Source organism: Pelobates fuscus, chromosome 1, assembly GCF_036172605.1.
Source record: "Pelobates fuscus isolate aPelFus1 chromosome 1, aPelFus1.pri, whole genome shotgun sequence".
NCBI lineage: Eukaryota > Metazoa > Chordata > Amphibia > Anura > Pelobatidae > Pelobates > Pelobates fuscus.
Window position 1 is genome coordinate 98,190,894 of NC_086317.1, and position 228,999 is coordinate 98,419,892.

At 41.7% G+C, this 228,999-nt stretch overlaps 2 protein-coding genes across 3 annotated transcripts in view; both read right to left on the reverse strand.

The window, feature by feature from the left end:
* Nucleotides 1–20,131: 20,131 nt before the first annotated feature.
* Nucleotides 20,132–145,430, reverse strand: SRPX (sushi repeat containing protein X-linked). Of its 2 annotated transcripts, XM_063444257.1 has the most exons (10): nucleotides 145,227–145,430; nucleotides 87,186–87,251; nucleotides 53,563–53,760; nucleotides 51,156–51,332; nucleotides 41,136–41,262; nucleotides 36,964–37,085; nucleotides 34,181–34,360; nucleotides 23,647–23,780; nucleotides 21,915–22,036; nucleotides 20,132–20,950 (listed from the first exon to the last, which is right to left on the reverse strand). In XM_063444257.1, the coding sequence occupies exons 1-10, from the start codon at nucleotides 145,291–145,293 to the stop codon at nucleotides 20,770–20,772; spliced, it is 1,374 nt and encodes a 457-aa protein (XP_063300327.1). In that variant the 5' UTR covers nucleotides 145,294–145,430; the 3' UTR covers nucleotides 20,132–20,769. The 2 variants fall into 2 exon arrangements, with proteins under 2 accessions (XP_063300327.1, XP_063300328.1); XM_063444258.1 differs by lacking the exon at nucleotides 87,186–87,251 and having other exon boundaries at nucleotides 145,227–145,429.
* Nucleotides 145,431–197,838: 52,408 nt separating this feature from the next.
* The window catches only part of RPGR (retinitis pigmentosa GTPase regulator), a 76,783-nt gene continuing 45,622 nt past the window's right edge, over nucleotides 197,839–228,999 (reverse strand). The window contains exons 8-14 of the mRNA XM_063445063.1: nucleotides 227,294–227,449; nucleotides 225,719–225,843; nucleotides 224,179–224,346; nucleotides 220,737–220,923; nucleotides 217,010–217,119; nucleotides 207,157–207,222; nucleotides 197,839–199,986 (exon numbers count right to left, since the gene is read on the reverse strand). Of these exons, the coding sequence (XP_063301133.1) occupies nucleotides 197,839–199,986; nucleotides 207,157–207,222; nucleotides 217,010–217,119; nucleotides 220,737–220,923; nucleotides 224,179–224,346; nucleotides 225,719–225,843; nucleotides 227,294–227,449 (2,960 nt within the window). The remainder of the gene's footprint in view (nucleotides 199,987–207,156; nucleotides 207,223–217,009; nucleotides 217,120–220,736; nucleotides 220,924–224,178; nucleotides 224,347–225,718; nucleotides 225,844–227,293; nucleotides 227,450–228,999) is intronic.

Here is a 228,999-nt window from a genome sequence, read left to right on the forward strand (position 1 = left end):
GCAGAAATCTTCCTCAATGTGCCTTTCTCTGCACGAGCCTGTCTGTGCTCTGAATCATTCACAAATTCACTTAAGTTTTCATGAAATATCTAATGTTTTCATACCTCGTCCAAGGCATTGAACTATTTCACTCTTTTCGGAAGCAGAGAGATCCTTTTTCTTCCCCATATTGCATGAAAATGCTGCTCTGCTTAATAATGTGGAACACCCTCCTTTAGTAGTTTTTCCTTAAATTGGGCACACCTGGAAATCTAATTATTACAGGTGTCCGAGATTGTTTTCAGTGATCAAAAGAGCCCTGAGAAACAATACCATTCATGAGTTAAACTGACAAACAAAATATTTAATCTTTGTGACACTGAAATAGAATTTGTATAATAATTTGGAACAATGTGTAGTAGGAAGTTTGTGTCGCACCCAATAACAACTTCTCCAAATGTGTGGGAGGTTGCTAGTGCAAAGGTCTTGTCAAGGAACGCTTGATCATTGGGCTGGCCATATATATGTTTAAATATGTATGGTTCATTATTTACATAGCATTATATTAAAAGATATCTGCCATTTTTATGGCTGAATTTTTTTATAAGTGTGAAAGAGACACCGCCCCCTATCAATATAGAGACCTCTCTATTTTTGCATTAAAACAGGAGTGGAAGTCGTGTGGGAAGTGACCAAAACAAAATGTCGGCCGGCTCCCGCATTTAAAATGAGTTTCTTGGTAAAAGGCTACGTGTGCTTTATGTTTCTTAGCTTCATTTAAGGCTAGTCTCCACTTGTTTGGTGAGTTTAATCCTTTAGCATAAATGGATATAATTGTGTGTACCATTTAATTTTAATACGCAAAATTCTGTTGTACCCTTGTGGTCCCTCCAAGACCACCATGATTTAACTTCTTTTGTTATCTTCTTTCTCTTTTTTTTTTCCTTTTTCTTTTTTGTTTGTTTTTTTGTTGGGTTTTATTTTTTAGTTTGTCTTTTTTTTGTCGTTTTCAGATTTTTTTGTATTTTTGTACTTTTAACCTATCATATGCTGTGGTTAGCAGGATAAAGTGTAGGTGTAAGGGCCATTGGGTTGTAGGATCCCTGTGGATCCAGATGATTTCAAGGAAAGTTCTTAAGTGTTTCCATGGCCCTAGAACCTGTTGAACTGTGTCGTTGACATCTGAACATGCCCGTTTCATTAAGATAGCTTCTTCAATGAGGGTAGCAGATATTAGTGTGATTCGTGACTTTATGTACAGCATCGTATGTTGTTCGGTTGGTAGTCTGTGGGTAGGGGAAACATGGCTCAAGGCCAACTAGGAAAAGGGTAAAACATATGTACACAAAAAACATCTGGGGCAACGCTATAGCATTTTGACCATAAGAACATGGCTCTTAGGAGCCTGTGGGGGGTGGTAGATCCCTGGGTGTGTGACCCAGTGTGTGCGGGTGAACCATGTAGGTATCAATACTTCCCTGTAGCTGGACATCGGCCCCATGTCGCGACCAGCGCCAGAGGGCCGAGGCTTCCACAGTCATCAACAGCGAGAACAGAAGGAACAGACATGTGCATTTAAACAGTACATGAGAAACATAGATTGATTACACATTCAATAGTGTGGCCCCCAGGTGTTAGGTTCAATATCTATTTGCCTCAATTAGCAGTGTGATAACGTTTGCAAACTGTTTTTGACTATACCCCTACAGAATGCATACATAAAAATATGCATGCAAGTATACATTGGGGGTATATCTACTAAATTGTGTTGTTTCTTCCTTTTTTTTTAAAGTGGGAAGTGGTTCTTTAATGTAGTTGTTCTGGTGTGTCAGTCCCTGTAGGCATTTTGCAGTAAACACTGTTTTAAGAGAAAAGGCTGTGTTTATATTCCTGCCTAGGGACACCTCCAGTGGCCACTTCTCAGATGGCTACTAGAGGTGCTTCCAGTGTCAGTGCTGCACAGTGGGCAGCACTGACTTTCAGTGCCTCTGCTCTCTGCATGGAGTCACAGAACTTTCCTCATAGAGATGAATTGATTCTGATGCTAATTGGCCGCCTCCTTGGCTGAGATCATCAGAATTGGCAATATCAGCCAATCCAATACTTTCCTATGGGAAAGCATCGTAAATGGCAATGATTATCACTTCTGGGGATGTCAGCCAAGGAGAAAGGTGAGGGGCTGAGCCAGCACAAGCAAACTGGAATAAAGGTAACATTTTACTCTATTTAGGGCGAGGGGGATAGATAATGTTTGCAACACTATAGGGTCAGGAATACATGTTTGTGTTCCTGACCCTATTGTGTGCCTTTAATGAAGCAGTTTAAGAGTGTAGATCATGCCTCTAGTCTTACTGCTCAATTATCTGACATTTAGGAGTTAAATCACTTTTGTTAATGTGTATGCAGCCCAGCCACAACTCCCCTTGCATGGAATAATGGTGTTGTTTTCATTCAGATGTTAACTTGCTTAGACGTTTTAATCTTATGCCTTGTAAATTGAACTTTAATCACATACAGGATACTCTTGCAGTGTGTAAAAAGCAATTAACAGAGCAGGAAATAATACATTCTAAATTAAACAAAATGTGCAAAAAAAAAGTTTAACCCCTTAAGGACCAAACTTCTGGAATAAAAGGGAATCATGACATGCCACACATGTCATGTGTCCTAAAGGGGTTAAACATTAGATCTCATTTTACAGGAAGTGTTTAGGAAGGCTGTGCAAGTCACATGAAGGGAAGTGTGACTAGGACCCAAGGTTTCCCAGCAGAACATTGCCCAATACATAACACTGCCTCCACAATCCTGTCTTCTTCCCATAGTGCAACTTGTTGCCATCTTTTCCCAAGGTAAATGATGCACACACGCATCCACCTGATCTAAAAGAAAGCATGATTTATCATACCGGGCAACCTTCTTCTACTGCTCCAAGGTCTGATGCTCACATCCCCATTGACGGCACTTTCAGCGGTGGACAGCGATCATCATTCTGACCAGTTGGTGGCTACTCAGCCCCATATGCAGCAAACTGTGATACACAGTGTGTTCTGTCACCTTTCTATTATGGCCAACATTACATTTTTCAGCAGTTTGAGCTACAGTAGGCCTTCTGTGTGATTGGATTCCCCACATGCATCAATGAGCCTTGGGCATCCATGTCCCTGACGCTAGTTCACGGATTGTCCTTCTTTGTATTACTTTTGATAGGTACTGACCACTGCAAACCGGTAAAACCCCACAAGACTTGCCTTTTTGGAGATGCTCTGACAAAGCTGTTTAGCCATCACTATTTGGCCCTTGTCAAACTCACTCAGATCTTTTCACGTGCCCATTTCCCGGCTTTCAACATATGAAATCCAAGAACTGACTGTTCACATGCTGGCTAATATATCCCACCCCTTAATACGAGTTATTCACTTCACCTGTCAGTGGTTTTAAGGTTGTGGCAGATCAATTTATATGGGTACACTTTAAGATAAACCCTTAATTTTTGGTAGATCACACAAATACCACAAATTCTAGGTTTTGTTTGGTTTAGAAGTTGCACAATTGTCTCTGCCTTAAGGGATTAATTTAACCATTATCTACTTTCTAAAATCAGCACGCACTAGAATTCCACCTTACAGGATTATTCACTAGAGTGAGGCTTAAAAGTGAATTAAAAGTAAATTTCAAATTTAGAGTAGCCAGCCTGAAAACATAGTTGGTTTAGAACAATTTCCCTATTTTGACCTTAAATTTAAAATTCACTTTTGAATTTTCACTTTAGTGAATAACCTGATAGACTTTTTTTTTTTTTTTTAAATAAATGTTTCTGTTACCAACCATAGGTTATTTAGTAATTAACTGAGAAAATCTTTTTATATAATGTTTCATTAAACTGAATACAGCATACACATCTATCCACTGCAATCACTGCTTCAATATTTTTGGATAAACTTTTCAAAATGATTTATTTGGGGAAAAATATCGAAATAATTAGATTTTTTTTTGCATACGTGATATATTTTTGTAAGACAACATATACAAATTAGTATATTGTAATACCTGTTTTATTGGACTACACAATTTTATAAATGTATCGGTTATTTTTCAACTACTTGTTTGTATAGAGTTGCGGAAGTTGTTGATGCTTTAAAAATAATAATAATATTAATATGATATTTACAAAACCACAAATGATTGCATACAAAATTGGGGTTGGGGGAACAAAATCAAGAAACGTATTATTTGAAAGAACAGCAGTGCTGACAGAAGACTTATTTTCAATTTCAGATAATGCACAGTGTGTACCTTTTAGGCCCTAATCAATAAAGGGGACACATTTGACTGCAAAGGATGTACGGATTACTTTAAGGAGCTTTCCATCACTGTCACAGATGAATGGTTGGCTGTTAGCAGGTCTCTTTACTGTAGAATGTAAAATAGCAAGTTACAATCATTGTGTACCTTCTAATAAAACACGAACAAAGGGGATTAGAGAAAGTGATTGATTAAACTGCTGTAATGTCGAGCTATTCTATTGAACAGTGCCAAAATGAAAAATGAAAACTCTTTGTAATAGCAGTATAGGGAGCAATAACGATGTATTCTATCACAACAGGTGCTACGGAAAGATTAAAATATCAGTGTAAAATTTTACCTGCAAAATAAAATAATGTAGATTCTCAAAATGTTATCAGAATCACACTATACGGACATGATGCCTAAATACAATAATTGCAGCTGCCTAGCTCAAGGCATGCATCTGTATTTATTATCCTACTTTCTATCAGACTCAGACTGGCCATCAGGCAAACCGGGGAAATGCCTGGTGGACCGAGATGGCCATAGGCCGAGGCAGACAGGGGAGATTAGGGATTTCCCCTGCCGGCCTATACTGGACTGGTGCCTTCAGGGGCCAGTGGGGGATCTAACATGTCCCCCAACGGCCCACAGGCACTTTTCTGTGATTAAGTAAGGGGAGAGGAGGAGCCAAGAGGCTGAATGATGCTCCCACGAACTGGGCAATTTGGAGCATTGCTGCTGGTTGCCATGGCAACGCTCAGAGGTGCTCCCAAGAGGACTGAACCACCAGGGCTTGCAATGTCTCCCTCTCTAAAAAAAAACAGCAAAAATATGGAAGGGGTATTAAAAAATGCATATTTTGTTCCAATTCCCCACACACAATATATAGGCGCTATATCATCCTGAGGCGCTATATCATCTGAGGAAGACGTATCTGTGACGTCGAAACGCGTTGTGCTCGTGGCTGGCATCAAAATACCTTGAATGTAAGATTTTATATGCTTTTGTAATAAATGATACTTTGATATATTCTTATTTGGTGTTTGCATATCTTATCCATTATACTTTGGGAGGATCAAGCTCCATTTGTTTGAAAACCGGTGAAAGACTCCTTTTAAAGCGATATTACCTGAGCCAGTGTGATAACAGGCTCCAACCCATGTGAGTGAGACCATAAAGACTGCTGCATTGAATTGATTTACTTATGCAGTATTATGCTATGGTTTTTTCTTATCTTTTATGTATAGGAGTGATATCTACTGACCCACTGATATACATTCCAATTGGGTATTTATTGTTTACATTTATATGCACATTGGGTGAATACACCATATATTTTTTGCATATGTGTTAATAGCGCTGCACACTTTCTGGTACTTGTTGTGTGCTATATCATCCCACTACACGCCTCACACACACACACCGCACCATGTGTCTCATTCCCTCTCTTACCCACCAAGCCCCTCCATTTGTCTCAGTAATTCTCCCTGCAGCCCCTCCATGTGTCTCATTCCCTCTCTCACCCCAGTCCCCCCCACCCTTCTGTACCTTCTGACTCTGTGTAGCGTGGCCAAGCGGTGCCAAGTCTGACAGAAAGTGCTCTGTCACTGAGCACTTTCAGTGAGGTCGTGATACGCTTGGCTGCGTTGCACACAGAGTTACACACTCCACTCCTGCAGGTCACCTGGCACTCGCAGGTCCTGGGCCAGTGCGGCCGTGCACCAGTCCTGAAGTTGTGGTGGCCCACGGTCACAGAGGTTGCAGCTGCAGCTAGGCCCTCTGGCGTATCGAGCCCCGCCACAGCAGAGACCCCTGCGACTGCTACTGTCGTAGTTACACCACTGCCTTAGTCATACATATTACACCACAAACACTAAAAAAACTGAAACTAACCTATTTACACAAAAATAAAAACAGCACTACAATCAGTTCACTCTACATACAGGCAATCAGACAAGAAGCCTCCAAGCACATGTGCAATGCTGTTTCCTGGACCTTTTGTCTTCTGGTATCCCATTTATGAAGGCACTAGAGACACGTCAAAAGCAAATGCACAGCAAGTGTGTCACTAAATCCACTTGCGCTTCACAGAACAAATGCATGGCCTTTTTCTCATGTAAGAATTCTGAAGCAGGCCTCTGTGCATCAACTGCTCTGGAAGAGCACTGAACCAACATGCTCACTTTGAAGGGAACATGCTAGTCAATGGTGATGATACAACAGGGCCGCTATGATTAAAAATGCCCTGCCAAATTTCTTTCCCCTCTGGCTTCTTGTAGTTGCTGTTAAAGAGCCCACATTGGAATAACTATATAGAACATCTGACAATGATGCACCACACTGAATCCTGAATACAAAGAAAATTATACTAATGGCACAATTCTATACTTTATATTTCACCATCCTCTTATCTATGCAAAATACATTTTGTGAGACTGTTTGGAATAAGACTGGAATAAGGACACAATACAATGAGGAAAAAAGGAAATAAATATACAAACAGTTAGAGAAAAGTATGAACAACACAAATGCTTAACAAATCAACAGGAGAAGAATCAGAATACAAGGCAAGCCATGGGAAACATGGCGGCATGCAAACCTTAAGACTTAAGCCTTCATGCAGATCTCTGGACTTAGGCTTCTGAACCCATGCCATCAGGAGACAGATATCTCTGGAATCAGGAAGCAGGACTTTAGGAGACAAACTGACAGGATATAAGGTAGGTCTCTGGACTTAGGGACCAAGATTTCAGGAGACAGGATACACAGATATGTGGGGGGAGGGAGGGGGTTGCGGGGGGTAGTGTCAACCAGACTTCAAACTGGTTAATAAAGAATAATCATTAATGGTAAAGGCTGGACTATATGGGAATATTATTAAGAAGGTAGAACCTGCAAGGAGCCTAGTCTGATCTCATCAGTCTGTGTGCAGCAGCCTGCAACATCACCACAGCAAGTTTGCGGCACTGTGAGATACCGCACCAGACTGAAGAGCTCAGAAAACCAGAGAGTTTCCATAGAACCTTAACACTATTACTTAAACAACACAATGTATAAATGATTTAAACCTAAGCTGATTTAAGGTGCTGCCTAAGGTAAATGGGTCAGAAGGGGTCCCAAGTGCAATAATTATACTTGGCCAAGTCATGTTCCTTTTACATTCCCTATTTTAAGATTGAAGGGGGTAGGCCAAAACTGGTACACTGCCTAGAACAGTGATGGCGACATTTTTGAGCCAGAGTGCCCAAACCACAACACAAACCAACTTTTTTCCTCAAAGTGCCAACACGGCAATTAAACCTGAATACTATGGTTTAAGTTTAGAAAAAACAACTCATATAGTTGTCCAAACTAATTAACATATTTTGGTTTAAAAGAAGAACACAATATTGAATACACTGCTGACTCCCTCCCCCCAACCTAATACACTGCTGATTCCCTCCCCCATCTAATACACTGCTGATCCTCTCCCCCATCTAATACACTGCTGCCCCCCTCCCCAATCTAAAACACTGCTGATCCCCTCCCCCATCTAATACACTGCTGTCCCCATCTCCACCATCTAATACACTGCTGACTCCCTCCCCCCACTATAATACACTGCTGACCCCCTCCCCCCTATCTAATACACGGCTGACCCCCTCCCCAACTAATGCACCTCCCATATCTAAAACACAATAGGTCCCCCAAGCCCCTTTACCCCTACCTGTACTTCAAGATTCAGACAGGACAGTCTAGTCTGGACTCTGCTCTGTCTTGCAGTACAGTGATGGATGGTGTTCTGCACACTGTGTGCAGGAGGGAAGGGATGCCACCGCTACGCTGCACACTGTAGTGTCACCGCCACCGCGCAGCTGCCCAGTATGACATCATATGCCCTATGCTTCTCATATCCGGCGGCTGCCGTATGAAAAATCTATGTGCTTTTCTGGTCATCGGCCCCAGGAGCATTGGCCAAGGTACTTTTACATAATCAAACAATAAAAGAATATCTTTCCCACATTATTGAAAATGTATGGCCAATGGATAGATAGATAGATAAGAGTGAGGGAAAAAAGTATTTGATCCCCTGCTGTTTTTGCACGTTTGCCAACTGACAAAGAAATTATCAGTCTATAATGTTAATAGTAGGTGTATTTTTACAGTGAGAGACAGAATAACAAAAAAAAAAATCCAGAAAAAATGCATGTCAAAAAAGTTATAAAATGATTTGCATGTCAATGAGTGAAATAAGTATTTGACCCCTTCAACTTAGTACTTGGTGGCAAAACCCTTGTTGGCAATCACAGAGGTCAGACGTTTCTTGTAGTTGGCCACCAGGTTTGCACAAATCGCATTTTGTCCCACCCCTCTTTTCAGATCCTCTCCAAGTCATTAAGGTTTCGAGGCTGACTTTTGGCAAATCGAACCTTCAGCTCCCTTCACAGATTTTCAATTGGATTAAGGTCTGGAGACTGGGTAGGACTCAAGGACCTTAATGTGAATCTTCTTGAGCCACTCCTTTGTTGCCATGGCTGTGTTTTTTGGGTCATTATCATGCTGAAATACCCATCCATTTATTCTCAATGCCCTGGCTTATGGAAAGGAAGTTCTCACCCAAGATTTGACAGTACATGACCCCGTCCATCGTCCCTTTCATGATGTGCAGTTGTCCTTTCCCCTTAGCAGAAAAACATCCCCAAAGAATAATGTTTCCACCTCCATGTTTGATGGTGGGGATGGTGTTCTTGTGGTCATAGCCAGCATTCCTCCTCCTCCAAGCATGGCAAGTTGAGTTGATGCCAAAGAGCTTGCTTTTTGGTCTCATCTGACCACAACACTTTTACCCAGCTCTCCTCTGAATCATTCAGATGTTCATTGGCATACTTTAGACAGGCCTGTACATGTGCTTTCTTGAGCAGGGGGGCCTAGCAGGCGCTGCAGGATTTAAGTCCTTCACGGCGTAGTGTGTTACCAATTGTTTTCTTGGTGACTATGGTCCCAGCTGCCTTGAGATCATTAACAAGATCATCCCATGTAGTTATGGGCTGAATCCTCACCGTTCTCATGATCATTGCAACTCCACGAGGTGAGATCTTGCATGGAGCACCAGCCCGAGGGAGACAGTTATTTTGTGTTTCTTCCAATTGGAAATAATCGCACCAACTGTTGTCACCTTCTCACCAAACTGCTTGGCAATGGTCTTGTAGCCCATTTCAGCCTTGTGTAGGTGTACAATCTTGTCCCTGACATCCTTGGACAGCTCTTTGGTGTTGGCCATGGTCAAGAGTTTAGAATCTGATTGATTGATTGATTGATTGCTTCTGTGGACAGGTGTCTTTTATACAGGTAAAGAGCTGAGATTAGGAGCTCTCCCTTTAAGAGAGTGCTCCTAATCTGAACTCGTTACCTGTATAAAAGACACCTGGGAGCCAGAAATCTTGCTGATTGATAGGGAATCAAATACATATTTCACTCATTGACATGCAAATCAATTAATAACTTTTTTGATGTGGGAGACAAATTAAATTCTGCAAAACAAGCTAGTCTATTCAATAAATCAATTGTATGAGCGTTGTGAGTATACAGAATACACAATTAACAATATACACACCACAGGTGTGTATATATATTTATGAGGCGTTTTTGAATAGTAATGTCACTTTTATTATAACCTTTATTTAGCACATATATAATTTGCGTTGTGATTATATTCATCCAAGCACTAACACTTAACTGTAATTATCCTCTTACTCATTTAGTGTACCCACACATATTATATACCGTTTTTCTCGCCATTAAATGGTCTTTCTAAAGATACCATTATTTTCATCATATCATACAATTTACTATACAAAATTTATAAAATATGATGACATTTTTTTTAAAAAACACACACTTTTTCTAACTTTGACCCCCAAAATCTGTAATGCATCTACAACCGCCAAAAAAACACCCATGATAAATAGTTTCTAAATATTGTCCTGAGTTTAGAAATACCCAATGTTAACAAGTTCTTAGCTTTTTTTGGAAAGTTATAGGGCAATGAGTACAAGTAGCATTTTGCTATTTCCAAACGATTTTTTTTTTCAAAATTAACGTAAGTTACATTGTAACACTGATATCTGTCAGGGATCCCTGAATAACCATTCACATGTATATATTATTTAAAAGAAGACAACCTAAGGTATTAAACTTGGGGTATTTTGACTATTTTCATGCTCTTTTCATGCAACCATTTTACCACCAATCTATGCCAAATTTAAAGAAGAAATAATAATAATTGGTGATTTTTTCAACACACCTAGCAATTTAAGAATACATGTACTGAGAACTTTAAGAGTTACTGCCAAAGAACACCCCTATATGTGTTCATCAACATCTCCAGAGTACAGTGATACCACCCATGTATAGGTGTGTCGGGTTCTCTGGGGGCTGAAAGACCTTATTTGAAGGGTGCATGAAACAGATCACCTGGCACCCCGACTGGGTACTTCCGTTGAAGGATGCTCCTAGCGCTTCCTGAGGACTCCAAGCACTGCAGCAGACACCACAACCACCAAACCGGAGAAACATATAAATTCTCTCAAGCATATGAATGCTGTATGCAGCCGAATAGGACAAACCATGCGAATAGGTGTGCACTCCTAGCAGTCAAACTGGAACAGCATACAATAAATCCTCCCCCAATAATGAGACGACACTTCACTTTGAGGGTTAAGCAGGAACTCCACTGTAATGGCCACACACTGGCTTTTATGCAAGTCCCCATGCAAGGGGACATCCCACAGGGTGGGACACAGTACAACCAATCATTTACAGGAGAACCGTAAAACACACCCAGCACAAACATACATCCCTCCCCTCTGCCTGTGATATAATTACAGAACACAATGGGTTAATGTAATTTATCACAGGCAGGAAAAATACACTTTTTATACATACACTGTAACTTTAAAAATATGCATCATATTTACATAAAACATACATATTCAGAATCAGCATACTTTAAATATACACATAACCAAAATTCAGCCAATTCCATCCAGGGGTTAAAAAATTAAGGGAAAGTCCTATTTGACCAAATGAAGCATGGCTTTTCTGCCCAAAACCAGTTCCACAGAGTCTTCTATCCTGGAGATAATTGGGAAGTAATCCAATTATCTCCAAGGACAGAGGTAAAACTCCATTAGCCACATGGCAGACAAAGGACAATAAAAGACATAAAAATACATACTGTTACATCTATCACATAGAACATACACATTCTACCTATCCCCAGATAGCTTAGATCTGAACGCACATTACCGGATGGTGCTCAGATCACATACATACAGTTTAATCGCCATGGAGCCAAAGTCTTTCATACAGTCTTTCAGTATACGGCTGGGCTCCATGGCATAGCTATCTGGGGTAGCATGACTTTAACAGTCCGCAGAAAGGCACAAATAAACATTTCTGCAGGTAAAATAAAAGTTTAAAATGCAGGACCATAGTCTAAAGGGAGCAGGTGAGCAACCAGGCCTCTCCAGTGGACAGTGGCGAGGTTGGTTCCGCCACAGTGCGCATTCCAGTTTTCCAACTTGATATTTTCACAGCTGGTCATCATGCACCCATGTCCTATTTGGAACACTTTTGAAGCCAGCATATGTAATTTCCCCCATTAAACCATATATTTTTGAAAAGTAGACACCCTATGGTATTTCAAATGGTGGTATTTTAACACTTTACATACAAAAATTCTACCACCAGTCTTTGTCAAACTTTTGGGTAGTCTATTTTTTGTTATTTTTCTCTCACATTGTACTTTAGGCATGGATTCTCAGTTCCTGTTATGTGTTACTGACAAAGAACACCCCAATATGTGTTCAGTTACATCTCATGAGTACAACAGTGCCCCCAAGGGTTTTTGCAAACTTACAGGGGCAAAATGTAGGGTTTTCCCCTTTTCCATGTTTGCACATTGAAATTTGCCAGATTGGTTTGCTGGGCCTATGTTGCCTTTGAGACCGTATAGCAGCCCAGGAATGAAAATTAACCCAGTCATGGCATACCATTTGTAAAAGTAGACAACCCACTGTATTCAAAATGGGGTATGTCCAGTCTTTTTTCATAGCCATTTAGTCACAAGCACTGGCCAAAATTATTTTTTTCAATTTTTCAAACATAAACTGCCAATTCACCGATGATATTATCAGTATAAAACATTTTACTGCTCTAAAACACTCATATTTTTGTCGAATAATGTCTCACGAGTACAACAGTACCCTTCAAGTACATGTTTTATTGTGATTTGGAAAGTTACATAAGATTTGCCAATTTCTGTTTCTGTAAATTGCTATTTGCCAGATTGGCTATGTTGCCTTTGAGACGGCATGGCAGCCCAGAAATGAAAATTGACCTTACCATGACCTACCATTTAAAAACGTAAACAACCCAGGCTATTAAAAATGGGGTATGTCCAGTCTTTTGTAGTAGTCACTTAGCCACAAACACTTGTTAGTGTTCATATTTGTTTTTTGCATTTTCTTACACAAAAGCTGCAATTTTACTAGTGTTTTCATCGTCGTGATAAGTTTTACTGTTTTTTGTTTTTTTAAAATTCTTTATTTTTGAAGCGCATTGTCAGATACATTTTGAAGTTAATACATTTAACGGGTTACATGAGTTGATGCAGCGTCATAATGGTAAAGAGGATTTGTTGCGTTTTTTTGGGTTTTTTTTTTTATGTTTATGCATAAGAAATAAGAAAGCTTATCAGAGAAGTCAAATATATCAAAAACGGTGTATGGGATAAAGTGCATAAATAGTGCAGGACAGCCACTCCAAATAAGGGATCACTCCCAATTCCCAAAAAGTTATACAAGTATACAAGCAGTATAGTACAAAGACATATACCAGTGGGGGCGCCACAATCACAAGTCATGCGTATATTTACCATATATATTGCATGGTGATCATATGAAAAGAGGGATAAAAACATACATAGTGAAGTATTTAATGACATAAAACATCCAAAACTACAATAAAAATACACACTCACAAAGAAGAAGGCACAAAGAGACTTATGTCTAGTTGTGCAAAAAGAGAAGTCAACATGGTATCTGAACAAGAGTTAGTCAAAACAAGGTAGCTTAGCCATAAGCTAATATACTTAACTGGAGATGAGTACAGTTAGTGTAGTGATCTACATAACTAGTCAGACATGGAGATGCGAGTCAGTATTATTTTAAGTTGACATGCTAATAAATCGTGTCCGACCGATATTACACTGGGTACCACACACTTTATAGAGAAGATTAAGAGAACAGGATTGAACTCCCTGCACCCTAAGCTTAGTAAATTAATTAAATCAGGTGTTGTGTGATGACTCTTACTGCGTATGTGACTGACTAGCCCAACCGACTAGGACCAACTTAGATTGTGTGCAGTTACTTGTTAGAGTGCAATATTGTGGCGTAGAATAACCACCAAGGGACAGCGCAGCACTGGGGTAGCCAGGTTTAGGGATACATGCAGACGCAGGAGAGGTAAGTGCTGTCAGAATAAAAAAATAACTGTAAGAAACACAAAAAGAAATTAAGACTGAAATATAGAATATACAGTAGTCTGCTGTGAGTGAGCACTGTGTCCCTGGTGGGGACCGGGATAACCCCCACCAGGCCACGGGGGGGAGAACAGGGCCCTGGATAGGCGTTAGAGAGGTCCTGCCGGACTAAGCACGGGAGATTGGGCCGTTTCTCCCAGCAGAGCAGGCCGCAAACTCACTGGCCCATCAGTCGGTGCCGCCGGCAGGACGGGAGCCAACATTTGCACAGAAGGTTGCTGCTTAGATTCCCCTTGCACACTGGCTGCTGCTTGAGGTTATTTCAAGTAAGATTGGGTAAGTTTGGGCTGATTTTTGGAGATTTGTCGAGGAGCCGAAGTGCTCCACGTCCGTCCAGCTTGGCGGCCAGGCCCCGCCCCCAGTTTTACTGCTTTAAGCAAACATATTTGTGTTCAACGAAGTCTCCCAAGTATAAAAATACCCCCCATGTACAGGTTTTATGGTGTTTTGGAAAGTTACAGGGTCAATATAGGGCTTGCCCAATTCAGTTTGCCAGATTGGTTTGCTGGGTCTATGTTGCCTTTTGAGACTATATGGTAGCCCAGGAATGCAAATTTGTGATATATGATCTAAGTACTTTTATTTACTTTTTTAAGCTATTATTTAAAAAACTTTTCTGCAGGCATTAAGGGGACTGCCTGAGAGCTCAAGCAGGCCCCCTGCAGGCACTGCACAAGCCAGTTATTCCGTCCATGTGATCGCGTGGACCCCGTGATCACATGGCACGGGAGGGCCAGATCAGGCAGACCCCAGGATCGCGATCGCCAGCGGGGGATTGCCAGCGATCAGGTAAGTGGCGATTTACTATCAGACGAACCAGGTACATCCGAGGTTGTTAACGACCATTTTTTGTCGGACGTACCTGGTGTGTCTGAGGTCGGGAAGGGGTTAATTGTTTAGTTTTGACACTGTTTTTCATTAAAGAAAAAAAAGTTACCTGCTCTCTTTCCCAACTCCATATGTGTATTTAAACAAATGGAGGTTATTTAGTTACTCCAATGGCCATTAGAGGGAATGTCCACCTGCCACGTCAAGTCCAACCTCTTAAGTGGGTCCTACACTTACCTTGAGCTTCTGGCAAAGATATCTCTAATGAGACAGAGAGGAGCCCTCTAATGGCCATTGGAGTAACTAAATAACCTCAATTTGTTTAAATATACATAGGGATTTGGGAAAGAGCTTAATACAATATGGCCATATGGTGGAACTGAATCCCCATATTTGGTTTTTTTAGATAGGCAATTTTAAGTAGCCTGATAAGATTATTATTGTATTTTTATGTGTGTGCCGTAACTTAATCTGTCTCAGATAGATAGACAGACAGACAGACAGACAGACAGATAGATATACGATGTATGATACTCATACAGCAATACAGCTTAGATCCAAAGCCATAATGTAAAATAATCACAATTCAAATAAGAATGTGACCGCAGCAGCAGGGAAGTTAGTCTTTCTTTTTATAGAGGTTAATTGATGTTGATTAACTTCTTTTTGGGTAAAATAGTATTTTGTGCTCTGGAACACTTAGAGCATACAGTTTCCATGGAAACCTATTCCCTCCTAGTTAGAAATCTTTCTAGCTGACCGTTCATTCAGAGGGTAGTAGCACTTAGATCCATTAAGGGAAGTCAGGGATAGAGTAGGAAGGGGTAATTAAAGTGCATGTACGAGGCTGGATGCAATGAATAAGGTATTAAATTGCATCTGTTATAAAATAAATGACATGGTACCACTCTTTCTATACATTACAGCAGCTAAATTGCTTGCAAATATTTAGATTTAATTGTATTAATTTATTTTCTTGTGTTTGACCTTACAGTAAATATGGTTCCCACTATATGTGATTTACTGCATGCAAATAGACCATTAATGACAACAATTGTCCAGATAGATGCAGTATATTGAGGAGAGATTAGATAGCAGTGCATGCATATCCTTGAGCTAAGAAGGAGTCAAATGTGAACATTTTTGTTCATCAGAGTATGCCATTCTGCAATTTGAATATTTGTATTTTTTTTTAGTAAATAACATTTTATACATCTTCTTGTCACTTGGGAGCTCACCTCCCTTTTATTGCTGCCTATTGTTATTACACAAGGTTGGATGGTTTTGGACAAATACAGTTAGCAGATTATAGAAGGATTGGGCTTAGGCTATTAGTGGTGTCCACAATACAAGAGCTAGAGTGGTTTTGGTGTTTCGATTGCCCTTTTAAATGTAACATTATAGTAGTCACCTACCAAGCCCTCCACAACTTCATTCTGACTTAAATACTTGCTGTAATCAGCATATACGTCCCATTATCTCCCTCTGCTTGGCCAATGGGGATCTGACACACATTTGTACTCTATAGCACTTGTATAGCAGATATCCTTATGGAAAACCTTTCCTTACAGAATGAGACTTTCCATTCAGCAATCTTTAAAACCCATTTGTTTAGGGAGACATACCAGCTAACCATCAGGTTTATTGTTTTCAAAGTGGAGTGGTCACAAAAAGACACGTTTAGAACAAAATGAAAAAAAAAAAACAATTAAATATTCATCTAATTATAAACATAAGTGACATCCTTGACCTAAGAGGGATGATGGTGAAGGTGGGAATTGAAGCGAAAGACGGTTTGAAGTGGATGGTAGGATTGATGATACGAGTAGTTAATGGTTACCGAAGACAAGATAATATTACAGTCCCATTGTGCAGTCTTTCAGAATCAAATGAACGGTGTCTGGAGTCAATATAGAATGTGACGGCAGATAAGAAGCATTCGGCCCATCTAGTCTGCCCAATTTTCTAAATACTGTCATTAACCTCTACCACTTCAGCTGGAAGGCTATTCCATGCATCCACTTCCCTCTCAGTAAAGTAATACTTCCTGATATTATTTTTAAACCTTTGCCCCTCTAATTTAAAACTATATCCTCTTGTTGTGGTAGTTATTCTTCTTTTAAATATAGTCTCCTCCTTTACTGTGTTGATTCCCTTTATGTATTTAAATATTTCTATCATATTATTATTATTATTATTATGATATTTATAGAGCACCGTCAAATTCCGCAGCGCTTTACATATCTCATATCCCCTCTGTCTCGTCTTTCCTCCAAGCTATGCATGTTAAGATCCTTTAACCTTTCCTTGTAAGTTTTATCCTGCAATCCATGAACCATCCATATGCCGGTTTTTGACAGAGTATGCAATTTGACACTCCAGGCCCACATATTGCAATAGACTTAACCTGTCTGACTTTTTTTTAAATGTATTTATTTATTTTGTTGCTGCTCTGAGGTACACGGTGCCACATCCATAGCATGCGGCTAGAGAGGTACAGATATCCAGTGGCGGCTCTAGACTTTGTGAGGCCTTAGGCGAAACTCAAACATGAGGCCGCCACTAACACCTAAAGTTAAAAATAGGGGTTGCATTGTGTGTATAAGGTGCTGTTGTTGTATTTAAGGATGAGCTTGCAGCGCTGGATACAGAGAGCTAGTCTCTGTATTCATCGTTCAGAGGCTTGCAGTGTAGCGGCTCCCTGTGCCGCCGCATTATGATCTCTCTGACTGTAGTTATGGCATAATATGCAAACTAACTTAATTTGCAATAAACAAATTTAATTAGCAATTATGCCAATCGTTTATACATGACTGAGGGGTATGGTTACATAGCCTTGCAGTCGTGTATACATAAGTGCCGGTGTATGTATATATGAGTGTATCTGGCATTGTCTACCTATGTGTGGCAGGGTTTGGGGTGAGTGTTGCACAGTTGGAGTACAGGATTGTAAGGGTTTATGTAATAGGGTGAGTGTGGCAGGGTGAAGGGGGTGAGTGTGACAGTGCAAGAGAAGGTGAGTCTGACAGGGTTGATGGGGGGGTTAATGCAATAGGGTAGGTGTGGCAAAGCAAGGAGTATTGTATGGTTGCAGTGGGTGAGAGTGACAGGATTAGGAGGGGTTATGTAAGTTTGGCTGGGTGTAGGGGGCGGCAGTGTGTGGGGTCTGAAAGTGTTTGGGAATGGTGATAGTGTATGTGAAGGGGGTGTCAGTGTGTGTGGTAATGACAGGGTACGGGTGGGGAATGACAAGGTGTGCGGTGGAAGGCTGTGACAGTGCGTGTGTGTGGGAAGGCTGTGATTGGGTGGGTGTGGGGTGACAGGGTAGAGGAGCTGTGAGAGGGTAGGAGACTTTGACAGGACAAGGGGTAGTGGGGGGGCTGGAGCAGGGGGTGGTAGGGGGACTGTGACAGGGTAGTGGGGTGGTAGGAGGACAGTAGGAGGGCAGAGGGTGGCTGGGACAGAGGGTGGTAGGAGGGCAGGGTGGAGGCATAAATACCTTAGGATCACTGGTGGTCCAGTGGGCGGCCACGCTGTTTCCCTGGTGGTCCGGTGGGCTCCCTTTACGGTCTGCAGCTCCGCCGGGTGCAGAGCTGCAGACCACGTGGTAAGTTTAGTCTCGCGATCTCAGCCAGTCAGAGCGTTGCCGTGGTAACCCGCGGCAATGCTCTGATTGGCTGAGATCGCGAGACCCACTCAGTCTGCAGCTCTGCGCTCGGCGGAGCTGCAGACAGGCTGGCTCTCCCGGGCAGGCATAGGAGGGGCCTCGCACCCGGCGGCATTAAGGGCAAGCCACCGGGCACCCTCCTGTGTCAGGTCCTCGGACTCTGACCGAGGACCCAACCTGTAACACTGCCCTAAGGCGATTTAGGCGGCCGCGAGGCCCCCATCAACGCGAGGCCTTAGGCTGCCGCCTAAATCGCCTAATTAGAGAGCCGCCTCTGCAGATATCTTCCCCAGCCTAAGAAACAGTATTAAAACCTGTATCTCAAATATAAGGAGCTGTATCTAATACATGCTCATTGCACACAATCCTTCTGTGCCACATAACAGATAGGATACATTTCATGTGCCCATAACTCATAGGCCTTCACCCTATGTACCCATTGCTTTCTCAGTGTATTTCTCTGTGTCCCAGCCGGATTGTAAATATCACATTCCTAAAGTTTCCATTATATAAATGCACAGAATGAAGTTGGAACCAGCTTATCAGTAAGCCCCCAGCAATTATCACCTGTGAACCCATGAAGCCTCTAACCCCACACTGTTGTGTTTTATAGTGTTAATTTATTTGTTGTGGCATTGTGACAATCAGTTTTAAGAACATTCCATATTTGCTCTAGAGAACTCCAGTTGACTCCCACAATATCATGATGTGTCTAGGGCAGGGATAGGCAACCTTCGGCTCTCCAGATGTTGTGGACTACATCCCCCATAATGCTCCTACACACATAATGCTGGCAAAGCATCATGGGAGGTGTAGTCCAAAACATCTGCAGAGCCAAAGGTTGCCTATCCCTGGTCTAGGGGGAAATAATATACTATTAGGATATGAGTGGTAACAAAATATCAGCAATAAATAAATATCAATAGGTTTGAGAACAAAATATGGACACAGACAGTCAGGAATATACCAACAATACTTACTGTGAAATGTAACATAAAGTCTATGAGATAAGTAATATAATATGGCAAGAAGGAATTAAACACAATGCAGTGTATCATTACCTGCTGAGTAAATGTCCCCCAGGTAGTCAGGGTTCAGAATGATTAGAAGAAGGGGATACTGGGATCCCTTGAATAGAGAATAAATGCAATCTTTATTGTAGAAACTTCACATAGTAATACACATTGATCAAATTCTGAAGCTTTTTGAGGTGCAAACAAATAGAAAGTAGTTCATGAAATTATTGTAATAACTGTCCAAGATTGCAGTAACTGGAATGAACTCTTTGTTAAAAGGTGCAGACTTCATTAGAGGCCTTAAGCAAAAATGCTGACAAAGTGTGACATGACAAAGGCCATTCCGGCCCAAACGTCAATTTTTGTGCTTGTGGTCCTTAATAAAGTTTGCACTTATTGAAAAGCCTTGAGTGCCCGAAACTTCGATTTGTAACTGTAAGAGTGACTTTGGGTGTTTGCCAACCTCTGGTTCAGGGCCACCAACTTTAGGGAGAAGTCTGCTGGTGGTATAGTGTGATAACCCAGAGTGCAGTCTCGTTTATTAAGCCCTGAAATATAAAAGGTTCAGAATTCCAGCAATCAGTGTGACTGTCATCTCAACAGTAATTTGAATTTATTATTGCTCAAAGTAGATTTTTAATATATTGTTAGTTGTTGATCCCCTGAAAATATCTAATTTGCCTTTTGGTGGAATACAAAATTGACACAAAACTTGACACATTTACATCTATTCTGCACTTTACCAGTGAGTTACCACAGAGCACAAGCTTCTTGTGAAATAACGTTTTTATAATTCAATCACTCAATAGAACTATAATAACACGTATACAGATTATGAGCATACGTTTAACTTCATAATATCACAAAGTCTGCATATATATCGATGTTATTAAAAAATAGACTTAAAGCTAACTTTAAAGGGATCATTTCTATTTTACAAATCCTATTTCTGGTCATTTGAAACATAAAATAAATAGCAATTTGTGAAAGAACTTCTTTTAATGGGCAGTTATATATATATATTTTTTGTTATTTCTTAACCATATAAAATAATGCATTGTTCTGTTCTGCGATTCAGTACACAATAGGATATCAGCCTGCATAAAAAATACTTTATTTTTATCTTTATAACAGAAAATACCCAATTTTTCAAGAATAGAAAAGGCCTGCCCAGAACACTCACCACTCGAGATTATTTTTATTTTATATGTACATGAAGCTTCAAAGAGAGCTACAAGATTGCAAATTCTGTGTATTTGTATACCAGCTGTATTTGAGGCTTCATGCATATTCCATACAAAACAAACATAAAAATAAAGTATAAAACATTATAAAGAAATCTGTACATCACGTATGTGTAATAGAAAAGCACCATCAGTTTTTATAAAATCGGAGCAATTTGCAGATCAGTTACAGGTGTGACCTGCTTCGGCTTGAAATTTCATTTCGTCCTTTCTAAGAGGGAAAGTGTCAATGAGTGCGAAGAGATCTTGATTGGTGACAGGGAAAGCATATCGCTCCTTGTCCACTCCATGTTTGTCCACAATCACCACCTGGAACTTGTTTTGAGGGATCCTTAGCAGCAGCCTATGGAAAAATTATAGAAATTTAAAAACAAAACACAAACATTTTTTTCTAAAAAAAAAAAACTACCAACACCTACATTCATGTTTGACACAAAAATGATATGGTAGCACTTGAAGGAACGCTCTAGGCTCTGTAACCATTTCATCTCACTGAATTGGTTAGAGTGCCTTGGGTTAACAGGAACTGTCCCTCCATTTTGTGTTAAATCATTTTCAAACAGTTTAACATTAAATCAGAATCCCATACCGCCCATGGGCTGTCCTCCATTGAAAGTATGGCTAAGGCAGAAACTACACTCTTTCTTAGTCATACCAATTCATACCATAGTCATACCAATGGGTGGCTGGAATAGGCTGACTGCAGGTGGCTAACACTTTCAATGCTTCCATATTAGCCAGAGCAGCAGAAAGAGGAAAGGCTGCTGGTAACTCTAATTTAGTGTTAAACTATTAAAAATCGTTAATTGAAGAATGATGCCGGGAGACTGCAGACACGATAGACACTTAAATGAGATGAAACTGTTACAGTGCCTACCGTGTCCCATCAATATTATTAAAATGAGATGATTAAATCTTAATACGCCAAGACAGCACCAAACAACATGTTAGAGTGCCATATAGTAAATTATAAGAACACGGATACAGCACATCAATGCCCTTGTCATAGGATGAACATGCATACTTAATTATCTAGGTGTGATGATCTCTAGGATATTCAGTGCTATAAAGGCTAAAATGTCATTTTTGATTTGTTGAATCAAGGAGAAATCTGATTGCCACTTTTAGAGTCAAGATAGAATTGTCTTCCTGTTTTGTGGCACATTTGCATTTCTTACCTTCTTTGGGATTAACAGTAGTGATAAACGCGTGAAAAGATTTTTCAACTATGTAACTGTGAACTATGTATCTATGATACTATTTTTGTAAAGGTAAAGATTAAAAATGATATCTTGTTCATACTGTACCTAATTTGCAGTCCTAAGACAGGAGGCAGAAGCCTGCGCCCAATCCTCCCAATGTATTTTGGATATACACCAAATAATTCAACCACAGTAACATGCCGCAGGTCTAGACCACATTGAGCTTGCTGTAACGCAGAAAGAATAGAATATTAAACAGCATATACTACTCTCTGTAAAAGCCAAATTAAACAGGAAGCAATGGATGCCGTAATTAAATATATATATAAATTATTGGTTACAATTGTGTATGTGCATTGCAATATTATACTTTATATCAAACTATTTACTAGATGATTTTATATTGAATTTCAGTGACTTGTTTCTCTTTTAGCCTTTCACAATATACAGCATTTTAAACCGTACACCACCATAACTCAGGTAAATATAAATACTAGGAGTGAATTGGTCTCTACTAAAAGGAGCACTATAGTCCCCCAGACCCATTTGTCCTAAGGAAGAGAAACTACAATGTATAGATTGCAGGGTTAAGTCCACGACTAGTGGCTGTCAGTATAAAAAAAATTGTATTGGTAATGCTTTAGTTTTCCTCTAAATAGCAGCTACGGTACATGACAAACTCTTTGTTTTTGTGGGAGGGGAAGTGATAAAAACATGCTAAATTTAATTAAAATGTGTACCACTTAGAAATGAAACTTAGTAGCAATATGAAAACATGGAACTCTATGCAGAGGGGTGACAGGTTTAATTTAACTGTCGTTGGTTGGCATTTGTTACTTCTCTCATCTTCTAACAAGTGGGTTTGGAAGGAAATTATGAGTCAGGGGGTCTCCATATGTAGCTATCTCCCACGTGTGTGGTAGAATAAAGGACCAAGGGATGATCAAACCTGTGAAATGGCCATGGGCTTCAATATTGCAATTTCACTGGTACTCACAGGGTGCAATATAAGGTCAATGAATTAGTCCTTCAGTTTTACGTTTTATATTGTAAAACATTTATTTATTTATTTTCATTTATTTATAAAATATATTTTACCAGGATGGATACATTGAGATTCCTCTAGTTTTCAAGTATGTCCTGGGCCCACAAAACATTGCATTGTTACAATAGGATACAATATTACAAATAATGTAATATTAAATTACAATTTAATATGGGTTAGTTATTTGTTACAATTCATTATTTTAATATGAAATCATTTATTGTTAAGTAATGTAAAAACACCAAACAACCATTTTCTTATTTTAGTTGCTTTATTGTCACAATCCACTGACACAAAATCTACGTAATAGTGACTTCTTTAAATTTGGATGTAATTAAAAAAAAAAAAAAAAAAAATATGGTCAGCATTTCACAAAACATGAATTTGATGGCAAAATCAGTTATTTAAACCAAATCAGATGAGTCTGTTTTGCTTGAAGATTTTCCAACTTGCTATAACAAGTTTAACGAATTGGCTATTCATAGGACACTAACTTGCGAGATGCCTTTATCCCTTTCACTAGATGTGACAGTTTCTTGTTCCCTCGTCCCAGTAAATGCTATTGGGGTGTTTACGGGAAGGAACAGTGATTTCAAGATGCATGGAAAGTCAATGAATATTATTCCTTAACATCATCACTGTGTTTGAATAACAGCACTAAACACGTTAGATAAAATCCGATATCCCAATACATACATATAGGCATATACATAACACTTTGAATTCTACTAAAAAAAAAAGGCAGACAATGTCTTATTTTAGCAATACTACAAAGACAGGCAGATACAATACCTGTAACATTCCAACTTGCAATCGGTAGTATAAATCAGCGGCAGTGGGTGTTGAGACAATTAATAATCTTCTTTTTTCATAAAATTGATCCAGAAACTCAGCTGCATTCCTTATCGCAACATTAATATTCATAACTATAAGAACGAGGTGATGCAAACATGATTAAATAGATGATAGAGTAGTATATGTACTTTTTATTCTTATAATTCCAATTTTTGTTCATTTATTCAGACAAATCATAGATGTCATTTTACATAAATTTGGAGTGAAGGAGACTGTACTCCCAAAGGGATAAAACTCCTCAAAGCAAATCATCTTTTTGCAGTATATTTATAACTGTGTTTTCTTTTTATTTACATATGCACCTTTTGGGCTTTGAACCCATGTCTCCCATAGTGTTTTTCTATGCTGGAGTGCTTGCCTGCCCTCAGCAGGCAGACACTCTCACTGTTTTTATTTTCGTCACTCCCTCCTGGGAGATGACGATTTTTTTACCAGCCCCTTCTCTTGAGCGTCATCCTCGAGCGGTATGCATGCGTCCCACTGATACGGGATGCATGCGTTCCTTTCAATTGTCACGTGACGCGGAAGTGTTCTAGCTGCGCGTCACGTGACTTTTTTCAATTTCATTTTTTTATATGCTTAAAAGCTTTGGTTTTCAGCGTAAATGGCCATACACATTTAGTTTTTTTATACTGCTTCACCCCACTAAACTTAAAAGTGATTTTTATTTTATGCATTATGTTAATGTGATTGTAATGACGTCATTATGGCGGGAAATTAAAATTCCATTAATACTTTTGTACCCTATATAAACTTATGTATGTCAGGCTATGTTCTTTTTATTGTTATTATCTACTTGAAGAAGCCTCTTTAAGCGAAACGCGTTTAGATATTGCTTTTTAATAATTTGTAATAAAGGAATTCTTTTGGCACCAAATATTTTGTTTGCCATATTCCTTTTTATTCTATATTTTATTTATTTATTTTTCCTGGCTACACCAATATTCAGCTTAAGAAAGAAGCACAAAGAATCCATAGGTGGGGATTATACCACCCATACGCTTACATTGAGCAGTATAGCCTGCTCTATATACCGTGAGTATATTTTTATCTTTCTATACTGTTTTATCCGTAAAACAGAGAGCACTATATTTTATCTCCTTTTACATTTTCGGCTGGACCGTACCAACGCTGGACTTCTGACTCACACTACATACCTGCTGACCATCGCCACTTTATACATCCTTGAGTGGGGATTTGTCAGGATCGGGACAGGGATCCAACACGCAGAGTACGAACAGGAGAGGAGTACGTATACCGGACCTTAGAATGGCCGGACTAACGTAAGGAGAAAGCAAAGAATGGTCAGAGACAAGCCGAGGTCGAGGGAACGAGAGAACAGGTAAGCGAGAGACAAGCCGAGGTCAAAGGACACGAGAGGTAAACAGGAACGATAGTACAAGCCGAGTCAAAACCAAATAGAACAATAGACATAAGAGCACCGAGGAACCAGACAAGCTAGAACCACGACAGGGCAATGAACCATTACACGCATCCCTCTTTTATACCCTGGTTCTTTAATTGATGACTCCGCCCTTGCCGAGCCCTGATTGGTTGTTCCAAACTAGATTGACAGGTCGGGATGTGATTGCCGTCATGACGTCGGCTCCTGAGCGTCGTGTCATAAAAGGAAGCGGGGCTCTCGCGGCCGGTGTGGGAATGACTATGAGAGCTGTGAGGATTGGATGAATCAGCCCCGCTGAGAGAACGGCCGTCGGGAAGTCTAACCTCCTCCGAGGTAGAGACTTCAGGTACCCTGACAGTACCCCCCCCCCCTCAGAAACGCCCACCGGGCGGAAGGAACCGGGGCGAGACGGAAAGCGAGCATGAAAAGCCCTGAGAAGGCGAGGAGCATGCACATCCTCCTGGACCACCCAAGACCTCTCCTCAGGACCATATCCTTTCCAGTCAACAAGATATTGCACCTTCCCCCGAGAAATCCGAGAATCGAGGATGGAATTGATCTCATACTCCTCCTGACCCTCAACCTGGACAGAACGAGGGGAAGGCACAGTGGAGGAAAATCTGTTACATACCAAAGGCTTCAATAAAGAAACATGAAAGGAGTTCGGGATGCGTAAAGCAGGCGGAAGAGCCAGACGATATGCAACAGGATTTATCCGAGACAGAACCCTGTAAGGACCTATGTAACGAGGAGCAAATTTCATGGAAGGAACTTTCAAGCGGATGTTTCTGGTACTCAACCATACCCTATCACCCGGAGAGAATACAGGAGCCACCCTTCTGCGTTTGTCAGCGTGTCGTTTGGACACCATGGAATTATGAATAAGGATTTGTCAAGTCTGATCCCACAACTTCCTCAGATTGGCAACATGAATATCAACCGACGGTATCCCCTGGGAGGGGGAGGCCGACGGAAGAATGGAAGGATGAAAGCCATAATTCATGAAAAAGGGGCTAGAACGAGTAGAATCGCAAACACTGTTGTTGTGCGCAAACTCCGCCCAAGGAATCAGACCGACCCAATCGTCCTGGTGTTCAGAAACAAAACAACGCAAGAACTGTTCAACCTTTTGGTTGGTGCGTTCGGCAGCCCCATTGGACTGGGGATGATAGGCAGAGGAAAAATTTAATTTGATACCAAGCTGGGAACAGAAGGATCTCCAAAACCGGGAAACAAATTGGGAACCTCTATCAGAAACGATTTCAGAAGGAATCCCATGTAAACGAAAAATCTCCCTCGCGAAAATTTCAGCCAATTCGGGAGAAGAGGGCAATTTGAGCAGGGGTACAAAATGAGCCATTTTGGTAAACCTGTCAATTACTGTGAGGATAACCGTATGTTTTTTAGAAACCGGTAAATCAACGATGAAGTCCATAGCCAGACAAGACCATGGTTTCACAGGAATTTCTAGGGGGTGCAACAGCCCACATGGAAGCGTATGAGGTTGTTTAGTCCTCATACAGACATCACATGCCCCGACGAATTCCTTAAGATCCTTACGTAATGAAGGCCACCAGAAATCTTTAGAAATCAGAGAACATGACTTGCGTATGCCAGGATGTCCGGCAAATTTACTGTTATGAAAACACTGCATAAGTTCCAGTTGGAGTTTAGGAGGAACAAAGTAACGGTCCCCCGGAATAGGTCCGGGTGCCAGATGTTGCAACTTCTTGATCTCATCCAGCAACGGAGAGTGAATCTTGATACTAGTTCTGGCAATAATATTACGCTTGGGAACTATAGAAGAAAAAACCATATCAGGCATAGTAGAAGGTTCATGTTGGCGGGACAATGCATCGGCCTTAGAATTCTTAGAACCAGGTCTATAAGTGAGAACATAGTTGAAATGAGTAAGGAACAAAGACCAACGAGCCTGCCTGGCAGATAATCGCTTGGCTTCCCCTATATATGACAAATTCTTGTGATCCGTCAAAATAGTAACCGGGTGTAAAGTCCCTTCCAACAAATGTCTCCACTCCTTTAAAGCCAAAATTACCGCTAACAGTTCCCTGTCACCAATATCATACCTGCTCTCAGGCCCAGACAATTTCCTGGAAAAAAAACCCACAAGGATGTAGTGGTTTATTCAAACTTAACCTTTGGGACAGAATAGCGCCTACACCTGTCTCTGAGGCGTCTACCTCGAGTAAGAAAGGCAAAGATGTGTCTGGATGAACTAATATCGGTGCTGAGGCAAACTGTTCCTTGAGAGTACTGAAAGCAACAAGCGCCTCCGGGGACCATGTCTTAGTATCAGCACCCTGTTTAGTCATGTTGGTAATAGGAGCAATAATAGACGAGTACCCCTTAATGAAGCGCCTGTAGTAATTCGAGAATCCGATAAACCTCTGAATGGCCTTGAGTCCCTTGGGAAATGGCCAATCCAAGATAGATTGGAGTTTAACAGGGTCCATCTTAAACCCCTCACCAGAAATAACGTAACCAAGAAAGTTTACCTGAGATTGGTCGAAGCTACACTTCTCCAACTTGCAATACAACCCATGCTGTAGGAGTTTGTGCAATACCCTTCTGACTTGTTTGTGATGAATCTCAGGCTCTTTAGAGTGTATTAGTATATCATCCAAATAAACTATAACACATTCATGTTGAAATTCCCTAAGAACCTCATTAATCAAGTCCTGGAATACAGCAGGGGCATTGCAAAGCCCGAAGGGCATTACCGTGTACTCATAGTGGCCATACCGGGTATTGAAAGCCGTTTTCCATTCATCGCCCTGCTGAATTCTCACCAAGTTATAAGCTCCCCTCAGATCTAACTTGGTAAAAATCTTAGAGCCTTTAAGGCGATCAAATAGCTCAGTAATTAGGGGAATCGGATAAGCATTTCTGATAGTTATCTTATTCAAGCCCCGATAATCAATGCAAGGCCGTAGTGTGCCGTCTTTTTTATCTACAAAAAAGAAACCGGCTCCGGCTGGAGAAGAGGATCTCCTAATAAATCCTTTGTCAAGATTCTCCTGAATGTACTCCTCTAAGACTAAGTTCTCCTTAGTGGATAGAGGATATACATTGCCCCTCGGAGGCATAGTACCAGGTAGGAGATTAATCTTACAATCAAAGGACCTGTGTGGAGGTAAAGTATCAGCCTTCCTCTTATCAAAGACTGCCTTTAAATCCTGGTACTGGGAAAGTATCTGTAAATCTGTGGGCTTGTTAGAGTTACTAGGTGTGTCCACTACGCACAATGGTGAGACTTTCTGTACACAACCTTTCTGGCAACCCTGACCCCAAGAGACTATTTCACCTTGCTCCCAATCAATAGTAGGGTTATGCTTTTTAAGCCAGGGATACCCCAAAACTATAGGAACTGAAGGGGATGAGATAAGCATGAGAGAAATCTCCTCCTCGTGTAAGATACCAATGGTTAACTTAACTGGTATAGTTTCACGAGAAATCACAGGATCTGATAAAGGTCTACCATCTATGGCCTCAACGGCCAATGGAGTCTCCTTTAGCTGAGATGGGATAGAGTGGTTTTTGACAAAGGTTTGATCAATAAAGCTTCCAGCTGCTCCGGAATCTATTAATGCCATAGCTTTAAGTACTCCCTTTTCCCAAGTTACAGAAACCTGTAGTAGTAACCTATGATCCCTGTAATCATATGTAGAGGACAAAATAGAAACACCCAAGGCCTGTCCTCTGGAGAAACTTAGGTGTGAGCGTTTCCCGGACAGTTAGGGCAATTTAGGCGTAAGTGACCGCCTACTCCACAATACATACACCGACCCTCCCTTCTCCTATATTGTCTTTCATTCTCTGAAAGGCGAGTGTTACCAATTTGCATAGGTTCCGGGAGAGCTAGTATAGTAGATTCAGAATTCTGAAATGCGGGAGTTAGTCTTAAGGAAGGTCTATAACCATTATCACGAGTGTTCTGCCTCTGTCTCATGCGTTCATCTATACGAGAAATAAATAAAATTAATTCCTCTAAATTTTCAGGAAGATCCCTTGTGGCAACCTCGTCTAAGATCGCATCTGATAATCCGTTCAGAAATACGTCCATATAGGCTTGTTCATTCCACTTGACCTCTGCCGCCAAGGATCTGAACTCTAGTGCATAATCTACAAGGGTTAAACTATGCTGTCTAAGACGTAATAGTAATCTAGCTGCACTGGCCTTTCTCCCTGGGGGATCAAAAGTCCTCCTAAAGGTAGTAATAAACGCATTATAGTTATAGACTACTGGATTATCATTTTCCCACAGAGGGTTAGCCCATCTAAGAGCTTTGTCAATGAGTAGCGAGATTATGAATCCAACCTTCGCCCTGTCAGTAGGGTAGGCGCGGGGTTGTAATTCTAAATGAATCCCTATCTGGTTTAGGAAACCTCGACAGGTATCCGGAGCACCGCCATACCGTAAAGGGGAAGTAATACGGGAAGAAGTTCCCACTGTGGCTACCTCTAGGCCTGTGTTAGCAAGAGAGATAGAGGGAGTACGCATCTCCTCTGCTTGATTACTCGGATGGGACAGTAATGCTTGCAGCGCTAGGGCCATTTGGTCCATTCTATGGTCCATGGCTTCAAACCTCGAGTCAGGCGGACCAAGCTGAGCGTTCGTACCTGCAGGATCCATGGCCCTGTCGTAATGTCAGGATCGGGACAGGGATCCAACACGCAGAGTACGAACAGGAGAGGAGTACGTATACCGGACCTTAGAATGGCCGGACTAACGTAAGGAGAAAGCAAAGAATGGTCAGAGACAAGCCGAGGTCGAGGGAACGAGAGAACAGGTAAGCGAGAGACAAGCCGAGGTCAAAGGACACGAGAGGTAAACAGGAACGATAGTACAAGCCGAGTCAAAACCAAATAGAACAATAGACATAAGAGCACCGAGGAACCAGACAAGCTAGAACCACGACAGGGCAATGAACCATTACACACATCCCTCTTTTATACCCTCTTTAATTTATGACTCCGCCCTTGCCGAGCCCTGATTGGTTGTTCCGAACTAGATTGACAGGTCGGGATGTGATTGCCGTCATGACGTCGGCTCCTGAGCGTCGTGTCATAAAAGGAAGCGGGGCTCTCGCGGCCGGTGTGGGAATGACTATGAGAGCTGTGAGGATTGGATGAATCAGCCCCGCTGAGAGAACGGCCGTCGGGAAGTCTAACCTCCTCCGAGGTAGAGACTTCAGGTACCCTGACAGGATTATTCCACTTCACGCATTCAATATCAGAGCTGGATTTTAGCTCTGTAAAGTGTGAGTAATACTTATTACTACCATTTTATTATTTTACCCTGTCTACATACTGTACCATTGGGGTCTTGTTTCTGTTTTCTTTCTACATATTTCCACTGAACTACAAGTGTATATCCGTGAAGACTACCTCCATTCTCAAGTACCCTCCATATTTTCGTGGATCATATCATTCTGGACTTATGATAAGGTTTTGGACTTATATGTATATTTTTATGTGATTTAGGCGCACCCTTCCTTTCTGTTTTGTGTTTTTGTATTCTTCAACACATCTGACCTGCCTTCCAAGCAGCAGCATCTTGGACAGCAGGTCATTAGGAGACAATGCAAAACTATTGTAAGAATGTTACAAGTTAAATATTTTGGGGTGAATAAAATGACATTAAAGCAACCTGATACATTACTCTCACCTATGTTCCCTAAATCTGTCCTTGATCTGTCTATAAGGTATGTTTGCGTGCTATATATTGGAGGCCATAGGAGCTATGGATACACAGAAAGTAATTTCTGATAGCACTGATACTGACCTTGAACGGAGGGGGCAGAGTTGCAGGAAGGCAAAGAGAGAACAAAACTAAAGCGGCACAAGTTAGGTCTTTCAGCCTTTTAGTAGATAGCTCCCTAATACCGTGTGAATTAGAGAGCTATCTACTAGAGATGCAGCCGTTGCACGAATAGGATCTGAATTTCATTCATTAGAATGAAATTCCGATCCGAACAAAGTCCCTAACACGAATAAACAAACTGTTCTCATTCTGTTAGGACGCAATTCAGTAGTTTCGCCGGCGTTCTGTCTAAGTGACAGGACGTTCGGGAATACTGACAGGACGCATCACGGGAACAGGGAGGAAAGCTTAGAATTGTGGGAAAATTTCTCTGACCACCGGAAATGAATCACACTTTGTTCCTCCGCTGGTCAGAGATGGTCAGCCGTAGGAAAACTCCGTAAGACAACTAGTCCCTACTTTGTCTTATGTTTTAAAGAAAACTAGAGCAGACAGGAAGAAATGAAGAACAGATCCTGACAGAGGGAGTGAAGAGGAATCGATTAAAGAAAGGTAAGTTCAGCATGACAGTGCTGCTTAAGCAGCCTTGAGAAGAGAATTTTGTGAGCAGAGATGAATAAATATAGAATAAAGCTGTTTTATAGATGTAAACATATACTTTTTTGCATTAATGGCATTGTTACACTACTTATCACTCTGAAAGTCAGTTATATTATGCAAATAGCCCTTAACAGTGAAATGGCATCTGGTTAATCCCATTATATTAGTTAATTACTATCAATCTTGGTGGCTGCATGGGGATTTTGTATGATTGCTCTTGCAGACATCTGCAATTCCATATAGTCATTCAGAGGAGATCAGAGTTGTTCTAGATATCCACATGAAATAAAATATATTCACTACAATAGAACAACGTAAAAGATAAGACAGATTTTCACTTCAAGGGTGTTTTGAGTGTTAAAGGACACTAGGCTTATCACATAAATGTTCTACTTACTCACATCCATACAGGTGCACTACGCTGGAATAGCTAGGCTTAATTTACACCAGGCGTGAAAACAACAAACCACAGGGATCACCTTGGACCCCAAACATACTTAATAGACTTCACAATTACATTTTATCATGCATTTAAAGGAACTCTGTAGGCACCCAGACCACTTCAGCTAATTGAAGTGGTCTGGGTGCTGTGTCCCTTTTGCACCTAGTGCTGCAATGTTAAACATTGCAGTTCCAGAGAAACTGCAATGTTTACATTGCAACTCTAAGTCTGCCCTCAGTGGCTGTCTACCAGACAGCAACTAGAGGGCTTCCGAAATCGAAACGGACCTTTGATCCGTTATCTGACGTTGGACGTCCCTCACACTCTGTAGGGAGACATCCAGCGTCAGATTTTTTCCATAGGAAAGCATTGAAAGCATGCTTTCTTATGGGGAAATCCTTATGCGAGCATGGCCATTGCCATTGCTCATTAGGTCACCCCTGCCTGCTGCCGGCAGCGGGGGACGAGTGTGGGCGGAGCCTGACCCAGTGCCGAGGGACATTGGTGCTGGATTTAGGTAAGTGACTGAATGGGGTTTTAGCCCCTTCAGCCCCGCAGGAGGGAGGACCGCTCCTTAGAGATCTATAGTGCCAGGAAAACTGCTTTGTTTTCCTGGCACTATAGGATCCCTTTACGTAGGATATCCAATTTTTCAAGTGTATATGTTTATTTGTGTTGGTGAGATTATTAGCCAAGTAAAATAACAAAGACTTATTAATCACATTCCAAGCACATTAAAAAGGTTTTAACATATTGATTAAATATGTTAAAACACGTAATTTAAGCATTTTGGTTGAATATACCTTTTCAATCCTCTAGGTCAAGGGTGGGCAATCTTCGGCCCTCCAGATGTTTTGGACTACATCTCAGTTGATGCTTTGCTAGCATTAGGCCCTAAGAGCATTACAGGAGATGTAGTCCAAAACATCTGGAGGGCCGAAGATTGTCCACCCCTGCTTTAGGTAGAATATTGACTACATCGACATCTGGAAAAACCCAAATGTGCAAAATTCATTTAGGCCCAGACAGAATGTTTTCTGGTCAACAAGAATCTCTAATTGAACACTGGTTTCTCAATAAATATGCAAAAAAATGATATAATTAAATGTTTTGTGCATTGATGCTGAAAGCCACAGCTGGGAGAGAATTATGTCCTCAAGGATTGCTTTAACATGTGTTCTGGCCACACACATAGTTAGTAATAGCATATTCGTTTGTTATATCTTTTATAATGTATTATTGGTTTACCAGAATTTCTGTGGAATGTGCACACCCCAATAAAAGCAATAATTAATGTTTTTTGACATAACTGTGCACAACTTGGAACTCGTCATCAATCAGGGTTATGCAGAGTGTAGAAAACCATCTGTTTACCTAGTATAACCATTTATTAGACAGAAGGTCCGTCAAGATAGATTGTAAAAATTATCTGAGTAGAGTTTTCATCACATTCTTTTCCTGTGTTTCTATATTTGCTTTTCATGAATTGTTTGTTTTGTTTACTGTGAGCTGGCTCTTTAGAAAAAAATAGAAACAGTGTAACTTTATTAAAGGAATTCCCACTCCCAGAACTAGCTCATTGAAATTATTCAGCCCAGATTAATGTGGGGAGGAGCGTCTGTGTTATCTTCAAGGGATCCTATGGTGCCAAGAAAACAAACCCGTTTTCCTGGCACTATAGGCTCTTGGAGTGCCCCCCTCCCACGGGGCCCCTCACTCGGCGCTGAAGAGGTTAAAACCCCTTCAACCACTGGCACTTAGCTTAATCCAGCTCCCGAGTGGAGCCAAATGCGCATGCACGGCCAGAGGCGCGCGCATTCAAACCCGCCCATAGGAAAGCATTACTCAATTTGACGCTGGACTCCATGAGGATGTCCAGCGTCAAATACCTGCGATTTACTCAGTGTAGATCACGGAAGTGGCCTCTAGCGGCTGTCAGGGAGACACCTACTAGAGGATGGATTAACCCTACAGTGTAAACATAGCAGTTTCTAAGGAAACAAAGTGACAGTGCCTCTTTAACTTCAATATTGTTTGCTCTGTTACTGTGAATTGGCAAAATTGAAATAACAATGGTAGTATTTAAAGTACTTTCTCCAAAACTTTAGCATACTCACTATATGTGCAGTCAAAGCAATTTTTTAAAGTGTATCTATCTAGTGAATACGTGTTACAGTGGGTATATTTGTTTAAAGTAAGAATAAATGCTTCAGAGCTTAAAATACAGAATAATACTCACAGGAGCATGTTGGCTCTGTTCCTGACCACTCTGAATTAAATTGGCAGACACGGGCTGGGCTTCCTTGCAACTCATAACCACCAACGCAAAAATAGTCACACGTTGCCCCGTAATTATCTCCGGCCCCTGAACATTTGATGTATCCATTTTCTGGAGCGTTCAGCTTAACACAGCGCCTTACTTGGTACACAGACAAAAACAATTATAGATTGCATTTTATATTGCAGCATTCACTGGAAACCACAAACATTTATCAAAATTAAACCGTTTTGTTTGTTGCTACCCTTGGTGGCCACTTTTGTCATTGTTTCAATTAATACTAAGTAGTTATGTTTGCTTTACTTGGTTAACTGATATGTCACTAAGGTATTGGAAGTTTCAAACTTTCGACCTTAGTGGCATTTCTTCACTAAGCAATGAGTTGAATTAAAGTAAAAACAGAATTGCTATATTTACTTTGAAAGTAAAGCTGAGATAAATAATTTGAGAATTAATTTTGCAGTACAGCTGTCAAAGCATCACAACTCAATTATATGTGAATAAAGAATGTCAGCATAAAATAGTATAAGATAGTTATAAAAATATACATATCATTGTGTGTTCAGTGTGTTTGTGTGTAAATGCAAGGGGTATAGTATGTACACTAGGGGTAGGATAGGGGCTTAAATCATTAATTTACTAGTTTAATTATAAAAAAACAACAGACACTTACTTATTACCTTACAGCGAAAGAGGATTCATGCAGATCACTGGTGGTCCAGTGGACTTGTTATGTGGTCTGTACCCCTACATGGTACCTCCATGACCACCTCTTCTTTTAGAAATGGTCATGTAGGAAGAAATCTGTATGTGCAGAGTTTTGCTTGAAATGCTACACGTACAGAGTAATATGCACCTTTGTGCGGTAGGTTAGACCTCAGGCACATGTGACTTTTAATGTTAGATCTGTTAAAAAATTAAGTTTGTTGTCAGCAAGCACTGTGCGATTATTAGTTTCTACCCTTGCAGGAAGCACTATGAGAGTGCCTGCAAGGGGAAACTTTAATAATCCTTCCCTCCGTCCGTCTCTCGGTAGGCTCACCTCCCTTAATTTTCAACAATCTGCCTTTTTTATATTTAAGGCCCACCCTTTTTTATATTTAAAGCCCACCCCTTGTCCACCCTCTCACTCCCTCTCCTTTGCTCATAGTGCGCACATGCCCTCTGAGCCCTGGAGAACTGTCCAATCAAATCCTCTATGAGAAGCATTTCATTGGACCTTGGAGTGATGACAGACAGGGCATTGGAACGTGCTAGGTAAGTTTTAGATTATTTAAAGGATTTTTTTCATTAAAAAAAAGGGGGGGGGGGGTATACTTAGTGGTGAAAAAAAAAGGGAAAACAAAATGCGTTATGAAAATCACCAAAGTGAATATATCATAAAAATATATACAACCTGTATAAAAATATCAAGGAACCAGTAAATCAAATAATATCTAAACAAAATAAAATAGTACGATATAATATATAATATTATTTTCCCTCTTTCCCAGATATTATTTGATTTACTGGTTCATTGATATCTTTATCCAGGTTATATATATTTGTATGATATGTTCACTTTGGTGATTTTCATAATGTATTTTGTTTTCACTTCTTTTTTTTTTGTTTGCTTTTTATTGTTGTGGAGTGTTTTGAGGGAACCCTTTTCCTTAAAGGGCTTGATACGTTCTTAGAGCTCATAGTCATTAACTTGTTTTTTCACGTATAGTTAATAGTGCCCACTAGGGCATTAAAAAGCAAAAAAGAAAATTGTTTAAAAATGGGCTATAGTAACCCCTTAACTGTTTGCTTTATTCTACAGCACTGTGGGATATGTTGGTGTAAAGAATTAATTATATGTAAAAAAAATTACATTATGTATTATGAAGTTTTTAATCTTGGTGATGTGGAAAGAAATGTATAATACATTCTAAAATAAAAGCACCTACAGTCATCTTTTGGGAACAGTATTAAAAATGTTGTGATCTAAGTGTCTCTAAAGGACTCGAGGTTAGTCTGTATTTCTAGCTGCTCCTAGGCCTGTCAGTTTCCATCTGCATCAGCACCAGACGGAACAAACAGTGACCAGCTCTTAGTAAAGTGAGTCAGTCCTAGTGAGATAGTGTTACTCTTCAGATCCCTGATGACAAAGATGATATCAGTAAAGTGGAAATCATGGAAGGGTTGGCTGTACTGAGCATAAGTCAAATATTTACTTTGTGTTAAACAGGAAAAAAAAGCATTTGACAGGTGCAAGGCCGGGTTTAGTCACTAAATAGTGAATTGTGGTGAGTGAAAACTGAATTGCAAAACCCGGGGCCTAAAAAGTGGAAAATGGGATAGTGATACATGAGAGAGAGGATGTGAGAACCACAAAAAAAAAAAGAGAAATTCAGAATCACACACACTTGCAACACACAAATATATACCTGAATCCAAATTCTACCCACAATCTGATTACATTCACACACATTGACACAACATACAAATAAAGGACCGTGTGTCGAGTAGATGCTGCTAAAATATTAAAGGTGATTTGGTCTAAATTTTTACATTTGGGAGGTACAGCGTAAACAGATGTATTTGTTTTGGATGTCAAGTAAACTGAGTACGCTTTTGCAGGATACTATGTGCTTGATCATTAAACAACAAGGTGTCAATTATCAGGAAATCGTTTGTGAAACTGACATTGAAATATAAATTATCACAAGACATAAGAGCACCTTATATTTAAAACCTACCTTGAGTGTTTGTTTACATACCTCGTACTTTCACAGTAAATCTACATGAAGCTTTGTTCTCGGCCCTGTCAAATACTGTATACTGAATTTTGTGCTCCCCTTCTGGAAAGTCAGACCCTGGTGGCAGGCCTTTCAGGACCACACTGCAAAAGAGATACATGTTGGGGAAAAAAAACAATATGTTATGTAATGCAATAGGTTCAGAGTGATTAGTTAAACTGCAAAGTATATTTTTAAAAATGAATTTAGAAACCTTTAAATGAGGTTAGTATTGTGTTACGGTCCAAGATTTGTGGCTCAGTGCATTGATTGCTGCTCTTTACCCTATAACAGGGGACTTACCGTAGTTGGCCTTCTCCTTTGACTTTCTATATTCAGATTAAGGACATTGATTGAGTAGTATTGCTCTGGATGGACTTATCCCACGTTGCCAGATGGCATTGCACTGTGCTATATAACTGGTTTAGCTGTCATCAAAATTGACAACCTTCTATGTCACCAACAGTTTAAGCTGTCTTTGTGAAATGCAGATTCCTAACATTGTGGACTGTACCTTTGTTTAGTGACATATCTTGAGGTAAACAGTAACATTATTGTTATACTATACAAAAATAAAATTTAATGTAGACTTCAACACGGTGGTGAATGGGAGGGGGGAGGGAGGAGGGCAACAGGTTAATAGCTGTAGTGGTTATTGTGCCTGGATTCTTTCTTTAAATAATCTACCAGTGCCCCTCCCAAGATCAGTCTCTGGATCCGCCCCTGCTTCAACACTTCTCTATTGTGGAACTGAGTGTCTCTATCTTGGATGCTTGTCTTTAATTATTATAAGCTCTCCCCTAATCTATCATAGAACATGGTATGGGGAAGTTTATCAAAGTGTTCTGTTCTAATAAGTGGTGCTCAAATGTAAAAGGGGGAGGAGTCTAGTGGAATGTGCCTACTCGTTCCACTAGTTTCAGTAGTGAGTGCCCCCCTTTTAGTACATTAGACCAATTTTTAGACCAGAAAACTATTATAAGTCTCCCTCAATGTTGGTGTGTCTCCAGCACAATGTGAGACGTGACTTTGCCTGCTCTGAACTTGGTTGTGATGCCGTATGCAAAATTTTTACTAAACATTTTAAAGTTAATGGTGTAAAATGGTGTTAGAAAAGTGACAGTTTTCCTTTCATTATTCTGTAACTCATGAATTGTTTCACTGTGTGTAAAACAAGAATCAACATACATTAGACATGTGCAATTCGTTTCGGTCCGAATTAAAATTCGTCCGAATTTCGGATAATTTGGACATGCGGTGTGCTTCCGAATGTCCAAATAGTTAAATTGCCGAAGTGCCGAAGTGCCGAATTGCCGAATTGCCGAAGTCCCGACGTGCCGAAATTACCGAATTTCCGAAGTGTAGTAGTGCCGAATTGCTGAAGTGCCGAAGTTCCGAAGTTGCCGAAGTTCCGAGGTGTCAAAGTGCCGAAGTTCCGAAGCACAGTATTGCCTAAGTACTAATATACTTACCCAGAAAGAAGAAGAATGTTACACTATATACAATTTCAAATAAAAAGTATACAAACAGACAGGATTCAGCTGTAAGCATTTGCAACACTTACAACAATCAAGTAACATACATTCATATAAAATGTAAGTTACTTGGCCAGTCAATGTAATGGCAGGAATGAATAAGTAGATAACTCCCTAATTCCCACGGTATTAGGGAGCTATCTGCTAAAAGACTGAAAGACCTAAATTGGTCTTTCAGCCAAATTTACTGATACTAAGTAAAGATTACTTAGTATTAGTAAATTATGCCCCTACTCGCTGTACAGCGAGTAGGGGCATGTCTATTAAACAGTGAGCAGCCTGTGGCTGCTCACTGTAAAAAAAAAAAAAGGTCCCCCCTCCTGAGCCCCCACCCGTGACCCGTGACCTATTGCCCCCCCCTCCACCCCCACCCCTGAGCGGCGGGTGGGGGCCCTAAAGAAAAAAAAGGGGGGAGGACCTATTGTCCTCCCCACCGGCCCCCACCCCTGAGCGGTGGGTGGGGGCCCTAAACAAGAATAAGGGGGGGACACCTAATGTCCTCCCCCCTGGCCCCCACCCCTGAGCGGTGGGTGGGGGCCATAAATACAAATTGGGGGGGGACCTAATGTCCTCCCCCCTGGCCCCCACCCCTAAACACGGTGGGTGGGGGCCATAAATACAAATTGGGGGGGACCTAATGTCCTCCCCCCTGGCCCCCACCCCTAAACGGTGGGTGGGGGCCCTAAACAAGAATAAGGGGGGACCTAATGTCTTCCCCCCTGGCCCCCACCCCTGAGTGGTGGGTGGGGGCCCTAAATACAAATTGGGGGGGTAACCTAATGTCTTCCCCCCCCTGGCCCCCACCCCTTAGCGGTGGGTGGGGGCACTAAACAAGAATATGGGGGGGGGACCTAATGTCCTCCCCCTGGCCCTCACCCCTGAGCGGTGGGTGGGTGCCCTAAACTAGAATAAGGGGGGGAACCTAATGTCCTCCCCCTTGGCCCCCACCCCTGAGCGTTGGGTGGGGGCCCTAAACACAAATTGGGGGGGACCTAATGTCCTCCCCCTGGCCCCCACCCCTGAGCGGTGGGTGGGGGCCCTAAATACAAATTGGGGGGACCTAATGTCCTCCCCCTCTGGCCCCCACCCCTGAGCGGCGGGTGGGGGCCCTAAATACATATTTAACCTCAATCCCCTCAGGTGGCAAGGGGTCCCCAAACCCCTAGTCACCCTCTCCCCCAAAAAATAAACTCCTACCTACCCCCTCACCCTAGGGGGGACCTTTAACTAAATATCTGTAAAAATAAACTTACCATTTGATGTTTTCTTTCTTCTAAAATCTTCTTTTTTCAGCCCCAAAAAAGGGCAAATAAAAATCCATAATAACCGATGCAATAAAAAAAAAAAAACGAGCGCAAAAAAAAATAATCCATCTTCACCCATGGAGGGCTCCATGCAGACTGAGCTCTGCAGGGCGGGGGAAGGCTTATAAAGCCTTGCCCCGCCCTGCAATTAGGCTCAGGGCACTCTGATTGGTGGGTTTAAGTCATTCAATCAGAGTGTTCTGACAGGTAAATGAAGAGACTGAAAGGTAAGTTTTGAAATCCACCAATCAGAGTGCTCTTTGTCATTTTACACAGCGTGGGAAAGTTCTTTGGAATTTTCCCACGCTGTGTAATTTGACTCATAACACTCTGATTGGTGGATTAAGTAACATAGGTTTGGGGACCCCTAGTCACCTGGGGGAGAGGGGGGTTAAATTTTCATTTAGGGCCCCCACCCACCGTTCAGGGGTGGGGGCCAGGGGGGAGGACATTAGGTCCCTCCCCTTACTCTTGTTTAGGACCCCCACCCACCGCTCAGGGTTGGGGGCCAGGGGGAGGACAATAGGTCCCCCCCATTTGTATTTAGGGCCCCTTCGCCGCTCAGGGGTGGGGCCGGTGGGGCGGACAATAGGTCCTCCCCCCTTTTTTTTACTTTAGGGCCCCCACCTGCCACTCAGTGAGCAGCCACAGGCGGTATAGCGAGTAGGGGCACAATTTACTAATACTAAGTAATCTTTACTTAGTCTTAGTAAATTTGTCTGAAAGACCAATTTAGGTCTTTCAGCCTTTTGGTAGATAACTCCCTAATACCGTGGGAATTAGGGAGTTATCTACCAAGCGGCTGCAACAAAAGTCCTGAAATGCCGGAGTTCCGAAAATGCCGAAGTTCCGAAAATGCAGAAGTTCCGAAGTGTCTAAGATCCGAAGTCCCGAAGTTGCCGAAGTTCCGAAGTGGTGAAGTTCCAAAGTGCCGAAGTGTTCAAGTGCCGAAGTGTCGAAGTCCAGAATTGACGAAGTCCAGAATTTCAGAATGCCGAACCAAGCCGAATATTTTCCCCATGCACATGCCTAACATAGATATCATTTTGCTGTTATTATTTGTTATGTATATTGCTGTGGGAAATTAATTTGCACTTTCCAAGACATACAAAAACACAGATTCTTATTTATTTTGCAATTAGCTTGGTAGTGAAGGGGTTATGAGAAGAACAACACAAACAAATGTGTTAGAAATAGCCTACTATAATAAAAGTAAGAGGTATATAAATTTAACAATCACTCTTCAAAAGTAAAAGACAGATCTGATTTGGTGTGATAACGAGGCTGTATGAATTGCACTTTATGTTTCACTTACTCTGTTAAAATGCCATCAGCTGTATCCCGCCCTTCAGGGGTGTCCCAAAATATTCTTGCAGTCAGCTTATTTGGTTCTGCCACCTTTTCTTTAACACTGGGACACTGAATTCTAGGAGGTTCCAGATCTGTTAAAAAAATGTATAGAAATAGGAATTATTATTTATATACATGTACACACACTTATACACAACATGCTGTTATCAGTAGTATTTGTTCAATGATGCAGAGGCTAACTAGATATTTTTTGTATTTTTTTTGTATGAACATTGTTGTCATTGCAGTCATTATTTTGATAATATTCTGCTTGTCTTTAGATCACTTTGTCTCTTTAATGTACTAACCGGATTATCTACTAAAGTAAGAAAAATAAGTAATTCAGAGTGAATTTAACATAAATTTCAATGGCCAATATAGCCAAAGTGGAAAAATCCCATCATATATGCTTCCAGATTGCCTACTTTGGCCATAAATTTGAAATTCCTTTTTCTAATTTCTGACAATTCTTTCTTTAGAGAATAACCCTGCAAAGAAAGATGTTTAAACTTTATCTGAATACGTTGTTGTAAACAATATAAAATATGGTTTACGCCAACAATAACTCATTTTAAGTAGAATACGGGTAGAATACTGAAAGCTAAAGCACAGCTATATGAACTATCAAACTTTTTAGTGGAGAGGAAGTCATTATTTTTTACATTCAATAAAAGTTAGAGATTTATAAAGAATAGACACTTAGACAAACCATAGTACAGCGATCCCATATGGCCATCTTAAGAAATAGGTAGTCGTGGTATAGTACATGTGCCTTGTACATAAGGCCTCATCCGTGCTAACGATGCATTGTGCCACAAACATAGCCACTATTCTCGGGTCCATAGCTGATACGTGCAGGGCATAAAGAAATGGATAATAATGGTGTGAGAGGGAATGAGACAGAAAGGGGGGAAAAAGTAAGGGAGAACGAGTGAGAGGTTTCAGAGAAGCAAGAAGAGGGTGAAGAAATAGGGAAGATTAAAAGGGATCGGAGCTGGTGTCTCCCACTTCTCTCCCACTACGCAAGTCATTATTTTTTGTTGTGTTATCAGTGACACAAATAAAATATTGACTCCATATAACGTGTAAAACCATTTAATCTGATACTAACTAGACTAGAAGCATACTGGAAGTTCTGGTTTTCAAAGCTAAAACAGTAAATCACGGTTACTTTTATTTGTCTACTATAAGAGGGCAAATAGTTCCATCTAGTGGCGACAAGAGAATCTGCAAGTCTGAAGACAAATCTCATTCTTTCCTTGTTTTGGGTTTATAAAAAGTTTGCATTTATTGGTTTATTTGGAGGAGCACATTTTTTTCTCTGTGTTGGTTTTATTTACATTATGATGTCTGCTCACCAGTAAATATGTCCAAACCAGTAGTATGGTGGGTGAGGGCATAAAGGGGGAGGGAGAGGGGGAGGAAATCTCCCCATAGTTAGAAGGGGGTTATACTGACTTCCAATGCTTTTATTTTATGTTTTACCTCTCTTGGTGGCAGCTTGTTAGCACGTGCTGGTAAACTGCCACTAAATGTTACCCGTGCACTGTGGGTTCATTTTAACTATTTGCCAGCTGGCTACTGGTATCTGCCAATGGGCAAATAATACAGATTTTGATAACTCACTTGGCATAGGACATGGCGGGGCTAAGAATTCTGTAGCAAGAACTACCGTATCAGAGGAGGTGGTTAGTTGTCAAACTTCGTAGAGTTGCCTACTTAATCTGAAAGGGCACCAGGGTACTCCTGGCACCATAAAAACTACAGCAGTCTGTAGTGGGCATAGTGCTTGTCTTTAAATATGTAAGTATTTGTATTTTTATTTTGCAGCACTTAAAAAGATAAATTGCTGCTAGTCTGCAAGGTGGTACTTATATAATGAATCTACTTCCTTTTTAATATGCTTGTAAATGCCTTTAATTTGTCATTGCCTCTTGAGAGTAGACTAAATTTGTTTAAGGTGATTCATTCAAATCAAATTCCGTAGGAGATGTACTATTGTGTTACAATGCTCCCACTATGTATTAATACTATGCATCTCCTCCTCTTCATTCTGTATCCCATTTAAACCCTGCCTCAATAAAAGAAAGATTGACAAAAAAAAAAATCCTGTTAAACGATACCAGACCTAATCAATTCCGAATCTTTTTTACCTGTAGATTCCACAATTAAAGAATTCAGAATCGATTTGTTTGATGATTACTTATTACCAGGATTTTCATTCGGACTAATTCCTTTGAACTAATGCTTCCGCAAGTTTACTTGAGTGCACTATTTAGCACCTGGTAGAACCACTGTTGCATTAAAAAAAAACATTGTTAAATTCAGACAGAGGCACATTAATAGAGTTCTAGATTGTTCTCACTCTGTGCACAATTGGGTCAATGTTCCATTTAAATTATGTATGGACTATAAAATTAAATATTGTCTGACTCAAAACATAAGTTTAAGTATAACCGTACAAAAAAGGTCAAAATGACCTCCTAATTTTTTATATACAAGTAGACTATCGGTCAAAGAGAAGACTCTGACCAGTAGCTGGGGAAGGGTTACAGGGGTAGTATAGGGCTTAACCCTAGGTACATGTAGTAATCAAAAATAAAAGGTAGTGAGGAAAGCTCCTCGTGAATACGGGGTGCTTCACCTCACAACCACTACCCCCCGTTTGAATATCAAACAGTTAAAACTCAAAATAACAAAAACTTTAATAGAACACGAATTGTCAAAAACCTACACCCTATAATCTCACCCCAAATCGTGAGGATTAAAAAAAGAAAAAAATGAAAAAAAAGACTGTAATTATAAGCTGGCAAAACAGTACAGCAAAGATCCTTATGGGGAGAACAAACGGCAACAGTGGTCACATATATGCAACAAAGTTGCAACTGTAGAAAAAAACCCAGTTGCTGAGAACAACCTCCCAAGGGGATTTAGCCTATCTGTAGTACATTTAAGCCAGGAGACAGCAAAGGGGAATTAACCCATACTAAGCAATCCTAGGGGAAACAAAATTCAAGGTTTCCCTGTTACGACTTCAGAAGTTCCTATGGTACATGTAATTTAACGTAATTCAACGTTTACAATAATTAAAGACCTGATGTGTCTAGTGTTAACCAAAAGGAAATAAATCGAAAGGATAGAGAGATCAGATGTAGAGGAAATAAAGTGTGGAAAAGAGCTGAATCTAAGCAGAGCTAAAAACGGGAGGCTCTGTCCCTATACCAGCTCCTATATCCTAGCTCAAATGGCAGTGATCCCTATAGTAAAAACCGGGATCAATCACATCTAGATCTCTAAGTGCAGGGTATCCAACCGGCTGTCCGAACAGTCAGTAAAAACAGTAGTCCAGTTACCGGGTCATTTGGAGCTTGATAACATGTGTCAAAGTAAGCTGCCCAGAACAGTCAGTGAAAGCAATAACCCAGTTACCGGATCATTTAAATCTTAGTGACATGTGTCAAAGTAATCTGCCCAACGCGCGTTTCGGCGGTCTAACCGCCTTTCTCAAGGGCAAGTGATGCAGCCCTTAATTTTTTATATACCATGGTTGTATGGTCAATAGTATGCCTATTACTAATATGAATCTGTAATCTGATGCATAATGTCACAACCATAATCATATTGTGCTGATTGTTTAAAACAGTATTATACACTCAGTAAAACTTTCAGTTCTCTAAATTACATTGATTTATATTTTTACCTACCATAAAACCAAACCCCCTCCTGATATAGGGCTCTGGATCCACCCTGCATCAATTTAGGTTTTGTCTAATAGATGGTATATTTCCTGTTATATTGAAGCCACTTGTTCCATAACGTATTTTCATTTACTTACTGTGTACATAATTGTGAATGTACTCTGAATAAAAACTTGGAAGTTGAGGATTATAACAAAGTCCTCAAGCACATCCATTAAAAACTCTTATATTATATAACAATACAGAAGGAGCACACATCACCTCAGTAAGGTGGAATTTTAAGCCTCTCTATGTCAGTTGTGCAAAATCTCCAAATAGTTTATCATTGTTTATTTTTTTAACACTGTGGGAAATAAAGATTCTGGCATGTTTTATAATATTTTTGGGAGTGGAAGATCTGGCCACATTTCAACATTTATGAAGATAAGATCAAGACAGTAAAACTACTTCAAATTCTAGTAGAGGCCTTGAGGGTCTTTGAACTTGTAAAACCAACTTCTTTTTTTTTTTTTTGCTAAAAACTTGGCCAAAGGGGCAATTTCTGCATTATATGCACAAGTGATTTATGTTTTAATATAAGCTTCCAGCATATAATAATTGGAAAGTAAAATCTCCATACGTTTGTTGTCTATTAGTATAAATGTATCTCTACCAACCATGCAGTTTACAGCTTGGCTCTATGTTAAAGCTTTTAAAAAGGATTAATTCCCAAATGTTAAATAGAAACGGTAATGTAGAGAAATCGTATGTTACATACTTCAGTTTATTCATAAAACCCATGTACGAGAAATGCTCAATATCTCTTGCACAAATGCACACATATTACAGGATTGCAATTTTATTTTTCCAATTAGTTATCACATTTTGGAGGACTCATCTTAGATGTGGTATTTTTACAAGGAGGGCTCTTTGGGTGCAGGGCTGGACTGGGGACACGAAGCAGCCCTGGAAAAAAAATCTATGCCAGCCCCATAAGTCATTGTGCTATGTAGTGTGATATATATATATATATATATATATATATATATATATATATATATATATATTATTGATACATTTCTTCTTCTAATTCAAAATATTAGTCCTTTCAGGGTAATTAAATTATACACACACAGACAAGGTTACTGGCACACACACAAATTTAGTGCAGACAAACTCTGATACACAGAGTTACTACAGCTTACTACAGCTTACTACAGACAAGCTCACTGTCACACACACACGCTCACTACAGACAAGCTCACTGATGCGCACACACTCTCCCTACAGACAAGCCCATTGACACACACATGCTCCCTACAGAAGAGCTCACTAACACACAGATTCACTACAGACAAGCTCATTGACACACACATGCTCACTACAGAAAGCTCACTGACACACATATGGTCACTACAGACAAGCTCACAATCACACACATGCTTACTACAGACAGGCTCCGACACACCCATGCTCCTTACAGACAAGCTCACTAACATGCACACACACATATGATCCCTACAGACAAGCTCAATGATACACATACAAGCACACTCACTAGCAGACACACACACAAACTCACTAGCAGGCGCACACACACAGACACTCCCTCACTAGCAGATGCTCACCCGCACACACACACACACAAGCTTGCTCGCTCTCTCACTAGCAGATGCACACACACAAAGACATCCACACACACAGAGGCAGACAGTCACTGACTCCGAGGCAGACATCCACACACACAGAGACAGGCAGACAGCCACAGACACAGGCAGACAGTCACAAACACACACACATGCAGACAGTCAAACACACAGGCAGACAGTCACACACACACACAGGCAGACAGCCACACACACAGGCAGTCACACACACACATACAGTCACACACACAGGCAGACAGTCACACACGGACAGTCACACACACACAGGCAGGCAGACAGTCACACACACACACAGTCACACACACAGTCACACACACAGGCAGACAGTCACACACACAGTAACACACACAGGCAGACAGTCTCACACACACACATACACAGTCACACACACACACACACAGACAGTCACACACACAGACAGTCACACACATGCAGACAGTCACACACTCACACACATACACAGTCACACACACAGTCATACACACAGTCACACACACAGGCAGACAGTCACACACAGGCAGTTGCACACACACACAGACAGTCACACACACAGTCACACACAGGCAGACAGTCACACACAGACATACTGATCTGCTTCTTACCTCCACATCCATTGGAGCTCCTGGAGGCTGGTTGTTGGGGAAGCAGGGACTCCTTCCTGCTTCCCATGCAGCAGTTACCAGGGTCCCCGCCGCATGCTAAGCTCCGCCCTGCCGCACGCTAGGCTCCGCCCCGCCGCACACTAAGCTCCGCCCCCGCTGCACGCTAGCTCCGACCCCGCCACAATTTTTTTTTTACATTTTTTTTAATGATCCCAACCGGCCATGTGTGAGCTGTGCCGGCCGCCTGGCTCCCCCTGCTCCCATGGGGTCCTGTGCAGCTGCACAGCTCACACATGGCCGGCCGGGATTACAGGAGCCTGCTCAGTTCTGAATGGGGCTGTCAGCCCAGCCCCAGGTGCCGCGGCCCACCGGGAAATGTCCCGGTATCCCGGTGGGCCAGTCTGGCCCTGTTTGGGTGTAAATATTTAAGCAGCTATGACCCTACACAAGGCACTGAACTTGTTTTTGTGTAAAGTAAGCAAGAAAAAAGATTTCAAAGATCTGGTCAATGTCCCAGAAACAGTAAAGTAGACCACGCTGAGATAGCAGACCACATCTGACTAGTGTCAATATTTATTGTCATCTAGTTAGAAATCAGTGTGTTCTTCATGAGTTATCACACAATGTCCATATCAACCAAAGATGTATACTGACAGAGAGAAACAATAAACTAGCTTTAACTACTATTCAGAAGGGCAAATAAATGGCACTGAAATTACTGTTAAATACAACTACCAGCCATGATCAGAAGTAGTTCCAGTGGACTCTTTCTTATTACAGAAAGCATCTCAAAAGCTATGTGGATTGGATGCATTTATAATACTTTCATTTAAACATTAAAGGAACACTATAGGGTCAGAAACACAAACATGTATTCCTGACCCTATAGTATTAAAACCACCATCTAACTTCCCACTGGCCCCTTCTTGCCTCCCTAAATATAATAAAATCTTACTTGTATTCAAGTCTGCAGCTGCGGCCTCTGTCCCTGTTTGCCTTTAAACCTGTCTGATGCTGTCTGCTGACATCATCAGAAGTGGTGGTCTGAGCCAATCACAATGCTTCCCCATAGGATTGGCTGAGATTGTCAAGGAGGCAGATCAGAGGCAGAGCCAGCACTAGACAAATACAGTCCTGGCCAATCAGCATCTCCTCATAGAGATGAATTGAATCAATTCATCTCTATGAGGAAAGTTCAGCATCTGCATGCAGAAGGTGGAGACACTGAATGGCAGTACTGCTCACTGTGCAGCACTGCCCCAGGAAGCACCTCTAGTACAGTGTTTCCCAACCCAGTCCTCAAGGCACACCTACCAGTCCAGGATTTAAGGATTACCCAGTTTTGTCTAAGGTGTTTTTAGAAAAAAAAGAAAAAACACCTTAGACAAAACTGGGTAATCCTTAAATCCTGGACTGGTAGGTGTGCCTTGAGGACTGGGTTGGGAAACACTGCTCTAGTAGACATCTGAGGAGTGGCCAGTGGAGTTATCCCTAGGCTGTAATGTAAACACTGCATTTTCTCTGAAAGCCTGAAGGGAATGATTCTACTCACCAGAACAAATGCAATACGCTGTAGTTGTGACTATAGTGTCCCTTTAATTAAACTTAGAAACAACCTCAAACATGCTATATTGCAGTCATATTAAAACACTCTTTCTTTGCACATATTTACACAGTTTTACTCAAGAATATTCTTGTAGATTGTGTTCCCCAAATCTCCATTTACTTGTACTGTGTCTAAAAGCAACATTTGCCATTACACTTGGAAAATACCTGTGGAAAAAGTTTTTTTTGTGATGGTAAAATAAAACAGAGAGGGTTATAAATTATATTATATTTCCAGTAAAATACTGTGAACGGTTTATATAAAAAAAAAATATATATGAATTTATAGCTAATGTAACAGTTGTTTCCAGTGACATAGTCTTAATAATGACTACAAAATATGTGTGGTCTGAATACCTAATGCTTTATAATATTAACACCAAAATGTTCCATAAAGTACTTAATGCCTTAATTCCTACCCCTCCATCCCTGGGTGACTTAATGGCAGAGGAATTTACTATATAATCAGAAGCAAATAAATTTAATTTTCACACAAATTCACTTTGCCAATTTTGTATTTACATTGAAGAAACAAAATTATGTTAAAATAAAAGTGGAATCCATAAAATAAACGCTGTAACGTATCACTGCGGGTGCTGGGGAAGAAGGGAAGAGCTATTTTCCTTTCTTGATTGAGCACTGCTGCTGTACCACCATTAATACAATGGTTTAGCATTGCCACCCCTCTTCGGTCTGCTCCCTCGAGTCAAAGCCATGGCCCAAGTGGCCCTTTTGGGAAATACGGCTACGAGTAGATCCCATACATTTTATGTTCCATGCACGCAATTTAACTATGTAACAGGAGGAAATATACACATAATGTAAGATGCTGAAAAAGAAATACATCTCAAGAATCCTGAATCTAACGGAAGTGTGCCAACTTTGGGGTCCTGTCCCTCCATCCCGGGTTGGCTCCCTGGTGTCATGCATTTAGGGACACCAGGGAACTGTCCCCATCAAGTGCAACGTGAGCACATAATTAAAGAATGGCCTCAGGGCCTAGGACCATGCACAGAGAACTTAAGCAGTACTGTGAGGCCAGTCAGGCTGTCCGTCATCCTGCTGTATATTTAGGCAAGGATGACACACCCCTTATTTGGATGGTACTGCCTGGTTTCCATGTAAAACTACTCAATATGGGCATCACCAGTGACACAAATGATACAACCCCGAAAGGCCGCCTACCCTCTGTCCTAATATCATCTCTACCATGAAAATGTGTAATTTCATCTTTAGAAATGCTCGGGTCTTAGCATTGACTTTTGTTGTTTATATCTATTCTGGAACCTGTGGGTGAATGGACGGGGGTATCTGGCTTATTCCATATTGTTCTACATTGATTTATTTAGGACTCATATTTTCCACTCGCCTCCCAGAATTTGACAGTGTTTTCAAATGCATATTTCTACAAATTTTTTAAAATTTACTATAAAGAAAACTGTCACTTTTAAATGACTTTTAAATATGCTAATAAATGTGCTCAAAATTATGACATAATTTAAAGGTATACTCCAAACCCCTAAAGCACCTATCTAAGTCACCTCATCACTTTAGGGAATAGCCCAAATACTGTCGCATGCGTGTTTTATTTTAATCAGCTGTTATCATATTAGGGTTACTTGTGTATTAAAGGAAGACTATAGGGTAAAGAATACAAACGTGTATTCCTGACGCTATAGAGTTAAAAATACTATTTAGGTGGTCTGCCCGGTCTTGCCCCCCCCCCCATAAATAGGGTCAAAATGTTTCTTTATTCCTGCATCACGCAGGTCTGCCAAAGCTAACCCCCTTCTTGATCTGCCTCCTTGGCTGAGATCATCAGAATTGACAAGCTTAACCCATGTGAAAGCATTGGCTGAGAACGTCAATTCTGAAGATCTCAGCCAAGGAGGCGGGGGCGATAGGGGGAGCCAAATGCCATATGCTGGCCAATCAGCATCTTTTCATAGAGATGCATGGAGTCAATGCATCTCTACGGAAAAGTTCAGCATCTCCATGCAGAACGTGGAGACATTGACCCCGGAAGCACCTCTATTGGTCGTCAGAGTTAATGCCACTGGTGGTGGCCCTACGCAGTAAAGTAAACACTGCATTTTTTCTCAAATTGCATTGTTTACAGCAAAAAGCCTGCAGAGACTGACTTTGTTCACTAGTTTAACCACATTAAGCTGTAGTTGTTCTGGTGACTATAGTGCCCCTTTAATAAATGAAAACATTTTACACTCACTATGCATATTTACTTTGTTTCTTTCATGTCTTCTTATAGAACAAAACATTAAAGTATGAGAAAGAGAGAGAACTTTGAAAGGATTCTACTCTAGTTAGAGAAAAAACATTATCATACAGTTCTTGATTTATCATGCTTCTAAATGCACTCTTTGCTTAAATAAATTGATGATTATAGGGTCATTTGAATTGTTTACAAAAAACATACCCGCACAGGTAGCCGGTTTTCCGCTCCATGCCTTGTTATCCATGCACGTTATAACTCGGTCTCCTTTCAGTTGATACCCCGGGGAACAGTAGAATTCACAGCGGGAATTAAAATATGCCCCATCCAAGCACTTGAATCCTCCGTGCATTTGCATAGTCAGAGAAGGACATCGTTTTTCTGTTAAACAAACAATACACTTGTTATTATGTACTGAGTTCAAATTAAACATTTATTTCCCTTTATGTGGTTTACTCGGAAATAAAATTCATGGTAGGAGCTCCTAAACAAAAACTATAATTATCTTCTTTCAAGAGCAATGCAAACATACCTGAGGCTTAAAGGGAAATTGTCACTTCCTAGATTTGTTTATATTATGTTTACTAATCCCTATAGCTGCCAAATAAGTGTTTGTGAGGTGTGCGTGAGACAAATAAAGTTCAATGTAGAAATCCACACTTTTTTATTCTGCAACAAGGCTCCCCCTTGTTGCTAAATCTCAAATATAAATTTAAAAGAGGAAAAACGGAGCATCACCAGAACAAAAATGATTTCATACCTCCCAACGTCTGCCCTCTGAAAATAAGGACGCATGGGCAGAGTCCTGAAGGGGCAAAGTCAGTGGCGCAAGCCATGCCATTAGCAATGCCCACAATTGTAGGGCTGCTGGAATTGGAAAAGAGGCGGGCTCACACAAAAGGGGTGGAGCAGACCATAAAGGGACGGACCTGCCACCTGACAGGCAGCCTGGCCAGCCTCATGCTGTCAGGACCATGCAGGGTGCGCTGCTGAAGCACTCCATGCATGGTCCTAATGCCCGCTACACAGCTCGAGCAAGTCTAATGATGCATTTGCAATGTGCTTTCCAGGGACTGCTAACTGGTGTCCGTAGATTTAGGACACCAGGGGACTAAAGTGGGACACCACCCCAAAATCATGACTAACCCGGAGAAAGCAGGACAGTTGTGAGGCATGTTTATTGTCAATCATTTATTTAGTGGCATAATTTCCAGAGAAGTTACAGTTTCCTTTTAAAGAGATGCACCAAAACTTCTTTAGCTTAACAAAGTTGTTGTGGTGTACATATTTTGCCCCTGCAGTGCCACTGCTCAATCCTCTGCCGTTAAGGAGTTAAATCAATTTGTCTATGCAACCGTAGGCACACTACTGGAACCATAACCACTACAGCACTCTATAGTGGTTATAGTGCTTGAAGTGTTACTTTAAAAGCCAATTTTCACACTCTCTGAAATCTAACTTGCAAAAGTGATCTAGTGGCAGTTTGCTAGTCATGTAATAGTAAATTTTACTGTAGTGAAAATGAATGAGAAATCTAAACATCCCATCAATCCAGTGTACCATTGCTTGCCTATTTATGACACACGTTTAGTTTATACGTAGCTGTACACATTTACCTATTTAACCCCTTAAGGACAAAACTTCTGGAATAAAAGGGAATCATGACATGTCACACATGGCATGTGTCCTTAAGGGGTTAATTACGTCCCTGCACAAATAAATGCCGGTGACTGGCTAATTAGTCTTTTAACATACTAATCAATATATTACTAAAAATATTTTTTTCACGTATTAGTCTTGTTTGTATTCTGCAGCGGTGCCCAAAAGGTAAATCCCCAGATGGTTTAAAACTACATCTTCCATGATGCTTTGCGTGCTAGATGCATTCTAAAGGCATTCAAAGCATCATGGAAGTAGTAGCATAAAAACATGTGGAGATCTACCTTTTGGGCACCCCTGGTCTTGGGGGTCCTTGCCTCACTATCTGGCTATTTGATAAATTCCATGTACAAGATGTTTTAACAGTTCCCATTAATGCCCCTCCCTCATTTCATTCAAACTCTTGTTAAAAATGTACTTGGATTTTCAGATATACATTAACAGCAGACCATAGTTGCATTACTTTGTGGATAACTTATATAATAAAATGTAGGATCCGTGCAAGCCTATGTAAGCTATAACATGAGATACTTTTTTATATTTATATTCTATGAGACAAAAAAACATTATTTAAAATATTCAGCATGGCTAACTATACACAGTTACATGTCTGGATGTTATGGTATCCTTATTATGTCTAACAATAAGTAAACCCTGATTTAATGACAGCCCAAGTTCTAACGTTCAAATATTGTCACATGAAGCATCTGATATGCTAGTTCTATATATATTGCTATGTGTATATTTCACTTAGTATATCAGAGATGTAAAAGTTTTACATGTATATGTATCACTTCTCACTTGGGTTCAAGCTTTTTTTTAAATGTATTTATTTGTTTATTATAATTACTAAATATATCAATTTCTTTACTTAATAATGCATTCATTGGTTAGAATTGATGGATTAAATGTTCCAATTATTATAAACCAGAACTGAAAGAATAATACTCACGTTTGCATGCAAACTTTCCAGACCAACGTTTGTCTGTCTGACATATTACATGTGCTGCTCCATGGAGCTCATAGCCTTTTTGGCAAGAAATGTGGCATCTTGTCCCTTTCACATTTTTGTAATAGGATCCATATGGACTTGTGCAAGTTGCATGGCCATGCTTAACCTTGATTGGGGAGCACCAAGGACTGGGGGAATCTAGCAAAGAGAATTAAAAGCACAGTATAAAAGTAAAACCAACATTTACAAACTGACATCTTATTTTGCTTTCAATAAAGAGGCTCACAACTGCAATATATTTATATACAAAAATCTATTAAAGAAAGTCAATCCCAAGTAAATGCCATCAAACAATGAACTCAAATTTTCAGTGATTTTAAAACCATAGCTTTGTTATATTATAACTAATATATTTTGATCTATAAATCGATAGATTTGTGTGATCTATACAAGATCAGTTCTGTTTGTGTGACTTGTACAAGATCTGTTGTGTTTGTGTGATCTGTACAATATCAGTTCAGTTTGTCTGATCTGTACAAAATCAGTTCTGTTTGTGTGATCTGTACAAAAACAGGTGTTTGTATGATCTCTACAAGATCAGTTCTGTTTGTATGATCTCTACAAGATCAGTTCTGTTTGTGTTATCTGTACAAGATCAGTTCTGTTTGTCCAATCTGTACAAAAACAGGTGTTTGTATGATCTCTACAAGATCAGTTCTGTTTGTATGATCTCTACAAGATCAGTTCTGTTTGTGTGATCTGTACAAGATCAGTTCTGTTTGTGTGATCTGTACAAAAACAGGTGTTTGCAGGGGCGGACTGACCGGTCGGGCACTTCGGACATGGTCCGAGGGCCCGGCCGGGAGGGGGGCCCGCCCTCAGGGGGCCCGGCCGCCCCTTTAAATGCTGCAGCCGCCTGAGCGCTCTCTTAAGAGCGCTCAGGCGGCTGCAGCTTCTCCCCTCCCCTCCCCGTAGCGTGGCCGAGAGGCTCTGCGTCCGCGGTGCCGGCCGGAGTGATAGGAAGGTGCACACACACTGAGTGTGCACCTTCCTGTCAGTCCGGCCGGGTACAGGAAACAGAAACTCCTGTTCCGCGCGGAACAGGAGTTTCTGTTTCCTGTACCCGGCCGGACTGACAGGAAGGTGCACACTCAGTGTGTGTGCACCTTCCTATCACTCCGGCCGGCACCGCGGACGCAGAGCAGCTCGGCCACGCTACGGGGAGGGGGTAAAAAGAGAGAGGGAGGAAGGGGGGGAGTTAAAAGAGAGAGGGGGGGGGGTTAAGAGAGAGAGGGGGGGGTTAAGAGAGAGAGGGAGGGAGGGGTTAAAAGATAGAGGGGGTGGTTAAAAGAGAGAGGGAGGGGGGGTTAAAAGAGATGGGTTAAAAGAGAGAGGGAGGGGGTTAAAAGAGAGAGGAGGGGGGTTTAAAAGAGGGAGGGGGGTTAAAAGAGAGAGGGAGGGGGGGTTAAAAGAGAGAGGGAGGGGGGGTTAAAAGAGGGAGGGGGGTTGTTAAAAGAGAGAGAGAGGGGGGTTAAAAGAGAGAGGGAGGGGGCTAAAAAGAGAGAGGGGAGTAGGGGGGTAAAAAGAGAGAGGGGGTAAAAAGAGGGAGGGGGGTAAGAAGAGAGAGGGAGGGGGGTAAGAGGAGGGAGGGGGTAAGAAGAGGGGGGGTAAGAAGAGGGAGGGGGTAAGAAGAGAGAGAGGGGGTAAGAAGGGAGGGGGGAGTAAGAAGGGGGTAAGAAGAGGGGGAGGGGAGAGTAAGAAGAGGGGGGAGGGGGGTAAGAAGAGGGGAGAGTAAGAAGAGAGGGGGGGAGTAAAGGGGGTAAGAAGAGGGGAGGGGGGAGTAAAAAGAGGAAGGGGGAGTAAGAAGAGGGGGAGGGGGTAAGAAGAGAGAGGGAGGGGGGTAAGAGGAGAGAGGGAGGGGGGTAAGAGGAGGGAGGGGGTAAGAAGAGGGGGGGTAAGAAGAGGGAGGGGGTAAGAAGAGAGAGAGGGGGTAAGAAGGGAGAGAGGGGGTAAGAAGGGAGGGGGGAGTAAGAAGGGGGTAAGAAGAGGGGGAGGGGAGAGTAAGAAGAGGGGGGAGGGGGGTAAGAAGAGGGGAGAGTAAGAAGAGAGGGGGAGAGTAAAGGGGGTAAGAAGAGGGGAGGGGGGAGTAAAAAGAGGAAGGGGGAGTAAGAAGAGGGGGAGGGGGTAAGAAGAGCGGGGAGGGGGTAAGAAGAGGGGGGAGTAAGAAGAGGTGGGAGTAAGAAGAGGGGGAGGGGTAGTAAGAAGAGGGGGAGAGTAAGGAGAGGGGGAGTAAGAAGGGGGGTAAGAAGAGAGTGGGAGTAAGAAGGGGGTAAGAAGAGGGGGAGGGGGGTAAGAAGAGGGGGAGGGGGGTAAGAAGAGGGGGAGGGGGGAGTAAGAGGAGGGCAATTGCCCCCTCCCCTGTCCGCAGGCACCGTGCGGGCAGCCGGCAGGGGAGGGAGGAAGAGAGGACCCAGGAGCTCAGCCTGCAGCTCCTCTGGGTCCTTCTTGCGCGAGCACAGATCGTTGCCGCGGTTACCACGGCAACGTTACGGCTCTTGCGAGAGTAAACTCTAGCCCTGGAGCTACGTGCTAGAGTTCACTCTCAACACTGTGACCACCAGGTATTCCTGGTGGTCGCAGTGGTGAGAGTGAACTTTAGCCCCATAAACACACTGCCCCCACACACCATACACATTCACACACTGCCCCCCATACACACACACTGCCCCCACACACACCATACACATTTACACACATTGCCTCACACACACACACATACACTGCCCACCCATACACACACAGCCCCCCATACTAACATTGCCACACACATACACAGCCCCCTCGTACACACATTGCCCCACACACCCTACACATTCACACACTACACCCCCTCACACACACTGAACCTTTCACACACACTGCACCCCTTACACATTGCACCACTGCTCTATACCCTACTACAGCCTCATATCCCAGCAGACCCCAGGTAAGTTGTCAAACTGTTCTTAAACGGTTTGACTACTTACTCTGGGAGGGGGGCCCGGCCCTCCTGGCACCATAACGACTACACAGAGTAGTAGTGGTTATTGTGCATGGATTATTTCTTTAAATAATCTACGAGTGCCCCAGTAGCCAGCAAGCCAGCCAACCCACAGGCCAGCCAGCCCACAGGCTGGCCAGTAGACAGCCAGCCAGCCTACAGGCCACCATTTAGGCTTAAAGCCAGCAAACCCACAGCCTGCCAACCGCAGCCAGCAAGCCACAGCCTGCCAGCCAGCAAGCCACAGCCAGCAAGCCACAGCCTGCCAGCCGCAGCCAGCAAGCCCACAGCCTGCCAGCCGCAGCCAGCAAGCCCACAGCCTGCCGGCAGTAGCCAGCAAGCCCACAGCCTGCCAGCAAGCCCACAGCCTGCCAGCCGCAGCCAGTAAGCCCACAGCCTTCCAGCAAGCCCACAGCCTGCCAGCCGCAGCCAGCAAGCCCACAGCCTGCTGGCAATAGCCAGCAAGCCCACAGCCTGCCAGCCGCAGCCAGTAAGCCCACAGCCTTCCAGCAAGCCCACAGACTGCCAGTCAGCAACAGTAATTAAGGTAAGAGGAGCCAACTTGGCCTAGGTATCAGCTATGTTGTGTTGCTATATTGTGAATAGGAACCAGAGTGTTGGAGAGACCCCCCTCCAGGCCCCATTAGACTCCATTGTAGTCTCTAATGGGACCTGGAGGAAATTCTTTCTAACACACTCTCTAAAGGACACTGAGATAGCCTCTGCTAGAATGCTCCCCCCCCTCCATGGCCCATTAGCCCTCAATTGTAGTCTCTACTGGGGCCTGGAGGCGACTGTTTCCAGCAGGGACACTGAGATGGCCTCTGTTAGAAAGACCCCCTTCCAAGCCTATTAGACTCCATTGTAGTCTCTAATAGGGCCTGGAGGGGATTCTTTCTAACACACTCTCTCTAACTCTCTAAAGGACACTGAGATAGGCTCTGCTAGAAAGACCCCCCTCCATGGCCCATTGTAGTCTCTACTGGGGCCTTGAAGGGATTATTGCACTTTTGTTCCTTGTGTCTAAAAATTGTGTAGGGTGTGGCTGGAGGCGGTGCATGGAGGCGGGACATGGGTGGCGCTTGCTGCGGAGTATGGGTGGGGCCTGTAAGGGGCCCTTGATTTATTTTGCCCGGGGGCCCTGAGGGTTCTCAGTCCGCCCCTGGGTGTTTGTATGATCTCTACAAGATCAGTTCTGTTTGTCTGATCTGTACAAGATCAGTTCTGTTTGTCTGATCTGTACAAGATCAGTTCTGTTTGTCTGATCTATACAAGATCTGTTATGTTTATGTGATCTGTACAATATCAGTTCTGTTTGTCTGATCTGTACAAAATCAGTTCTGTTTGTGTGATCTGTACAAGATCAGTTATGTTTGTCCAATCTGTACAAGATCTGTTATGTTTATGTGATCTGTACAATATCAGTTCTGTTTGTCTGATCTGTACAAAATCAGTTCTGTTTGTGTGATCTCTACAAGATCAGTTCTGTTTGTGTGATCTGTACAAGATTAGCTCTGTTTGAATGATCTCTACAAGATCAGTTCTGTTTGTGTGATCTATACAAGATCAGTTCTGTTTGTCTGATCTGTACAAAATCAGTTCTGTTTGTGTCATCTGTACAAGATTAGTTCTGTTTGTCTGATCTGTACAAAATCAGTTCTGTTTGTGTGATCTGTACAAGATCAGTTCTGTTTGTCTGATCTGTACAAGATCTGTTATGTTTATGTGATCTGTACAATATCAGTTCTGTTTGTCTGATCTGTACAAGATCAGTTCTGTTTGTGTGATCTGTACAATATCTGTTCTGTTTATGTGATCTGTACATGATCTGTTCTGTTTGTAGGTTTTGCAGAGTATGATATATAGAGGAATTAAATTCCTTTAAGCAGGGATTATACTGCTGTACGCTCTTCACACCCGAGCTGGATATAGCTCTTTTAAATGTGAGTTGAACTTACTTATCCATTTATTTTATCTTCACTTGTCAGTACATATTGCATCATTGTCTTTTTCCATTCTTGTTTTACATACGAGCAAGGAGGCTGAACAACATAAGCAATTGAGGGCACTACACCCAAAATCCAGCACTCCGTAAAGACATTTACCTCTGTGTGAGACGTTGCTTTTGGCTTTTATTTTATTTTTTGGTTCTCATCTTTTGGTGATTTTATTAAAACTTTAGTCCCACTGAGTTAGTGAGTGAGACTATACTAATTATATTGTCTTAGGACTATTGTATACACTATTAGTATTACTTTTATTATTAATACCTACCTCTTGGCGCAGCCCTTCTTCTGTTTTTTTTTTTTGGTCACAATGCTACTCCAACCTACTTATCCTCACTAATACACAATTATGTCCCGTCTAGGCCCCTATGCTCTGTCGGAGACCTACATCTAACCTCTGTTCATACTCTTACCTCTGATGCTCGCCTTAAAAACTTCTCTAGGGCTGCACCATTCCTATGGAATGCCCTTCGTCTCTATGTTAAACTCTAACTCAGTCTCCACTCCTTCAAAAAATCTTTGAAAACTTACATCTTCAGGAGCTTATCAATTAAACTGTCAACAGCTTTCCCTCCCCGCAACCCAATTCCTCTCCTGCAACTGTCATCAAATCAAAACACTAAGCCCTCAGTGAATACTATCCTAGCAGCATACATTTCTACCCTTCCCCTTTGTGTCACTATACCCCACTTCCTCTAGCATGTAAGGTCATTGAGCATGGCCCTCAATCCCTCTGTTCCTGTGTGTTTTCAAACTTGTCTGGTTACAAATACGTGTCTGTTAATCCACCCATTGTACAGCGCTACGGAACTTGTTGGCGCTTTATAAATAGCAATAATAATGTGTGTTTGTAGTGTTGGACAAGGGCTGTGGTGGGGTGGATGTTTTAGCTTTTTGTTTTATGATAACATTTATCCTCACCTCTCTGCTTCTTACCTGTGGTCAGAGAGGGGGTACACTAGAATCCCTGGAGGTCCAGTGGCCCAGCATGCTTGTACAGGGAAATGGTGGACCCAGAAGTCTCATCTTTCCCCTCCAACAGTTAGTCCTCTCCTTCTGTCGCGGGTGTGGCATTCATTGCGTGCCAAGTGGAGTGTTGTCATGGCAACCTGCAGCAACGCCCTGACAGCCGCGGCGCTATATATATATATATATATATATATATATATATACACAGCTGTACTCGTTATATATACACAGCTGTACTCGTTATATATATATATATATATATATATATGCACATTGGGGGATGGAGGTATAGGGCTCTGGCACGAGGTGGATTACAAGACCAGAGCAGTTTGGGTGCCCCAGGACCACCAGGCCCATGATAACCATCACTGCTGTCATGATGGCTGCCCTGCCCTACACTGTGGAAGAGATTCGGTTTTAGCACTTCACCTGCATTAAAATTCAACTCCCAAGCTGTACTCGAAGAAACAAACCTCATTGGCTGACATTTTGTATGCCTGTAAGGTATGAACATATGTTGTTTTGTTTTGTTTTTACATAACCTGCTGTCCAGCTGTCTTAGTTATGAAGGTGAGTAAACATGATCAGGGTTATTTAGTAAAGTGAGAATTAAAAAATGTATTACATTTCAAAATATCACTAGTAAAATTCTTCAAGTCAAGTCTAGTCAATTACGTTCACTGAAAAGAAGAAACACCCCCTTGCGGGGATAGATTCAGTGTGTCGAGATCTTATCTCAGTAGGGGATAACCCTAATATTATATAGAAACACGAACAAAAGGAAGTGTAAACCCAGGACCAAAGGTCCAGGAAACACTAGGTGAGATATGGATCTCAGTTGTCTGTTAAAAATATCATTTAATCGGTATACAAAATCATGAACACAAAAAAAGATAATGAAAAAATAATGATAACAATAACAAATAAATCACCCACTCTGGAAGGGAGATCTAAGGAGCTCAGGGAGCTATAGGAGGAATATACATAGGAGTATATAGCTGTAATAGCCAAACCACTCTGCCAACCGAGAATATAATGTAATACCTCTAAATAGAGGACTGGTAGTGGTGATGGTGCCTACAATTTATTGAAAGAGACACTTTAATCCTAGTGAAGACATAGAGCCTACCAATAACACACACTGACTGGTAGTTTCAGATCAATCCTCAATGCACACTCCCAGTTAAAGGAATAGAGACAATCAGGCCTCAATGGTGACTGTAAGGATACTGCTTAGAACAGTGTTACAAAGTAGCTCATATGACGTACTAGGTGCAGTTCAGCATACTTCTGATACTTTTGAATCACACTAAACTAGTATCCACAGAGCAAACATCAGTATAAATTTACCAACATTAAAGTGGGAACAAACGTGCCTCTCATAGAGGCTATACTGAGGGATACTTTTATAGAACGGTGTTACTAGGTAACCAATGACAACAGGTAGGTGTAATTGCTCAAACTCCCAGTATTAGGTGGACAGGAAAAGTAATTAAGTAAGAGCTAAGGAGACATTCCGGTATTGACTGTTCATACAGATTAATCCTCAGAGTCAATATGTCAATTAGAAAATAAAGAGGCATATGTGCCACAAAATGGCTATGCTGGAGGCTCCTGTTATGATCAATTACGCTTAGTGACTCATACTGATTACTTAATTTCAAATGCAGACACACTCTTGCTACAAAAAGAAAGTAAGTAGCTACTGTTAGAGAGAACCGACATCCATCTGGAGCTCGTACAATAACCCCATCCAGCCCAGTGCTGGCTAAACTGCATACCCAGATAACGACCAGAGTGTCAGTGGTCTCACACTGTCTACCTGTCAGACAGTCATTGGTGAAAATACAGCCAGGATTGTCGATAGCACGTCCCCTATAAATCACTCCATACAGGCTCCAACTCTTACTTCCCTAACTAAACACCCCAAACATCGTGAAGAAAGAAAATTAATAAAGTGCCGTGGTTATAAAAACATTATCTGCCTGCCTAACGCGTTTCGGCGCTACAGAAAGCGCCTTTCTCAAAGGCTGTAAACGGGCAACTGCTCGTACTTGGATTTAAATATGTAACGCGGTTTCCATTTGGCCAATCAGTAATGAACATAGGAGGCGCTTAGTTTGTGTGTGCCCCTAGTTCATTGGTGCGTGTGTGAGCCGTCAATCGTAAAGGCTCACACCAATCAGAGCGGGTCGAGGGCGGTGCTAGATGCCGATTCTGAGACGCATGCGTATAGTGTTCTCAGGGCACCAGCTGAAATGCCCAAAGGACTCCGAAGGTGATTAACACGCATTATTAATGCCACCACAAATGATGTTACTGTAGTACAGTGTTTAACCCCATATCCAGAGTAGTCATCTAATACTGCTAGGACTAACTCAAAAATAGTCGGTCCCACATATTTAAAGGATTATATAGTAGTAAGGCATTGGTACCCTTCAAAATGTGAACAGCTCCTGGTGAAAGAACTAATTATGGAGTATTCTGCATTTAGAGAGGTATAGTATCTCTAACATCATTCCAGTGGCTGCTGAGTGGCTAAAGTCTGGTTTTGACCGCTTATTTATTAGTTCATGAGATGACATATTGGCATTATGATAGATACAGATTCTCTGTATATTAACAGACAAGAAGTGTAAGTCCATTGGAGGAATGAAATTATAAAAATATTATAAAAAATTATAAAGTTATGAAATGAAGGGGGTGAAGGTGAAGCCTTCATTAAGGCCATTAGGGGACAAGGTATTTAGTGTCTCAATCCAGAAACATTCCCTCCTCTTGAGGATTAAATCAAGGTCCCCCCCTCTTTTGCCCACATTGACCTTTTCAACCCCTGCAAATTTGAAACATCTAGAGGTATCGCTATGATGTGTTCTAACATGTCTGGCTACGGGAGTGTCTCTATCTGATGAAACCGAGTGGACATGTTCCATCATGCGCCTCTTGAAAGGGCGTATAGTTTTCCCTACATATTTTTTACCACATTTACATGTTAGGAGATACACTAGACCCATGGAGTTACAATTGAAGAATTGTTTGATTGGGGTTTTATGTAGGCCGGAGGAATCAGTAATGAATTTGGAGTCTCTATCTATGTAGCAACAGGCTACACAGCGTCCACACTGATAGGTACCATAAACATTCAGCCAGCTCTTCTTTTTCTCATTATGTTTCGAAAAATGGCTGGGTACCAGCATATCCTTCAGATTTTTGCCCCTTTTTGCAGTTATTGAAACCCGTGACGGAATCACCTCTTTAAGATGACGGTCTTGGGTGAGTAGTGGCCAGAATCTAGCTAAGATTTTGTTGGATGCCTCCCAGCCTGCATCAAAGTTCGCTATACAGCGAATTATTTTAGGGGGGGAAGGTTTTGGAGTATTATCAAGCAGAACCTCGCGGTCACTTAGGAGTGCCCTTTGATATGCCTGTTTCAGACACCTATTTGGGTAGCCTTTGGCTTTAAATCTAGCTCTTAGTAGTGCAGCCTTTGCTACAAAATCTTCCATAGAGGAACAGTTTCTTTTCAGTCGCAGATACTGTCCCACTGGGATCCCCCTCTTCTGTGGGTTGGGATGATAACTGTTCCAGTTAAGCATATTATTAGTTGACGTCGGTTTACGGTATAGAGAAGTTTGTATCCTGAAATCGTCCCTGATGGTAAATGTACAGTCAAGGAAATTCAGAGAGGATATACCGATTTCCATCGTCAAACGTAAGTTGAGATCGTTTTTATTTAACTCTCCCACAAATTCAATAAAAAACTCCTTTGTACCTGTCCATATGACCAAAATGTCGTCTATATAGCGTTTCCAAACGTGGACAAAGTCCATATACTGTTTCATATGCTCCGAGTGGACGATATATTTTTCCCACCACCCCAGGTGCAGGTTCGCATAGGAGGGGGCACAAGATGTCCCCATCGCAGTCCCCTGCACCTGGTGGTAAAATTTGTTATTAAAAAGGAAAAAATTGTGGGTCAAAATGAACTTAAGGAGGTCAAGAACAAATGTGGTATGACGTGAATGACTGGGACCCCTTGTTTCAAGAAACGAACTTACGTGTTGCAAACCACCCAAGTGGGGTATCGAAGAATACAATGACTCCACATCGAGGCTACATAAAATAGCTCCCTGTGGTACTGCAATTGTCGTGATGCATCTAAGAGTGTCTTTGGTGTCTCTGAGGTAAGACGGTAAATTCTCTACATATGGGCGAAGAATTTGGTCAACATATGTACTGCCTTTGCATGTCATGTTGTTGGTCCCTGACACGATTGGTCTAGCTGACAGTGGCTCATAGCCCTTATGCACTTTAGGAAGACAGTAAAATGTAGATATTACAGGGTTTTTAACAAAAATACTTGCATATTCATCTTTAGTGAGTACACCATAGTCAAATGCTTGGTCAAGGAGAGTTTTGAATTCAGAAAGGAATTTAATAGTGGGATTAGACGGTAGGACCTTATATGTTTTTGCATCACTAAGGATCCCTTCGGCCAGCTGAATGTAATGGGGTCTATTCAAAATGACAATGTTTCCCCCCTTGTCCGCAGGTTTAATAATGACATGTTCGTTGTCCCGTAGCTCGGTCAATGCTTTCCATTCATTTCTAGTAAGATTATTTCTAGGTTTGACCTTCAGAGTATCTATCTTAAGATCTCTAATCATATGGGTAGTGGATTCAACGAACATATCGATGTTTTTAAACTCCCGGATGTTAGGGGTGAACTTACTTTTTGGATGCAGATCTGTGTAGGGTGGGGGGGAAGCATTGTCATTTGTCTCTAGTAGTGACACCAGGTCTAGGAGACATTGATATTCTTTATCATTAAAGCCTAGTTCTTTGGCTTTTTTCTCCTCCTTTACTTTAAAGAATTTATGAAGGGCAAGTTTTCTCCCAAACAAGTTTATATCTTTGATCCATTCAAATTTACAGAATGGTGGAGTTGGGACGAAAGATAAGCCCTTCATAATTACTTGTTTCTGTAAGGTTGTGAGTGGAGTGTCTGAGATGTTGATTATTCTAGTGTCCCCTTCTAGTGACGTCTGCGGTATCTCCCCCTGTTGCGGGTCTGCCTGTACTGCATCTGTTGTTCCCCCTCTCGGGGGAATTGTCCTAAAAAAGATACTCCTTTTTTAAGAATACCTTTGCCCCTCTGTGTACTTTGTCTAGTTTGGGGCACTGATGTCGCCTCACTGTCCGTATCTGAGGTCTCGTATTCAGATGTCGTGCAATAGTCAGAGTCGACCCTTGAGATCTTTTTAAAATGTCTATAGATTTTGCCTGATTTGTAGTCATCGTTATCTCTAATAAACTTTTTATGTTTACGAGATTTAATGATGTTCTGATATTTATTTAGATTTTCTTGTAATCTCTGTTCTTGACTCTGAAATGAGGGGTCGCTAGAACACTTTTGAATCTCTTCTACCGCAGTATTGACTTTGTCATCAATCAATTTTAACCTTTCTGTTTCAAATTTGACCAAGATCTCCATATATTTTTTTTAAAACACATTAGATGCATCCTCCCATTCTTTCAATAGGCCTGGATCATCCATTTGGGTATTGGGTGTGGTTTGTATCCTCAGACCTCTTGGAATCATAGATTTACCCAAATAAATGGGTAAATTTGGGTAAATCTATGATTCCAAGAGGTCTGAGGATACAAACCACACCCAATACCCAAATGGATGATCCAGGCCTATTGAAAGAATGGGAGGATGCATCTAATGTGTTTTAAAAAAAATATATGGAGATCTTGGTCAAATTTGAAACAGAAAGGTTAAAATTGATTGATGACAAAGTCAATACTGCGGTAGAAGAGATTCAAAAGTGTTCTAGCGACCCCTCATTTCAGAGTCAAGAACAGAGATTACAAGAAAATCTAAATAAATATCAGAACATCATTAAATCTCGTAAACATAAAAAGTTTATTAGAGATAACGATGACTACAAATCAGGCAAAATCTATAGACATTTTAAAAAGATCTCAAGGGTCGACTCTGACTATTGCACGACATCTGAATACGAGACCTCAGATACGGACAGTGAGGCGACATCAGTGCCCCAAACTAGACAAAGTACACAGAGGGGCAAAGGTATTCTTAAAAAAGGAGTATCTTTTTTAGGACAATTCCCCCGAGAGGGGGAACAACAGATGCAGTACAGGCAGACCCGCAACAGGGGGAGATACCGCAGACGTCACTAGAAGGGGACACTAGAATAATCAACATCTCAGACACTCCACTCACAACCTTACAGAAACAAGTAATTATGAAGGGCTTATCTTTCGTCCCAACTCCACCATTCTGTAAATTTGAATGGATCAAAGATATAAACTTGTTTGGGAGAAAACTTGCCCTTCATAAATTCTTTAAAGTAAAGGAGGAGAAAAAAGCCAAAGAACTAGGCTTTAATGATAAAGAATATCAATGTCTCCTAGACCTGGTGTCACTACTAGAGACAAATGACAATGCTTCCCCCCCACCCTACACAGATCTGCATCCAAAAAGTAAGTTCACCCCTAACATCCGGGAGTTTAAAAACATCGATATGTTCGTTGAATCCACTACCCATATGATTAGAGATCTTAAGATAGATACTCTGAAGGTCAAACCTAGAAATAATCTTACTAGAAATGAATGGAAAGCATTGACCGAGCTACGGGACAACGAACATGTCATTATTAAACCTGCGGACAAGGGGGGAAACATTGTCATTTTGAATAGACCCCATTACATTCAGCTGGCCGAAGGGATCCTTAGTGATGCAAAAACATATAAGGTCCTACCGTCTAATCCCACTATTAAATTCCTTTCTGAATTCAAAACTCTCCTTGACCAAGCATTTGACTATGGTGTACTCACTAAAGATGAATATGCAAGTATTTTTGTTAAAAACCCTGTAATATCTACATTTTACTGTCTTCCTAAAGTGCATAAGGGCTATGAGCCACTGTCAGCTAGACCAATCGTGTCAGGGACCAACAACATGACATGCAAAGGCAGTACATATGTTGACCAAATTCTTCGCCCATATGTAGAGAATTTACCGTCTTACCTCAGAGACACCAAAGACACTCTTAGATGCATCACGACAATTGCAGTACCACAGGGAGCTATTTTATGTAGCCTCGATGTGGAGTCATTGTATTCTTCGATACCCCACTTGGGTGGTTTGCAACACGTAAGTTCGTTTCTTGAAACAAGGGGTCCCAGTCATTCACGTCATACCACATTTGTTCTTGACCTCCTTAAGTTCATTTTGACCCACAATTTTTTCCTTTTTAATAACAAATTTTACCACCAGGTGCAGGGGACTGCGATGGGGACATCTTGTGCCCCCTCCTATGCGAACCTGCACCTGGGGTGGTGGGAAAAATATATCGTCCACTCGGAGCATATGAAACAGTATTTGGACTTTGTCCACGTTTGGAAACGCTATATAGACGACATTTTGGTCATATGGACAGGTACAAAGGAGTTTTTTATTGAATTTGTGGGAGAGTTAAATAAAAACGATCTCAACTTACGTTTGACGATGGAAATCGGTATATCCTCTCTGAATTTCCTTGACTGTACATTTACCATCAGGGACGATTTCAGGATACAAACTTCTCTATACCGTAAACCGACGTCAACTAATAATATGCTTAACTGGAACAGTTATCATCCCAACCCACAGAAGAGGGGGATCCCAGTGGGACAGTATCTGCGACTGAAAAGAAACTGTTCCTCTATGGAAGATTTTGTAGCAAAGGCTGCACTACTAAGAGCTAGATTTAAAGCCAAAGGCTACCCAAATAGGTGTCTGAAACAGGCATATCAAAGGGCACTCCTAAGTGACCGCGAGGTTCTGCTTGATAATACTCCAAAACCTTCCCCCCCTAAAATAATTCGCTGTATAGCGAACTTTGATGCAGGCTGGGAGGCATCCAAAAAAATCTTAGCTAGATTCTGGCCACTACTCACCCAAGACCGTCATCTTAAAGAGGTGATTCCGTCACGGGTTTCAATAACTGCAAAAAGGGGCAAAAATCTGAAGGATATGCTGGTACCCAGCCATTTTTCGAAACATAATGAGAAAAAGAAGAGCTGGCTGAATGTTTATGGTACCTATCAGTGTGGACGCTGTGTAGCCTGTTGCTACATAGATAGAGACTCCAAATTCATTACTGATTCCTCCGGCCTACATAAAACCCCAATCAAACAATTCTTCAATTGTAACTCCATGGGTCTAGTGTATCTCCTAACATGTAAATGTGGTAAAAAATATGTAGGGAAAACTATACGCCCTTTCAAGAGGCGCATGATGGAACATGTCCACTCGGTTTCATCAGATAGAGACACTCCCGTAGCCAGACATGTTAGAACACATCATAGCGATACCTCTAGATGTTTCAAATTTGCAGGGGTTGAAAAGGTCAATGTGGGCAAAAGAGGGGGGGACCTTGATTTAATCCTCAAGAGGAGGGAATGTTTCTGGATTGAGACACTAAATACCTTGTCCCCTAATGGCCTTAATGAAGGCTTCACCTTCACCCCCTTCATTTCATAACTTTATAATTTTTTATAATATTTTTATAATTTCATTCCTCCAATGGACTTACACTTCTTGTCTGTTAATATACAGAGAATCTGTATCTATCATAATGCCAATATGTCATCTCATGAACTAATAAATAAGCGGTCAAAACCAGACTTTAGCCACTCAGCAGCCACTGGAATGATGTTAGAGATACTATACCTCTCTAAATGCAGAATACTCCATAATTAGTTCTTTCACCAGGAGCTGTTCACATTTTGAAGGGTACCAATGCCTTACTACTATATAATCCTTTAAATATGTGGGACCGACTATTTTTGAGTTAGTCCTAGCAGTATTAGATGACTACTCTGGATATGGGGTTAAACACTGTACTACAGTAACATCATTTGTGGTGGCATTAATAATGCGTGTTAATCACCTTCGGAGTCCTTTGGGCATTTCAGCTGGTGCCCTGAGAACACTATACGCATGCGTCTCAGAATCGGCATCTAGCACCGCCCTCGACCCGCTCTGATTGGTGTGAGCCTTTACGATTGACGGCTCACACACGCACCAATGAACTAGGGGCACACACAAACTAAGCGCCTCCTATGTTCATTACTGATTGGCCAAATGGAAACCGCGTTACATATTTAAATCCAAGTACGAGCAGTTGCCCGTTTACAGCCTTTGAGAAAGGCGCTTTCTGTAGCGCCGAAACGCGTTAGGCAGGCAGATAATGTTTTTATAACCACGGCACTTTATTAATTTTCTTTCTTCACGATGTTTGGGGTGTTTAGTTAGGGAAGTAAGAGTTGGAGCCTGTATGGAGTGATTTATAGGGGACGTGCTATCGACAATCCTGGCTGTATTTTCACCGATGACTGTCTGACAGGTAGACAGTGTGAGACCACTGACACTCTGGTCGTTATCTGGGTATGCAGTTTAGCCAGCACTGGGCTGGATGGGGTTATTGTACGAGCTCCAGATGGATGTCGGTTCTCTCTAACAGTAGCTACTTACTTTCTTTTTGTAGCAAGAGTGTGTCTGCATTTGAAATTAAGTAATCAGTATGAGTCACTAAGCGTAATTGATCATAACAGGAGCCTCCAGCATAGCCATTTTGTGGCACATATGCCTCTTTATTTTCTAATTGACATATTGACTCTGAGGATTAATCTGTATGAACAGTCAATACCGGAATGTCTCCTTAGCTCTTACTTAATTACTTTTCCTGTCCACCTAATACTGGGAGTTTGAGCAATTACACCTACCTGTTGTCATTGGTTACCTAGTAACACCGTTCTATAAAAGTATCCCTCAGTATAGCCTCTATGAGAGGCACGTTTGTTCCCACTTTAATGTTGGTAAATTTATACTGATGTTTGCTCTGTGGATACTAGTTTAGTGTGATTCAAAAGTATCGGAAGTATGCTGAACTGCACCTAGTACGTCATATGAGCTACTTTGTAACACTGTTCTAAGCAGTATCCTTACAGTCACCATTGAGGCCTGATTGTCTCTATTCCTTTAACTGGGAGTGTGCATTGAGGATTGATCTGAAACTACCAGTCAGTGTGTGTTATTGGTAGGCTCTATGTCTTCACTAGGATTAAAGTGTCTCTTTCAATAAATTGTAGGCACCATCACCACTACCAGCCCTCTATTTAGAGGTATTACATTATATTCTCGGTTGGCAGAGTGGTTTGGCTATTACAGCTATATACTCCTATGTATATTCCTCCTATAGCTCCCTGAGCTCCTTAGATCTCCCTTCCAGAGTGGGTGATTTATTTGTTATTGTTATCATTATTTTTTCATTATCATTTTTTGTGTTCATGATTTTGTATACTGATTAAATGATATTTTTAACAGACAACTGAGATCCATATCTCACCTAGTGTTTCCTGGACCTTTGGTCCTGGGCTTACACTTCCTTTTGTTCGAATTACGTTCACTGACAGCAGTGGGGTCGTGATAGTTTCAAATGTAAATCAAGTTACAGTTGAAAACATAGTGACTTTATTTTTAAAGGGTTACCAAAAGTACCATGACAACTTCAGTGATTTGAATGTAGCAGCATACGATATGCGTATGATATGTGCAGCATATCAGTAAAAAATGCTGCACATAACAAGATAGTTTACTGACCGGAGGTAGTGTCCTTAGCTAGCCTGGAATGAAGGTTCCAGGCTGGTTAATGTCAATTCTGTGCATATTCCTTGTACAGAGGATCATTCGCTGGCTGAGGGTGCTCAACTGATGCTCTCAGCCAACGAATGACCGTGGGGATTAGAATCCGGCTTTTGCAGCACTGCAGAAGTCAAATTTCCCTCAACTAGCATCTATGGAAGCTCGACACCCAGCGGGATGCAGGTAAGAGGGCAAACAGTTTGCCCCATTACCATAGAATGGATCCTGTGTACTTCTGGCATCCTAACTACTAAATCAGGTCAACAATATTGTGCAAAGCACCCTGGAATCAGTTACATATAAGGTCAAAAGAACTGTCTGATTTTAATTTCAAACTAAAGGGAAAATTCACTTGTTCTCAAAATAGTATCTATTCTTTATTGTAAAATTTAGCAGTCAGTAAAAAAGGTGCTGTAAATTGCTATTTGTCAGATTTTTAAAGGTAACTTTTCCATCTACCCTCTTTGTCTAATGGATGAATTCAGAGCATCAACAGGACTGGCACTGTGTAAACACACTTAAAATAAATGTATGCTATAATTTCTTGTTATGCATGTGTCTATGTACCAGGCTATCTGAGATACAGACTGCATTTGAACAACAAAAACAAACCAGTGCCTTTTGATCATTAAAGAACATCAAAGCAATGTTTGTTATTTCTGTGAATGGTTGCCAAATTACTTGTAGTTTCAACATACAAAAAAAAATGATAAGTGGAATGAACTTTTGGCTCAAAGCCCTCTGGAGAAGAATTTGTTAAATCTTAAAATTATACAGTTAATTTGGAAGGCATTCAGAGGAAATAAATTCAAATGAAACTATCAAAGAGGAGAAAAGATTTATGTTACCACTTTATTATACTTTTAAAAAGTAATTTAAAATAAACATTGAATAGATAGGCATTACAACAAAAAAGTTATTTGGTCTTGATAGATACAGTTTGATGTTATGTTACATTTAAAGTAATTAAAGTTTCATGGGCGTGTGAATTTGAACGTGTACTATAAAAAGTGTATATGAGACGGTTTCATCCTGCATGGAGTTCAATAATCCTTTCCTTTTCAATGTTTATTTTATTCTATGTTTGAAAAAAAAAAATCTTTAATTAAAAAATGCTCAGTAAAATTCCACTATTATACTATTCTATGAGTTTATTCACAAAACTCCAAATGGTAATAATGAATTTTTATCTCAAACACACTCACACTACTTGCACTTACAGAGGCCTGGCTGTCCCCCTTTGATAGCGCTACTCCTGCATCTTTAGGTTTTGGTGGGCTACAATTCTCTCCCCCGGACACCCCCAGACTAAACTGTAAAGGAGGTGGTGTAGGCATCCTTCTTTCCCCTCAATGTACTTTTCAACCAATCATAACTCCACCTGCCCTATCCTTTTTTTCTTTTGAAGTTCACACTGTCCGCCTATTTAAACCCACTCCTTTAAGAATTGCTATCATGTACCGCCCGCCCGGTTATCCTAGACTATTCATTGAGCACTTTTCTTCCTGGCATCCCCACTTCCTCTTATCTAGCACTCCTTCCCTTATACTTGGGGATTTCAATATCCCAATTAACAACCCCAATTGCACTGATGCCTCTTGTCTGCTCTCTGTAACCTCCTCCTTTGGCCTTATGCAATGGTCCAATTTAGCAACCCATACAGCAGGAAACACTCTTGATCTCGCCTTCACCAATCTCTGCACCGCCTCTAATCTTTCCAATATTCCTTTTACTCTATCTGACCACCATCTGCTGACTTTTGACATCGGCATACCTAAGACCCAATTGACACCACTGTCTGAACATCAATCTCACAGAAACCTCCAATGTCTTGACCTAGAGCATTTCTCCACTAATCTCCAAACTCTCCTTTTACCTATCTCAAACCTCACCTGTCCTAGCACTGCAACCTCCTTTTACAATTCCACCGTCTCCTCTCAACTAGACATCATGGCACCTCCTACATTTAACCCCTTAAGGACACAACTTCTGAAATAAAAGGGAATCATGACAGAATATTTCCGTCATCTGTCCTTAAGGGGTTAAACGCAGCAGGCATCCCCAACAACAACCTTGGCACACCAAGCTGACTCGATACCTCCAGAAATGCTCCAGAACTGCTGAATGCTGTTGGAGAAAGTCTCACTGTGCGTTTGACTTTCTCCACTATAAATTCATGCTGAGCTCATACAGCTTTGCTCTTTCCTCTGCAAAAGTAAATTACTTCAATACCCTCATAACCACACTCTCCCGCAAACCCAAACGACTATTTCACACATTTAACTTTCTTCTTCGCCCTATTGTTCCTCCTCCACCTACTAACTTGACCGCCTCACTGGCAAGATCTCTACAATCAGGGAAGAGATCTCTCATCTTTCTTCTTCCCCTTACAATACTTACCCTAACCTCACTCCCTCTGCTGTTTTATGTTCATTCGCACCCGCTACAGTGGACAAGGTTTCTGCTCCGCTCCAGCCCTCCCGCCCCACCACCTGCTCCCTAGATCCAATTCCCTTGCATCTCATCCGTACTCTGTCTTCTTCTCTTTCTCCACCTCTCACTAAAATTCTCAATCTCTCTCACTCCTCTGGCATATTTCCATCGCCCATCAAACATTCAACTGTAACCCCAATTCTAAGAAGCCCAACCTTGACCCTAACTCCCCATCCAACTACCGTCCTATCTCGCTACTGCCTTTTGCATCCAAGATCCTTGAAAGAGTTGTGTATGCAAGATTGACAGACTTCCTCAAGTCTAACTCTCTGCTAGACCCGCTTCAGTCTGGTTTCCGCGCTAAGCACTCTGTGGAAACGGCATTGACAAAAGTATCCAATGATCTACTCGCTGCAAAATCTCATGGTCACTACTCTATCCTAATTCTACTTGACCTGTCTGTGGCTTTTGACACTGTTGATCATCAACAGCTTCTTCTCATCCTACGCAATATCGGTCTACAAGATATTGCTCTCTCCTGATGCTCCTCCTACCTATCCCAGTGCTCTTTCAGTGTTTATTTCTCTGGCTCTGCTTCTTCTCCCCAACTCCTCTCTGTTGGTGTCCCCCAAGGTTCAGTCCTTGGTCCCCTACTGTTCTCTATCTATACTGCCTCCCTTGGTAAACTCATTAGCTCCTTTGGCTTCCAATATCATCTCTATGTGGATGACACGCAAATCTACCTGTTCTCTCCTGATCTTTCCCCGTCCCTCTTGACTAGTGTTTCTGACTGCCTCTCTGCTATTTCTGACTGGATAACTGCCCACTTCCTTAAACTCAACTTGACCAAAACTGAAATTCTCGTCTTTTCTCCCTCAAGTGTTGCTACACCTGTGTCTGTCTCCCTCCAAGTCAACGGTGCTACCATCAGCTCCACCACGCAGGCTCGCTGCCTAAGTGTTCTCTTTGACTCCGACCTCTCCTTCACGCCTCATGTTCAGTCTATCGCCAAATCCTGTCGCTTCCATCTCAAAAACATTGTGCGCATGCGACCCTACTTAACGCTAGATGCGACTAAGGTGCCTGTCCATTCTCGCCTTGACTACTGTAATCCGCTTCTCAGTGTTCTTACGTGCTCCCAACTTGCACCGTTACAGTCTATAATGAATGCGGCGGTGAGGCTCATCTTCCTGTCCGCCCGCACCTCCCACGCCTCACCCTTCTGTCAGTCCCTGTACAATATAGGGCTCAATTTAAAATTCTGGTTCTTGCTTTCAAATCTCTACATAATGCTGTTCCACCTATCTATCCTCACTAATACACAAGTATGTTCCGTCTAGGCCCTTACACTCTGCCGAAGACTTACGTCTATCTTCTGTCCGTACGCCCACCTCTGATGCTCACCTTCAAGACTTCGCCAGGGCTGCACCGTTCCTGTGGAACTCACTACCCTCCTCCGTTAGATGCTCACCCTGTCTCCACTCCTTCAAAAAATCATTAAAAACCCACTTTTTTATAAAAGCGTATAAATTAAACTGTTAATAATTCCCAACTGATTCCTCTCTTGCAACTATCCTTACCTTTTGTGTCACTTTACCCAACTCCCTCTAGCATGTAAGCTCATTGAGCAGGGCCCTCAACTCCTTTGTTCCAGTGTGTCCAACTTGTCTGGTTACAACTACATGTCTGTTCGTCCACCCACTGTAAAGCGCTGTGGAATTTGTTGGCGCTATATAAATAATAACATAATAATAATAATTGTCAACCAAATTTTATTAGGCCTCACCAATAAGTGAATACTAGAGAAAATTTATTGATACTTACCGTAATTTTCTTTTCCTGGCTATTATTCATGGCAGCATTTAACATATGGGTTTAGCTCCTCCCTCTAACCCTCAGGACAGGAAACACAAACAATCAAACAATTAAGCCTACCTTCCCCCAGTATATAAGGTACCCCAGTATCCTCCACACCTCAGTCCAGTAACAAGACAAATAAACCAAGATAGGGTGGGAGACCAAATGCTGCCATGAATAATAGCCAGGAAAAGAAAATTACGGTAAGTATCAATAAATTTTCTCTATTCCTGGCTAATCATGGCAGCATTTAACATATGGGATTCCCAAAGCAATAACCACTCAGGGAGGGTAAGTCATGCTACAAAAATTGTTTAATATCCACTTAAGGCTTAAAAGAGTTCAAGACCGACAGGCCAAACTCTGAATCCAAATGAGAAGAGACATCCACTCTGTAGTGACGTACAAAGGTCCTCAACGATGACCAATTGGCAGCTTTACAGATGCTCTCTGCAGGAACTCCTGACTCTGCAGCCCATGAAGTAGCAATGGACCTTGTGGAATGTGCCTTGATGTCCTTGGGAACTGGAACCTGTTTCGCTCTGTAAGCTCTAGAAATAGCCTGAACCGTCCAGGAACGAAGGGTAGCTACAGAGGCTGCTTCACCTTTACGAGAACCCCAAGGTATCACAAACAATTGGGGAGACTTCCTCCAATTAGCTGAGCGACCAATATATGTGGAAAGACATCTCCTCAGGTCTAGCGTATGGCATCTTTCTTCTTCAGGAGAAGATGGCTCCTGAAAATACCCCGGCAGGACAATCTCCTGATTCAGGTGGAAGGATGTAACAACCTTAGGAAGGAACTCCGGTCTAGGCCGTAGCACAACTCTATCATCAAAGAAGGTAGTGAACGGTTCCTCAGATGACAGTGCTCTAATATCTGACATTCTCCTAGCAGATACCAAGGCCAGCAACAACAGGGTCTTCAGAGAAAGAACCTGCATAGGGACTTCATCAATAGGTTCGAAGGGACGTTCCGTCAAGGCCTGCAGAACCAGAGGCAGATTCCAAGGAGCCGAGAATCCCTTGATAGGAGGTCTAATCCTAATGACTGCTTTGAAGAATCGAATCACCATAGGATTTAATGCCCAACGAACACCAGAAAGAGCTGAAAGAGCCGAGCAGTGCACTTTAAGCGTGTTAAGTTGAAGGCCTCTCTCCAGGCCTGCTTGTAGGAAACCCAAAACCTGAGATACGGAAGGGAAACTTAAATCTTGAACCGTGGAATTACCCCATCGTGCAAAGGCTTCCCATACTTTATGGTACGTAGAAGAAGTAGAAGGATTCCTGGAACGTAACAGGGTTGAGATAACCTGGTCTGAAAGGCCATGTTCAACTAGAGACTTCCTCTCAATAGCCATGCATGGAGCCTGAATTTGTGAGGCTCCGGATGAAACACTGGTCCCTGAAACAGCAGGTCTTCTGAGACTGGAAGTTCCCAAGGCAGGTCCATCGATAACCTCTGTAACAGGGGAAACCAAGGGCGACGAGGCCAGAAGGGAAGGACCGCTATCACCTTGCAATGTTCCTTGGAGATCTTTCTCAGAACAGCGTGTATGAGGGGAATCGGAGGAAAGACATAAGCCAGATTGAACCCCCAATCGATGGATAGAGCATCTTGAGCAACCGCCTTCGGATGGTATCTCCTCGACACAAAGCATGGTACCTGCGCATTCCGAATGGTCGCCATGAGGTCCACTTGGGGAAGACCCCACTTCTGGACCAACTGGGTGAAGATCCTCCTGGAAAGTTGCCATTCTGAAGCTTCTATCAGGTGTCTGCTGAGGAAATCCGCTAATACATTCTCCTTCCCTGGAAGATAGGTGGCACACAGGCCCTCCACATGATTCTGAGCCCAGGTCATAATGGGAACGATTTCTCTCATCAGGGCTACACTCCTTGTTCCGCCTTGATGGTTTATGTAGGCAGCAGCTGCTTTGTTGTCCACTCTCAACTTGACCCAGCAATGCCTGATGACATGTTGAAAATGAAGAAGGGCCAGGAAAGTAGCTCTTAGTTCTCTGATGTTGGAAGGTAAGCATTGAGTTTTCGGAGGCCATTTTGCTTGAAAAAATCGATTGCCTAAATGTGCCCCCCAACCTGTCAGACTGGCATCCGTCGTAATGACCACCCAATCTATTTCCCGCAGGGGGAACCCTCGGGAGATATTTTCCCACGACATCCACCATAGGAGCTTCTGTTTCAGAACCAAAGGAATGCGAATCAGCATCTCCCAATCCCTTGAGCTGGTCCTGAAATTTTCCAGAAAAAATTGCTGAAGAGGGCGAAGGTTCCACTGAGCCCACCTGACAAGCTCTATTGTGGAGGAAAGAGTCCCCAGGAGCCTCATAAACTCTCTTGCCGAGGCTGAAGTCTTCAGTCTGAAGTCCCTTATCCGATCTTGCAGCACGATCTTTCTGTCGTGTGCGAGGGATACAATCGCCGTGTCTGTATTGAAATTTGCTCCCAGGAATATCAGTTCTCTTGAAGGATGCAAGTGACTCTTCTCGTAATTGATGAGCCAGCCGAAATGAGAGAGAGTGTCGAGGACTAGTCGTCTGTGTTGAAATATTAATCCTCGGTCCGGGGCCACAACCAGGATGTCGTCCAGGTAGTGGAACACCGCTACACCTTCTTTTCTGAGCAAGGCAATGATGGTGACCAGAACCTTCGAGAAGGTCCTTGGGGCCGTACTTATACCAAACGGAAGGGCCTGAAATTGAAAGTGTTCTTTCCGGACACAAAATCTGAGAAACCTTTGATGGGCGATCGTGATCGGGACATGAAAATAGGCATCCCTGAGATCTATAGATATCATCCAATCTTGGTGTTGAACAACAGGAATGATGGAGCGAATGGATTCCATGCGAAATCTTCTGACTCTTAGATAAAGGTTGAGCTGGTGGAGGTCTAGAATAGGTCTCCATTTTCCTTCCGGCTTCTTGACCAAAAACAGGGGAGAATAATAACCCTGGAATCTTTCTCTTATGGGTACAGGCACGATGGCTTTTTCCATAAGCAGATTGTAGACATAAAGATTCAGAATCTCTCTTTTTTGGATGTTGGCAGGAAGCCTTGTGCAAATAAACCTTGGTGGAGGCGGATATTCTTCGAATTCCAGATGATAACCTCCGCTGATAATGGATCTCACCCAAGCATCTGGAATGATTTCCCAGGCCCTCTGAAAGAATGAAAGACGTGCTCCCACTCGAGGAGCCTGGAGTAAGCCACCTTCAGAACTGCTTGTTGGGGCGAAAGGAAGAAGTCTGCGTCTTGCCCCTAGAGGATTTTACATTCTGGCCGCTCTTCCAATTGGAATGCCTCGAGAATTCTCTGCCTGGTCTGTAGGTCTTACTTTCCCTAAAGTAGCCTTGATCCCTGAAAGGTCTGCGGTCCAAATGAGGTCTCTTAGGACGTCTATCTTGTGGCAGCATAACCTGTTTAACCTCGGCCGCTTTTTTAATAGCTTCATCCAGTGGTTTTCCAAAAAGCACTTCCCCCATAAAGGGAAGTGAGCATAAATTATTCTTAGAGGAAAGGTCTGCCCCCCAGGACCTCAGCCAAAGCGCCCTTCTAGCGGTGACTGAATGAGCCATAACCTTAGAAAGAATTCTAATGAGGTCAGTGGAGGATTCCAAAAGCCAGTCACTGGCGAGTTTGATATCTCTTAAGGATTCAGCCAACTGACGTCTACTAACACCTTTATCGATGTCATCCTCCAAGTCAAGCAACCAGGAACGCATGGCTCTAGACAAAGCAGAAATGGATACAGCCGGATGGCAACCTAAACCTGCTGTCATAAAAGCTTTAGATAAATCAGCGTCAATCCTCTTATCCATGGGCTCCTTAAGGGAAGCATTGCTATCAATCGGGAGCGTAGATCTTTTAGCAACCTTAATGATAGGAGCATCAACTTTAGGAACCGTAGTCCACATTCTGGAATCCTCCTCTTTGATCGGATATAACTTCGAAAGCCTTCCTTGACTAGTAATCCTCTTGCTGGGAATTTTCCACTCGTTCTTCATCAGTTCTTTAATAGAGCTGTGAACTGGGAAGGAAGGTCTTTTCTTATGCAAATCACCAAAGTGTCTGTCAGAAGCTGAACATTCTTTGGCCTCTTCCGGCAAATCCAATGTTCTTCTAACAGCCATAATCAAATGCTCCATAGTTTTGGAGTCCAAGGAGCAAGGTTGTTCCATATACTCCTCTTCACTGGAAGAGATTTGCTCTAAATCCAGGTAAGCTGAAGGCTGTCTGTATTCATGTTCAGACTGATCTGAATCAATGCCGAAGGTCTCACCTCTTGATCTCTTATACTTGTGAGATTCAGCAATTCCCTCCACCACCGCTTGTTTAATCCAGTAAGCCATATCTTTGGCTGAGGAGGTAGAGGCTTGCGGTGACTTCTGGCGATCAGATTCTCCTGCGACCATGGCTAAGCATCTTCTGCAGAGCCTGCAGTTATCCATAGGCCTTGCTTCACATCCAGGGCAGGCTGCCGGTTTTTCCCTTCTCCTCGATGGGGATCTGGGACAGGACCGGTCACGAGGGCTGTAAGACACAGAAGTCATGAGACTGTACCCTCTATGCACTCTTTTTAGTAACGTGAAGAAAAAATAAAAATAAAAATGTTGCTCACCTATGACCTATTGCAGATCTCGTTGATTTTGCAGAAGGGGATGATGGATCCATACTGACTGTAGGGCTAAGAACATAAAAAAAAATAATGTATTCTCAGCCCAACATTATGAAGCTTTGTAAAAAAAAAGTAATTCACTTACCTGCAGAGCTTTAATAACAGCCTACTAGAGCACTGTATCTTTGAAGGGAACGAAAACGAGCGTTTTTTAGTCTAAATACCGCCAGAGGCGGCTCTCTAATTAGGCGGTTTAGGCGGCCGCCTAAGGCCTCGCGCTGTGTGGGGCCTCGCGGCCGCCTAAACCGCCATAGGGCAGACTGACATGTCGGGTCCTTGAGGACCCGACACAGGAGGGGGCCCGGCGGCTTCCCCTGTATGCCGCCGGGTGCGAGGCCCCTCCTGTCAGTCTGACCGGGAGAGCCAGCCTTCAGTCTGCAGCTCCGCCGGGTGTGAGCTGCAGACTGAAGTGTCTCGCGATCTCTAGCCAATCAGAGCGTTGCCGCGGGTTACCACGGCAACGCTCTGACTGAAGATCGCGAGACTTTCACCATGTGGTCTGCAGCTCTGCATCCGGCAGAGCTGCAGATCGCAGAGCCCACTGGACCACCAGGGAGTCTGATTGCCATCACTGGACCACCAGGGAGTCTGCCACCACTGGACCACCAGGGAAAAAGGTACCTGCCACCCACCCTGTCACCCCCCTCACCCAGTCACCCCATCTGCCGCCCTGCCACCCCACCTGTCACCCCCCTCACCCAGTCACCCCATCTGCCACCCCACCTGTCACCCCCTCACCCAGTCACCCCATCTGCCACCCCACCTGTCACCCCCTCACCCAGTCACCCCATCTGCCACCCCACCTGTCACCCCCCTCACCCAGTCACCCCATCTGCCACCCTGCCACCCCATCTGCCACCCCCTCACCCAGTCACCCCACCTGCCACCCCATCTGTCACCCCCCCTCACCCAGTCACCCCATCTGTCACCCCCTCACCCTGCCACCCCATCTGCCACCCCCTCACCCAGTCACCCCATCTGTCACCATGCCACCCTATCTGTCACCCCCTCACCCTGTCACCCCATCTGCCACCCCCTCACCCTGCCACCTCACCTGTCACCCCCTCACCCTGCCACCTCACCTGTCACTCCCTCTCCCTGTCACCCCATCTGCCACCCCCTCACCCTGTCACCCCATCTGTCACCCTGTCACCCCATCTGCCACCCCCTCACCCAGTCACCCCATCTGTCACCCTGTCACCTCACCAGTCACCCTGCCACCCCATCTGCCACCCCCTCACCCTGTCACCCCACCCTGCCACCCCCTCACCCAGTCACACCATCTGTCACCATGCCACCCCATCTGCCACCCCACCAGTCACCCCCTCACCCTGTCACCCCATTTGCCACCCTGCCACCACCCTCACCCAGTCACCCCATCTGTCACCCTGCCACCCCACCTGTCACCCCCCTCACCCAGTCACCCCATCTGCCACCCCACCTGTCACCCCCCCTCACCCAGTCACCCCATCTGCCACCCCCTCACCCAGTCACCCCATCTGTCACCCTGTCACCTCACCAGTCACCCTGCCATCCCATCTGCCACCCCCTCACCCAGTCACACCATCTGTCACCATGCCACCCCACCTGTCACCCCCTCACCCTGTCACCCCATTTGCCACCCTGCCACCACCCTCACCCAGTCACCCCATCTGTCACCCTGCCACCCCACCTGTCACCCCCCTCACCCAGTCACCCCATCTGCCACCCAGTCACCCCATCTGTAACCCAGCCACCCCACCTGTCACCCCACCTATCACCCCTTCACCCTGTCACCCCATCTGCCACCCCCTCACCCTGTCGCCCCATCTGCCACATCTCTCACCCAGTCACCCCATCTGTCACCCAGACACCCCACCTGTCACCCCCCCTCACTCAGCCACCCCACTTGTCACTCTCCCCACCCAGCCAACCCACCTGTCACCCTCCTAAACCAGTCACACCACCTCACACTGTCACCTCCCTCCCCCTGCCACCCATCTGTCACCCCCTCACTTTGTCACCCCCCTCACCCTGCCACCCCACCTGTCACCCCCTCACCCTGCCACCCCCCTGTCACCCCCTCTCACCATGCCAACCCCCTGTCACCTCCTCTCACCATGTCACCCCCTCTTACTCTGTCACTCACCCTGTAACCCCCCCACTGTCACCCCCCTTACGCTGTCACCTCACCCTGTCACCCCCCCTCACCCTACCACCCCACCTGTCACCCCCCCTCACCTTGTCACACCACTCACCCTGCAACCACCCCACCTGTCACCCCATCTGCCACTCCCTCACCCAGTCACCCCATCTGTAACCCTGTCACCCCCCTCACTCAGCCACCCCACCTATCACCCACTCACCCTGTCACCCCATCTGCCACCCCCCTCACCCTTTTCCCTATCTGCCACCCCCCTCACCCAGTCACCCCATCTGTCACCCAGACACCCCACCTGTCACCCCCCTCACTCAACCACCCCACCTGTCACCCCCTCACCCAACCACCCCACCTGTCACCCTCCTAAACCAGTCACACCACCTCCCTCCCCCTGTCACCCCTCACTTTGTCACCCCCCTCACCCTGCCCCCTCACTTTGTCACCCCCTCTCACCATGCCAACCCCCTGTCACCTCCTCTCACCATGTCACCCCCTCTTACTCTGTCACCCACCCTGTGACCCTCCCACTGTCACCCCCTTATGCGGTCACCTCACCCTGTCACCCCCCCTCACCCTGCAACCACCCCACCTGTCACCCCCTCACCCTGCAACCACCCCACCTGTCACCCCATCTGCCACCCCCTCACCCTGTCACCCCATCTGCCACCCCCTCACCCAGTCACCCCGTCTGTAACTCTGTCACACCCCTCACTCAGCCACCCCACCTATCACCCCCTCACCCTGTCACCCCATCTGCCACCCTGCCACCCCCTCACCCTGTTGCCCCATCTGCCACCCCCTCACCCAGTCACCCCATCTGTCACTCAGCCACCCCACATGTCACCCCTCCTCACTTAGCCACCCCACCTGCCACTCTCCCCACCCAGCCACCCTACCTGTCACCCTCCGAACCCAGTCACACCACCTCACACTGTCACCTCCCTCCCCCTGCCACCCACCTGTCACTCCTCTCTCACCCTGCCACCCCACCTGTCACCCCCTCACTTTGTCACCCCCCTCACCCTGCCACCCCACCTGTCACCCCCTCTCACCATGTTACCCCCTCTTACTCTGTCACCCACCCTGTGACCCCCCCACTGTCACCCCCCTTACGCTGTCACCTCATCCTGTCACCCTACCTCACCCTACCACCCCACCTGTCACCCCCTCACCCTGTCACCTCCCTCACCCTATCACCCCACCTGTCACCCCTCTCACTCTGCCACCCCACCTATCACCCAGCAAACCCACCTGTCACCCCCTCTCACCCTGCCACCCCACCTGTCACCTTCCTCACCCATTCTCACCATGCCACCCCACCTGTCACCTCCCTCTCATCCCCTCTCACCTTGTAACCCCCTCACCCTGTTACCTCCCTGTCACCCCTTCTCACCCAACCTGTCACCCCCTCACCCTGTCACACCACCTCTTACTCTGTCACCCACCCTGTGACCCCCCACACTATATCACCCCCTTTACTCTGTCACCTCACCCTGCCACTCCCCAAACAATATGTCACCCCCTCTCAGCCTGTCACCCCACCTCACATTGTCAGCCCCTGTCATCCCCTCTCACCCTGTCACTCCACCTCACATTGTCAGCCCCTAACACTATGTCATCCCCTCTCACCATGTCACTCCACCTCAAATTGTCAGCCCCTAACACTGTCACCCCACCTCACATTATGTCACCCCACCTCACATTATGTCACCCCACCACACACTGTCACCCCACCTCACATTCTGTCAGCCCATCACACTCTGTCACCCCCCTTTCACTCTGTCCCCTCCCTCTCACACTAATGTCACCCCCCTCTTACTCTGTCACCCCCTACACAATGTCACCCTCCCTCTCACACTAGGTCTCCCACCTCTCACAGTAGGTCTCCCTCTCACACACTAGGTCTCTCACCTCTCACATTATGCCACCCCTTCACACTGTCACCCCCCCTACACAATGTCACCCTCCCTCTCACACTAGGTCTCCCCCCCTCACACACTAGGTCACCCTCCTGTCACCCCCTCTTACTCTGTCACCCACCCTGTGACCCCCCCACACTGTCACCCACCCGTACTCTGTCACCTCACCCTGTCGCTCCCCACACACTGTCACCCCACCTCACACGTTCACCCCCTCACACTAAGTCACCCACCCTCTTATTCTGTCACCCACCCTCTTATTCTGTCACCCACCCTCTTATTCTGTCACCCACCCTCTTATTCTGTCACCCACCCTCTTATTCTGTCACCCACCCTCTTACTCTGACACCCCCCTCTTACTCTGTTACCCACCTTCACTATGTCACCCTCCCTCTCACTCTGTCAACCCCTTTACTAATGTAACCCTCTCACACTGTCACCACCCTCATACTATGTCATTTCCCCCACACACTCTGTCACCACTCTCTAGGCACACTGACACCCCTCCATACACACGGTCTCTCCCTCCGCACACACGGGCACCACTCTCTGCACTCGGGCACCTCCCTTCATTCTTACTGTCAACCCTCAACACTCTGGCACCCACCTCCATACACTTTGGCACCCTCCTGCTCATTTACACTCACCCTGCCACAGTTACCCCTTTACTCACCCTGTCACCCCCTGAAGGCAATAATTATACACACTGTCATAAAATAGCTCCGCCATAAACTCAGTGCCAAAGGCCACAGGCAGTACACAAACATACACATGCTCAGAGAAACATACATACATACATATACAAGGATACTCACTGTCAGACACACATTCTCAGGCACACAAAGGTAGACAATGCAACAATGTATACATCAACTGCTATTTTTTCAATAATGGTGTTAGTGGGGGCCTCATGTATGAGTCTCGCCTAAGGCCTCGCCAAGTCTAGAGCCGCCACTGAATACCGCCATTTCAAATTTCCCGCTCTGCCCCTGTAAAGGATCGCACATGCTCACTTGGTCTCGAGATCGCGAAACCGCCATTTTGGATATGGGCAAAATTCACTCTGAGTCCGGTCGAACGCATTGCGCATGCGCGAGCGTCTTACCTTCATGCTGATCGTCTGATCGAGGTCTGCATCACACACAGGACGCCAGAGGATTCCCACAGCCTGTGGAACTAACCACCCAGGCTCCCAGGGGTTCCCAACTCCGTGGAGAATGGGCTACATGTGCCTGGGCTTCCTGAGGAGGGAGGCTGACCTCCACAGGGACAAGACCATATCAAACATGGTCAGGTGAGCAAAAAAAAAAAAAATTATCCAGATAAAACTGGAAAAAAAAATAAAAAACTGTCCTAGGGCTAGGAGGACAGGAAAAGACTGAGGTGTGGAGGATACTGGGGTACCTTATATACTGGGGGAAGGTAGGCTTAATTGTTTGATTGTTTGTGTTTCCTGTCCTGAGGGTTAGAGGGAGGAGCTAAACCCATATGTTAAATGCTGCCATGATTAGCCAGGAAAAATTGTATTTTCAAAAAATGTTACACCTCTTTATTTCTTTTCGCTCGTTTTATCCATTTTTTGTTAAGAAAAAAAGAGATCTATATTAGGGATGCACCGAAATTTCAGCTGCCGAAATGTTCGGCCGAAATTGGGCCTATCCCATTTCGGCTGAAAATGGATAAATATCTGCTGAAAATTACACCCATGTCATGCTCCTGGGGTGGGTGATCAGGAGCGCGCGGTGTGTTAGTGATCGGGAGCAATATATGGGCAGTGTGTGTATAGTGATATTATATCATTATGGGCATTGTGTATATAGAGTTATATTATAACATTATGGGCAGTGTGTGTATAGTAATATTAGATCATTATATGGACAGAGAGTGTATAGTGATATATCATTATGGTCAGTGTGTATATAGTGACATTATAACATTATGGGCAGTGTGTGTATAGTGATATATTATATGGGCAGTGTGTGTATAGTGAGATTATATCATTATTGGCAGTGTGTGTATAGTGATGTTATATCATTATTGGCAGTGTGTGTATAGTGAGATTATATCTTTATTGGCAGTGTGTGTATAGTGATATTATATCATTATGGTCAGTGTGTGTATAGTGATATATTATATGGGCAGTGTGTGTATAGTAATATTATATCATTATGGGTAGTGTGTGTATATTGATATTATATCATTATGTTGGCAGTGTGTGTATAGTGATATATCATTATGGGTAGTGTGTGTATAGTGATATTATATAATTATATGGGCAGTGTGTGTATAGTGATACTATGTCATTATGGGCAGTGTGTGTATAGTGATATTATATCATTATGGGTAGTGTGTGTGTAGTGATATATAATTATATGGGCAGTGTGTGTATAGTGATACTATGTCATTATGGGCAGTGCGTATAGTGACATTATATTGGCAGTGTGTGTGTAGTGATATTATATAATTATATGGGCAGTGTGTGTATAGTGATACTATGTCATTATGGGCAGTGCGTATAGTGACATTATATTGGCAGTGTGTGTATAGTGATATATCATTATGGGCAGTGTGTGTATAGTGATACTATGTCATTATGGGCAGTGCGTATAGTGACATTATATTGGCAGTGTGGGTATAGTGACAAAATGTTTTCCTTTTTTAATGTGGTGTATATAATAATTTATGACTGGTAACCTCAGTAGTATAATATGTAATATGAAAAGATCCCTTATTATTTATTTTATTGGCTTGTAGTTTTTCGATTTCGTTTTTCGAACTCATTAAAAAGTCTAATATTAATACAATTATAGAAAAAACTATTTTAAAATCATTTGGAGAAAAAAAGTCATTTTCGTTTTTTCGGCCAAGGGCATTCTGAATTTTCGGTTTTGATTTCGGCCCAGGATTTTCATTTCGGTGCATCCCTATTATACAGACAACATGTCTGAAGATTGTGATTCTACATGATTTTAAGACCGTAGAATATATAAGAAGTAGTGGTACATGAAGTAGAAGTATATGTACACTATGTATAGTTATAATTTTTTATTATTAGGTCATCTAATATTTATAATAAGTTATTTCTTTAGTCGTGCAGAGTTTTTTGTATTGTATGAGCCCATGCAATTCAGATTTTTTTAGGCCATGCAACTACACACAAAATGTTTTGGCAGGATTTCAAAAACAAAGAATAAAAATAGGTTGCTAGATAAGGTCGTGCGAGACCAGAGACACTTGTCAAAACTAGGGACCAGTGTGTATCACTGTGTTAAATCTCGAAAACTCTATACAGTAGAATAAAAATATATTTACAAAAACTTAAAAAATAGGCTGCTAGTATCATCTGCCCACTGGCAATTAATGACGATACCATTTGCATCATGGTTAACAGCAATATATACAGTGGAGATATTTTTATAAAAAACAATGCACAATATTACTACGAATAGTTAACATTCAGATATGTGATTGTATTGTATAGTTCTAAAACATCTTTACATGTGTGCTTATATTTTGCAAAGTAGGGGGAAAAAAAACCTTCTTGACCCCCCCAAAAATTCATATTTTGCATATGGAGAAAAACTTGAATGAAACCCAAAACTATTCATTTATGCAAATAATAAAAATTTTTTTAAAAAATACTTACCTGCGCTTTGGGATGTTCCTCATTTAAAATCTCACATTGACGTGAGACATAAGGAGAGATGAACATATTAAGAAATTGAATTCATTGACATTTAGATGGGTTTATAGGCAATTAGAAGTAAGTCAGTTAAGCTGAAAGTACTGGCAGTAATTTATATTACAGAAAATAATGGCATGCAGATTAGGCAAAGCATTCACCTGTGTTGGTATATCTATTGCGTGCATAAATATCCTCATCATCTTCCAGTGGTGAGTACCCCGATCCTACAATAAAGCAGAAAAACAAAAAAATGCAAATAGCAAAGAAATAAAAAAGAAATGAGGAAACTGTGTAGACAGCAGGTGTGCAGATTAAATGAATGTGGAAAGCATCCATTCTAAGAAGTGAGAGAGCAGTCTGAAGTGCATTACCTCCTAAGGCTATATTTAAGCGTGTAAAAGAAGTAAACAAAGCATACGAGATGGCTGTGATCTCATGTAGGGTGGAATGCTAAAACTCAAATACTTTTTTTATTGCTGTTGTTTCGTCGTATTCCATTTCATATTTGTATATGGTCTGCCTACATACATTTTAAGTGACAGTCTCTATAGCAGGAGTGCCCAATAGGCAGATCCCCAGGTGTTTCAAAACTAAAGCTACCATAATACTTAGTCATTCTGAGTGGTAGTTCTACAAAATCTGGGGATCTACCCTTTGGGCACCCCTGCTCTATAAGAAGACGTGGTTGTTTGTATTAACAATAACATTTTTGATATTAACATGCATGTGTCATATGTATATGACAGGAATTGACTGACAGATGGGAACAGGAGAACCCTCATCCAAGCTGTTCTCCTGCACTTCTTCACACCAGCTGCAATGATTGAGCTGCTGTGACTCTTGCCCTTCCAAAAGGAATATAGAATATAGAAATGAAGTGACAACGTGCCCGCATTACAAGGGGGAGCATTCCCGTTTGGTTTGATCAGGTAGGAGTTGGAAAGGAGAAAGTATGAAAGTGGTTGTTACATATGAACCTGACATAATGATGGCTTGATAGCACTGGAATGGGGGAATTAATAGCTTCTATGCGATGCAGTTTATCGTTGACCTTTATGATAATTTATATATTAATTGCTTTAAAATTATAAATACAAAAAAGTTAACCTCTCATAACAATTTCACTTTAATGTTAGAACTGCTTAGGATAGATAACATATCAGATATGTCACAAAATAAAAGGAGTTCCCACATCCATTATCCTTGAGTACAAATAAAGGTCTTTGGGGCAGGTCTCATTTAGGATCATGGGTATATGTCTTCCTAACAAAACATGTAAAGCTGCTTTGAGATACACATGGGATCTACTGACTTGTATAAGACTCGGTGATTTACTAAAGTCAAGGCAGCAGGCCTCCAACTTGGCCCTTAGTGAACAGGGTAAGTATGATGAAATCATGACTGAGCTTATGTAACTAATGTGATTATCAGATCTGACTGCGGGGAAGAAAATTGGATGTTTGATGGTAAAAAGTTCTAAATTATTGAACTAACAGGGGCTTAACCACTACAATGTGTGTTTCACGTCCTGTTGTGTCGCAAAACAGATGCTTTATAAATGGAAACATTACACTTCTTGACTTCACAATTCTTAACAGTAGTAGCAGAAGACACTGGTTAATATACTTGACAGAAAGCATTGCTTGTTGGCAAACGACAGACCGCCCATCGTTTGTGTAGCTTAGTAGGCATTGTTATTCACAGTCATCTGTGTCACTATGTAAGTTGTACAGCAGCATTGCTGAAACAAGCACTTACATATCATAATAAAAGCAATACACACAGTGACTCATGTTATCGCACGTTAGAATCGGCATTTCATAAATGTGTTACATTTTAAATTTAAAAAAAACAAACATCAATGCAAAACTTGTAGACCTCAAATGGCTTGAATACGATGGACCATGATGCTTATGAAGCAATTCACGAAGAGCTTATATACTGATGCCCCACTCATTGATAGACATAAAGACAACAATCTCTCAAAAGTGAACAATCTCATTGTATTGGACAGTGACAATTTATCAGCTTTATGGGGGACTCTTGCTGTGTGTTTTTTTTTCTGTTATGTACATTGTATACATTTATAGTGTGATACAGGTTTAAAATTGCAGTGAGCTGATCTGTAAACATTGTGCATCTTCTCCAACAGTCACAACTCAGAAATAAAGGTATGCTTATACACATTTAGGAAGTGGAGAGTATGACATTGTGGTGAGTAGTTATATTGAGTAATGTAAGGGGTAGAAGCCAATAACAGATGTTGAATGCAGTAGGAGACAGCAAAACATGACAAGATGTCAGACAGACGTGCTCACACCTGCTCTCGAGAGTGAAGCAGGAAATGGTATCAATACTTTCATTAATCTAGTTGCACTTGAAAAACAGTTCACTTTATACCTAAGGGATTTAGAGCTATATTAATTTTCTGGTGATAGACAGAAAGGGAGACTTCAGGTACCGACACACATTGCTATGCTATATTTTTGCAAGTTTGAATTTTTTGTTTTGTTTTTCTCAAAGAAAAAATACTATGTTTTGGGGAATGCAAAACTACACGAGCCTTGTCTCCTCACCACAGAAAAAAAAATCTTAATTAAATATATGTACAAATCTGCCATTTAAAGCACTTAGCTATCTGAACTACAAGCAAATTACATCAGAAGGAGAGGACATCCAGGGAGATACATAGTAAGGATATCACCACCTTTATTAATAGTAGATCATTCAGTACTGTCTCTGGCTGAGCTGTGTGCATACATTTGGTAAGGAAGTCTTTTTCTGGAGTGAGGGGGTGTGGCTATGGAGGCAGGCTTATGGTTCAGAATTCTGCAAAACATTCTGACCCTCTGTTCCTGTGTGTCCAACCTGTCTGGTTACAACTACATGTCTGTTCATCCACCCACTGTAAAGCGCTGCGGAATTTGATGGCGCTATATAACTATCATAATAATAATAAGTACATGTCCAACAGAACAACATGTATCCAATGTGAGAAAGATGCAACATTGTATCTGATTTGATTACTGCCAATCTGAGCCAGGGGAAACCCTCGGCCATGTGGTACCTGATTGAACATGTGAAAATGAAGGGTAAAATGCCAAAGGAGTTTTATGTAACATAAATGTGATCTGTATACTGCTCCTGTAGGTCCTAAACTGTGCCTTCAAGGTGACCTGAGCTATAAGCAATATCTAGCTGTATCTAGGGAGCGGTAGACACAGATATCAGAATGTTCAAGTTACCATATGGTATTAAAACAAAGAGAAGAGTCTGCGCTCAATAACAGTAAAAGCTGCAACCCTAATTAGGGAATCCCACAAAACCCTAAAAACAAACTGGAAATGAAACAACGGGGGGAAAGGGCTGCGCTAAAAAGTAGTAAAATACAGTGTAAACCAGACCGGATGGTCACAATCTGATAATAATGGAAAACGTAAGTCTCTTACACCAGGTAAAGAAATTGTCTTATGGAAAAATATATATATCTTTGAGGAGAGTCTTTGCAGATAAAAAAAAAAAAAAAAAAGAGTATACAATAAAAAAGTAGTAGTAGAAATGGTAAAAATGAATAAAAATTGGATGAATAAAAAAATAGTCTCACTGATATAGCTTGGTGGGATATCTGTACAGTCCTCAGGAGTTGATCCGTCCGGGGAGTAGGATGATCCGTATATGTGGAGACAAAATAGGAGACACGACAAACTGCCAATAGTGAAGAATTGCGGCTCCAAGGGTAAAATGAGAAAATAATATAATAATACACTCACAATAGTATGAGCTTTGGACCAGCTCTGGACTTATAGGCGTTGCAGCGGTATGATCCCCGCTACCAGGATATACTTGAGAAGACGTCTGGCGATCCAACCTTGGTACTCCGGAATGTATAGGAAACAACAATAGTGCTCTCAGTAGGTAGGGTATGTGAAGTAACAGTAAATGAAATATACTTACAAATATAGAGCAGGAAATACTGCTCTATTAATAGGGCGCTGGTGGAATAATCCCCACCTGGGATTTCTTTGGATCAGGATCCGAGTATGAGAGGTAAAAATAGTAGTGATTGTAGAATAAAATAATATAATAATATTAAATAATAATATATATGTAAAAAATATGTATATAAAAAATATATATATATATATAAAAAGAAAAAAATATATAATAAAAATAAAATATAAAACTGCCAGGAATAATAAAATAGTATATCAAATAAAGTAGGAGTTGGTCCTATAAAGAAGGTAACCAAAATCACTTTAATATTTAAAATACACAATTTAAAACCATTAACGCGTTTCACCTAAACAGGCTTTTTCAAAATGGTAATATAGCATTAAACCTGGCAAGATACAGTATATATAAGACAATGTAAATTGTTAAAATTTGCGCCAAAAAATGATTGGCCAATCAGAAAAACACTTAGACTAAAACACTGTTAGACCTTAAATAAGTTAAAAACGAATGTGCATACAAATGGTCATAGGTAATATATACATGAAGAAACATAGAAATATAGAAAACGAAGCTTATAATATAAAATTAAAATTATTGGACTTGTGTCACATGACCGGACTTGGGGTGTATGGGAAATGTAGTATCTGAGCGCTATGCGCGGGGTATGCGCCCCTCCCCGTGAAACTTTTACCCGCCGGCACTACTATGGAGCTAAGCCTCATGGGGCTTGTAGTAGTGCCGGTCAGATGTGCGCACGCACGGGGGGGCGGAGACCTGGAGGCGGAGACCGGGAGGCAGCTCGCTGGGTAGATTAGCAACGAGCTGCTTCCTCAAGGGCACAGTACGGGTGCCTATATGGAACAAAATACTAGACGGCGAAAATAGCCGTCAAAGGGGAGGGGAGAGGGAATAGGAAATGTTAGCATAAATAAAATAAACATGAAAATGAATACCATAGTTCAAAACTATGGGTAAAATTAGTAACAATGAAAGAATGGAAGAATGATAAAAGTATAACCAGCTAGAGTCTAAAAAATAAAAATGAAATATAAAGTAAAACAGTATAATCATAAAAAATTGTATAATCATAAAAAATTGTGCAGATCAAAGTCTGCATTTAAACCTTGAGGTGAGAGGGTCTGTAACTTATAGACCCACTCCATTTCTGTTCTTCCTAAGACATTTTTAATATCTCCCCCTCTCCAGGGTAAAGTGCATTTTTTTATCCCCATACATTTTAACAATTTAGGGTCTTTATTATGGTTAATAAAATGTTTGGATACTGTATGATTTAAGTATCCATTTTTGATGTTTCTACAATGTTCGCTCAACCTGATTTTCAGGCACCTTGTGGTCATTCCAACGTACTGGAAGCCACAAGGGCATTCGAGCAAATAAATTAAATTTTTGGTATTACAGGTAATAAACTCTTTGATATTATACACAGTGTTAGTCTTATTTGAAACAAACTGAGTCACCCTAGATGCAAATGTGGGATCTGTGGTTTTGCATACAATGCATGTTTTACATTTGTAGAACCCTTTAGTTTGCGGAAAGAAGGATACAGGGTTTTTCTGTACAATAGTTTTAGTAAAATTCGTGGTTAAAATCGATCTAAAATTGGGAGCTCCTCTAAAAACTATATTTGGTTTTTCGGGAATAATTTTGTTAAGTTTATCGTCTTGTTTTAAAATATGCCAGTGTTTTTTAATAATTTTTTTAATTACACTGCTTTTGTTATTGTAGTTAAAAGTTATAGGGAGGGATATGGATTCGTTTGTATTTTTGGTTTTGTATGTTAGAAGTTCACTCCTATTTTTGTGTTTGATCAAATTAATATTTTCTAATAAGTCGGTCTCTGAGTAATTTTTTTCGATAAATTTGTCTTTTAAAATATTTGCTTGCTCATTAAAATCATCTAATTCGGTACAGTTTCTGCGTAGCCTTAAAAATTGGCTTCTAGGAGCACTGTCGAGCCAGGGTTTGTAATGGCAGCTGTTTCTGTCAATTGCAGTGTTTACGCAGACTTTTTTGAAGAAAGTTTTCGTGTGGATCTGCCCGTTTTTGACAAATATATTTAAATCTAAAAAGTTAATTTGTACTTTGCTAAATTCATGGGTTAAAATTATGCCTCTATCATTTTTGTTAAGATCATGAATAAAAGAAATAAGACTATCTTCGGATCCATTCCAGATAAAAAACAGGTCATCAATATATCTAAAATATGAGACCAGGTTTGCCCTTAGCTTGTCTCCATCGTATATAGCTGAGGACTCCCAGTCTGCCATAAATAAATTGGCATAGCTAGGGGCAAACCTGGTACCCATAGCGGTTCCTCTTTTTTGGAGATAAAACGAGTCGAGGAACCAGAAATAGTTGTTTTTTAAAATAATATTGATACCATCTAATATAAAATCAATTTGTATTTCAGAGATCCTTTTTTCTTTTGTTAAAATGTTTTTTATCGCTTGACAACCTATATTGTGTGGTATGATTGTATATAATGATTGCACATCACAAGTTACTAGAATAAAATTTGGGTCCCATTTAAAATGACTTAAAAAGTTTAAAAGAGACATAGAATCTTGTAAATAGGATTTCATTTGTTTAACAGCAGGTTGAAGAAGAGTGTCTAAGTATTGAGAAAGATTGCAAAGGACAGAACCTATACCCGATACTATTGGTCTCCCTGGGGGTTTATTCATGTCTTTATGTATCTTGGCGAACATTGTAGAAACATCAAAAATGGATACTTAAATCATACAGTATCCAAACATTTTATTAACCATAATAAAGACCCTAAATTGTTAAAATGTATGGGGATAAAAAAATGCACTTTACCCTGGAGAGGGGGAGATATTAAAAATGTCTTAGGAAGAACAGAAATGGAGTGGGTCTATAAGTTACAGACCCTCTCACCTCAAGGTTTAAATGCAGACTTTGATCTGCACAATTTTTTATGATTATACAATTTTTTATGATTATACAATTTTTTATGACTATACTGTTTTACTTTATATTTCATTTTTATTTTTTAGACTCTAGCTGGTTATACTTTTATCATTCTTCCATTCTTTCATTGTTACTAATTTTACCCATAGTTTTGAACTATGGTATTCATTTTCATGTTTATTTTATTTATGCTAACATTTCCTATTCCCTCTCCCCTCCCCTTTGACGGCTATTTTCGCCGTCTAGTATTTTGTTCCATATAGGCACCCGTACTGTGCCCTTGAGGAAGCAGCTCGTTGCTAATCTACCCAGCGAGCTGCCTCCCGGTCTCCGCCTCCAGGTCTCCGCCCCCCCGTGCGTGCTCACATCTGACCGGCACTACTACAAGCCCCATGAGGCTTAGCTCCATAGTAGTGCCGGCGGGTAAAAGTTTCACGGGGAGGGGCGCATACCCCGCGCATAGCGCTCAGATACTACATTTCCCATACACCCCAAGTCCGGTCATGTGACACAAGTCCAATAATTTTAATTTTATATTATAAGCTTCGTTTTCTATATTTCTATGTTTCTTCATGTATATATTACCTATGACCATTTGTATGCACATTCGTTTTTAACTTATTTAAGGTCTAACAGTGTTTTAGTCTAAGTGTTTTTCTGATTGGCCAATCATTTTTTGGCGCAAATTTTAACAATTTACATTGTCTTATATATACTGTATCTTGCCAGGTTTAATGCTATATTACCATTTTGAAAAAGCCTGTTTAGGTGAAACGCGTTAATGGTTTTAAATTGTGTATTTTAAATATTAAAGTGATTTTGGTTACCTTCTTTATAGGACCAACTCCTACTTTATTTGATATACTATTTTATTATTCCTGGCAGTTTTATATTTTATTTTTATTATATATTTTTTTCTTTTTATATATATATATATATTTTTTATATACATATTTTTTACATATATATTATTATTTAATATTATTATATTATTTTATTCTACAATCACTACTATTTTTACCTCTCATACTCGGATCCTGATCCAAAGAAATCCCAGGTGGGGATTATTCCACCAGCGCCCTATTAATAGAGCAGTATTTCCTGCTCTATATTTGTAAGTATATTTCATTTACTGTTACTTCACATACCCTACCTACTGAGAGCACTATTGTTGTTTCCTATACATTCCGGAGTACCAAGGTTGGATCGCCAGACGTCTTCTCAAGTATATCCTGGTAGCGGGGATCATACCGCTGCAACGCCTATAAGTCCAGAGCTGGTCCAAAGCTCATACTATTGTGAGTGTATTATTATATTATTTTCTCATTTTACCCTTGGAGCCGCAATTCTTCACTATTGGCAGTTTGTCGTGTCTCCTATTTTGTCTCCACATATACGGATCATCCTACTCCCCGGACGGATCAACTCCTGAGGACTGTACAGATATCCCACCAAGCTATATCAGTGAGACTATTTTTTTATTCATCCAATTTTTATTCATTTTTACCATTTCTACTACTACTTTTTTATTGTATACTCTTTTTTTTTTTTTTTTTTATCTGCAAAGACTCTCCTCAAAGATATATATATTTTTCCATAAGACAATTTCTTTACCTGGTGTAAGAGACTTACGTTTTCCATTATTATCAGATTGTGACCATCCGGTCTGGTTTACACTGTATTTTACTACTTTTTAGCGCAGCCCTTTCCCCCCGTTGTTTCATTACCATATGGTATTGGTATATTTGTCAGAGGTGCTGTTTCAGCATCATAATAGCATATAGCAATTGGAGGATAGAAAACATAGTGTGGGGCGTGGCCGAGCGGTGGAACGGAATGGCCGCATAATCACATCGCTACTCCGAGCACGCCCGTGAAGCCCGAGAAAGCTGACCCTGCTCCCCGAAATGGGGAAACATTCAAAGACCGGGAGCACCCCTAAACCCTCTGAGACCCGCCAGGCGCTGGTAAATTCCTCCATGCGGCAATACTTAGCCGCAACGCCGGACCCAAACTCCCAGGCGGCGTCTGAGGCCTACTCACAGTCAGAAGCCTCCACTCCTAACTCCCACTCCCCAGACCGGAGTGAAACCATGGCGACCCCGCCGGCAGACTGGCTTAACCTGCTGAAGGCACTACCCACCCGAGCTGATCTGACCAACGCCACCACGGCCCTTCAGACCTCTATCAGGGCAGACATTCAAATGATGAGAGCGGACATACAGGGCATAGCTGACCGCATGGCCCAAATTGAGGCTGACCACGACAACCTAACCGCGGCACAGGCGGCCCATTCAACGGCCCAGTCACATCAACTGACCCAAATGCAGGCCATGGCACGCCACGTTGAAGATCTGGACAACAGGGGCAGCAGAAACAACCTGCGGATACGCGGCCTCAGAGAGGGAGAAGAAACACCCGCACAACTGATAACCCTCATCTCTAACATACTCAATGGCCTCTTGGGACGCCCGGGTGAGTCTCCCATTGCGTTCGTCCGGGCTCACGGAGCACTGAGACCCAGAGGCCCGCCTGATGCCCCTCCACGAGACGTGATCTGCTGCCTAGAAAACTATGCTCTGAAAGAAGAAATTTTACATGAGGCCCGCAACAGAGGTGAGCTCGACCACGACGGTCACCAGCTTCAACTATACCCAGACCTCTTTCCAGCCACCCTTGGGTACCGCAGGGCTCTGAAACCGCTTACTAGAACATTGACCGCCCAGAAAATAAGATACAGGTGGACCTTCCCGACAGGCCTGATCGCACACACGACGAGCGGCCCTAGACCAATACGCACGGCGCAAGACCTACAGGACCTCACAACTGAACTCCACCTGCCACCACTTCACCTGAGATGGCCAGACCCGCTGGACTTCTATAATGGCCCACCACCGCCACCACAAGACCAGCCACAGCCGCAGAGACGATCCAGGACCCGAATGGAAACCGTGAGACCGGCCGGGGCAACCCGCTAGCTATGCCAGGCGACCCCGAGGCTGCGAAAGGACACAAAAGACACGTAACTATAATCACACACACCGGGGCAGACAACCCCACACACACGAGCCATGCACATAGATCTTACAATCCACGGTCTACTGAGATCCTTGGGGTGGGTATCGGGACATGGGGGAAAGGGAACAGGCCTGCACCGCCACAAAAGAATTTCTGACTCTTTCCAAGCCTCCAGCTATGAGGTTTTTGGTGATCACGAACTGGCATGTGACTGCACTGACATTTTGGGGAGGGGGGTGAGGCGGGAGGCAACGGCTAAATGGCTGAACAGGTTATGGAAGGGGGATATCACCACCGTAATTGAATGGTCCAGTGCAATCGAGAATATTGGGAAAGTAACTTGCCACCCCACCGGCCCCTACTGACCCACTATAGTTAACTCTCAGGTACCATGTGATGACAGGGAACCAGGGTCCCACAGAAACGACCCGACCGGGAATGGCACCGCCCCCCCCCCCCCCCCGCAACTATGACAGCTCAAATGGCCTAGAGGGAGGGACAACAGGGACATCACACCAACGCCTACAGGCAGACTGGGCCACATTGACCCCACAAGACAGGCTTCACGCCCAGGGTACGCTAAGGTGCTCGAGTTTAGGGTCTCCCAACTGCTGACACTACAGGGGCCAATTGTATCCACTGTTATACGGGTAGTGGCGGAGGACACAGGTGATCCCAGACAAGAAAGGTTTCCATACACACCGCCCACGAAAAGGGCACTCTTTAGTGGTACGCCACCCTCTAAACCACGGCAGAGAGGAAGGGATTAACCCTAGGGAGAGACGGGGTGATAGGCCACGCTCCCACCGGACAGGGGTGTACAGTTCACGGCAGAGGGACTCGGCTGGACCGACAGGTGCGGTCGAGCCGACTCCTACCTTGCCCACACCTTTACCTTTGCTTTTACACACTTGGTTACTGAGATTGTATTATTGTTTACTGTTATTGTTGAAATTGTTATTTATAGCCTTGCGCGCTCCTCGCCTGAAGTGCCCCCGGGGGGAGGGGCGAATCCCCGCCCTACACCTGCTGACCGGCTCCCACAGCCTTCTCGCCCCCCCCCACTCACTCAATACCCCTACCCCGCCCGCCCCTCCAGGCCACCGACGCAGCTGTGCCCTTACTATGCCGACCCAGGCCACACACAGGCGAGCGGAGATCAACCTCCTGACCATAAACGCTAAGGGGCTAAACATCCCCGAGAAGCACTCGAACGCGTTACGTCATTTCCATAGCCAAAAGGCACACGTAGTACTAATCCAGGAAACCCACTTTAAAGAGGGTCAAGCCCCTAAGCTCGCAGACGGACGATACACCCAGGGCTTCTTTAGTAACAACCCAGAGGGGAAAACCAAAGGCACTGCGATACTGATCCACAAATCGCTGCACTTCGCCCCCACTGACACCCTCAGTGACAAGCTAGGCCGATACATTTGTGTCAAGGGGCTCATAGCTGACAAACCCTACACGTTCGCATGCCTCTACACCCCTAACCGACGCCAACACCTTTTCCTGCGCTCCACAATCAAGGCAATAGAGAGGTTTGCCGAAGGCTGCCTGATCATAGGGGGAGACCTGAATGTAGCCCTAAGACCGACAGTTGACATGTCCACTGGCACCTCTTCGCTGCCTCGCCACATCCTCACAGCCATAGACAAGATCTTACACGACGCCCGTCTGGTAGACTGCTGGAGGGCGACACACCCAACGGACCGTGACTATACCTTTTACTCGACCCCCAACAAAACCTACTCGAGAATTGACTATTTCCTAATGCCACATTACTTTTTGACAGACATCCGACGGACGGCCATAGACACGGCAACCTGGTCTGACCATGCCCCAGTCCTAATGACAGTGACGTCCCCACTATATCGACCTACATGTAACAGCTGGAGGCTCAACGACTCCCTCCTTAACGACCCGTGGTGCTGACAGAAGCCAAAACGCAGCTTACGCAATATTTCACAGACAATGACATGCCGGACGTCACGCCCTTCTGCCTCTGGGAAGCTCACAAATGTGTGATGAGGGGACACTTCATAGCGAAAGGTGCAGCTCTTAAACGGGCAAAAGCCGCCAGACTACAGACCTTATTGACCGAAATTCGCACACTAGAGGACAGGCACAAACAGACCCATCTCCCGACCGACGGGGCACAACTAACGACACTCCGGAGGGAACTCTCTACCATCCTCAATGCCAACTATCACAGAGCATGCATACACACCAAAGCGTTTTTCTATAATAACTCTAATAAATGTGGCACCCTCCTTGCACGCATGATAGCCAAAAAGAGGGCGGCAGCATATATCCCCAAGATCAGGGACAAACAGGGGAGGATCCAGGGAATGCCACGGGACATGGCAGATGCTATACGAACTTACTATGCAGACCTATACAGCCTAGAACCACACAAGACAGACAATGCACTAGCGGACAAGAAAGCACTAATCACCAGATACCTAGAACCCCGCATAGGCAAACGTCTCACACAAGAAGCAAGCGCGGAGCTGGATGAACTAATCACCGCCCAGGAAATTGCATGGGCCCTCAAAACGGCCAAACCCGGCAAAAGCCCGGGACCTGACGGTCTACCTATTAGGTACTACAAATCGTACGCGGAGCTCCTCCTCCCCCGCCTCCTGGTAGCGCTCAATGCGCTTAGAGACGGGACGCAGATCCCGCCTCAAACCCTGGAAGCAAACATCGCCCTGATCCCCAAAGAGGGGAAAGACCCTGAACAATGCGCCAACTACCGGCCAATATCCCTGCTCAACTGCGATCTAAAACTTTTCACAAAAGTGCTCTCGCAGAGAATGCAAGCCTTTCTCCCGGACCTAATACACAGGGACCAAGTAGGATTTACCCCACAACGTGAAGCTAGGGATAACACGATCAGGGCGCTAGCCCTGATCCACACCGCAAACACCAGCAAAGAGGGCCTTCTCCTGCTCTCTACGGACGCGGAGAAGGCCTTCGACAGGATATCTTGGGACTTTATGTTCCAGGTACTGGAGGAGCTAGGGACGGGTCCATTCATGATGACCTGGATCAAAGCATTATATTCGAGACCGACAGCCCGCGTGTGTGTGAACGGAGCCTTCACAGACCCCTTCCCGATCAGGAATGGAACCAGACAGGGCTGCCCACTCTCACCCCTTTTGTTCATACTCGCACTGGAACCCTTCCTGAACTCGATCCGGAATAACCCACTCATCCCGGGGCTGAAGATAGGGAACAAGAGGCACTCCGTAGCAGCGTATGCGGACGACCTATTGTTTTTCGTCACCGAACCTGAAACGGCAATGCCGACTCTAATGAGGGAATTCGAGACATACGGAGAACTATCGAATTTCAAAATAAACTTCTCCAAATCCACGATACTGAACATTTTCGTCCCAAAACGCACAGAAACGGTGCTGAGAAGGGACCTCCCCTTTGGGTGGTCGGATTCCTCCCTGAGATACCTAGGGGCAATGATCACCAAGGACCTCGCCCAGCTATACGAGGCGAACTTTCAACCGCTGCTGCGCACCATCCAGAACAACCTCACTGAATGGGAACGGGTTCGGCTCTCGTGGTTCGGCAGGGTGGGAGTTCTCAAAATGAACGTCTTGCCTTGGATGCTGTACCTTTTTCAGGCCATCCCCTGTGCTATCCCAGAGGCTTTCTTCGCCTCGCTCAGATCCATGACCCTCAGATTCACCTGGCAGAAACTGAAAGCCAGAATAAAACATGATGTGCTCACGCTGCCCAAAGAAAAGGGAGGGCTGGCCCTCCCTGACTTCAAAGGGTATTACAGAGCCACACACATCCAACGGATCATGGAATGGACTAAATCAGAGGTTGTTAAACTGTGGAAAGACGTGGAGACCGCACAGGTAGGCAGACCTATCGCAGTCCTCCCCTGGCTGGACGACCAACAGGGTAGGCAGTTAGCAGCCCCACACCCCCTCATCAAAGCGACCATACAGGTGTGGCACAAACTAGCCACACGACTGTCTCTCACCACTACACCCTCCCCATTGCTCCCGCTGACCCACAACGAGACCTTCCCCCCTGGAAAAGAGCCGAAAACACTAGTCCGCCTCCTGAATCGAGAGGTCCCGAGGCTGTGCCACGCAACCACAGGTGGCCGCCTCAAGACACTAGAGGCCATGACCGGGAACTCAAACCACCCATTCATGATACAATTCCGATACAGACAACTGAAACTGTTCATGCAACCACTGCTTCAGATCCACAACACCACTAGAACACTGACACAATTCGAGGAGCTCTGTATGGACCCACTCCCCCTACCTAAGGGCCTCTCCACACTCTATGGCATGCTCATGCAACAGGGCAGACAACCACCCCCAAGCTTTATGGGAAAATGGGAACAAGCACTAGGCACATCCTTCACACCACCTCAATGGGACAAGATTTGTACCCTTACGCTCCACTGCACGCTGTCTAGCGGAACGCAGGAAACGGCCTATAAAATTTTAGCCCTCTGGTACCGCACCCCACACCAGACCCACATATACGACCCCACTATAGACGAAACCTGCTGGAGATGCACTAGACACACGGGCACATACCTCCACATTTGGTGGGAATGCCCACTCATCCAACCCTACTGGGAATCCATATACCAAATCATTAAGAGATTCACTGACACCCCCCCCCCCCCATCGAAGGAACCTGCAACATTCCTCATACACCACACCAAGACAAAGTCATCTATCTACAAAAAATCCCTCACAATCCGAATACTCAATGTGGCTAAAAGCCTCATCCCCATTTACTGGAAGAAACAAACTGCACCGCCCATAGACACTTGGTACCGACGCATGGAGGAACTCAGAACACTGGAGGAGCTATCCCTGATGGCAGAAGGGAAATCACAGACTTATTTGACGATCTGGACACACTGGCTACTGACCACTGCACGCCCGGACTTCCAAGCTATGCTCCACTGACCTAAACGAACAGACCCAGTCTATCCACAGACTTGACAGGACATGACCCCCACCCCTACCAGCCCCTCCTCCCCCCCCGTGGACCAGGAGGCGAGGGCGCGACTGCTGGGAGAACGACTCACGGCACTATCGCTAGGCAGAGTCAAACATAGCGCGTAAAAAGGTATCACACACGAGGTTGGAGAGAGGAGACTTAGTAAAGGAACACCTCACTCAGGCTTCTGAGCCCGCCACAGACACACCTTGACGGTTTCAAGGTACTTAGTACTGCTGCAAATGCACACGATCTGGCTCACAGCGTAGAATGTCCAAAGAAGGGTATACGGAGCGGAGACCCCCAGCAACGGTGGGGCAAGCACACCTACTAGGAGTAAGCAGACACACACCCAGGGCACAGGGAACGGAATCCCCACCCACGGGGAAGAACACACTCCAACCCCAGCACCCGCCCTAGTAGATTCCCTAGACTCTGGGTGCTACTACCACCAATATGGCAGCAACCCTCCTATTAGACACATATGCCACACTAGCCCGTTATTGCTTAGGCGTAAAGGGGGACCGCCTTGGGCCACCACCTAGGGCACACATACTGCGGGACCTGTGAGTCCCACCAATATATACCCAATACGTAATGGGGTGACCTGCGAGTCACCAATGCTTGCATTTAAGACAGACGTTCTACATGTTAGGTTATCTTAGAAGACCTGACCAACTGTTGGGACCTGCGAGTCCACGCTGATGAGTTTGCTACATTGTCATGACGTTGAAAATGATTCAATAAAAATATATTCACAAAAAAAAAAAGAAAACATAGTGTGTGATTAAATGCTGCTGTGCTGGGCCAGGGGGGACCCTTGACTAAACAGTGCTCAATACCTAATGTAACATCCGAAAATAGAAAATCCTATAGAGTTGTGAAAAGAATCATTAGAATAGTAAAAACTAAAGCATAAGTCCTATTAGTATACAGCTCATATAAGTCCTAAGCTGTTCCTTCGAAGGCACCTGGCACCTTCGAAGGTTAAATCTGGCTGTCACTAAGGAGCTGTACACTGCTGTTTATCAATCAATACCCGGGTACATAAGTAAAGTAACGAGTGGTCAAAAAACAATATACGTCCTGTGTATCAGCCGGCTGTCAGGATATATTCAGTATGGAGAGAGATCAACATAACCACAGGAAGCCCCGATGCGCGTTTCGCCGGTTGGCAGCAATTACATCAGATACAATGTTGCATCTTTCTCACATTGGATACATGTTGTTCTGTTGGACATGTACTTATTGATACAATGCTCTACCTCTTACAATTATACTGACAATGCAGGGTCAACTTTAGCATTTACTATTCTTTACTCTGTACATACTTTCTTTTTTTTCTACTTTCTGTTTGCTCACATTTATAGATATTATGTGACATGTGTCTTTTACACTTGTACATATACCCATACCTTTATGTATTATTATCATTATCAATATATTTTTTGTTTATTTTGGCTACCAATAATTAGCGGTCATACCTCTGGTATACCTTTTACAATTATATAGAATTAAAAGTTAAGTATTATCTTTCTCTTTATCTATTGGTCAGGGCAACTAGTCACTCCGCTTTCCTTACTGTATATAAACAATACTTGTGTTTTGTTCAAGAAGATACAGCAAAGAATTGTGTGATGAAGGCGCTTACACAGTAGTTATGGTGAATAGAGAAACGCTGCAACACTCTGGTGAGCGTCCCTCTCACCCACCACAAATTAGTAGAACCAAAGATAAAGGAAAAATGCCAAAAGCAGTTCACCTCAAGAGTGGAGCGTATGTTGTATAAACTGGACACCTACCCCTTCAATGGGTAATAGGTCTTGGCTTAATGGTAACACATATGCTACATCCAATTCAGGTACATGTATACATAAAATACATTTAAAAGGGGGGGGACAAACAATAGTGTGAGCTGTTATGTCTGAAGATAATTTAAAGAATTTTCCACTCACATGTATAAGAGCCCTATATAGGATAGGCTCAAATCACGTTTGCTTATGTGCCATCTGGTGGAACTTGCCCCTTGAAAAGATATAGTTTTCTTCCTCAGTATGGGGAGACAAGAAGGTGACACAATAGAGAGCAATCTGGTTTAGTATGTTTAAAAATATGATATAAAGTATATGTCTTTAAATGATTGCTCACCTTATCCAGAGCCCAAGTACCTGGCTCTGGGTAAAACAGCTTAGGTGTCTGGAAAGAGGACACCACCCTTTGGAGCAGATTCAGAGGTTCTGGAACGGACATGGTGAAGTAGTTGATTTATTGAGCAAATAAAAACAAACAAATGCCAAATAATTAAAATAAACAAATATTAAAAAAATATTAAAAAAAAGGACTTCTCTTGGACATTTTTTTTTGTATTTGTTTATTTTAATTATTTGGCATTTGTTCGTTTTTATTTGCTCCCGCTTTTCATTTGTGGTCACTTTGTGTTTCAATCTTGTTTTAATAGTGATTAAAGTCCTATTTTTTTTTTTTTTACCTCTGACACCCCAGGTCAGCAAAAATTCAAAAATTAGGTTTGTATGTTCAGTAATTGCAAAAAGTAGTTTTCATTAGCTATGGGACATTATTAGCCGTGAAGAGGTAGATTCTCCACACCTGTGATTGCATGGAGTCATTAGTGTAATTATGGTATGGCTTCTACCCCTTACATTGCTCAATATAACTACTCACCACAATGTCATACTCTCCACTTCCTAAATGTGTATAAGCATACCTTTATTTCTGAGTTGTGACTGTTGGAGAAGATGCACAATGTTTACAGATCAGCTCACTGCAATTTTAAACGTGTATCACACTATAAATGTATACAATGTACATAACAGAAAAAAAACACACAGCAAGAGTCACCCATAAAGCTGACAAATTGTCACTGTCCAATACAATGAGATTGTCCACTTTTGAGAGATTGTTGTCTTTATGTCTATCGATGAATGGGGCCTCAGTATATAAGCTCTTCGTGATTTGCTTTATAAGCATCATGGTCCATCGTAATCAAGCCCTTTGAGGTCTTAAACACATTTTCCCCCCTATGCCTGGGCAATTAGCCATTTTCTCCTCTCTACAAAGTGACCACACACACTAACACACTTATTGTGTAGAAGAAAGGATATTCAGAGGCACTAGAAAGCCCCAAGGAACAAGGAAGATAAGAGAGAAAACATACATGATTTTGGTACTTTGTCTGCAAGTTTGTATAGCAGCTTAATTCTAGTTTGGTTATCAGTTGAATCTCCCAGTTGACAGGTTTTCTCTGAAGCATCTAACCTAATATATAATGTATGACAACTGTAACATTGTAGGACGTGCTGGGGCGATTTGTACATGACAGCGGAACTTCTGCTTTACAAAATGGAAACCAGTATAAAAACACTAAAATATGAACAAAATTAAATCCAGTTTCATTAAATTGTTACTCCAAGCAAAAAACAGTGTTTTCATGGAACGCAGTTCTTGGTTAGACTAACCCTTGCCCTGCTGGTCTGCCTCCTAATTTAAAAAAACAGAGCTAAACCTTACTGGTATAGCAACCAAATTCTTCCTGCAGTTCGATCCTCCTCCCGGACATCTGTCAGGGAGGGTTGGCTGAAGGGAGAAAATGTGGGCAATGAGGGGGGGGAACCCCATTGGAGGCCTGCCGCAAGGAATTTACATTGTTCTGGGCTTTCTAATGAAGACCCAATGACGACGTCAAAGTAGGGGGAGGCAGTAGAGGGGTTAAACTTTGTAAGTACATAGTGAAAAGCTGCACATGGAGAGTCTAGGCACAATGATTACTTGAAATCACTGAAGTGCTCATGGTGCTTGGAATAATTATTTAACTGCCCTACATAATAACACACCCGAACACAAGATTTAAACTTCAAAGAAACTGTTTTTCTGCTATAGATCTCCCTAAATGTTTTACATAGTTACATAGTTACATAGCTGAAAAGAGACTTGCGTCCATCAAGTTCACCATTCCTCACATATGTTTTTGCTGTTGATCCAAAAGAAGGCAAAAAAAAACCCAGTCTGAAGCGCTTCCAATTTTACAACAAACTAGGAACAAATTCCTTCTTGACCCCAAAATAGCAGTCATATTTTAAATGGAGTTAATAATATACTGATAAAACTCTTTATACCATGATATAACATAAATTATCTATGGTGCAACTCTAGTATCCATTTCATTAATAATCATAAACATTTCACCTGAACTTGGAAATCATAGCAAATAACTTTATCTGCAGTTCAAATAAAGGTAACTTGTACATTTGAGCATCACCTTTTATAATGTGATGTTAGTTACATATAACTTAACCAACGATAGTTGCTTAGTGGTGGTACTTTCTTATATGTTTTATAACTGATATGCCGTGGGTTACATAACTTCTGAAGTAGGTTATGTTTTGACATTCCACATTATATTAGCTGATATCTATTTAACATCTATGTGGAATGACATAAAAGCCTCCTCATCTGTGTGGGTTTGAAAATGTCGTTTTATCCATGTGGATATGCCAAAGGCATTTTGGTTATGGTTGATTTCTGAAGCAGACAGCTGAGGAATCTATTTTACGGTTCAGAGACTCTTATGTCAATCATCTATCCTATAATATTCATATCTGACTTCTGTATTACAATACTTTTCGTGGCATACCTCACTATCTCGTTCCTTGTTTTTTATCCCAGTCTTTAGTTTTGTCTATAGTCTTTATCTAGTTGATATTCCTTGCATGTGTTGTACCAACTCATTGATGTTCTCCACGAGCAACATCACCCAAAAAAAGCTTTCATAAAAGAACAATTATTGTAAACTCAAAACATGAAATCCGATGTGTCTGTGACCCAAACCATTTAAAATAAGTAGACAGTACTTATCACATTGGCCTTCCATTTAAAGAGCACACTAACCATACAATTACAGTGTCTAGAGAATTTCAAAAGAGGAAATGATAGGACAATGATTATAGATTATATGTGTAAAGACCAGTGTTTAAAAAAAAAAAAAAGGGACAGTGCTTTCCTGAAGGGCGTTTTAAAAGGATGAACATTGCCTTCATCTTCACAGTACCATGTTTCTGTAAAGGAAACATTTGAAAAATATAATGGAAACACATTTTAGTTGTTCGATATAGAGGCTTTTCGTACATCAGATATCTTTTTTTCAAAAAGTACCAGTTTTATGCTTAGAAAAATAATAAACCAAAAAAAAAATGTCACATTTAGTTTTCGATCCTTATTGGTTTCCTTACTTAGAAGAAATAGTCCCACCAGAATATCTAATATAGCATCATATTATGGGCAATGGGCTCTTCTATGGGTTATATGTATGTACATTGACAGACACATTCCTAGGGGTGGGCTTGGAGTTCTAGAGCCCTGAATGTGAGAGTGTTTAGTCCCTGGAATGTAAATATATATGTAATTTTGCTCTCTTCTTGATGAGGATAAAAATTAAAGGAACACTGTTGCGTTGGGAAAACACATCTGTATTCCTAACGCTACAGCCCTGATGCCCCTTATCAATTAAGTCCCCACCCTGTGTAAAATTTATAAAAACAAATACAAAAATAAATTAATTACTCATCTTTTCTCCGGTGACACAGTCAGTTTGTGTGAATGACCACTGTGTTTCTGTCTCCTGTCTCTCACCAAACTTTTTAGGGGTCTACCAGGATTAAGTATTTCTTCTTGCACTAGAGTATTAGCCGAATGGCAGTTGGTACACTAAATTTTTACTTAGATTGGGGTTATGAGCTGTGTGTTGGATTTTTATATGGTGGCACTATTATAATGTCGATGTATTTTTAGGCTTGATATTGGTAGCAATGAAGAAGGATTGTATTCTTAAGTATTAGGGAATTGTGGTATCGAGTATTATTAACTGTAAAGCTCACACTGGAAGTAAACTTTTTAAAATAGTATTTTAACTTACGGCTGCATATCTGTTCAGAGGCCAACTGTGTTTGATTTCCCCTGATGGTACATGGTACAGTGACAATAAAGTTGAATCTGAATCAGATCATCATCATCCATGCTTAATGTGAAAACCCCAAATGTATATTTCAAGGCTACCTAGCCAATATCTTACAGATCCCCAAACAGTTAGTTAAGACACAAATGGCTGTTCTAGCCTAAACTGAGTACCGTATATACTCGAGTATAAGCCGAGTTTTTCAGCACATTTTTTGTGCTGAAAAACCCCAACTAGGCTTATACTCGAGTCAATAGTCTGTATTATGGCAATTTGCATTGCCATAATACAGACAGGGGCTGTGGGGGCTGCAGAGAGCGTTACTTACCTTTCCTGCAGCTCCTGTCAGCTCTCTCCTCCTCCGCGCCGTCCGTTCAGCACCTCGGTCAGCTCCCACTGTAAGTCTCGCGAGAGCCGTGGCTCTCGCGAGACTTACAGTGTGAGCTGACAGAAGAGCTGACCGGACGGCGCGGAGGAGGAGAGAGCTGACAGGAGCTGCAGGAAAGGTAAGTAACGCTCTCTGCAGCCCCCCTCGCCCCCCCACTGAACTACCAATGACACTGGACCACCAGGGAGTAAGAGCCCCCCTCCCTGGCCAGCTAGCAAGCAGGGAGGGGGGATGAAAAAATAAATGAAATAATAATAATTAAATAAAAAATAAGAAGAATAAATAATAATGAAAAAAAATATTAAAATAATAAAAAAAAATAATAAAAAATAATAATAAAATTGCCGACCCCCCCACCACTGCAACACACACACACACACTGCATACATACACACACACTGCATACATACACATACACACACACTGCACTCACACACACACTGCATTCATACACACGCACTGCATTCATACACACACACACTGCATTCATACACACACACACTGCACTCATACACACACACTGCATTCATACACACACACTGCACTCATACACACACACACTGCACACACACACACACTGCACTCATACACACACTGCACTCATACACACACTGCACTCATACACACACACTGCATTCATATACACACGCTGCACTCATACACACACTGCATTCATACACACACACTGCATTCATTATACACACACTGTAAATAAATATTCAATGAATATATTTTTTTTAGGATCTAATTTTATTTAGAAATGTACCAGTAGCTGCTGCATTTCCCACCCTAGTCTTATACTCAAGTCAATAAGTTTTCCCAGTTTTTTGGGATAAAATTAGGGGCCTCGGCTTATATTCGGGTCAGCTTATACTCGAGTATATACGGTAATAAAGATCCCAATGTTTAGTCTAAGTAAATATAATTTCCATTGTTTTTATAAACTAAGCAATAGGAAGAACATTGCTCATTATATCATAGCAGTAACATAGTGATTTATAATGATGACATATTAGGTAATACTTCAATGGATGATATCTTAATATAGTATAATGCAGTGGTTCCCAAACTTTTTAGGTTCAAGGCGCCCTTAATATTTTACTATTTATCCAAGGCCATTTTTCTAAGTTACATAGTTATATAGCTGAAAAGAGACTTGCGTTCATCAAGTTCAGCCTTCCTCACATATGGTTTTGCTGTTGATCGAAAAGAAGGCAAAAAAACCATTCTAAAGCGCTTCCAATTTTGCAACAAACTAAGAACAAATTCCTTCTTGACCCCAAAATGGCGGTCAGATATCTCCTTGGATCAAGCAGTTATTACCCCACTAATTAGAAATTATATCCCTGTATGTTATGTTTTTGGAAGTTTTTATCCAATTGCTGTTTCAACATCTGTATGGACTCTGATAAAACCACCTCTTCAGGCAGAGAATTCCATATCCTTATTGCTCTTACTGTAAAAAAAACATTGTGTGTGAGGGGTACAGTTTGTGTGTATGGAGGGGCAGTGTGTGTGTATGGGGGGGGGGGGGCAGTGTGTGTACAAAGGGCAATTGTGTGTATGGGGGGCAATGTGTGTTGGGGGGAGTTATTGTGTGGTGTGGGAGGGCAAATTCATGAATATATAATATTTTTGTTTATTTACAAATAATTATTTTCATATCCCCCTCCCTGCTTACTCTTGCCTGGGAGGGGGGGGGGGGCATTCCCTGCGATCCCTGGTGGTTCCAGTGGTGATAGTGAACTCTAACAGCCTCAGGATTGTATAAGGAACAAAGTGCTCACCTTAAATAACTTCTGAGCAACAGCAAAAGATTAATAAGTCCACGCTTTGCTGCAAGACACATTGGCAATGTAACTCTAACAAAAACTATTCATCTGAAGCTGTCAAAATATTACAGGACTGCATTCTATTGTTAAGTAACAAACATGGAACAATCATATTCAGTAATTCCAATTACTCAACCACGCCAGCATTCACTTACCACATTTTCAACAGAAAAAACACATAGGACACCAGATAGGTTTCCAGAATGTTTCCACACACAGGGTTCTTAATACTGATAGGGTGCAGCCTCTACAAAGCTTGACATTCTAAAAGTCTTAAACTACATTCTGACAGGGTTGGCACAGCCAGTGACAAAAATCCACAAGAGAAGGCAAATCTCTCAACACATGAATACCTTCAAACTGTCCCTATATAGGAGAGACAGTCCCTCTTTGGGGGACAAAATCCCTCTGTCCCTCTTTTCTATCCTGATGTCCCTCTTTTATAGGAGCTCCATTTTGTCGGTGGGTCTGAGTGTATCACAGATCTCCACAGCAATAATACCCATTCCCATGATTTTCACAAGGACAAAGTAGACAAAGATTTTATACAAATGTTTTAAAGGACCACTATAGGCACCCAGACCACTTCAGCTTAATGAAGTGGTCTGGGTGCCAGGTCCATCTAGGATTAACCCTTTTTGCTGTAAACATAGCAGTTTCAGAGAAACGTTTACGTTTACTTTAGGGTTAATCCAGCCTCTAGCGGCTGTCGCATTGAAAGCCGCTAGAGGCACTTCCGCGCTTCTCACTGTTATTTTCACAGTTAGAAGACACCAGCGTCCATAGGAAAGCATTGAGAATGCTTTCCTATGAGACTGGCTGAATGCGCGCGCGGCTCTTGCTGCGCATGCGCATTCAGCTGATGATGGAAGAAGAGGGAGGAGATTCTCCAACACCGAGGGAACCCGGCGCTGGAGAAAGGTGAGTGTTTAACCCCTTCCTCTCCATCCAGCCCGGCGGGAGGGGGACCCTGAGGGTGGGGGCACCCTCAGGGCACTATAGTGTCAGGAAAACGAGTATGTTTTCCTGGCACTATAGTGGTCCTTTAATGATCCACGTTAAAGGGGAGCCATCAGTTCCTTGGAAATGACACAACTGAAACGCTGAAAATAACCTATAACTTGTATTAACCATTTTCTTAGGAGATGCTCCATTTTCTTCTAAATTAATATAAAAGGTTTATCAAATGACACAACAGTCCCGTTCAGACTAGTCAAACCAGGACACATATTGCAAGTGAAGAGGAGGAGAAGTAGAAATTGTTTAATTTCCCCTCTTCTCTGTGTTTTCTTTATGCTGGCTGCCAAATACAAAGGACAGAGCTTATACAAATGACTGAATGGCAGCCAAGATGGAGGCGTCAAGTTGCAGATTAAAGAAGTGTAGATTTTTCCATTAAATTATTTTTTTTACACCTCACAAATACACATTTGTTAAATATAGGGGACATAAGAAGAAAGCCGAAATGATCGTCCAAGATTTCTATATTTGTCGTGCAGAGAAAACTTGCTGGCATTTCGATTTTGGACTGCCCTTATGGTTGGGATTAGTCTGATATGCAAATGGTATAGGTTCTCTTTGTAATGCCTCACATTGAAAATTGCCAGATTGGTTTGCTGGGCCTATGTTGCCTTTGAAACTGTATGGCAGCCCAAGAATGAAAATTAACTCCATCATTGCACAACATTTGCAAACGTAGACAACCTAGGTGTGACAAATGCTCCTTGCCCTGGATGTTTGCCACGACTTCATGGAGGAGTGTAGAAGCTGGCCTCCTGCCCATCGACTATGGGCCCTATACAAAGACCCTGTTCAGAAGTTAAATCTCCCCAACTGCCATTAGTAGCTTGCCCTGGGTGCCACTTGTTCAGCACCTTCATGCGATCGGAACCGAAAGCTGGCTCTTTGGCGGCTGAGTTTGAACCAAACTCACGAATACTCCCAGCGGTACTTAGCAACGACCGCTATGGAACTAATTTCGGCATGAGGACTTTGTGGGTTCCCGGTCACCTCAGCGGGACTTAGCCGCGAATGTTATGGAACTGTTTTCGGCATGAGGTGACCATGAGGTTCCCGGAAAACTTGGTTCACTGTTTTGAACCACTTTGAAATCCGCCAGGATTTCTTTTTGGAGGTAAGGTGCCTGAGAATAAGGGGAACAAACGCTACCTAAGATCCAGCTAGAGTACCCCATATTGCGACCACAGGAGCTCCCGAAAGTTGACCAGCAAAAGCATCAAACGCCCTGGATCTGTTTTGGGCATAGAACCATGTGTGCAGCTGGTCAGAACTTTAACACTGTGGCGTTTCCCATAAACTGCATGGATCTGAGCACTATTTGGAGAACCTGGGTGCTCAGATCAGGGCTATTTAACAATATAATATTTGTGGCAGTTCCTATAGGTCTTATATGTATTTTTAATATTTTATGTATGTTTTGTTTTTATTCTTAGTCATCCTGACTCAGAAATTCATGAGCGTGTTGTGGGAGTGTTATGGGCCTGTTTGACTGAAACCCTGATGTGTATAAAAGCAGGCCATCTGGCCAGAAAAAAACATTCCTGTTGTACCCTTCATCTAGTCTAGGCTGATGTTTGGGTAGCTCAGAGCTTTAATCACAGCTTCACTTGGGATTTGGGAGAACTACAGCGCATATACTCACTCAGAGTATAGGGGATCCGTTACACCAGGGTATTCAAAATGGGGTATGGCCAGTCTTTTTTAGTAGCCACTTAGTAACAAACGCTTGCCCATCTATCATTGCAATTTGCCAGATTGGTTATGTGTATATAATCATTTTTCTGAATATAAATATTAAAGAATTTAATTTCATTCTAAGTGTAGTTTTGATATTAATATATATATGTATATATTAATACAGTTAGAATGAAATTACACACACACACACACACCTAATGTTTTAATTATTTTATAATATATTACACATATATAATATATGTATCACAAATTATTGGAATGCTTTAATTACTATTTCATTTTTAACTTTTTTCATTTTGGGAGACTGCCTGACAACCCAGACTGTTCCCCGACAGGCAGTGCTAAAGCCTGCTATTGTGGCCATGTGATCGCAATATCATCACAATCACATGGACCTGAAGGGTTTGTTTGGCCTGTTAAGTCCGCCAGCATTAACCCCTTAAGGACCAAACTTCTGGAATAAAAGGGAATCATGACATGTCACACATGTCATGTGTCCTTAAGGGGTTAAGGGGCTAAAAGTGGTTGTAAAAAAGTGGTATAAGAGTTGTTGAATTAAGGAAAATTTATTCAAAGTAATATATTCAAAGTAATAATATATCTGGAAAAAACGTCACATATTGATGTATAGTTTATTATACATAATGCTGTTGATTGTTAATTTTTTACCCTTGTAAGCTCATTTGCACAGGTCCCCAGCACCTTCTGTTCCTGCATGTCCAAACTGTCTTTTTCACTACCTGTTTGTTACACCCCTATTGTACAGTGCTGTGGAATACATTGGTGCTTTAAAAATAGTAATATTTAATTTATGTTTACATTTTGAGATTTAGTCAGCAAGGACTAAACAGTAATCAGCCACAACATTGAAACCACCTGCCTAATATCATGTAAGTCATGCCTAATATCATGAAAGGCAAAAAAACTCTGATGCATCGAGGCATGGACTCCACAAGACCTCTAAACAGTCCTGTGGTATCTGGCACAAATACATTAGGAGCAGATCCTTTAAGTCCTGCAAGTTGTGATGTGGGGCCTCCATGCATCGTATTTGTTTTCCAAAACACTCCACAGATACTCAGTCAGATTAAAATCTGGGGAATTTGCAGGCCAAAGCAAAACTTTGAACACTTTGTCATGTTCCTAAAACCATTCATGAATAATTTGTGCAGTGTGAAAGAGGCCACTGCCATCAGGGAACACCACTGCCATAATGGGGTGTACGTGGACTGAAACAATCTTTAGTTAGGTGGTACATGTCAAAATAACATCCACATTAATGCCAGGATTCAACATTTCCCAAGAGAACTTTGCCTGCGCCTACCTGCCTTCTTCCTATAGTGCATCCTACTTCCATCTCTTCTTCATGTAAATGATACACACGCACCCGGCCACCTGATCTAAAAGAAAATGTGATTCATCAAAGCAGGCAACTTTTTTCTATTGTTCTGGTCTACAGGGGTTGTCACAGGCACTTGTGTAGCCATCACTATTTCCCCCTTGTCAAAGGTCTTTTCACTTGCCCATTTTACCTGCTTCCAATACATGAAATTCAAGAACTAACTGTGCACTTGCCTAATATTTGCCACTGCTTAACAGGTGCCATTGTAACAATGTAATCAATATTACTCACTTCACCTGTCTGTGTTTTTAATGTTGTGGCTGATTAGTGTAATATTATTTTACAAACCCCGTAATGAGCCTGTGTTTCTGTACAGTACCGAGGTATTTTTTGGCACAGTTTATGTAATCTCAATCAGTGATCAATGGTTAGACTTAAGTAAGATATCAATGTATAATTATAACGTTTACAGGCTTTGTCGAACTATATGGTGAAGATACGAGAGTTTCATAATTTTAACCAGCTCCGTTAAACTTTTGTGTCGTCAGCGCTAAGTAAAATAAGATAATATGCAGCAGATACATCAGCACCGTTTTAAAGAATAGGATAACATTTAAGCTAAGGCGCTGAGAAAGGCGAACTGTGAAACAAGCGTTTTAAGGGCCTTATATGCCCAGATTAGTCTAGCTAGGGGAAACAGTGATAAAAGTAACAGAACGAGAGGTACAACTCATAGGCAACTCGACATTAAGTGCAAGTGAAGCATGCTAAGTTAGCTGGCATTTGAAATAAGCATAATCATATGTAGAAATTCAAACAATATACAGCTGAGTTACTCAGTGATCCGGATGTTCGCTCTCAGTACCTATCACTGTAGGCTTTGGAAACAGTACATGTGCAATGTAAAACAATAATGACTGGCACGGGGGGGGGAAACTGTTAGAGTGTTATGTCCGCAGATACCGTGTGGAGATAGAAGGTAAGTGGTCGGTAGCCTGTAGTAAGTCCCAGTTCATGAGATCAGTTCACCCGATGTCTACTGGTATCTGGGTATATTCCCCTAAAAGCGTATGTTCAGGGTCGTGCTTTGACCGCCGGGTAGGTCCCTTGGGTCTTGGTGCGTATTCTTCTGCTCGCGGTGGGTGTCGTAGGTGTCTGGGTTGGGATCAGAGTTGGTGGCTCGGTGTAGGCAGGGTAAATCCTTCCCTCCGCCCCAGGCTATCAGAAGGGCCGACATCTTAGATCCACAGATCCGGCTTTCACGTGGAGCCGAACCTCTCTCCCTTTTGGAGTGGCAGGGGGTCCTGGTAGTCGGCCGCTGAGTGCGGCGGCGAACCCTCCTCCAGTGTGGGCGATGTTTCGGGGTAGCACCCCGGTTGGCCTTCGGCCTGGGTAGGCCAGTAGTAGGTGGCACAGGCTTTTGTATTTTCGTTGGGCCCGAGGGGGTGCTTTACGGCTCTCACCTCTCCGGTCTGTTTCCCGTGGCCGTGCCGGCTTGGTCGTGCAGGGATACCGCAGAGCTTTCAAACGCTGTGGTGGTGTGGGTGGACACAATTTGCTCCGCAATTTCCGCCAGAATGCCTGAAAGTGTCTGTCCAGTCGGGTGAGTATGTCGCTGGAATGCGGGAGCCACGTTTCCTCCGCCATTATGGTGGAACTGCGAGTTTGCAGGTCTGTTTTAGCTTTTTCTACCCATGGTTGCGTGTGGGTCAGCTCTCCCAACGCGGGCAGTGTGGTAGAGTCTGACCTGGTAGGTCTCTGTCTGGTTCGCCGGGCTGAGTGACAAGCTTCCGCCATTTTGGAGGCCCCTTCCCCCGTTTTGCCAGGAGATGTCGCGGGCTCATGTGGAGGGTGCTGGGCGCGGGGTTCTCCGGCTGGCGGGGACCGGGATGACCCCCACCGGTCCATAGGGGGTGTGGGAGGTATTGCACCAAGCTCACTGTTTGCTGCGTGCGTCCGGCGGGAAAGCGGCCACCTTTCTCCACCATCTCCCTCAGTAGGCCTTAGTCTGCCGATGCGGTGCCCGGTCTAGAAGAGATATTTTTTTTTTTTTTTTTTTTTTTTTTCTTTATTTTTTTATTCTTTATTTTTGTTGTGCACGTTAGTAACAAATAACCTTGGTGCGCCACAACAGCGGCATCAGGTGAATTGGTGAACATTTGCAATACAAGTTGTGACATTCGTTAAACAGGACCATTTTTATGTTAGAGAGATCAGTATTTCAATAGTTAAGGTTCTCATTTAAATGGGTTAGCGAGGCGCACATGTCAGGAAAGAGTAAACAGAGGAGTGACATAGAGGCGAAGTATGACATGTGCAAACATTGAATGAACACGGCTTTACAATGTAGTATAAGGTAGAATAGAATCTGCCTGTCTCTTGTCTGGCTAGGCTGGGAATGAGTGGTTGCATATGATCCCAAACCGGACATTCAGCCAATGCCGCTTAGAGTCCAAGTCTGATGAGGTAGCTTGGTACCGGGTTCTGCCTCCCCTCCTTGCTCTTTCTGTGTGCGGCGTCGAACTTGGGAAGATGGTGGCCTCCATGGGCCTACATTCTTGCGAGCCATGCAGCTTACTGGGACTACCTCTGGGTCATACTGCTCCTGCTGAGGGAGTCCGGATCCCCATGGTCGAGGTGGGTAGTAGCGTCTGTGTTGCTGGGTCTGTCGCAGGAGCTGTCGCTTCTTGCGTTTTCTCGCTTTGTTAGCCTTGCGGGGGGGGTGGTTATGCGTGTGCATGCCGCTTCGTGTAGCAGGATGACCCGCGGGACCCGCTTGGCTGTTAGCAGGCCTATAGAGTAACTCTCTGGGTTGTTCACCTTCACTAGATTCATTTGGTGTCGCTTCAATAAGAGCCTCCAGTTTAGCCCAGAAAGCAGCAAAGGTCGCATCTATGCGCTCCAGCACATACTCAGCCGCACCTCCTTGTGTCTCCATGGGCTGATTCAGGCCCGGCTGATTCAGGCCTGGCTGGTGGAGCAGAGGCCTGGCCGCCATCTTAGGTGAGTCAGCGTGATCAGGCGTCGTGGTGAAATAGCTGTGTAGGGTCGACAGAGGTGCCAGCCAGTGGATACCGGGATAACCCCCGCCGGTCCAGAGGGGGGGGGGGGGGGGGAGAGAAGATAGCTTTGTTCACCGGGATCACACCGCAAATGAAGTAGCTCGGAGAGCGGCCGTCTCTCCAGAGCTCAGGCTTGTGTAGGCCGCCGGCCACTATCAGGGCGTACCGTGTCCGGACAGGCTCACAACGAGTATCCTCCGGTGCATCGAAGACCCCTTGTCAGCGTGAGTATGTATTGCGGTCTCATTGATGGGTGGCCCGTGTGTAAATCTCGCTTTATTGGGGCCCGACTGCAGGAGCTCTAGCAGAGCACGTCTGGCTTCCTTGGCAGTCAAGCTCCGCCCCCTAGAAGAGATATTTTTTATACACATTTCACATGTGCATACAGCCCTAATAATGACTTACAGCTTTAATTCTTTCCATCAAAATTTATTTTGGGTGATCAAAGGATGCATCTGCAGGAAATATAGGACATCTAAGGGCTTAGTAGAGCCATCTGTGTGTGTGTGTGTGTGTATCTGTGTGTCAATGTGTGTGTATCTGTGCTTGTACGTGCCGGTGTGTGTCTGTGTTTGTATGTGCCAGAATGTGTGTATGTATCTGTGTGTCAAGGTGTGTGTATTTGCAAAAAAAAGTCATTCTGCCCCTTCATTCAGATCACACAAAGTAGCATACACTTTGCCATGCCAATCCTAATAATAGTATTGTGTAAACCAATCAAATGAGTATTCAATTACCCCGCCACCCCCTCCCACCCAATCAAAGTTACACTCCTCTCAACTTCCTGTGAAGAAACCAAAGTTATGGTCATGCACAGCACATCTCGATCCATTTATTAAATAATAAAAGCATAAGTAGGGGCTGCTAATAGCATTAGCAGCAATTATATACAATGGGACTGCTGCTGACTGCTGATCAAGAAATCCCAAAAACCTCCATTAAACAAGAGTTTATGGGATCTGATCACCATGATCACTAAAATCAGTGGTAAAGTCAGCAACTGCCAAGTCTGGAGAGCATTTACTGCATGGACCTTTGTATAAATCACATGGAATGGTGAGCATGTTTTTTTATTTATTTATTTTTTTATATTTTTCATGTATATAATATATAAAAAGGGGATCATCTCCAGCCTGAGTATCCCTGGAATGCGGAATGCTGAATGTCTTTTCTAGTTTCCAATAAATTAAGTTGCTACCTTCAGGCTCATGGAGTACTAATAGCACATTATTTCCCCAAAAATGCATTTTGTTTTCTCACACCACTTAAAATACAGAAATAAAGCTTAAATGATGTATATGCCTCGAAGATAAATATCTGTCATATCTAAATGTCATCACATTTTACCATTGCTAGAAGCTTTCACCTCCAGCTCTGTAAAGGGGAAACTGCCAAAATATCAGTGTCACGTTCTGACACCTTTCTAAAGCCAAAACATGATGTCAGAAGGGAGAGAGGAGACAGATTTTGTAACTTAAAACATCACTCTAAAAAACAGCATTATGCCGATATGTAAAGTAAACGAGGAACACAACATACCTAAAGAATGGCCGTACATTAAATAAAAGATTAATTTCTGTTTGAAATATATATTTTTGCTTATTTTCATTAGTTTTCTCTGCAACTATTTTAACAGTATACAATTCAGTTAGTCCATTCAAAGTCAGAAAACTTGATTGGATTAAAACTAGGCCTAACTTATTAGTTACTTGATAATCTTGCCATGTAGAAGGTAACAACCGAAATGCATAAAATAAAGGAAATGCATAAAATAAAGGAGCAAGTCCAAAAGGAACCCTATAGATAAAGGGGCCAGATGGTAGCTCCTAAGAGAAACCCACTTGTTATTCTCTGTGTGGGGGTAACCCACTAGTAAGGCGATAAACAAATAGAAAGAAGGTGAACTAGGGAAGGGAATAACTAAAAAAAAAAGGAAGCCCTACCTTTAATAAATCTAAAGGAAATAAATATAGAAAAAATCAGCAAGAGGAAGGTAAAGGCTGGAAACCAATCTAAATGTCTATATTAGAGACATATAGTAAAAGACATATAGGCACAGAAAAAACTGAATATAAGATCAGCTAAAGAGCTGAAAATGCCAAGCTGCCTATCCAGAGGGACAGGAGTAAACAGAGAGAAAGGGAAAGGGGGGGAGATAGGTTAATTAAATTAACAGAAAAGAGAACCCCTCTTAAACACCTTCTCAGGCTTTTTAATTACATTATAGGTTGAAATTTATAGACAACCAAGCATTGCCGATGCTTAAAGATAACCATGTTTCAACAAAGGAGCAGTGTAGGCACCATAATCACTTCAACTGATGAAAGTAGTTATAGTGGCTGGATTCTGTGGGTGTTGGGTCCCACATAACTGATAAACAGTTTACTCACTGTTTAGCAGAAATGCTTGGTACCCTGCCGTTTGCAGCCCAGCCTCTAATTACGATATGGCAATATAGCTTCAATTTAGCGCCACACCAATTCATACCAAGGACTGGGGCAGTGATTAGCTGGAGTGCTGAACTGACATTCTTAGCCTATCATTGCCTGCAACCTCTTTTATGGCAGGAAGTGGAGAATAGTCCCACCATTTCATCAATGGAGTATGGTCTGGAGGCTGCTGGTGACGGAGCATCTCTGGAGGTGGCGGCCACATACTCCAGGCCAGAGGTCAAGTCCTGGGGAAAAAAGTTTGGCAACTCACCCAAGATCCACCTCCTCCCATACAGGGTGCGTGTATGGTGGGAGTGACAGGGTGTGTGTGTGTGGAGAGGTGACATGGTGTGTGAGGGGCTGTGACAAGGTATGTGAGGGGGCTGTGACAGGGTATGTGAGAGGGGATGTTATAGGGTTTGGGTGGGGCTGTGGCAGAGTGTGTGGGAGTGGCTGTGACGGTGTGTGGTGAGACAGGGTGGGGATGGCTGTGGCAAGGTGTGAGTAGGATGGCTGTGATAGGGTAGGGGGGCTGTGAGAAGGTAGATAGGCTGTGAAAAGGTAGAGGGGCTGTGAGAAGGTAGGGGCTGTGACAGGGTACAGGGGCTGTGAGAGGGTACGGGGCTATAATAGGGCTGTGAGGTGGGTAGGGGGGCTGTAAAGTAGGTAGGGGGTCTGTAAGTGGGTAGGGGGACACCTCAGTCTGCAACCCTGCACTTGGCGGAGCTGCAGACAGGAGGCTGGCTCTCCCCTGGGCAGGCGGTGTGAAGGGGCCTCGCAACCGGTGGTATAAAGGGCAAGCCGCCGGGACCCCTCCTGTGTCGGGCCCTCGGTCTCTGATTGAGGACTCGACATGTCACACTGCCCTAAGGGATTTAGGCACCTGCGAGGCCCCAATCAGCGCAAGGCCTTAGGCGGTCGCCTAAATCACCTAATTATAGAGCCTCTGTCCTGCAGGACTACTAACGGGAACGACATTCCTTCTGTGGGAAAAGTGCAGGAACACCGTTACCATGCGTTCCTGCAGGACTGGAACCCTTACAACGTGTTTCAGATCTTTCAGTCCATAGTCATATGGGTTATTTGCTTGACCACACAACCACAGAGAAAACCTTTCTTAGATTTTAGTTCTGGAATGCCCAGCTGGTTAGGTCGAACCTGATATGCAAATAGTAAAGGATCGTTGCGTAATGGAGCAAGTAAACTAAAACTCATTTGAGTAAGAATTAACCAGAGGACATGCTGCTAAGCTTGTGTCTGTTTTTTGTGTTCTTTTACATTCTGTTTTTCGAAGTCTCTGTTTAACTGCACGCAGGTTTGGAATTGATAAAAACATGAACAGCTCTTCAACATCATTATAAATTCAGACAATTCTGCATATTGCTAAATACAGATAAAAGTGCAGATGGAGGCAAGCAATAAAGCTGAATGTATTTCACGGATGCTAAAATGCTGCGCAGGTGCGACAAGCAGTTTGCTTTATTGAGAGTCTCCCTCTACATTTCACTGTTTTAAGGGAAATAATAAAAGAATCTTTCGTTTTTTTTATTGTTTTAATTATGAAAAATTGATATACTGGTGGAAAGTAAAACTGTGTACATCTAAATCTTTTCTTTTTTTCCTCATTATAACACACGTCGGCTGCTACTTATCCTAAATCAGTGAAGCTCTGTTTTTAAATCCACATGGTATCTACTAACAGGAACAAGCAGACACCTTTGCTGGGAACATAGTTCAGTGAACACTTTTCCAAAGTAGCTAGGTCAGATTGTATCAATGGCAGAAACTGAGGTGTAGCGAGGAAGCCTTTCTATAGAAGGCTTATTGCCTGAGGGGACACTTGGTATAGAACTGAACTTGTACACAGATGCTAAATCAGTTGCTTACAGCAGCTTCCAAATCCGTTTTCACTCAGTTTTATGTACAAAGGGATTTAGCTAAAATTCAGATTAATGGAGTTAAAAGCTTGGCGTATTTAAACCTTAGTGTTTACGTTTCACACAGCTCTTTGTTCTAATTTCACTGCAACTGCCAAATACCTAACAATATAACAAAGCATCTTACAAAGAACAAGTTCTAGAATCGTATAATCCTTGCTGTAGGGTAATTTAAGAGTACATGATTCTCTCTTATAATTAGTACTTTAAATAAAAATTGGTATACGTTGGCAACAAATTGAGTTTTGCCTGGCACATGAAAAAAGCCCCCGAGTCTAGATAGAAAAGTCAATCAAGCCCCATATGAATAAATGTTAGACAAAAATGATGTTACAGGTATGTCTGAGGCAAAACTCAAACCACATCCATGTAGGAAGCCTAGTGACTGAGATCCCATGTCCTGAAAGACCTGAAAGTCCTGAAAGTTTTTTTGGGAGGGTGATACGTTTTGATAAGAACTCCCTCTATGAAGATTGTGACTGGAACGAAAAGTATAAAGTGCCATTATCCAACTTTTCTTAATATTTGCAAATATTTTAGATGCCCACCATAAATTCTATGGGGGTGAGGTAACACGGCAGTCTGAAGCAGTAGTTCCCACATCAGCATTCACTCCGGCATCCCACATCCCAGGTTTTTCAATATCCCCATATAAATGGATTTAGTAAATCTCTAATGGCTGGAGTTTTCATTAAGAATTGCCTGGGAAACATTGGTCTAAAGCAGGGGTTCCCAACCCAGTCCTCAAGTACCCCCTACCAGTCGAGGATTTAGGGATTACCCTGTTGTGTCTAAAGTGATGTGTTTTTCTATCTAAAAACACCTTAGACACAACAGGGTAATCTCTAAATCCAGGACTGTTAGGGGGTACTAGAGGGCTGGTTGGGAGCCACTGGTCTAAATTGGAAGATTTCTGAAAAAGGAAGAACCAATCTAACCATCTTGATGAACTAAGGTGTCTGAATGTTGTGTGCAGTGTTATGAGGGAGGGCAATATTAACTGGGGGGCAGTCAAAAGTGTATCCAGCAGGCCCCCAACTCTTCTTGCCCACAATAACGCAAACAATGCATAAGACAGCCTTAAGAATGTGTAGTACATTTCATTAGGGTGTGCTCTAACAGATTTGTTTTTAGATAAAATGGGAACATTTGACTGTCATTCTGGAGTTGAGAAGGATTTGTTCCTAATGTGCTGCAAAATTGGAAGCGCTTCAAACTGGGGGTTTTGCCTTCTTTTGGATCAACAGGAAAAACAGATGTGGGAAAGGCTGAACCTGATGGACGCATGTCTCTTTTCAGCCTATGTAACTATGTAATTTATTAGCCATTTGTAAGATATATTTCATCAAACAAACTAAATCAGTTTTAGCAAAAATATATAAAACAAACACCTAAACTGTGATACAAACACTTGAAAATATAGGCACTAAGAATTTACTTGGTGATAACAGGTGCATATTGAGTCACTGCTCATTCTCTTTTTTTGTCTTGGCCAGACACATCAAAATTATTACGTTATTGCATGTAGGGACCTAAATAGAAGACTGGGTGGATAACTTGGCCCTGGATTAGGGTTGGCTATTGGGCATACCCAGTGCTTCCATTGATTGGCAAGTTACTTTGCCGACCTTGAGCAGCACAAGGTCAAGTGTCTCAGCACAGGCCAGGTTTTGTAAGTGACACACTAAAAAAAACACAGAAGGCCACTGGCGGTTGTAGCGTGGCAGTGGGAAAGAATGGAGAAGGAGTAGCATGTAATGAAAAGAAAAACACAAAGGATTAGTAAGACACTCTTACACTGTAAACATATGTACATAGCAAAGCCACCAATTTCTTTCATGGATCAACGAAAGGAACTGAGTGCCTCCATCTTTGTCCACTATCAATTCTTGCTATACCTTCTGGCCTTATCTGTTACTGAAAAACAACAACTTTGCACCTGTCAATTATCATAGAGACCTCCCAGCAACTTCCACCAAATTTCTTTGTGAAGCTGGACTAAATCAATGCCCATGGAAGAGAAGAAATGTAAACAATGTTTCTTTTTCTCATCCTTTAATGCAATTTGTTCTGAATTTGATTGTAATGTCAATGGTGAAATTCTTAATTTACTTTTAGGGACACTATAGTGACCAAAACAACTTTTGCTTAATGAAGCTGTTTTGGTGTATAGATCATGCCTCTGCAGACTCACTGTTTAATTATCTGTTATTTAGGAGTTAAATCACTTTGTTTATACAGCCCTAGGCACACCTCCCAGCATGTGACTTGCACAGCCTTCCTAAACACTTCCTGGAAAGAGTAAAAAAAAATGGGTCGCAAGAGAATACTGAGAACGGGCAGCAGCTGAAATAGCCTTCCCTTTGGTGTGTCCCCGCTCAGATCTCAAGCTGGTTTTTGCTCATCTTGTGCCATTACAGAGAGAACATCTCTGAAACATGTCAGACTGGTCCCACCCATACAGGCAGTCCAGATCCAAAATGCCAGCAAGTTCCCTCTGCACGAGAGACACAGCAACCCCAGACGATCGTTTCAGCCTTGTTACGCATCATCAGTGAGGCATAGCTGATATCTCCCTAGGCACCGTGAGCAAGGGGTCCACGTCTGGATTATCCCTTTACACTTGAGGAGAGCAAAAAAATGGGTCTCAAGAGTATCTCTTGCACCCTGTTTTTTTGCTTTCCTGTAAAGAGTCATCTAATGTTTAACTCCTTAGGGACACATGACATGTGTGACATGTCATGATTCCCTTTTATTCCAGAAGTTTGGTCCTTAAGGGGTTAAACTTCCCTTATTTCACATTCAGAATTTCTTATCTTCTGATCTGTTCATAGCTTGCTAGAGGAGCCTCCTGTATGTAATTAAAGTTCAATTTGAAGAACAGGAGATAAAACACTTTTAAATTAGCTTACATCTGATTGAAAATGAAACTATTTTTTTCATGCAGGCACAGTCAGGGGAGGTTTGGCTAGAGTTGCATAAACAGAAACAAAGGTGATTTAACTCCTAAATGGCAGTAAATTGAGCAGTGAAATACACCAAAACTGCTTCATTAAACTAAGGTTGTTTTGCTGACTATAATGTCCCTTTAAATTAATACCAAATGTTAGTACAGATTATTATTGATAATATCGATGTAGTTTCCATAAAAATGTTGTCTCTACTCGCCTCAAACACAAAACTGAATATTGCAAGTTAACACATTTTAACACATGCTATATAAAAAGATGTTTAACATACTTTACTTAAATTTATCCGACAACCATTTGATTCCATAGATCTAATTGCTTTTGCTACTTTAGAATCTAAAGAACAAATATAGTCTCTTGCTAATAAGCATGAAAAAGAAAAGTCACCCTATCCCTTTAATTACTACTTCCACTATAACCACGAGCCAGAAACGGCAGCCAACAGTTGTCTTTGCATCCAAGATAAATATACTTTTTTTGGCAAACGCTCTCTCCTAAGCATGGCTGTTTATTCAAAGTTTTAATTGTATTCTAAAAGAAGCCACAACTGTCTTTCTGGTAACTAATGAATAGTTAATAAACACAGTTAAGAAAAAAATGTAGTGATTAAAAAGAACCAGCTGTCATTTAATTAGCTCATGTATATTTTAAATACTTTACCTAATTATTTAAAGCACCATTCATTTTACCATACAAGAAGGACAGAAATTCTTACATGATTAGTTACAATGTAGGTCAGAGCACATAATAAAATACAGATGTGTCTTCAGCTACCCACTAAATAAATTGGTACAAATGTAGGCCTGGATTTCTTTTTCTTTTTTTTAACTGTAGAAACATTATACAGTTTATAAAATATTGGATCGTTTTTTTAAATATAAATCAGACAGTTAAACAAGTGAGAACATTATAAAATAGATGGTAAAAAAAATGTTTCCCTTTTTATAATGTATTGTAATATATTTCTTAGGGGTGGCTAAAATCTAAAATTTGTATCCATCTCTACAGTGATGGAATCCCTAGTGAAAAATTCTGATACTGTGATGTTTTAAATGTACCGTATATACTCGAGTATAAGCCTACCCAAAAAAAAGCCAAGGCACCTAATTTTACCACAAAAAAATGGGAAAACGTATTGACTCGAGTATAAGCCTAGGGTGGGAAATGCAGCAGCTACTGGTAAATTTCTAAATAAAATTAGATCCCAATAAAATTACATTAATTGAATATTTATTCAAAGTGTGTGTATATAATGAATGCAGCGTGTGTGTGTTTGTGTAGTGTGTGTATATAATGAATGCAGTGTGTGTGTTTGTGTAGTGTGTGTATATAATGAATGCAGTGTGTGTGTTTGTGTAGTGTGTGTATATAATGAATGCAGAACGTGTGTGTTTGTGTGAATGCAGTGTGTGTGTGTATAATGAATGCAGTGTGTGTGTGTGTATATAATGCAGAGTGGGTGTTTGTATGAATGCAGTGTGTGTGTATATAATGCAGAGTGTGTGTTTGTGTGAATGCAGTGTGTGTGTATATGATGCAGAGTGTGTGTGTGTTTGTGTAGTGTGTGTAAACTGGGTGGGGGGAGTGTATTTTTATTATTTTAATATTTTTTATTATTTTATTTTAATATTTTTATTATTTTAATATGTAATTGTTTAATTATTTTTTTGTCCCCCCTCCCTGCTTGTTACCTGGCCAGGGAGGGGGGCTATGTTATTCCCTGGTGGTCCAGTGGCATGGGCAGTGCAGTGGGGGGGGGGCGGCAGCAAGCTGTTACTTACCTCCCAGCAGCTCCGTTCATCTCCCAGTGTAAATCTCGTGGTCTGCATGCCGCACAGAGTGTTGCCACGGTAACCCGTGGCAACGCTCTGACGGCCGCGGGTCTCGCGAGAGTTACACTGGGAGATGAACGGAGCTGCTGGGAGGTAAGTAACAGCTTGCTGCCGGCCCTCCCAGGACCGCCGGGCTTATAATGAGCCCAGCGGTCCTGGTCTGTATTATGGCAATGAAAATTGCCATAATACAGACCCTGACTCGAGTATAAGCCGAGGGGGGCTTTTTCAGCATAAAAAATGTGCTGAAAAACTCTGCTTATACTCGAGTATATACGGTATATAGATTCGGTAAACCTCAAAACTGTTGCCATACTTTAGATTAATTTTCTCCTAAGAAAGCAAGATAATATCTTAATGTGGCACTGTCACCATCTGGGGACTTTGCATAATTTGCCAGTGACTGAGGAAGGGCAAAGAAAGGTGAGATTTACTTACCTGAACTTCTCCCCTGTGGGCACTGCCATCTTCCAGCTGGTCCTCTTCTGCATCTGCTGCTGAAGCATGCGTGAGAGTACAGAATTAGAATGAAGCTTAGTTCCTGCAGCCGTCACTGGTGATGGCTGGGGAATTGACACTTCTAGATGGCGATACTCATTATGCAGGGGTGTGATAGTGCTACTTTAAGACTTCCAGATTTTTTTCTTAATTTGTCATTTGCATATGTAGCAATTTTGAAATTCTGAACACTATGATACTTCATCCTCGGCATTTTTTTAAATTCACATTATGTAACTTTAAAATATAAAAATGTAGTATTCCTCAATAAAACAGTAACTCTCATAGTCAAGAAAATAGAGAAACCTCACAGACTTGTGTTGAAATCTTACACACTGACTCATTATATATTGCACGTGTAAGGAAGTAATTCTTATCCATAAAGAATAAACACCATAGACATGCTATGTCTAAACTAGGGCTCCATTCAGCAGAGTTTGATTGACACCGATTACTGTTTATATTATTTGTACATTATATAAAGTACGTTTCACCAAGATTTTGATTCTTGAACACATTCTTGGTTCTAAAGTTTATATTTGCTACACTACACAGGGTAAAATTATGATATATGTATGGAAAATATTAATGAGTGGAAAAGTCTTCCTTAAAATATGCAATTTTACATTTTCAGAGCACTCAAAATTCATGTTTTGTGCTGGCACTGGACTCTTAAGTCAACTAAAATGTGGCACTTTGGGTAAGATCGGAATACAAGCATGTGGTCTGAATTCTTGCCTAAGTTACTTACGCTTTCAATTTAACCAATCTTCAAATAAAAAATCATTCTTAGGCCTTACTTTAAACTAAACCCCTTAACTATTTCAAGAAATCTGACTATTTCCCTTCCAAATCACTAATTTTAGCAACAAATTCACCATGTATAATTAATAATTAATGGATCATCTTCTAAATGATTTTTTGTTTTTAATTCTTTATTTTTTGTGCATTTAGTAAACACGGTAGCAAATGCCACAACAGCTCTCATCCGCTTACATGTCAACAATCAAAACATAGGTAGCATCTGTAGACATTACACATTTTATATTTTTACTTGGTGAAGCAGTAGTGAAGGTCGCCACTTTTAACCTGCGTGGGTGTGTGGTCTCGGCTATGGTCCTCGTGAGTATTAGCCACTTAGGGTGTCTCCCCCTGCCTGTCAGTTATGTGTGTGAGCGTTGGAGTAAGGTCGCCTGTATGCTGGCATAGGGGGAGGTTGCATGTACAATGAGTATGCAGTATAAGTGACAAACTAGCGTCGGTCTCGTAGTATGGAGACCCCTAGTTTTGCGTAAGTAACTCTCGTGTTTTGTGCGTGCGGTTGTCATATTGTGTGTGTTAGTACCGTCTAGCTATCAGTAGAGCCTCGTCGGGGGGAGGTTATCGTCAAGTAGGAAAGTAGGTTGAGTTATACAGGCAGTTAGCCTGACTTGCAACAAAAAAGTAAAATAAAATAATAACATTAGCTTTAGTGTAGGGTATTGCAGTCCCAAGGTATGTTGGATATGGTCATCATGGGCAACGGAGCAGGTTGTCCCCCTGAGTCGGGTGCCTTTTAACATTTCAGGTGGTGCCCCTGGCAGGCGATGTTCTCTGGGACTCCCTCAGAATGAATTCTTGAATATTCGCAGGCTTTAGCCGGGACAGTCCTGTTCCGTGTGTTGGTGCTGCTTGTAGGATTCCCGCTGCCATCAGGATGGATTCTAAGTCTTCATAGCTTTGAGCCTTGTGGATGGTCCCGTCATGGGTGAAGGACACTGCTCGCGGTGTTCCCCAGCGGTAAGGGGTCTCTCTGGTCCGGAGATGCTGTAGGAGCGGCTGTAGCGATTTCCTCCAGGTAAGTGTGCTCTTGGTGAGGTCCGGGAAGAGTTTTAGTTCTGCGCCTTCAAACATCAAGGGAGTTTTCCCCTTTATTGCGGTCAGGAGGGAAGTTTTATCCATCAGCGACTGGAAGCGTAGTATTAAATCCGCAGTTGCGTTTGCAGGAGCCCGTGCTGGCTTTGGAATTCGGAAGAGTCCATCCAGCTTTATGGATTTAACCTGTTTTGGGTGTAATAGGATCCCGAGGAAGCGTCTAATATAATGGGGTAGTTCGTAAGAGCGACCGTATCCGGTATTCCCCGGATTTTTACGTTATATCTTCTCCTTTGGTCCTCTAGGGCATCTAGCCGGTCAGTAGTGGTGCTTTGGCGTACTTCCAGGTCCATCACTCTTTGTTCTAGCTTTGTGAGTCTGGAGTCCTGTGTACTCGAGCAGGCTTTAAGTTGGACAATTTTAGCTGCAGCTCCTTTTATGGCCTCTTTAAAGTAGGCCATGTCTGCCGCCAGGTCCTTGCGTAGCTCCGCCAGCATTGTTTTTATTTGGTCCGCGGTGACCGGATCTCCGGTTGGCTTTTTGTTGCGGTCCGGTGCAGGTCTGAAGGAGGCTCCTTCCATTAACTCTGCGGTGTAGTCCTCCGAGGAATATGAGGAGAAGTCGTCTGTCGGCGCCATTTTGGGCCATGCGGCCTGTTGTGTGTTCTGCAGCATGTCCCCAATATCCCTGCCGAGGGAGCCTTTGTCCACCTTTACTTTTTTAGTTTTTTGGCCCATAGTCTGCTCGTTGTTGGTAGTGCAGTATGTGGGTTCTTTGGGTTCCGATTCCTTCATATAGGGTATAATTTAGATTTGTGAGAGCCAGAGTTCCAGGAGATGCGACTGCTCCGTTGCGCTGCTAGCTCCGCCCCTCTCTAAATGATTTTTTGGGGTGAACTCCCATGACAAATATACTAATGTAATATTATAATAACATAAAGGAAGACTGCACAAATTTAAATCTTTTACACAGTGTTTTTCTCTCTTGCAAAAAGAGAATAGCAACTATAGACTAGATAACTAGTCTAACTAGAGTTATGGATGTCAAAGCTGTCCCAAGGAGGGGCAAGAGTTAGGATGGACCAGTAGGTGAATGTTATATTACAATCTCTGATCATGGAAAAATAGGAGAGGAACAGCGCTACAGTACTGATCACAGGGGAGAATAGAGCTGCACACCTGAGGGGAAGGGTAACCCTCAAACCCTTCAAAGAATGGAGAGAACAAGATACAACAAATACAGGGTGCGCTAAGTAGGACAATGAGAGATAATAAACAAAAATAATATAAAGAGTCTCTTAAAGTACAGCGAAGACCCGGAGTGTATATTCTTCAGTTCTTGCTTTGAATCCTCAGTGGTAAATATGAAATACAAAAGCAAAAATAGAGACCAATAGTGCAAAACCGTTTTAGGAAAGCTGGATCACGAACAACATAGAAGTAGAGAAGTGCCAACTCACAATTTAAAGAGCTATGCCCAGCTCTAGGTAAAACAGCATACAGTGGTATTTAATACTCCCCACATGTAGGATATAACTGGACATTTGGAGGTGTATCCTCAAGACTTCTTACAGCATTCCAGATAAGCATCAGCATATAAAATACATAAAAGGGGGAAAAACCCAATGGTGCAATAACGTAGGTTAACTGCAACTACAGACAACACTGAGGTCCTAAGAGTGGCAACTTACAATTGGGAGAGCTATAACCAGCTCTGAGTAAAACAGCATACAGTGGTATTTAAACTCCCCACATGTAGGATATCCTTCTAGCGATGCTTGCAGTGCCGGTCTTATGAAAATAGTGTTTACCGTATAAAAAATTGCAGTAAAAGGTAAAATGAAACGTACTTACAGTGTTCAGAGCAGCCACACTGCTCTATGAACCAGGCGTAGGTGGAATAATCCCCACCAGGGATTTCTTTTGTAGTACTGGATCTTTAAAATGATAAAAAATCAGCCAGGATAAAACAGCAACAAATAAAAGTAAGTGTGCAAAATACTTTTATTGGATTCTTATAAAAACACAACGCATTTCGCCAAAACAGGCTTTATCAAGTGTAAACAACTGATCCTGGCTATTCACCTTTTATAGGCAAGTAAAATGGGCTTAAAATGTGAAGATTGGCTCCAAAGTGACGTCATTTCCGCATGACTGCGGTCACATGATTAAAAAAAATACATTTTATTTTCCTTTCTTTATTTATACACATTAAAACAATAGAACAAGTAAAACAGTAGATAATGCTCGTTTCCAATATATTATAAATAGGGACATTTGAATCCCATGCAGAACCTTTATTCAACTGAGGAAAAGTGACATATGGTGAAAGTAAAAGTAAGCATTTAAGCTTTGAACTTGAGGGTGAAAGGTCGCAAGGTCACGGCCATTTTTAACTGTGGGTGTTTTAAAGTGACAGGAGGTAGGCGGAGCCGGCAGATTGCAGAGCAGGGTGGGGAGTGTAGTTATGATCGCGTCCGTTTGCAGGACGTGATCAGAGGGAAGAGGGGGATGAATACGGAAGCGGCCATATTATAGTTTAGTGATGGGGGATAGGGGCAGGGTGAAATAGTGAAACATATATAAACATACAAACTTCATATGAAAATAAAAATAAATGGATTAAGCCATAGGAGCTAATAAATTAAAATGAAAATAGACCCTATACACATATTATACATATAAATAGAAGGTAGTGGATAATAATAAGAGTACACTATTATGAGGAGAAAAAAAAGGGAATAATAATATAATATAGCATAAAGTACCAGTATAAATAATTATAAAAAATTAAAAAGTTCAAAGTCTGCATTTAGACCTTCAGGGGTTAATGTCTTCAAGTTAAAAACCCATTCCATTTCCGATTTTCCCAGAATATTTTTTATATCGCCACCCCTCCATGGGATATTACATATTTGGATAGGGGTGAATTTAAGAACATTAGGGTTTTTTTGGTGATGTGTTAAAAAGTGCTTAGACACTGTATGATTCTCAAATCCGTTCCTAATGTTACGGCAATGCTCGGATATCCTAGTTTTTAAAAATCTGGACGTCATGCCCACATACTGGAGGCCACAAGGGCACTCCAGTAAATATATAACATTTTTAGTGCAGCATGTGATAAAATTATTAATATTGTAACTTATATTAGTAATATTAGATTTGAATTCAGTGGTCTTATTAGGGACTGACATTTGGGTAGTTTTGCAGACGATACATTTCCTGCACTTAAAAAAAACTTTAACATTAGACAGAGTGGATGGTGTTTTTTTGTGTGAGTCTTGGTGAAATTTTTGGTTAAAAGAGTTTTAAAATTAGGAGCTAAGAGCAACTGAGTTTCAACGTGCACTTGATACAATTTGTTTCCACTTTTGTTACCAAGTACACTAGGATTCTATATCCATTCGAGTCCCAGTATTATTTGATTAACTCTCTCCCCTCCCTTTCTCTCCTCCCTATATCTCACCCTATCTAGCTATTGAGCATTTTTGCTGGACTTCTATCTGGGGGTGTTTTTGATAGGACTATATATATTATTGATTATTGTCCACACCCACAGTCATTTTTGTGGCTCTCCTCATGATTATTATATAATTGTTTTCATCCTCTTTTTACCCTATATTTTTGTTTGTGTTTGCAACATTTTTTATTTTGATAAATTACAATAAAAGTTAAGTTTTATTTTTGAAGGGAGGGGCCTCCTATTGGGTCGACTTAGTGTAGAGATGAGGAGTTTCCTCTTCTCTCCCTAGGTCTACCTTCTTGTATAAATTGTTTTAAAATTAGGAGCACCTCTAAAAATGATGTTGGGTTTTTCTGGAATGATCTTATTGAGAACGGGGTCTTCAGATAAAATGTGCCAGTGTTTCTGGATCGTTTTCCTTATGTCCCTATTCTTATTATTGTAATCAAAGATTATGGGGATGGATGGGGTAGTATTAATACTTTTATTTTTATGTTTCAGCAGGCTACTCCTGTCATTAGACTTGATTTTAGTAAGTATGGTGTAAAGTTTGTCCTCTGGATAGTGTTTTTCTAAAAAATTGTTTTTTAAAATGTTGCTTTGTTCATAAAAATCTTCATTAAGTGTGCAATTTCTTTTAAGTCTTAAAAATTGGCTTTTAGGAGCACTTTCCAGCCAAGGTGTGTGATGACAGCTATTTTGATCAATGACTGTGTTAGTGCACACTTTTTTAAAAAAGGTTTTTGTATTTAGTTTTCCTTCTTTAATAAAACATTTTAAATCTAAAAAGATGATTTCTTCTTTGCTAAATTCTGAGGTTAAAACAATGCCTCTGTCATTCTGGTTGAGGTGTTCTAAAAAAAAGTTTAAAGGAGCTATCGGTGCCTTTCCAGATAAAAAATAGGTCGTCAATATAACGAAAATAGGAGACCAGGTTAGCCCTCCAGTCCTGATTTACCCAAACTGCCTCTGCTTCCTAATCTGCCATAAATAAATTGGCATAGCTGGGGGCAAACCTGGTCCCCATAGCCATACCCCTTTTTTGGACATAAAAGGAATCCAAAAACCAGAAAAAAATACTATTTAAAATAATCTTAATGCCCTCTATAATAAAATTGATTTGGGATTGTGATATTCTTTTTTCTGCTTCGAGTATTTTTGTGACTGCTTCGCAACCTTTATCGTCAGGGATAATAGTGTAGAGAGATGTGACGTCGCAAGTCACCAGAATGTAGTCCTTCTGCCATATAAAATCATTAAAAAAAGAGAAGGGACATGGTGTCTTTTAGATAAGATTTCATATTTTTTACACTGGGTTGGAGTAAAAGATCGATGTATTCTGATAATTAGATAAAATAGTTAATTCCTGAGACAATTGGGCGGCCTGGGGGATTAGTCTCATTTTTGTGAATTTTAGGCAGGAAATAAATAACTGTGATTTTGGGGTATGATTTCTTCAGGTAATTAAATAATTGTTTGTTGAGAATGTTAGAATTACTGCCTTTAAGTAGATAATTGTAAAGGGTAGCTTGAATCTGAGAGCTAGGGTCTGTGGGTAATTTTTCATAAACATTGTCGTCACTTAGTTGTTTCTGGGCCTCTGCTATATACATTTCTTTTGAGAGGATTACAAGGCCACCTCCCTTGTCTGCTGGTTTAATGACAATATTTTCATCTAATTGTAGCTCTTTTAGGGCTTTCAGTTCATGGTGGTTTAAATTAGGTTTGTCTGACTTTTTCTTTTTGATTTTGCCAATGTCTTTTAAAACAAGTTTTTCAAATACTTCTAGTGGTCCAGACTTAAAATTGGATGGATAGAATTTTAAATGTGGTTTAAGATAGGTGTTAGTTGTGGCAGGGTAGTAGTAGGCTGAATTGGGGTGCTAGGGAGAGGCGCAGATTCTTTACCCATAAAAAGTCTCTTTAGGGTTGCTTTTCTTATAAATTTATTTACGTCCAAAAAAGCTTGGAATGGTTCAAACCATTCCAAGCTTTTTTGGACGTAAATAAATTTATAAGAAAAGCAAATAAGAAAAGCAAATACATTTATTTAAGTCCAAAAAAGCTTGGAATGGTTAAAAAAAAAAAATCATGCGGAAATGACGTAATTTTGGCGCCAATCTTCACATTTTAAGCCCTTTTACTTGCCTATAAAAGGTGAATAGCCAGGATCAGTTGTTTACACTTGATAACGCCTGTTTTGGCGAAACGCGTTGTGTTTTTATAAGAATCCAATAAAAGTATTTTGCACACTTACCGTATATACTCGTGTATAAGTCGATCTCATGTATAAGTCGAGTGCAGTTTTGTGACCAACAATTGTGAAATATACTATGCCTCTTGGATAAGTCGAGGGTAAAACTTGGGGCTATGAAATTCTGTGATTTTTATAATTATATACACACACACTCATACAAACACTGCATTATATACACACACACTCATACAAACACACACTCTGCATTACACACACACTCATACAAACACACTCTGCATTATATACACACACACTCATACAAACACACACTCTGCATTATATGTGCACACTCTGTGTGTATATAATGCAGAGTGTGTGTGTTTGTGTGATTGCAGAGTGTGTGTGTGTATATATAATGCAGAGTGTGTGTGTGTGTTTGTATGAGTGTGTGTGTATAATGCAGATAGTTTGTATGAGTGTGTGTGTGTGTATATAATGCAGAGTGTGTGTGTGTGTGTGTGTGTATATAATGCAGAGTGAGTGTTTGTATGAGTGTGTGTTTGTGTGTGTGAACTGGGTGGGGGAAGGGCATTTTTATTATTTTAAAATTTGTTATTTTAATCTTTTTATTTTAATCTTTTAATTTTTTATTTTAATATTTTTTAAAACAAATTATTTAAGTATTTTTTTATTTTATTATTTAATTTTTATTTTATTTGAATTTAATTTTTTTTATTGTAATATTTTTTTATTTCATTTTATTTTCGTACCCCCTCCCTGCTTGATTCATGGCCAGGGAGGGGGGCTCTCATTCCCTGGTGGTCCAGTGGAATGGCTGTTTAGGAGGGGGCTGGCAGAGAGCAGTAACTTACCTTTCCTGCAGCTCCTGTCAGCTCCCTTCTCTCTCCTCCGGTCCGGCCAGCTCCTCTGTCAGCTCCCACTGTAAGTCTCGCGGTCTCTCGCGGCTCTCGCGAGACTTACAGTGGGAGCTGACAGAGGAGCTGGCCGGACCGGAGGAGAGAGAAGGGAGCTGACAGGAGCTGCAGGAAAGGTAAGTTACTGCTCTCTGCCAGCCCCCAACAGGACCGCTGGGCTTGTAATGAGCCCGGCGGTCCTGGTCTGTATTATGGCAATGTAAATTGCCATAATACAGACAATAACTCGAGTATAAGTCGAGTTGGGGTTTTTCAGCACAAAAAATGTGCTGAAAAACTCGACTTATACTCGAGTATATACGGTACTTTTATTTGTTGCTCTTTTATCCTGGCTGATTTTTTATCATTCTAAAGATCCAGTACTACAAAAGAAATCCCTGGTGGGGATTATTCCACCTACGCCTGGTTCATAGAGCAGTGTGGCTGCTCTGAACACTGCAAGTACGTTTCATTTTACCTTTTACTGCAATTTTTTATACGGTAAACACTATGGGCCCTCTCTTGTGATTTTATTTTCATAAGACCGGCACTGCAAGCATCGCTAGAAGGATATCCTACATGTGGGGAGTTTAAATACCACTGTATGCTGTTTTACTCAGAGCTGGTTATAGCTCTCCCAATTGTAAGTTGGCACTCTTAGGACCTCAGTGTTGTCTGTAGTTGCAGTTAACCTACGTTATTGCACCATTGGGTTTTTCCCCCTTTTATGTATTTTATATGCTGACGCTTATCTGGAATGCTGTAAGAAGTCTTGAGGATACACCTCCAAGTGTCCAGTTATATCCTACATGTGGGGAGTATTAAATACCACTGTATGCTGTTTTACCTAGAGCTGGGCATAGCTCTTTAAATTGTGAGTTGCCACTTCTCTACTTCTATGTTGTTCGTGATCCAGCTTTCCTAAAACGGTTTTGCACTATTGGTCTCTATTTTTGCTTTTTTATTTCATATTTACCACTGAGGATTCAAAGCAAGAACTGAAGAATATACACTCCAGGTCTTCGCTGTACTTTAAGAGACTCTTTATATTATTTTTGTTTATTATCTCTCATTGTCCTACTTAGCGCACCCTGTATTTGTTGTATCTTGTAATCTCAGATCATGGCCTGATAGCCACACAGGAAGCATTGGAGAGTAAGCAAGAATTAACAGCACATAAAGCAATTAGATGGATAATGTATCATAATGAATGATATATTGATTGCTTTATAAACTTACTCATTGAGGTGGATTTGTCAACGAACAATAATGGAATAATGAAATTGAAATTATGAACAAATAAACTACATTAAAAAAAACTATGTACAGAGACAGTAGCTCTTTTTTATCTTGTACTCAGTCTCGGTGTTATCTTAGATCCGAATGGCCTAAAGGATGTTCCCCAGCTGTTAAAGGATTTCAACATTCATGATCTTTTGTCAGCCTTCACACTGAAAAGGCATCTAGTATTTGCAGTTCTTCAGCAGCTAAGAATGTAACTTTTAACCGTTCCAAATTTACATGAATACAGTATGCCTGCTAAATTCAGTTTTTGGACACAGCCGCTACTGTGCAAGTACAGTTGATGAATGTTGTGCGCTCTTGTAGATGGTGTATGCATGGCCATGAATATCCATACTTCTCCGGAATGACAAATGCATTTACTAAACCCATAATGCCAGAGCAATGTCCGGGGAGCCAAGAGCTGCAGTAGCAAAAACAATGAATCCCCCATACATAAAGAAGTCATACCACTATTTCTGTGGTAAGTCCAGTTATGCATGAAACATACCACTCTCCACAGTGAAAATAAGGCAAATAACAAAACACAGAGTAAAAGTGCTGCAAAGTCACTGGTTTAGTCTGTATATATTGCACTTACAAGGTATACAAAAAACAAAGGCATATCCCATCAACAGAGTAGAATCAGTTGTTCTCACATCTTCTGTAGAATGATTCTTCTTGTGCTCATATCTATTTGAGAAATACATGCCATAGTGTGTATCGTTAAAACCAAAATTACTTTAATTAGAATTGCATTTACACAAAGATAAATGTAAAAATGCATGCAACCATCAATAGGGTAAGGAATCCAATCAGAACATATCTCTCCCAATCCAGAGTATGAGCAAGCAGTCAGAAGTATGGTACAGGAACACTTGCCCTACTCGTTTCAACCATCATGCACGGTCCTTTTCGGATGGTACTCTTTGAGACGAGGACGATATCTGTTGGAGGCAGCTCCCGATACTGAAGATGGCAGATTGGTTAAGTACAACACCGGAGCAGAAATGTTCAGATATTTTAGATTCTGGTTAAGTGGGAGGGATTACGGTTTGTTGCATATGTGTTTTATATTCCCCTGAAGAGCACATTACATTATTGTTGAAACGCGTAGGACGAGCTTTCCAGCACCATACTTCAGACTGTTTGTGCATACTCTGGATTGGGAGAGATATTGTGATTGGATTCCTTACCCTATTAATGGGGACAGGCGTTCTTACAGTTAACTTTCTGTAAGTGCAATTTTTTATTAAAGTTATTGTGGCTTTAACATACACACTTTGTTTTGTAAGAAGCATTCTATAGAAGACGTAAAGGACAGCTGACTCTGCCATGTATATACCTTGTGAGTGAAATATATACACAACAAACCAACAACATTGTATTTGCCTTATTTTCTCTGTAGATAGTGGTATTACTGAAAATTTGGAGGAATCTTTGGTTCTCTGCAGCTTTTGAATTTGAAAGGGTCACTTCTTTTTATTCGCACTACCACTGGTGTTAACATCATGGTGTTTGTTCTGATTATTTTTCTAATTCTAATTATTCTTTATTTCACATGCCTTAATTGGTCAAAGTAATGCTCCTTAATCTAGCTGCGTACACATTTCAGAAGAAAAAAAAGTAATAGTTTACCAGATAATTTTCTTTTTTTACTGTTAGACCATGTTCCTTGTTATGTGAATGTTCTACTGAACTGTAATACACACTATAAACATGCAATTTGTTAGTGTTCAAACAATGAAAAATGTTATACTTATATAATGTAGACCCAGGTGGCAATGAACTGGATCAATAATATGATACCTGGCTATGAAAACATAAATTACATAAGTTATTGGACCCAGTTGGGTCACTAACTATTTTTACAGGAATTTTCAGGATCACTTGGCTCTTCACCATAGCATTGCATTCCCATCTCTTTTACAATAATACAATCCTTAGAGAAATACTAGAGGCTCATATTGTTCCCATTTCCAAACCTGGCAAACATATAAAAAAGTCCAGATTTCCAAATGAGGTAATTGTTAAATTAACCTTTCCTTCTTAATGTATGCACTATGACTCAGGCACCTGCAAATGTAGTCATTAATTTTGTGTACTTTGCAAAATTACCCTTTTCTTTTGGTTGCCATAGACACTAAAAATGTGTTTTACAGTGAAAAGTGGAGTTACGGGCAAGAGGTTCTCCATACCTATGGATACAATTTTTACCATGCTCTTTGGGATATATATACCATTTATATAAATTGACGCGCAACATATAGAAAGTGCTGCTCGGTAGAATTTAGAAGTCAAAAGGGTAGTAAACTCAATCAAGAATCCTGCAACATATACATTCTATATAATACAGGTCAGCTTTATTTTATGAGCTGCCAATCAACATGATGAAATTATGTGTGTCCAGGAAGACATGGCGGACGTGGAAACCCTATCCATACCATCAACCTATGTTGAAGCTGCCATAGCTTGTATTCCGATCTGCAGTTAAAGTATTTTTCTCTGTATTCCTATCAAATATTTGTTTTTTTTATGCTTAGGAATGCAATTTACCAAATTTTCCTACATGCTTTAAATGCAAATTTACCTGGCACATCCTGATATATGATTTACTCATATGAACTCTCCTATTGAGCCTGTGATGCTGTTTTAACATTTTAATGATTAACATATTACATTTATAAGTGCTATGACTCAGAAAGTATACTAAATTACTTGCAGAGATGCAAAAGCTCTATGCAATGTTGAATCAGACAGTAAGGTAACAACTGTGGATCAACCTTCTATTTTATTTTTTTATTTATTCCGAGACAGAAGAATAAAGATAATGCAAACAAAGGAAATAACATTGCGTCCAATCAAACATTTGTACAATCACATTCTCAATAATCCTTTCCATAACCTCAGCAAAGGCACAGCTTTTGATAGTTTAACAATAGTGATCCTTAATTGCTACTGCGTCCGTGTATCATGAAGTCGAGCATGGAATCGTATAGTAGCAGATATCCCGTCTCGGTTTTTGTAAAATAAAAAGAAGGTGAACCCACCACAATACAAACAGTTATAAGAGTATATTAGAGTATCGCATGATCAGCAAGTGCATTCCGATTATAAGTACTCAATGGTATTATTGTACCCACAAGTGATCGCACATCGTCTCTATATTTCGTTAGCGACCGTAAGTCTTAAATTTGTAAGTGGTAGATGGAAAAGATGAAAGTAAGACGGAGAGGGCACAAAGAGGGATTAGAGGGATTGAGGGGTATGTGGGGGTGTACGGGGGGTGTGAATCCCTGAGCATCGCCTGCGAGAGGTGGATACACTGTGGCATCATGTTAAATCGTGCTCTGGGGCATTCTAGGTCGTTGGTATCTCCTAGGGGGATCCCTAAAGTCCCCAGTCAGGAGATGGCATGTATGCAGCTGCTGATCTTTACCGGAAGTATAATGGGCGGTACACATGGGGGGCTGAGCCCAATCTAACCATCGATTATTCACACGCTGCACTAGCCATCCAGGGGCCCCAAATCTTTTCAAACTTCTTCATTGTCCCTCGTACCTGTGCTGCTCAACATTCTATTTTCTAAAGCACTATCAAAACCAGTCGCATGATCAGATCAAAAGGATCCACTACTTGGACTCACAACTTATACATATGAGCCTGGTCATTTAAGTAATCCTTGTGAAACGGCTAATCTCACATCCTTGAGTAGCCTTATTTATTCAACAAGCCACCGTCTCCTTACTTAGGACAGGAGAGGGTTATCCCTGTCTATTTTCTTACCATGTATCTGGCTTCTCAATATTGGGACATTGCTCCAGCCACAAAGCATTTACCTCTCTGAATCAGATTGACCTCCAAGTTTAAGATGGTGATGGCCATGAGTCAAAAGATACCTCTGAAGCCTCTATTGGACTTTCTAGGGGTCTTCATTCTCTTCTAAGACTGTGCCAGGTGAGCACATACAGTTGTGAACTGATTTTATACCCATCAGGGTAGCAGGTATTTAACCCCTTAAGGACCAAACTTCTGGAATAAAAGGGAATCATGACATGTCACACAGGGGTTAAGAGGTTTATCCTTCCATACCACCATTACTCCTGGAAGAATGACTGACTCAGTAACCTAACCTACCTAGACCTTGGTTCGGTGTTTGGGGCTGGAAGTCATAGTACACACTTCTGAAAATTGGTTGGTGGTTGCACCGGGCTTCAGTCATTTTGGGATGGATGGACTTTAGTGCCATCTTTCATTGAGTGGGGGTACATATTTTCTGAGTGAGAATTGGTCCATCAGACAGAACTCTGTACTCAAGACTACCATTGTACTATATGCCATCCTCATCCTCAGTCTCATTTCGCCATGCCAAGTTGGTTGCTATATTGTATTTTTTTTTTACCATTAATATTGTGTGGTGTTCTGTCACTATTTATGCTCTGTCATACCTAAACCTAGCGCTATCATGCTTATTTATTTCTCCAAGAGCCATACATAATATGCAGGATAATAGTTCTTTGTTGTGGCTTTGTTCAATACTATTTGTTATTCATTTGTGCGTTTTATTAGGCCTGTGCCCAGTGTCTGGGACTGTTCCTAAGTACGAATGTTAATTTGGAAGAGCACTTGTCCATATGCAGACAACTGCAGTAATATGATTTATCGCTCTCATTGTATTTTAGGCCAAAATCTCTCTGTCCCTCATTTCCAAGGGCTCCATATTGTTAGTGTGTCTTAGTGTATAACAGAGCTCCACAGAAATAATACTCATATTAATGTCTTTTAACTACAATAAATGTGTTTAGAAACCAGTCTAAATAAGATACATTGTTCTTGTTAGAAATTACATTTTAGTTGCATAAATTGTTATTAGTAGGTCACCTAGAATTTCCCAGAACAGCCGCCCCTTGTCAAGTGTCTCTTTTTGTTTGTTTGAAATGTTGGCAATTATGGCTAACTCCATAGCGGGGTACAATACATCCTACTAATTTAAACATAAAAGTTCAAGTACCAAAATAAAAAAAATAAATGAAAAGAATGGCTGGTATTATTGTTTATATATATATAAATATGCCTTTTAACTAGTTTCCAAATGAATCGATCCATCTGGAATTTACCTGTGGAGTCTTATTCTCCACAGGGAAATCCTGGACGGATCATTTCTGATCATTCAGGAGTTTGGCTTGTTTAATCACATTTCATTTACTGAATTATCTCTACATTGCCTTAAAGGGACACTACAGTCACCTGAGCAACTTCAGCTTAATGAGGTTGTTCAGGTGAGAACTATAGCTCCCTGCAGCCTTTCTCATGTAAACACTGTATTTTTTGAGAAAATACAGTGTTTACATTGAAAGCTAGGAACACCTCCAGTTGCAGTCACTCAGAGTGAACCAGAGGGACTTCTGAGTTGAATATGCCTCCATCCACTCAGATCTGCTGTGCAAAAGCATCCTGTGATTCGGTATCTCCTCCCACTGTATGCAGACACTGAACTTTCCTCATAGAGATTCTTTGATTCAATTCATCTCTATGAGGAGATGCTGATTGGCCAGGGCTGTGTTTGAATCATGCTGGCTCTGCCCCTGATCTGCCTCCTTGTCAGTCTCAGCCAATCCTATGGGGAAGCACTGTGATTGGATCAGGCTATCACATGTCAGCAGACTGCTTGTTTTTCCTGAGTCTAACAGCATGCAGATTTACAGCTTCTGGCTTGATTACAGTAAGATTTTTACTATATTTATGGAGGCATGAGGGGCCCAGGGGGGCTAGATGGTCGTGTTAACACTATAGGGTCAGGGTCAGGGTCAGGAATACATGTAGTTGCACTGGTGACTATAGTGTCCCTTTAAATGAGTTTCAGTGAGTATGCTCCTAAAAAATGTTAAATTAGTAAATAACCCTAATCATGGTAGAATCTCATAGAAATATTGTTGAGTTACAGTTATAATGTTCAATACTAACGGAAGAATATGTTAGATTGTACCTATCTTCTGTCATGCTATAACTTCGCTGCCATCTTTAAGCCCTCTTAAAAGATTATCTGATCTATGGAGGACCTTCATACTAGTGCAGCGGGCACACACCAATCACAATTAAAACAAATGGTCACAATGGCTGCTGTTGACTATGAGAGCAGACTTTACAGACAAACTACAGTACTGTGAACGACATTGATGAACTACGACCCTGCTTACCCGCAATATTGCATGACATAGACATTACCCCGATGCTCTACCACCCACTCTTTTCCTTGCATTACCGCTTATTCGTTATTCCTTATTGTAGACCAAGGTTAAATGTGGGTCGCTAGGATCCGCTGGACGGCTCCTCTGCAAGGACTCCCGTAGAATGGTAAACTATGGAAAAACAACATGGGAGAACCCCAAGTCCCAAGGCATGCTTGGTAACTGCAATAATTTGTAATATGATATGATACGGGACCAGCAAGTCCTCAGTTGTTTGGGGTCTGCAGGCTCACATAAATACCTAACATATATGAATACTACTCTGACTTGCATGTTTTCTTCAGAACCTGCGTGTTCCACATTTACTCTTACTTTGCACATGTTGATAAATAATAAAAAATTATATTAAAAAAACAAAGAACAAAAGAGATTATCTGACTTTTGACTATGCAAGAAGTATGGATATACTGTGCATTTAACCATTCATTAACCTATAATGCACAGATGCAATATTACATGTAACTTTTTATTTTCAATTATGGTAAACAGTGATGACAATTTTTCTTTATGTAAACTTTACAAAGGGATGTTGAAGATTGCATGAGGAGTCAAGGGTTTAATGGTAAGTATATACTTATGGAAAGATCAATGACAGCTGTTATGTATACAAACTCCTGTACAAACCATTTTTCCAACAGACATATCTGATGTCTCTTTCATTGTTTACATTAAAAACTGAATATGTTTATATATAGCTACATAAACAAACCTAAATTTACTTAAAGGGTATAACATTTTTAATATCCGCAGAACGGAACAAATACTCCTTGGGGAGTGGATAATCTAGAGATAATACACTATCCCTTATTGATGGTGGATAAGTATCTTTTGATTACTATAACCACAATTTATTACTCAACTCTTTGTTGCTAGCACAGATCGTAATGTCATAAAAGTTTAATTACTGATGCTTTTTCCTGCTGCTGGCCTATTCATGTACTCTTTTCACTGATTGTATTGCACAAATGTTTACTGTCATTGTATAATGTATTGTCTACTGCTCAAGTTTAGATTCCGAATGAAAAATATAAATGAAAAAAAAGGTACAAAGTTTTTAATGGGATACTCTAAGCCAGGCTTTCCCAAACTCTGGCCCTCCAGATGTTGCTGAACTACAACTCCCATGATTCTAAGCCTAACTATTTCATTCATAGAATCATGGGAGTTGTAGTTGAGCAACATCTGGAGGGCCGGAGTTTGGGGAAGCCTGCTCTAAGCACTATAGTATATTGTACTGAATATGGTAGCCAGAGGCCTCTGGCTTAATTGCAGCGTGAGGTGTCAAACTGTTTATGAATGGTTTGACACTTACCAGGCTCTGATGGCGCTCTCTGTCCATCTGGTCTAAAATGCTATGCTACAGCTAAAGTTGATACGCCAATATGGAGTAAGAATAATGTTTCATTTTGGCGTAGCTATGCAGACCATAAGGACTGCGTGGTGGCAGGTAAATGTAAAACTGTTCATTTAATAATAATAATAAGACTATTCTGGGATGATGAGAAAGACTTCCTACACCTTCATCACTACAATGTGCATGCTGGCTATTTATACATAATATTAATAATAGTTACAGCTTTTCAGACACTAAGCAACCCAGGCCTACATCGATTGCAGCCTTTCACCTCACATGACATACAGTAATTAAACTATATGTACTTTCTAAACATATATATATATTCTTAAAATTCTACCAGTTGTATCAAAAGCTTAGACAAAAAAAAAGAAAATATAACTTTATAAACTACAAACATCACTTGATCTAATACAAAAGGCAGTGAAGTTAAAATCTTGCTAGTTTTACACAATGAAACTTTAGCAAAGTAGTCCAGATTTAAATCACTGTATCTGTCTTAAAGTTCGGTCAGGCAGCAGAGACTTAAGAGGTCAAAACATGTCTTTCGATAAGGAAAAAAAACCATAATAAGCTTGAAGAATGCTTTACCGCTAGATTTTATGATTCACACACAACATGAGGAAATTGTGACACCTAGCTTAAAGAAATAGGGCTCAAAGAGAACTCACAGCAAACACAGACATATTTGAAATGATTACGCTTTGCGTTTCATTTTCAGAGATCAGAAAAAAAAAGAAAATGCATGAATCAAGTCACATAGTATTTTAGCTCTTACAGACGAAAGAAAAAAAAAAAAAAACAGAAAACTTAAACACCATAAGTTCAGCGACGACCTCTTATTAGACTTTGCCAAGTCTGGCTTGTTAAATAAATTGACAACATAATTCTTGCGAGGAGACTTCCAGTCAAGCAAATCTTCAATTTTAAACACTCGTATCTACCCAAAACACAAGGTTTTATGTGTGAATAACTGACAGCCATACCTTCGTATCCATTGGTGAGGTACGTATTGATGGTAACAATAAAGATTAGGTATAGTGGAGTCCACATGACTTTGAAGAGAAGATCCTCTGCAGCCGGAGACTAAAAGCATTAAAAAGCAGAGTGGGGAAAGAATTCTACAGTGTTTAAGCTCCAGGCTAGAAGCAAGATACCACAAGTTTTTTCTTTTTTTTTTTTTACTCGAAGAACTGAAATTCTGCCAGGAAAAAAGGGGGAGTAAAGCAATCCCCTATTGGATATTGCAAAATCCCTGCATGATTGGAGAATATATATATTTTTTTTTCTACGTTTCACTTTTTCTGTGTGAAGAAGCAAGCTATTGAATGGGAGAGTTGATTTGTTGTTTTTTTTCAGTTAAATGTAGTTATACCTTGTTTTGAATTGCAAACTTTAAACACGCTGGCAAAATGAGCAGAGAGTTATATTTTATTAATGGATTCATTGACAGTGGATATTTCCTCACGGCTTCTGGGCAAGCATTCGTTTCCCAAAGATGTTTATACTGGAGACGAGCCAGACATCTGTAAAAAAAAAAAAAAAGTGTGTTTTACTCATAAATATTTCAAAAATGCATTTATTTATTGTTTTTCGAACTGACACTTAAAAATTAAAGCAAACGTTATCCCATATTGAAATATCATGAAGAAATTTATTAAAGGGTCACTCTAAGCACCATAACCATTTCATCTGACGGAGGTACCAATTATATAGAAAGTCCCTGTTTAAATGGGCACATAAAATGAATACTTGAACTTACACAGCCGTGAAGTATGTTTCTTTTTCTAATTCAGACCTCTAAGTCTCAATAAACGCATCCATCACATTGGTCTGATGATTTGTCTCTATGAAAAGCATTTAATTGGACAATGCCCAGCACAAACTAAGAGGCAAGTTCTGGGAAGAAAGAAATAGATCTTCATTAGCTGTGGAGGTCATTTCTGTACCTAATGAAAGGTAAGTTTTTAGGGATAAGGAATTTATTTGTAATTTTTTTTTTTATGTGAGTGTTTGTTGGTGTGTGTTTTTTAATTTTGTGCATGTATTTTTTTTTTATTTTGCAACAATTAGATGACAATTATATGCATAAAAATATTTTAAATAGGGGCGGAGCCTGCAAGCCTGACAAGCGGACGCCATATCTGAGAGCTCCCAAACAACCGATTAAATCCAACCAAATATCTAAGCAACTATAGCCCATCCGACCCTCTTAGCGCCACAGCTGGGTCCCCAGAGCCAGAACGTAACAATAGATGCATTTCTTTCTTACGACAAAGCACTCCAAACCGCGGCGCAAATCCGCGGCCTACAACACACCCCTGAGCCTGGGACTGGAAGCACTCCTCCGCGGCAGCACCATACAACCCCCGCAGGGAACGGAGCCCATAACCTCCCTGCCGCAACCAGAACACCGGACCGCAATGGGGAGACGCTCCCAAAAGCCAAACACAGTGGCTGACGGCAGAGACATTGGGGACATGCTGAGACAGCCCATGCAGCCTAAGCTGACCCCTGCTGGGTACCGGAATGAGGAGAACCGGGCGCAGGACAGACAAGAGGCTACACCGACCACCCAGGCAAGTCTCCTACACATAATTGACAACCCGGACGGGTCTGCACCCTCAACAAAGCAGAATTTGAAACTCCTGCTTAATGACATCCAACAAGTGTGGACTGCTGACCTCAGGGCACTGAGAACTGACACACAGGCCATAACTGACAGAGTACAAACCTCTGAAAAGGACATATGTGCTGCTAGAACTGACATCGTGGCCCTTAAAGAGACAGTACAACAATTGCAAACCACTCAAGTCACACTGCCACACCAAATCTCAGCCCTGGAGGACAAACAGCGCAGGAACCACATACAAATCTGTGGCATCCCTGCTGCGGTGACCGCAGAGGAACTCCCTCATTACGTACGTAGATTAATCACATCCATACTGCCCCACACAACAGCCAAAAAGATGGTTATGGACGGAGTGTATCGCATATCGGGCACACCTAAAACACCAACTGGAACAGCACGAGACGTTATCCTCCGCTGCTTAACCTCACAAGATAGGAACCAGATCATGATGGCACTGAAGAATAAAGCACCTCTGCCCTTTGAAGGCGCCTCGTTAACATTTTATCAAGACCTCACCGAAATACCCTAGTCTGGAGGAAGTCATTGGGTACGGTTACCTCTCAACTACGATCTGCAGCCATACCCTACCGCTGGGGAGCCCCAGGAACGCTTGTGGTAACCCACAATGGAAATAATCACACACTCACGTCAATAGAAGGGGCACCGGCCTTCATCCAAGCACTGGGACTAACGGACAGCCATCAGGACCCACTGGCGACCACCCCTATGGGGCACATGGGACCCTGCCCACATCACCCCCTTCGTCCCAAGAGCCGGAGGCTCACAGGAAACCGACGGTTGACAGCTGATGGGGACTGGGCCAATGCTTATGGCTATGGCACCTGCACAAAAAACATCTGGGGCAAAATCAACACAAGCCGTTATACCTGTTTTGATTTCAGTTGCATTTGTATATTTGTTTTTGTTTTTATTTCTGTTTCTCTCTCATACACACATTCCAGACCACTGCTCTACCAGAGCTCTAGAACCCGCAGAGACAAGCACCTTGAGGCACACTGATGCTACAACCCCCCCCCCAGACACCCAGCCACATACCCTAATATGACAGCCACTAGGCAAAAGACACCCCACACACCGGGGACCTCCCGCAGAATACCACGGACATACGCATGGGAGGCCACTGCAAGCCTCCACATAGAATCCCATAAGATCTCTCACACATCACAAGGGCACACCTAAGAGCCCTTTTTCTTGAGATACCTAACACCCATCACTCCTCTCAGATGCGCTCACAAGAAAGCCATCTCCTGTTATAACGCACACTAAAGAAAATGTTGACAAGCATGTTTTATATCTTATTAATCCTGTTAAGAATGAAAAGAAGTGCAGCACACCATGACTATGCTATGCGGAACACTGTCAATCTTTTTCTAAAGCCATGTAATATTGCTGAAACGTATATTTACCTCTGCACTCAAAAATAAAGAATTTAAAAAATAAAAAAGCAACACAATTTCTAAAAAAAAATAATATTTTAAATAAATACTATAATAATCATAATAATAATAAAAATTACTAATAGCGTATATATTCGAGTATAAGCCGACCCGAAAATAAGCAGAGGAACCTAATTTTACCTAAAAAACCTGTGAAACTGATTCGAGTATAAGCCTAGGGTGGGAAATGCAGCAGCTACTGTATCAAAATGCAATGCAAAGCTTCAGATTATCCCATGACTAATGGGAGTTACAGTCACATTACAGACTTTTGCATTACAGACAGAATTTGCAGATTTTTTTTCTCACCCCCACCTCCTCAGTAGTCCATTCCCACTCACCTCCTTAGTGGTTCTTTTCCCCTTCTCCCCCACCTCCTCAGTGGTCCTTTCCCCTTCTCTCCCCCACCTCCTTAATGGTCCTTTCCCCCTCTCCTCCTTAGTGGTCCTTTCCCCCTCATTGGTCCTACCTATATAGCGAGGCCGGGGCGGCGCGGACCGCGGTACAGGAACTTCAGTACTGGCAAAATATTCTGTGGACAGATGAAACCAAAGTTGAGTAGTTTGGGAGTAACACACAACACTATGTGTGGCGAAAAAGAGGCACAGCACACCAACATCAAAACCTCATCCCAACTGTGAAGTATGGTGGTGGGGGCATCATGGTTTGGGGCTGCTTTGCTGCATCAGGGCCTGGACGGATTGCTATCATTAAAGGAAAAATTAATTCCCAAGTTTATCAAGACATTTTGCAGGAGAACTTAAGGTGGGGCTCAACAGTGTGGGGATATTTATGGGATAATAATAGTAAACAGTTGAGAATTGCCCACTATTTCAATTCTCAGATCCCAAAGATCGTTATCGTGTAAGTGAAATGTATTCCATATAAATAAAATCACAATTTGTTATAAAAATAGATACAATTTATTGTGACAATTTAAATAATAATATGTAACATGCGTGATAATAATCAATGAATATTCAGTATAACATGAGTATGCAATACAAATGGCAATACATTTTCCAATGGTTGACAATGATTTCACAGAGAAACGAAAGTGAAACTTACACACAGACACAGAGCTTGCAGCTTAAGGCCATAAAACTTTAGCTGACAGAATAACCCTTTCAATGCTGGCTAGACCTCCTAGGTAATTAAGATCATTCTCATGTAATTTTAAATAAAATAACATTTAAACCAGCTCATTAGTCATTTCCTGGAACCATCCAATAAGAGTAATCTACCATATTCTATAAGCAGAATTTTAACTTGCCTAAACAGATATTTTCATCTTATTTTAGAGCAAATCAATACACCTGGATAAATATCACGATATGCTAACATGTGATAAATCACATAAATACATAATTATTCCTTTCCATCTGCAGAGTGGAATGCTTATAACTATATACTTCTTAGTTAACTAAGATTTCTAAATATCAAAATCTGATCGTGATTTATCCAGTCATATATCATGCTATAATTTTTTTTTAATTAATTTAGATTAATTAAATGAAACCAGTATAATTACCAGTTGAGTAGATATTTTCATCAGATTAGTAGGTAGTCTCAGGAACTGAATGGATGTGTGATTGTTGTGTAAGAAATTCTGAGTGCCCTGGAGTGGATATCTGTCATGGATTTCTCTGCATTGCCCCCGACTGCTCACCTCTTTGCTTCCTTTGCATCCCTCTTGCATCCTCCTCTCTTCCCTTTGTCTAAACTTTTTAAAGGGAAAATTCACTAGGTGATAGACCAATAGAAAACTGGAGGTGTGGTTACCTTCCAGATAGCAATTTAAGTATTTGGTCTATAGAGGGCAGTCTCGTCCCACTAAACATTCCTATCCAGGAAATAGTTAACTTTTCCTGGTGGCTATTTTGACGTCATTTAGCTTATCTTTATGGTTATTTATAATTTAAGTTTTCTGTCAGTTCAAAGAGTTTCTTTGGGCCTTCTTCAGACTATGTGTCTGGCAAATTCTGCAATAATTTCTAATATGACAGTTATAACTAAGTATGACCCCTAAACTTACAATGGGACGTTATACAATATCGAAAGTAAAATTAAATTATTTAATCTTTTCTGTCATAAATGTCTGGGTTTAGAATTAATTATATTCCATTAGCATTTAGACAGTCTGTCCATCCCCGTTCTCATTTCTTATCAATTTGGTTTGTATATACTAAGCATTCCTTAGCTTCTTGCAAAGTGGTTAGTTTTACAGAAGGGATAGAAATCGTCTCTTGTTAGCTTGAGAATAACAAAATGGAGTCTGCTCTGTTCAGAGTGACTCTGACAATATACATTTTAATTTCTATCATAGCACAAAATGTCTGCCGATATAAATACCCTGACATTACCCCCCTTTAGTGCAGTTCATAGCAAAAATTTATTTAGCTTATGAATAAGCACTACGGAAGTTACCAGACATATTGTGCAATCACATCATTTCTAACGTAGGCCCGTGCGTGGAATAAACGTTTTTGTATATTTTTGTATCTGTAAGAGTTTTGAACTTTACACTTTGTACAATCAACCATAATATCATTATTATCATAGCACACCCAATAACAATCTTAACATGGATGAACCAGTCAACACGAGCAATAAGGTCAGTATCAGAATATAGCTCAGAGTACTTAAATGTGTCCACAGAGATGTTATCTTTTCTGATTGACATTTGGATAGTGTGGTTGGGCTTATGGTCCAGCAAGAACTTTAGATTAGGATCTGGAGGGATATCTAGATTCTGGAAGGGATCCACCATCTCGATAGCGCTTTCGATGATGTCAGTGTACACTGGGTATAGACTCACGTCATCGATGGTGATACGAGAGTCGTGGGGTACCTTGATCAGTGAGACAGGTGCTGGTAAGGCAATTACTTTATTAGCATGTACTAACGCATTACTGTCAGTTTTTGACATAGTTACTTGACATGTTTCAGAGCCATGTTTAAGGTACTCAATCACACACAAATCATTGGTAGAATCGTACACAAAAGGTTTTCCATCACATTGGAAATTACCATATTTATCGGCGTATAACACGCACCGGCGTATAACACGCACCTCATTTTTATGAAGGAAATTCCAGGAAATTTCCCCCCCTCCCATAGTATTCCCCCCTCATCCCATAGTGTTCCCCCCCTTCCATAGTATTCTCCCCCCCTCCCATAGTATTCTCCACCCCCTCCCATAGTGTTCCCTCCTCATCCCATAGTGTCCCCCCCTTTCCATAGTATTCTCCCCCCTCATCCCATAGTGTTACCCCCCTCATCCCATAGTGTTACCCCCCCTTTCCATAGTATTCTCCCCCCCTCCCATAGTGTCCCCCACCCCCTCATCCCATAGTATTCTCCCCCCCTTTCCATAGTATTCCCCCCTCCCATAGTGTTTCCCCCTTTCCATAGTATTCTCCCCCCTCCCATAGTGTTCCCCCTTTCCATAGTATTCTCCCCCCCTCCCATAGTGTCCCCCCCCTTTCCATAGTATTCTCCCCCCCTCCCATAGTGTTCCCTCCCCTCCCATAGTGTTCCCCCCTCATCCCATAGTGTTCTCCCCCCCTCCCCTTGTCCCATAGTGTCCCCCCTCCCCTTGTCCCATAGTGTCCCCCCTCCCCTTGTCCCATAGTGCACTTTCCCTTGTCCCATAATTACTTACCTGTCTTGAAGCGTGGGCCGTCTTCACAGCGCGCACCGCGGTACAGGAACTTCAATTTCAGGTTCCGGTTTCCGGCGGGACTGAAAGGAAGTGTGCACACTTCCTTTCAGTCCCGCCGGAAACCGGAACCTGAAATTGAAGTTCCAGTACCGCGGTGCGCGCTGAACACCGACCCACGCTTCAAGATAGGTAAGTAAATATGGGATATCGGCGTATAACACGCACCCATCATTTTCCCCCTATTTTCAGGGAGAAAAAGTGCGTGTTATACGCCGATAAATACGGTATTGTCTTTGAATTTTTCACAGTCATTCAAAATGGGTATTGAATACCAATCTGGTATCCACGGTTGAAAAGCCAAAACGTCTGGGGTTTGGACTTTTACATGGATATTTTCCTTCCATGTACCGACGTTGTAAATTGTTTTCATTTGAAAAATGTTTTTGAGAGTTACATATGGTATGGCCAATAAAAAGCAAATCTCCATACGTTCAGGGTCAATTAAGAGAGGTATAGCGCTCCCCATCTCAAAGGACAGATTTAATTGCATGGGCTCAATTGTTTCTCCATCCACTTTGGCAAGCATCGCATGAACAATATCCTTGGATACAAAATACAGAGGTATGTGTCCCCAATTCGATCATTCCAGTTTGCACTTCGTCAAGAAAAGCAAGTGTGTGGAACAATATTGGGTCATCAGAAATAGAAGTTCACACTTAAATAAGTCATGACTTTGGTGCAACTCAGTGAATTTGGCAATTAACTCCGAATGCAAATTTGTTGTAACAACTGTGTCTTCCACAATAGATAACACGTCTTGGAGAAGTGTTCTTTGCTGGTTTATCACCTGATGAATATCGTTAATGTGTTGCTTTAGTGCATAGATTTCCATATCCAGCTTTTGGACAGTAATAGAGTTGGCTGCAGACATTCCAGTTGCGGCAACTGCACCGACAGTGGCACAAACGAATGCAACAATTATAGTGGTGAGGAACCTTTTGGGTCGGTTGCTCATCGAAATAGAACTCGATAACATGGTTTCCTGGCTTGCTCCAAGATGTTTCGCACACGGTCCTGTGCTTTTTGGAGGTGTATCTGGTACCAAGTCTGTAACTCAGGAAGCTGCATCGATGAAATGTTGTATGCCTTCTCAATGGAAATATTGGGGTCCAAGCTGACGAACACACGTCGGGTCAGGATCCTCTTCTCTGTCAAGATGAACCCTGGTGTCTTGAATCAGGATGCCGGAGGATGGTCCCATCTCTGCGATCGGGTCGGTCCATAGCTCTTGGCACAGGAGCAGTACGATCCAGAAACAAGCCACATCCTTCTTGGACATCTTTCGACAGTCACGGATCAGGAACTCGTTTCAGACTTATCTACTAATGATTCAAGGTTTGTTAAGCATACAAACTTATAACAGTATGACATCACTTGGCCTGGTATTCTCTCTAATTCTATTTTTATAACTTCATCCCTCACTACATTTATTACTGACTCCTCAGCAATATGCCTATAGCAGTTAAACAAGCTAGTAACCTGCTTAGAAAATGTAGTTATTGGATGGCAAGGAAATGGTTAATGACATGAACGTACATGAGATCATGGCACATCACAACATTTCACATCATACAATACCACGTGAATCAAGCATTCATCCAGGTTAGTCGTTCATCCTTCTGCATCCGAATCCACACCTATAATCCTTAATTGAGATTTAGGATGACAAGCACGCAACTGGTTAATGTGAACCCACTTTTCAATAAAATCACCATCCTTAGGAATTTTTATCTTGTACGCTACTGGGGAAATGTTGTCAATGATGACATATGGCCCTTTCCAAGAAGGTAAAAATGTGTTTTCCTTGACTTGATTTCGCGCAAAATTATACAGATAGACTTGATCTGTGATCTCATATTCCTTTTTCGTGGTTTTTAAATCGTAATAGGTCTTAACCCCTGTCGCTGCTTTTTCTAGATTCTTTTGGGCAAAAGCAAACGCATGCTGTAAATGCTTGCGCAAATCTTCGATATACTGATGCGTAGTGGCAGCATTGATCAAGTTATGATCTGAAGTACGATACAGTAAATGCTGTGGTAAAAACATATTTCTTCCTGTCATCAATTTAAAAGGTGACAATTTGGTAGCAGTGCTAGGTGTAGCTCTAATCGCCATTAAAACTAGGGGCAATTTAATGTCCCAGTCTTTACCAGACTCCTTAACATACTTCTTCAGAATATTAACGATAGACTGGTTATATCGCTCTACCCCTCCTCCCCCCCCGCCCCCCCCCCCGCTAGACGCAGCGCGGTATGCAATATGTAGCTTTCGTTTAACACCTAGAATGTTCCACATCTTAGCCATTACTTCACTGGTAAAATGACTACCTCTGTCTGACTCAATTCTTGGAGGCAGACCGAACCTGGAAAAGACATGGTTAATCAACAAAGTGGTGCACACGGTACTCGTGTTCTCTTTACAAGGCAAACAATCTATCCACTTTGTGTACATACATGTAACGGTTAACATGTATGTTACCTCTTGAAGATCTTGTTACAGGACCTATAAAGTCAATTTGAATATCAGACCAGGGTAATGACACCCCCCTCTTCTGAAGTGGTGCACGATGGGTTGGACCATGGGGTTGATATTGCGGACAAATCAAGAATTCCTGACAGTATGTCTTAACATCTCTTAACATGTGTGGCCAATATGCATAATCACGCAATATCTCATATGTGATCTTATCACCACGATGCCCAGATGTAGGTGCATCATGTGCGTGTTGGAGCATTAACCCTCGGTATACAGTTGGGACTACCCATTGTTGAATACCATGTTTAGAAGTTCTGTCCAGCAACCCATCCATGATACTAAATTGGACTTTATATCTCATCAAGATTCGTAAATCTTCATTATCTTTGCAATCCTCATCTGTGATGGGATTGGCAGTAGGGTCTTCTATATGTTTATAGAATATGCGTATGACGGGATCGTTCTTCTGACTGGTAATCAGGTCCTCACTAGGAGCCTCTTGACTCCATTGCACGACATGTAAGTCGGCATTATCTCTAGCCTGTCGTCTAGTTATGGCTTCAACGTGAATTGAACCCATAAGATTATCAATGCTTAGGGTTTCACCATTGATGGCTGCTTGTTTTGCCAGTGAATCGGCTAAGTCATTACCATCCTTGTCAATACCTTCTATTTTAGAATGGCCTTTGGTTTTCTTCCAATATATGGTTAAACCATGTTCCTTAACCAACTCATCGATTTTACAAAACAATTTCCCATGTTTAACAGGTTTGTTATTGCTTTTCAGCATTTGGTTACGTTTCCAGCTAGGCAGATATTTGACGAAACTGTTGCGAACATAGTTGGAATCAGTTATGATAACAAATTCTTTGATACTATATTCTATTGCCATTTGGATGGTCTTATATACTGCACAGAGTTCGGCTATCTGACTGATTTTGGGACCAATACTGTATCCTATAGATACATTGGGATAATCACCTATCCAGGCGATTCCGATACCTGCAACTAACTTCCGTTCAGCACCAGCGATGTGGTGATATGAACAACCATCAATATATACCCACGATAGTGGTCGACAGTATTCCTCGTCATAAACTTTATAAGGGGATAACAAGTGCTCTTCTAGGAAGTCATCTCCGGTGTCATTATCATCCAGAGATGGAGCAGTACAGTCATGTAATTCTGCTAAACCTTGGGCAACTGGGCTTCTCTTATTGTGTTTATAACGGACTTTTAACGGCCATCCCTGTAAGGATAGAGTCCATGCAGTAATCCGACTGTTAGAGAGATTACCGTCTCTAATTCTTTCACTCTGCAGATACTGTAGAGGTTGGTGAGCTGTTTCTACAATTATTTTCTCACCTTGGATATAGCTACGAAAATTTTGTAGTGCCCAGACAGTCGACAATAACGCCTTCTCACACGTGTTGAATTTAACTTCAACAGGTGACAAAGTCTTGCTAGCATATGCAATAACTTTGTTTAAACTGTCCTGCTTCTGATACAGAACAGCACTGATGCTTAAATCGCTATAACCTTTCTCCAGATAGAAGGGATTACCCCCCTCTGGGTATGCTTAACAGGATGCCTGAGTGAGCTTCCTCCTCAGTTCACTTACCACTTGGTCCTGAGGCTCCCCCCAGTTCCAGGTAGTTTCCTTTTTAAGCAGGTGTAAGAGTAGTTTCGTTATATCTGCATAGTTATCTATAAACTTACGGGAGTAGTTAGTAATACCAAGGAACGATCTTAATTCCCTGATGTTTGAAGGTGTTTTAGCCTTTAGTACGCCTTCAACCTTCTTCCTCTGGGGATTTAATCCTTCAGAGGTTACCTCATGTCCGAGAAAATTGACATGGGTGCGACACCATTGCGCCTTTTGTAAAGACAGTTTAATCCCTGCTTCTCTTAACTGAGTGAGAACATGTCTAATCTCTATGATATGCTTATCAAAGGAAGTGCTTTTCAGCAAGACATCGTCGACATATGATAATGTTCCTCTCTCGAGTGCGTCAGGCATAGCTTTATGCATGAACACAGCTAATTCATGACCAGAGTTTATGTAACCGAAGGGCATACGGGTCCAGGTATTGTCAGGGTATTTATATCGGCAGACATTTTGTGCTATGATAGAAATACAAAGTGTATGTTCTGAAGTCATTGCTAAACAGACCAGACTCCATTTTGTATCTTCAAGTTACCGAAGACACAAAATTTCTATCCTTTCTCTGAAACTGACTGCTTTGCCCAAGCGGAATGGAATGTGTATATAAACAAACCAAATAGATAAGACATTGAGAATGGGGGTGGACAGACTGTCTAATTGCGAATGGAATAAGAATAAATTCTATTCCCAGACTTAGGTGACAGAGGAGATTAAATAATTACATTTTACTTTCGATATTGTACAACGTCACATTATAGTTTAAGGTGAAACTTAGTTCACAAACTATCAATTTTAGGAATTATAGCAGAATTTGCAGACGCATAGTCTGAAGAAATCCTCTTGATCTGACAGAAGATTTGAGTTAGGGCATACATAAAGATAACGTAAATGACGTCAAAAATAGCCACCAGGAAAAGTTAACTCTTTCCTGGATAGGTATGTGTAGTGGAACAAGGCTGCCCTCTTGAGTTCAAATACTAAAATGATTACCTAGAAGGCAACCACACCCCACATTTGTGATTGGCTATCACCTAAGGAATTTTTCCCTTTAAAAAGTTAAGACAAGGGAAGAGAGGGATTCGAGGAGATTCAAAGATTGAAGAGAGACACATTACAACACTCTGGAGATTCAGAGAGGTCCAGGCAGAATCGGGTGATCAGAGTAACCAAGAAACTCTTACACTCCATGCAGAGAACCACTTAGCTACCTAAGAATATCTGATGAGAAAATATCTACATAACTGGTAAATATACAGGCATTTAATTAATTAATTTAAATTAATTAAAATTAATAGCATGATATATGACTGGATAAATCATGTTTGATTTCATATTTAGAAATCTTAATTATTAAAGAATATATATATGGTTATAGCATCCCATCTGCAGCTGGGATCAATATAATCATTAATGTATTTGTGTGATTAATATCACGTTAGCATATCATGACCATTTATCCAGCTGTATTGATTGGCTCTAAAATAAGATAAAATATCTATTTAGACAAATTAATAAAATATCAGCTAATATAACATAGTAGATTTCTCTCATTGGATAAAATCAAGGAAATGGTTACTGACTTTTAAATATTAAATTTTTATTTAAAATCACACGAGAGTAGATCTTAACTACTTAGGAGGTCTAGCCAGCACTGAAAGGGTTATTTCTAACTGCTAGCTACGTTATATTGCCCTACACTGCAGCTCTAAGGAATGCTCTGTCTCCATGTGAAACTTCCACATTCGCTGTAAAGAAAGGGTCGTAAATCAGTCTTGGCAGCTAATGGAGTCTATGCTGTACTAACCAGGGAGTAAATTGCCTATTGTATTGCATATTGTTTGTATACTGCATATTAATTATTATTGCCATATTGTATTACATATTCATGTTATACTCGAATTCCATTGATTATTATCATGCATGTTACTCATCATTATTATTTAAATTGTTAAGAAATAAATATCTGGGGGGCGGGGCCGGGCCGCCGAGCTGAGCGGTCGCAGGACAGCTCAGCTCCTGCATATAGGGCCGCAAATAGCCCACAAATAGCCGTTAAATCGCAATTCTGAGGGGAAACCCCGGCAATTACCTGCGACCCTCGATGTAACCGGGCTGCCGAGCCGAGGAGAGGCTTGCTCCTGCAGTTTTAGTCCCTCGGAGGATGGGGCCCGCTGAACCAGGCGAGACCTATACTGGCGGTGAGTGAGGCGGACGGCCGCCGCATCACTATCCTGCCCAACGGAGCCCGACACGTGTGAAGAGCCGGCGGACCCGGTCCTGCTTCCCCCCCACCGGACCGGGGGGGTGATCCCGGTCCAAACCAAGCCAGACTCCACTACTCCCGGAGACACGAATACCGGGTAGCCCGCGACCCGCACACAAGATGGCGGAGACCATGTGAGTACAACAGGCTACCCCGGGCACAGGCCTACCAACAGCCTTCCTGTATCCCTGCACACGGGGTAGTGCCCCACGGAGTCCCTCACACCCAGAGATACCCCTGGCATATGTCACCCACCAACCGCCACACCTATGTATGCCACCGTTTAGAGGCCTGCTCACTCTTCTTCTGAGCCGGGCGCTCACAGGGAGGGATTATTCCCCCACAGCCTGCCATACACCCAGGGAGAAGCCCGGGAAGCTCCCGCTGTTTCGGCACTGAATATGCTGAAAATAACTTACCACTATAATGACCCGGCGGATCCCTGGGCCCACGGACCTGACGATGGGCCCAATGGCAAAAGGCAAGAGCACCTACACAGGCCTCAGGCCGAAGACCAGCGGACCTCGACCGCAGAGCAGCCACCACAGGGGACGTGGCGTAGCGACACCCGCCCACAGCGACCGCCAGTGGACCCGGGGTGCAGTACCCCTAGACCTCGATGGCAACTGAGCCTACGACACGCCAAAACAGGCATCCAGACCAGCACAGGCCTAGAGAGATACCTCCACCGTGGCCTGCTATGGTGTAAGCCACTGAAGCGCAGCGACGGACACACTCCACACGCACATCGGCGGGCTGATACTAAAGACCTACAAGCAGCGGATCACAAGCGACGGATAAGCACAAGACTTTGGGCACACACCTGGCTCCCTGCCACTTACCAGCTTAAGGACTCACCCGTGTAGCGGATCGGTGGTAGTATTTGCTCACCCTTTGGCTCCCAACAGGTCTTCCCTCGTATGGCGAACCGTCCTTCTAGTACTGTCAGCATAATTATCTACACTCAGCCGATGCTAATGTACACAAGTTGCCTAGCCTCTTACTGTATTCACTAATCTTCATCTACAAGGAACATGCAATGTACTCTGTTTTACTCATTTATCACAAATGCAAATGTTATCTTGCTAACTTATAATGCAGCTTAATATTAATCGATAACCTGATTGCAACATGTTCACAAATTGTACAGATCTAGGCACCCCTTACCATAACTCGGTTGCTGACCCTAAGTATTAGACCAACCAAGCTTGTTTTTCTTTAATAATAAGTGCTTAATGTGTTAATGCCACTGTTATCACCCTGCATGTCGCTCTGATGCCATCTATTTTGAAACAATTTTGGGCTCGGACAGATATCCTTATAACGATTCTTGAGACATTCCTGTTATTAGGCCTGGCGTAACCTTCCAGCGGGTTTAGACCCATGCTTTACTCTATCAATAAGCCGACTGTTTAGCATGTATTTCGATATCCTGCAACGGTATAACTGTCTGACATAACCTTATTATTTTACACATAAAATGAGGCTAGCACTATTTAGAGATAATACGTCTTGCAATGTGTTATCCCCTGAACTGTTCGATACTTTATTGTCTCCCTTTCTACATTCTGTACCCACGTATCCTTGTGCCTCAATAAAAAAGAGATTTACAAAAAAAAAAAAGAAATAAATATCTATTTTTATAACAATTTGTGATTTTAATTAACGGTATATGGTTATAAATTTCATTTAACACGATAACGATTAGGGATCTGAGAATTGAAATCGTGGGCAATTCTCTCTGTTTACAATTATTATCCCATAAATATCCCCACAGTATACTGCTGCTTTCCAAATGTGAAGGCCAATTTGTATTGGTCTTCATCATGGACTGGTACAGTCCAATATCCCTGCGCACAGTCAATGGCAGTGAATATTTTGGATCCCTGCATTTGTACCAAACATTGGTCTATGTATGGCACTGGCCAACCAGACATATAGACGCGTTTATTTAGCTGTCGTAAGTTAGCGCATAAACGCCATTCTCCATTAGGTTTCAGAATCCCCAAGATCGGATTATTATACGAACTGTGCACCGGACGTATAATGCCCCTTTCCTTTAAATTCTGAATGATGTCTGGTAGACCATCATATGACACTAATGGGAGTCTATATTGTTTGATATAGACTCCCATTAGCGTCATATGATGGTATTGATAAATACAGGTGGTAAATTTGGATCAGTTTGTATTCTGGCTACGTGGAGGTTAGTTAACCCACAGTCGTAGGAATCTTTGGCAAAAATAACTTGGAATTCCAAAAGGATTTCCTTTAGCTGCTGTCGCTCAGCATCGTTGGAGCAACCGTTAGCTAAAGATATTTGCACTTCTAGCCTTTCCAGAAATCCTGGAAAGAGTTCAGGCTGGAAACCAAATGTATAGTACTCAGCATCCAATGCTAGACCTAATAATGTTCCTTTTGGTAAAGTAACACTATTGGGTGTAACATTGTTGACCATTATATAGGTGGGAGTCTTACCAATACTTACCATTGGTGTATGCGTTACCACCATCCCTAATTGTTGTATCCTGTTGGATAAACAGATTAGGGCATCAGAGTTTTCTAATCTCTGACCCTTCTTGACCTGTAGGGGTAAAAGAAAGTTACTTGTCCCTTGTGGAATGGTTATGTCATCAGGTACTTGGATACTTACCGCATATGGTAGTATTTGTCCTGATTTCAGGGCGGTTTCCTTGTGTAGGTATCCACAAGGATTACCTTTTAACCTTGTCCACAAGTTGGAATTAATCAGGTCGAGATGTATGGCAAAGCGATGTATGACATCATTGCCAACGTAAACCTGATAGCGAGGTTCGTCTATCACTAGGAATAAATGTTTAACTGTCTTATTTCCGATGGAAATAGATAGTAAACATTTTGCTATGACATTGTGACTCTCTGATTTGCCATCCAGGTTCGATCCACCTGTCATGTGGGGAAGCGTACCTGATCAAATTAGGATTAGCGATCTGCTTTAACAGACTTCTGCTAATATAGCTGTTCTCACTCTTTAAGTCTAGCTTTGCATTCCTATTTCTTCCTAAGTCATTTATCTGAATAGGAAAGAATAAGTTGTTATTAACCCTTTCAATTCTGGCAAGGAATTGAGCATGACCTGCCAGATCTACAGATTCAACATAGTCCCTGTGGAGAGAAATGGTTAAAACATCACCTTCCAGAGAGACATTCTGGATCCTCTCTGGAGCAATTCTTAATGCTTAATTCCGAATGCTCATCTACAGGTGCGATTGCGTCATTCACCTGCAGGATAGTCACGTCAGGTGACTGACTATTCCTAAAATGTACCTCTATCTAGTCAGGTCTTTCTTCTATCACATGGCAGTTACGATCAGATTGTACATGTGATTTCTCATAGGTTGTAGGAACGTTAGCTTGCGACCATACAATTCCATTCACACAGTCAATAATTGTGTTAAGTCTTCTGAGTATGTCTATACCCAGAATCAGTCGGTTATAGGCATGGGCGTAGGAACCGGGGGGGATGGGGGGGACGCATCCCCCCCCAGCAAATCATGCGGGGAGGACAGGTAATGGGGAAATCCCCCCAGCTCCGCCGGCCCCCCTTTTGCTGCAGCCGCCCGAGTGCTCTGCAGAGAGCCTCAGGCGGCTGCAGCTTTGCCCGGGCTGGTGCGTCCATGAGGGCGCACCGCCCGGGAGCAGCCAGAGGAGAGGGGCTGACAGGAGGGAAGCGCTCAGCGCTCCCTCCTGTCACTCCCTCAATGTAGCGTGGCCGAGCCTTGTATAGTCCGCCGGTACAGGGAGCATCTGTCTCCTGTACCCGGCCGGACTAAAAGGAAGTGAACACTGAGTGTGCACTTCCTGTTAGTCCGCCGGGTACAGGAAACAAAAGCTCCCTGTACCCGCGGACAGTACAGAGCTCGGCCACGCTACAACACAGGTAGGGGAGGGGGGAAGAAAGAAACAGGGAGGGAGGGGAGGGGGGAAAGAAAGAAACAGGGAGGGAGGGGGGGTAAAGAAACAGGGAGGGGGGATAAAGAAACAGGGAGGGGGGATAAAGAAACAGGGAGGGAGGGGGGGATAAAGAAACAGGGAGGGAGGGGGGATAAATAAACAGGGAGTGAGGGGGGATAAAGAAACAGGGAGGGGAGGGGGGATAAAGAAACAGGGAGGGAGGGGAGGGGGGATAAAGAAACAGGGAGGGAGGGGGGATAAAGAAACAGGGAGGGAGGGGGGATAAAGAAACAGGGAGGGAGGGGGGATAAAGAAACAGGGAGGGAGGAGGGGGTAAAGAAACAGGGAGGGAGGGGGGATAAAGGAACAGGGAGGGGGGATAAAGAAACAGGGAGGGAGGGGGGGATAAAGAAACAGGGAGGGAGGGGGGGATAAAGAAACGGGGGGGAGAAAGAAACAGGGGGGAGAAAGAAACAGGGAGGGAGGGGGGGAGAAAGAAACAGGGAGGGGGGGAGAAAGAAACAGGGAGGGAGGGGGGGAGAAAGAAACAGGGAGGGAGGGGGGGAGAAAGAAACAGGGAGGGGGAGAAAGAAACAGGGAGGGGGAGAAAGAAACAGGGAGGGGGGGGAGAAAGAAACAGGGAGGGGGAGAAAGAAACAGGGAGGGAGGGGATGAGAAAGAAACAGGGAGGGAGGGGGGAGAAAGAAACAGGGAGGGAGGGGGGGAGAAAGAAACAGGGGGGGGAGAAAGAAACAGGGAGGGAGGGGGGGAAGAAACAGGGAGGGAGGGGGGGAGAAAGAAACAGGGAGGGGGGAGAAAGAAACAGGGAGGGAGGGGGGGAGAAAGAAACAGGGAGGGGGGATAGAGGGGGAGAAAGAGTGACGAGGGAGAGAGATTGACATCCATCACACACTCACACAATCATGCCACACGTACACACACAGAACACACAATGCACCCCGTGCACACACACACACACACAATCACACAATCATGCAATCCTTACACACACAGAAACACACAATGCATTCCTTACACACACTCAATGCACCCCGTATACACACTCAATGCACCCCTTACAGACGCACACACTGCATCCCGTACATACACAGAATCACACCTTGCAGCCCTTACACATATAAACACAGATTCACACAATGCATTCCTTACACACATATCAGGACATCCCCTACACACTCCACCCCCTGTGAACAAACTCATTGGTGGAACGTGAAGGTGGACCCTGGGACCCAGACCTTGAGCTGTGTAAAGGGCCCCTAAAAAATGGAGCTGCTTCCCGTTCTCACAGAACATTGATTTTTGGGACCAGTTACAAACAGCCTACAGAGAGCCTGTTCTACACCAGACCAGTGGAGCCAGACTGCAGCTAGAGCCCATCATCATCCTCATCTGGTTGTAAGTAGGCAATCTAGCATATTATTCGTGGCACTAATCTCTAATTTACCTCACATTAAAGAAACACTATAGTCCCCAGAACCACTGCAGCTTAATGTAGTGGTTCTGGTATCTATAGCCTGTCCCTGCAGGCCTTTTAATGTAAAAACGGCGGCACTCCAGCACTGGCGTTAGTTAACATGGCAGAAAAATAATTGGAAAGGGTTAGGGGGGCTACTAATAAGGATAGGGGGAGAGGGGTAGGTAGAAAAATAATTGGAAGGGTTTAGGGGAGTACTAATATGAATGGAAGAGGTAGGGTGGGTTCTAATATGCATGGAAGGGGTTAGGGGGTACTAATATGCATGGAAGTGGTTAGGGGGTACTTTTATGCATGGAAGGGGTAGGGGGTTAATATGCGTGGAAGGGGTAGGGGGTTAATATGCGTGGAAGGGGTAGGTGGGGTTCTTTTGTGCATGGAAGGGGTAGGGGTGGTCCTAATATTCATGGGAAGGGTAGGGGTGGTTCTAATCAGGAGGATCCCGGCGCTGTATCCGGGTAAGTAAAACCCCTTCCTTGTAGTGACCCTTTAATGTTATTATTTAATCATTTATATAGCGACCTCAAATTCCGTAGCGCTGTACAATGGGATAAACAACTCCTAGTTTACGGAATAAGAATATACCCGGCGAGTAAAAATGCTATCCCCCCCAGATTTTTTGGGGTTCCTACGCCCATGGTTATAGGGGAGATCTACCACTATCACCGGGTGTCTAAAGGTTTTGTTACCTATTTTAAACTTTAACCAGGTATTGCCAATAACATGAAGTGCATTTCATCCAACACTCAACAGAGCATTGGGGAAATCTCTTAGCTTCGGCTTATCCGTTCCTAAGTCCATTACCTGCTGGAAGTAGGTATTGGATAAGATAGTGGCTTGTGAACCAGTATCTATTAACCCTTTGAAAGGCTGGGGTATCGAATCATGTATTTCTACAGACATGTAGTACCTTCCTTCATGTTCTTCTAATTCACATAAGAATTTAGAATGTGTCAACATATTACTTGTTTTCCATACATTACGTCACAGCAGTAGTTTCTACCTGTACTGAGGAGTGCTCAGTCTTACCCACAGGCCCATCCTTTTTAGGGTTATCTTGAACTGTCAAGTGGGAACTAGTGGTCGGCATCTCATCAGTTAACCCTTTCAGGTCTGGATCCTGGAAGCTAGTGGCTGCTGGGGCTATTTTAGCCTTTGGCTGAAATAAAAAAACAGAGGAACACGTTGCGCCTCCTTCACCCGGAAGTGAAGTGACGGCGTAGGCAATAGGTTTCCTAACACAACTATTGTTTATTTGACTGTTAGTACCTGGAAAGGAAACAGGGTTAGGCATTACATCTACTGATAACCTAGCCTGTTTAGTCACTCTAGCTATATTTGCTGCGTGTCACGTTTAAACATTTCATATGAAGGAACACAACTGCAGATTTCTTATAGTTCGAATATTTATTAGGAGTAATTGGTATTGACTTTAATTCCAATATACAGGTACTGTAGCATTAAGTATTAAACGATAAATGAAGTCCACAGTTATATGCACTGTAGCTTTAAGGAGTAAACGGAACTGAAGCAGCAAGAGTCCTTTAGTAGTATTAATTAATTAGATGATAAGAAGTTACAATAGCTGTTCCATAGACTTTAACTGAAGAAAGATAGATGCAGCTAACTGAGACAAGTATGTGTTGAAGTTAGCTGTAACGGTTGGCTTTAACGAAGGACTTTGGAGACAGGAAATAACAGCTTTAGATGCAACGTTTATCAGAGAAGTTTTACTTAGCTTCCGGCTTATAGAACACTGGTTCCCGAGATTCCTCAGAGGCAGATTATCCTGCATGGATAGAGTTCAGCTTTAGCCGTGGATGAGGAGAGGCGAAGGGAACTTGAAGTCTTCTATTCCGGTCCGGTAACAGCAGGTTTTCACAACTAAGTTGCAGCCGGTTCGTGAATACAGAACGTAGTTCATTAATCCAGCCTCGATCAGCTGGTGCGGTCAGATTAAATAGGGAGACCGGGTCATGAAGGGGTGTGGCTAAGCTCCGTGGAACCAGGAAGTAAGGGGATATTATAGTTAAGGCATGACAGTATCCCCTCCTTAATGAGCAACCTCTGGGTGCTATTGACTTGGCTTAGAAGGGTAGCGTTTGTGAAACTTGGAAACTAATTTGTCAGCATGAACGTCAGAGGAGTTTTCCCATGTATCTTCATCAACTCCATATCCTTTCCATCTGATGAGGTATTGTAAGGAGCCACGATGGATCCTTGAATCCAGTATACTTTGAATCTCATATTCTTCTTCACCCTGGACCAGGATGGGGTCAGGAGAAGTAGTGACATTCCTTTGGAAAGGGTCAGGATGACGAGGCTTCAGCAATGACACATGAAAAACAGGATGTAGCTTTAAAGTAGGTGGAAGTTTCAATTTAACAACATTACGGTTGATAATCGATAGTATTGGAAAAGGACCAAGGAAAAGAGAACTTAACTTCTTTGATGGACGGTTTGTAGAAATGTTCTCGAAAGTTCAGAGGACGAAGGTAACTTCTTTAAAGGAATAAAAAAACTCCTTATATTTGGAACGATCACCATAGAATTTTTCAGGGTTACATACAGCAGGATCGCTAGCCGAGTGCAGAGTAGTATGGGGAGTATGAGTTTGTAAATCTCTGACATAGGTGAAAAGTCTTTCGTGAGTAACTTGCAGTTCTTGCATACCTTGGACTAGTGTATCAACTCTTTGATGCAGCGTAGCTATAGTAGAATCGAAATCTGCTGGATCCATTACAATGGCTGGATTAATCTGTCACGTTTAAACATTTCATATGAAGGAACACAACTGCAGATTTCTTATAGTTCGAATATTTATTAGGAGTAATTGGTATTGACTTTAATTCCAATATACAGGTACTGTAGCATTAAGTATTAAACGATAAATGAAGTCCACAGTTATATGCACTGTAGCTTTAAGGAGTAAACGGAACTGAAGCAGCAAGAGTCCTTTAGTAGTATTAATTAATTAGATGATAAGAAGTTACAATAGCTGTTCCATAGACTTTAACTGAAGAAAGATAGATGCAGCTAACTGAGACAAGTATGTGTTGAAGTTAGCTGTAACGGTTGGCTTTAACGAAGGACTTTGGAGACAGGAAATAACAGCTTTAGATGCAACGTTTATCAGAGAAGTTTTACTTAGCTTCCGGCTTATAGAACACTGGTTCCCGAGATTCCTCAGAGGCAGATTATCCTGCATGGATAGAGTTCAGCTTTAGCCGTGGATGAGGAGAGGCGAAGGGAACTTGAAGTCTTCTATTCCGGTCCGGTAACAGCAGGTTTTCACAACTAAGTTGCAGCCGGTTCGTGAATACAGAACGTAGTTCATTAATCCAGCCTCGATCAGCTGGTGCGGTCAGATTAAATAGGGAGACCGGGTCATGAAGGGGTGTGGCTAAGCTCCGTGGAACCAGGAAGTAAGGGGATATTATAGTTAAGGCATGACACTGCGGCACTTGTTGTTGTTGCTGCTGCAGTTGCACAAGTGGCTCTGCAATTGGAGCTGTCCCTAAAAAAGGATTATTGGCAAAGACTTGGTTAATCTTTGTCATTTCCTCCATTAATTTGCCCATCTGGTCTGTCAATTGACCAACCTGACGACGCAAATTATTTCCCCATTGCCGTTTTGTCTTTGCCCATTAAAATTTGGCTGGGATGGCTGAGACTGTTGGGAGTTATTGGAAGCAGATTGTTTATTTCTGTTTCCATTTCCCCTATCTCCCTGAGAATTGCTTCTCCATTGGGAATTGCCTTGGTTCTTATTAATCCAGGGGCGTTTATTCCCATTGGCATTGGATTTTTCAGAGTTATCAGAGGAATTTGCAGAATTGCTTCTGGCGTTTTCCTGTTTCTGAGGTTTTGGTGTTTTCAAAACCTCAGAATAGGTCCTCTTTTTCTGTTGGGTTTCTAAACCTAACTGAATTTTAGTCTCTGACACCATTTTATCACCAAGTTTCTTAACCTTTGGCTGATTTTCGTCATGTGCATGGTGTATAGTATACAATTTCATGCACTGACTGACTAGCCATTCTAACGGTAACTTACAATCGTAATCTCTTGCGAGATTCATTTGTATGTTTACTGTCATGGCATGAAAATACAGATCTTTGAAGTCTGTACTTTCATACATGGGTTTTCTTTAGGCCACGGAGTATGCATTTTTAAGAATTATTAAAAATTCTCTGGGGCTTTGATCTGGACGGCACTTTAAGTTATAAAGCGCTTTCTTTGCAGAAGCAATGGTTTTATACTTACCATATTCCATGATTATTTCATATTTCATCTTGGACCAGGACATTAACTGTATAGCTTGAAGACTTTCTAGATAAACACGGCACATTGAATCAAAGGTCCATGTAATGAACCATTTCTTATGAATGTCATCATACATGCCCAATGAATTCATTGCTCTATTATAATTTTCCAGATGTTCAGATATGTTTCCTGAGCCTCTAGAAAATTGTGGGACAGTCTCTCTAAGGAATTTAATAACCTTTGGCGTTTCATAAACAGGCATCGTTGATTTACGATCTCGGTTTCTTTCCCTGTGTAAACGTCTATGCGATCTGGCTGCTGGAGAGGAATTAGATCCATACAACAGTGCAGATGGCATATCGGTCACATGGCCTTCAGAGTGGACAGTGCAATCACTTTCACTCCCATCACTCTGAGCTTCTCATTCACTGTCACAATTCTGATCAGCATCAGAATTCTGCCAGTGTACAGAACCATGTCTGTTTTCATTCCTATCACCTTGAACTGGACTCTCCCTCTCAAGTTTGGCAAGACAGTTTTTTCAAACTGTTCTGCCCAAGATGGCCAAGATTGTTTGGCAATGCCAGGAGATGGAGAATTCTGTTTCACAGGCGATATTTCTGAATTACTCACGTCTTTACTTTGAGACTGTTTTATGAAAACCTGGTCTGGTGTGGGAAAATCATAACAAGGAGGGGATTTACAGATAGTCTTTTCTTGCCTTTTTGTGCAACTTTTTGGCACAGAATGATGGCTGCTAACTTCACTGTCTGATTTCTGACTCTCCTTTTCATACTCATCCAATTGCATTTTAAGCTGATTTATTTCCTGTGCATATTTATCCGTCAAAGCTTTCATTTCTTTTTCATGATCAGCCTGACGAGTTTTATGCTCAGCAAGTAAATCTTGGTATTTCCCATCTTTAATGCCCAGATGGTCACTGTACGCGTCCAATTTGGCATTCAGTGACTTGTTTTCATCTAACGCCTTAAGAAGTGCTGTCATAAAGAAAGGCAAAGAGTGTATTATGAACGCCATTTTCCTTTCTATGTTCTTTTGTCCAGCAATTTCTTTAAAATATGTTTTTATGTGTTCATCACTTAGAATGGTGTGTTTAGCTTCCCATTCTATGCTTTTCAACCAAATCTCATTGCTTGAATCATTTTTCATATGTTTATGAATGTGGACTAAAGCATTTTTTCTTAGGTCTTCAATTATTTCAGTATTATCTGTTACAGATGCACCGCTGCCGCTGGCCATTTTTTTTTATTATACACTGATTTAATCTTAATCCAAAACTCTTTTCTATATCAAGATTAATATTGCATGAATTACACCAATATTATTGTATATGGAATATAATTTCAACTTAAACTATTCCAGCAGTGTGCCTCCAATGTGTGGGGATATTTATGGGATAATAATAGTAAACAGTTAAGAATTGCCCACTATTTCAATTCTCAGATCCCAAATATCGTTATCAAGTAAGTGAAATGTATTCCATATAAATAAAATCACAATTTGGTATAAAAATAGATACAATTTATTGTGACAATTTAAATAATATGTAACATGCGTGATAATAATCAATGAATATTCAGTATAACATGAGTATGCAATACAAATGGCAATACATTTTCCAATGGTTGACAATGATTTAGGATAGTACTTCACAGAGAAACGAAAGTGAAACTTACACACAGACACAGAGCTTGCAGCTTAAGGCCATAAAACTTTAGCTGATAGTTAGAATAACCCTTTCAATGCTGGATAGACCTCCTAGGTAATTAAGATCTATTCTCATGTAATTTTAAATAAAATAACATTTAAACCAGCTCATTGGTCATTTCCTGGAACCATCTAATAAGAGTAATCTACCATATTCTATAAGCAGAATTTTAACTTGCCTAAACAGATATTTTCATCTTATTTTAGAGCAAATCAATACACCTGGATAAATATCACGATATGCTAGCATGTGATAAATCAAATAAATACATAAATATTCCTTTCCATCTGCAGAATGGAATGCTTATAACTATATACTTCTTAGTTAACTAAGATTTATAAATATCGAAATCTGATTGTGATTTATCCAGTCATATATCATGCTATAGAAACATTTTAATTAATTTAGATTAATTAAATGAAACCAGTATAATTACCAGTTGAGTAGATATTTTCATCAGATTAGTAGGTAGTCTCAGGAACTGAATGGATGTGTGATTGTTGTGTAAGAAATTCTGAGTGCCCTGGAGTGGATATCTGTCATGGATTTCTCTGCATTGCCCCCGACTGCTCACCTCTTTGCTTCCTTTGCATCCGTCTTGCATCCTCCTCTCTTCCCTTTGTCTTAATTTTTAAAGGGAAAATTTACTAGGTGATAGACCAATAGAAAACTGGAGGTGTGGTTACCTTCCAGATAGCAATTTATGTATTTGCTCTATAGAGGGCAGTCTCGTCCCACTAAACATTCCTATCCAGGAAAGAGTTAACTTTTCCTGGTGGCTATTTTGACGTCATTTAGCTTATCTTTATGGTTATTTATAATTTAAGTTTTCTGTCAGTTCAAAGAGTTTCTTTGGGCTTTCTTCAGACTATGTGTCTGGCAAATTCTGCTATAATTTCTAATATGACAGTTATAACTAAGTATGACCCCTAAACTTACAATGGGACGTTATACAATATCGAAAGTAAAATTAAATTATTTAATCTTCTCTGTCACAAATGTCTGGGTTTAGAATTAATTATATTCCATTAGCATTTAGACAGTCTGCCCATCCCCCGTTCTCATTTCTTATCAATTTGGTTTGTATATACTAAGCATTCCTTAGCTTCTGGCAAAGTGGTTAGTTTTACAGAAGGGATATAAATCTTGTGTCTTGTTAGCTTGAGAATAACAAAATGGAGTCTGCTCTGTTCAGAGTGACTCTGACAATATACATTTTAATTTCTATCATAGCACAAAATGTCTGCCGATATAAATACCCTGACAACAGAAGATGGGTGTTGCAACAGGACAATGACCCAAAGCATAGGAGTAAATCAACAACAGAATAGCTTAAACAGAAGAAAATACGCCTAATGAAGTGGCCCAGTCAGAGTCCTGACCTCAACCCGATTGAGATGCTGTGGCATGACCTCAAGAAAGCGATTCACACCAGACATCCCAAGAATATTGCTGAACTGAAACAGTTCTGTAAAGAGGAATGGTCAAGAATTACTCCTGACTGTTGTGCATGTCTGATCTGCAACTACAGGAAACGTTTGGTTGAAGTTATTGCTGCCAAAGGAGGTTCAACCAGTTATTAAATCCAAGGGTTCACATACTTTTTCCACCTGCACTGTGAATGTTTACATGGTGTGTTCAATAAAAACACGGCAACATTTCATTCTTTGTGTGTTATTAGTTTAAGCAGACTGTGATTGTCTATTGTTGTGATTTAGATGATGATCAGATCACATTGTATGACCAATTTGTGCAGAAATCCATATCATTCCAAAGGGTTCACATACTTTTTCTTGCAACTGTATATGCATGTATGGTGGTCATGCACAAAGATTCAGACAGTGTGGTTTGATATCTCTCAGAGATTAATTAAAAACTTTGGATTTTATTGTAATTTAACAACTGTTCAAGAGTCATTACACTTACATTTTCCGAAATAAAATAATCAGGGGGAAAAAATAATATTACATATTTCAACTGTTGTAAAACTTTTAATTGCAAGAAATTAAGAATCAAACAATTATACAATTAGAAATGGATAAAGGAATATCTTACCAAATAAATTGGAACAAAAAAGATCAAGAGTTATGGAGATATTGGTTAAATATTTTTCAAAAAGATGAATTCTGAGACAAAAGGGTTAGAAGGATCAAAAAGAAGATTTATTAGAAGGAGAAAATGCATGGAAATTGGGACACATAAAAACCTAGAGGGGTAAGTGAAATGAATAGGAAACAGGAAAAGGGATATTTAGCATCAATATGCAGTTTTTTTTCTTAGCACCTTCCTTATTACCTTAAAGGACCACTCTAGTGCCAGGAAAGCATACTCGTTTTCCTGGCACTAGAGTGCCCTGAGGGTACCCCCACCCTCAGGGACCCCCTCCCGCCCGGCTCTGGAAAGGGGAAAGGGGTAAAAACTTACCTTTTTCCAGCGCTGGGCGGAGAGATCTCCTCCTGCTCTCCTCCTCCGATCCTCCTCTTCTCCTCCCCGTCGGCTGAATGCGCACGCGCGGCAAAAGCTGTGCGCGCATTCAGCCGGTCACATAGGAAAGCATTCACAATGCTTTCCTATGGACGCTGGCGTGCTCTCACTGTGAAAATCACAGTGAGAATCACGCAAGCGCCTCTAGCGGCTGTCAATGAGACAGCCACTAGAGGACATAAGGGGAAGGCTTAACCCATTCATAAACATAGCAGTTTCTCTGAAACGGCTATGTTTATGAAAAAATGGGTTAACCCTAGAAGGACCTGGCACCCAGACCAGCTCATTAAGCTGAAGTGGTCTGGGTGCCTAGAGTGGTCCTTTAAGATCAATAACTCATAGCAAGCCTCAATGTGTTATGAACACACCCTACTCCAAGGGTGTGTGTGACTTAGTTGTGGTATTTCTGTACTAGTCTGGAAATAATGATAAAAATCCCCCTTAACACCACACACATGTAAGTATAATAATATAAATATTACTATTTTAGTGCTGCCCACCAGCAAGACAATTTATAAATGGGGTGCCTTGGTCCCCCAGGTAAATCAGAATAAAAACCCACCGAATACAACTTAGCACAATATCTATGCAATTGCAAAACACTACTTAATTGGTCTCTTCGGGCAACGTGATTCTTTACCTGACAAAGGCAGAACTTAATAAAGAAATATTTATTATGAGCAAAAAAAAAGTCACAGTGCATACAAAAATATAGATGATAATCAAATTAGTTACACCAACAACAGATAAAACAAAAAGGATAAAATAACAAAAGTACCAATCACTTACTTACTGCCCAGTGGGTCTCTGGCAAGCAAGATAGTGACTCACTCAAAATTAGATTTTGGCCCCAAGCAAGTACAATACACATTTCAATATCATTGGATTTATACCCTGTGGATTCATCTCAAGTTACCAAGCCTGGCCCAAAGGTGGAGATAAGGCGTACCTATAGAAACAATAAGTGACCACTCCCTTGCGTTCCAGACCAACATCAATCCAAATGGAAACTTTTGGTTCTATCTCCTCTTTCGTACTTGCCACAGAAGTAATAATTGCATCTATGAATTTGTTACCATTTTTCCATTCCATAGATATGGCAAACCTTGTACTTGTGACCTAATATAGTGGACATCACAATCCCGTTGAAACTGCTTAAATTATGCAAATCATGTCTAGGCTTGATTATAAGATTGTGTACAAATTAGGCTTAATTATCAATCTGTTGGTAAGTATTAATTTTTCTTTTGGGTAGGATACTGGAACACAAGGGTTTTCTTGAAGGCTAATGGTCATTAACATATCAAAGAAAGGAACTATCAATTAAGAGTTTCAGGCCATATGGTCGAAGTCAGTTAGTTTACATTGGAACTAGACATACATCCAGCTGACGTGTAAAATTTCTCACCTTGCAGAGCCTTTGATTAATTAATGTTGTAAATCATCTGACCCCTTTCACATTCCTATACAATTTACATTAACCCCTTCAGACATATGTCCTCTATAATCAAATTGGCCCTTCCCACTCTACCAAGTGTCCAATGCTTATATGCACTACAGAAATTACATTAAATGGGAATATTTCATAGTGCAACAATGAATTATGTACCCTTGCCGTGACACTGGGGATCTACCTTTAGGGCACCCCTGGTCTAAAGCTTTTCATTCTCCAATTAGATTGTAAATGTTGAATAAGTAAGTTTAAAAATTAAATAGAATTTTTATGTTTTTCTGCAGAACAATCCTTACACAAAATTGCTGTTATTATACGTTTATAACCTAGTTATGCATCCCTTGCTAAATGTCTTGCTAATATTTTTTTCAATCAAAAAGTGCTCGGTAGTGAAGGGGTTAAAGGGACACTATAGCATTAGTGATACAAACATGTATTTCTAATCCTATAATGTCCTACTAACTATTTAAGTGACTACCCTGTCACCCTATTTGCATAAAATAAATAAATAAAAAATGCAGATTTACTAAACTTTCAGCCCTCACCGCGTCGGTCTCCACACTGCCGCTTCACCCGCCACTGCCGCTTCAATATTGCGGTGCATGTCCAATCACTGTGCTGCGCCAACAAATGCTTTCTAAAAGCATTTGATTGAGAACAGAGTCTCCTCCCTGCTGCCTGTATGCAAGGCAGCTTCCTCCCTGCTACACCTAGGTAGAGGATAATGAAATCTTCTGCATGGCTCCTGCAAAACCATGATACACAGAGTGCCAGGCAGGACAAGGAATGTGTGCAACTCCCCACTCGCCTGTTACCTAGGGCAGACCTTCCCTCTCCCTTAGCACATTACTGCTTTATACTGAAAAAACAGGCTGTACCATCAAATTGTTTCACTATGGTCAGAACTTAGCATATGAAAATTGTATATTTGTTGGAAAACTCTCTGCAAATTAACAGCTTGTGCTGTGCTACAGGTAGTAGCAGCAGAGAATGTTAAAAATTAAAAGGAGCAGAGGAAGGCTTCCTTTCTTTGAAGTAATGCAGTGCGTATTGAAAGTGATTTGTCTGGGTGTGACTTCAGAAGAAGGCGTTTTGATGGGCACCATTTTGTCCTTGGGTCAGCAGCAACAGATTGGGGCAGCCCTCGAAGAGCACAGCTATATGTTCTCCCTGTTAAAATACCACTATTAAGAAAATTATAGTTGCAACAGAGAATTTCAGTATTTTTTACTAATATTATTTACTAGTGAGAATTGTCAGGAATTCAAAATGTATTTAAATTTAAAAGATCAAAGTAGTCAAAGTGGAAGCATGGATGACATATAATTTTTCCAGTACAGCTATTTTTACCTTGAGTATGAAATTCACTTTGAATTTTCACTTCAGCAGGTAACCCTGAACATATGCAAACATACATAAAAAAAAAAAATACATTAATAAATAAAAATAAATAAAAAACATCTTGCAACTCCTAATCTGTGGTTTAGGGGATGGAACTTATTACAGAACATAAGACATACTGCTTATTTTAGTAGATCTTATGTAAAGTAGGCAATTATCTAGAATGCATATGTATCCTTGAGCGACTTAATTTGCTTACTTAGTATGAATACAGTTCACTTTGCTTAAAATAAAATTGATTTTTTTTTTTTTTATATAATTAGACGTAAAAAAAGTTGGTCCCAGTATGTGGCCAAAGTCCCAGATCTGAAGAAGCCGTCATCACGGCGAAACGCGTCATCACGCACGCAAGCGAGAAGGTAACCCCGCCTCCCGGAAGCACTAGGACACTTGCGGTTCAGTCCTGGGACTTTGGCCACATACCGGGACCAACTAAGAACCCTGCCCCGGCGAGGAAGCAAGAAAGAGGGTCTATTCTGTCTGCTGCGCTTTTTAAAGGTTGTGTGCAAAAAGTTTGGTTTTGTACCTACACCACCCTAAAGCCTTCTGCCTGCATCTCCATTTGGGATTGTGGTTTGGAGCTGTTACAGTTAGAGCAGACTCACCTGCTTTACACTTGTGAGTGTATATCTCTCATTTTAAATTTTATTAGTGTTGATACAATTGTACACTATATTTGTCTCCTTTTCTCTCCCCACTTTTTTATCCTGTACATGTATAAGAATATCATTTTACTACTTAAGAGTGGTAAGATGTTTGTATTCTGAAAACTGTGGTAAAAATATTTCCTTTTTTTTTTTTTACACTTTGTGCACAGTGCACTTTCACTTGTGTGGCACTGAAATTTACAATAAGTGGTGTATAGAGCAATATTGATTATATTACAACCGCTGCACTATAGTTCTTGCATGAAACTAAAATTGCATTTGCACTTTTGAATATTTTTAAAGAAATTTAAAGACACAGCACACTTTTTTTTGTATTTAACTTGTAAGGGTCAGGACTCACTCTTAAAAGGTGCTGCTATATGTGTATATAAATATATTTTGTATATATGCCCTTGAATTAAGATTTTAAAGCGTAATTTGTTTCACTTGTTTTACATTTTTGTTTAATATAATTATACATGCATAAAAATAAAAATTAATGTACGTATTAGTATATGCCCATTATTTTGTATGCATATTGTGTTTATCACTTTTACAAGCATGCTTTTATAAAAAAAACTAGTGGTGTTATTCACTTAAAGCGGCACTGTCATGCCGAATTCCGTTTTTTTTTTAACCCCCCTCCCGCCTCAACTACATCCAATCGACCCCCTAGTCATCCCCAAATGCCCCTATGCCCCCCACATTACCTATTTTTTATTCTTTATTTTCTGCCCGATCTTTATTCAGGGCGCCGCCATCTTTGTGTGGGTAGGTGAAGTCCCTGTGGGACACGTCATCTACCCACACTAGATAGCCCTGAGATTCCCGCACATGCCCAGTGAAACACCTGGACATGCGAACGGGAATTTCACCTATTCATTCATTCATCAGACAGACGAATGAATGAATAGAAAAAATCAGACGAACAAACTAACACTGTGTATCAGTGTTAGTTTGTTCGTTCAGTTTATTACAAGGAGGGAGCTACCGGCGTGCAGCTCCCTCCTTGTAATATGTAACTATAGAAGCGGCAGGGAGCAGTGCTCCCCACCACTTCATAAGCCCCCCAGGTCCCCCCCTCACTCTATGGGGGTCAATATGACCCCCATAATAGCACAAGGGAGATTAAAATCTCCCCAATGCCCCTACTCGCTATATCGCGAGTAGGGGCATGTCCACTAAACAGTGAGCAGCCTGTGGCTGCTCACTGTAAAAAAAAAAAAAAAAAAATAAGGGTAATAAGGGGGGGACGGGGGGCCTACTGTCCTCCCCCGCCGGCCCCCACCCCTGGACGGCGGGTGGGGGCCATAATGGGAATGAGGGGGGACCTACTGTCCTCCCCTCAGGCCCCCACCCCTGGGCGGCGGGTGGGGGCCATAATAGTAATAGGGGGGGGGGGGACCTACTGTCCTCCACCCCCCGGCCCCCACCCCTGGGCGGCGGGTGGGGGCCATAATAGTAATAAGGGGGGGGGACCTACTGTCCTCCAGCCCCCGGCCCCCACCCCTGGGCGGCGGGTGGGGGCCATAATAGTAATAGGGGGGGGGGGACCTACTGTCCTCCACCCCCCGGCCCCCACCCCTGGGCGGCGGGTGGGGGCCCTAATGGAAAAAAGGGGGGGGGGACCTACTGTCCTCCCCCCGGCCCCCACCCCTGGGCGGCGGGTGGGGGCCATAATAGTAATAAGGGGGGGGGACCTACTGTCCTCCAGCCCCCGGCCCCCACCCCTGGGCGGCGGGTGGGGGCCCTAATGGAAAAAAGGGGGGGGGGACCTACTGTCCTCCCCCCGGCCCCCACCCCTGGGCGGCGGGTGGGGGCCATAATAGTAATAAGGGGGGGGGGATCTACTGTCCTTCCCCCCCCCCCGGCCCCCACCCCTGGGCGGCGGGTGGGGGCCATAACGATAATGGGGGGGGACCTACTGTCCTCCCCCCGCCCCCACCCCTGGGCGGCGGGTGGGGGCACTAAGTAAATTCCCCCCCCCCCCCCATCAAGGTGACTAGGGGTGCCCAAGCCCCTAGTCACCCACCCCCCACCCAAATAAAAAATGCCCCTACCTACCCCCCTCACCCTAAAAAATAGTGAGGGGGGAATAAAATTGCTAACCTGTAAAGTAAAATTAAACTTACCATTCGACGTCTTCTTTTTTCTAAAATCTTCATTTTTCAGCCCCAAAAAAGGCCAAATAAAAAACCATCATAGCCGTCGAACTAAAAATAAAATAAAAAACCCGAGCGCAAAAAAAAAAACCCGACGAAAAAGAAAAAACCCGAGCGCACAAAAAAATAATCCATCTTCACCCATGGAGGGCTCCGCGCAGACTGAGCTCCGCAGGGCGGGGCAAGGCTTATAAAGCCTTGCCCCGCCCTGCAATTAGCCTAAGAACACTCTGATTGGTGGGTTTAAGCCAATCAGAGTGCTCTTTGTCATTTTACAAGCGTGGGAAAGTTCTTTGGAATTTTCCCACGCTTGTAAAATGTCACAGAGCACTGTGATTGGATGGCTTGAAATCCATCCAATCACAGTGCTCTGTGTCATTTTACAAGCGTGGGAAAGTTCTTTGGAATTTTCCCACGCTTGTAAAATGACACAGAGCACTGTGATTGGATGGATTTCAAGCCATCCAATCACAGTGCTCTGTGTCATTTTACAAGCGTGGGAAAGTTCTTTGGAATTTTCCCACGCTTGTAAAATGACACAGAGCACTGTGATTGGATGGCTTTAAATCCATCCAATCACAGTGCTCTGTGTCATTTTACAAGCGTGGGAAAGTTCTTTGGAATTTTCCCACGCTTGTAAAATGACACAGAGCACTGTGATTGGATGGATTTCAAGCCATCCAATCACAGTGCTCTGTGTCATTTTACAAGCGTGGGAAAGTTCCAAAGAACTTTCCCACGCTTGTAAAATGACACAGAGCACTGTGATTGGATGGCTTTCAAGCCATCCAATCACAGTGCTCTGTGTCATTTTACAAGCGTGGGAAAATTCCAAAGAACTTTCCCACGCTTGTAAAATGACAAAGAGCACTCTGATTGGCTTAAACCCACCAATCAGAGTGTTCTTAGGCTAATTGCAGGGCGGGGCAAGGCTTTATAAGCCTTGCCCCGCCCTGCGGAGCTCAGTCTGCGCGGAGCCCTCCATGGGTGAAGATGGATTATTTTTTTGTGCGCTCGGGTTTTTTCTTTTTCGTCGGGTTTTTTTTTTTGCGCTCGGGTTTTTTATTTTATTTTTAGTTCGACGGCTATGATGGTTTTTTATTTGGCCTTTTTTGGGGCTGAAAAATGAAGATTTTAGAAAAAAGAAGACGTCGAATGGTAAGTTTAATTTTACTTTACAGGTTAGCAATTTTATTCCCCCCTCACTATTTTTTAGGGTGAGGGGGGTAGGTAGGGGCATTTTTTATTTGGGTGGGGGGTGGGTGACTAGGGGCTTGGGCACCCCTAGTCACCTTGATGATGGGGGGGGAATTTACTTAGTGCCCCCACCCGCCGCCCAGGGGTGGGGGCGGGGGGAGGACAGTAGGTCCCCCCCCCCATTATCGTTATGGCCCCCACCCGCCGCCCAGGGGTGGGGGCCGGGGGGGGGGAGGACAGTAGATCCCCCCCCCCCCCTTATTACTATTATGGCCGCCGCCCAGGGGTGGGGGCCGGGGGGGAGGACAGTAGGTCCCCCCCCTTTTTTCCATTAGGGCCCCCACCCGCCGCCCAGGGGTGGGGGCCGGGGGCTGGAGGACAGTAGGTCCCCCCCCCTTATTACTATTATGGCCCCCACCCGCCGCCCAGGGGTGGGGGCCGGGGGGGGGGAGGACAGTAGGTCCCCCCCCCCCTATTACTATTATGGCCCCCACCCGCCGCCCAGGGGTGGGGGCCAGGGGGGAGGACAGTAGGTCCCCCCCCCCTTTATTACTATTATGGCCCCCACCCGCCGGCCAGGGGTGGGGGCGGACAGTAGGTCCCCCCCCCCCCCCTACTACTATTATGGCCCCCACCCGCCGCCCAGGGGTGGGGGCCGGGGGGGAGGACAGTAGGTCCCCCCCCCCCTTATTACTATTATGGCCCCCACCCGCCGCCCAGGGGTGGGGGCCGGGGGGGAGGACAGTAGGTCCCCCCCCCCCTTTATTACTATTATGGCCCCCACCCGCCGGCCAGGGGTGGGGGGGGGGGGGGACAGTAGGTCCCCCCCCTCATTATCTTTATGGCCCCCACCCACCGCTCAGGGGTGGGGGCCGGGGGGGGGGGGACAATAGGTCTCCCTCCCTTATTTTACTTTACGGCCCCCACCCGTCATTTAGGGGTGGGGGGCAATATTTTTTTTATTTTTTTTCTACAGTGAGCAGCCACAGGCTGCTCACTGCTTACTAGACATGCCCCTACTCGCGGTATAGCGAGTAGGGGCATATTATTTACTAATACCAAGTCATTTTTACTTGGTGTTAGTAAATTTGGCTGAAAGACCAATTTAGGTCTTTCAGCCTTTTAGTAGATAGCTCCCTGATACCGTGGGAATTAGGGAGTTATCTACTAAGCGGCTGCAAGATGCAGCCACAGCAATGAATAGGATCGGAGTTTCATTCATTAGAATGAAATTCCGATCCGAACAAAGTACCGAATTGCATCCTAACACCAATGGAGAAACGGTGCTCATTCTGTTAGGATGCAATTCGGCAGTTTTGCCGGCGTTCTGTCTAAGTGACAGGACTTTCTGCAATACTGACAGGAAGTATTGTGGGAACTGGGAGGAAAGCTAGGGATCATGGGAAAATTGCTCTGACCAGCGGAAATGAAGCACACTTTGCTCCTCCGCTGGTCAGAGCTGGTCAAGCGGAGGAATCCCATAAGACAAAGAGTCCCTACTTTGTCTTATGGTTTTAAAGAAAACTAAAGAAGACAGGAAGAAAAGAATAACAGATCCTGAGAGAGGGGGAGGAGAGGAAGAGATTGAGGAAAGGTAAGTTCGGCATGACAGTGCCGCTTTAAGTCCTTCTAGAATTTCAAATCATCTCCTTTTATACAAATTAAAAGTGTATTTTACTATTTTTGTCAACTTTATAGCCCATACACATTTCCAATATATTCCCAGTAGAAAGGTACAAACCTTAATTTCATGTTTGATATGGTTTATCAGCTAAATGAGCACATCTCAAGTACAATGTTTTATCTGCTGGAGCAGGTAATTTCAATGCCTGCAAAAGTAATTCAAACACACACGTTATAAAAAATATATTTTTTTCTTTAAAATATTAAACAATTAAAGTCATAACGCTTGCATAAAATGGTATATTGTAGATAGTGACACACCAAACTATACCAACACAGTATAAAAGTTATTCACATTATTAATATGTTTCTGCAAATATTTTAGAAACAGACATTCAAAACTCAGATTACATACAAAATAGATTTTGTGATTTACAGATTATGTACAACATACTGTACAAGATACATGCATATGTGTATATTATAAATAATTGTATCCCATAGTACATTGAAAAAAACAAGCAAGTATATTTGTATTGAAAAATATTTTACAAAAAGAGGAGTATATATCCTTGAAAAATAACTCCATGTTGTCATCATAGTCTGGAAAGTGAAGTCTATATGCAGGTATATAGAAAGCTTATTAATAAAGCCCTGCGGACACCCAATCAAAGTATCCCATGCTGCAACTGGATCAGTAAGGCACTGTTTGAAAAGACTGTATAATTGATCCATAAAGCGTTAAAAGAACTCAACAAAAACAACTTTTTATACAGAAGATGTCAGATCTTTTAGACACTAAAGGTACACACAGAACAAAATATATATTTTCTTAATTTTTTTTCTTATTTTCGAAGGTGAAAAGAAGAGTTGGGATTGTTTCTCATAATAAAACACAAGTAGGGGACCTCCGTCTGACTAGCGCATTTTGTCCTGTTGCTGTAACTTCCTGGTTAATGTCCTTGTTTGCATCTTCATCTTGTTGGTCTGTATTTTTCACAACTTCCTCGTCTGTCGTGGATTCTTTGTGGTTGTCAGTATCATTTGCCTTTGAAGCATCAGAACTTTCTATAGGGTCCAGCAGCGGTTTTTGGAATGCTTTTCTATTAAATAGTGAACTCTGGGGGAAATTAAAATGAAAGGATAAGAAATAGTTTTTAAATTACACTGTTAAGCACAATATTATTTCAAAGTGCTCTGTGCAAAAAAGGCACTTCTTATTTCAATAGTATTGTAAAATAGCAGCTGCTACACAATGTGAGTCTCTCCATGACCACACACAAATCAAATAGGCAAAAGACAAGTGGACTGAGTAGTCAACAACTATCACAAGTGCAAATAGTGCAGTGCTTACAAAATAACTTACCCGTATAACTTAAGGGATAGTAGTACAATAGTTGCTATAAAAAACAATATACAATGTAGTTTTTGTGTCCCAGAAGGAGACACAAAAACAAGAGCAAATAGCTTATTAGCTCTTGTTTTTTTTTGTTCCCTTCTAAGTATTGTGGAGACAGACAGAAGAGGATCTGTGTCCCATTTAAAGCGGCACTGTCATGCCAAACTTACCTTTCCGCAATCGATTCCTCTTCTCTCCCTCTCTCAGGATCTGTTATTCATTTCTTCCTGTCTGCTCGTTTTCTTTAAAACTGAAGAAAAAGTAGGGATTATTTCTCCAATGGAGGTTTCCTACGCAGTGACCAGCCGTGACCAGCGGAGGAGCAAAGTGTGCTTCGTTTCTGGTGGTCACAGCAATTTTCCCACAATCCTTTCCTTTCCTCCCTGTTCCTGCGATGCTTCCTGTCACTTAGACAGGACGCCGGCAAAACTGCCGTATTGCGTTCTAACAGTTTCTCCATTCGTGTTAGAACGCAATTCGGGACTTTGTTCATATCGGGATTTCATTTGAATGAATGAAACTCCGATCCTATTCATTGCCGCGGCGATCCCACGGTATCAGGGAGTTATCTACTAAAAGGCTGAAAGACCTAAATTGGTCTGTCAGCCAAATGTACTAATACTAAGTAAAGATTACTTAGTATTAGTAAATTCTGCCCCTACTCGCTATAACGCGAATAGGGGCATGTCTAGTAAACAGTGGCTGCTCGCTTTTAAAAGAAACAAAAAAGCCCTAGTACAGGTACCCTAAAGGATATTGTCCCCTATTGTCCCCCCCCGGCCCCCACCCCTGAACGGTGGGTGGGGGCCATAATGGACAATTGGGGGGGGGATGACATACTGTCCTCCCCCTTGGCCCCCACCCCAGGGCGGTGGGTTGGGGCCATAAATCACAATAGAGGGGGGGGACCTACTGTCTCCCCCCCCCGGCCCCCACCCCTGCACGGCGGGTGGGGGCCCTAAATAAGGATAAGGGGGGACCTACTGTCCACCCCCGGCCCCCAGCCCTGAGCTGCAGGTGGGGGCCCTATATAAGAATAATGGGGGGGACCTACTGTCCACCCCCCGGCCCCCACCCCTGAGCGGCGGGTGGGGGCCCTAAATAAGGATAAGGAGACTGAGCTCTGCAGGGCGAGGGAAGGCTTATAAAGCCTTGCCCCGCCCTGCAATTAGGCTAAGAACACTCTGATTGGTTGATTTAAGCCAGCAAGAGTGCTATGTGTCATTTTACACAGCGTGGGAAAGTTATTTGGCATTTTACGCTGTGTAAAATGACACATAGCACTCTGATTGGTTAGATTTCAAGCTATCCAATCAGAGTGTTAGGAGTCCTTTTACACAGCGTGGGAAAATTCCAAAGAACTTTCCCACGCTGTGTAAAATGACAAAAAGCACTCTGATTGGCTTAAATCAACCAATCAGAGTGTTCTTAGCCTAATTGCAGGGTGCTCAGTCTGCGCGGAGCCCTCCATGGGTGAAGATGGAATATTTTTTTGAGAGTCTGGTTTTTTCTTTTTCGTCTGGATTTTTTTTTTTTGTGCTCTGGTTTTTTATTTTATTTTAAGTTCGACGGGGATGATGGCTTTTTATGGGCTGAAAAATTAAGCTTTTAGAAAAAAGAAGACGTCAAACGGTAAGTTTTATTTTTTTTCAGGTTAGTTATTTTATTCCCCCCTCACTATTTTTTAGGGTGAGGGGGGTAGGTAGGGGATAGGTTTTATTTGGGTGGGGGGGTGGGTGACTAGGGTCTTGGGGACCCCTAGTCACCTTTGAAGGGGAGGGATTTTTAATTTAGGGCCCCCAGTAGGTCCCCCCCTTTATTGTAACTTAGGGACCCCACCCGCCACGCAGGGGTGGGGGCTAGGGGAGGACAGTAGGCCCCCCCCCTTATCCTTATTTGTGGCCCCCACCCGCCGCGCAGGGCTGGGGGCCGGGGGGAGGACAGTAGGTCCCCCCTTATTGTAACTTAGGGCCCCCACCCGCCGTGCAGGGGTGGGGGCCGGGGGTGGACAGTAGGTCCCCCCCATTATTCTTATATAGGGCCCCCACCTGCCGCTCAGGGGTGGGGGCCGGACAGTAGGTCCCTCCATATCCTTACTTAGGGTCCCCACCCGCCGCGCAGGGGTAGGGGCAGGGGGGGAGGGGTGGACAGTAGGTCCCCCCTTATCATTATTTAGGGCCCCACCCGCCGCGCAGGGGTGTGGGCCGGGGGGGATGACAGTAGGTCCCCCCCCCCATTATTCTTATATAGGGCCCCCACCCGCAGATCAGGGGTGGGGGCCGGGGGAGGAGGGCAGTAGGTCCCCCCCCCTCTATTGTGATTTATGGCCCCCACCCACCGCCCAGGGGTGGGGGCCGGGGGGAGGACAGTAGGAATTGCGTTCTAACACGAATGGAGAAACTGTTAGAAAGCAATTCGGCAGTTTTGACGGCGCCCTGTCTAAGTGACAGGAAGCATCGCGGGAACAGGGAGGAAAGGAAAGTGGGAAAATTGCTGTGACCACCGGAAACTAAGCCCACTTTGCTCCTCCGCTGGTCACGGCTGGTCACCGCGTAGGAAACCTCCAGAAGATAAATAATCTCTACTTTTTCTTCAGTTTTAAAGAAAACTAGAGCAGACAGGAAAAAATGAATAACAGAATGAATAACAGCAGTTTATGCAATTCTTTAGCATATCACTCCCATCCTCCTCCCCACCTCCCCCCCTCCACCCCCCCCCCAAAAAAAAATAAAAAAATACACATGGTTAAAGACATCTAATTTATTTTGTTCTTGCACCCAACAAAATGCTTACTTTTTTAAAAAAAATCTTTTAAATCAGTATGTTAAACCGGAAACCAGAATGTTTTCAACATATATGTAAACTATCGCTTATCAAAAATGTAGGTAAAGAATGTCATTTGATGAAACCCTGCTTTAGGGCAAGCAAAATATTTGCTATCATAATGATTTGGGCCTTCAAAAACCTTTTCTGGGATCAAATGTTCTTCTTTCATGTAACACATATAACTATGTACCACTTGGCAGAGCTGCTGAAGGTAAGTAAACAACACTTAATAAAAATGTAGTTTTTACAGCTCGGAACACTCCTAATACTCAATAGAACAAACACTCAATAGAAATTGACCCTTTTGTAAATAAAGGCTGTTACATCTCCCTGGCTGTCAGTCATACACCTAATAGGTGTTTCCTTATGGTACTTTAGCTCCATGGTGCTAAACTTAAGAGACAGGTGCTTTTTGCAGTGTGCCTGCTTTTCATCCCTTAAGGACCAAACTTCCGGAATAAAAGGGAATCATGACATGTCACACATGTCATGTGTCCTTAAGGGGTTAAAAGGACAGCCATGCACACATGCAGATGGTCTGCAAGGCTTATTTAAAAGATGTCACATATAGGTTATTCCCTGGCACAAAAAAGATTCTGTGCTGGGGAGGGTGATGATGGATTGCAGTAGCTGCAAGATAATAGTTCTATATAGTTTTAAAAACAATAATAGATTTCATATAAACCAAAGAAAAGATTCAAAACTAATTGCATGCATGTTTTCTTTGAAGATAGACCCCCTAACTAAAGAGATATTTTCTGACAAATCACACCATATTCCATGGCTAAAAAGTTCAAAATAAAAGCCAGCAAGTTGAATGCTCTTCTTTTTATATTGTTGATATATATAGTATATATATATATATAGATATATGAGAGAGAGAGAGAATACCATGCAAGGGCATTTCTACTGACTAAACACATCATCCACATTTAACAGATCATATCAAGTTCATTGTTAAAACAGTTCTTGAGTTGGCTGTATCACATTAATTGCATAGTTACTAACTCACAAAAAACTCCCTTTGTCTTTACAACTTGTTACTGTAGTACAAGTTAGGTTCACTCTAATGAATCATTTAAATGTATTTTATTTTGAGTCTGAAAAGTTGCAGGCATTATTTGATTGTCTTCTGTCCTAGAATGTATAATGTCCTTTCTTGGGTTTGGAAAAACCCTGGTGAAAATTGCTGCTATGCAACCAAGAGCATGCTGTGCAGTGACTCACCATTTTAGTAATACAATACAATAACAATTCAATTTGACCAAATAGCTTAACTATCTGAACTAGTCACAACAGAAAATAAAATGTGTTTCTTATAATTCACTGTAGATCTGACACTAACTTCAGCTGTGCAACACAAGAAAAAGGTATAAAGGCTGCAAAAATGGCACAGAATAAAGAGTCTGACCAAAGGGACATGGAGTATGACAGGGAAGGCAATATGCCTTGTCTTTAGTATACTGGTGTGCATCATATGCCTCTGGTAAGCTAGAGCAGTAATCTATTTAAAGACTTAGCTAGGTTTTTAAATGGTTTGACAAATTGCGTTGGAAGGGCGCTAATGCACTTTTGGCACCATACACACTGTAGCAATTTGTAATGATTATGGCACTTGAAGTGTCAGATTTAAAAAAATATATATGGCTTACCTTTGCTCTCTCAAGAAAAGATGTTTTCGAGGTATCATATTCTGGCAAATTGGTCCGATCGAGACTTTTTGCCGGCACTAAATTTGTAAATGAATAAAATGAATAACAAGAATCTCAAAATTGTGAAAATGATGTGTTTTTCTTGGAATTACTAGCAAACTTAAGACATTCAATTCTAATTCTCTATAAAATTAGTTTCTGTTAAAAATAGAGTTTTGATTCACTCTTTTGTGTCTTATGTCAAATTGCATTTCACAGTGTTACATGCTGTACCACAAATTAATTCAGACTCACAGGAACTGTATCCACACTGCTGACATTTCAACGGATACTAAATGGTAACATGTAAAAATTAAATTACATAAACATACCTTGAGTCATTCTGCTAACACCTTCAGTTGCTGGTGCCTATTAGGAAAATCAATATTTACTAAATCATGATGTCACGACTAATGAACAGATAACATTTCAAAAAGTCATATAGATGGAATATTCTTGTTAAACTTCTGTTGTTTAAATACACATTTGTAATACCTACTAAGTGCTGACACAAAACTTCTCTCTTACCTTGTTCACTGTAGTTTGTGGTGTATTGTGGATTACATTTTTACTTGTGTGGTCTTGTTTGTCCTTTCCCCTAAATTCTACCTCATCTTCATCAGACTCTTCATCAGATTCTTCATAATCATTTAATTCCTGTTTAAGGCATAGAAGTTAAAACACATTGGATCTTTTAAACGGTGATAGCATGTAGTCCACAGTTCTCACAAAGTGAACAATAGTTTTGTTTTTTAAACAGTTAACAAATGTAGCTTATAGGAGGAGCGTCCCACAGAAAAATTCTGTTTAGAGCAATGGGCTAGTTTGGAAGATCCCCCCCTATCATCTTTTTTTTTTTACCTCAGTGATTTTGTTTTACAAATATTTTTAGTTTTGATCACATACATTATAACAACATTTATGATAGCACTAAAATTATATTTGTAACCCTATGATATGTCTTATAAACATTGTGTCAAGTAGCTAAACTGATACCAGGTGAATACAAGTGTTACTCAGTCTTGACAAAGACCTCTGCATTTGTCAAAACAATGCAATTTATTTTCTCTAACACACACATATAACGTGCTGTCACTCTTCTGCTAATATGTTAAGTGCCCTCTCACAAGGCCCAGCATATTCAGAGTAATCAGGGCACTGGTTATAATTTACCTTAATTAGCCTGATGTTCTGACTGTCACCTACTCCAGAACATGTGAGGTAAATAACACAGACCACTCGCTTCCAATACACTAGATCATGCAGTGTAATGATGTAGATAGAAAAATAGAAAATATATTTGGCTAGGATGTTACTTGGCAGGGTGAGGTGAAGGAAACCATGTGCTATATGATGACAAAGGAAATGTAGCTGTAAGTTGGAGAAGTTTTGGGTTAAATGGTCAAGAAAGGGATATGAAGAGGTTAACCAACAGACTATGCGTTACCAAACACAGTTCAAGAAAGCAAGAACACTGATCATTTGAGAAGGTGAATCTATAAAATAAAATGTACTTTGATACAGACCTATTACAAACAATCAACAGACAACTAGACATTTATACTAGAGATACTAGCTAAAGTTAGTTATATTTGCACCCACCATGTGTTATTTTAACAATTTGCCAATTTGTAACAAACCTACCTTACATCACAATCACTTGCGTAGTACTTTTGAAAATATAAATGTGTTATCAAAAAAGAAACAATTGATCTTTATCGATGGTAATCAGAGATCAAGTATAGCATTGACATTGTGAATCAATTGACATATTTGTTACCTCCATTTTGACTTTACTTCAGGAATGGAGCTATTACTAGTTATAATTGCATACCTGCAAAGTCTATCAGGACAATGAAAGATACCACACAAAGAAACATATAAACTATGAAAGTAAAGAGTGATTATTACACCTTGCTTTCAGAATGAGCTGGTCACAGTGCTTTTAGATCAGTGGTGACTGAGCTCTAGGAACGGAGAATGATGCTTGGTATATTTTAGTACTTATTGTTCATGGTTTAAAGGATTGAATTGGATTTTTTTTTAGAATTCAGCTATACTTTTTCTTGGGGTATATGATGAATGGATGGAGTCCAGTGTAAGACTTGGGAACAGCTGGTTCAGGCTTTAAGTTCCAGCTTCATTCCCATGATAATTATTTTTGCAATCCTACCACTTAAAGGAACACTTTAGGGTCAGGAACACAAACATGTATTTCTGACCCTATAGTGTTAAAAACACATCTAAGCCCCCTGGGCCCCTTCTTACCCCTCTTAAATACGTAGTTTACTTACCTTTTTTTACGGCAAGGCGCAGGTCTGCTGGAGCTGGCCCGGCCCCAAATCCACTTATTTGGTTGACATGGGAATGGGTCGGGGTCAAACGTCTCCCTGGCCAGTCAGCATCTCCTCATAGAGATGCAGTGAATCAATGCAACTCTACGGAGAGTTCAGCGTCTCCATGCAGAGCGTAGAGACGCTGAATGTCAGTGCTGCCTACTGTAGAGGACTGACCCAGGAAGCACCTATACTAACAGTCTGACTGCCACAAAAGGTGTTCCTAGGGAGCAATGTAAACACTGCCTTTTCCCTGAATTAATACGCCTGTAGAGATGGACTATACTCACCATAATAACTACATTAACCAGTAGTTGCTCTGGTGACTATAGTGTCCCTTTAAGCTATTTAATTTAAGGGTAGTGCTAAGTTTTTTCAAAAGCCAGCAGATGTATCAGAGCCTTATGTAGCTTAAATGGTTTGAACCACTGACACAAACTAAAGTTTATGGTAAAAGCACAAAGAAATCATCCCCCAAAATAAAAAGACATGAAACAAACTAAGCTGTTGAATTTGTAGGGGTAAACAAATTAAATATGTAATTCATGGTATAGTGAGATTTTTTCTACACACATATAAGCAGCACATTAAAACTGGCTTTCCCAACAAGATTACAAAATGGTAGTTAACTATAATTAGCCACAGGGTTTAGATGGTATAACGGTTATTAACAATTACAAACAGTTTGAAGTGCAACAAAAACAGAATATGAGCACGAGCAAAAGCTTAGAGAAACTCAGTAGCTTGCCCTGTTCCCCACTCAGGTCTCTAAAAAGTGTTTTTGCTCACTTGTGCCATTACAAAGAAAACCTATATGATTTCCAAATAAGACTGATCCCACCCATAAGAGCAGTCCAGAACCAAAGTTCTCTCTGTACGAAAGATATATCAGCCCTGGACGATCAAGCTTTGGGCCTCGCCAGCAAGCTCTCTCTAATACCCCTCTAGTCAATGCATTTGCTTGGGCTCTCTTCAAGCTAAAAGGGTAATCCAGACATAGACCATGGTCACACTGTGTCTAGAGTGGTGTCAGGTACACCTCGCTGACAAGGCCCACAGGAGGACAAAACAATTGTCCGGGGAAGATTTATCTCTCATGCAGAGAGATCTTGCCAGCGTTTCGGTTCTGGACTGCCCTTATGGGTGGGATGAGTCTGATATGCAAATGGTATAGGTTCTCTTTGTAATGGCATAAGTGATCAAGAACATTTCTGAGACCTGAGCAGGGACTAACCAAAAGGCAAACTACTAAGCTGCTCTAAGCTTTTACCTGTTCTCAGAGTTCTCATATTGTCTGTTTTTGTTATTTGATATAAAAGCTTTGCATGTTATAAAACTATCACTATATTGTATAAGCCAAGAAATATATATTGTGTGTCTTAAACTGAATTGGTGTTTTTTGGGTTCCCTTCTATTACTTTAAAGTTGCTCTGTCAGCTCAAATGTTCCTTTCTCCTATTGTTTACTCTTCTATTCCTCCCTCAGAATCTTTTTCTCTTTAAAATAGAAGACAAAGTAGGGACTACTTTGTATTTAGCATTTTTACTACGCTTGACAATTTTGACAAAAGGGTGGATCTTAAGGCAAACACCACTTCCTTTATCAAGCAAAGATTGAAGTTTGCCTTAAATAGATACCATAGGGACCAAAATAACTTTAGCTTAATAAAGCAGTTATGGTGTATAGATCACGCCCCTGCAGCCTCGCTGCTCAATTCTCTGCCATTTAGGAGTTAAAGGGACACTATAGGCACCCAGACCACTTCCTCTCATTTAAGTGGTCTGGGTGCAGTGTCCCAGTCCCATTAGGTCCTGCAATGTATTTTTGAGAAATGCAATTTTGGGAAACTACTTACCTTGCAGGACTAAGACTGTCTCCAGTGGCTGTCAGACGCGCTACCAGGATTCTAAGGTACTCTGTATGAGGACATTCAGCGTCGATGAAAACCCATTAGGCATGCTCATTAGGACCTTTGTTGGGTGATGTTGGAACGTCACCCAGCTCTGAAGGACATCGGCGCTGGTGTTGGGTAAGTGACTAAAGGTTTTTTTTTGGTTTTTTTTTTTTAACTCTTTATATGCTGGGGGGAGGGCAGAGTGCACTATAGTTTTAGGAATACAGATTTATACTAACACTATAGAATCCCTTTAAGTTGCTTGTTTATACAGCCCTAGTCACACTTCTCTGCATGTGACTTACACAACCTTCCTAAACACATCCATTAAAGAGAAAGCTAATGTTTAAACGTCCTGTATTACACAATGTGTTTAATTTATCATTTCTTATCTCCTGCTCTGTTAAAAGCTACAGCATGCTGTTTGTGATTAAGTTTAATTTATAGAGATACCAGTAGTTTTCAAGCAGGCTGTGTGAGTCACAGCCAGGGGAGGTATGGCTAGGGCTTCATGGACAGAAACAAAAGTGCTTTAACACCTAAGAACTCCAGAGAATTGAGCAGTGAGACTGCAGGGGCATGATCTATACACTAAAACTTATTCATTAAGCTAAAGTTGTTTTGATACCCATAGTATCGCTTTAAGCTCCACCCTTTGTTTTATGTGTTTCTCCTACACTTGGCAATCCTGACAAAGTAGTTCTTACTTTGTCTTATGTTTTAACGAGAAATAGAAAGAGAGGAAGAGAAGAGGAAACAATAGGAGAAAGGTAAGTTGAGGCAATAAGGCCACTTTAAAATCAGCATGCATGTGAGGATTCTGTACTTTGTTTGGTACTCCCTTCCCCAAATAGATTTCTCTTCTTTTTTGCACCTTTTTTACTTGACATGCTGCACACATATCTTATAATAGCCCTGTAATGTACTCAAAAATGTGGCACCAGTGGACATTACATTATAGTGTGCCTTCACCTAAGTTAAGACTGATCAAATGTGACCCAATAGCTGGTTTGAACGACTTGGATTTTCTACCTTTTATATCATGGTAGAGGTTCTTCAACAACAGTTGCAGAGTTGCACTTGGAACAGATGGACTCTAACCACTATGATTACGGAGTCTATGTTTGTTATTGCCTTTTTTTGGTACGGGCTAAGGGGGAAAGGGGAGGAGGTCTATCGCATGATAAAATGTATTTCCATATTTACTGGAATATACCATTGGGTACTTCAGGCAGCTGGATAATATAAATGGTTCGAGATTTTGTTTTCCATGAAGCAATTCTTTTATTTTTTGCATGAAAGTAGAAAACAGAGGCATGGCTGAGCTGCCAAGGAAGATAGCCACATAATGGTTCTTCTCCTCTACCACATTATGCCATCCAAGAACAATTTCCCAGCTTGAAGCAATCGTGGGGAAGTCACAGAAGACCTTGTGGGTTACTTGATCCCTAGACCCCAAGGAGGCCTTACATACTTGGATTTCCCAATTTAAAAGTCAGAGTTGCACTCAAAAACCATACACCTCCTTTGCTTTACAGCCAATACTTGGCTCACTAGTACCTATGCTGACTGCTAACTCCTCTCTTGCTCAGATCTACACGATCCCACATTTTACAGCCTGCTCTATATACCAAAAGTCTAATGAGAAAAGGGGATCCATAAGCTAATGTAGGCACTACTCCTTACAGCACACCTGGCAGCCGGAAAAGTGGAGATGGAAAAGGTACAGGTTTACAAATTGCACCCCAGAGGGTCAAAGAGGATTATATATTATATTTTTATCTTCCCTTAATCTACACTCTAACCTTAAAAGGACACTGTAGGCACCCAGACCACTTCAGCTCATTGAAATGGTCTGGGTGCTGTGTCCTTTTGCACCCAATGCTGCAATGTTAAACACTGCAGTTCCAGAGAACTGCAATGTTTACATTGCAGCTGTAAGTCTACCCTCAGTGGCTGTCTATGAGACAGCAACTAGAGGGCTTCTGGAATCGTAACTGACTTTTGGTCCGTTATCGGACGCTGGGTGTCCTCTCGCTCTGCATGAGGACCTCCAGTGTCAGATTTTGCCCCATAGGAAGGCATTGATTCAGTGCCGAGAATGCACATTGGCTCCGCTCGTCGCAGGATGGAGGAGGGAGCAGAGCTTTGACCCAGCACCGAGGGACATCTCTGCTGAGATAAGGTAATTAATAAAAGTTTTTTTAACCCTTTATTTACCGGGTAGGAGGGGGTGCGAGGGAGGGGCAAGGGAGGGTGGAAGGATCGGTAGTGCCAGGAATACAGCTTTGTATTCCTGGCACTACAGTATCCCTTTAATGCATCTGTTCCCCAACAAGCACTTGTTCTGGGTAAACACTTTGATATCACGACCCCTAACATTATACACATGGTCAGGGTGGTGAGCGAAGGGATTCCAACATTTGAGAAACTTGACTAGCTGCTGGCCATTGGTGTCGCCAGGACCATTCTCACACTAGGTTGCTGAATACTCATCATTGAAGTTGTGTGGCCACTGATGTACGAGTTGCTAATTTAGGTGAGAAATTATCTGTGACTGGCTGGCCTGGTCTCTGGGGACAACCCCTACAAGATGCCTGTGTCTCTTGAAGGCACAATTTGTTTTGTGTAAATACTTGTTGTCTTTTAGTTCCTTAAATATCTGTATTACTTTCAATTTTTGTGGTGGAACGCATCCTGCGTTCCACCTGCGACTTCCTGGTTCCCCGTATCGTGTCCGGTCACGTGTGCTTAGTCTTTTGTGGTGAACGCATCCTGCATCTCACCCTCTTTTTCCTGGTTCTCTGTATAATTGTCCGGTCACGTGTATTTAGTCCGATCCGCGAAAATTGAAAGTAATACAGATATTTAAGGAACTAAAAGACGGAACAGCATTATCTATGCCAACTGAGGAAGCCACATTTCGCCTAAACGCTTTTTGGCACAGAATTAGACAATAGTAGACTTTTTATACTTATATTTTATAAAGTGTTTTATCCAGTGCATTTATCAATAAATGTATTTTTGGCAAGCATCTTTATCTCAGCTGCCCATCCTTGGGAAGAAATATTTCCACTTTTCCAGAGCATCAACAAAGGGGGTTTGGATCACCCTAAAGAGATCCTAAGGAGATTCACACCAGAGCCAGGTCCAGTATATGGCTCTATCTTTGTGAGTGTGCTTAAGTAATACTGGTTTTCCTAATTATGTATTACGATATCTGCACTATTATGTACCTCTCTATCTTTACTGTGACAAAGTAAGAAGAGAGAAGTATATTTTTTATTTTGTTTGCCATAACGTGCTCCACCTATTGTTTGTGTGTTATATATGATTTAAAGGTGTAGGGGATACCTCACAGGTGTTAGAGCGTGTACCAATTATTAGACCTACCACTGTGTTTTACAATATTAAAAAACTCCCTATTAACGTGAAGGGGTTAAACATACCAGAAAAATGCTCTCTACTTATCCAAATCGCAAAAGGTACAGGTTGTGGACATTCAGGAGACACAATTCAAGGTCCCAAAACGTTCTAAGGATGTCTACACACTGGTTTCTTTAGCAACAAAATCCATAGCACATCTTAAACAATATTGCTGCACAAACAATTCTACTTCATTCCAACCCTGACCCAGACGGATAGGGATGGTAGACATGCATTCTGGTAGATATGTTCTACACCAAGCGTGTCAAACTCACGGCGCACAATGAACATCTTTGCAGCCCTGCCAATCGGAGGCTCTGATTGATGGGGGAGCAAAAATCACTTGTCAGACTGACTAGTGATTTTTGCGCCTGCCTCAGCCTGCGCTCCCTGCGCCCCCAGGCAGCATGCGGCTCCATAAGGGAATCACACAGTACACTGGGAGGAGGAGCGACTCCCCCTTCTGCTCTGCGCGTCATATGACAACCTTGCGCTCAGTCTGACAGCACTCGCTGCTGGAAAGTGAGAGGTTCCCCTCCCCTGCAACGACAGTTAGAAACAGTATTGATGGGGGCCATCTATCTATAGGGCAGAGGAGAGCCGGCGCTACCATCACCTCGGGCGCAGGCTCTGTGAGAGAGTTGCCTGCCAGAGCAGGAGGAGGGAGATATGCATAGAAGTGGGTGGGTGGGAGGTATTAATACTATGGTATCTAACCTATGTATAAATTTCATCTGAAACTGTCAAGCTTTTCCTTTTTATTAAGCTTCCATCAAACTTACAGCACTTGAGGAGAAATGCATGAAACCAGACCCAGTGGAACATGGAATATCTTGCCTATACACCACCTTGCAACAACAAAGTAGATCCTCACAAACCCCCTTTATGGGGAAATAGTCAGATGCACTATGCTTAATCTTCACAGATGCTCAATGTCAAAAGATTTGCAACATCATACATCACTTCATTATTGAGCAAAATTCAGGAAAGATCATATAAGCTGAACAGTGCAAACATTTAAAATGTTTTATCTTTTATGCACAGGTAGTTGCTGAATGTGTTTGAATGCGGAGGGTACAGTCCTGCATATATGGTGGGACTGGCTGAAGATCTGACAGAGAATACACTGCCTCATACCGAATTTTTTTGTCAAGCCCCCACCCTTCCAGCCAGCTCACTTGATTCTCCACCACACGACTATGCCAACTTATGCCTATAGGAAATTGCTAATTATCAGAATTTTAAATGTAGCAAAAATCTTAATATCTCTAAGGTGGAGGCAGATGGGCATACAACACAGAGTTGTGGTATGCCCGTATGAAGGAGCTACAGAATATAGGGGTACTGATCTTCAGTACCAGGGGTAGACGCAAACATACATGGATATCTAGGTGCAGTGGCTGACCTCTAATATAGCAAAGGAGACTCTTCCATTGACAGAGTTAGGAGTTTCTGGGTAAGAGGAGTAGTTCTTTGTGCGGGTGCATGTTTACGCATAAATCTAGAGATACCCACAAAAAGTCTAGGTTCTGTTTTTGTTTTTTTATTTGTTATTTATTTTTAAACTTTGACCACATAAATGGTACATGTGTCAGATTAAATAATGACAACGAGTTAATTGGTCAGAGTTTTTTTTTAATCTTTTCAATTGTCATTGTATAATTGCTTACACAATATGTAAAACTAAAATGAACATGGTACTTGATCGAACACTATGTAATAAATTTGACATTCCTAATTGAATACAGCTTGTAAGCAAGATGTAATGCTATAAAATCTCACCAATGTTTAATAAAACAAACTTACATAAAAAACAAAACTACAAAAAAAAAAATATGAAAATCTACTACCTGGCCTATGATACCCCCCTTCTCTCTCCTAATAGGAAGAAAAGAGAACTCTAAAACTGAATTCACAAAATTAAATACAAATTAATTTAAAAAATAAAAAAAAAATAAACAGTTCTGTCATAAAACAGGAAAACTGAAAAATAAATTAATATTCTCTGCTGAATAAATAGTTCTACTAACTTTTCACAAAATGTGGATATCGTGTTATCAATCAAAAAATGCATTGCAATTGATTATTTCAATAATAGATTCATAGGAATTCGCCCTTCTGTATTACTGCTGGTTGGCACACAACTGTTTATTTTGTTATAATTCAATTACAAAAAAGGTTTAATGTGATACAACAAATGGCAAAATAAATAACTGAAAACAGAAGGAAATACTGCAAAAGACTTCATGAAGGAATGAATGAAAAGGCCTCAGGCAGGGATAGTTCTCTTCATACAATATTACAACACTTCATGAACATGTTTCTTTGGGCAGAATGTAATAAAAGCTGAATAAACTCCATGAGCAGAACTCACCCACCCTCACCTCAAGAGCAGAAACACTTTTTTTTTTTTATCTGTCATTGGTGACATGCCAAGTTAAGATTGTCCATTGACGCTCATACAATGATTTAGGATAATCTTTATAAAGTTAGAAATCCCCCTGGACTGATAATGTCTAGCAGGGTTATTCACTCAAGAGGATTAAACGTGAATGTCTAATTTAAGGCCACAGTAGCCAATATGGAAGCTTACCTTACTTAGACAATGTTTCCAGTTATGTTGTTTTTACCCTGAATTTGAAATCCACTTTGAATTAAAATATAATGCAGATCTTCTCATGCAAAATTTTACCTGCACCATAGCAAGGCCTTTGATAGAAAGAAAAGGGGGAAAGCATACTTCTCTATTACAGTAGAAGGCATGTAGAGTAAAATATGTGTGGTTATTTGCCTATTATGTCATTACATAGCTTTAGATTTAAATTATAATTCTCATTAATTTGTGTTCTAGCTCAAAGAAACACTATAGCATTAGGAATACAAACATGTATTCCTAATGCAATAGTCTATTTAGGTCCTTGCCGTGCTCTGTCCTGCCACTCTCCCTCCTTGGCCCAGATCATCAAGACTGTCAATCCAATGTTTCACCATAGGGAAACATTTGGAGGTGAGTGCACATGCAAGACAAAACACAGAGCTTGAGCTGCACCAATCAATTGGTGCTCAATAAGCAGCATTTGATTAAGAACTAAGTGTGACTCCGTTATCAAAGTGAAAGTGCCACTAGAGTCTTGTTAAACCTGCAAAAGATACACTACACTGCAGCTTCTATAAAAACAGCAATGTTTTACATAGCACGGTTAAATCTACAGGGCCACTGCATCTAGACCACTATAATTTATATAGTGGTCTGGATGTCTATAGTGGTCCTTTGGGTAATGAAAATTAAACAAAATATATGTTGTATATGTAAAACAAAGCCATTATTTGAACACAAGATTATTCTTAATTTAGATTTAAGAAAGTCAGTTTGCTATATTGTGGTTATTGTATGCTAAATATAAAATGCATACATATATTTCTTACTTCAAATTCAAATATTGTGGCAATATATATTCCCAAAATTCAACTGTATTATCCAATTCTTTATTTTTTTTTAACTCATCGGATTCTTCATTGTTCAAACTTTTCGTTTCGCATATCTCAGGTTTGTTCATATTTTTAATTGGGTGTGACTTTTCTTTTGAGGAGTTCTTTGATGTAGACTTTTTCTTATTCTCTTTGTTTTGCTTCTCTTCTTTTCTCTTTTGTAATCGCTTCTCTGTTCGTTTTACTTCTCTCTTATCTTTATCTTCTTCCCCCTCCTCTTCCTCGCCCTCCTCCTCCCCTTCTTCTTCACCCTCTTCCTCCTCCTCCTCCCCTTCTTCCTCCTCCTCCCCTTCTTCCTCACCCTCCTCCCCTTCTTCCTCACCCTCCTCCCCTTCTTCCTCACCCTCCTCCTCCCCCTCCCCTTCTTCCTCACCCTCCTCCTCCCCCTCCCCTTCTTCCTCACCCTCCTCCTCCTCCCCTTCTTCCTCACCCTCCTCCTCCTCCCCTTCTTCCTCACCCTCCTCCTCCTCCCCTTCTTCCTCACCCTCTTCCTCCTCCTCCCCTTCTTCCTCACCCTCTTCCTCCTCCTCCCCCTCTTCCTCCTCCTCCCCTTCTTCCTCACCCTCTTCCTCCTCCTCCCCTTCTTCCTCACCCTCTTCCTCCTCCTCCCCTTCCTCTTCCTCACCCTCTTCCTCCTCCTCCCCCCCTTCCTCTTCCTCCTCCTCCCCTTCCCCTTCCTCCTCCTCCCCTTCCCCTTCCTCTTCCTCACCCTCTTCCTCCTCCCCTTCCTCTTCCTCACCCTCTTCCTCCTCCCCTTCCTCTTCCTCACCCTCTTCCTCCTCCCCTTCCTCTTCCTCCCCCTCTTCCTCCTCCCCTTCCTCTTCCTCCTCCTCCCCTTCTTCCTCCTCCCCTTCCTCTTCCTCACCCTCTTCCTCCTCCTCCCCTTCTTCCTCCCCCTCTTCCTCCTCCTCCCCCTCTTCCTCCTCCTCCCCCCCTTCTTCCTCCTCCCCCCCTTCTTCCTCCCCCTCTTCCTCCTGCGCCCCTTCCCCTTCTTCCTCCTCCTCCTCACCCTCTTCCTCCTCCTCCCCTTCTTCCCCTTCTTCCTCACCCTCTTCCTCCTCTTCATCATGTTGCTCCTCCGCATCTTCTTCCCTCTCCTTTTCTTCTTCTCCTTCTTGTTCCTCTTCCTTACTCTTTCCTTGTTCACTTGTCGCCTCCTCACCAGCTTCTTCCCATGCATTATTTTGAACAGATCTTTCTCTAGTTTCCGTTTTACATTTACGGTTCACTTTCTCATTTACTTTTTCTACCACAATATCTTGTTTATAATGATATTTACTTGTACTATCAGTTTCATTTTGTTTCCCCTTCCCAAGTTTCTTATATTTCCTGGATCTTGTTTCTTCTTCAGAGGACTCTTCCATGCTTCCTGAGGTTTCGTCATCACTGGCACTCTGAGACTTTACTTTTATAATAGTAGAATTTCCTGCACATTCTGATTTTTTCTCCTGACTTGAGGATTGTTCTTGTTCACTGATTGAATGATTCTGCTTGCTATAAATACATGTTCCATATATCATTTTCTTTCTAGATTGTCGTTTTAGATTCCCAGAGTCACTGCTTGATGATAAAGTACTTGTATCCTCACTAACAAACCTCGGCTTGAAATTTATATTCATCTCTTTTTCTAGATTGCTACCTTCATGACTTTTGACACAGATTTGTTGTGGGACTTTATTATGCCTAGCATTCTGACTGGCTGTAGGGCTATCTGACTCACTAGCTGTAGCAGAATATGCACGAGATGTAATCTTTTGTGTTTTAACTCTTTTGGACTTATGTTTTCCCGTGACTTTTAATTCCATGTCTGCCTGTATTGCATTTGACTGGCCTTGACTAACCACAAACTTTATTTTGCCATTTTCTGATGCTTTCTGGAACTTATACTTCATAGAATTTTTAATAGTCTCTGCTTGGTCAACAGTCACACCTGCATTTGATTCAGAAGAGGAACTGTCCCTGTCAGAACTAAATGACTTATCGTCTACTGACAAGGATAAAAGTGGGTGCATGTCATGTCCTTTTGTTTGTTCCTTCTCCACCTTACCATCATATTTCAACTCCACATTTTTTACGTTCTTCTACTCCAAAGGAGAGGCAAACAATGAAGAAAGAAATTAAAGGATTAAAGGCAGATGAAATGAAGAACAAAGTTAAATAAAATATGCAATGAACAAATGAAAAACATGAAACAGAAGATATGTTAGACATGAAACAGAAAATAAAACATAAGGATAAATTTAAAGTAAAAGGTTATAGAGTTCAATATCATAGCATGACAGTTCAAAATTTAGAGTCACAGATTTAATTCCCAGCAAAATCGAATTAATGATTAATCTTAGCAAAGTGGATAAAAATTACCCCAATCATCATGTTGTAGAAGTTATGGTGCTTTGAGTGTTCTTTTAATAGGGTCAGCATTGAGCCCATGTTGGAACAAGACTGCTCTTAATGCCATAAATGCCTGCTGTTTTAGTTCAGTCACTGGGAGGAACTATATGGCATTTTTCATACGATATAAAGTGACAAGAAAAAGTATGTGAACCCATTAGAATGGGTTTTTTTTCTGCATGAATTGGTCATAAAATGTCATCTCATCTTCATCAAAGTCACAAGTATAGACGTGCACAATGTGCTTAAGCAAGCAACACACAAACTATCTGTATTTATTGAACCCATCCTATTAAACATTCACAGTGCTGTGGAAAAAGTAAGTGAATACTTGGATTTAATATCTAGCTAGCAGCAATAATCTCAACCAAGCATTTCTGGTAGCTGCAGATTAGACATGAACAACGCTCAGGAGAAATTTTTGGCCACACTTCCTTAGAGAACTACTTCAGCCATATTCTTCGGATGTCTGGTGTGAACAGCTCCCTTGAGATCATTCCACGGCATCTCTATACAGTTAAGGTCTGGGCTTTAACTGGGCTACTTCAAAAGGCAGATTTTCTTTTTGTTTTAGCCATGCTGTAGTCTAACTACTCTGATGTTTAGGATGATGCATCAAACAACTTCTACTGAGCTTTAGCCACCCTGAAATTATCCTGTATGATATCCTGTACTATTCATTTTTCCCTTGATGATGGCAACTGGTCCAGGCCCGAAGCAGCTCCATATTATGACGCTCCCTCCACCATACCTATCTATTTTCATGATGTTTTCATGTTGTTATGGGTTGCTGTGACGAGACCAATCTCGCCACATTGCATTGGAGAAGCCTGGTTGCCCACCTGTTGCCTCTGGACTATGGCCCCATGTTAAAAAGCCTTCTTTTCCCCTGCAGAAAAGGCTTGTTCGTGCCTTTCTGCCTGGCGGTCGGTAGATTCCGAACAAACAACCGAATGACTGGACCACCTGTATTGGGAGTGTGTCGGCAATTTACCTCCCAGAAGTTGCGGTAACCGCAGCTTAATTGACAAATGCTGGGTGGGTGGCCTTTGTTCGTTTGCCGAACAAGTGGCGGCGGCCCTTTTAAAGTCCCGAACGGCCAGCGGTGTTCAGCGCCCAAACTATGGAACTGGAAACGGACACTTATTTGCGCGAACACCACTGAGCAGTCAGCCTCCTTGCTTCTGCATTCGGTAGTTTAAATCGTATGAACAGCATTACCCCAGATAGCTATGCCATGGAGCCTATTCGTGTAACGAAAGACTATGGGAAAAACGTTGGCTCCATGGCGATTGAAATGTATGTATGTGATCTGAGCGCCATTCGGTAATAATGTGCGCTCAGATCTACGCTATCTGGGGATAGGTAGAATGTATATGTTTTGTGCAATAGTTGTAACTTTATACATTTTTATGTCTTTTACTGCCATGTGGTTAATGGAGTTTTGCCTCTGTCCTGGGAGATAATTGGATTACTTCCCAATTATCTCCAGGACAGAGGGAGGGACATTAGGATGCATTACCTCTGTGTGTCTGTCATTGGTTCATGTCTGTACTTTGTCACAGTATTCCATCGGGTCCCCTAGGGGAGTGTCCACCAGATGGAAGACCTGCATAAATAGCCCTCAATAAACCAGACCACTGCTTGACCCTCAACACGGAGCTCTGTCTTGTCTTTGGGGGGGATTTACTGTATGCTGTTAGAGACTGATTGCCAGGAGTGTAAGCCACTTGGGTGCTTTTTCTGTTCGTCTGTTAGCAGCTATTCGTGAGTTTCCAGTTCGGGAGTTTGGTGTGCTGTTTTGTATGCGGTTCGGGAGTTTGGAGCATTCCCTTGTATTCAGTTCGGGAGTTTGGTGTTCTGTAGTCGCTGTGCCTGTATCTCTGGAAGGGGAAGATCGACTAAACGGCGGTTTAACCCTTTTATGCCCCGGGGTGCCGTTACAGTTGCCTTTTAACGCCATATATAGAGCTCTGTGTTCTTCCCAAACAACTCAACCATAGTTTCATCAGTCCACAAAATATTTTCCCAATAGCATTATGGAATGGCAAAGTGGTCTTTGGTAAACTTCAAATGTGCAGCAAAGTTTTTTCTTTTTATTTCCTTTTCAAATCAGCGGGTTTCTTCATGGTGTCCTGCCATGGACACCATGCGAGTTGAATGTTTTCGTTATTGTAGACTCATGAACAGAGAGGTTAACCAGTTCAATTATTTCTTCAAGTCTTTAGATGTCACTTTTTAAATTTAATTTTTTTTTATTTACCTCATTGAGAATAGTGCGGTGTGCCTTTTGAGTCATCCTGGCTGGCTCAACACTTCTAAAGAGAGTAGTAACAGTACAGAATATAATTTTTATAGAAAATGTATGTAATAGTGGGCAAATGAATATCTAAGTTCTTTGAGATAACTTTACAATCCTGTCCAGCTTTATGCAACAAAACTATTTTTGATTGCAGATCTGCTGAGAGCTTTTTTTCCCCATTTTTATTTATTTACTTACAAGGCATGGTTCATATCAACAGATGCTTTTGGTGAATAGGAAATTTAAAAAAAAGTTTTTTATACCTCAAGGTAGCTCACACCTTTAATTTCGGCTTTGAAATTGGCAAACCTGATGTCCAATTAATAACTATAATTGGCTTCTGTTAAAGTAATTATCCTAGAGTTTCACATACTTTTTCCAATCTACAGTGTGAATATTTAAATGTTATATTCAATATGTACAAGAACAATACAATAATCTGTGTGTTATTCGTTAAAGCATATTGAGTTTTTGGATTACTCAGTCTAAGTCCTTTAAAAATCAAACCAGATTTAAAGACAAACTTATACATAAATTAAATATAACATATCATTCCTAGCATGTACAATGCTCTAAGCACCTTATTTTCTTACTTACTTATGTTTTACTTAATGAGATAGTTAAGCTGAATGCCCATGACATAATGTGTTCACAATAAGATTATGATAAATTAATGCAGACATCTGAAATAAGGCTTCTAAATCAGAATCACTTCACATCTTTAGCAACAGCTTGAGTTGGCAAAGTAATATACAGTATAGAAGGGAAACTAAAAGGAAAGTCTGGAAAAGAGAAAACCGAACAACACTTCCTGAATGTAACTAAAGCTGATACAAGTTAGCATTTGCAATAATGCTAAAATAAAAAATGCTTCCGCGGAAACACAGACAGAAAAGAGTCACACAGCAGTTGTGCATAATATATATTATACACTGTTAAAGTAACCCAATAATGCAACATGAATTTACCTGTTATGGGCCCTGGAAATAAGTAAAAAACAAAGAAACTGCTTAAAGGACCACTATAGGCACCCAGACCACTTCAGCTTAATGAAGTGGTCTGGGTGCCAGGTCTAGCTAGAGTTAACCCATTTTTCTATAAACATAGCAGTTTCAGAGAAACTACTATGTTTATATTAGGGTTAATCCAGCCTTTAGTGGCTCTCTCATTGACAGCCACTAGAGGGCTTCCGCACTTCTCACTGTGATTTTCACAGTGAGAAGACGCCAGCGTCCATAGGGATGCATTGAGAATGCTTTCCTATGGACTGGCTGAATGCACCCGCGGCTCTTGCCATGCATGCGCATTCAGCCAAGGAGGAGGAGAGGAGGCGGAGAGTCCCCCACCCGGCGCTGGAGAAAGAGGTAAGTTTAACCCCTTCCACCCCCTAGAGACCGGCGTGAGGGGGACCCTGAGGGTGGGGGCACCCTCAAGGCACTATAGTGCCAGGAAAACGAGTATGTTTTCCTGGCACTATAGTGGTCCTTTAAAGCAGCAAACCTGCTTTAAGTGACCTCTATTGGAAAGTAGATTACCGTATATACGCGAGTATAAGCAGAGTTTTTCGGCACATTTTTTGTGCTGAAAAAGCCCCACTCTGCTTATACTCGAGTCAAGGTCTGTATTATGGCAACTTACATTGCCATAATACAGACCAGGACCGCCGGGCTCATTACAAGCCCAGCGGTCCTGGGGGGGCTGGCAGCGAGCTGTTACTTACCTTTGTAGCAGCTCCGTTCACATCCCCCATTCAGCTCACAGTGTAAGTCTTGCGAGACCTGCGGCCGTCAGAGCAACGCTCCGCGCAGCACACAGACCACAAGACTTACACTGTGAGCTGAATGGGGGATGTGAACGGAGCGGCTACAAAGGTAAGTAACAGCTCACTGCCGGCCCCCCATCTGCACAGCCCATGCCACTGGACCACCAGGGAATCATATAGCCCCCCTCCCTGGCCAGGTAACAAGCAGGGAGGGGGGACTAAACAATTAAATATTAAAATAACAAAAATATTCAAATAAAATAAAAAAAATTAAATATTAAAATAAACATGCCCTCCCCCACCCAGTTTACACACACACACTACACAAACACACTACACAAACACACACACACACACACTCTGCATTCACACACACACACACACACACACACTCTGCATTCATACAAACACACACACACTGCATTCATACACACACACACACACTGCATTCATACACACACACACACACTGCATTCATACACACACACACACACTGCATTCATACACACACACACACACTGCATTCATACATACACACACACACACTGCATTCATACATACACACACACACACTGCATTCATACATACACACACACACACACTGCATTCATACATACACACACACACACACTGCATTCATACATACACACACACACACACTGCATTCATACATACACACACACACTGCATTCATACATACACACACACACACACTGCATTCATACATACACACACACACTGCATTCATACATACACACACACACTGCATTCATACATACACACACACACTGCATTCATACATACACACACACACTGCATTCATACATACACACACACACTGCATTCATACATACACACACACACACTGCATTCATACATACACACACACACACACTGCATTCATACATACACACACACACACACTGCATTCATACATACACACACACACACACTGCATTCATACATACACACACACACACTACATTCATACAAACACACAAACACACTGCATTCATACATACACACACACACACACACACACACTGCATTCATACATACACACACACACTCTGCATTCATACATACACACACACACACTCTGCATTCATACATACACACACACACACACTCTGCATTCATACATACACACACACACACACACTGCATTCATACATACACACACACACACTCTGCATTCATACATACACACACACACACACTGCATTCATATACACACACACACACACACACACTGCATTCATACACACACACACACACTCTGCATTCATACATACACACACACACACACACACACACACACTGCATTCATACAAACACACACACTCTGCATTCATACACACACACACACTGCATTCATACATACACACACACACACTGCATTCATACATACACACACACACACTGCATTCATACATACACACACACACACTGCATTCATACATACACACACACTGCATTCATACATACACACACACACACTGCATTCATACATACACACACACACACTGCATTCATACATACACACACACACTGCATTCATACATACACACACACACTGCATTCATACATACACACACACACTGCATTCATACATACACACACACACTGCATTCATACAAATACAAACACACACACACACACTCTGCATTCATACAAACACACACACTCTGCATTCATTATATACACACACACTCTGCATTCATTATATACACACACACAACAGAAAAACACACACTGTAAATGAATATTCAATTAATGTAATTTTATTGGGATTTAATTTTATTTAGAAAGTGTGGTGTCCTCTTTTTGCAAATCTACTTGATCGAACACAAAATAATTTCATGGTGTGATGTTTACCGTGTGTGTAATGTGTGGTTCATAATGCTTTGGCCCCCTCCTGCATAGCGTTCTACAGAAAGGCTATTATCCCTTGTTCAGTAGGGGAGTGTGTGGTCTGCACCTCTGGTTGGTCATTGAGGCATTAGTGAACACCGGGCCGCATGGAATAAATTACTGTCTAAGTGTGCAGACCACATGCTGCTTACACTGGCACTAACAAATCATATCCCTTTACTTATTCTTAAATAATATGCTGTAGTTTCTTGCATGCTCAAAAATCTATCATTTTTGCACAGATTTTTTTTTTTAAATAAAAAAAAGAATATATATAAACAAGAAATTCTTTGCAGAACTCTGCACCATAAGTCTGCATTCGTAGCCATGACCCCTCACTTTTTATCAAATGTGTGCACACAGTTCAGACACCGACAGTATAGAGTGATTTGAACTACAAAGCAGCATGCATTAGAAAGAGAGGACACCCAGGGAGCGATATAGCAAGGATATCACAACCTGTTTGTGCTTTCTCTGACTGTCTGCAGCCAGGTTGTGAATGTAAATGCAGCTCACTTAGTGCTGTTGATACAGTTCTCTGTACATATACTTTGCAACCCATTCTGTGTGGTGGTCAGAAATTGAGGTCCATTAAGCAATCAGAGAACTTACAATACATCAGCTACTATACAGAAATACTTATTCACTATGCAAAGTGTGGTAATTTAGGAACATTTACATATCTTTTATAATGAAAATTAAGTGGGATTTTACCATTTTCTTTCCTATATAAAATCATTTATTCTATAAATCACTATTAGAACTGTATTTTTCCTGGTGGACCACACAATATCAGAATTTAGTATAAAAGGAATGCATACAATAAGCTGAAGGCCTTTTCACTGTGACAGCATATTTCATAATGAGAAGGTAGTCACTTACTTTTCGTTTTTGAACCGGGGTAAAACTTATCCTTTGGTCATCAGGATTCATGCTCATTACATGTGTCTGAAATAGCAGGTTATCAAAGGTTAATACACTGTGATTTATATACATACAATAAACATGCCATTAAATATCATCATAGTTGGTAACGATGAGTCATGTTTGCACCAGAATAAATCCGATATAAATAAAATAAATAATTCTGATGCATGAAAAAGAACATCCAGATGAAAGCTCCATTGAAATGTAAATCAGAGCCAATCATTTGGCACTTCAGTTGCATTCATAGATGGTTGGAATGTTGTAAATTGAAAAATAAAATAAAAAAATAAAGATTTCAGGGATTATTGTTATTCCCAGCCTAAGGCACACCTGTGCAATAATCATGCTGTCTAATCAGCATCTTGATATGCCACACCTGTGAGGTGGATGGATTATCTCGACAAAGGAGAAGTGCTCACTAACAGATTTGTGAACAAAATTTGAGAGAAATAGGCCGTTTGTGTACATAGAAAAAAAGGTCTTAGATCTTTGAGTTCAGCTCATAAAAAATGGGGACAAAAACAAAAGTGTTGCGTTTACAATTTTGTTCAGTGTATATATTGTGATTCTGAGCGTTCAGCCATACTACATATTTACTGTGTTTCAGTACATTCAGCCTGCAATCAGCCATGCTGCATATTCACTGTGGTTCATTACATATGGCCATGCAACATATACATTGTGTTTCAGTATATTCAGCCTACGTTCGGCCACGCTACATACTCATTGTATTTCAGTACATTCGACAGTGCTACTTATTCATTGTGTCTACGTACTATTGACCTACATTCAGTCACCATTCCGATTTACTTTTTTTTTTTTTTTGCTGTGCAAGGGTGGTACAGACAGGCTTGAGGTACCCCAACGGCAATCCTATCGCTTTCGCAATACAGTTGGAGTAGTATATTAGGCATGCACAATTTTAGAATGTGAACACAAGATAACAGGATAGGAAGGATGCTAGTCAGGTCTATCTAGTTAATAATCACAGGCTAGGTGCAAACAGTTAATGCAGAGTTATATGGCTAGGAGATGAGCTAGGTTAGGTAGAATAAGTAAACATACTGAGCTACAAACTAGCAAGGTACTGCTAGCTATAGGTACATTACGATTGTTATACTTGTGGTTTAGCATGAGTTAAGAAACCTGTGGTACTTTAAGAGCGACAGGAGGCAAATAACAGAGGACTCCTCGGAGTACACAGGTCAGCAACATCTAAGTGGTTAACATATAGGACCTGTTAAAATCAAAATAAGCATTACATTTAGCTACAAGATTTGGTTCGATAGCTAGACATTTAGTTTAAATTTTAGCAGTTAGTAGAGGGTGACCGCTGTTCCCATGTAAGCTAGCAATCATTTGTACTGCACGAGGTTAAGACGGAGCATTATTAATAGCAAAGCACCATATTCCCATCATTGAGCATGCTAAGTCTGCTTATGTTCCAAATTAAAATTTCTATGCTAAACAACATTAATCTTTATGTTCCGCTGGTTGCTTCAGCAGAGATGCCGGAGCAGCCAAGGAGTAAGGTAACTCTGTAGTGCCAATCAGCGTGGTGTCCCAGCTGAGGCTTTCAGCCCACACCGCATGGTGGCTTTGGAGGAGAGTGTCGCTTTGGGGCACATGGCAGATATGAGGATGGTAAGATACTGTCCGGGGTTGCTTACTCCAGCCATAGAACCTTGTAGGAGCCAACACCACTGTGCCACGGACTTGGGTGCTCTGAGAGTCCGAGTCCTTCCCTGTAGTGATGGTGTGGCATTGGTGCTGTCTGAGGAACCTCCGCTTATGTGGACGGGGTTTCCTGGGCAAGCCCTTGGTGGCCCTCGGTCCAGGCGGCGTTATTTGGGGGTGACAGGAGCGTGTTTGATTTGATTACCCGGAGGGGGCTTTTCCCTGATTCTGCTTTGTTGGAGGTGCGGATGAGGAGGTGGGGTTCGCCATGTGTGCCCTCAATTTGGCTAAAAATTTGGTAAAAATAGCCTCCAGTGACGATGTTGAGCCTCTTAGGTAGCCGGATTTCCCGGTAGGTGCATGCAGTGTACCTCAAGGTGTAAGCGTGAGTGTGTCCGCCATCTTGGAGTCAGCAGGGTCGCAGTGTCGACTAGTGTTTCCCGCCATGCTTCAGAGACCACCTTGCAGCAGGTCAGCAGGGACTGGGATTGCCCCCACCGGTCCAGAGGGCGGGGGTGTAAGAGCGCGAGTCTGTGACTTCAGCTTGTGGGGCAAGCAGAGCGGCAGTCTCCCCCTAGCCCCGTCGTTGTAGGCCTAAGGGTAGTCCAAGTGAGGTGTCTATCAGGTCAACGGGTTGTCCCCCGGACGCTAGGGGCACAAAAAGCGGTGTACAAGCTTGTTGCCCGGATAGGTCCACCCCCCACTATACCAATTTACTGTGGTTCAGTACATTTGGTCTGGGTTTGGTCACACTACATATGCGCTGTATTTAAGTACTTTTGAGAGCACTATATTTTAGTTTCTACTTATTGCATTTTCATTTGGCTCAGTAATTTTAGCCTACTTTCAGCCATGCTACATAGTCATTTATGGTTTAGTACTTAACATTCAGCTGTGCTACTATTCCCGTTTATCTCAGAACATTTAGCCTACATTCGGCCACGCTACATTTTCAACTTGATTCAAGTATATTCGACCACACTACACAGTCACTTTGATTTGCTACATTCATCCATCCAAGCTACATGTGCACTTAATTCAGTACATTTAACCTATGTTTGCACATGCTACATTTTACTTAATTCAGGACATTCGGCCTACATATTCACTTGGTTCAATTACATTTGACTTTCCTTAAAGGGACACTATAGTCACCTAAACAACTTTAGCTTAATGAAGCAGTTTTGGTGTATAGAACATGCCCCTGCAGCCTCACTGCTCAATCCTCTACCATTTAGGAGTTAAATCCCTTTGTTTATGAACCCTAGTCACACCTCCCTGCATGTGACTTGCACAGCCTTCTATAAACACTTCCTGTAAAGAGAGCCCTATTTAGGCTTTCTTTATTGAAAGTTCTGTTTAATTAAGATGTTCTCATCCCCTGCTATGTTAATAGCTTGCTAGGCCCTGCAAGAGCCTCCTGTATGTGATTAAAGTTCAATTTAGAGATTGAGATACAATTATTTAAGGTAAATCACATCTGTTTGAAAGTGAAACCAGTTTTTCTTTTCATGCAGGCTCTGTCAATCATAGCCAGGGGAGGTGTGGCTAGGGCTGCATAAACAGAAACAAAGTGATTTAACTCCTAAATGACAGTGAATTGAGCAGTGAAATTGCAGGGGAATGATCTATACACTAAAACTGCTTTATTTAGCTAAAGTAATTTAGGTGACTATAGTGTTCCTTTAACAAGCTGACCCTCATTAATAAAAAAAAAAGTGAAACCAGTTTTTTTTTTTTCTTCATGCAGGCTCTGTCAATCACAGCCAGGGGAGGTGTGGCTAGGGCTGCATAAACAGAAACAAAGTGATTTAACTCCTAAATGACAGTGAATTGAGCAGTGAAATTGCAGGTGAATGATCTATACACTAAAACTGCTTTATTTAGCTAAAGTAGTTTAGGTGACTATAGTGTTCCTTTAAGCTAAGCTACATAGTCACTGTGATTCTTAGTTACCTGGTAATTGATACGCTATACATTATAGAGTCTATATACCTACCTTATTTTAATCTCCAGAGTTGGACAGTATATTGGTAAGCATGGTCTATACAGAGTTGGTATTATTTGTATTTTTGTATGTAGTTCTATGTCAAATGGTTCTATGTCACATGATCAGTACACAGTACTTTGTAAAACTACAAGAGTGCAGTTTGCTTTAGTTTATCATACCATTACCGGTTGTCATAAAAGATGCGTAATGGGGCCCATGTTCATAACAACAAAACAACCCCTAATTATCTTCAGGAACAGTTACACAGGTTCTCACGGTACAATTTACATTATTTGGTAATTTTCATAATTAACAGTTTCCTTTGCTTAGGGGTATCACGTATTCTCACTTCACTACTTAATTCAGTAAACCAGGTTTTGTTTGGGGGGAATGTCATATGACATTGTCATATTCTCTTTTATAAGATGTAATATGTTAATTTTCAGTTACTCCAAATGTCCTCATTATAATGTTTTATACTATGCCTTTCTGTTGCAATGTATACTTGCTCCAAACTTGCACTTGGTTATCCACAACTCTATAATTTTGTCTCTTGGTATATAGCTCACAGGGGTCGTGTTATTCATTTATTCTGGCCAACGTCTTTACTGCCTATCTTACATAACTATATATGTTGCGAGCATATCAGAATATCAAGTCTCACCATTTATACTTCCTACCGGCCATTTTTAATTATCTAAGGTTTTTTTTATTCATATATGGTTAACTGAGTAATTTATTAGACGCTGGTTTGTTTGGAAACAGGTATCACTAATAACAAAGTATTTAACCAGGAAAGGTACATTCAGATTACTCTGGTTTCCAAGTATGTCCTGGGGATGTTACCTTAGCCCAACACCCAGGGGTTATTACTATCACCCAATTTAATGGTACTCATTTTATCTACCTCGGAAGGATGAAGGGCTGAGTCAACCCTGCCGGGATTTGAACCTGCGACCCAATGGTTAGAACAGATTTTCTTTAATTCTTTATTTTATGTGCATTGTAAGATCACAGGTAGTATGACATTGACGAGTCAGCAGAAAAGAGACATATCAATTAAACAAAGTGTCAATAGGAAATAGTGCATACTTTTTCTTTTAAAGTAAAAAAAAGAAATAACAGTGCTTGGCTTGGAGACAAAGACAAATACGAAAGTAGAGCATATGCACTAAGAGGGAATTCAAAAGATTACATTGAGAAGGGTTCGAGATGATACCTAGCAGCTTTAGCAAAGAGTAAAACCCCCAGGAGGCCCCCAAACAAAAAACAAACGTCCTGCACAAAGAGATATAGGCACAAAACAGCTGCTGAATGTGAACATTAAGAGCAATGTTGAGATTATGTACCAGAGAGAGAGCATCCCAAGCTCATCAGTTGAGTAAGCCGATGCCCTGTAGAGGCCGAGCAACATACCCACTACAAAAGGCACTGGGCCTATTAGCCCACATATGATCACCTTGTGGTAGTTGAGCAAGCCTGATAGGACCATCCGGAGGCACTCTACTGACCCTATGTCCCAGTGTATTAGGAGGTATAGCTTCACTGCTCTGCGGAGCCTCGAAGGATCATAAGCAGCTGGCCCCATGTTGGTTCTCTCGCCGCTCCGACTTATTATGCAGACCCAAACATGAAAGGGTTCCAGCACCCTTCGCTCTGCTGTACGCTGTGGACCATCAGGGAGGCTGCTATTCGCGTTGTTCAGTGCAGTGGGTCTTCGATGAGTGTCCATTGCTGCACAGAAGGACACGGGAAGTTCATGCAGTTGGTGTGGGACTTCATGACCTGCTTCCTAGGAATGGGAGGGGCACATGGCATCCACCATCCTGAGTATGTCTCGTGCTTGCTTTTTTTGTAGCAGTAATGCCGCGCGCCCTCAGCGTAATTAGGAAGTCTCCAGGAAGTAGACCAGGATCACCCCCAACGGTCCAGAGGAAGAGGGGGGCACCAAGCAGCAGCACGGATCAGGAGCGGTATCGGACGCTTCTCCAAGCCTCCAGGCGCACTAGGCCGCTAAGCCAACGCACAGCTCTCCGTTAGCGTTGACACCCAGAGGCATCACAACACACGTAGGTACATTCCCAATCTGTTCAAAAGCACCATAGAGGCACCCTGAGCCGGGGTTACAATCTGCAAGATTATGTCGGTATAATAGTTAAAGGACCACTATAGGCACACAGACCACTTCAGCTCAATGAAGTGGTCTGGGTGCCAGGCCACTTTAGTTTTAACCCTGCAGCTGAAAAATGCTATGTTTCACTGAGGGTTAATCCAGCCTCTAGTGGCTGTCTCACTGACAGCCGCTAGAGGAGCTTCTCACTGTGAAAATCATAGTGAGAAGACGCTGGACGTCCATAGGAAAGCATTGAGTAATGCTTTCATACTGGCTGTTTGAATGTGCGCGCGGCTCTTGCCGCTCATGCGCATTCGGATCGGACGTCGACAGGGGGTGGGGAGATCCCCAGCACAGAGGGAGCCCGGCACTGGAGAAAGGTAAGTGGTTGAAGGGGTTTTAACCCCTTCAACCCAGCGGAAGGGCGGCACCTAATGACCCTGTAGTGCCAGGAAAACAAGTTTGTTTTTCTGGCACTATAGTGCTCCTTTAAGTGCCAGAACTCACTAAGGATGTGTCTGTCAGGCATGACAGTCAGGCCCCTCTCCCCCCCCTACTATCAGTATTTTAGGGTTTTGGGCTCATGGTACTTATTTACCTATCATACCAGCAATATCATACCAGTTCTGAATTATGAACACTAAATTCTCTGGTGTCCCTTTCCAGGTTTTGGATTTAGGATACTGAACCACTGTACACCTTTTTTGCCCTCCACTTTCTATTCACTTATTCTTATTATCAACTTCTAGCATTCTATCTTTCATTCATCTGCCTGATTAGGTCCACCCCCGCTGGCGGTCGTCGGCGGGGAGAAGTGTGGGCGCACCCTGACCCATCGCCAAGGGACATCGTGCTGGATTCAGTTAAGTGACTGAAGGGGTTTTAACCCCTTCAGCGACGTGGGTTGGGGGCACTCCAGGATTCTACAGTACCAGGAAAACAGGTTTGTTTTCCAGGCACGAGAGAATCCCTTTAACTTCAGAGGTATTTCGCTCCTTGGACCAAATCATGTTTATTACCTGGCATCCCCACCCTCTGCAATGACAAAGCACTTAGGTCCTTGTCTGTCACGACCAACCTATCATCTATTTAATCAACATCGATCGCCCAACAACCCGCCATAAAGGGCCAAAGCATATGTAAAACTGCTCATTTTCACTTGGTAACTAGTTAGGTTCCCAAGTCACTAATTTAGCTTAATTGTTTTGGCGCTTGGTAACCAGTACTTGGGTGTTATACAGCTTTGCCCACTGACAATTTTTTATCTTTCAGTTATAGTTATAAATGCCGCTACAACACAGGGAAAGACAGAGGGGAGGAGACACAGAATAGAGGAATAGGGGTCTATAAGCATTCTGATAATTCTTTTCAGATCCACTTTTGGAAGATGTACTTGGACCTTTAACCCCTTAAGGACCAAACTTCTGGAATAAAAGGGAATCATGACGTGTCACACACGTCATGTGTCCTTAAGGGGTTAAAGTTAGTATTTTCTGACAGCAGCTAGTATGGAGCACTACTCACATCCACAATACAGTTTCTTACAGCAAGCATAGTTTCGTGTTTTCTACATTGCACACTTGATTACAGTATAATTTTTTCCAACTTATCAATTAATTACATCTTTAAGTCCTTGATGCTTTCTTTCTAACAACCTGGAAAGTTTTGTTGGTATGTACAGTTGCTGAATCAGTCAAGGTACAAGTATGCTTAACCACTAGAGGACTTTGTTAATTTATGTAGTTTTAATATTTTTGACCATTTTTATTTTTTCAGGTCTACCCTGTTCGTCTGTTTCAGCACACCACAGCCGACTTGCTACTAATGTTATAACGCAAACTTTATTGTATGCTTCGGGCCACAAATATAAAGGAAGTATGCTTGGAGTTAAAGAAGGTTTCTTTTTTTTGCCAGCGTATATCTTCCCCCCTCCTCCCAGCTACCTTCTGACATTCTGCCAATGATTTGGAACCTCTTTCCGATTATACTCTTAATAGGTGGGCCCTCTTTATTCAGTCCTAGCCCGTTTGTCGTTTTTGGCACACAACTGCCAACTTACTAATATTGGTGGGACTTTATTTTATGCTTTTGTCTTTGACCCACACAAATATACATATTTGTAACTTTTTTTTTTTTAACTTTAACAATACTGCAGTCATATCATCATAAAAATAAATATATAAAAACAAAAGATATTTCTATTTAAATACACAAAAACACATATAAGTCAAAAAGTAGTGCCTTACCCTTGAACTCCAAACTTCCCTAACACACTAAATGTTGACTCCCTACATTGCACTAACACCAAATGGCCCTACATTTATTGGAAAGCTAGTAAGGAGGGCTGAGGAATGATGGCAACAGTTATTTGGCAGCCTCAAGCCATTATTCTGAATATTAAAATGGGGAAGGTGCATTAACCCTAACCAAAAAATATTGTAGAATATAAAAGATACAGAATGGTAAAGCTTATTTTAATGGGGGGGGGGGGGGGGGGGAATATCACAGAGCTCTAGATACATTTCTATTCCATTATTCATGTATTTATTACAATGTCTCCAGAAACTCTTGATGACATTTATTTTCCCCCAATATATACCTGTTTATCACACACATGAGAACAACAAGCCAGATCTAATATATACATGCATTCATTTTCTGCTCACTGTTAAGTGCCATACTAAAACAACTTATAGACTTCAAAGAAAAACAGATGTAAAGAAAACAGGATATGTTCTAGACAAAGTCATGCTACATATGAATCCAAGCAATAAACATTCACAAACATTTAGATCAATGTAATCTGTGGATTATACCCATAATACACAAGGTTCCCTTAACTCTTTGGGATCAATCCGGAAGCAGATATATTCAAGGCACCAGGTCGCCTTTGGGGCCTAACAACTGGCTTATGATCTATAGGTTTCTATAAATATTGAAAATCATAATAATAAAAAAATTAAATACCCATATTATGATGTGCCTGTATCACAATGCTTTCGTGCTATTAGGGTGCTGTACTTTACTGTAAACAAATAAATACTATAGCTTGACAAACTTACATAAGAAAGGATAGTTTGACAATTGATAGTAAATATTAATGTCTTCTCATATTCTGTACAAGACAGTGCATTGCTGACTAAGTGTTCTGAACAGTGAAACTGAACAGTAAAACGTGTCAATGTGATATGACGTCACTCATATTTCAGTTTAAGGTTAGAACTCATAAATAAAGAATTGATAGAAAAAAGAAAGAGAAAGGATACTTTGGGAGAAAAAAAAACTAAGATACCAAGTCACCTTTTTTTTTTTTTTAAACAAGTTAAAAATATATGTGTGAACAGGTGTTCTGCCTGTGTTGTATGCTATGTGGAAGTCATCTGGCAGCAAAATCATATTTTCATATGGTGGGTGAAAGTTAGGAGACAAAAGAATATCATGGTTCATGCACAGCAAGACTGATCTTAAACTAAAAACCACATAGGTCAATACCTGAACATTAAACAATGTTGTGCTGGGCTGACAGATTAGTTTTTTTAAAAAAATTATACATATTATATATATATATATATATATATATATATATATATATATATATATATATATATATATATATATATATATATATATATATATATATAGTAGCCAAAACAATTAACCCCTTAAGGACACATGACGGAAATATTCCGTCATGATTCCCTTTTATTTCTGAAGTTGTGTCCTTAAGGAGTTTTTAAAATAGTACATTTGCAAAAATGATTTCATTTCAGATTATTATTCACGTGCAGGCAGAATGCACGCACTGTTATACGAAAAACATTCAACTTTCAGTGGCTGGTGCATATTATATCCGTTTGTGATCTTAATTGCTGTAATTAATTTACAGCCTTTTTAGAGTTCTAAACAAACCAGCAAGTATGAAAAACATGTGCACACGTTATCTTACTGGATCCCACATAAAACATTATAAAGCTGTATTTCTCACAAAATCGAAGTTGACAGCATCATTTAAACAGATTAATATTCACCATGTTCAGGACATCTGTGGCTTCCCCATAACTTTGGCGCTGGCTTTCAGAATCAGAGCTGTCCGCGGCTGAGAAACTTTTCACCAAATCATTTGTGTGTCTTTCTTTACCTTGTGAAATTTGTAAAATGAAATATATAGTTAAAACCTTCACCCCCAAGCACTTTTTGAATGGAAAAACATTAGCATAGGAAAGCAAGGGATGTATGGTCGGTAATTAAGAAAACACAGCAATTTTGTGTATAGATTGCTTTGCAGACACATGAAAATTTTAATTATGCACATCTACATAATTTTATTTTACAATTATTCGTTCATCCTTTCTAAAAAAAAATATCTGGGAAATGAAAAGCTTTAAATTCTTTATCTTGCAATATTTCACACACATTCATTTAAAGGAATACACTAGGCATCAAAACGTCAGCTTAATGAAGACATTTGAGTGTACAGATCATGATCCTGCAGTTTGTCTGCTCAATTACCCCACTCCATCTAGCATGTAAGCTCATTGAGCAGGGCCCTCAACCCCTCTGTTCCTGTGTGTCCAACTTGTCTGGTTACAACTACATGTTTGTTCGTCCACCCACTGTAAAGCGCTGCGGAATTTGTTGGCGCTATATAAATTTTAACATAACTTAATAATTGAGGAGTTAAATTCCTTTCGGTTCTGTTTATGCAGTCCTAGCCACACCTCCTCTGGCTGTGACTCACACAGCCTGCATGAAAAAAAATTATAATAATAATTTTCAGAGGTTAACTTGCTTTAGAAATGTTAAGCTCCTGCTCTTTAAATTGAACTTTACTCACACACAGGAGGTTACTGCAGGGTCTATGAGGCTATTACCAGAGCAGGAGATGATAAATTCTAGATTAAACAGACTGTACAGGAATCTAGAATATCTAGCCTCCTTTTCATTAAGGCTGTGCAAGTCACATGCAGGGAGATGTGACTAGGGTTGTAGAAACAAAGTGATTTAATGTCTAAATGGCATAGAATGGAGCAGTGAGACTGCAGGATCATGATCTATACCAGGAATAGGCAACCTTCGGCACTCCAGATGTTGTGGACTACATCCCCCATAATGCTGGCAAAGCATCATGGGAGGTGTAGTCCAAAACATCTGGAGTGCCGAAGGTTGCCTATGCCTGATCTATACACTAAAACTTCTTTATTAAGTTAAAGTTGTTTTGGTGCCTACAGTGACTGGAATACAAAGTTGTATTCCTAACACTACAGAAAATCCCCCAGCTATGTAAAGGGCTAAAAAAAAAAAAAAAAAAAAGAATAAAAAAAACATCTTGTGACGGTACCTTTTTCCCTTCCTAAGTTCCCCCCCCCCATGTATGTATTGTGTCCTATTGTCTGTAAATGTTGTGCTATTGGTATCTCCCAGAGCGGGAGATGTTATCTGTAAACCATCCCCCCCCCCCCTGCATGGGACTGAGGAATTTGTACTGGATAGAATGGAGACCCCATGAATTATCCTAATATAGTGGGTTTACCTCTCTTCCTAGGGAAACATACAGGGAAAAATATAATGCCAAGTAGCAAGACGTCCCTGATTATAACGCTTAAACTTTTATTGATAAACAAACTAAAAATAGAGAGTAGAAAATTGCCTAATACTCGTGAAAAGTGAATTAAAACCAGCAATTAAAGTGCCTAATTCTTGTGTAGGATATAGTATATATCCAAAAATAATGTTGCTGAAATAGCAAATAAAATCTTATATCCTGTTGTGGTTGGATGAGTGGCACAAAGAGATACAGGAGTAACTAGGTCTTAAAGGGACACTAGTCACCTGAACAACTTTAGCTTAATGAAGCAGTTTTGGTGTATAGAACATGCCCCTGCAGCCTCACTGCTCAATCCTCTGCCATTTAGGAGTTAAATCCCTTTGTTTATGAACCCTAGGCACACCTCCCTGCATGTGACTTGGACAGCCTTCCATAAACACTTCCTGTAAAGAGAGCCCTATTTAGGCTTTCTTTATGGCAAGTTCTGTTTAATTAAGATTTCCTTATCCCCTGCTATGTTAATAGCTTGCTAGACCATGCAAGAGCCTCCTGTATGTGATTAAAGTTCAATTTAGAGATTGAGATACAATTATTTAAGGTAAATCACATCTGTTTGAAAGTGAAACCAGTTTTTTTTTTCATGCAGGCTCTGTCAATCATAGCCAGGGGAGGTGTGGCTAGGGCTGCATAAACAGAAACAAAGTGATTTAACTCCTAAATGACAGTGAATTGAGCAGTGAAATTGCAGGGGAATGATCTATACACTAAAACTGCTTTATTTAGCTAAAGTAGTTTAGGTGACTATAGTGTTTCTTTAATTATATACAAATATAAATTGAAACAAAATATGAAAATTTTTATTACATACACGCAGTGTGATAAAAATAGATAAATAAAAATGGTCAAATATCTTGCTAGTATTGGTAAGGACCCAAGTCATTATACTAGCAGTAATGCCTACTAAAAATAGCAACAGAATGTAAATCAAATGGCTGCATTTGAGCATTAGGCCAACATACTGTAAATCCAGTTATATCATAAATTTAGAAAATAACTATTTAAAACATCAAGTGGAACGTTTATCTAACACCAAATGGTAATGTATAGCTAACAGTGAAACGGTAGAGTCCATTCACTCCTCCCCCTTCCTGACTTTAGGAATGATATAAGGCACTGAAACTTCCTTTACTGTTTGGAAGCAGAGGGTGAGGTGACATTTTCTGCACACTTGCAGGTATTACTATCAGTAAATATTGGCTACTGGCAGAGAAATCTGTTCCTCTAAATCTAGTAATCATTTCTAGATTAAAGGATCACTATAGTGTCAGGAAAACAAACCCGTTTTCCTGACACTTACTTATATTTACTGCTAGTATAATGGACCCTCACCCTCAGGGTCCCCCCTTCAGCAGCTTGCCTTAACCCAGCGCTGGTGACCTCTCCTCCCCCGCCGACGTCAGCGCCTGAGTGGAGCGGAATGCGCATGCGCGGAAAATTGTAACAGTCCGAAGGAAAGCATTTCTCAATGCTTTCCTATGTATGTTCTGCATGCTGGATGCGAATTTCACATCCAGCATCGCAGAAGCGCTTCTAGCAGCTGTCAGGAAGACAGCCACTAGAGGTTGGATTAACCCTGCTATGTAAACATACTAGTTTCTCTGAAACTGATATGTGTACATGTGAAGGTTTAAAACCTGAGGGACCTGGTACCCAGACCACTTCATTGAGCTGAAGTGGTCTGAGGGACTATAGTGTCCCTTTAAGAGTGAGGCTTTATGGACTAAATTTCATTCTGCAAAATACATGTAAATAAAGATGTTTATACTTTAGTTAACCACTTTACTGCCAGAATAAAGTACATGCATGAAGGATTTGAATGAAAAAAGGACCTATCCTTTTTGTTTATAGTCTATTTTCCTAATGAGTGTGGAGCTGCCAAGTATCACTATCTTTTCTTAACACATACAGTCAGCCATAGGGTTTATAAATCCCATTTTTTGTAAGTTTTATAGGTTTTTCTAAAAAGACAAACAATGCAAGAATAAACCTCATCACTTAAACACAAAAACACACAATTACTAATTCTTCTTTCAGAACATGTCCTGAAAAGGTATGTTGTACAGGAAAAAAAATATTACATGCATTGGTCTATTGTTACAAGGATCTTGATCTTGTTCTAATGAAAGCCAGAGACACCATAGGGATCTTACTTGGCATAGAGTCCATTGCTGATTCATAGGGTTCACGTGTATTCAAAGATTCAGAATGTTGCTGCCTCACTTTAAGCAGCTTTGGAGGAATGGTATTACTCGTAACAGGCATGGTAGATTTAATATTGCTTTTACTCAATGGTGGCAATGTACGACTCAGGGGACGGTTTTGTTCATGTGATATTTCCTTTAAATAAATAAAAAAATATATATATATTTTCAAAAAGTTGTTCAGTATAACAAGAAAACATAGCATATTATATATTTGGGACAACAATAAAATTAAAATCAAGAATAATGTGTTCAATGGAGTACGAAAATAATATTTATAGGTTTCACTTTTATTTCCCTTAACATATGTTCAGTACACTGTGTCACAACAGCCTTTAACCCCTTAAGGACACATGACATGTCTGACATGTCATGATTCCCTTTTATTCTAGAAGTTTGGTTCTTACGGGGGTTAAAGAAAGATTTTGGATTCTTTAGCATATTAATAAAAAAAATAAAAATAAATAAAAATAAAATCATTATATTTATTTTAAATACATCATTGCTCCTTTATGTACAAGATTTATAAAGCAAGTGAGAAGGAACTTGAAGCAGCTCTGTCACCAGCATATATAATAATAAAAAAAAAATTTAAAGTGTAATTCTTTAAGATAAAATATTTAAGATTTACTGAAATTTCTATCCAGTTAAAAGATATACGGAGACAAAGTAGGGTCTACTTTGTCTCAATAATTTTCCTAAGCTTGACAAAAGGTAGAATTACCACAGTCAAGCTTGTCATTTTCCCCAGCTGTCACCAGTGATGGCTGTGGGGAAATCAAGCTCTTGGCCATAGGATCCCTAGTGGCGATGTCACCATTTGGGATCTTTGCAAATTAGGCAAAGACCACAGACCGTAACAGAGCCGCTTTAAATAATGACAATCCCAAACTAATTAAAATATGGATAAGTGCATGATGGGAAAGGTTTTGCGAAGAGTAGTATTTTAAGAGGGACATTAAAATATTTTATGGAACAGCCATGTGTTTTATGGAGGTTGGGTTTCAGGAAATGTATAGAGTTAATTAAGATAATATGAACTTCTAATTGGCTATGCAAGTCTGTATTACTGAAACAATACATAAAACGGATACATTTTTAAAGAGGCTCTGTTAAAAGCCCTTTTTTTTTTTTTCAGGCAGTGTGCAAGTCAACATAGACAGAAAGAGAACAAAGTGAGATTTGACATTGCGGAACGCAGAAGAAAGGTAAGAAAAAATACCAAAATTGAACTGGACAATGGAAGTGGAGCGGACGTAAGCTCTGTCCACTGTCAAGTTTTGTGAAGTTTCATAAGCAAAAGAAGTCCGTTAAAAAAAAAAAAAAAAAAAAAAAGAATGCGACATTCAATGGGAGATGGACGACATGACATGCAAATTCATTTTCAGGTGAAAAAACATTTACAAAATCCCCCCCCCCTGCCAACAGATGAAAAGGAGCCATTAAACATTCCAATAGAGATCTCCATTAAAAGGGACATTTTCCATGGAACAGTACACTACAGCTCGATATAGTGGTTATGTTTGCCTGAAGTCTCTAGGTGCTAATCCCAGGATTTATTTCAATTAGTTTGGAAGCAATCTGACAAAAATGAGAATCTCTGAGGTACCAGGACACAGTCTCCTCCCCAGTGATACTAAAAATATGGAATTAACACTTTTAATGTCAATTCTGTCCAACCTTTAACATTAAAGGGACACTATAGTCACCAGAACAACTACAGCTTGATGTAGTTGTTCTGGTGAATATAATCATTGCATTCAGGCATTGTTATGCAAACACTGCCTTTTCAAATAAAAGGCAGTGTTTACATTGCCCTAGGGACACCTCCAAGTGGCCACTGGAGGCGCTGCCTGGGGCAGTGCTGCACAGTAGGCAGCCCTGCCATTCAGCGTCTCCACACTCTGCATGGGGACGCTGACTTTTCCTCATAGAGATGCATTGATTCAATGCGTTTCTATGAGGAGATGCTGATTGGCTAAAAATCCAGCACCGGCGTACCCGTGGAGAGCTGAGAATAAGGTTTTTAACCCATTCTGAGTGGGCTAAGGGGGGCAAGGACCTAAATGGTGGGTTTTGCACTAAAGGGTCAGGATAACATGTTTGATTTCCTGACCCTATAGTGTTCCTTTAACAGACAGAGAACCACCCGGTCCCAAATACTCTCAGACAGTCACACAATCCAGTATTGCAGAGTCTAACATTTTGAAAATATGATCACTTTTTTTTTTTTTTATAGGTAAACAGGATGGTGCTATTAATGCCTGAGGGTGCTGAAGTAGGATTTTTAGTATAAGGCCATGCAGGCAGTCAGGCACGATAGGCATTATATGGAAAACAAAAAAAAAAATTAACTTTTCTTGGACAACATGGATTTTACACACATGGATGCTGAGTAAAGTAACACGTATTAATATAAAGCATTATACTGTTGGGTAACATACAGGATGAAATTCAATAAAGTAAAATAAAATAACCACTGGGCTATACCCCACAACAATTCGAACAGAGGGAGAATCTAGGTTAGTAAAGCTGTTGCCAACGGTAGAGCAGCAAATCAATTTATCTCAAGCCCTTAAACTAAAGCTTGTCACTAAGGGGCCTGCATAAGGCTGTTTAACCGATGCCTAACTGTGGCAGGCTGCAAACCTTGGAAGGCATGAGTCCACTGTTCCATATGCGTGGGCACCACCAGTCCCATGTGGAGGTGCGCTCCTGTGTCGCGCCGATAGGACAAAGGCCATCTGCAGGACCAGTGTCTCTCGGTGCTCATGGTCGGTGTTGCTGAGTATGTGTCATGCCACCTTGCGGCCTGCGGGCCAGGACTCTGCCCCCGCTAGTGTGTCCCACAGAGGAACGGCTGCAAGATATTGAGGTGGGTTGTCTGAGTCGTTGTGTTATCGGCGGGCCCCTCTCCATTGCCTGTGTCTTTACAGCATGCTGGGTAGGAGCTCTGTGTGGTCGTGAGCTGTGGGCTTGAGGGCCTCTCTTGCAGGGGCCTAAGCTTATGTAGGTTGTACCGCACGGGATGACCGGGCTTTCGGCGACTTGGCAGTGTTTGAGGGAAAACGTGATCACTTTTAACTCTTCAAATTCTCTTGTCCATAGTTGCTGGAAAGGACTGTTCATGAGTTTGTCAAGTTAGCAATATGATGTTTCAGATATTTACATTTCTAAAACATTTTTTCCACCGATAACATCTATGCAGCATGGTGCAAAATAACCAAAACATCTGTCACAACCTAAAAATTATTTTTATATTTTGTTTCCTCAACTAGGCTATTTTTCCTTCATTTTCCATTTAACGAATAGACTCACCTTAGTTTTAGGCATATTAGAAATTAAGCTAGAATGTTAAACAATATAACAAACCTTTATTTCATCGACTTACTTTCTCTCTCCGTCTAAAGCGTGCAGAATATGTTCTTTGCAGTAATGAGGACATTTCAGAATCCTGATTTATGGAATGAACAGTTAAATATTTTTTCTTAAGCTCATCTATAGATTCTTTAGACCTTGGAGTCGCAAAAACGATCATATGGCAACCACCACATGCCACCTAAAATGGTAAATATTGCATTGGTTAATACCCTGTTGTAGGGGGCAAATGACATGAAGAAAAAGGAAAGAGGGCGTTATACAGGTTGTACTATCTATGGTTTAGTATGTTAATGTAGTATGTTATATTTATGTGATTATATTTCTGAAGGTCTGACGTTTTTTTTGTATACTTTCTTTTTCTGCTAAACTTGCTTTTTTTTCTTTTTAATAGCAACCACTTTTAGCCTACACATTTTTTATTATTGTGTGTTATTTGGGAACATATGTTTTTTTTTTGCTGTATTCTTGATTAGTAACTTTGCACTAATATAAGACTGAAAATGTGTATAGCAAAAGTTGGTTGCAGGAACCGCACTCAATCCCAACGGCCACGGGTGCTCTGGAACAGGACCAGCAATCCCAATACGACAAGGCAATAAGAAAGATTCACAGGCACTCCAAATGTGAAAGCCGCAGGCAGATTTATTGAAACAAAATGAACAGCAACGTTTCAAACTAACAAGAGGTCTGTCAAGAAAATGTGTATAGACCCACTGAGGGTTTTCTCCCATCAGACCACTATGCGTATCAATCCACTGCTAGGAAGCAGACGTAATTTCATCCAGGAAAAAAGGTACCTATATATCTCTTGACTCTGCTGAAATTTCAGTGAAATTCCGACACAGTCATAACGAGTATTTCATAAAGATTTTATTTTTATGAAATACTTATTGTTCAGGGGAGGAAAGCCACTTTAAGCTTAGATAAAGCAATGCCTGCAAGGAGAAATAGGGAGGAGAGGCAGGTAATGTGTGAGAGCAGCAGAAGCATGGAGATAAAGAGACAGAATAATATATTGCTGAAGCTATCAATGGGAAATCTGAGAATAGAAAGAAAGAAAATGTTTTATTTTCATATCATGAAGCCAACATAACGAGATGGGGACTTTTGACCTGTTATAGGAAGCAGGTCTGTGCTTCCCAAACAGAAATATGCAGGAGAGGTGTGTCTTACAGCAAGTGTAACATTCACTGAAAACATGATTGACACTCTCAGCAGGAGACAGGGATAATGGAATACATTAGAATATGAGCTTTTAATAGGATGTCACTTAAACACTTAATTGTACAAGATGAGTCAAGGTAAATGGTTAAAAAAATTTGTAAACCTATATCTGTCATGACATGTTCACTTTAAGGTGTCAGATTCAGATATTAATTATATCTTATTTCTGCATTGAGCCCTGGGCAAATTCTTTATATGTAAATATTCTCAAATAAAAAAAAAGATGGAAACACTAATTTACTTGTTTCCAAGCAACACTTGGAGTGAAACGTGGTTAAGGCTTAAAGAAAGCAAAGAAAAGATAAGATTAAAGATGTAATATTTACCGACTGGACTTGATAATTCAAAAAGTTATAGCACAATTTAGGCACAAATTGATTGGTGAAATTCTCTTCCCCTAATCCTAGTTTGCCATGACGTCCATCACCAAACGTATAGAGAAGGCCCCTGTCTACAATAAAATGCATGCTATTATAAAGGAGTCTGGTAAGTTTTAGAGAGAGAGAGAGAGAGAGAGAGAGAGAGAGAGAGAGAGAGAGACTGACTCACACTCCAAAGAGTTAATTAAAATATATATATACATTTTTATTGAAATCCACTCAGCCTCCTTACCTTTGGAGAGCTGGAGTGGATATGCCTTCCCTGTGGTCTAGTGGGGCTGCTGTCATCTTCCTGCTCTGCTCCCTGTCGCACACGGTTTACTATGCCTGGGCCAGAATTACATCATATTCCGGCTCCTAGCATCACTGCAGAGCGCAAGGGAGCAGACCAGAGAGAGGACATCTCCCTCCCTCACTGTTAGGCTCCATTCCACACAGCAGCGACTGGCCCACCTTTGCTCTCCCACAGCTGGTCGGCTGTCTGCATTTTCCCTCACATCTTCGGCCGATATATCCCAGACGTCAGGACAAAATCCCTAGTCACCATGGCAACCTGGGATTTGTCGAACCCTGCCTTGCACCATAAACACTACTGTACACTATATAGTGATTATGTCGTCTAGACTTACTCTTTAAACCACATTCATTTTAGTTGCTCTTGTCCAACAACTTGTTATAAACATAAATAAAACTTTATGTACATCACAATTCTCGTTTAGAATAACCATTGTATGCCAATTGATAAGCTACCACATAGTAGAGCCATTTAAAGGATCACTATAGGATCAGGAACACAAACATGTATTCCTGACCCTATAGTGTTAACACCACCATCTAGCCCCCCTGGGCCCCTAATGCTTCCATAAATATAGCAAAAAACTTACTGTATTCAAGCCAGAAGCTGTAACTCTGCATGCCGTTTGCCTCAACAACAAACAAAACAGCAGTCTGCTGACATCATCAGAACTGGTAGCCTGATCCAATCACAGTGCTTCCCCATAGGATTGGCTGAGACTGACAAGGAGGCAGATCAGGGGCAGAGCCAGCATGATTCAAACACAGCCCTGGTCAATCAGCATCTCCTCATAGAGATGAATTGAATCAATGAATCTCTATGAGGAAAGGCCAGTGTCTGCATGCAGAGGGAGGTGATACTAAATGTGTGGATGCATTTTAGGCAGCCATGACCCAGGAAGGATCTCTAACAGCTATCTGAGGAGTGGCCAGTGAAGTTATCACTAGGCTGTAATGTAAACACTGCATTTACTCTGAAAAGACAGTGTTTACAGCAAATAGCCTGAAGGTAAGGATTCTACTCACCAGAACAAATTCAATAAGCTGTAGTTGTTCTGGTGGCTATAGTGTCCCTTTAAAGGGAAACATGCAGTGATATTTTTCTTTGTAAGTACACATATTTAAAAACACAGCACCAATCTCCTTTAAAACAGCTGTTTGGTTGACAGTATTTCAGTAAGTTCCATATTCGGAATAGGTATGCACAGAAGAGCATTGTTTTCTCACCTGTAATCACAGCCGTGTGATTTTCCCCACAAGCAACATAGCGAATCTGACAAGTCTTTAAATCAACCACTACTTTGGGCAACTGAGCTTCAAAAATATGAGTGCCATGTCCCAACTGGCCAAACTGACCAAGGCCGAAAGTGTATACGTCCTTATCTATATATAAAAAAAAATGTAAAAGATTTTTGTTTGTTAGTGTTTAAGTAAAATAAATATTAAATAAACATGTTAATCTTGAAAAGGGAACTGTCACATCTCTGGAATTAATACCCTTAAAAACATTGATTAAAACATTGAAATAATTACCTACAATTTGTGTTAATCTTTTTTAAATTTATATTAAAGATTTAGCAAATTAGGTGACATAATCTAGTTTAAAAAAAAGCCATAGCAAACACTGCAAATGAAGAGTAGGAATAGATGCATTGTTTCATTTCAATTTTCTCTGTATCCTCATGCTATGCTGACTGACAGATGTAGTGGAGAGAGCTTATTACAATGACCGATAGTCATTGTACACCGTGTGGGGCAGGGGGAAATTACATACTTGAACCTGTCCCTCACATGTGCAAGAGTACAGCTTTGAGGTCTATGGAGGATCCTGCATATCCGCCGGATTCTCCATAGACCCAGCCAATTCCCTGCAGCCATGACTGATGACGGATGCAGGTCTTGACAGATAGGCTCCATCTTGTGTCAGGCGGAGGAGAAATACAGAGACAAAAGTAGTCTCTAGTTTATCTTTGTATATCTCTTGACTGGGTTGGAATTTCAGTGAAATTCCAACAGTCATAATGGCTGCTTGGTCCTCAGCCAATACTTTTATCAGACATTTTTTTTGGTACATTTGAGTTGGTCAATTTGATAATGTGGCAATAGTAGGAAATCCGTTTTTAATTTCCCAATGTCCTTATTAGGTGTCTGTGTCGTCACTTTGCATTTATAATTTTGAAGTCTTGTGTATTTCTTTCCCTCCCTTGGTTATTGCTTGGGTATTACTCATTGTTGTGCTGCCATGGATATGGCAAGTAAAAAGAAAAATGTATTACTACTTAGCGTAATTTTCTGGTCATAGGTCATGGCAGCACAAAGATCGTGCCCTGAGATATTGCTAGAAACAAGACAGAAGATGGGAGGGTGTGACGGACCGCCTGGCACCCCGACCGGGTACCTCCGTCAATCGCTGCTTCCAAGTACTAACGAGTACCATAAGCACTGCGCTGGAACACCATAACTACTGCAAACCACACAAATCGTCGCAGCTTGGTTGGGATCTCGCTGTCTCCTACTCACCCTGGACCTATGACCAGGATCCAGCTTCCAGTGGGTAGACCTCTCTTAGTCCAAAGAGGGTAGCAGGAACAAGCTCTTACAAGAGCTTAGTGATTATACTCAGGGGATTATAGTGATTATAGCAATTCCCCAGAGTGTGGTTCTCCAATCCCCCCAAACATGAGCTGAAACTTCATGAAGGCGCAAGATGATCTGAGCTTTAATGGTTCAGGTTGGCTTTTATACAATTCTTCAGGCCAGAGAAACACCCCCTGGACCTCATGGGGCACAGGAACACAAAGGACACAAACCAAACTAAAACAAACATACAGTCTGTGACACGCCCATGTACAGCACACAATCCCTCCCCTCTGCTTGGGAGATAATTGAGTAAAGTCCTGTAAGTAACTCAATTATCTCAAGGCAGAAAAAAC

Bases quoted from the DNA above. Each gene is read 5' to 3' on its own strand.
- SRPX (XM_063444257.1), bottom strand. From the start codon at position 145,293: ATGTGGACTCCACTATACCTAATCTTTATTGTTACCATCAATACGTAC. The intron at 41,263-51,155 runs GTATGTTTTTTG...TTTTTTTAACAG, and splicing joins AAAACCGGCTACCTGTGCGG to ATCTGGAACCTCCTAGAATT. The intron at 34,361-36,963 runs GTATGTAAACAA...CTGTGTACCAAG, and splicing joins ATTTACTGTGAAAGTACGAG to TAAGGCGCTGTGTTAAGCTG.